Source organism: Choristoneura fumiferana, chromosome 18 (genome assembly GCF_025370935.1).
Source record: "Choristoneura fumiferana chromosome 18, NRCan_CFum_1, whole genome shotgun sequence".
In the NCBI taxonomy this organism is placed as follows: Eukaryota; Metazoa; Arthropoda; class Insecta; order Lepidoptera; family Tortricidae; genus Choristoneura; species Choristoneura fumiferana.
In genome coordinates, this window is record NC_133489.1 from 8,029,530 (window position 1) to 8,317,887 (window position 288,358).

The 288,358-nt window shown below is 36.7% G+C and overlaps 4 protein-coding genes and 13 non-coding genes across 26 annotated transcripts in view; 10 read left to right on the top strand and 7 right to left on the bottom strand.

The window, feature by feature from the left end:
- Positions 1-4,150: 4,150 nt before the first annotated feature.
- On the bottom strand, positions 4,151-4,222 carry TRNAP-UGG (transfer RNA proline (anticodon UGG)). Its single transcript has one exon. It is a non-coding gene; the product is annotated as a tRNA-Pro (tRNA).
- A 1,745-nt stretch (positions 4,223-5,967) lies between these two features.
- On the bottom strand, positions 5,968-6,039 carry TRNAP-UGG (transfer RNA proline (anticodon UGG)). Its single transcript has one exon. It is a non-coding gene; the product is annotated as a tRNA-Pro (tRNA).
- Positions 6,040-6,162: 123 nt separating this feature from the next.
- TRNAP-UGG (transfer RNA proline (anticodon UGG)) lies at positions 6,163-6,234 on the top strand. The gene has a single exon. It is a non-coding gene; the product is annotated as a tRNA-Pro (tRNA).
- An 8,767-nt stretch (positions 6,235-15,001) lies between these two features.
- Positions 15,002-15,073, bottom strand: TRNAP-UGG (transfer RNA proline (anticodon UGG)). Its single transcript has one exon. It is a non-coding gene; the product is annotated as a tRNA-Pro (tRNA).
- A 124-nt stretch (positions 15,074-15,197) lies between these two features.
- Positions 15,198-15,269, top strand: TRNAP-UGG (transfer RNA proline (anticodon UGG)). The gene has a single exon. It is a non-coding gene; the product is annotated as a tRNA-Pro (tRNA).
- A 7,457-nt stretch (positions 15,270-22,726) lies between these two features.
- TRNAP-UGG (transfer RNA proline (anticodon UGG)) lies at positions 22,727-22,798 on the top strand. Its single transcript has one exon. It is a non-coding gene; the product is annotated as a tRNA-Pro (tRNA).
- Positions 22,799-23,189: 391 nt separating this feature from the next.
- On the bottom strand, positions 23,190-23,261 carry TRNAP-UGG (transfer RNA proline (anticodon UGG)). The gene has a single exon. It is a non-coding gene; the product is annotated as a tRNA-Pro (tRNA).
- Positions 23,262-23,391: 130 nt separating this feature from the next.
- TRNAP-UGG (transfer RNA proline (anticodon UGG)) lies at positions 23,392-23,463 on the top strand. Its single transcript has one exon. It is a non-coding gene; the product is annotated as a tRNA-Pro (tRNA).
- Positions 23,464-24,664: 1,201 nt separating this feature from the next.
- On the bottom strand, positions 24,665-24,736 carry TRNAP-UGG (transfer RNA proline (anticodon UGG)). The gene has a single exon. It is a non-coding gene; the product is annotated as a tRNA-Pro (tRNA).
- Positions 24,737-24,859: 123 nt separating this feature from the next.
- On the top strand, positions 24,860-24,931 carry TRNAP-UGG (transfer RNA proline (anticodon UGG)). The gene has a single exon. It is a non-coding gene; the product is annotated as a tRNA-Pro (tRNA).
- Positions 24,932-27,149: 2,218 nt separating this feature from the next.
- Positions 27,150-27,221, top strand: TRNAP-UGG (transfer RNA proline (anticodon UGG)). The gene has a single exon. It is a non-coding gene; the product is annotated as a tRNA-Pro (tRNA).
- A 297-nt stretch (positions 27,222-27,518) lies between these two features.
- TRNAP-UGG (transfer RNA proline (anticodon UGG)) lies at positions 27,519-27,590 on the bottom strand. The gene has a single exon. It is a non-coding gene; the product is annotated as a tRNA-Pro (tRNA).
- A 105-nt stretch (positions 27,591-27,695) lies between these two features.
- TRNAP-UGG (transfer RNA proline (anticodon UGG)) lies at positions 27,696-27,767 on the top strand. Its single transcript has one exon. It is a non-coding gene; the product is annotated as a tRNA-Pro (tRNA).
- Positions 27,768-47,346: 19,579 nt separating this feature from the next.
- Positions 47,347-137,524, top strand: dve (SATB1_N and homeodomain domain-containing protein dve). 5 transcript variants are annotated; one of them, XM_074101195.1, is made up of 7 exons: positions 47,434-47,520; positions 75,983-76,190; positions 90,659-90,821; positions 125,861-126,049; positions 127,079-127,308; positions 131,107-131,916; positions 132,034-137,524. In XM_074101195.1, the coding sequence occupies exons 2-7, from the start codon at positions 76,188-76,190 to the stop codon at positions 132,691-132,693; spliced, it is 2,055 nt and encodes a 684-aa protein (XP_073957296.1). In that variant the 5' UTR covers positions 47,434-47,520; positions 75,983-76,187; the 3' UTR covers positions 132,694-137,524. The 5 variants fall into 5 exon arrangements, with proteins under 5 accessions (XP_073957294.1, XP_073957296.1, XP_073957297.1 ...); XM_074101196.1 differs by lacking the exon at positions 47,434-47,520 and adding an exon at positions 73,853-73,933; XM_074101194.1 differs by lacking the exon at positions 47,434-47,520 and adding an exon at positions 73,942-74,174.
- Positions 137,525-182,670: 45,146 nt separating this feature from the next.
- LOC141438465 (uncharacterized) lies at positions 182,671-190,833 on the top strand. The gene is made up of 7 exons (XM_074102345.1): positions 182,671-183,065; positions 184,388-184,554; positions 184,893-186,198; positions 186,284-186,287; positions 187,469-187,570; positions 187,954-188,122; positions 188,340-190,833. The coding sequence occupies exons 1-7, from the start codon at positions 183,056-183,058 to the stop codon at positions 190,416-190,418; spliced, it is 3,837 nt and encodes a 1,278-aa protein (XP_073958446.1). The 5' UTR covers positions 182,671-183,055; the 3' UTR covers positions 190,419-190,833.
- Positions 190,834-192,396: 1,563 nt separating this feature from the next.
- Positions 192,397-229,194, bottom strand: wdp (Leucine rich repeat protein windpipe). 5 transcript variants are annotated; one of them, XM_074101388.1, is made up of 3 exons: positions 228,926-229,194; positions 209,911-209,963; positions 192,397-195,444 (listed from the first exon to the last, which is right to left on the bottom strand). In XM_074101388.1, exon 3 carries the CDS (start codon positions 195,422-195,424, stop codon positions 193,340-193,342), a length of 2,085 nt encoding a protein of 694 aa, XP_073957489.1. In that variant the 5' UTR covers positions 195,425-195,444; positions 209,911-209,963; positions 228,926-229,194; the 3' UTR covers positions 192,397-193,339. The 5 variants fall into 5 exon arrangements, with proteins under 5 accessions (XP_073957489.1, XP_073957491.1, XP_073957490.1 ...); XM_074101390.1 differs by lacking the exon at positions 209,911-209,963; XM_074101389.1 differs by lacking the exons at positions 209,911-209,963; positions 228,926-229,194 and adding an exon at positions 208,015-208,182.
- A 59,055-nt stretch (positions 229,195-288,249) lies between these two features.
- Gp150 (leucine-rich repeat domain-containing glycoprotein 150) overlaps positions 288,250-288,358 on the top strand; it is a 36,954-nt gene continuing 36,845 nt past the window's right edge. For both annotated transcript variants that reach the window (XM_074101382.1, XM_074101381.1), the window contains exon 1: positions 288,250-288,358. This exon is cut by the window's right edge and continues 38 nt beyond it. The gene's annotated coding sequence lies outside the window, so the exon portion shown is untranslated.

A 288,358-nucleotide genomic window follows, 5' to 3' on the forward strand; every position in this document is an offset into this window, starting at 1 on the left:
CTGTCACACGGTATAGGATGACGGTAGGTAGAAAGAGATGGTCAATACGATCGCGAGTGTCTGCGCGTTAGACAATGTTATTTTAGGGCTGACTAAATACGGACTGACTCATTAACGCTCAGCTTAAATCCTAAGACCTAGAGGGCTGAATTTACTTTACGTTCCTTGTGTGACGATAAGGCGTTTAGTCGTATTTCTTATGAAACTCCCACTGGGCACTGAATTCCCTAACGGTTAGATGGTAGATTGTACTTGTGTATACTAATTATAAAACGGAACTATTTCTTTAGTTGGTTGGTTGGTTTTTTAGAAAAATATGGCTCTGTCCATTGGAGGACAATTTTGCCAGTGTCTAGTAGGTTTTGCCGTTGTACGGTAAAAAAATTGTAGGAAACGAAATATGAGAGGTAATGGTGGATGAACGATGAACGTTCTATTTCTTTAGTTAAAAATGCTGATATTTTTGACGATACGTTTTCAAAATGATTCACAGTAATCAATATTGAGAGTTGCCAGAGTAACATTTCAATTGATTCCAGGCATAGAGTCAGAAGGTTTATTGGGAGGTTGTAAATGATCTACTGTCAAAGTTTCTAGAGATGCAAACGCGCATTTTATGCAGGAATTAGCAACCTCGGATTACTTGACAAAATATATCTTGCTAGTTGTTTGTTTGTTTGTTCGTTTATACTCTTTATTGTACAAAAAGGTTACATAAATAAAAGTTGTGTTAAGTACAAAGGCGGACTTATCCCTGCAGGGATATCTGCCAGTCAACCTTTGAGTGGTAGAGGAGCAATCCAAAAAACAAGGATCGACAAATAGAGCTAAACATCGCTAGTAATTGCTTAAGCGCAAATACTATGTGGTAATTATAGCTCTTTTTTACATGATCACAGTTTAAGTCTTAAATCGCTAGTGTAACTACAACAACCTAAAAAATAGAAGATTGAAATATAAAAATCGATATCACATAAATTGTATAGGTACCTAAATAAACATCGACATGAACATGATAAATATCGATGTCTCTTAGACATCCCTAGGAGCGTAGGGCCGCCCGCGAAAGAGTTGCGACCAGCATAAACGTTAAGACGGGATGAACAAATAAATGAGCCGCCCGATCGCTGGTACAAAATAACGCGATTCCCTACAATACCTACTCCGACGTTATTATCGGAAATTTGTTCTTTGTTTCTCCTCGGCGCTTTGTCTTAGAGATTCCTTCTATCTCTTTATTGTTTGGGAGAATAAGTTCAAATCATACTTTTCGTATCCACTTACGTAGGATTATACTTACTGAATGATTGACTTCTGTTATTGAATATAAGTACTATGGAGGTAATAAAGCATGGGGAGTGTATTCTTTTTATGTAGAATCCATGAGCCTAGTAAGTAAACTACATGTATTGATATAAAGTAGCATCAATTCATTGAAAGCGCATACGCTTCGATAACTTGTGAGCCGACACACGACACATCTTCGCAAATACGTATTTTTCTCGTCGAAAATTGATAATATACCAAATCACTGAAATGTGAAGCAACACATTTATTAGGGCATAAGTATAATTTGATTCTAAATTAAAAGAAAGTACATCAATGTGAACCGCGACACGTGCTGCGAGCGGTGAGACGAAAAAAAATACTGATTTGCTCCCAAATACTCGGAACATTGTTGACACAGCTAAGTAGCCTCCCGCCACGCTTCGCTTCATTTGCATTTCTCTTAATCTCCGTTATGAATAAAGAAAAATTCTTGGCGACGTTTTTAAGCGTTTTCACGAGCCTTAGCGCGCGCGCCTAATGAAGAGCGGTGGCAGGATTAAGGCCGCCCACGCCCGGCCGCGCACTTTCGCGACATTACACTTTTAATTTGAACGAATCTTATTATTTTCTTTTGTTGATTTAAGCTCCGAGCCGGGAGACGGGTCGAGACGTGACCTGCAGTGGAAAAATGCGATTGCCATCTAAAGCCAACCGTTTAAATGAACGAGATTGGAGCTTAAAAAGTATAATGGACGAGGGGGGTGGAGGGGCGCGGGCGGCGATCCCGGGGGCGCAAGATGGCCGATTTGCGATTGAGATGAGACGCCCCCGCCCCCGCCCCGCGGAGATCAAGCCATATAATTAAGTCGTGAGTTCCATAAGTATTCAGCTACCCATCCTACATCGGTAAGTATCCGTCATTACATTAATTTGCCTCTCGTCCAGTTAAAAAATCATGCAAATGCAGCAACAACTCCTGAGAACTTGAGCCATACTTTAGCAGCCCACGTACATATAATTGATATCGTAGAAATCAAACTGTAGGTAAGTATATATATACTAGTAACAACACGATAGATAACTTACTCGTATAATTCTCAAGTACATCATTAATTTAATGTATTTTATACTCCGTTTATTTCAACATTTGAAACGGTAAAATTTGCACACGTTTTTAAATGAAACAACGAAACTATTTAAAATTGTGTTAACTTCTTTAATAAAAACATAATAAATACCGCTAATAAATTTACATGTAGGTATTTTTAGTCCATATTTGTGTTCGAAATACCGAGGAACGTATATTACAATTTGACCGTTAATTCAAACCTTAAATTAAATGGAGTATAACGTAATTATACTTCGAAATGATATTTTATGTACATATCATCTTGGTACATTGTTGAAGTACCTATTTTTTAATTACAAAGACAAAAGATAACTTATTGGATTGACACAACATAATAGGTACTACAAGAGCAAATTAAAAGTCACTTAAAAATATATTTGCATCCAGAACCAGCTGACCCGTTGCCGCTACTGTGATGCTACGTAGCTACGTCTTTCGTAGCATGCGGCGTAGCAGGATTTAAAAGAGCTCTAACAATATATTTGTCATACAATAATGTAATAAAAGCCTATATTGAACCAGGCGTTACTTTGCCTTTGCTTGCTTTTGTGCTTTTGTTTGGGTTTGTGTGTGTTCTTACAGTGTGGAGGTGGAGGAACTGCATGAACACGCATATCTTGCATAAACTTAGCTATCATAAGGTCGCGGGTGAGCAAAGAAATTCTTTTAGTTCAGTGATATAAGCCTAGACGGGTTGGTGATCGCAGTACTACAACCGGGCTTGACTGTTTCCATCGCCGCTTGTATGTAGATCTTCAACTCAACGCCCATTCTCCTCTCCTTGAGGTCTGCTCTTTGAGAAGCTGACAGGCTGCCTCCCTCTGCCAGGGCCTAGCGCTTATTTGATGGCGACGCTAACCCGCCATTTCGTAGGGTTGTCCTAAGGCATTGTGGTTTTTCTTGGAGATGCTGATGCCACACAACACCCCGCCATACCCTGATACATCCTGAAACATCTAGGTATCTTTAAAGGAAGTATCAAATTTCTATGGCGTCTTTCAAATGATGCCATTAAAAAATGCCTATATATCCACAGTAACTTCACGTTAACAGCCTTAAGCAAGGAACTTTATACCTAGACAAGGATTTATCCTACGTCTATATTTAAGTATTCATAGCAAAATTCCAAGTCTTACACGAGCACCACTCTTCGTCTAGCTAGGAGAGCTTTACTCAAACATTACTACACATAACGTTCTAAATACTTAGAATCTATCGCTGAAAGTCCACCATAAAAATGAGGTTATAAGTTTTCTGTTTGGTTGGTTCTTAGGTGGGTGGTTACGCCGTTTTTGTGGTTGGTTTGTAAGGCTAGCACAGGCGGAGGATTGCCGCCGCTCTCAGATGACAAACCTGATCTGGTCACGTAATGAAAAATGACAAAACTCCACGCTATCTCGACGGGGCTTATACTGCGGATCCCGCCAATGAGGTCTTTACCTTCGGGAAAAAGTGTGGGTGTACTTACTTTTAAACGTTTATATACCTTTCCATTTTATATTATTGAGTTTATTCCGATTCTTGGCTGAAATGATGTTGATGATGCTGCTATACATAGTATATCTACAGATAAATACCTCTACATACATAATATTGAACTCTAAAATGTTACATTCCTTTCTGTAAGGTATAATCTTAATTTAATGCATAGTAATTACGATGTAAACTCTACACTACATTATAGAGAAACTATTTTGTAAAAAAAAAACATTTATTGTCCAGCTAATTAAGTATTTCATCGAGCACAAAACAGGGCACGACCGGGATTTGAACCCGGGACCTCTCACACCCAAAGCGAGAATCATACCGCTAGACCATCATGCCTCATAGCTGAAGCTTGAATCAAGATCTTTTGAATGAGAAGTTGTAGTCACACCTGTGTAAACAAATGAACATCATGCAAACGTTTATTGTTTAATACTATATAACTGATTGTGGACGGATACATGCAAGAGCAACGAAACGTCCAAAGGCAATATCAAGTCGGATTTATTCAGAAACTACTGGCATAATAAATTAAGTACTTATGCAAATATGAAAACCCTACCTCGTAAAGACGTCTAGAGAAGTAGGCAGCAAAAACGCGGATCGGCAGCGGCGAAACAAAACGTAATAAAGCATTTCCTTTGAAGAGTTTTAGGAATAAGGAAAAGTTGAGAAGTATTGGAGGGGGTGCGACCGCAACCCCACCTGGCGGGGCCAAAAAATACGCCATAAATGAGTCGAAGGGGCCGTCTCTTCAGCCGCGAAATTTCAGCCATACTTCCAAACCTATAATCCCTTATAATCACCTTTACAAAGCAAAGATTAAAAACGATTCTCGCGCCCCCTAGCCCGCTTTATATGCGTGACAGCGGCAAGTAAGATTAAATCATTATTTTTCTCAAGCTTCTCTCGGTTTTTCCGCTCTAGACGAAGTTTTTTTGCTAGGACTTCTGATGCGGACGATCAAAGACTTGTGTTCAAATTTACATAACATTCTTAAAAAATCGGGGGGTGGTTGGGGAGGCTCAATTTAGCACGGGACGTGATCTATGTATTTTTAATGTGAATTCGAAGAGCTTGAGTACCCTAATTATTTATTCTGCGGATTAAAATTGAGTCATTGAGCACATTTAAACGGATTGAACGCATTATTTTTATAACATTTCTTGCTTTGTTTGTTATGCATTTTAAAAACGTAGGTCATTTAGGCTAATCTTGAAATAGAAATCATGTGGCTAAGCAATGAAGTGATTAATGCAGACTATTTGCATACGTGCACAGATTCAAGAAAATCATTAGGTAAGTCATAAGCTAGGTTTTCCATTCGAGACCACATAGCAAACTATGAACCTCTTTGATTTTAAGAGGAACCCTAAATCTGCACCTAATTAACGCTAATGACGGCAATATCAAAGCTCCGAATACACTTCGACATTAAAGTAGGTACTAACTTATTTTGATTTATTAACAAAGAAGTAGTCTTCGATATATTAATTAAAATGTTTTGAACTTTCAGGTAAGAAGCATTTTGTGAAGGCACTTAGGTACAAATGCGAAAATAATTATGAAGGTCCTTAATTAAGAAATACTCTAACATATTGTATCACACAAGACGTTTTCAGTGAAAAACGCTGTTGTTAATTATTTTGAAAATATTTATTTGACATAAACTTTGTTACTGTGATTAAGTAAGTTGTTGCTATTTATTTTCTTGTTTTGGTATCTGAAAGTTCAAATACATGTTGTCTAGATAGCGCACTGTATACTTACCTATTATTCAAATATTTCTTGTAATAGGTTCTATCTGCGTAGCTAGAACATAGCTCATGTCTAGAATTAGAACAAGAACTATGTGATGGTACCACGTAAAGGAAGGATGTCACCGACTAATTGGAAAAAATTGGTACAGCTTCATGATTATGAGCTGGTAGAAAAAATGTGTTAAAAGTTGAAATATCGAGATTTCGAGTAAACCACGGTTTGTATGTTTGTATCACGTAGCGAATATGTTTACTTAATACAATTTACCATGAATCATTAAAAGCTGTCACCGGCTAATTATTTTTTGCAGTTTACCAAAAAGAGGGCACGACCGGGATTTGAACCCGGGACCTCTCACACCCAAAGCGAGAATCATACCGCTAGACCATCATGCCGCACGTGTAAGGTTGCACTAAAAGTGGATCCTTCTAAAATAATCGAATACGTACATCTGATTAAATAAATGGACGTCATTGAATTAGAGTTTGTGTAACCTTTTAATAAAGCCTCCGTCAAGTGGCATGATGGTCTAGCGGTATGATTCTCGCTTTGGGTGTGAGAGGTCCCGGGTTCAAATCCCGGTCGTGCCCTGTTTTGAAAATGGAATATTTGGGAGGAATAATACTTTTTTTTTAACTTAAGACAATGTTAGTACGTAACTATTTATTTTATAATATATAGTGGCAAAAGAGCAACTAGGTCGTCTGGTAATAAATGTGCACCACAAGCCATAATATTGACTCTCGCAACATAAGGGTGTTGCCGATGCGTTGGCTATCCCGTGAGAACTATGCAATTTTCTGGGATAAAATAAGTATTCAATGCCCTTCCTCGGGACTCAAACTATCTATATACTGAATTTTATCTAAATCGGTTTAGCGGTTTAGACGTGATGTGGTAACAAGCAAACAAACTTTCGCATTCATAATATTAGCGGGAAGTAGGATGGGCTTAGCTTATGGGATAGAATAATACTACCTACAACTTCTCGATACAAAACGTTGCTAAAACCTTATCTCCGGCCCGTTCCACGTGCCACTGCAAGGCACACGTTTCCACTCAGAATGAGAGAGCTTGGGCTGTAGGTCGAATTGGAAACGTTACTTAGAAGCCCATGATCAAATTTCAAATATAATTTCACAAATTAATCCCGATAAACTAGAGTTGTGAGCTAAGGCCACCCACGATCCTCTTTTTGAGAGGTCATAGGCCAAACAACTAGCTACAAAAAGTTTTTGCTTGAACTTGTAAAAATAACATTGTGTGTTACAACAACAACAACAAACATCACGCCTGTATTCCCAAATGGGGTAGGCAGAGCACAAGAAACGTCACCGCTTCGGAGCCACTTTTAGCAATTTTAGGTTTTAAGTTTGACAAAAACGGTACAATAGTGACAGGTTGCTAGCCTGTCGCCTACGGTATACCTTAACCTACGTATATCCTCAGTCGCCTCTTTCGACATCCACGGAAGAAATGGAGAGGTGTAATTCTAACCCGACACCACACGTGTGTGTTACACAATGTAACATTACACTTTGTAGTAAACTTCGAAGCCCACCTGTTCACCGTGCAGGAATCCTCATGTTTGTTCAGGATCTAACTTATCTAACTTAAGCCACACTTGGTATTTAGTTAAACCTAAGCATCGCTATGTTGTTTGCGTGCTCCAAGTGGTAGTTTGATTGTTTTAGGCCCAGGTAGCTGAGCCCGTGTGAAATATGTCGCTACTTAATGTTAATTAAGCCAAGTTAAACTCGGAGTTTTACTACTTGAACAGAATAGATAAGTTACTGCTGCATGCGCGTAGGTAGGTACGATGAAAGATCTCACCGTAAAATTTTGCATTAACCCATTCAGTTCCGTTGACGCCCATCGGCGTCTTGTTGGACCCTCATGTGATGCCGCTGACGCCGATGGGCGTCTGTTCTGCAGAAGCATCGGCATCGCGGCAAAGTATGTAATCTGGCGCTCGGCAATAAATGGGTTAACCTGCCTATGTTTGGGTGCTTTACTGATAGGTGTTAAGATGGCGACGAACTAAGAGAACAGTTATTGTATAAAAATCTAAAACAATAACTTAAAATAAGGGGGCGAACTTTTGGTGCTGATGACGTTAAACTGACGTCATGTAGTATACAGAATAATTATTTGCGTTTTACTGCAGTATTGGAATCCCTAGGGTCGTTGTGATTGTCAAAAATTATATTTGATCTCGAGCTCACGCGGCGTATTTATAATACGTTCGATCATCTCAGTACATTTTTTTGTCTACAGAACTAACGATAGCTACGTCCTACACAACTACACACAGTCGAGTTCATAAACTTGTGAGAAAAAATTTGATCAAAAATATCTGAACACGCTTCTACACCGTTAACAATAAAGTTGAGAGATCAAATTTTTGCTCAAAAGTTTATGAACTTGACTGTATTAAAGAAACTTGATATTACTTATACTAGCAGGAAAACAATGTCTATTTTTGATATACATTGACCATGGTTACAACCCTATACATATGATTGGGAAACAACTCAAAAAATCGCCTGTTTGGCCCTTAAAACCTTATACAGGAAGCCATGTTTTTTAGCAGTAGTTTTTGCCATGGACTAAGCCGGAGTACCTATTCAAGTACAGTAGCAGTGTTATAGTATAGTACTTATTTGCGTTTGGAAATGTTTGTTACAGAATATTTGTTTGCATTACTTTTCATAAGTGATTCATATCAAGGCTTCGATATTGGCTGTCGGCATCAGCGTAATAAAACGGAAGCTCCGCATAAAACTTTAAAGCAACATTGGTCCCAGCCGAGTTTTAATTTACGAAGTTACGGCAACCACGTCTATTGCCAATAAGTAAACACGGCAAGCGAAGTCGGTGTATTTAACTTAATTTTTGAGCTCCAGTGGGGTTAATTGAGAGCGGCGTAGAGGAATGCCGGCACAAAAGAAGCACTTAAATGAATGATGAACGGAACACTCGGGCTCAAAATAAACTTATCTGCGTTGGGCAAGGGGTAAAATCATTTAGCAGTAAGGTAATTGTCAGGTGGGTGCGCGGGCGCGGCTAACTCGATCAGGCCTCACTGTTCCAATAATGTTATTTGTTCAGTTTTTGAGCAGAAAGCCTGCGTCTAGCGATGTGCTCGGTACACTCGTTTAATCCGTTTAAATATGTTGCGACAGTGGAAAACAGAGCGATGGAAATTAAGTTCGCAATAATATGCAGAATTATATAATAGCAGCGCATGATGACATTGAAAATGAATTTGAAATCGCGTTTTAATATTGAAACATATATTTTCGATAGTAAAATTGATGAAGATACTGCTTTCAAGTTAGAATCGGTATTTTTTGTAGGTTCTTAGAGTGTTTTGGTTTGATTAAGAGGTTGCCCTTTTTAGACATAGGTTAGGTACCTACCAACTATATACGGTATTTGGCTATTTTTTTGTCAATTTTATAAATCAAATCTTGACAATACGTGTTATCAAACAGAAAAAACAATTTTCTAGCTACATTTACGTATTATAACCAAATTGTAAAGGTTTAAATTCAAGATTAGATAGAGTCATAGCTACTGTACTGAAGTAACTGTTGCCTTTTAGAAAAAATCATATATTTACTTGTGAAATTTTGAAAAATCACTATTTTTTTTTTTCTTCACTTAACATTGGCTGCATATCTGTATTTATTTTCGTAATAATTTACATTACAGCAAATAGATATGACAAATTCAGAAATTGTTAAATATAGTTCTATATTAGAACTTACTTAAGTTTCATAGTTTTTTTAAATATAGGTAGACGGACGAATACTGACTGCCGAAATATTTTGCAAATTTAACATACTTAGTTAGTACCTACCTACCCACCCATTGGTTCAAAATTCTAAATGTTTAAAATTTCAGGTAACAAGTTACATGCTGGTTAGATTTCCTTAAGGTTTATTGTAAATGCGGCCTTCGACCCATTTATCACTGAGTGTCACCGTTTGCAATCACCAGGTTTATCTCGCAAATGTAGCTCACGTCAGTTTCCAGCTAACAAAGGCCGTCCGAAGTTTATCGACAGCTAGGTGTCTATATCGACAGCTATGTGTCGATATAGACTCTATTGTGGTAGCTGGCCGCTGCCGGCCCGCATTGTGAACGTATCTGGATTGGCAGTGGCGAGTCGATCGACCTTTCTTAAGTCTAAAGTGTCTGTCGAGAAGTGTCGAGAAGTGCCGCGTGGCGTCCGCTTGGTGCGAAGACGTGGTCCAAATAAATTAATAAATAAGTCACATTTTGCAGGTGGTAGGACCTTGTGAAAGGTCCGCCCGGATTGCTACCACCATCTTGCTCGCTAATCCTGCCGTGAAGCAGCAGTGCTTGCACTGTTGTGTTTCGGCGTGGAGAGTAAAACAGCCGGTAAAATTACTGGCACTTGAGGTACCTATCCCATCATAGGGCTCTAGGTTGGCAACTGTTGTTGCAGATGTTTATGGGCGGTGGTGATCTTTTACCATCAGGAGACCATCGTTCATCTCATCATCATCGTTTGCCAGCCAGTCAAATAAAAAAAAAATGTTCATGTTTGTCGACTCCACGTAGAGCACAACTACGTTATGTAAAAGAATTTGAAAGTGAATAAAATATGACGCAACAATAAGGGTAAGACATAGCGACCAAAATGTAAAATACCACCATCCACTATTCTACCTACCTATGTTCTAGCAAATAAAGTTACTGATTACTGACTAATTACTGATTACAAGTAAGTATTTTTCTTTTGTCAGCTAAACAATAAAATGCTGAAGATGTATCTAGTTAAAGTCCTGCGTGAATTCACGCCGTGCGACACATTTTAGCGCGGCGTAGCGTCTCGGGTCTCTACTCCCGAACTTTGACGTGCTTCATTTTTAGGGTTCCGGAGCCAAAATGGCAAAAACGGGACCCTTATAGTTTCACCATGTCTGTCTGTCTGTCCGTCCGTGGCTTTGCTCAGGGACTATCAATGCTAGAAAGCTGTAATTTTGCACGAATAAACTATGCCGACAAAAGGGTACAATAAAATTTTATTAGTGTACCTCGTGTGTGTGTAGACGTAAAGTGGGGGTGATTTTTTTTTCTCATCCAATCTTGTAGTGTGGGGTATCGTTGGATAGGTCTAATAAAATCATTCGGGGCCTGCTAAAACGATTTTTCGATTCAGTCAAAATAACTTTAAATTGTAAAGTTTCATTAAAATCGAGCGTCCCCCCCTCTAAAATCTAAACAGGTGGGTGGAAAATTTTGAAAACAATCAGAATGGTAGTAAGTTTATCAAACTTTCAAGGAAAACTATAACGGCTAAGTTTGCTTGAGAATTATTAGTAGTTTAAGAGTAAATAGCAGCCTAAGGTATAAAATATACCTAAATTTGGAAGATTCCGATAAAATACGAAATCCTTAGAAAAATATTACTTAATTTTTTCGTAATGGCTACGGAACCCTATTTTGGGCATGTCCGACACGCTCTTGGCTGGTTTTTTTGTAATTTGTTGCTTGATTGACAAAAGAAAAACTACGTTTCCAACATTTTCCGATATTTGACGGACTGAGTAGAATAACATTTTATTTTACGCAGTAAACTACCCAATTATGACAAAACGTTAAAGGCCTACTGTATGACAGCAGCATACTACCTTTATGACCACTTCATCATACACTCAAATAAGCTACAAATATCTCCGACTTATTTATTTCCCTTAGTGACAACAACAACAACCGTCGTCTACTACATTACATATATGGGTTAATTGGTTGTATGTTGTATGGCTGTAAAGTTTCCGAATCTTAACTAGCAAACCACCAAATCTCCACACATGAATTTGGCTCGGGTTTTATTCATACAGCATTAATGACCTCACGATCTGATTTTCGGGAATTCTCATAGGATTTCAGTGCAATCCCGGGAAATTTAAATATTTGCAAGTGAAACCGCGGGAAAAGGCTAGTATGAGTTGAACAATACCTGAATACCTACTGTTAACGAATTAGTAATTCATTGTGTTTTCTTTGTTCAGATGCTCATTTATTTCAGTTAAGTGACAATGCCTTAGACACATATTTTAAGGTTAGTCAGTTACGTAACAAAATTAACAAAGTGTGCTGAGAATAGTAACAGGTACGAGTATACTTAATCAAAGAATAAGGATGATATTTCATCAAATTCATTTATTCCTAAAATTCTTTAAGAAGGTAGTGTAATATAAAAATGAAATCTTAATGTCTAAGCTAGGTTACAAGTGTAACCTGTGTTTTAGACAATAAGGTATCTAAGAAATTATTATATAACTCGAGCATTTTAACATCGCAATCAATAAAGAAACCTCAACACTCGTAGCCTTAATTCAATTAACTACATATTTACAACTGGCATTTTTTTCACCCATGAGACTGACATGATCACCTGGACTATTCAAAACCTAAACAAAAATAAGAAAAAAAATATTTTTTTTTCGAACTTCCGTTCAGTGCTTAAAACGCAAATACGCGTTAATTTAAAATAAATTAATAAATACCTCGGGACACTTGACCCCAAATGACCTAGTCCCAAAAAGTAAGCAAAGCTTTTGTTATGGGTACCTACTGGGCAACGGATAAACAACTTAAATAGATAGATATGCATACAGCCAAATCGGTAAATACCAAGGATTATCATCATCATATCAGCCATAGGACATCCACTGTTGGTCATAGGCCTCCTCAATTCCCCCAAAGCCAAAGATAGTGTGTGAAAATACTCCTTTGTGTGGAGTGATGGAGGTTGGCTATAGGTATCAACTCACCGGGAAAGGTCGGTGAATTAGCATACTAAATCTGTAGGGCCCATCAATCAGGACAGATGACTTCTTTCAAAGGGCTTCGTAAGCCCTCACTTTCATCTGGACTTTCCCTTGCGCGATGATAATTATCTGTGACGTGCCGCTTCATTATTGTTTTGCGAATAAAAATCGAGGCAATTATGAGGGTGTTTCGTTTTAAATATTCTTTTCACGGCTGTTGTTTACTTACAAAATCATACAAATCGATAAAACCTTAAATTTAAACGTTTATTGTCTGTAAGTAGGGCGCAAAGGACTCTCTTACGTGTCACTTTTTTATTAACCCCGACGCAAAAAGAGGGGTGTTATAAGTTTGACCGCTATGTGTGTCTGTCTGTCTGTGTGTTTGTCTGTGGCACCGTAGTTTACCGTAGTAACGTACGAGTGTTGAAACGTACTAACTGAGTCTCCACTATCCGTACTTCCGACCGTCTTCCCGATTCATTTTGATAGACGCAGTGCAAATAAAGAGTACGTTTAGTGAAAATTATTTTAAAACAATAAACAGTCATTCGCTGCAATTTCTCACGATGGAGTGGACATTGAAAGAAAACCGAATAGCTGTTTTAGCATTGCACCGCTGTTGGCACACGCCAAGTACCGTTTTCATGTTGCTTAAAAATTTAAATATAACGCTTAGGTTTGTGTACCGTACGTACTATTGATATGTACAATGAAGTCTCCAGTGTTGAGGACAAGAAATGAATTGGCCGGCCTCGCTCCGTACGAACACCAGCGTCCAGCAGTGATCAAAGCGATCAAGGCTCGCATAGCAAAAAATCCTGTCCGAAAACAGAAGTTGATGGCTTTTCAGATGGTTGTCAGTAGAAAAACCTTCAAAAAGGTTTTAAACGAAGACGAGTACGAGTATACAAAAAATAGAGTGGGCACTTACTTAATGCCCGTCTAAAAACAATAAGGCTTAAAAGATCCCGGAAGTTGTTAAAGCGGTACGCGAAAAATCGACACCGTGATATCCTCTTTACAGACGAAAAGTTTTTCGATATTGAAGAGAAGTACAATAAACAGAATGATAGAGTGTACGCTAGGAGCTCTGAAGAGTATTCTCTGATCTTATTACGAGCCAACTGAGGTTCATTTTTGCGAAAAAGGGGTCAAAATCAGTGCGAAAGTGTACCAAGAGACGGTTTTGGATAAGCATGTCAAAGATCTGCCCAACACGCTTTTTTCAGGACATAATTTTGAATTCGTTTTGATTTTGAATTAATCTATATTAATAATTTCGTCAAGGGGTACGGTAGACTCGAACGAAATGCACATCAAATTGAAGAGCTTAAAAAATTAGTCAATCCGGGTTGACAACTTATAGGCGGAAAATTCGGATTATCGAGTATTTTCAATACAAACTTGAATAAATTACTAAGTATATAATGGCGTTGCGAAGTAAACATGTCAAAGTCATCACATCAAAGTGGCGTTAGTGTCACAGGTTTGTATTTCGTTCTCCATTGTGACCTCTTAAGGGCCCCACACACGGTACGATTCGTCGATTTTCATCAGATCGATCGTACAGACGAATCGTACCGTATATGGGGCCCTTTAGGTCTAATTTCTTTGATTATGAGACAGAGACATGATAGTTATTTGGGAAAATAAGATTTAGAAGAACTATCTACTGGTGATATACCAATACGTAGGTTAGCTGTGAAAGTACGTTTGTGATAATATTAAGACAGGGAATATCATATTTTTCGATAAGTACGACAGTCATTACAGTGCGAAATTTTTTTTTCAAACATTATTATTATGAGTCTACATTTTACCCGAGTGAAGCCGGGTTTTCATCTAGTATATTAATAATTTCGTACCGGTCTACGGTAGACTCGAACGAAATGCACATCAAATTGAAGAGCGTAAAAAATTAGTCAATCCGAGTCGACAACTTGTAGGCGGAAAATTCGGATTATCGAGTATTTTCAATATAAACTTGAATAAATTACTAAGTATATAATGGCGTTGCGAAGTAAACATGTCAAAGTCATCACATCAAAGTGGCGTTAGTGTCACGTCATCACGTGTCACAGGTTTGCATTTCGTTCTCCGTTGTGACCTCTTAAGGGCCCCACACACGGTACGATTCGTCGATTTTCATCAGATCGATCGTACAGACGAATCGTACCGTATATGGGGCCCTTTAGATCTAATTTCTTTGATTATGAGAGAGATTAGTTATTTGGGCAAATAAGATTTAGGAGAAATATCTACTGGTGAAATACCGATACGTAGGTTAGCCGTTAAAGTGTTTGTGATAATAATTAAGGCTGGGAATATACGTCAGATTTTTCGATAAGTACGACAGTCTTTACTGGCAAAATTTTTTTTCAAACATTTTATTATGAGTCTACATTTTACCCGAGCGAAGCCGGGTTTTCATCTAGTTTTCTATATTCACTCTATTTCATAAAAGAAAAGATATATAATACTTTGCCTTTTGTTTAAAAAATATGTTATTGCTATTGCTTTTGCCAAGTTTTTGATTATCAAAACAGGGCACGACCGGGATTTGAACCCGGGACCTCTCACACCCAAAGCGAGAATCATACCGCTAGACCATCATGCCGCCTTACTGAGGCTTTATTAAAAGGCAACACAAAGTCCAAATCAATGAGGTTCTTTTGTTTAATCAGATGAACTAACTTCAATTGTTTTAGATTAACCTAACTTTAGTGAAACCTTACACAGGCGGCATGATGGTCTAGCGGTATGATTCTCGCTTTGGGTGTGAGAGGTCCCGGTTTCAAATCCCGGTCGTGCCCTGTTTTCATAAATGAAGATACTCTTCTTTACTGGTACATAAAACTATGAACAGATCAAGACGTGTTTTCCATTAACTGTGCTGTTTCGACGTTCTTGGAGCCAAAACAATAAGGGTTGGTCTTTAGGGCGTGCTGAGCGGGCAGGGCGGTAGGTACGAGTAATCATCTGTAAGACCGACTTGCACGGACCTGGGTTAACTAGTACAACTCCCAGATAGAAGCTAACCGGATAGCCCAGTGGTTAGAGAACCTGACTACGAAGCTTGAGGTCCCGGGTTCGATCTCCAGCAGGGCAGAACTTGTATGAATAATACGAATGTTTGTTTTCGGGTCTTGGACGCTTTATATGTATTTAAGTAGGTATGTATTTATCTATTTATCTGTTTATCCGTTGCCTGGTATCCATAATACAAGATTTGCTTATTATGGGACTAGGTCAATCGGTGTCAATTTTGTCGCATGATATTTATTTATTTATCTACCCAATGCAGTGTAGGTCTCTTCTAACGCACGCCATTCCATTTGGTCTTGTGCCCTTCTCATCCAGTTCTTCCCAGCCGCTCTAACAAGATCTAAAGTCATGGAGTAACAAACAAACAGACTTACAAACTTTAGCATTTATAATATTAGTGGGATAATCAAAGCCTTTATACATTGACACCCTCGTGAAAAGTGTGACAATGGAGGAGGGGGTGTGGGGTGTCACACTTTTAACTGAGTCACAAATCGTTAGAGCAATAAAGTGTGACCTCGTTTGCGTATGACACCATCCCCGCTCTTCTAGCATCCATGTCCTCGCCCTTCCAGCTTGCGAGCTAAATGGCACCAACTCGCGGCTGGCTAATGAAATAAGATCCCGGCTTCCTACTAAGGAATAGCGGAATTAAAACTACATAAATGAGCGACCGCCGTTCCGAATGGAGAAATTTAAACGACCTAAATGATTTCAACTCGGGCGGCGTTGGTAACAATTCTGAATTTCAATGGCTGTTACGTAAAATCTTAGTAGGTACTATTTCTTCAATCCATACTAATATTATAAATGCGAAAGTATGTGTGTTTGTATGTTTGTCCGTCTTTCACGTTGAAACGGAGCGACGGATCGACGTGATTTTTGGCATAGAGATAGTTTATGGGCAAGAAAATGACATAGGCTTCATCCCGGAAAAATGCACAATACCCGAGGAAACAGCGCGCGATAACTGAATTCCACGTGGGCGAAGCCCCGGAAAAAGGTAGTATATTTAAGTGTACGTGTCTATTTGTAAGCCAATGTACACGTGTGCAACGGTCCAGTTAGGTAGGTCCAACTTTGAGAAAGAGATCACTCGTCGAATCCGACTCGGCTGGGCAGCGTTCGGGAAGCTTCGTAGTGTCTTTTCGTCCAAATTACCGCAGTGTTTGAAGTCAAAAGTCTTTGACCAGTGTGTGTTGCCAGTGATGACATACGGATCTGAGACGTGGGCGCTAACGATGGGCCTCATGAGAAAACTCAAAGTCACTCAGAGGGCTATGGAGAGGGCTATGCTCGGGGTTTCTCTGCGGGATAGAATTAGAAATGATGATATCCGCAGTAGAACTAAGGTTACCGACATAGCCCGAAGAATTGCGAAACTAAAGTGGCAGTGGGCGGGGCACATTGCTCGCAGGACGGATGGCCGATGGGGCCAGAAGGTTCTCGAATGGCGTCCGCGGACCGGGAGACGAGCTGTCGGTAGGCCTCCAACAAGATGGAGCGACGACTTGGTTAAGATCGCGGGATCGCGGTGGATGCGGAAAGCACAAGACCGGTCTGAGTGGAGAGCCTTGGGGGAGGCCTATGTCCAGCAGTGGACGTCTTTCGGCTGACATGATGATGATGATGGTACACGTGTGTAAATTAAGCTCAGCTGTCGCTATAAGCACCGAAGCCTTTTATGGGTACTTATATATAAATATCACGACCATATTCTCAGTAGCGTAACTTTGTGTTATATTTTTGAGAATTTAGACAGCTTCTATGTTTATGATAACGATGTTTAAATATGAAATAAAATTGACTGATTAGATTTTTTTGGACAGCCTATTGCCAAAGTTTAAATTTACCAGTAAGTTTCCAAATTGTGATTTAAAACACAAAAGCATAGACATTGAAATACAATAAAAAAAAACATTTCCAAATTAATATTTTCCTCATCAAGGCACAAAAAGGAGGCTTAGGAAGCCATTGTGCCGGCCCCTTGTCACCCTGATTGATAACACTTTAATTATATTTTTAATGTCAACAATCCATTAATCTTAGTGCTTAGAAAATTTAACGAGCGTCTCTCAAGTCCATTATTGTGCTATACATCACTTAATTCTCGGACAATTGAAATTGCGATCTGTGAATAAAAAAACCATTTTCTGCCGTGATTAAAAATGTTTTTTGGGTTTTGAGAGTGATCGCAAGATATATTTTTAATTTGTTGATCTAAACTTAACTTTGAATATTTGCCACATATTAGGTACTACCGAATCCATAAGGGATCGTTCGGGGTAGTTTGTGGCCACTTGGTCAGTTTTTCTAGAGTTCAAATAGTGTAGGTATTACAATATGGTGGTTGATTACTTGATAGGAGTTGTAATGAAGGTACAGACGGGCAGTAAAGTGTTTATTACTCTCATTTGGGATTTTTTCCGCAGTTTCTGTTATATGTATTAAAGCGGACAAAGTTATAGAGATAGGTAGATAGGTATATTTTGCATCGCTTCAATGCTCGACTTTTAACAAGAGCTTTCCGACTAAAAAACGAAATTTGATTGTAATTTTAAATTCGGCTCAACTGCGTACTTAAAAAATGCTACAGTGTAAAAGTGTGATTATTTCAGTGTGGAGCCTTAAGAATTGCAAAGAAGGCTTTGTGCTGGGCAGGAGCACAATACGGAAGAATGGAAACTCGGGCCGAGCTCGCGCCCGCGCCGCTAGCATGATCGCAATTTAACACAATATGAATATCCTTCGCAGCGCGTTTAAGTATAGTGGTGAGCACCTAATGCATTAGAGTAAAAATAAGTAAAGAAGAAGAGGAAAATACATTAATTCACAAAACAAGACACCACAATATTGTTAAGTACAAATAGACAACACGAAAGAAGAAAATGGCGAAGTGATGGGCAGGGTGCACGTGGCAAGCGTAAGCGCTGATTGGAGTGCGCGATTATCATTCGTGCAGAAATTTATAGTTAGACTAACATCTAACACCTGGTAGCATGGTGAACGTTTGTGTTGCTCCGAGGATGGACACTGGTTGAGTTCGAAACGCGTCAATGTAGTGTGGTAGTGGTGATAATTGGGTTTGTGTGTGTTCTTACAGTGTGGAGGTGGAGGACCTGCATGAACACACATTTTTGCACAGACGTTGCTGTCGTAAGGTTGCTGGCGAGCAAAGTAATTTTTACCCGACTGCCCGAAGGAGGGTTATGTTTTTCGAGCGTATGTATGTATGTAAGTATGTATGTATGTAAGTATGTATGTGTAAGTATGTATGTATGTAAGTATGTATGTATGTATGTATGTGGGTATGTATGTCCATTTATTTGGTCCTCGCTGCAGCCTAAACGGCTAGAACTCTGTCAAGAAGCTCATTTAAGGTTCAACAGTCGGGACCCATTCAATTGGTAACCAGCTCAAAAAATCTTGGTAATGGGTCCCGACTGTTGAACCTTAAATGAGCTTCTTGACAGAGTTCTAGACCACTAGACTTATTTTCTTCCTTTTAGTTTTTAAGGCAGTCGGGTTTTTTTTATAGTTCATTTCATTTGGTCCCCAAAAGTGTGATGATCATTCCAAGAAGCACTACTATATGACAAAGTTTTTAAAAATAGTCCCACTAACTATTCCAACTAATAAAGTAAATGCGAAAGTTTGTGTGTGTGTGTGTGTGTGTGTGTGTTTGTGTTTGTGTGTGTGTGTGTGCGTTTATTTTGATAGAAGTCGCGGTTAAATAGTAACTAACACTAAAACAGATAGAAATATCATGCGCTAAAATCGCGAAAATTTTACGCGAACAACAGAAAGAGAAAAGAGCTTACTTTTCCCTAAAACTGCCGGCAACGCACTTGTGACTCTTCTGATGTTGCAGGTGTCCATGGGCGGCGGTAATCGCTTACCATCAGGCGATCCGTTTGCTCGTTTTTGCCCCCTATTCCATAAAAAAAAACAATATTTCGTTGACGAGTAGGAACATTAATATACCTACTGAAACCTATGGGAACAAAAAGAAATGCGTGCTCGTGCGAGGCGAAATCATTTGGGGACCAAAATACATACCTCAATATTTTAATTCCTCTTATTATTAGTTCTGTGTAGCAATACTAACCATGCTAGGACAACCCCCGCTCCGTCCGCCGCTGACTTCGCCCCCTAGAAATTTACGATTGTAAATAGGGCATTCCGTTTATTTACTTATGACCAAGTAATTCGGCGAATCCGTATAATTACCGGCATTAAGATGATTCCCGTTCCCCTGAACAGAACGAAGAACTCAACTAAAGCCCGACATTTAAATGTCCGCGAGCGTAGGAAGCCACTTTTAAAGTTGCGGTTATAAATTTCCTTTCTCCTGTTTAGGAGATTAGAATTTTGGGAAGCAAATAAATTAGTTTCTGTAGCGTTGGGCATCGGCGGGACGTACTGTAAACTCTTGACCTGGACTTATGCGCTCTGTGGCTCTGTGACAAAAGACGACTGACATCTTAGAGAACGTACCTACATGCCTCATTATGCGACCGGGAGCGGACGACCGGATAGCTAAGTTGTTAGTGACCCTGACTACGAAGCTAGCGGTTGCGGATTCGATCCCGCGGCGGGCAAATATTTGTATGATGAAACGAACGTGCGTACTCGAGTCATAGATGGTTGTATGTATTTAAGTATATATTTATCTATATGTATATTTAACCGTTGTCTAGCACCTATAGTACGTCATAAATAAGTGATCACTTGGTGTAATTTTTTCCAAGATAATATTATTATTTTACAAATTCTCACCTCCCCACCTCCTACTCCTCGGTGACTTCTTGTTTTCACGTAGTTACTACGTATAGTCCTCCTCATCGGTTTCGATGACAGCGACCCTAAAAACTATTCTATAAATTATGACGTCTACTACCACAGAACAACTAATAGTACTACCGTACTACTATGTGCGTAGTTAAGTGAAGATATAAGTTGAAAATAGCGCGCGTAAGACCATAAAGCCCAAGACGCCTGAATAAACCGACGTAGAGTCATCAGCACTGCAAGGAGGACTATTTTATTCAATAAGGCGCTTAAAAAAAAGATTTCTTTGTGCTATTGTAAGGCGAGTTAGAGCGCATGGAAATAATAGGTACTACGTCCGATATAATAGGTACCACACAATGATTTTGACATATTTTGTAAACTGGTTGAGCAGGTTGAAATATTTTATCATCAAGATTCTGAAACTCACGTTACTGTAGCAAAATATTCCATGAATATATATATATATGCGAACTATGCCGACTAAATGGTACAATAAAAAATGCGAAAAAAATTTTTTTAGGGTAGGTAGGTACCTCCCGTAGACGTAAAGTGGAGGTGATTTTTTTTCTCATCCAACCCTATAGTATGGGGTATCGTTGAATTGGTCTTTTAAAACCATTAGGTATTTTTGGCTTTAGTGATGTGTTTGCGAAATATTCAACTTTAAAGTGCAAATTTTCATTAAAGTCGAGCGTCCCCCCTCTCTAAAATCTACACCGGGGGGGGGGGATATTTGAAAAAATTCAGGATGGTAGTAAGTATATCAAACTTTCAAGGAAAACTATAACGGCTAAGTGTGCTTGAGAATTATTAGTAGTTTATGCATGAGTAAATAGCAGCCTAAGGTCTATAATTTAAACTTGGAAGATTCCGTATAAAATACGAAATCCTTAGAAAAATATTACTTAATTTTATCGTAATGGCTACGGAACCCCATTTTGGGCGTGTCCGACACGCTCTTGGCCGGGTTTTATATAAATAAATGTGCTCGGAATGAAATGTTGTGTTGTGAATGTATTTTTCATGCGCATCCCATTAATACAGCGTACCAAACAAATATTATGCGGCAGGATCTGTCGAAGCCTCTTCAGATGTCATTACCCGCCTCTATTAGCCCGCCTTTATGAAAAAACCGCAACTGATATCAAAGCGTTTAATCAGGTAAAGTGCGTTCGGAAACGAGTGGGGGCCAATAATAAACCGAATCGACATTGGGGTCCATTGAGCGGAGAGGTTTGGTTATTAAATTATCTATGGGGCCGACGCTACTGTATATTAATCGCGGTATATCTATCGCAGATATGTCAAAATGAATGGCGAAATGCGCGGCGCTGTCGATGTACAGTCAAAAAAACGGCACGTATCTTTTCTCAATGAATTTCATGATTATTTTTTCGCCAGATGTACAGTCAAGTGCAAAAATAAGTATCTATTCGAAGCAATCAAAAATATGTTAACGGCCTTAGTTATTGCGTCAGAATAAGAGTCTGTGGTACTTATTTTTGAAACCTTGAATAAGGTCATATTTCTACACTTGACTATATGGAATGTTATGTCACATTTGCAGGGAAAAGGTTACAGCCTTATACGCATTACAGTTTCTTCGACTGTACCAAACTCAAAACGATATATGGACTAGCTTCTATTTGGATTGAGCAACTAATACATCTACTTATACTTGGTTTGGATAGATATTTAACCAAATGTAAACAAACTTCAACTGCTAGATTTGGTACATTCAAGGATTTTAAACATTTTACTTATCTATCATTGTAATACAAACTAGACTAGTGTATTTCAATACAGAAATGTAAATATTTAGATAGTATACTGGGGGGGAATTTTAATATTTAAGACACCAATTGACGTTGTTTTGTTTACATTTAGTTAAATACCTATCCAAACGAGGTATAGCGAGATTATCAGTTTCTAACTATAAAAGTCTACGTGTATGTAGGTGAGTTGGTCACTCTATCACACTAAAACACATTTGGACGACATTTGGCGCGCAGATAAATTGTATTATACCATGATCAGCAGAACAATGGACAAATAATTTACAGGCGAAGTGGGTGCAATAGCTATGAATAAATAAACAAAGCTAAAAATTCATTTGTTTTATTGTTTCAGGAAACAAATCAATCCGAAAAAAAACCAGCCATTTCATGGGTGAAGACCGGATAATTGCTCTTTACAAATGATATTGTGACTTTGGGACTCATTGTTTCACTTGAGCAAAAACAGGACACGACCGGGATTTGAACCCGGGACCTCTCACACCCAAGGCGAGAATCATGCTGCTAGACCATCATGCCATCTGAAAAACAATTAAATGACGCGCTCCTCAACTGTTTAAACATAATGTATGGAACAGGTGTTTTTTTAAAATTAATTTTCAGCAAATGAGTGTATTTCATAAAACTTTCCAAGAGGCATGATGGTCTAGCGGTATGATTCTCGCTTTGGGTGTGAGAGGTCCCGGGTTCAAATCCCGGTCGTGCCCTCTTTTTTAAACACAGCCTACAAGAAATTAAAACGGCAACAAATTAAAATTGACATAGTAAGTAAAAATTGTACTATGAGAAATCCGTTTAGCTTCTTTTTCTTCCGAACCTTTTGTCTACATTCTCTTGTAAGGTCAATTTGGCTTAGTGTACATTACTAATTCAAGAGAAAAACTTTTTTTTGGAAAATGTTGCAGAAGAGTAGTTTATTTTTATTTTATTTTTTCCATCGACACTATTATTTTTTCTAAATGTTAAGTCTATCTTGTAAAATGCCTTAGACAACCCAATAATCTTCTTCTCTAAGATTGGCTTGTTAACAAATTGAAAATGTATTTTTTAAAGCAAGATAGACATCAGCTAATTAACACTTTATGATTGTATAAAACAGGGCACGACCGGGATTTGAACCCGGGACCTCTCACACCCAAAGCGAGAATCATACCGCTAGACCATCATGCCGCTTGGTGAGGTGACACCAAAAACCAAAGAGAACACCAAATCAATTAACTAAAGTATTCATACATGATTAAACAGGTGTTTTTATTCATATTTTTCTAACAAAGTAGGCTTTTGATAGTGTCTTTCAAGCGGCATGATGGTCTAGCGGTATGATTCTCGCTTTGGGTGTGAGAGGTCCCGGGTTCAAATCCCGGTCGTGCCCTGTTTTGCTAATCGTTTACCTTATTTTCGTAAAGATTGAAAAAAATAAAACCAAAAACAGTGACTGCTCATAGTTTTAACATTTTTTTGTAAGTATTTAATATTTATACTTAAATTAAATTTTGTTATGACGATAATTTGATACCCGGGAAGGACATAGGATAATTTTTATCCCGAAATAAAATTGTATTTCCCGCGGCATAGCAGTGAACGAATTTTTCTTAGACGAAGTCGCGGGCAAATAAAATTATTCAAGAGGATAGCTTGAGTCGCAATTAATTTGTTACTCATTGCCGTTATATCGAAAAAATCTAATCATCCTTTAGTGCGAGGATCGTTATTTCATAAATACACATTGAAATGTGAGAGCAACGACTCGTAAGAATCCCGTTAGAGAGATCTGCAAACGGTCCCTCAAAGGAAATAATCTGTGCCCGGGATGCATTAAAATATAAATATCGTCGTTAGCAAATCATTAGCCTCTACATTTTTCCTCTGAGACTCCACCGTCGATCAATCGAGGACAAACAGGCGAGAGGGAGTGAGGGTGTTCTACTAATCGACGAAACTTACAGTAATTTATAGATTCAGGCGTTGATTTACCAGAATTGTATCGATGAACAAGTTCACTTGCCAACTGTCGTATTTCTGGTTTTCCTATCATCGTATTTCAGCTCTATCCAATTGACAGAAGGTGAACTTATGCCAGTAACGTGGAAAAAGTAACTGGTTTTTATTTGGTATCAAATGAAGAAGGCAAAAGGGAATGGGGTAGGCCTATGTAGTAACAACAATAGGACGTTACTACGCTGATATCATGATGATGAAAAAGACAATGTCTAGAAATATTATGAATGCAAATATCAAAAGATAACCGATGCTTTTTGTTTAGAAAGATATTGCCAATGTTGTCAAAAATAAATGACAACAAATGCACAAAAAATTTATTACGCTGTGTGTTGTCACAGAAACTTAGATAATGTTATTCCTACTATTACTTACTATTAATATGTTCCTATATTATATTATAGTTTTACACTTTCATGTTGGAAAACTATAAGGGCCTAGTCTTTATACTATCCAACAGGACGGTGTATGAATAATTAATTCGCATGTGTTACTATCTCAGAGACTACTATAACATAGTTTGAAGGTATTAAGATTTCATTAATGGGAAACAAAAAGCACCCCCATTAAAAACAGGGCACGACCGGGATTTGAACCCGGGACCTCTCACACCCAAAGCGAGAATCATACCGCTAGACCATCATGCCGCATGATGGAGGCTTTATTAAAAGGTTACAAGAAGTCGAAATAATGACGTTCTTGTATTTGAACAGATGAACTTACTTCAATTGTTTTAGATGAATCTACATTTAGTGCAACCTTACACAAGCGGCATGATGGTCTAGCGGTATGATTCTCGCTTTGGGTGTGAGAGGTCCCGGGTTCAAATCCCGGTCGTGCCCTGTTTTTGTTCAAATGAATCGCAATGAGTTTTACTATCTTTTACGTAGAGAAATTACACAGGCCTACCATTTTTAAAACATTTTTTAATGCCAGAAAACTTTTTTTCTAACCTTTGTTAGCTGTCACATTGACTTGTTAACTTTGATTGTTTCTAGCCTTTATCTAGCAGTACAACCAGTGCAATGTCACTCCATACCACGGCTCTTTTTGGCGCGTAGTGATTCTATTTCTTTGGCAGTTCTTTGTCACTTGAAATGTCACGGCACGGTGAACCGGCTAGTAAATTAATATAATATAGCACGTGTTAAACGCGAATGTCCAATTGTACAATTTGTTCGTAGTACATAAATTACACGACTATTACGTTATCTAGGATACAACTGACATTTAAACCTCATGACAGTAAAGAAAATAAGGTAGACAATACATTATTGAAATGCTGAAACCAAACGAGATTATTCATAGAGCTGTAGTTACAATTTCTCAATTTCCCAATAAACGTGAGCCCAAATATATTTTAAAAGTTCAGTCGCGTATTCGCCAGCAGTAAAACACGATAGATTCTGAAGTACATCGGTTCATAGCGTCGTATCTGAAAATTATACGCGCCCCCATCTGCGCCCAAGTGAGACGCCCGCTTTGGAAAATAATAAAGTTCCCTTTAAACGCAATTCGTATGTGAAGTACAACGAATGAGGCGTAATAAAGCGTATTAGGCAAAATGTATTGCAAATAGAAAAAGGCTTAAGTGGGTATATTACAGAAATTACATCTACGGGTTTCGTTTTGGGGCTTTTCCTTGTTTCCTGTTGGAGACTCTGCGGCAGGTAAGGCTGAAAAAATGCTGTTGCTAAGCATGGGTTATTTGGTTAAACAAAGCACATACTTTTATTTTACTAATAGCTAGCAATCTTTGTGTTACAGCCTTCACCGTGATTCCTCACGGGACAATTACGTTATGTGGGCCACTCATCAACAAAACAGCCTTTCTTTAGACGTCTTGAGCTTGAGTTTTTGCAGAAAGTTGTGTCTGTCGTCAATTAAAATTTTCATTGGTTGCTCCAAATGGAATCTTATTAGAATCTTAATTACTAGCTTTTAGGTACGAACGGTTTCACATTTTTTTTACGGGAACGTCTGCGGTACGTTTCATTGCTAAATGTATACTCTTCAGGTTTAATCACTATAAAAATAATTTTGAAATGCCGATTTATTTGCAGTTTTAAATGAACAAACCCCCCTAACATCTTGTAAACCACTTTTCAAACAGTTAAATCTATTAACAGTTCCATGTTTATATATTTTTGAAATATGTAACTGTCAAATCGCATCAGAACTACTTCAAAAGGAAAGACCAGGTATGCCAGTTTAATGTCATCTACCCAAAAAAATTATCTACTCTTAAACTAAAACGCACTTATATCGCAGAAACTGTTTTCCAATGGCAATACGTATATTTAATAAGATACCTAAGGACATAGCAGAGTTACCTCTCGGAGGAAATTAAGGTCTTAATTATATAAATGGCTAAAGGATAAAGCATTTTATTTTATCAAAGAATTCTTAAAATTAATAATAACATGAAAATTATTAACATTGTTATGCAGAAATTAATATTTGTCTCTAACGGTTAATTTCAATTTTACAATTTATTAATACGAGTAATTTGTATTTAATCTTGGTGAATAACATTATGAAATTTATTGACGACCAGATGGCCTAGTGGTTAGAGAACCTGACTACGAAGCTGGAGGTCCCGGATTCGATTCCCGTGTCGGGGCAGATATGTGTATGAAAAATACGAATGTTTGGTCTCGGGTCTTGGGTGTTTAATATGTATTTAAGTATTTATCTATCTATATAATTATATTTATCCGTTGCTTCAATTGGTGTAAATTGTCCCGTGATATTTATTTATTTTAGATCATAAAGAAACAATTCTAGAAAATAAGATTTGTTTGCATGCCAATTTATCTCGTTAAACATGTCACAGTTCATTAGCACTATTTTTTAAGACGGATTTTACCATGTCTAAAGCAAAATAAACTATTTCATTTAATTTCATTTCAAACCTAAAAGACAAAATGTAGACAATTTATATAATCTCGAATAAAGTATCAAACAATCTTTCAGTATGTACCTATTGTTTAAACAGATGTTTAAAATTTATAACTGTTGAAAAACTCCTTACTAAGATTTTGTTCAATAAAAGCATGAGGCATGATGGTCTAGCGGTATGATTCTCGCTTTGGGTGTGAGAGGTCCCGGGTTCAAATCCCGGTCGTGCCCTCTTTTTGAAAATGTTAACTTTGGTGTTCGCAAGTAATCGATGTAGTATATATTATTTTAAATACACATAACGCAAACTCATAACTTATTTATGTCGTTACATAGAGTGGAAAACAATCTAGTGGGTCACCCGTTAGTAAGGGAGCTTCACCTGCAATAGACATCGGCGACACCTGATTACGCTTCAGATGCGTTGCCGTCTTCGAGCTAAGAAGACCGAGAAAAAATACTAAAATAGATATGTTTCAGTTTTTATCAAAAGTATTTAATAAGTAGGTCTTTGCTGGTTCAAAAACAGGGCACGACCGGGATTTGAACCCGGGACCTCTCACACCCAAAGCGAGAATCATACCGCTAGACCATCATGCCACTTGACGTAGGCTTTATTAAAAGCCTACACGAAGTTGGAATCGATCGTTTTTGTTTAATCAGATGAACCGGCTACAATAATTGTTTTAGTGCAATCAGACAAGCGGCATGATGGTCTAGCGGTATGATTCTCGCTTTGGGTGTGAGAGGTCCCGGGTTCAAATCCCGGTCGTGCCCTGTTTTGATCTATTTATTCCGGTAAATAGCTAATTAAAAAAAACAGTGCCCTGTTTTACGCCCTTAAGCTTTGAGTATATGTATATTAACGAAACCTAATCCTCACTAATATTATTAATGCGAGAGTAAGTATCTGTCTGTGATTTCTTCATGCTTAAACTTGTATACTGATTTGGATAAAATTTGGTGTGTAAATAGTTTGACTCTGGGAAGGGCATATTTATTCTTTGTAGACGAAATCACGGATATATAGGTACAATGACATGAATCCTAGTCAGCTCTTCTTATAGGAACTAAACAAGAGCGTGTCGGACACGCCCGAAATAGGGTTCCGTAGCTATTACGAAAAAAATAAGTAATATTTTTCTAAGGATTTCTTATTTTGTACGGAATATTCCAAGTTTAAGTATATTTTATACCTTAAGCTGCTATTTACTTTTGAACTACTAATAATTCTCAAGAAAACTTAACCGTTATAGTTTTTCTTGTAAGTTTGATATAGTTACTACCATCCTGAATTTTTCAAATTTTTCCACCCACCGGTTTAGATTTTAGAGAAAGGAGGGGGAGGGACGCTCGATTTTAATGAAAATTTGCACTTTAAAGTTGAATATTTTGCAAACTAATCACTGAATCGAAAAATCGTTGTAGCAACCCCCCAATGGTTTTAAGAGACCTATTAATACTATTGTTGTCTTGTGTTGTGAATAAATGTATTTTATTTCTGTTTCTTTCTTTCTATCCTACTCTAAAAAAAATGTTCGACCTCCCACTAAAATTTTTTTTTTTAATTTTTTTATTGTACCATTCTGTTGGCATAGTTTACATATTATATTCGTGCAAAACTACAGCTTTCTAGCACTGATAGTCCCTGAGCAAAGCCGCGAACGGACAGACAGACAGACAGACAGACATGGCGAAACTATAAGGGTTCCGTTTTTTGCCATTATGGGTACGGAACCCTAAAAAGAAAAAACAATTTTAATGTGGACGGGAAACTGTCACTGAACGCAGATACACACAAACACACACACACACACACACACATTCACACCTGTGCGTATTAATTCTGCATGTATTTTTTTTCTATTTTTTAAATTGTTATCGATGTATAAAACCAACCTATGTATTTTTATAAATCGCACTCGCGGACATCCAAGATTCAGGCTCAGCCTAGTTTGGAGTCTGATAGATATTCACATTTACTAAAAAAATGTTTTATGGCAATATGACAAATAAATATTATTTTTCTTTCATTCTTAGGTTTAGGTTTTTATAATAACTCTAAAAAGTAAAATACAGAAAAGTATATACAAAATAAAAATATTATAAAAACCTAACCTAGTTTGCCGCCGGTAACGGGGTAGGGCCCAAGCTCCCGGTGGTCAGGGCCGCAGAGTGAGGAACCTCCGGACGATGCGTGCCGTGTCCAGAAGTACCGCCTTCTGTATCTGGCCCTTGATCCTGCCATCTAGCGAGAGTCTCTTGAGATGTTGGTCGAGACTCTTCGCTATTAGACCGTTTGCCGAAACGACTATCGGGACAATGATCGTCGAGTCAACATCCCACATAGCAGTCACCTCGTGAGCCAAGTCAAGGTACTTGCTGAGTTTGTCCTTCTCGGCCTTCACGAGGTTCTCGTCATGTGGGATGGTGACGTCGACGAGCACTGCCTGGCCCGGTTGTTATTATTATTATTATGCGTACGAGATTTTCTTTTATTACGTTAAAGTTGCGGATAATTTTAAACTGTTCAGTTGTGAAATGAGATGACAAGGTTATAGTGTCACTACTTTGAAAAAAATCTCTCAAATTAGTTATTGAACTTTTTATGTAAACTGTTATTTATTCTATTTCGATTAAATGAGTGTACCTATTAAAAATTAAAAAAAGAAAAAAATATTGAATTAGGCTTTACTTTGCGGAGGTCCATTCCATATCAATGAACTAAAAGAATTTCTTTGCTCACCCGCGAACATCTTGTGGTGCTCTGAAGATGAGCTCTGGTTGAGTTCGAAACGCGTCAGTGTAGTGTGGTGGTGGTGATACATGGGTTTGTGTGATTTGTGTGTGTTCTTACAGTGTGGAGGTGGAGGAACTGCATGAACACGCATATCTTGCATAAACTTCGCTATCATAATAGGGTCGCGGGTGAGCATATAAATTATTTTAGTTTAATCTATCTCAAAACGACAGAAAAATTCACCCTTGAAATAATGTTTATAACGTTCCCTCAAATTATCGATTTTGAAGTACGGGCTTTTTAATAAGTATAAGCTTTTATTTAGCTTATGCTATTTGCTTATAAATTTGTTTATTTATTTGTTTGAGTCAAGTCTCTGAAACAAAATTTGACCCACTTCCAGTAGTCTGATTAACTTAAAATTTGACATGCTTATTTAAATCTAGTGACAATACAATAATCTGGTAGTGACATCCTAGTGGTCTAAGCCTGGCTCGTCTTCGCAAGGGGAACTCCTCAATGGTTAATGGCATCGACTTGAAATTTGGTACGGAAATGTAGTTTAGATGACAATACCCCTTCTTAACCGTGGTCCGGTTGTGTAGTCCGGCCAGCCGGACTGTGGAAAACAAGTACAGTTAACAAATAGTGCAGTGAGCAAAGAAATGCATTAAAAATATTTCTTTAACAGAAACTTATTAAACTAATGACGATAGGTTCCAAACTGACTACCGTACCTAAAGATGAAATTAGATTCATAAAAAATAATATGGTAATAAGTAAATGTCACAAAATAAAATGTGCCATAATTTAGACTTTACTCCATTTTATATTTTGCTACATATAAAATCCTAACTGTTTTCTATGAATTTGTTCATTGTCGTCCCGTGGGAGTTACACAATTTTTCTGGGAAAAAGAGTATTCTATTTATGTGTTCATTCAGGCTTACTGTGTGTCAAATTTCATCAAAATCCGTTGAATACTTAGTTATTGCGTGAAAGTGTAACAAAAATTTGACCATCTTCACAAACACGCACATTTATTTATAACATTAGTTGGATAAGCTGTTGCCCTCAGTTTCGCATATAGAATGAGTAAAAGTGGCACTCTTATTGTTAAATCTTAGTAAATTCACAAACAAATGTGTAGAATCGATAATTCTTAGAATTTCACCAGGCGTTTAAATACACACGCATTAATTTAACGTTTCGAATATTCGCATGGTTGTTTGTTCTGCGGCAATTAAATAAATAACAAAAGGCCCTATAGCTTATATTTACAAAGTAACAAAATTTAAACCTACTTTTTAAAAGTTTAGGGTTAAATTTTGGTTGGGAAATGATAGATCAGAAACGTCTGGGTCAACATAACAGGGATGCGCAAACAGCAAGTCATAACTATTGTAGGTGTGGCGTAGAGTTAGGAATGTGGTAATAATTGACTTAAATTGTTTATTTGCATTGGGCTACTTATTTTATTTTATAGTGGTATTTTATTTAATGCTAACATATTATTTAATTTTACATTTGCTTATTTATTTATTTCAAATCTTGCAAGTTAATTTTGATCTACTTCCATCCACTTTCCATCTAGAGGCGTGTTTTTTGCTCCTGACTGAACTTACACATGTTTACCAAATGTCAAGTCGATTCGACCTCTAGATGGAAGTGGATCAAAATTAACTTGCAAGATTTGAAATAAATAAATAAGCAAATGTAAAATTAAATAATATGTATAAACATGTGTAAGTTCAGCCAGGAGCTAAAAACACAATAAATGCAATGAGGGCTATTGCTTATGAATTCGCCGCTAGAGGCACTAATGTAGCGTGAGGTCTCCGAAATGTCAAAGCTCATAGCTTTTGGGTGAGCTATATACGCGGGTTTATTTATAAATTAGAATAATGTTGTGAATATTTTGCATTACCTGAAATTAATTATGGCAATTATGCGTAACGGGGCAATGAATGTCTGTGTTTTGAGACAGTTTTGTCTTTCGGAAACTTTTGTCTTCCTTTTTTTCCGAACAAAACGGGACTACGTAACACTGTGGTTGCTCGATATTTTTATGGTACGGTATTAAGGTGTATTAAATATGATTTAAATCTTAACTTTGTTTTCACGCCCGTAATAACAGACTTTGAAAGCCACACTCACAAACCTCACGCAGTGGCGCCATCTAGAAAAACAAAAAACGATAGCCCTCATTATTGGGAGTTAAAAATAAAAAAATGACAAACATTTATTAATTACTCAATAAAAGCACCAGAAATAACTCTAACTACTAATTTTACTTAGCACTTTGATAATACGAGTCCAGCATACGGTCGTTCGATTCACAAACTGCAAATGTAACAGTAAAATAAAATGACATAAATAACATTTAATTACAGTAAATCAGGTGTTACTTTGCAGAGAGAGAGAAGAAGGACTAGCCTCGTTCTCTACTCCCACACAGCTGACGAGCTGATTGTAATCCAGTTCATATAAATATAATGCCATGTCTACAACGAACTACTCCCACCTATATCCTACCTGTAAAGCAGGTATTCATGCGGGGCGAATTTCCCGGAATCCAGCGATGATCCTGCGCATCTAACTACTGCAGCATCTTTACAACCCAAACACAATACAAACCAAACCAAAGTGCACTGCATTAAGGTGCAAATTGTCTCAGCAGGTTGACGGCAAGTTATGATGTTTTAAGTGTTAAGATTTAAGGGTAAGCGTCATAGTTGCCTCGATAAGATTGATCGAGTGGGGTAAAGAAGATTATCTGCGGGAAAAAAACGGTGACTTGTCAAATTCGTCGCATTCTAAACTAGGATTGACCGTCGATTTCGGATCGGTCTCGGTTCTTACAAATGGATTTTATGGGATTGGAATTGGTTGGAATTGGGAGTTTAGTTGTGCGAGTGACTTATAAAGTAAACAAGAGAAGATGATATAATTAATAAAGAGGTATAAAAAAAAACTGAAGAAATTGAAATAATTTTATTTTCTGTGTTGGATAAAACATTGAAAGAACTTAAATGAAATTAATGAGGTGGAAGGACGATATCTGCCGACAGGTGGGTGGAGGATAAAAGCATATGGCTGTCGATCGCCAGGCGTGGAGAAATGGAGAGGAGGCCTTTGTCCGAAGACGAACGAACTAAGGGCTGCTATGGATGGATGGAAATGAAATTAATTAAAAAAAAATATATTAAAATTAACATAAAATTGTACCTAACAATCAAAAATTTAAATAACAAAATGATATCAAATGATCCCTTAAAGTGTTAAGTTTATCTTTGTACAGACGAGTTCATAAACTTGTAAGCAAAAATTTGATAAAAAATATCTGAACACGCTTCTATGCTGTTAACAATTATAGTCGTGTTCAGATATTTTGATCAAATTTTTGCTCACAAGTTTATGAACTCGACTGTACATATATCTCAGTGTTTGTTAATTGTTTATATTTCTTTATTTTTTTACAATAAAGAGTTTTCACACATACGTACAGCCGAACAAATTGAATGGTGACCCAGGGTGGAACCTTTGTGCTACTAATGTTATGTTGACGTCTCGTACTTTTGTCAAGGAAATCATGGTGAAATTGGTTATTCAAAGGTTCCACCCTGGGTCATGATTCTATTTGTTCGACCGCACATACATACGTACTTACATACTCAAAAGCAAAATGGGGAAGAGGACTAATGATCTGATTACGCCATGATTTGATAATAAATTATTCAAAATTGCTTGAGCCCTAGCAGCGCCCACGTGGAAGAATAAAGATAAGGCCTGTTCACCATCCCATGAGAATTTAGACATATATATATATATATATATATATATATATGCATATATATATATATATATATATATATATATATATACCTTCTTAGTGCATGCATATACATATATTATTATCTATGATGAGTACGCAAGTTATCACCAAAACCTAATATTAAGGGGCTGTTTCACCATCTATTGATGTGTTAACTGACGGTTTAATGTGATGCCGTCTCCGTCTATTCGAACAAATCAAATAGAGACGGCATCACATTTAACCGTCAGTTAACACTAATCAATGGATGGTGAAACAGCCCGTAAGTCTCTAGCTCCAGTGATTTAGGCTATGGATTGTCTGCTAGTCAGTCAGTCAATTACGGAACAATATTATTTTATAGGTTTTTGCTGCGACTTCGTAGGCTTTGAACCTCTAGGATTACACATGTATTTGTCAAATTTCAATTTCAGCAGTTTAGACTGTGAATTGTCTGTCAGTCAGTCATTCAGTCATGTCACTTTTTTAAAGGTGTCTAAAATAGACGTAGATAGCAGCACAATATCATGTAGGTACAAGCAATAAAAAATAGACCCTCTTGTTCTGAGAGGAGGCCTGTGCCCAGCAGTGGGACGTATATAGGCTGGGATGATGACAAGCAATAATAAATAGAGAGCTAGCTAAACACCGGCAATGTACTATTTTTGTTCTTATAACTTTAAAAGTAACCTAACATATCCTTAAAACTTACCGAACCTAACCTTAAAACTAAAATGACCTCATGGTCCAGTTCGTACTCTACCTAAACTTGTCTACGGGTCCTGGCCAAAGCACGCTGTTAAATTCCAAAACAAACAACAACAAGCGACAATACAGGTAAAAATTAACAGATTCTTTGACGGCTCGGTAATTCTATTGTATGATTTATTGGATTTAGTGAAAACAATCGTAATTCTTTGTTACAAATAGTTTAAAACGCCGGGGGCTAAGCTCACTGTCACCTTTATTTATTAAGTGACCGTACAGGAGATGCTGGGCAAAGATGTTTTGTGTTAGGATGTTTTTTGTTAGATCGCTATTGAGCTCAAGCTCTGTAATGGCCAGATCCCTTCGGCTTAGTCATTCGTTCCAGTACAACATTGGGAATCTCCAGTTAATTATGTAGGTATTTGGGACGAGTTACCTTGCTATTCCGTGAAACATTGAAAAAGTAGGAAAGAGTAGTAGATATTGAATTTTATTTATGAATGCTCTTTTCGCAAAAAAATACTTTGGCTAGCTGTTTCCCACGACTCCGTCTGCGTAGAAGTATGAAAAATAGTTTACGTCCTATTCTCAGACCTACCGAATATGCATAAAAAATTTCATTAAAATCGGTCAAGCGAGGAGAATGTTATATACATATTAGAAGATTGTTTATATCAACTAGAGATCTATGGCGGAGGCTCATGGTTTTCGCTCCCAGCGCAAACCGTTTTTGCTCTTTTTTCATGTTTTTTTTAAAACCATCATCTAGCTATTAAATCAAAGTGTAGTACAGTCACCAGCACCAACATTTGACACAACAAACGTGCATAAAAATGTCTGATACGACTCTATTTTGGGCCTGTGGCAGGACGTGTGACTGTATACACCGGAAAATGCTTCGCTGATGGCAGATATTAATGCTGGTGACTGTACCTACACCGGAAAATGAAAATAAAACTCGATCGAGAAAAAAAGAACTTAAATTTCAAAATAGATCAAAGCTAGTTGTACTTACAGTCGACTTCATAATGTGAGCAACTCAATTTGAACAAGAACACGACTCTATTGTGACAGTAGTTAAAGCCAAGAAACTCCTGATCAAATCCTATTCTAAAGTTTATGAACTCATACAAATCTTACTGCTGAAAAAAAACATTCTTAACTGCAAGAAGACCTCCACAACTCCCGTGAACGTATGTTAGGCATAGCTAAAGCAATAACACTTTAATCGTTTGATTGGTACCACCTCATCCTCCGTCAGTCGCGGCTTTAACAATTCATTAAATAATTTGTTGGAAGATGTCCTACGCTCCTTGTTCGAACCGCGGTCTCCCTCGAGTTTTTCGAAAATGGCCATTTGTTATCCTGTGCTATATGGCCTGCCTAGCTTAAGCCTGTCAAAAGGCCCCTGTTATCCCTGGTGCAAAGACACCCACCCATCAAACTTTAATTACATTAAGTTAACTAATTAGTAAACGTATAATCGACAACATTCGATTTGACGTCGTCGATTCTGTTAATACCGCTGCTTGAATATTCAGTTGTTTGATGTGAATCTGCAATTAACGGCAATATTATTATAAATATTATACGGCTTGAACTTGAAGCTTTACGTCTTCTTTAATATAGCTGGACTTCAGTGATAACTCCTCTGCTCCATCTCACCACACTTAATCTTATATTATTTTAAACATTTTATGTAACTATACCTGCACTTTGGGAATCGCCGTTTTCTGTAACCTATGCCTTTGGCTATTTCCAGTTATGTCGAAATTGACAAAATGAATCGAACATAAATAGTCGAATGTTTGTAAGGCCTATAAAGTTCTTCTTATCTTTCTTTCGCGACAATAGATATCCATTCCGCACAGCAATAAGGATTACTAGGAAATCCACAAAAAAAAAAAATGAGAACTACTGCATGAAATTTTTTGTTCCAAAATCGCTGGTTATTGGAAAGATGGTAGGCCAAACAATAAATTATTGGTTTTTAAATGTAAACTGCTAAATATTCTTTCCGAATACCTAAGTGGTATTTCACGTCCGCATGTTGGCTGTGGTTGACGCGTACCTACTGTCAGAAATAAGCACACAAATTTATTTTGTGCTCTTATTTCTCAGGCTGTTTTCAGAACTGTGAAATTGAATCTAGTACGTAGAGGCCTGACGTAAAATTTCTGTTTTCACCATTTGAACCTAACATCAAACAAGTGAAGTTCAATTTTTTTGTTGGCTTCTCTAATTACACCCCACTGAACACGATTCGCGGCCACAGTTCTTGCTTGCAATTTTGCGAAGATCATCGCTCCACCTAGCCTGAAGGCGTCCCACGCCACGCTTTTGTGTCACTAACTACTTAAACTGACCTCACAATGTGCACTATTTGCTCAGGAGAGGTGCTCTGCTAACACGAGATACCCCACAAATATGTACGGTACCCCCGGTGCGCGAGTCCGACTTGCACTTGACCGGTTTTTATGTCTATTCACGTCATAGCTACTAATATAAAATTTACATAGCTATAAGTTTCCTATGAAACAGACAAATTCGCATATTAAAGGAATTAATCTCCCATCGCACAGCGGAGATAACAAATTTATATCAAGGGGGGCGCCCCCACTCCCACCACCCACTCACATTGTCTTAGTATCTTTAGCTGTAGTAATATCACGCTTGCTTCACCTGCTACCTAATATTATAGCTTCATACTTAGTAAATGTAATAAGTTTTATTTATTGTTATGCAAGTTGAAGTGACAATGCAATGGGCGGGCCACATCGCTCGAAGAACAGATAACCGTTGAGTGAGAATAGTTCTTGAGTGGCGACCACGAACCGGAAGACGAAGCCGTGGCAGGCCTCCCACTAGGTGGAGACATCGTGAGAGCTGCCGGCAACCGGTGGATGCAAGTGGCGAGTTGTTGTTCAATGTGGCGTTCTAAGGGGGAGGCCTTAATTTGTTCATCAGTTAACGGTCTTCCGGCTTCAGCAGTTTAAGCATGAGTAGGTTAGTAGGTAGAGGAATAAATCAACATGATATTTATTATAAAAAGGCTCCATCGTTTTGCACGATTCAGTTTCCATGATTGTACCCATACAGTATACAGGGTGGAAAAGTATTACGACACCTGGATGAAAAGTACTCTCAATACTGAAAATATAAAATTTGTTCAAAGGAAAGCTCTTTTATTGTTTTTAATACAAAATTGAATAAATATAAATATTTTTGAAAAAGTTTTTTTATTGCGTTTAGATGTCAATATTAAATAAGTCAGTTTATTACAGAGATTTGATAGGTAGGTTCCATAAAAGTATCGACTACATTGCTTTTTGTATTTTCGTCGGTTCGATCCCCGATGTGGCAAGTGTATTTTCCAAAATCTTCAAATGCAAATGTAACTTTAGGCAGCTAACTTCACACCAGTCAATTTTACATACAATGATTTTGGTTCTATTGTGTTATTTGTATACAAATGCACTTTTGTTTCTTTTTAAAAATATTACAATATAACACTATACAAGGTACTCTTTATTATACATTACAATATATTAAGCAGTAAAGAAAACAGGTACATAAATAAAATCAAGGTAAGAAATAGGCGGTCTTATCGCTTCAGAGCCATCTCTTCCAAGCAACCTTTACAATACAAAGAAATAAGTAGGTAATTATCATATTTCTGTTCAGTAATTTTTAGTATCTTTATCATTTAAATTACTTTCCTTCCGGTGTCGTTAAAACCGTCCACCCTGTATGTATAGTCATTTCGTTGGTCTATAGTACAACCATTTGTACTATAACACAGCGTGTCCAAGCCTCCACGTCACCCGAGTACAGGTAGTGATAAAAGTGACGTCTTATCTACAGGCCGGATCCCGCTCGGATAGATAAGCGCACAATGCTAGTCTGGCGCTCCATCGACCGGTGGGCGTGGCGAGACCCCGCCCCCTTAGACAGAGAGCGTCTAATCTGCCGGATAACGGATAAACCTAACCCGGACACACCCGTATTGGAGGATGGTTTAGCGAATGTTAACGCCTAGCCGTCCTATTGGAGCCGGATTAGGATAGGATGAGCCTTATGTGCCAGTGTCACTAAATAAATGCTAAGTAGGTAAGAGCTGGGAGGTCGCAGCCGCAGCTGTCTCACTTTTTCATAAAAATGTCCATCGTATGCTTGCAAAGCACATTAAATATTTTTACCGTGACTTAAATAACAGATTAAATATATAAGAATGTAACAAATACTACTTAGTTTCACAGCTGTATTAGGTAGGTACTATAAAAAATATCCACTATTATGGGGTTGCAAAATATTTAAATATTTGTTGACTATTTTGTTTTGTTTTTTATAAAGTTTTTTATTAGGTGTTATATCTTGTAATCCTGTTAAGATAATAGTCTCATACATCGCTTTCACCTATGTTTGCATAACTAATTCATACAGACGCGAATATAGCTATTGTGAAGCGTGCATATGATTAAAGATCGTTTGTGAAACGTGATAAGGTTCGTTTTTGGTTGGTAGACGTGGTTAGCACAAAACCTTAACAAGATTGGCGGAAATAACGTCTCCTTGAAATAAATTAAGGATGAATTGGAGACAAAAGAGTGACGCGTGAGTCGCGTATCGTTTGCTAGTTTGAATTTGGAATGGTTTTAGGGTGACTTAGAAGTGTAGGTACCTACCCTAAAACTAAAGCTTAAGAGCGTTTATACCTGCTGAGCTGGTAACGTTGCATTTTTGTTAGTTTTTCGCGATTATTCCATAAAAATTAAATGAAAATTAAAAATGTGGTCTGATAGAACTCTTCTTAATATATAAGAGTTAATGTGTCTACTCCAATAATTAGTCGTGATAGACTTTTATATTCTTTAAAAACGAATTAATGTTTATTAACGGCCTTTAAAGAAAATAAAAGTCTATAACGAATAATTAGCGGAGTAGAAACATTAACTTATATATTAAGAAGAGTTCTATCAGACCATACTTTTAATTTTCACTCAATTTTTATGGAATAATCGAGAAAAACTAACAAAAATGCAACGTTGCCAGCTCAGCAGGTATAAACGCTCTTAAGTTGCGGTCATACTGTGGCAAAGTAGAGTGATTTCAAAAATTACTTACAAACTAATAGTTATAGTTTATTTAGACGCGTATGCAAGGGATTGGCCTGACGATGCGCTGGACCGGGAGACGTGGAGATCAAGAGGAAAGGCCTTTGCCCAGCAATGGGACACTATTGCAGACTAGAAAAAAAATAGTTAGTATAGTCCTCAAGAGGGATTTATAAAAAAATATAGTCAAATATACCTCTCGTATTGGTGCCAATTGTCCCATGAGACCACCTACTAAAAAAAAAGTTAATGCGTCAATCAGCTTTTTAGTGTAGCTTGTTGCGATGGTAGATAACGTCTCCACAGTTACTTCTTAAAATGTTTTATGGGATACAAATCCAAACGTTAGGAGTTGTGACAGTTTTAAGGCAATTCCTTAATGGCTCATCTCCTAAGCATGCTAATATTATAAATTGCAAACCTTTTTCTAAGAAAGTTTATCACTGACATCTCCTGAGCTACGGAAAGAATAAGAACGCTAAAAAGTTAATTTACCCTAATATACCTACTAGGCTTTTAAAACGTAAAAATTATTCGAATGCAGATTTCGTTGAGCATTGCCCCTACTGCTGATAAAAACGGATGCCTTATTAGGACCGATATGACATCAAGGTGGTTGTCCGGGGCTATTACGAAATTCGAAAATCGAAGTTCGTGTCGTTCCGTCTCTCTCACTAAAAAAATAAATAAAAAATAAAATAAGCGTCAGCCGGACGGCAAAATACGAAGTTCGAATTTTGCACTTCGTAGTAGGGCCTCTGCACCAACCTCCGCAAATTTTTGTTGTCAGGCCTGTGGACGAACACGCCCTCACATCGGTCTAGTCAGTCACAAAAGACGTTGTACTCAGGCAACACGCCAAGACTCGTCTGAAACAGACGCATAGGGCTAAATAAAGCCTAACCTATGCCCGCGGCTTTAACCAGGGGCATTATTCTCTAACACACTTGGAATCACAATCGTTCTCGCCACTACTTTCTGTCACACGACATAAGACGAGGGTAGAAAGCGGCGGTGAATGCAATCGCGTACTTCAACGCGTGAACGGCCTCAGTCATCCGTCCATCTCGTTGGTGTTACAGCCTGGATTATTGCTACGAGTATTTCAACTGCAGTTAACTAGGCCGGTGCAAATGATGTCCATTCTCACGTTAGTAGCTAACACTTTGTAACATTACAGCCAATCAGCAGATTACTTAGTGGAGGCTCTAATCGTGATAATTGGGGACCATTCAAGGATATTCCGGCATACGTCGTTCTCGTTCTACACAGAGATGATTATTTTTAGTGTAAAGTGCCTTGTTAAATTTGAGTGCATATGCAACCCACAGAAACCAGCGTTGCTGCACATAACGTGTGGCCACATGCTGAGTAGATGCCCTTTTTGGTGTCATGTCGTGTCTCTACCTAAGTTAGTTTGATTGTTAGTTTTAGTGTTTTAGTCTCAGTACTGTAAGGTGGTGGTACCTACTGATGGAACCAAAATAAATCTCTCTATTTTTTTTCTCTCTCTCTCTCTTTCTGTTTCAGTCTGATTTATTAGGTGATAATTTTGCAGAAGTAACCCGTAAATAACCCGTAGTATAAGTAAATTTGACAAGTAAAATATTAAATTGATTTATTTAATGACTTTACGCGACTTTACAGCCGGCAGACAGCCGGTGAAATTACTGGAACTTGAGGTATCCCATCTTAGGCCTCTAGGCTGGCAACGCATCTGGAATACCCCTGGTGTAGCAGATGTTTATGGGCGGTGGTGATCTCTTACCATCAGGAGACTCACTTGCTCCTTTGCCATCCAGAAGAATAAAATAAAAAACTACATTTTGGTAACACATATCCGCTATGGTTGCCTACGACAGGATACGCCTAGTGAGACCAAAGGGTAACAACATAGGTTACACATCTGGAAAAACGCTGCCAAACTCCAACTAATCTGTAACTTAAATACTTAAGGTTTTACTTTTTCAATAATAAACTTTACTTTAAGCAAGGTTTAGCAATAACAGATGATCGACTTTTATATTGATTTTTAAAATATAACAACGTGCACCACGTTTTTTGAGTCGAGTTTGATGTGTAGTAGAGATAGGGCCGTGTGTTTCTTCATATTATTGTACTTATTGCAATTAAAATGTAATTATCAACAGTTAAATTAGCTAAGAAATTGAATTAGCAGATATTCTATACATTTTTCTAATGAATGACGACAAGTGACAGACACGTTATTATAAGAAAAATAAATATAGAACGCTCAAATAGTAACCTCGTTATGACAAAAACTACTTTTACCTCATATTGACTGAGCCACATCCCCATAGCAGAATAGAACAAAGTAGCCCAATCATCGTAACTTTTGGTCGTGTTTAAATCTGGTTCCGACGTAATTAGGAGGCTGTGGCGCTAAAAAGATAAAAGATTTCGTTGCGGCGCTAAGTGGTGACAGTTACGGCACTGTTTACGTATTCTGTGCACACATCGCACCTTTAAAAAGGCACCAGTTAGAAGGCCACTCGAACTGATACTAAGTTTTGTAGTCAACGCTTTAAACGCCGTTTTGGAATGAGCGCTGTTGTGACATGAGTCGTTTTATTCCTAATGGTGTGCCGTACCTACTATTAACAAGTCACTGTTCTAGAGTGTCTTTACATTATCCAATTCGATATTTGAAGTGATGAATACAGTTCATACGTTTTACTTGCGCTGATCAAGATCAGCATATTATGCATGCTAGATATCGATATCTTTCTGAAAAGTGTGAAACGCTCTTAGAATGAATCAGAGTTTCTATCTGTGCTATGGTTATCCAATTTCCGTATCGTTTTAAGTATTTTGTATAATAGTAACAGTTACTTAGATAATGGTGTTTACTCGTATCGAAAGAGATCGCAAGTAAATGAATGAAATTATTTGAAGTAATTTATTGGATCAGGCGTTACTTTGTGGAGGTTCATATCAACGAACTAGAACAATTACTTTGCTCACCTTATGACAGCTAGAAAGCCTACCTTAGAAAGCTTACCTACTACAAAGTCAAAGTCAAAATATCTTTTTTCAATTTAGGCTATGACAAGCACTTATGAATGTCAAAAAAATCTACCACCCCAATACGTCTGCCACACTATAGAACACACACAGCCATCTTGGATCCACAAAGTAATGTCTGTTTCGAGCTCATTTTTTTTAAAATAAGTAGTACACATGTAGGTACTATGAGTAATCTGAATAATTTAATTGCCAAATTTGTTAGATTATTTTGAATGAGCTCCCGATATTCCCAATTGAATCAGGAATTAATAACTGAGTTGAGTTACACAGCCCAAAATTTATCTCGACGGAATGCTATTACTCATTTACGGTAAGTACTTACCTACTTATTTAAGTAAGTACTTGTAACTTGCAAGTTTTGTGTAAGTCTAGGTACATGGCTTGATTGATATACATGTACTACTCCGCAAACAAGTAATTTTTAATTACAATGAATTTTTTATTAAATCATTAGCCGGTTGCCCGCGACTCCGTCCGCATAGAATTAGTTTATCGCTATTCCGCGGGAACTTTGCAATTTTCCGGATTAAAAACTATCCTATGTCCTTCCCCGGGACACAAACTATTTGTATACCCAATTTCATCTAAATCAGTTCAGCCGTTTAGACGTTATGAGATAACAAACAAACAAACAGACATAAACTTTCGCATTTATAATAACTACGAGTATTAATGGAATGACTGAGTAAGGAGGATGAAAAATATTACACTTTCAGACAAAATTCCTTTTAGCTAAAAATCATCATCATCCTCCCAGCCTACTTACGTCCCACTGGTGGACACAGGCCTCCTCTCAGAATGAGAGGGCTTAGGCCATAGTCCCCACGCGGGCCCAGTGCGGATTGGGAACATCACACCATTGAATTACTTCACAGGTGTGTGCAGGTTTCCTCACGATGTTTTCCTTCACCGTAGCTAAAAATAATCTAGGCAAATTAAATTTTCATACGCGAGTAGGTATTTGTAATTAAGGTTAGAGAAGTGAATTTATGTCGCATTTTACTGACAGAGTTATACTTGTGATCATTATTTGAATTAGTATTGTACGAGAAGGTATTGTCTTTCCTCGTGGTACCACTGAATAATAATTGTTGCTCTACAAACAGTAAAATAAAAACTTAGGAGAAATTTTATTTCCAATGCCTAATGGTATTAAAAACTACAAAATCATAACACATACGTCACATCTTTAAGACTTGATTTGACATATAGACGTTACGCTATGTTCTATCACTTAAGTATTCTATGGCTTTGAGAGTAGCTTTTTTATAATAACCAGAGCCCGGAATTTTCACGGCATTTTTGATCTGTCATAGTGACCTCACTTATCAACTCTATCAAAATAATATCGATAATGATATTATCGTAAATCGTAATATCTTTTATAAAGACACTGATGGAAAAATAATTAGCACTACAGCAGACTTTGAATATGAAATTGAATTGTTAAATTAGAAATTCTTCATCTATTCATTGTTTTCATTGCATAACCCATATTTGTCTATTTTACATTTTCGACTGCGCACAAGTTAATTTGAAGAAATTGCTCTTTAATAATAAAACCGTCTATTGTTCACCTCTACTTTTAATCTTTTTTAACATGTGTATCGATATATCGATAGGTATTGAATATCGGAAGTTGATAAGTGAGAAGTCACTATACAGATCAAAAATGCCGCGATAATTCCGGGCTCTGATAATAAAGTACAGTCACCAGTATTAATATCTGCCACAGCGGAGCGGGCAAAAATATCTGACACGTCCTTCCGGCCCTAGAAATAGAGTCGTATCAGATATTTATGCACGCTTGTTGTGTCAGATATTTGTGCTGGTGACTGTACCTATGTATTTTATTACTTAAATGCAATTTTTCAATATGATTCATTTTTGAAGTAAAGTTTGTGCTAAATTTTATAGCTGAACAAAAAGCCCCAGTTTTAGCAGGGTAAACTAAAGGGTGACCGATGGGGACATTGAATTTAGTACTTAACTACCATTATTTTTTGCGATAAGTGGTGCTGTTATTGAATGAGAGGCAGAGGATCTTGCGGGCAACAACTAGTCCGATTATGCGCTACGGAGGACCAGTTTTTGGAATCACATCGTTCTAAAGTACGGTCGAGGTGAAATATATATTATTATTTAAACCTTACTACCTTGTCCCTGACACTAACTAGTGACAAGTTATTTGAAGTTCGAGTAGATTAGAATAAAATTACAGTTCTTATTAATTGATCTTTTCAACAAATCGATACTTCTATTTAATATACACTTTTAAATACACAGATTTTTTTCCATTAACGAATGATATTTTCGATCAATGCAATTAAAAAAAAATACAACCGAATTGATAACTTCCTCCTTTTTTGAAGTCGGTTCAAAATAGATGCCCATGTATGTCACATAATGTGTCTTAGTATTGCGTAGATTGTGTAGGAAATAAATAAATAAGTAGGTAGGTTGATTGAATACCGTTTGTCCCGGATTTTTGTGTCGTTATTTGCAGAGCGTATTTGTTAACTACAGCAATTTAATTGGTAATACGAAGATGAGTAAATAAAAATATTGTATACCAAAATAAATGGTTTATTAGCCTGTATATACCTATCGCACTTCTGGGCACGACACGGTTAAGGATAACTGAAAGCCACATAAATAAATGGCATCAAAGTTTTTCCGTTAATCGTTTATTAAGAAAGTTAATATGACTCGGTCGGCACTGTCGAGAAGCTGAGACAGACAAAACAAGTGCAGTACTGCGCGTGCCACGAGTGAAATGAAACTATGTATGTCTAGCCGGCGCGTGCGTACTTGTTAATAGAAAAATTGCGAATAAATTCGTTTCATTACATACAATGGGTGTCGTTATCGACTAATTTAGCGGCGTTGAGCACAAATCTGACATTATATTTGGATCCAATATGGCCGATGATATTTAGCGTGCTGAGTTAGTTGAAAATGACACCCGTGACAATATCTGGCGTTAAAAGCAATCTTGACAATTAAAAGCAATCTTGCCTTCTACCGCTACAATGTCAGTGGGATAGCAGTAAAAATTTATAATAAACTCCCAACTAATTTACTAGAGTTGCCGTTCATTTCATTTCAAAGTGTCAAAATGTCATCCGACATCTTGGATTTCAATGCAAGATTTTTTAGATAAGATGCGGTATAATAACATCCCCGGTACAGTCACTGGCATTAATATCTGCCACAGTGGAGCAAGCAAAAATATCGGACTCGTCCTTCCGGCCCTAGGAATAGAGTCGTATCAGATATTTATGTACGCTTGTTTTGTCAGATGTTGGTGCTGGTGACTGTACATCATACCGTCTAGTCCATACACCAAGCTTGCATAGTACCTACCCCTTTTTAATTGTTAGTTATTATTCCAATTCATTACACAACTAAGAAATCATCGTAACTGTAGCAAATTACGATTGTCAATTAATTACTTATTGTAACTAGGTATATGTAATCTCCATCACTACTAATAACCATTAGTCGATTGAACAATAAAAAATGTCCAACACTTTTTTGCAAACAATGATTGAGTGACTTGTTCTATTTGTTTTTTTTTTGTATTTTAGAATTTATCTGAATTAACGGTAGGTACGGTCGCGGTGGATGCGGAAAGCACAAAACCGGTCTGAATGGAGAGCCTTGGGGGAGGCCTATGTCCAGCAGTGGACGTCTTTCGGCTGACATGATGATGATGATGAACGGTAGGTACAATCCGCGCGCGAACTAATAAAATAATTTCATAATATATAACTATAATAATTTACTGTTTTTAATTGTGCTTGATAGACCGACAGACGAACGGACGGACAGCAAAGTGATCCTATAATTGTTCCGTTTTTTCCTTTTGAGGTACGGAACTCTAATAAAACAAACCTAGCCCCAATATCTGTATCCTATATTATCAGCAGTATTTTTTTATACTAACGCTATTACATTTTTTTGACAATGTTGTCATTTGAGTGTATGTTTTATTCACGAAAAAGCAAAATTGGCACTTTAGTTCATAATAGGTATATCTTTACTGTAGGTACCTGGATAGGTACTTAATGACTCTCATATATCTACCAGAAAAACTCATCTAATTAATATAATGTTACAACCAGACAAACCCCTAATGCTCACATTAACCGTTATAACAGTCTCCAATTTTAAACCGCCATTCTTTTTGAAAATTATGAAAAATTAGCTGTTGGCAATAACAGTTACGGCGATAACGACCACGTACAATATTAAGGTGAGCTGCGACAATTTTTCCTACATCCCGCCCGCCATTGTGATTTATCTAATGAATAAAAATGCTTCCTAGTTCCTAAGGATATTGCAATTAGCCAGTGAACGCTTTCGAAGTAAATTAACACATTTATTTTAAGTGGGCAATGACACTAAATGGTATTAGCGGAAATAATGTGCCGATCATATTTTAAGTTTAATAGGCCTCTTGAACCCCCACTGGGTATACAAACGTACATACTTTTTTACACGCTTTATATTCTAACAATGATATAGCATATAAGGCCTTTTATAAGTAGAGTTTGTCTTCAAAGCAGTGAGAATCCTACGTGCTACAGCTAAACAAAAACTATAAGTAATGTCGGTTAAAAAAATAACAATTATGGCACGTTCAAGCAATGAAAAGAAAGGTAGAGCTCATTGCGCGATAATCTGATCGAGATAACGAACGTGCAACGTAACAAATTAAGCGGCGCGTAGCAATCTGCGAATTACAAGTGTAAATAATGCTGCCGCCCAACCGCCGTGGGCCGGGCTTTGCCGTGAAAAAAAAAGAAACTCGTTAAAAATAGCGGCTTAAAAAAAGAAAATGCTGTGAAACGGGGGAAGCTCGCTCGTATCGGTTTTTCTCGCGGGCGGTTCGCTGGGCGGGGCCGAGCGCTCAGTAGCGCGCCGCCGGCCGGCCCGAGTGCACGCGCGTGTTCTGTATACTGTCCCCGTTCAGTGGATTTTCGGCATGTCGATGTCGTCGTGAGTCGTAACAAAATGGACTTTCAAAGTGCTATGGAGACATTTGCTGAGGCGTGGGCCGCGGCCAACACTGTTAAGACGGAAAACAACGAAATGGCGCAGGTCAGTTGCAAATAGTAAAAAAAAGATTATGGCAAAAAAATAACCGCCAAACAATAAAATTATGTGGATGTATTACCATCACACAGGTTTATCACCTTTTGAGCTATTTTTCAAGTGCTTAAATTGGAGCTTAATTTTTGTAAATGTCAAAATGTCACCCTAATATTCATGCCTCTGTTATGAAAACAAACGAATGCATCTTTGTATGCAGATAGAGTCGTTTATACGATGTTTTAGAGAACAATTAAACGAAAAACAATAACCACTCAAGTTCATCAAGATAACAAACTATTTGCATTTAATAATGCGACACACAATAATTGTAACAATATTACTTACATGTTTGGCTGGAGGAAGGTCATGTAGGATCATAATTATGAGAAACTAATTTTGATAAGATGGGCCGATAAAAATGAGTTAAACTAAACAAACAGCTAAATTTGAAGATAAAACGTTAAAGTACGTAATTCGGTTGCTGTAAACTCTTTTGATTCTTTATTTACTTCATTTTAAATAAAAATAAAAATGTAAATCAATGTAGGTACCGAATTATTTACCATGAATGATTTTTGGACACTTAACTCAGCACTTAATTGTTTTTCAGTAGTGTAGAGTTTATGACTTCATAAATATTGAAGTTGACGCAATTATTATTGAAAATTTGATTTTCATTCTGACAACTGTTTTACTATGGTGTTCGCGTACTTTTATTTTTTGAACTCAAGTAAGCAATGGATACTGTGCTTATTTGAGAACCAGGCAATTATGTAAAGGTTAAGTATTGTCATTATGATTTTCTGCGATCACTTTGAAGACACTGAGGTATTTTGACTAAGTATTATTAATTCAGGATCATAGCAAGTCATAGTCAGTCAGTCAGTTGTCACTTAATATGTTCATACCAAGGTTCATAATTAAAAAAAACATAGCTCACGTGTTAAAAATATTGTTGAATTTTTGTTTAGATTAATATCATGGTGACACAAATGTCAACAATAATCGTGTGGATTATTCATATTTTATAGTTGAAATATATACTTTTATAAGAACGGATCGGAATTGCAAAATTAAATTCAGTGGAAAGCATGTAATAAAGATTGGTGAGAATTTTCTCGCTGTAGACCACCACATACCTACAGATTATAGGTAGAGTCATTTACGATGATGACGCGTGCCGTAGTTCTTATTACACTGTAATTAATATCTAATTTTGACAAAATCACGCGTCTTCGTGGATGGCACTTCGTGGTTTTAAATTTTACTGATCTTCTGTTCCATACTTTCCGTGCAGTGCGGTGTCCGTTCGATCATTAACTAAGGTAGGAATTGGTAAGGCTTGTTAATTAGGATAATTATAATTATATTTAAGTCTTTGACACCACTAAACAATCGGCATGCTTTTTATGAGCTGTCAAAACGCGATTTCCCCATAGATTAGCTGATTTAATTATCTAATTCAGTAAATATAATTTTACAGTTAATGGAAAATTAATCTGATTTTCAGATGATATTTTTTTATTTATCTATTAGATCAGTGTCTTAGAACTATTAGTAAATGGTTAATAAAAATTGCCGGATTTTTTAGTCGTCAAGTACCTACTCGTATCTTATTTAAAAGGGTGAAATGCATTGGCTAGGAATATTTACTTAATTGTAAATGATTATAATCTTTACATAGTTGGTTACCCCGTTTTGATTATACACTTAATTAATTAAGTTATTACATTTTCGCCTCTTTTTCACTGTGGGTTGAAATATATAACAATTCATGAAGAACGACCTCTTTGTTATTTTATATTGTTGCACAGTACACAGTCGTTTAAGCCTTTGTATGTAGCAAAATTTTGTAACGCAACTTTTTATAGCGAACCTCATCCCATTTGCAATAAACTGTATATTTACGGCGAATCTACGAACTATTTTACATCAATTACTTGGTTAGTTAAGTAGTTTACTTTACAGATAACTTGCTAGTAACTTTTTGTAATGAATTCTGTTAAGTTACGGCCCTATAAAACTAGTAGCAGCTTGTTATGCTACTTAATTGTATTTAAGTGTATGAGATACTGCCTATTGGCTTTTCTGTGGTTTTATTTGCTAAGTAAATCGAACTAATGTATAAAAGGTTGATGAGAGTAGGTATTGAAACCTGGTTCACCTTCTCTGATGGGTCAATCAACTTTTTTACCGACACTAATCTGTCCGCGACATTTTTCAAACAATTGCAGATTTTTGTAAGTAAACATGTTTTTTCTGTAATTTAATAGATGGTGTACATGAATACATGCCATCCTACGTAAGTTCCACCTATTAAACCGTGAAATATCTTGTTGGAAGTACGATTTTTTGGTAACGCCAGAGACAATTTTGGTATCGCAGGAGACGCCCAAAGTGTCGGTAAAATAGTTGATTGGCCCTGATAAGTCTTTGATAGTTTATGTGACAGATGTATGTGATGCTGTCTCTTTGTGTGTGTTATGGTATGTATCACATGCAATATCAAGAACTTACCAGAGAGTAGCACAGTGGTTCTCAAACATTTTTGGTGACAAAACCCTGTTGGAAAACTAAATGTTTGCCGGAACCACAAAATAACACGGTTGATCGTTATGCCCAGTTTTATTTTGGGGTCTCCTTCGTAATCCATAATATCGTTTGTCCTAAACTCAAATACCATAATACTTTTTTTTCTATAAATACTTTTGACATAGGTATCATACTTTTGCCATAATGATCTTATGTCCTAATAATCATAAGCCATAATATCATATGTCCTAATACTCTAAATCCCTAATATGTTTTGTACTAATATAGTAAGACATAAAACTTACGAGTAATAATATTAAAATCCATAATAATAAATGCCATAACAGAGCACTTGTTGGCAAACAGCGACTTGCGAGCCAGAAAAGTAGATAAGGTTAGATAGAACTGAGACCCCAACAGTCACGAACCGGTACCAGAAAAATAAGTTAGGTTAGGTTAGAACTGCGACCCCTACAGAAACGAACCGCAGTCAAAAAGCATTTTATTTAGTACTAGCTGTTGCCCGCGGCTTCGCCCCCGTTGTTTTTTTCTGTATTTGCTTCCATAGAAACCTTCTTTTGACAGTAGTGACCACAACAAAAAAATAATTAGCGAAATCGGACCAGTCGTTCCCGAGTTTTGCGCTTAGCAACACATTTTATGATTCATTTTTATATATAGATAATTCATAAAAAGTGACCCATTTTTTTAGTGTATTATAATGGTAGGGCAAAAATGAATGGCAACAACTATAATTGAAGTAGGTATTGTTTATTTTTATTTAGTTTAGTACAAAAGTGATTAACTGGATGGTAAACGAGCAAGTGGGTCTCCTGATGGTAAGAGATCACCACCGCCCATAGACATCTGCAACACCATGGGGATTGCAGATGCGTTGCCAACCTAGAGGCCTAAGATGGGATACCTCAAGTGCCAGTAATTTCACCGGCTTATTCTCCACACCGAAACACTACAATGCAAGCACTGCTGCTTCACGGCAGGATTAGCGAACAAGATGGTGGTAGCAATCCGGGCGGACCTTGCACAAGGTCCTACCACCTGCAAATGTCAACCAATATTAGGACATATGATAATTAGTACCTACTTACGAAATTGGTGCAAATAAGCATTAGGATATTCAATATTAGGACAAAAAAATTATGTCTTACATTATGGCAAACGTTATTATGGCAAAAGATCATTATGACAAAAGTTGTTATGGATTTTGAAATTAGGACACCAGATACTATGGATTCCAATGTAGACCCGTTATTTTGGTAAACAAGATCATGTTGGGACTTTTGCTCCTAGGCGTTACATCCGACATGCCGTTATATCTTATATCGCTATGACTATTTCGACTGTATTTTAATGGGAAGTTTTACTTTGCTTTGGTAGTTCGAAACACTCGCGCGGCTAAACGAACGTGATGCCACTTCAGTCTACTCGTGACCACGACCGCAGCAATGTGGTAGACACGGTGAGGAAATTTTAGCGATAATTTGTCGCATTTAAGAGATTAAGGGCCTGTTTCATCATCCATTGATTAGTGTTAACTGACGGTTAATTGTGATGCTGTCTCTATTTGTTTTGTTGGAATAGACGGAGACGGCATCATATTTAACCGTCGGTTAACACTAATCAATGGATGGTGAAATAGCCCCTTAGACTTAAATGTTTCGCTCCTTGCAAAAATAGGTACTAGTCCAATAGATTATTTTTCTACTTTGTATACCTATATGGATGGTTTAAAGAAGCGGAAACGAAAAACGGAAAACTGGTCGATTGTGACAGATACGGGTGTAATAAGGTCATGCTATTAACACACGCCGCGAAATTTAACCTGTAAAATACCCATAGGCAATCTACTGATAAAGTCTGAGAAGGTACAAACTTTAAAATAATGGTTACCACTGCATAATGATCGTGCTAATAGTAAGCGACTCAAATCGCATAATTCAAATGTTTTCAAAATGGCTACCTATTTTTGTAGTGTTAAAGAAAGTAGGCAATGAAGAAAATACAATTTGTCTTATTATGCCACCAATAAGTAAAGTGATGGAATTGTACTGTTATCACTGGCCATGCCTTACAATAATAGTCCGAACGGAGCTCGAATTCGATTATTCCGATTGAATCTATGCCCCTGTTTGTAAATATCTGCCGGTGAGTTAATCCATTATCGCGGATTATTGTTCGAAGCGATAACTCTATTACCTATTGCTGATAGCGCATGTAAGAAACTACGTAGCCAATGCAAGCGTTGGAATAAAAATACCTCCGTTCAAAGAGAACAATATGTCGAGGCAAACCTGTTCTATATGAGAGAAAGAATATAATCTGGATTGTGAGAAGAAAAACTTTGATAATTATGCCATATCAGTGTTAAAAAAAACGTCACCTACAAGAATAGGCACTAAATGAAATATTAATCACGAATTCCAAGGGGCTGAAAACAAATTAGAAAAAGTGCGTGGCATATAGAATCTTGCGTAATGCAAGATGCTAAAAACTGGCTATACATTTCTCCGATTCCGAGAAAGCTGGCACTTACTCTTCACGGTACCACAACGAGAATAACAGCGTTAATAACCACAAATATTCCAAAGACGCAAGCACTGACGTATAACGTTACACATAGATTAATTTCAGATGATGACTTCGACATTTTACGCTGGTCAAAAAAACTGTATCCGCACAATTGCCAGATGCGTAGAAAGTGGCGCGTGCCGGGGCCGGGCAAAAAATGATAGGTTAGTAGTCAAATAATCCGTGCAATTGCACACGTACGTGGTACAGGTGAAATACGGAGTTCAATTTACGGGCGCGGACACAATGCGCGGGTTGGAACCTCATTACTGCGCCACGCGCGACCCGCTTTTTGTGGCCGACTGCGACGGCCGGACCTCGAGGTCGGGTGTCCGATGAGACGGTGCTGAGACAAAATGCACTGTAGCGATAAATTTAATCCAAATCGTTGGCAGTTGGAAAATTGTGGTCAGTTGCATAGTAAGTTAATGTGTGAGTAGACTTCCGGCTCGACGGTTGGATGATGCTAATATGACGGCAGGCTAATCCTGAACCTGTAAACAACCTGCTAGCAAGATTGTAAAGCTTACTAAGAACCATGTCAACAGTACGGCAAAACACATTCCACATTACGATTACATTCATCTGTTAATTTCGAACCTAATAATTTAAATTACAAAAAAATTAAGGTATGCTTTCCGTTCATTTTTACCCGACTGCAAGGAGAGGTATTGTTTTTCGATTTAGTATTTATATTATTGAATAAATAGTTTTATAATCGAATACGTAGTTTGGTGGTGTGGTGTCGGTTGGGCAGCAGGGCACGCGCTGCGCCTGCGCCGGTAATGGGCATCATCTCGCGGATAAAGCGGCGACACCGTTACCTTTCTCAAATCACGTCCACTATTGTGATATCCAATCGTCCAGAAATGAGATTGCGGCTAACAAGTTATTTACATTGACGTTTTAATATAGACGATCGTAAAAAACTATTTTAAAAGGTAATTATACATTATAATGCGGTGTCTGCAACAGCCACCGTGCGCCGGCGCGCTGCCTTTGTGACGCAGCTTAACCTCCAAGATTAATTTCGCGGCACAATGGACGAGTTTATAGTCAATAACACGTGCGATAGATATCGGTTGCGATATTGTTTGTTAATTTTAAAGTTTCGAAAGCGAACAGTCGATTAGCAGCTTCTGGGGCTGGCGCGATTGGATCTCACCGTTCGTTTTTTTGCTGAAAAAATGATTAATATAAGGGATCGGCGCGGGCGGATAAGTAGAGTTTGACGAGACGCGGGGTCTGTGACCGGCGACGCGGGAGCCGCGGGGCTGCATTGCGCGGCCGCAGCCAAAAACTAACCATAAATTACTGGCTTGCTGAGCGGCGCGGGCGCTGCGCCGCTGACGACACGCGCGCCTCTTTTTGTGCCCCTGATCCTGTTACAGCGCCAATTTCTCACAAATGTCGTATCATATGGGCACACCATTAAGAAATTGTTTGCAGTTTTTAATGATCAGCACATAAAACGTAAACACTGATACTGGTCTCAAATTTATCCTGAATTTCCGAGTGTAATACAGTGCAGGGAGTCTTGAGCTGTCGTTATGATTATCACATAAAATTATATTCGGTATGGTTACCTCAAATTTTCATATAATTTAAGATAAGAAGGCGGATAAAGAGCAGTCAGGCGCGTGGAATTTTGGTAGCCCACGGCTCAGCAGGGTCGGACTGGTTCCTAAATATATTAACGTAGAGATACAACCAGAAAAAAAAATTTTAGGATATAATTTAAAACCCTACTTTTATTTAGCACATAAACTTAATTATTTCCCATAATCGGCGACAATGCATTTGAATTACATTAGAAACGTCGAAAGAGTCACCAAAATGTTTCTTGTCGTCATGTCCTTATTTCTACAGATATTATTCAAACTGCCCTTTTTAAGAAGGTAATTTGGGACATAAATTAAGAGTTAACGTTTAAATAGCATTGAGACAGTTTTACATTCTCAGATTTTTCTTCGAAGAATGAGAAAAAGGAATGATTTTTGAAACAATGCTGTCTGCTGGGTTCATTATAGAATTCGTTAAAGGGATCATGATTGATACAATGTCCTGATATATTTATGAGCAGCTAATTGAAATGGTCGACGGGTTTGAGGCTTGTAGGTAAGATAAGTGAAGTCCGTTAAGTAATTAAATAGGGAAACGATGAAATTTATACAAAAAAGTTTCCGCATTTTGACAAGAAACGCAGTATAATAGCTCCTTATCTGTCGATTCTACAATAATGATACTGAAATGAATTACCAGTTAAATATTCATCATGTGCGAGCATACATCGGACAAAGACGAGCCTTTCTCCAAAGGAAGGCGACGCAGACGCATCTACTCTAGCGATTACCTGCTTTTTTGCCCCCTCATTATGCAGATTCTGGCGAAAAAGGAATAAATTTAATAACAAGCGTTCGTGCTGCGTTATCGAACGCACTTGCCGCTGATAATCTGCAGCGCAATTATAGCCGGCGCTCGCGCACGGCACCCAGCGTTTCAAATTCATTTTTTTTTTAATTTTCGCAATTTCGACCAGTTGCAAAATTCGCTACTTAAAATATTTCGTTACTTAATCTATTGGAAATGAAAGGCTTACTGTAATTGTATTGCGTTCTTGTATTGTCGACAATGTGTACTGTGTCTAAATTGAAATTAAATTCCGGTACTTAGTCAACCACGACTGTACAGAATGGTTGGTAGTTTGGTACACGGTGACGTAGCACATTCTTGTAATATTGAGTCCCACTTAATCTAGCTATCTGCTTAGCGGATGTAAAACAAAGTACCTTCTTGAACTCAAAATTGCATCTGTATTGCACTTGCTAATAACTTTATTTTTGTATTTAGAACAACTGGCAGGACAACAGAAATAGGAGTCACAGTATATATATATATAGACACATACCATTTATACATTTATATAAGACTTATATTTGATGAAAATTTAGGTTACCTAATGAAAGGTTTATGGTTTAATAAAAGTTGTAATGAGAACCTAAATTAGGTTAGATTATATTTCTCCCCACTTTTATCCTCCATTTGCACGTTATTATATAGATACTCAGCGATAATATGATCAGCTAAAGCAACAGCCACTTCATTATATAAACAACCACTTTATAATATGATCACTACCTGATGCTTGGCCATATCATCAAACGCTGAATACTCAATGATCTGGTAAGACCATATCAGGAAATGGGCAGCCAGAGGGATTTTTTTATTTTATGAAATGGTCAGTCACGTCATGAAATGATCACAACCCTTTAAACTTACTGTGTCCTCACTTTGTACGTCTCTTTCTCTACATCCTCATCAGCCTACACCAGTCCACTGCTGGACATAGGACTCTTCCATGGCGCACCACAGTACTCTGTCTTCAGCCCCTCGCATCCACCGCTCGCTAGCGGCCCTCTTAAGGCCGTCTCGTGAGGTCTCTTTCTCTTGTTAACTGTTAATTTCATGTGTTTTATGTATCCATCCCACCATCCCAGCCTATATAAGACCACTGCTGGACACAGGCCTCCTCTCAGAACAAGAGGGCTTGGGCCATAGTTCCTACGCGGGCCCAGTGCGGATTGGGACTCGAGGATTCGGGGTGCGGTTTTATGTATAATAAAGAGTTATACGACACAATACTTTGCTCTCCACATATAAACTTGAAGGATCACAAAGCACTTTTCTCGAACATGACATGAAATATTGACGTTGTATTACAAGGAATAGACTGGGAAGTATCACGTTGTAGGCGCTGCGGCTGGCCTGCCTGCGCGCGGTCACTCTAGCGGCCTGCAATGAAATTTCATACAAATTTCCCGCCCTCGACGGGAATACGACCGTCTATTGTTTCAACGCGAGCTGCGGCACGGCGCGCGCTCGCCGCTAGCACCACCGCCTGCAGCCGCCGCGCCAGCAGCTAGCGCGACGCGCGCACACAACACGGCGAAGAGACTAGCGTCCTGCCAGGACGCTTTTTTTTAATTTTATTTCATGTCATGTTTAAGAAAAGCACTATACAAGCCTCGGCCGGAACGTGCGGTTGCCGGCCTCGCATCCCAATATCTGCATGGCCGGCAACCCCCTACTTCCCGGCCTCTACAGTAATGTACTATTAAACAAATACCTCGTAGTAGTTTCCCTCATAGTTTAAATTTCTGGTTTATACGCTCGTATAAGTACAAAATCACAGTACGCTCACTACAGATGTTCCGCTAGTAATCGTGCTCGCAACAGTTAAACCCTCTTATATGATTAAGACGAACAGGGAATGCATGTCTCCAGACTGCGGTCCCTAATAAGGATAATCCTCACACCTGAGGAGCGCAATTAATAATGGAAGCATTGAGCCTGATACCGGCGGGATTCTAATGTTTCTGAGTAGGTAATCTTAAGTAATCTAGATGCGAAGCTATTTGATAGTCTAATTATATAAGTAGGTGATGATGCTGAGAGGGTACTTTAGAATTTATAATGTTAATGCAGCGTGAAAATGTACGCTACAATCTGAAGTAAAAAAGACATCTCATCATCATCATCATCAGCCGGAAGACGTCCACTGCTGAACAAAGGCCTCGTCTTACATATACATCTGACAGTGATGAATTAGATAAGTCGGTAAAGTAAAGTCTATGAGTAGGCCCTGATTTGGTGATAATGCTGAGAATGTTTTAGTACTTAATGAATTGATACTGTAGTTATTGCAGCGTGAATTTTTTTGCTAGACACACAAGTAAAAATACACCTTCCTTAGCACTCCGCCTTGATGGCAAAAAGTTTCTTCAGGATGGCACAAAGAATAAACAAACAAACTTCCCGCAGAAATACAATACAATACAATTACTCTTTATTGTACACCAGAAATAGTAAGCGATGCAGAAAACAGGTACACAGAGAAAATTACAAGGTAAGCAATAGGCGGCCTTATCGCTTAAGAGCGATCTCTTCCAGGCAACCTTTTTACAGAAAGAAGACCAACCTAACCAACAAAAAAAAATCAAAACCCTGGCGTTGTCATTTCAAAGTTCAAAGTCTCATAAAAGGCTGACACGATTCTAATGAAACATAGCTAGGAATCACCACAAAAAACTCACTTTCACGTAAAAACCGCATTGAAATCGGTCCATCCGTTTGAGAGCTTATCCTTATCCCTGTTTTTGCGTCGAGGGTCAAAATACACAAGTAGGCAAGCCAAAAATCACTTCTGCGTTACAAGAAAATAATCACTACAAACATAAATACAAATAAGCCATGAGAAACAAAAAGCAAACGGTAAAATACCAATCAAACCGTCAAACAGAAAGGCGCATAAAATAAAAATGTTCGCGACACCAGCACTGCGACACGTAGCAAACAAAACAGGCAGGAAAGCGGGGGCAGGGGTGCTCCGCTCAAGTGGTGGATCAAGTCAAAAATCAGCCAAAAACTGGCCCCCGTGTCTTAGCCTTGAATGGCTTAGCCCTCTGGACACGAGCAAATAGCTGACGTGGCCCGCGGGCAGCCGCGCCCTGCATACACAATGTGAGAGCAATGGGCCATAGGTGGCGTGGAGACGCAAGTTTTGTTATAGTGTCAAAATAAAAATAAATATGTCGGTATACATACTTAGTGTTAAAATAAAAAGTTAAGTTTTATGTTTAGTATTTTAAACTTACGCAATTTTCACTCATAACTATACCACACCCGGGACTTATTATGTGCTAATATTACTTCGGTGTTTCGACCAAATTGCAGTGGCTTTGGCAGACTTAGTACATAAATTTATAAGCATATTGTCATGATTAGGTCCCAGATGCAACATAATGCAGTTACTTTTTGTGTATTATGGAATCTTAATCGCAGGGCTTAGTGTTATTGGTAACCACGTGACATGAACTGTCAAGAACTTGAGGCCTTATATTGTCTAACGTGGAATCGCAATCGCATTCATTATCGTTTTTATCACCATCTTATACCATTTTACAGATATAAGTAGTGCTTTGCGTTGCGACCGTGCGCGCGTTACAAAATAAGGCACACTTTCTACTCAGATATTTTGTATTAGGTATCTCGTGTTTCGCGAAATATATAAACACAATAATAGTATTAAAAATAATAGATCGTTGTAAGTATTACGTATAATGATCTTAATAAAATATCCGTAAAAATAAAACTACAATTACGCTGTCATGGCATAGGTAGCGTGCTAGTACGTACAAAAGTGAGAATTAAAATTATCTAAAAATATTTCTATTCCTATTGAAATGATAATATATGTTAAAAGGCGTAATGTCTTCTGTTTTTACAGCATAGTCACAATAAAAAGAGCACGGCAACACTGATGGCGCTTACAATAAATTTGTACTGACTTATTTTTTTACGTAAAAACACTATAATGGTTTAAAAAAAAATTAGTCATTACCATCGATTATCATTTGGAATATGTGGGTAAGTTTCAGTAGATGTCCTCTTACCAAGACTTTCTGCTTTTTATTTTAATTTATACATAGAAGTAAGTCATTTTAATAGTTACCAGATAATACCCAAAAAAATAATTCTAATTATGATTCTGGGTCACGAAAATGTGTCGTCCCAAATATATCGTATTACTATTAGCAATAACGGTTTCACTTAATTTAAACAATTCACTTAAAAATGTGACATAATTTAAACCGAGCTACTCCATAGCCGCCATAGTCAACTCAGTAATGGAGTATTTCGTATTTGCTTCACTTTTTATTTTTTGCCGGTTCGATTACTTGAACGCGATGGCCTCATCATTCCGAGCGAAATTCGGGAGCGTCTCGCCCGTCCAGCCTCCAGATATTAATTATCGATTGACGATAAAGTATGCGTAAATATTGTATGATTATAAACCTTTTTCATTATGCTGTTACATGATATCGTTACTCGGTGGTTAGGATCTGAAGTAATTTTAGAAATTTGCTGCAATTTGAAGTGGAACGAATTGAATTTTAGAGGTCCTTGCGTGTTCGTTGTTCGTTTTTCGATTAGGAACGCAAAGTCTTCCTTCCTTCGTGTTTAGTGCGGAACAGTTAATAGTAAAACTATGATTCTCAAAGATGTCTTAGGTACTCATTTATTTTGGGAATAAAACTAAATTAAGTATACCTAGGATAATGGGTACAAATAGTGCACCAAAATTCTTATCAATTAAGTACAATCACCAAAACCAAATATCTGAGTAAACAACGCGTGCATAAATATCTGAAATTCAAATTCAAATCATTTATTCAGTAAATAGGCCGCAATAGGCACTTTTACTCGTAATTTTTTAAACTAACAGCGCTTTCGGAAGACCATGATTGCCAAGAAGAATGCGCCGCAAGAAACTTGGCAGTCATTTTTTCAAAATAAAATAATTAAAAATAAAATATTTAAAAACTACAGTATACAATTAAAGAAAAAAAATACAAAATAATAATAATAATAATACAGGGATGTATGGGGTCCAAAAGTTACAAAACTAAACACTACTACTCATACGACTCTATTTCTACAGCCGGTAGGAAGGTTAGACATTTTTGCACGCTCCGCTGTGGCAGATATTAATGCAGGTGACCGTACCCTATAAAGTTATTTCAAAGCCTGTCTAAAAATAATCATCGCGTGGGCATCACATGGGATATTAAAAATATCACTTTTAAAACATACGGTATAATAAAAATGCCTATTTAAAAATTAGTGTACATAATGAATAAAGGTACGCAATTACAACATTATTACTGAAATTCGAAGATAACAATCGCTACCGCAACCCATTGGGACAATGGGGTAAAAGTCGCGCTCTCAGCCGTCAGCTGTCGCCTGCGCTGCGCCGGCGCTGCCTGCGGCACGGCTCAACACCCCACTTTTTAATCCACGCTTTGACTACTGGCTGTTTGAACATAGCAATAAAATAATTAAAACTAAACCTAAAAATACTAGTGGGCCCAGTTTCTCGAAGCATATTAGTCTAAAAAGAATAGTGTTATGTCTCATTTCCTCATACAAAACAACAATATTATTAGACTTGATAGCTATGAGAAACAGCGCGCTGACGGCACTAAGACTACGCATCGGGCTCGAGGTATTTTTTTCATACGAACAATTTAAGGAAGTGACTTCTGACGGCACGGGCTTAAATTCTTCTTAGTAGGATCTTATCTTAATTAAAACCTTTAAAATTTCTTCTTTTAAGTTTAGGAATACAAATACTACCACTACACTGTCATCAAAAAATAAGTGCGAGAAACATTGTTTGTGGTATCATTTTCAAAGTCCACCAGTAGATGACTATGTAAACTATCTCTTGGTGAGTAAAATGTATCATTTCAATGTTAGTTTTATGCGCGTAAAATAACAATGATATAACAATGTCGCTAATGATTGCATAGTTAGTATTGTATGACACAGAAACTATAATGTCAATGTAATAAACTATAAGGGATATCACGATTAATATGTATTGCGCTTATTCATCAGCTATAACGGTAATCACAGATATCATATTGGTAAAGTCTAGGAAATTAGTTAAGTGTAATTAAATGCGCATTGTCCGTAGGAAAGATTCTTTCCATCTTATCTACTTAAAGTTCAAACTTACTTTGAGGAAAATCGTTGAATCATTTTTGAATGGAGACGTCTAAAAAACCCGGCTAATCCAAGCTAGCGAGTCGGATGGACTGCGCACCGCAAAAAGCGCTTTTCTTGTATTGGGACCACTTTTAATTTTTAGCTTTATCTTATTTGTGTTGTTTAATGTAACAGTGGATATTTTGTGAATATTTCAAGTGTCTACTTCGTCATCATCATCATCATCGTCGTCAAATCAGTCGTAGGACGTGCACTGTTGGACAATGGCCTCGATCACCAATAGACTCCAGATGCAATAGTTGAAAGCGCCCTGTATCCTTCTCCTTAGTATACTCTGTTCCAACGGCAGACGAAAAAACGAACATTGCAATGAAGAAGTATATATTTCATACGATGCACTTGTTTATTATTTGCTCATAGTACAAACTCTCAAATTATGGGCTGTTAGTGGTCTCTCAATACAATAAAACTTGTTGTATAATATTATAGAATGATGTTGAGAGATACCTGCGAAAGTTTGTCCATATTTTGGCCTGCGTGCGTACAGTGTCTACGTATTACGGATCAAAAGCTAGAGCCCTGTGAGTGATAGAAAACGCAGGCTCAGAAATAGTGTCCCGTGTGTCGTTATGATCAAGAAGCTTGAAAATGTGCTATACTATACGTACCTGAATTAAAAACTAAATAATAAAATGCGGCCACATGCACAGCCGGTTTTTTGCGTTCCCATGTTCCTAGTTTTAGCGGCGCCGGAGTACGTATTGTGCCTAAAACAAAGGGCCCTGTAGCACCACTCGAGCTTAATTTTCGAGTGCGAGTTAGTGTTTGAATTGGTTTTAATCGTGGGATAAACAATGGGGAGAGTGCATTGGTGCGAGTCGACACGCCCCATGCATGTGTGCGTTTCTTTCCACAGTACCCTGTCGAGTTCTTGGCTTTAAATCGTTATCGAATTCGATGGTCAAGTTCGAAGTTTTCGTTTCGATTTCAATTGGGATTGGAGATTTGGAGCTGCTCAAAAAGTGAGGTCACGATTCGTTTGGGGAAACGTGACGGTGTCATTTAACTTGTTAACTTTTAACTACCGTAAAGTGAGATGAAATTGTGTTTGACTTATTATTGTGAAATTTTCGTTGTTAATAGTTGACATCAGCAAATGGGAGACTTTTAGAAAAACTGAGATGGAATAAATTGTTGAAAACATGTTTGACTCTAGCGATTATTGGTGGAACTCAAAATGTACTAAGCTTGTAAGCTTATTCAGGAGCTTGTGGGTCTATTAATAGCCATGAAACTTTTTATTGCAAATCGTACCTAATTAATTAGTACCTACATGCAAAACACTTTGCAAAGTTAATATAATAGTTTATATAATCAGCAGTTTGCACTCTTTCCTATTCTGAGGTTAAGCTTTGTTTAAGTTCAAGTTTTGCATAAGTGTACAGTTTGAAAAAATAACAATGCCATAGTAGTTTCACTAATACATGTGTTCAACAGAACCACTGAGCTTTACTAGCTACTTCTTTGCATATCCTGAAACCAACAATTACAGTTACCGCGTTAATGTTTTGCATAATTAGATAACCATTTGAATACGTAAAAAATACATTAATACATACTTGCATGTGAATGTATGAGAACAAGTTGTCCCGGGGGTGGGGGCGAGTGATGCGAAACGCGTCAGCAATCATTGCGATCGGCCTGCGCGGGCGCAGAGACGGAAGCACGCACACATGCCCACGAGTGTCGTGTTGATACAGCAACACACACACGCCAACTAGTAGTAATCCCTAGTAAGCATACGCCCGTGATAAATATTAATACATCACTAAAGATTCATTTACTATGCAACTGCGTTTTCAATTTTTTCCAACGCATTCCTGTAATGGAACAGTAATAATGCATACTAAGTTGCCACGGTGCAACCGCACTTGTCTTTTTATCGCGAATAACTCTGTTTTATGAATTCAACGCTTCCGATATCCATCTATACTAAAAATATTCATACAGTTGAAACAAAGAGTACGAAATTAAATGTAACGACTGTGTGAGCCGGTAAGCTTGTCACGCACACACAAAGCAGATAATGTTTTCGTTTAATATCTTTCGTGGAGGAAGTTGCTGGCTTTAAATACTTAATGATGTTTGGACGCACGCCATGTACGCAACGAAAGTAATTCGCAAAAAATTCAAAAATTATGTTTTACGAAAAAAGTAAGGCCCTATCAGCTGAGAACGCGTTTTTCATGCGAAGGTGTTCAAAGCGTCACGATGTGTGAGCACCAACAGCGATAAGCTCACAAAAATATTATCTGCGTGTAAACAAAAAGTAAAAGTAATTAGTGTGCGTTACAAATCGTATACGAACGCATCGGAATTAAGTAATGAATGCAGTGCCCGCCCCCATATCGGCCGACGATCGCCATGAAACTCTCATCGAATATAACAATCAAAGCTCCATGCGAAAACAGTAGCCGCGATTATTATAATTTGCGGGTAGTTGGAAAACTCGTCACAGTCGCGCGACTTGTTTATCGATTTATCGGCGGATGCGTCTGCGATTACCATCGCCCGAGGCAACCGTTACACGGTGCAAGTTTTCGCGAGAAAAAACACAATTATAATAATGACCGCCCTAGTATGGGATACCAGCGCTTGTTTATGCAAATCATTTTACTAATTAAGACGGAAAAATATTTCCAATGTTGTATTCTTTTATGGTCGGATCGCGGAAAAAACTATGGGTGGTACCTAATGGGGGCTGCGACCGCCGAGCGTATGCATCGCGCGCGGACTGATCCGTCGATTGATAGAAATAATGTAGTTTTGTGATGATCCATAGAAAGTATGGCATTACTTTCACCGATTCATATCATCTGTAAAAACTACTTTCCGCGTGAGACGTCGATCAAAGATCAATAACAACGTATATCGTCTTCTGAATCTATAACAGTGCAGTTTTCGAATAGACTTTATTCCGTTACGCACTTTAAGTTCCTTGTTTGCCAGTGGGGCATTTTAAAGCGGCTTAAATAAGAATGGAGGGCCGGGAAGTGAAGTAAAGGGTTCTTTTCTTACGCAGGGTTATCGTCGGCTTAATCTTAGAGAGCAAATTAGGATTAATTGAACTTTTTCCTTTTAATTCAGAGGGCCTTTGTACGCGTACGTAATTCGTTCAACATGTCATTCTGGGAACTATATAGAGCTGCGTCTCTGAGAAATTAGAAGCAAACGATATGTAAATAAGTGATTTATTAACAATCGTAATCTAAATACTTAATCACCACTTTACTGTTTTATCCTTGTATTTGATTAAATAACAATAGATTTACGTATACATATACTTAATGTGCAACATTAGATAAGATAAAAGCTAGCCACTAAGACGTACTTAGCAGGCTACTGGTTTAAGTGATTAACATTTAAATATGGCTTTAGAAATTTTATGTAAAGTAAGAAGTAAAAGTGTCCGCGTAGTAATAGTTATAATTCAGATTTAACTTGATGTACTCGTATATAACATTTTTTCCAATCAGGATATAGCCCTATAAAGATGAACTCGAAACAAAACGGGACATACTATAATCCTCTTAGAGTCTGTTTTTTAAGGTTTAAATTATATCTCTCTTTCTTATATCCCATATTACTGAACACAGGTCTCTCTTCTCAGAATGAGCAGACTTGGGCTGTAGTTCCCACGCGGGTTTAGCGAAATGGAACCTTCACACACACCATCGAATTGCTTTGCAGGAACGTGTAGGTTTCCTCACAATGTTTTCCTTCACCGTTAAGCTCTTGGTAAATTTGAAACGTGATTTTGCACACAATTCTGAAAAACTCAACGGTCTGAGTCTGGTCTATTTGAACCCTTTGCTTGAGAGGCCATTTTTTTACTGTAGGTACTAGAATCCCTTCATAGTTGTTATATGATTAATAAGCTGTTGCTACTAACTAATGCAATGCAATGACAAGTTCCAGCGTACAAATTCCAACTGGAAAACATTATTTTCACTAGTCTCAAAATTAGCAGTAGGTAAAATCTCGTCATTTTGTTTTCAGTCGTTTGTTCTGATTACAAATTAGTGATCATCAAAACGAAACTTGAAATTAAATGAAATTCGTAATGAGAACTTATGAGTGAAAACATAATGACAAGGTTATATTATGCATGAAATGGGATTTCCATGGTTGTCGTGGCATATGATATGACGTCATAGTCAATGTCGGATCTCTCTAATTGACAATTTAGAATTCTATATCTTCATGTTTTTCTTACCGAATAATAAATATATTGCTTATTAGTTCCCATCAGGTGACCCGCACGTTTTGTTTGTCCCCTTTTGCATAAAAAATCTGTATTTGATTGAAAAAATAAAAAACTTACATATTCCCTATTGTCGCTTTATCAGCTCTATACTCGTATCATCCTCGTTTCGCAGTTAGAGTGCGTTCGAATTAAGGGGTAAGGGGTGGTTTAGGTATCTATGGCCCGATGGCGGTTACAGGCTCTCAGGTGTGACGCGACGGAAGCCCGCTATCATTAACCTACCCACATGCATGCGTGTTTGGAACGCACCCTCACACAACCAACCGTATACGTACGTGCGAGCTCGAGTGTGTGCACTTTATGCGTTAGGGGACGGATTACGCGAATGATCGTCTTTTTTATTGTTTCTTTAAACGGTTACGTAATAAATAATTGACTAGTTTCCTTGCGTAGCAAGAAGTCGTAATAATTTATAATCGAACGAAGCTAATTGTGTATGTACATTTCTTTTTTTAAAAGTGTTTAATCAAGGAATTGATCATTTTTGCCGTGAATATCGGTTTCGAAAAAAATAATGCTACGGTCAGACTTATACCTACTCATTTTATTAACAATAATTAAATATTATTAAGTGAAATTTTTAAGAAATCATTTTATTTTGTCCATTGCTAACACAATAAAAAATACTTTTTGTGTTTTGACTTAATGTAACATTAAGTAAAGTTAATATAAGTTTTTAGTTTCAACAAGTAGCAGATTTTAGGCAATATAATAGTTCTGTTGATGCAATGAAAAGGAGATTCGATTTAATTGATTCATGCTTAGGCAGAGTAAGCTAAGTGAAAAAAATGAGAAAGTGTGCGAGGGACGCCATCGTGTCGTGAACCATTTGAAAAAGATCTTCCGATCATGAGTTGAACCATCTACAATACAATACAATACAATGTCTCTTTATTGAACACCAACACATAGTAAGTTCACTGAGTGATCTCTTCCAGGCAACCTTTACAATAGACAGAAGTAAGGAATAGATTTTAGCAGTTGGTTTAATTAGTGTAAATAAAAAATAAAATTTGTAAAAAAATTTTTACGTCATGCCTATTGTTTGTTTTGTAATCCCACCCTGTACCGACATAGGAGGACACACGCTACGGCGGGTGGACAATAAAACGCTAAATATTAAAATTACCGGCCGTTCCATTCCGATACATGATCGCTTGATACTGCCCGTTTTTGCATTGTTACTTTTCAATTTGAGTGTACCAATTGTAAAATAATATACTAGTATCATATCTAAATTATTATAACATTGCATTTGTTTTTTAATTTATTTGCCGCCTTATTGAAGAGGCTGTTATGCAAACCATAAAGGGAGTGGGCAGAAATAAAACGCTATAGGAGGTCGTTGTTATAAAATGTTAAGCAAACAAATAAACCGGCCAAGTGTATGTCGGGCCACGCGTATACATAGGGTTCCGTACTAATATCGTCAACGTCAAATACCGACCAAGAAAGTTGCGGCAAATATTAAATTTAGATCGACTGGTAGTACTCGTTAACTTAAAAAACCTATACTTAGCCCGTTTAGATAGTTTTTTCTCCAGATGTTTCCAGCCACTTTTTTTAAAGGGGGGGTTTTTTAAAGTCCCCCCGGACTTGGCTGTAACAAAAATTAGCACACGAATTCCTCATCACCTTTTTTGAAGTCGGTTAAAGATTCAAAATACAGGACCAACTAACTATCATTATCATCACTAACTATCATTAATTATGCGGCTGGCAACTCTAAAATTGACAAGTAGCGAGTGAAAGAGTCAGAAAAGCCAATCGTAATGTGCTTTAAAACGTACAGTATTTCACTACACGGAACCTCTAAAATCTAAATCAGTAGCGATTTTATATAGCCAGCGACCAATATACAAAAACGCTTATAAAACTAACGAAGCACTCTCATTAAAAATCTTTACACCCTGTATACATGTCCATTACATCAACAAGGTGTTTGTAATTAACCATTGATATCGGCCTGCAATATCTATGTAATTACACTTTTTAAACATCTAATTTTCACTTACGCACAAAGTCAGGTACGTGGTTACGTCACGTGTTTTTTGTTGACTATTATTGGGTAACGCAATTGTGGGTAACGCTTTACTACTGGTGTTAGTTTGCTCAATTTATCTGTATTAAGCTATTTGTGAGTGATGTAAGATAAATTATCTTGAAAGGAAAATAATATTCTATGTTAATTGTTAAATAATGCAAGCTATGAATAATCCCTTGCTGTTATGAAATACAATTTTCTTACTTTTATATTTAAGTAGTATACTTTAAATTAAAATCATTTTCATTTTATTACTCCAAGGGGCTGTTTCACCACCCATTGATATTTTATTACGGATAAATGTGATGTCGTCTCCGTCTATTTGAACAAAACAAATAGAGACTGCAGCACATTTATCCGTCATCAATGGATGGTGAAACTGGGGGAAAAGTATACTAACAAGAACCAAACAAAACACATTACGTGTATTTTCAAACATTAATTTTGTCTCTGTTTTAATATTTTTGATATGATTCAACCCTGTTAAGGATAGGAATGGCTGTGAAAATTTTGAAGCAATACATTTGCTAATTATAGGTACTTTATTTACCTACGCATACATCTATGTATTATTTATATATTTATTAATTCACCATTTCAGACCACCGTTGGTTGCTGCCTACCGATAAGGTTTTCACCTTCATCTGCTCATGTACTGCTTAGAGCTATCATATATCGGCATGTAAGAAAGAAAAAAAAACTTTTATTCTTACCCCCTGTTTCACCATCCATTGATTACATTAATCTGACGGACAAATGTGATGCCGTCTCTGTTTGTTTTGTTCGAGTTGACGGAGACGGCATCAGATTTATCCGTCAAATAAAATAAATCAATGGGCAGTGAAATAGCCCCTTAATATGACAGGAATAACAATGAAGTCCTAAAAAAAGAACATACAAATTGTCACAAAATGTTACATCTCATCATCACCACCCCCACAGATTCAATCTATAATTCATTCTCAATCTCAATCACTTATGATTTTTTTTAACTTAAAATACTATAGTAGACACATTGTCGGACCTACTGCCACTCAGTCAGAGATTCAAGACTTCAGATCTTTGTACGGTCGTCACCATAAATATCAGAGCCGTCTAAGTGCTCAAAAATATCAAACACGACCGTATTGTCAATCGCATAAGTGCGTGTAGGTACAGATATTTTTGAGCCTCATATAACTACAGTTGGGTAAAAACCTCTTCTTTACTACTTACCCGACCTGTGCTAGTTTCATTCACAGCTTTCCAGCCAACTGCCAGATGTCTTCTGACTAACGAGTCGGTGATATGCCCACTGACCTTCGACCAAATGCTAAACTTTTACGCTGCTACTACTACAGCTATGCCTGGACTACCTAGTAGCCGGCTGTTTCTGCAACTTGACGACTTAGTGCGTCAAATTTGCGAGGTGAGCTGTAGGCACTATTCATGCCAGCCTAACTCCTGTTGGAAGCCTAGCAGACTCTTCACGTTGCCGACGACTTCCTGAAGTGACCCCGGTGCTGCTACAAACTTCGGCAAAAGAAAAAAAAGACAGTGGAGATAAAAGACGGTAATGTCTACACTTCGTTGTCCTGACCCTGAGACCGTTAACCGCAGTGGGGCTGGGTTTCCACCAGAGATGTGCGAGGATATCATTCTGTTGCGAGGAATGTATTTGTCATGAAATGTTTCATTTAACTTTCCTCGATAGCACATCGCTGGTGGAAACAGCTCGACGAAGCGAGGATAGGTACCTACATAAATGAAGCGTTTCTATTGGTTCATAACAAACACATTCCTCACAACGCATCCTCGTACATCTATGGTAGCCTAAGACTGGCGTCTATAACTTAGCTGACATCATTACTATGTCTTGCCGATAGCATAAGTCCTATATTTAGAATCTCAGCCATTCATTAATCTACGGTTTAGTACCGAATAGCCCACATTCGTGCTGACAATTGACTCCTAACCCCGGTCTTTAGCGAATCGTCATCGTGACATGTTTTACTTATGGTCTTTAACTGGACCAAATTCCGTTGAGATTTAAAATTGCAATCAACATTAACTGGAATGGTTCACTTTTTATGAACCACTTGTTTGTTTAAACCTCGCCTTTAAAAATGTCATCATCATCATCATAGCCGGAAGACGACACTGTTGTACAAAGGTGCAGCTTGCATCCGCCGGTTGCTCGCAACTCTTACGATGTCGTAAGAAATCCGATCCATATTCCGGAAGAATCCTGAACTTAGATAATTGACACGATTTTAAAAACTACCAAAATGACACCTTGATTTGCCTAATTTTGATTTTGTAATAAAATTAGAACTGCTGTTTAAAAAACTGTACGTATTTTTCTCTACGAGAATTAGCCTTCTATAGAAAAATAAACGGGTTTTTGGTATAGTCAAATTCCACAGCGGTGCATACAAAAATATCAGACACGGCCTACCGGCCCTAGATATACTTATAGAATCGTAGTATCCATAACATATTTACGCATTGTTTTGGCTCGCGACTGTAACTGCAAAATAATAATGCTTTGTTACTTCCATCGAACTGTACGAGTATTTTTCTTTTTTTATGGACGCGTAATTTCATATTCCTTTTTAACATATCACGCACCATTAGGCTTCGCAGTAGTCGTTTCATCAATAAAAACATGCGGCTAATAAGCAGCTGCGGGGATCTAGCGCCCTATGCCTATGACACTATAGCTAAAGCTATATATATGGTGTTAAAAAAATCCTGTACTATAAAAGCCACTTTGAAGCTACTGATAAATTACTAATACGATACAAGTGGGTAAATATTTTTAGAGATAAAGTATTGTAGAGGCTTCCATATAAAACTATTTTTTTTTGAATAAAATTTTTTTGTTCACTTTTAATCTGTATTTTAATGTGGGTTAAATTTAAGTAAGTACATGATTTTTTTATTACACCATGTAGGTATGTGTTGTAATGAACGTTTGGTACTGTAGCTTTTTACTTAAATTGTAGTTCTTAAATTGTATAAGTAATTGCAAATAAGTTTAGTAAATGATCAGATTGTTTTTAACTGCTTCATTCTATATTTTACTTAGGCTATTCAAAACATAGGATTTTACCACTTTGTTCTCGCGAAGCTCCATCTTTCAGCACTTCACTTCCTAAAGGCCCAGTTTGAGCTTGCAAAAAAATAGCCCGCAAGGGTTGTATTACATCATCCCAGCCTACATACGTCCCACTGGGCAAGGGCTTCCTCTCAGAATATATTACATGCGTGTAGTTTACCTATTACATTGCGCGGTTGTAAAGGGAACGACTTTTAAGTAGTCAATCGATCGCAGCAGTGTATAGGTATTTGCACGATTTTTCTTGCTGGCCTAAACTGGGATTTTAGTAAGTGATAGACAGAAGATTGACTCAGCCGTATTCTTCAAATGTATACCTACGGCTGGGCGGAGTGCTAGGGTTGGCGTCTACGAAAAGTAAAACAGACTTGTGCAGATTTTTATTGTATGTGTTTAGTTTTAGATGTAGGACTAAAAAATATGTTAATTTTATGATTATTAGTTTATGTGCGGCGTGGCACTGCGTTGCTTTGTCTTGCGAAGATTGGTTAGCGGCCGTGTAAATGACGCTTGGCTGTGTGCGTGCATCGATTCGGGTGCTATTATGAAGTCGAAATACTGCCTATTATTTGTATTGTGCTCAAGTGCTAGCTGCGCTGGCGGCGGGGGAAGCGTGTTTCCTATTCATTGCGCGACTAATCCGCACGCTGCGTAGTAGTTACCTGACACCACACGCAATGTACAAAGAAAACGTTCGCCGCGCAGGTTGCACGCACCGACTGAGCTTGGCGGCGCGGGAAACGTTTTTTCTATTCATTTCTCGACCAATCCGGTCGCCGTCCAGTCGACCTGGCAACAAACGCAATGTACAGAGAAAAAGCCCCGTGGGTCGCTCGTTGTCTTTGCCAGGTCGTAAAGTATAAAGACAAGATGTATTATTTTTGATAGGTTCCACTTGTTTACTCCTGCTATCTGTTTGCGGCACAATAGATTGCAGGGCCGTGGTCCAGCTATCGGCAGCGGATGTGATAGTGGTAACAGTGGCGAGCGTAGATAGTTTGTATTGCTATCGAACTATGGGAAACCATGGCCAGCGGTGTAGTTTTCCGCCACGTGCATTGAGACTTAACAGTTTCAAAGCTAGTTTTGGAAAAACCTTATGTTTCCTAAAGATACAACCTAAAATAAAACACAATAAATTTATATAAAAAAACGGCCAAGAGCGTGCCGGACACGCCCAGGATAGGGTTCCGTAGCCATTACGAAATAATCAAGTAATATTTTTCTAAGAATTTCGTATTTTGTAGGTACGGAATCTTTCAAGTTTAGGGATGTTTTATATTTTAGGCCGCTATTTACTCTTAAACTACTAATAAGTTCTCAAGCAATCTAAGCCGCTATAATTTTCCTTGTAAAATTGATATATTTACCTACTACCATTCTGAATTTTTTCAAATTTTTCCACCCTACAGTTTAGATTTTAGAGAGGGGGGGGGGACGCTATTTCGCAAACAGATCACTGAATAGAATGATTGAAGAACCCCCCAATGATTTTGAAAGACCTATCCAACGATACCCCACAATGTGGGTTAGTCAAGAAAAAAAATTACTCCACTTTAGGTACGTATGTACGGGAGGTACACTACACTTTTTTTTTTTAATTTTTTTTTTATTTTATCACTGTCGGCGTGAATGAAATGTATGTTCATGCCAAATTACAGCTTTCTAGTACTAACGGTCTCTGAGCTTCCGTCCGCGGACGGACAGACAGACAGACAGACAGACGGACAGACATAGCGAAACTAAAGGGTTCCTAGTAGACTACGGAACCCTAAAAAGAACTATATAGGTACACCGAGATACTAATATTAAGTATGGGAATGGCTGAATATTGTTTTGGAGATAACGATTTTATTGGACCATAAATGCTTTTTGTGACAGTATTGTCAACGTAAATTTTTAGGGTTTAGGGCGAGCCGTACAATGAACCCTCATATTTTCATGACGTCCGTCTTTCTGGTCTGTCGGCCCGTGCGTCCGACAGCGCCTTAGAAACAGTTAGTTAAATATGCGGCAAAAGTTAGAAAAAAATTAGGATTATTTTTTTCGTCTTAACCCAGTCACATATCACATAACTCGAATTCATTCGGGCGCAGCACATGTAGCGATAGGGTTGTCACGCCAAGAGGACATCAATGAGGGCAAGAAATGTTCAAGCTCACTAGATGTCGCTTGAGTTTAGTTGCTGAATTTACAATGAAGTTACATGAACTATATTTTTTTTAGTTGACACTTGACAATATTTATAGCTACTAAGTATAAGCGCCTTCTGTGCCAGTAAAACGGATCCCCGTTTGAAACGAAATAACCTAAACTCAAACTAAAAATTGACTATACCATGAAGGTTTAGCAAATATGGAGAAAAATCGATGAAACCTATACTTCGTTTTTTTTAGCATGAGAAAAAGGGTAAACAATCTTGACGAGTCTTTTTATTGAAAAACGTTTTAAAAATAATAATAACTATTACTTATGATACCAAAATAATGTAAGATCATAATGTCCTTGCTAATTGTTACCTATTTGCTGTGGCTTATTTATCAAGTGTTTTTCAATAAAAAGACACGTCAAGATCGCTTACCTTCTTTCTAATGCTAAAAAAATGAAGTATAATATGCATTATGGTAATCGTGGCTATCCAAGCCCGCCGCGTCCCTTTAACCTTGTACCACTCATTCTCCTATAGTAGATAGTTTAGAAAATATTTGAGATGTTACAACCGTACCCAGTCTACCCTCTAGCTGATATAATCATTAGTACCTAATAATGATGTTACATCATTTGACATTAAAATAAGAAATTAATACTTTAATATATGGAATGCTAAGTTGAATTAAATATATATATATCTGGTGTGGCCTGTAATATGAGCAAATAATTAAAACATAGATCATACTCGTCAAAATGAATAACATTAGTCCAGCGACTTTTAAAAATAATTAGTTTTTTTGATATCACAAGATTAACAAGCAACAATTAAAAAAGCATAACTTAAGAATTTTAAATACTTCAACTTCAACTTTTTTGTTTTTGGCAACCGGTCGCTTTAAATACTTTAAGAATATAAAAATAACAAAAAAATAAATTGAAAAAATGTTGCCTGTCAACAAATTAAACATCTGTTTGACGCTATGGTTTAAATACCCTCTATTATTGGCAATGTTATCAGTAACGCCAAACGGGGTTGTCAAACGAAGGTTTGACTTGCGATTTATTTACACATTGCGAAATTTGGACAGAAAATTACCATTAGGTAAAGCGATTAGCTGATTATTATTTATTTTCTAAGTATAGTAATTAAGATTAATTTGTTAAAGTTTAGTCCGTACCTACCCACAACGTGTTCACGAGTGAACGAAGTCAGACGCACGTTGTGTTTTTTTATAGTTATTGAAAGTTTAGTAAACATTTAGTGAAACATTGTGAGTGAGTGTTAGTTAAGTGTTCGTTATACTTGCACGCTCAAACTGCTGGGTGGATTTGTATCAAGAATGGTATGTAGACATCTGAATTTGAGGAATAACACATTATACACTTTATTCCGATATTCCCATGAGATGGGATGTGTATGAGTATGAATGTCGGATCCAAAAATTTCAACCGCTAAGTCTAGGGACAGTAAATGCACGTGTCTTCATACAACGTAAATAAAGGCCATATCGTTTTCGGGCATTCTCGTGAAAATTTAATAAAACCCAGAACATACTTAGTTATCAAAAAACATATACTGGTACCTGTTTTCTACGTGAGTTATAATTAGGTAGGTACGTATGTTTTTGCTTCACGGTAGCTTTAATTCAGAAATCCCGATATTTCAATTCCACTATTAAACCTTGGGTCAAAGTACCTAATCCATATTTATAAATATAAAGTAACTATTTCCGTGTGAGTGTTCTTTACCTAAAGTGCACAAAATCCATTTAGATGAGATTTTTTGTTGAGATACCTTGTTTGTCACCCTGAGAAGGATATAATATAGTTTATATCTCGGAAAAATCTATAGTTAAAAAAGAAAGAAACACAACACTAGACGCAACAATATTTACAACGTACAAATAGACAACACGAAGGTTTGTGTCGTTGCGGTTGTGAATCGGATTGTGTAGTTCCCGCGGGATAGCCATAAACGAATGCAGATGAAGTCGCGGACAAAAGTTATTACATCAATAAACCAATTCATGATGTGACAAATCAAAACAAAAGGAGAGATAAACCGTGATATTTTCTGTACTAACACCTAATGGAAATGATACCTAATTAGCGACAAACAAGTGTTATCTTTATGCCCATCAGCCAAATAAGTGGTCTATCAATTTTTAAACAAGTTCCTATCAAATGTATATGTCACTAAAGTTGAACTTCCAAGTTGACAGACACGTCTATTGGCATTATTGTTTTATGACATGCAAACGATTATAAACTTCAGGGTGGTAGACCACATATTTGGCTGATGGTACAACAATTAACCACCCTATCTATGAAGTTTCAATTTAGCCCAAAAACACCACGTTTCTGACTGCATTAGCATGATAACAATCTCAGACTACTGAATTAAGTAAATATTTACTGGTACATTACCATTTCATTATAAACTTGTCTTATTTTAAAACACTTACCGCTTGTACTCACGATCAATGGTCCCTCAGAACTTTCAACATCGACTATCAGTAGGTACTCAGATATTGAAGCTAGTATATCAAAGCTCGTAATAAAGTTCAACGAATCAACGCTCAAAGTGCATAATCGTAATAATCGTGCGGCGGAGCCAAATGTCATCGACCCAGTTATCTCATCCGCTATCCCTTTTACAATTACAACAACAAATGAGTAAGAGCTGCACCGATATGCGTGTACGCATCGATACTGGTGCAGGGAATAAAATCCTGTGTGAACGAACTCTAATCTCTGTTTTGTGTCCAGAGATGCAGCCGGGCGCGTTTCAGCTCGATTTGTCATTCGGATGATAGTCTACACGAGCTCAATATTTAGTGTAAAGCCATAAAGCGTCATTAAAAGTTAGGGTCTCAGAACAATAAAGCTTAGAATTATTTCTCAATCACAATCAACAAACGCCTTTCCTTAAATTATGTCTAAACTTGACGTGATTTAACAAATAGGTTCCTAGTAAATAGCAATGCAGACGTAAGGCATTTCTGTCGCGAACCTAATTCCCGCGCATTAGTATGTTATGTTACCCGATTATGTCGGAACATAAAATCAGCCGTGGAACTTCGGTTGCGTATTTTCGACTTACTCTGCTTATAAGAAGTCGTCATTAAAAGTGTTGTTTTTTTATTTTTAGGTGTAAATAATAGGAAGTCTGGCTTAAAAAGTGACGTTGCATAGGGCAACATTGAGAAGAACTGACGGCCAAATACCCGAGTTTGCAGCGCCTGCCTGGAACAAGGAAAACAGGTCGGCGCAAAAGGTCCTGTTGACAGGGACACCCAATCCCGTGCGGGCGTGAGCTGGTTAGAGCTGGAGGTTGCGACACAGGATCTTCCTAAATGGTAAAATTAAAATATTCTTAAAACCCTGTGCCTTATTAGAGACAGCATGATGCAATGGTGATGGAATGATGATGTAGATAGACTTGCATTAGACCACAATTGCGTTTGATGCGGTTTGATGGAGCCCTAAACGTCTAGTGAATGCCCAAGCATTCTAGATTTGCAGACTGTTAGCATTCAGAGAACACAGAAGCATGCTGGGAAAGGGTATAAGGTGAAAATTGCGTCAGCCTCTCGTAGACCTGTGAAAAAGAGTCGGTGAAAAACGGTACATATTCTTCCAATATATATCGTCATCATCAGCCGGAAGACGTCCAATGTTGAACAAAGGAAGAGAATTAGAATTAGAAAGAATTAGAATGCCACAATGAACGTCGAATCGCCACTTGCAACTCTCGCGATGTCGTTAGTCTACCGAGCGAGCGGGAGGCCTGCCAACGCTTCATCTTCCGGTTTATAGTCGCCACTCGAAGACCTTTTCTCTTCCAACGGTTATCTGTTCTTCAAGCGATGTAGCCCGCCCATTGACATTTCAACTTGCATAGGTATTCTTCGAGCTCTGTCGACGACCTGATGGTGTTAACTCTTCGGTGAATTTCCGTATTCCGGATAAATTAACCAAAAGAGGAGTAATCCAATTCTGTGACACATTAGTGATTTATCTTTAATACGATTAAGTGAAAATTCACATCACGGTTTTGTTTTCACGGTATGGGTTATATAATTCTAGGACCAGTTTCTCTTGATTAGTTTCCCTCGTAGCAATTTCATTTTTTATTTTTAGTAGAATTATTTTCTATTCCCGTCCCAAACTGTATGAAAGAAAGAAGTACTGAAAACGTTTGTGATTCCTAAATAAAGCCTGATTTATATGAGCTAAGAACCTGTCATTAGTGATGAGTTTAAATTAGGTTAGGTTACGAACCTGTCATTTAGTAAAATAATGGATACTAATACGCACTCACACGTCCACAGAGTTTCACTAATTGATTCTAAGTATTCTAATTAAGAAACTAATTAATTATAATTGTAAGAAAACATAACATATATTTTAGTGTAAATGCAATGTTAATGTGACTTAAAGGCCTAGCCACATTGGCACGGTGCGGCGTCGTGAATTGAAACGGCACGACGCGCCGTAACGTGAAACGGTGCGGCGCCGGTTTGCGGCACGCTGCCGTTGCTGTGCGCTACAAGATGCAGATTACAGGAGGTGTCAAGTGATCTGCACTATACTGCACAATGCAGCAACATGCGGCATTTCGACGCCGCGTCGTTCATGTTGCAACGCCGTACCGTTTCAACTTACGACGCCGCGCCGTACTTATGTGGCCAAACCCTAAAGGACCATCTATAAGTACCATAAAGGTACTTCAGGTACCGATCTCGTTCATTTCATAATCCTAATTATTTTTTTCGTGTGTCACAAATTGCCACATCCCCTCCTTCTTAAATGTGTCACATTATTTATAGATGGCTCTTAAGCTAACGTAAACCAAGCATTATTAACTTAGAAGAACACAAAAAAAAAGCTGACTATTCGAAAATATTTTGAAAAGAGACAGGTACAAAACTATTTAAACGAATGTCTTGGTCTATTCCCGTTAAGGTGATGATCCCATTCGTAACAATAATGTTTACAACGGTTTTAGTGACGTAATGGGATAAACAATGTAAACCCTTGGCGGCCGAACAGATTTATTGTCTGAAGTCATAAATGGCAGGTAAGCGCTACCTCAGTTACAAGAAAGATCCTCTTAATTACTTCACAGATACCCCTGTGTTTTTCGTTCCGACAATTTTTAGGTTCATGATTCTTTGGGTTCAGTATCTTTTTCTTGGTTATTGTTGCTCTCATCCACTTAAAGGTTGACTTGTAGATATCCCTTAAAGGGAGGAGTTAGCCTTTCATCAACAACTTCATCTCAACGTTTTGCCAATTGTGTTTTTTTTTCTTTTTTTTGTACAATAATGGTTTCACATACATTAACACATGCTCAGTTACAAGTTATCGGGATATCCGGTCGTTTAAGATGTAATAGGAGCATCTATATATTTACATTTATATTTATTTACTAATAACGTGGTCATTTAATTTCATAGCCCATAAGCTGGAGGTCCACACTTTCTGCCTCTAAATTATGCACGCAACGATTATTCTGCCTGTCTTGTATACTTGTTAATTAATTCAACATATTGCCTATATTAAAGCACATGCTCATTGCAAAGGCAGACGTATACTCACATCGACTTCGACACCGAATACAATCTGTATGCACTTTACTTAGAAACAGAACTGGCGAATAATAAGTGCATTGTGAGACCATATACGTACCGGGAGATTAGTGAGGGGAATACTTAACATCGATGTCGCAACATTGTGCATTTTATAATATCGATGATCGATCGATCAATATTTTATCACACTGACTTATTGATACAGATGCAATTAACAACTCTAAACAAACACGTGCGCAACCTACCTTGAAATTCTATGATTATTAGAATCAGATTCCGTTCAGCATCTCGAACAATCAAAGCAATAGCTGGGCATAGATGGTCCTTATCGAAGGTCCTGATCGAGGTCAACGACTCGTCGGCATATCGACATCGGGCGCGCGCCACGCACTTCCGACGCGACGGATTTGCCGGAATCGACGCGGGCGCATCAAACACGACTGCGAAATTCGGCCGGAGCCGCGCGCGCGTGAATTAATTTGAATATTTTTTCGGTGCCGACATGAGAACGGCTCCTGCCAATGATGGGCATCAACGTGCACAATGTCGCTGCAATGTGTCGTACGAGTAAACAAGCAGACTTACAAAACGCAAGGATTTTTATGACACATAATCTCATCGTGTAATGACACAGCGACCTTTTTTTACATGATACCACACTGCACACTCAAATTCAGATGCTGGCTGTCGAAATTAAAGCGCAAATTAATAATTATATTCGTTTCGCGAGAGGACCACAAACAGCTACAATTTCATTACGGAAAAATGTCGCCGGTTAATTATGTATTTTTTTGGTCGGATTCAGTGTATCCGAGTTTCGGCGAGACGGGAGCCCACACGGGCTTTCTTGCTACTTACATCTCACGTTTTTGAGTAGCCGTAATATTTAAATTGCCGACATAGCTCCCGCGGGCATACCTTGCATGGGAATGCGCGCCGGCGGTCGTCGAAACCAGCTTTTACCGAATGCGTTACGAGTTGTCCAAATGCATCGAAGCTAAGCTCTTCTCCTTGTCTAACGCATCGCGGGTGCGCTGCGCAGACAGAGAAATCTAGATGGCAAGTAAAGTTGCTTTTACTGAGCGACTGGACGTCCATTACGTCAGTGAATGCATCCCGCCTAAAATTTTGCATGGATGTGCCGCGCATGTGAAAACGTACCTAACCTGTGGGCCCTGGCGGCGGCTCGCGCGCACGTCCTCCACATTACCTGCGATGTATATCAATTAAGGAGGAAGTTTTGTTAACAATATCTAATGTGCTCCACGATTGTCTGCGGCCCCATTAATAGCTTTTTTCATGCGGCTTTTCCAAAGTACGTTTAAGGTACCAGGCGGTTGTTTGTTACATATTCATAATTTCACCATATCGTCTACGTAAAATTCAATCATGTATTGTAGGAAAAGTACTTTTAGATACGTCCGATGGGGTGCTTGAAGATATGTATTGGCAAGTGGTTTAACTAGGTTATTATTCCATTAAAACCGTGTGCTACTTGAGCATTAATTTGCGATTATGATGACGCCTAAAGTAATCGTTGCATTGATTAATGAAAGGTTTATTGTTCAAGTGGAATATCTTGAGTAGTTTATATCATTTTAATGATTTAAATCAATTGATTCTTCGAATCTTAGCCTAGTTATTTAAATTAATAACATTTTAATATCTATAATGCATGTAGTACTAATTGCCTTGTTGTTTGGCAAACAGGTATGATGAGTTCGAAGAGTCGAAGATAATAATAATTTATGTAATTAACTTAGTGCAAATCCAAGCATGTACGTTGAAGATTTTGTTACGCGGCTCGCTATCAGCGGACAATATTGAAATAAAAATGTTCCAACGCGCACGACATGACATGTGTCAGCGCAGATAGCGCACGTTCAGATTATCCGCTAATCAGATACGCCACGATAACTCGCTAATTCTCCCGCTATCACACGGATTATACCGATCACAGATTTATTGTTCCACCTTATCGAAGTCGGAGTCTTTGAGGAACTGATTTAAAAGATTGCTGGGATTTTTCAGTGTCATTATCGACTAATCGGTATTATGATAATCTAATTTGGCCTATTAATACAAACGTAGGTATGTCACTATCTGCACGATTTGCTTCGAAGTCGCGGTAACGAACAATACGCGTTTCCGCTACCACATCCTCTAATGTAGTTTTAGGCCGTGATTATAACTAGAATTAGAAAATACATAAAACAGTAGAACTAAATTAAAAGAGGGTTTCATTTTCACGTAGCTTTCATATTTTTGAGGTAAAATGCAAAAATGGCAATAATTTCCTAATTGAATTTATTTTTCATCCGTTTCGCATAAGAAATATTGACTTAAACTTTCGTGATTTTCACTCATAGTCAAAATACCACGCACAGGACGTTTCGGCAACATTACGGTGGCCGTCGTGGTCACGAGTAGACTGAAGTGTGGGGACCCCAGAGGTAAATATTACTCGTGTGTGTTAGCGTGATAAGTCCTGTGCGTGGTATTTTGAATAGAAATGTTGAGTTTTTAAAATTATTTTTTCAAGTTTCTGACCCATTTATATTTTATCATTTATCATGTCACATCTTCGATTAACGCTACTACTTACTAGATATCGTTTTAGTTGGATACTAGATTAAGGTCAAAATATGATGCCTTACATCAGGTCATACGCGTATGGTATTGTTATGATGGTCCTTGCAACGCAGACTTATCTGACCCAATGGTTAAAATTGGAAGTAATATCTTACACGTAAAGTAGGATTCTTACCTAAGTCAAAATAATGTCTCAGTCTGAAAATGGGGCATTTTTTTGCCTTCATTTTTATCTGTTCCCTCTAGTCTATGCTTTTGTAGTAGGTAGTAATTGTTGGTCTAAATGTCAAATGTTGAAATCACGTCGCGTAGACGCAGTAATCAATTTGAAAATCCAGAGGAACATAACAGAGCAATATTTGCTTAGCTGCTGTTAATTTACGCAGTAACGGTTCCCAGAGTGAACCGATTTCGAGACGCATGACTTTCATGGTTACACTGAACCCTATGTCTATAGCCATAAGACTTCTTAATTGCCACAGAAAAAAAGTTATGCGAGCGATCTCCGACTCATTGCTCACACGTTAGCGAAAGCCGAGTAAATTAAGTTAGCACTTGAAAGCCTCAAAACCATTTGTTTCAAATTTGTTGCCCGTTCGACAATGTGCCCGTCTGTGTTTATCCCGTCCAAAAATAGTGCAAATGTACACTAATTACGCCTTTGTGGCGAGCCCGTGTTAATGGGTTGCTCATACCGCTGTAAATTCGACTAAACCGAATTCACTTGTCATAGATTGGTTACGCGTGGGTTTTCTCCGTATCGATATGTATGAAGAGATGTTCTGCTGTTGCATTGGTATAGGCACTTTGTTAAGGTTTCAGTTCAGATTGTTCTAGTATTATTTAGATTTAGTCTGTAGTACCTAGTAGTTGTAGTAAAAATGTGCAAAAAAAAAAAATCATAGCGCACATTTGCATTGAATTTTAGATAATTATGTCAGTACATTGCAATTTATTATGCAAAAAGTCTCGACCACTTATTGGTTTTTCTACCCTATATGATTCTTATTTGATAAAATAATTATCCTTACGCAAAGTAGCCCAGAGAATTCGTTAACACGTTAACTTTTTGAATGACATTATGACTGAATATGTCATAGGTACTCGGTCGATAAAGCACATGTATAATGATAACACCGAGCAAGCAAAAAAGACTTTAATTTAACAACTGTACAATACATGGTGTTAAAAAAACCTGTACGATAATTTAAACCACATTTAGACTAGGTACTGATTACGAATACCTACGATAAAAGCAAAAAATATATTTTAAAAATCGAAAAAAAAGTTTATATGGAAGTTGAGTCACAAGAAGTCTTTATCTCCAATCAAAACTTTTTTCGAATTATGATGTTTGTTCCACTGGTATCGTATTAGTACCTAGTGGCTTTAAGGTGGGTTGAATTATCGTACAAGATTTTCTTAACACCATGTATATACCTATAGGTTAGTACAGTTGGTTGAGTCAATTTATTGTATCAATCAGCCCATTCATTTTAGACTTGTTTCTGTTTGTTGAAACAATAATGGGAATATATAATGAATACCTAATCAATATTATTAATGATATCGGACATGAGTACACCACCAGACCACTTCCGTAGCAAACATTTGCTGTAAACTGTGGGAATTGGGTGAATGATTCGATATTACACGATTGTGCGACCACTATCAGTATCTTTTGTTTTTATACTATATTCCATAATACCTATGTGATAACCTTTATTATAAAATGTATCAATCAGTCAACGTTTCGAGTGAATAACTTTTATTAAACTCATTATGTGATTATCTTGCGTAATTCATGCCAATCCGTTGGGATTGGGAATTGTGTTTTAAATCCATATTCTTTATTTTGTTCACTTTAAAACCTAATGCAAATACATATGTTTTACTCGTAATCAATGCAAACTCAGTCTTAGTTTGAAGACTGTTAAACTTAAAACATTATTACATAAGTGTTAGCAAACAGGCACCTACGAAGCATTACACTAAATTAAACTCCATACATCTTCCTAAGCTGGCGGCATTTTGAATCGTTCTAACCAAACTTTGGATAAGGATAAGGACACATCGTTCCCGCATGGATAATACTTTTTAATCCTAGCTCCCGGAGCGGTAGTCAGTGTAAACACAGCCTAAAGGCGCTTACTGAGCACGCGTCCACGGCGGGTTAGGAAAACATACCTAGAGAAAAATACTTACTTTGAAGTATGTACTTGGGTACCGCTGGACTGATTTAAGAGGCGCCATGATAAACTGTAAGAATAAAACTTAATTTGTCATTATATTGCGTCATCTCTTCCTCTGTAGGTTTTTTCTAATAATCATGTTTTTAAATTGTGATACTATTTGAGCAATGTTTTTCTACTTATAGAAATCGATTTTAGGCAAACTAAAGGGTTATCTTTACATGTAAAAGAAAAGCCCGGACTGACTGACTGACTTATCAACGCCTAGGCGGCAGCGGGTGTAAATTAGTTTTGTCCAGACACTACCTTCAGTTTAAAGAACCAAGATTTAGGCCTATATTTTTGATGAGACTTAGAAAAAAGCATACTGTTTCTTCTTACAAAACCTAGATGTGAAATAGTCAGCTAGCTTGCTCGTGTTGCTAAGAATCTCCCAATGAACATAATTTACATCCTGCTAAGTATACTTTCTAAATAGCCTAACAGCATGCATCGGAATAAAAAACAAAACTAATTAGAGCAAGAGCCGAGCTCCGCTCGCACAAAATTCAAATTGGATACAATAATATCCGCTAATCAAGTAGATAAAGAGTTTTGATTTACGTCGCTTATTCACAAATAGTGGGGTCGGAGGATCACGTCCGTGGACCGCTGACGTTGCCCCAATAGTCGCGATAAACACGATATAAAAACTGCGACGGACCAAATAAATCCCGATTTGTGAAAACACACGGATGCGTGGGATGACGAGCATGATCGGGGTGACTTTGCGAAAATAGGGTCTAGCTAGCATGGCAACATTATATATATTATATATGTGTGTGTGTATATTTTTGTTAAAATTATAGTTATTGTAGTGGAAGCATTATTTCAAAAAGTCAGAAGAGCAACACACACACTGTTTTCGTTACGCTAAACAGGTCCCCACTCAGCATAAAGCATAAGCATTTTTTAAATTAAAGTTTTCTTTTACCTATATTAGAGCTGGAAGACACCAAGAATTTCTGTACCTACAGTAAGACAGTTTTATAATAGCTTAATATGAACAGAATCGTTGTAACTTTTAACATTATCATAGTTACATACTCGAAATAGTTGAACCTATTAAAAAAAAGCGAAAGGAAAATTTAGGGATTTTCGAAGTCTAAATTTATATAATATATATTCGTGTGTGTGTGTGTGTGTGTGTATGAATGTATTTTCTGATTTTGATGAACAAATTTATTACCTATCACCAACTTGTTAGCAAATGTTCAGGGTCGGTTTGCAGGATCGTTCTTCGAAAACTATTTAAATATCGTACAAGTTTTTGTTCTAAATCAAGAGGAGGAATCTGAAATGATGAGGAGGAGGATGGAATGGGGAGTAGGAGGAATAAGGAGGAGGAATGATGTGGTTCCGAAAGTCATAACTCGTACCTTATTTAATTTTATCCTTTCCTTAATGATTCTTACATATAATCCGCTCAAAAGATATTAATAATTTGTTACCTTGGATAATTTCATCGTTAAACTCAATTGATTATTAAAATTTCAAACATCGATAACTATTCGTATTCACTCATAAAACGCATAGGCACACAGATAGATAGATTGTTTGATTTGCAATATATTGCGTACCTAAGTACGCGGATGTATTAAACCGCTTAAGTGTTTGTTCATTGCCATGCAACTGATTAGATTCTCACGATTGCTTATCGTGAAATTTATTAATATATATTTAAACAAGATAGGGTTCAGATGGCAATCCCACATAATTTAAATGTAGCTACTACTCAACATTTTATATACTTTTGAATTATATGAAATTGGATGGAATACAAGCAAGTAAGTCGTCAAAGGGATTACAGATGCTTTGCCTGGATAGAAGGTTAAGATTGAATACCTTCAACATTCATGTACTAGTAATTTCCTATTATAAACAGTAATCATACGATGATTCTCTAATTTGGGTTTAACATTCGATGCTTTAACCGTCCGTGTGTCACTGCGATAATTCTGGTTACTGATGCTCTTATCTCCGTTCTTACGCATGTATATTTATCTATTTTTTCACGTTCATGTCATACGCTAGTTATTAAACCTATCATATATCACCAAAGTTTTATGGCTATCGTAAAGTTCAATTGCGATTAAAAGACGTTGGCATACGTAATTAGCGGTATTTCACGATCCGTTAAATCATTGCGTCAGTCTTTTGTAATTTAAAAAATCATATTTTCCGTATCTTAAATTAGTGATGTAGTTTTGACACAAAAAGATCAGCACGAATTACACAACAGCACTACCACAAACATTACAACACAACAACACACAACATTACTTCCACAAAAACTGACTTAGATGAAGGTGTACGTACGTGTGCGTAAGCGGATGCGTACTCAAAAATCCGCAATGCGAACCAAAACTTTACATAAACTCCTTGTCTTGTCTTGATTTAGTATGAATCTTGTACTTCTTCACGTCATCCTTATCGCTTGATAGCAGTCAAATTGAGCAAAGTAAACACATACAAATTTGTGCAGGTAAAGAGTTTTTAATCCCTTGAGAGCATTCAATTTACCAAGTTCCACGTAAAATAAAGCATGATGTATGAAAAGATTACCATTTTATTATAAGAAAATCCTCTACGTAACTTAAGCGAGCACACCCATAATTTTGATCGGCTTATAGCATCGTTTTCACGTCTCATTTCTTTGAGATCTTCGGAAAAACCTGTGCGCGTTTCGTCGCTCGTTGACAGCGCAAGAATTAAAAGATAAGCCCGCATGACGTGCAAATAGAAGACGTTTCTAAACGCTATCTCGAACAAATAAGCGGGGTATAAATTAATCAGGGCTCAGTGCGATAGACAACAAACCTAATTCCATGGTAAATGTTACTATCGTATGGTTCCTGAGCGTTGTTTATATGTCACCATTGCGGCTGCTGCTGTATTCAAAATAGATTATGATTATGAGTGAACGGGAAATGTTATTTTGGAATTTAACCTTCATATTATATTGAGAACAATAATCGAAGAACATTGGCTTTATTAAAAGTATACTCACGCTTATTTCTCTATCACTAGACAGTACTCACTATATTAACTAGATCGGTGCAGAGTTCGTAGTTAAAGGATAAGGTATAGCTAATAAATGACCCAATTCACACGAGCATTAAATAAACAAAAGATAAAGCTGCAAGCCTATTGGCATAGACTGGTCATTCTAGTTTAAAAATAAACAATACTTAATTAGTTGTCAAACATGTTGCGCTTGAAACACTGATGTAAATGTAAATGAGTATTATATTAAATTTTACTTACATAATCTGTCGTGGCCATTTTCTGAGAAAGCCTAAAAATGAAATTACTACTCGTAAAACGTTTGGAACTCCATTTGCAGATACAACAGACGCTTAAAACAAACAAGCACAAACCGTTTCATTCAAACAAATTACAAGTTCGGCGAACAGATCCATTGTAATTGTACGTGCTAGCCGTGATTGCAGCAAGAGTTAACACATAATACATTACAGTTTGTGTCACAACACAATCAGGCTGCGAGGACGAATCAGGCGCCGAGGAGCGTAATCTGGGTTAACAGGGGTTAAACGGCATCACAAATTCCAATACGATATTAGACGTATCTGTGGCGCAAATCGACGGCGTGCGTGTGCACTACTTTATTGATATTCTTGAACACTTGGTAATAACAGAAAAAGTGCCAAGCTTTCATCAATATTCCGTCTTTGGGAGGGAAGATAGTTTCAACAAAAGCAGACGCTCAGATTACGCTAATTAAACATTCCGAGAAATGGTTTCGGAATCATCAACGAGGGTTTGTTTAAATAGACGAATTCTGATTGATTAAAATTTGTTTCAATGTGAGCTTTTTCGGAAGAAATAATTTCATGCACGGTACTTGAACGAGGTCTTGAGTGGAGACCGCGTCTTGGCAAACGTAGTGCAGGACGCCCTACGGCCAGGTGGAGTGACGATCTGCGAAAGGCTGTGCTCGTAGAAGCTGGATGCGTCTAGCCGGGCACAGGGTGCAATGGCGCTCTTTGGGGGAGGCCTATGTCCAGCAGTGGACTGCTATAGGCTGATGATGATGATGACGACTTTCAATAATGCAGAGAAACGTATATATCAAATTAGTTGTTTGCCCTTGCAAATCTAAACTTGACTTCATAATCGGCAGCCTCCGACCATCACTGAAGTTTCTTTTTTCAGAAGCAATTTTGCAATTTGCATACAAAAGTTTCATCCATAAACATGTCAGCATTGCATTAACCTTATTAAAGTAGCTTTCGCAGATTCGCCATTACGCGTTGTTCAGTGTTCAATGAACATACGTTCATGAACCGCACTGATTATGTCCATTGAACACAAGTTCGCTGTGGTCCGTATATCGACTGACGCAATCCTGCAAGTGTCCAATTTGAATCTGTGCTCGCCGTAAGTGGCTCGAGTTTTCTTTAATTATTAGAACAAAATGTTTATAAAAATGTAGTGTTCGAAATTTAGATGAGTTAAGGCTAAGTATAGTACCTAAGTACACATGATGGCCGAAAAGAAAATCGGATCTTTACGTGATTTTTCAGTATTTGTATCTTTCAGTACCTAAAACCACAATTGTTAGAGTTTGTATATTTAAGTACCTACGTGAAAACATGGCCATCCAAAAGGAAGTTTAATCTTTTCGCAATGTTTAGCGTTTCTTCTACAGGAATATCAGTAAGACCAAAACGTGGGCAGTTAAAGAACGTGAGAGGCAAAGAATCGACGCACTCGAGGTGTGGTGTTGGAGAGCTCCGAGTGCCATGTACTCGGTACCGTACTAACCTGTCCATACTTGATGAAGTCCAGGTGAAAGAGAGGCTGTCCATAGTGAGATCTCGTATCCTGCGATACTTCGAACATGTGACTCGACTCGACGTGTGGAGCGCTCTATACAGCAACTTGTAATGCAGCGAAGGGTCAATGGCGAAAGATAGAGAGGACGTTCTCCCATGCGCCGGACTGAACAGATAAAAATATTCCTTTCAACACCTTGTATCAGAGAAGCGACATCCATACACTATTAGCGTAGAATTGTTCTATATGCTACGGAACTATGATTGCTCTGTCAACTCAAGAATATCCTTCAAAGAAGAGTTTCTGTTACCAAACTAAACGGATCACCTTATTTCCGAATGATCATAGTAACTGTAATCTCAATTCATTATAAAGCAATGACGAAGCTACTCTATAATTGTCACGCTGGTGACGTTTCTGTACTTATAAGTCCTTGGGCTAAGTAAAGTGTCAAATCAGGTATATTTTCAGCATGTTTTATCAATTGAGTGCTAATCAGAGTGGAATGACCAAATAAGTTTCCGATATTTCCCGAGGCCTAAACGTAACCGTAGGTAAGTTGAACGTTATCACATGATAACACTTTGTTCATAAGTCAAAAAGTCAATGGTGATTAACAGAGTGAAGAAGAGGACAGGGCTAAGATATTAACCCTGAGGTACAAATGCAGAACTCATAAACATTGTAGCAGAACCATTAGTCTTGACTCTATATCAAGTTTTTAAGTGAAACGATATTTTATCAAAGCAGCAAGTTAATTATCATTACAAATCTATGCCCTGAAAAGTTTTAATCGGATAATCGATTTTTTTATCGGTATGCCGGCTTATTCCCATTAAAATTAATCGGGATTTGTTAAACCACTAATTCTGCTACGAAAATAAACGGCTTACGGACGAATTACTAAGGGGATGTTAGAAATACACATACTGAAGAACAAAACGTAATCCGAGGTTTTTGCGATGGTACTCTCTAGCGTCATCGATGTTCTTGATTTATTAACTTGTAGTAGTAAATGTTATGGAACGTGTTATTTTTTATGACAGACGATTTGCTAAAGGTGGCTGCTAGAAATTGGCCGCGACAGTTTAAAAACAGGGTAAAGGGGCCTGTTTTAGGGTAGGCATGTCCAGCAGACTGCTTTAGACCGATGGTCACGTTGATGATTGTTTTTTAGGGTTCCGGAGCCAAAATGGCAAAAACGGAACCCTTATAGTTTCGCCATGTCTGTCTGTCTGTCTGTCCGTCCGCGACTTTGCTCAGGGACTATCAATGCTAGAAAGCTGTAATTTTGCACGGATATATATAAACTAAGCCGACAAAAGAGTACAATAAAAAATTAAAAAAAAAAAAAAATACGAAAGCCTTACAAAAATATTACTTAATTTTTTCGTAATGGCTACGGAACCCTATTTTGGGCGTGTCCGACACGCTCTTGGCCGGTTTTTTTTAATACGTCACATCGAACAATGTCGTTCTATCATACAGATAGTTGCAGAGCACTTTTAAATTAGGACAGGTTCAGTTATCACGGAATAAAATTGTTGTTCGATAAATTCAATAACGAAATAAATTAAAAAAATATAACTAAACTGAACGCCTTATTCAGTGCTCGATCTTATTTTTTAATGGAAAATTTTAAGCATCTTTTGTTTTGCTCAGTTAATTGATGTCTCAGTACGGTACAGTCAGCTACAGAGATAAGGCATCCATCAGAACGGCGCTAACCACACCGGGGGTTTTATTTGTAGCTGAGCGTACCTACCTAGAGACTCATAAAATAAAGCCCAAATAATATTTACACTGATGAAATACCAAGCTGCAAATAAGACTACCGTTACGTCAAATATAAGACCATGTAAATACATGGTTACACATTTTCTGCACGTCGTCTTACGCATCTACTGGCCGTGCATACAAAAACGTTGCACAAATGCATGCAAGTGTACCGACAAATAGTAAAATTATTCCTGAACTTGAAAGTTCTTTCTAGCCTAGACTTTGTTCCAAGGAAATACGTGGATTAACTAATAACATGGGTTTGCCGTTAATTAATATATTTGTATTCTAGTACCAGATTAGAGCAACGTTTCGTTTGAATGCAATTGTGTTGAAATTCTTACTGTGCAAATACAGATACCTATTTGCGGGTGTTGCCAGACAGCCACGTGAAAAACATTAAAAGATCTATCATTTCATGTGTAGGGTATCCACTTTATTAGATATAATTTCTACGGGAATGTGCGTAGACCACAATTATCTTTAATTAGCTCACGATATTATAGAGTAACATGACTTTACCATTATCGCATAAGCTACTGTTGTTAGATTCAATCGTGCAAGTTATACAGTCTTAGTTACAGTGATGCACCTGTTTTTATAAATTATCGTCGTTCTACGAATTCATAGATATACTCATTATGCAAACTATTGGTTTTTTACATTGTTTTGCCATTCACAGTTGATGGTACTTTTACATATTCTTCAGCGTCCCTTCTATTAGGATTTCGGGTTTACAATCGATATTGTTGAGCGTGACCTTCTTCAATGCCTCTGCAGTTATGTTTATGTTGATATTTGTCTAAAAAATAGTGTTTTTTGTTTCAGAATTTATCATCATCAGAGCTGCGTCGCAGTAAGACGCCGCCGCGGCGCTCGCCCGAGGCGCGCGCGCGGCCACCGTCGGCGCCCGCGCATCACGAACGGCACGCGCCGACGCTGTCACCCAAGAAGGAGGCTTTCAACAACATGCTGAATAAGGGCGTTACTGGTGAGTAGCTCATTTTACTTAACGGGCTTTTATACCTATCATTTAACCACGGCTTCGCTCGAGTGCAGTGGATTCGGTCTGGCAATTGTATTGAAATTCCAGGATTTTGCCTTAGTCCCGCGGAAATTTCCAAGAATATCATCATGGTCTTCATTTACGTCATACTTATATAAAACATCTGTGCAAAATTACATGTTTCTAGACTTTTCAGTTCACTTTTGTATTTTACATGCGTACATTCTGATGCCGATCAGAATAACAAGTCGATACCTACACACACATTATGTGTTATGCCAAATTTGGCCCAAACCCACACACACACACACACACACAAGTAGATACACTCATGTGCACACACGCACACGTACACACACTTACACGCTCATACGAGTACACTTCTGAAATTATGCGTTACATCCCTTAACAAATATAACGATCTAATGTAACGATCGTGCGAAAGAAATACTAAAATTATACATGCGAAAGTGTGTGTTTGTATGTTGGTCCGTTTTTCACGTCGAAACGGAGCGACGGATCGACGTGTTTTTGGACTTAATAGTTTATGGGTCAGAGAGTGACATAGGCTACTTTTATCCCGGAAAAATGCACAGTTCCCGAGGGAGCAGCGCGCGACAACCGAATTCCACGCGGGCGAAACCGCGGGCAAAAGCTAGTATTCTATAAATAGAGATACATATTATTATAGAGTCAAAACGCTCGTTTAGTACTCTATACCTAATTATTCTTATATGCTCAATCACCGTTGTTGTATGTTTTGTTTTGAAATATAAGCGTTTATTCAGCGTCACGCGCCGGCCACTCTCCTTTAATCTGATGCCATAATTTGATTCATCGATATCCTTTAAAGCAAGTTACCGCTCGTCTGTCAGAGACTAAGAAATTATTATAGGGGGTTAAAACTTTTATCTATGACTATTAAATACTAACCTGACTGACGGACACCGTACTATTTAATAATAGAATTACAAACTTGAAATTTGGTAGATATATTTTTGAAGGTCATAGAGGTGCTTAATGCAAGGGATTTTTGGAACTTCGTACCAAATAAAAGCTAGCCGAACTTTTATTTTTTAAGAACAGATTTTGCAAAACTACACCTCTTGTTTCGGAACATATTGTTTTTATCGTGTTTTCTAAACGATTGTTCTTTTTAATTTATGAACAAAAAACAATCCAGCGTAATGTTTTTGTACTGGATGGTCGTATTTAATTAAAAATATTTTTAACACATTATCTGATAATCTAATCCTGACTATTTATGTTAAGCATTTAATGTTATCTATAGTGACTGGCGGCAAAAACGCTTACCTATATTAAACTTAACCATCCAGAAAATGAAGCATTAAATTCGCTACTAATACTAATGCCGCACTCAAGCAGCCATCCCATTGCGTCTTAAATCATAATTCCAAATTATAGGCTCCCCATAAACACTGGTCTCTAATTCTTTATTCCCTGCGTAATAATTTTCTATTCATTCTCCTCGCTTTATGAATCATAATCTCTAAATCTCCACCGATCATCCATCCTTGTCTGACCTGTTTAAATCCTGTGCTGTCTGTCTCCTTCTTGTTCTTTTACCCCTTAAATCTAATCCGGGACATCCCGTCTGCCCGTAAGGCGCGCTCAATGCATAAGCCGGCGTACACACGCAACGCACTCACACTACGAAAGCTCTATTCACATTGATATCACACGGAGCAACTAATCTGAAAATGCATTTCTACGGATCACTTAATCGCGTTGCGAGCTCAGTCTGCTGAATAGATTTTGGTATATGTTAATAAAAACGAATTGATCGTGAAAGTCCTGCTATTAATCAAATAAAGTGATAATCAAAGTGAAAGTACTAAATATCAAGAATATCTTCGTACAAAAAGGAAGCGCATAATCCATACTCATTTAAAATCAAAGGTATGATAACTCAATGTAAATAAAAGTTGAAAAAAAAAAACAAATCTGACGTCTCGAACCGCCGCGTTGCGTCAAAGGCGGTGGCGAGTTAATGCCTAATGCCTCTAATCGGGCGTTATTAATCATTATTAATTTCAAGCCGAGCCGAGCCGAGCATTGCCGATCCGCGTCGATTAGCGATTGCACAATGCCCGACGGATTACGCCCGACGTCCACGATATAAATCTTTTTGTCAATTCGTACCTGTGTAGCGTCAGAAGCGCAGCGCCGGAATGTGACGCGGCGACGATCACTTAAAAATATTTTACATCAAAACATTCACCTGTAACGTAATTAAGATACTCGTAAGACTAGACACATGTTGATGTTCAAAAATTTTTAGCAATAAATTTTATTGAAAGTTGAATAGTAAATTGATATTTGAATAAATAAAAGTACCTAAGACCTTATTTTTTATAATATTACATTTCAATAATCCAGAGATTATGTCGGCGGCAAAAGTTTTAATGGCAATTTTGCGATTAAAATTTATTTGGTTGACGCTACTGGATACGAATAAGCCGGTTTTATATAGATAAGCCGATTTATGTTTTTTATTGTGTCGAATTATAGTTATTATTTATTTTGTCTGTAAGACGAGCCAGCACACCTTTATTGCTAAAATCAACGGTAGTTTTTAACATTAGAATATAAATTGCCACATAATCTTTAGAATCTTCATGCTATACTACACGATGTCCAATTAAATAACGATATCCTGCTTGGATTATGGTTTGTTTAAATTTTACTGGAAAACAAATCTTGAATAAATTTTTTGTAGTATTGGTTTAACAAGTTACGCAATAATGTTACTCAAATTATAATATGGTTTTCAAACCATATTAACAGAAGTAGTTTTCTCAACACATAGTAAAAAAGGGCTATCTGGTGAGTGTGAGATACATTTTAGGTTACAAGTTTTGTTGCGACATAGCATCATGTTTGCGTGTAGGTACCTGGATTAAAATCACCCTGCAAATTTCGTCACATCGTGATTCAACACCGCGTGTACGTAGCAGCGGCTGTAGCTTTATCTCCGGGCGACACGAGGTTGATCCGGCCCGGATGATCCGGATGAGCGAGCCCCCAGGTCGTGTGTGCGCAGCTTTATATTTCACTAGTGTTGGACTTTTCGATGTTTTGTTAGCTGCCAGATTGATTGTTTTTTGCATTTTTATAGTTTTTTTTTAAATGAAACTACAATGAGCTTATTGTTTTACTATTATGGTTTTTAAAAACGTTTTTGACACATTGAATTTTAAGCTCGTACACGCACCTATATTAGCTTCGTTAGTTCTCCCCAAATAATTACAAATCGTTAAATATGTAGGTAGATCGCAATTTGATTTATTTGTGGGCCGGCCAGCAAGTCCATTTTCTTTTATATCGTTTAATACGCCTTTATTTCAATATCAATTATAATACACATCAGTAAAAAACTTTGCAATGGCTAGTCATAGGATATTTTTCTGGAAACATTTCCAGATATTTAATTTTGTATTATAGATGTATAACGAGTGTGTTTTCCGTTTAATTTGAGAGAAGACCTATGTGCAGCGGTGCGATAATACCTATACATTAAAAGACTTGACATATTTTATGACGAGATGAGACTTATGATTGGTTTTTTGGAGTATTTTTTATTTCAACTCCAAATTTGTTACTTTTACGTGTACCCCGTGAAACCATATCGAAAATACAAACTGAGACATGGATGCACAGAAAAACCAGAAAAAGAGACCAGCGCTGGGAATCAAACCCAGGTCCTCAGCAATCCGTGCTGCGTGCTATAACCCCTACACCACCGCTGGACAGGAATCTAGACACGAATTTTTCCTATGCATACATATCTCAGTTTGCTTATTTCTACTACGCTACTTATGCAGCAGCACTAGCTCCATCTATGTTCCGCTCTCATCGAGAGACGTCGCATTCTTTCGGAACTAACCGCTTACCCAGACAAGAGATGTGCGTGTGATGTGTGTGTGTGTGTGTGTGTGTGTGTGTGTGTGTGCGGTTAGTTCCGAAAGAATCTGACGTCTCTCGATGAGAGCGGAACATAGATGGCGCTAGTGCTGCTGCATAAGTAGCGTAGTAGAAATAAGCAAACTGAGATATGTATGCATAGGAAAAATTCGTGTCTAGATTCCTGTCCAGCGGTGGTGTAGGGGTTATAGCACGCAGCACTGATTGCTGAGGACCTGGGTTCGATTCCCAGCGCTGGTCTCTTTTTCTGGTTTTTCTGTGCATCCAGTCTCAGTTTGTATTTTCGAGATGAGGCTTGTAAAAATAAGAATCAGCGTTACTGCGGATGTATCAATGAAGTAAAATAATTCTGTGCGATTACGATAGCTAAGCTTATGCAAATATGCGTGTTCATGCAGATCCTACACTGTACACAAATACACATCTATACTACACTGACGCGTTTCAAACAGAGCTCATTTCAGAGTGTACACCATGCAGTTGTATTGAGCATTACTTGTAAAAATACACACGATTCTACAATCTTGTAGTTTATTATTACACTATTTTCTTACTTCAAAATTGACTATCAAAATTTGAAAGCCTTATATTTCAATGTAGAGTAAACCGCAGCGATATGATCCGTGTGTACGTTGGGCGCCCGGTCTCTGCAGGGCAAGGGCCTAATCCGTCGGTTTCATAATCCGGCTCACGAATCATCCGGATATATTATCCGTATCGTGTGTACAATATTTATGTTGCTTGTGAAATGTCATACGTGATTAATAATAATAAAAAACAAGTTATGTTATGTATTTAGTCCAATACATAATTAAGAGAATTGAGGATTCTTTTAATCAGCACTACGAAAGATGAATATGACTGACTGACAGCAACTGGAGCTAGTGACTTGGAATCTGGCACACGTTATTCCTTGAGGGTCATATAGGTGCATTGCCCTGGGAAGGAATTTCTATAAATTCCCACAGGATAGAGAGCTAGCCTATTTTTTTATTCTTTCACGGCAGCCAAGACTGCGTTGGTTGGTGATACTGTAATACCGCGAAACTAGCATTTTCCATAAGGTATAATTTTCACTGTACTAATAGTACTAACATTGTACTGTTCTGATAGTGAAAATTATACCTTATGGAAAATGCTAGTTACGCGGTATTGCGGTATTACCGACGCACTGGTAAATCTAGTTGGAAAAAGCTATAGGTTGATTTAATGTTTCATCACTCTTATCATTCAGTTATTTATTTACAGTTTTAAATGTTTATTTTAATTAGCTATATTACTTATGTAAATTTCCGTACATTAATAATTAATAACTGAACTTCGACGTCCCGGTGACCTTTAGCTTGACCCGGAAAAATATTTTTAGCTTATTTTCCACCACTTTTTCACACATAAAACAAACAGTTCTCAAAGCGTTTTCTTCACATGAAACGTAAAGTAGGAGAACAAAGAACGTTCTAGCGCCCACATCACACACGGGCAAGTGGAGCGCCTGATCCGGATGAGACCAGATTAGGCTGCCCACCGGCCCGGGTATCTCCAAAGAGATTACCAGAATACGGATTTACTCGAATAACTCGCCGAGGATTTGCGATGTAATAATAGACTGTATAGACTGTAGTAGCATAGTAAAAGTGTCACTTTTATTATGGTAGTACCTACTACCATAGAAAAGTGACACGTTTACGTGTTGAGGTTTGAATAAGAACATTATGCGATCTAATTAGACAAGTACCTATTGGGGTTTTGAAAGAACTTTAAAAGAGGTTTTTCGCTAAAAAAGGACTATTCGCTGTAATTAGTTGATTTTTCTAAGCGATCGCCATTTATTTTTCTATTCGAACGCATACATATGTAGGCATACATAAGCTTCACGAGGCTCATCATCGAATAATAATTGTAGAGTGCATAAAATGCGCCATTTTATCCCAGAGGTTTATTATATCCATCCAAGCCGCAGGCGAGTGTTGATAGTTAAGTCGATGGTAAAAAGGATTTTATGAGCATGGTAACACTCTACTTTCCACTTGAATTGCGAGGAAATAAATAGCGACATTGCCTATAAATGTTTGTTTACTAGATACCTTTTATTTTTCATACATTGCTATATTCCCATGGTACCGAACTTGTTAGAAACGCCTTGGTAATAATAATTTGTGAATATAAAACAAAAGCAAAAGAAAACTGTTTTATTGAAAAAATATCGATATACATTGGTAAGTGCATTTTTAACAACCAATGACCTTTTTCTCCTTTCTTACTGTTATTGTACTGAATAAATTAAACTATATGTAGACAGTTTGCTTCGACCTAATCCAGCAAACGGACATCCCGGGTCTAAGCCGACTCATTCCCGGAATCCAGACTTGGGAGAGCCTTGGCGTTATATACATCATACTAAGTTGTATGATGGGAATAAATCTAGGCACTTTCGCCATTTGAACGCACACTCATGCTTTCAAGAAAAATGCCCGTATTTTTTATCTGCGGCCGTACAGTGGGTGAAGAAAGTGTTCTATTAATATATTACCACTATTAATGTTAAATATTATAAGTAAATTTAGTTAATTAACTAGGTTTTATAAACTATGAAAAGCACCAAAAATTTATAAATTGGATATACTGAAAGACAAATTTAAGTGTGCGGTTAAAATTTTAATCCCACAAACTGAAACGAGAATAAACTTTTTATAACGTTTGTTTGATATTGTGACATAGCTACTTACTAATTAAGGATATTCGGATATTTTTACTTCTTCTATGAGACCGTATTCTTGCCGAACTCTTCTTTTTCTTTTTCAATTCTAGGTTAATGAGATAAGTACTCTATGAATAGAGTTGCTACTGTCAAAATTTGACAATTGCACAGACGGACTAATAACAAAGCAATCCTAAAAGGGTTCTAATTTATTCTTTTGAGGTACGAAACCAAATAAATGAGGGATAGAGTCAGACTAAATAATAGTTGAAATAACACTGATTTAGGTTATTGTTCTGCTGATACTAATGAAGGGCCTGGGGGTGACGTGGAAGGGGAAGGGTCTCATCAATCACTGTGAGATTATCTCCTCAAGTTCAGCCCAATTTGAGGCATGCACTCGGCTTAACGCACACTAGCAAACGTTAAGGAGCTAAGGCGAGATTTAAAAAACCCAAGCTTTTCACTTACGAGATAAAGTTGATATTGCCTCGGGCTTTTAGTTCAGTGTGGATATCTTTTGAGACACGCCGATAAAAATATGCATTGTCAGAGAACCTATTTGATTAGGTATGTATAGATATTGTGAAAATATTGAGAATCGTGATTTTGGAATCGGCTACCTACTTGTGAACTAGATCATGTTTTTAAACGATCCATAAAAACAAGAAGGTTCTCAGTTCGGCCCATAACTATGTATGTAGATGCTATTCTTAAAAATGCATTATAATAAATAATAAATACATAGGTATGTTACTCTACGCAGTCTTCTAAATATGTGTGCCAAATGCATAACTATAATGTATGTATGTTGTCTACGTGCCTATTTATCAGAAGCTAGATTTAGGGTTGGATTGGAATAATTACTTTTTTTAATTAGAGTTGAAAATCTGGCCACTTTTGTTCGTTCGTATTTTATGTTTACATACATACAAAAATTCATATATATTTTGTCTTTATCCATCACCTTTGTCTTTGCGATAAAGGCAAAACATAGCTTTTGCAACAGGTTTGTATTTTTCTTATAAGCTGTTAATTTAGAGCTTTAACCTGTAATAATCATTCAAAACTTTATATCAACGTTATTAGCATTTATTAAAAGCTACTTTGGCTCCATATACAAACATTTAGTCAAGCGCACACAAACACACCCAGCTTAACGCGTATGTGTGCGTATCATAATGCAAATCCTTATGATCATTCTTTTGTGCGTGACATTAATTTTGTTACGTATCAAACCGACCACTACATGCGCGGCGTGTTTGTATACGGTTGAGCGTGTGTGTGTTAATCCGGCGGCAGCAACAGAGAGATGCAATCAGCTGATCCTTTGATCAATCGATAAAAAGTTGACAAGCACGAGTCAGGGTATGTGATTAGTGTTCTGCAAGATTTTTTTTTTCAAAATTAGTTAGTAAGTAAAAGCTTCTTTGGTTTGGTGGTGAATGAATTAATTGCTTAAATTATTTTAAGGTGTACATTTTTATTTATTGAAAAGTATATGTACTTGCTCGCTAATTTCCAGTAGAGAACAGCCCTCATGTAAAAGGTTTCATACAGCGCATCTCCGAATTCTTTCGGAATATCACAGAAGGTCGCCCCTGTAAGACTGTGTCTTTGACATGATACACTCTGAACATATGTATGTAGATCAATGTATGTCGGGAAACATTTTGTTGACCACAGTTAAAAGGCCTATAGAACATTTCTACAGGATGATCAGTCGAACGAACTCAACAACCTGTTGGAAACTTGCACAAAAAAATCTAGTCACCTTTGTATACTTTACTTACATCTGATAGATCTCTATATCAAGAATAATATCGTAGCTATCTCGTAAAAAATAGAAAAAAGAAAAAAAAATCGTAACATTGAAGGTCCAAACTTATTACTTACTTAGATATGTTCCACACTTGCTAACATAATTATTGTCTAAGTGCCTAAGATTTCACTCTACATCCTTTTCAAATTTTATTTACTTAAGCAGATTACTCGTAAGCTTTACTAAGTATTTTTCCTTCCTAAGTCCACGCTACTACGCCAGTGGGACCCTAAAAATCAATCCGTCTGGGTCACGGCACCGGTGCTGGTGGATGATCTGGACCATTTGTCAAGATTAACCATACGGAGAACACCGTCGTTATACCTTAACCAGTGCTCTGGGGAGATACGATTTTGAGGTTAAATAAACAAAAAAAGTACGTGTATTGCATTACATGTATGCCGTGTACAATCTGCTTCATAAAACGGTATATATATTTTTTTTATTCGACTGGATGGTAAACGAACAAGTAGGTCTCCTGATGATAAGAGATCACCACCGCCCATAGACACCTGCACTGCAACACCAGGGGGATATTGTATAGGAATAAAGATCAGCTTTGTCCATGACAAGTTTTTCATTTTGATAAATTACTCAATACATATAAGTTTAAAACTTCTTAGCTAAGTAGGTAGCCTTCTCATTCTAAGGCCTTTGCACTGCAGTGAGATTTATATAGGTCAAGATGATGATGAGCTAAGTAATATAGTTTATGGAACTGAATCTAACTTGTTGCATCAACGGGTTGCCTACTTTTATGTTGAATAGCTTTTGCTTGCGACTTAGTCTGCCAAGAATTCGTTTGTTGCTATCCCGTGGGAGGGAATCAGGCAATTTTTAGGGATAAAAAGTATCCCATCTCCTTCCTATCATCCTATAAGATGTAAAGAAATTATGAGCTACTCTAAAACAATTATATTTAATGACAAAAGCCATTATGATTAGTTAAACATGATTATTGACGTTATTTTGCTTAACCTGAACAATACAATTGACTTGACACTACAAAGTTAGCAATACCAAATCATATGTATAAATAGTAAAATTTACAAGGTAAGCATCAGAGCGCTTCAGCTAACTTTCGTTTATATAATTTTTACTTAAGCACTATAACGTCTTCAAATATTCCCTTGTAAGACGACTAAATCAAATGCAAAGCAGAAAGTAGCTTATAAAATGTTCAATAAAACCTTTGTTTCAAACGGCATAAAAACCATAGAAGTGAAGCAGAACCCTCTAATCGTTTGGGTCCCGTCTGGCTAGGCTTAGGGGCCCCTTAACAAAATCTTAATCCCCACAAAGGGTTAGGAATATAATCTTACTACACTATACGCAAGAAACCCCCCCTAATTCAAGCTTCCGGTATAAAATATTGCCGGTGTCTTGATATTAATAAAATAAACGTGATTTGCTTTTGAGTAGGACGTTCGAAATATGGGCAGACAATGGTATGCTCGAGGAATAATGAGACTAGTTTTTTTTAAGGTTCCTTACGTGAAGGGTATCAAACGGAGCCCTATTACTGTTACTACGCTGTCCGATTGTCCGTCTGTCTGTATGTCAAAGGGCTGTGTATCCAGAACCGTAATGCTGTTACGTAATAAAAATTAAAAATTAATGAAGGTACTTAGGTCCAAGAAACGTATTACCTTTATTTTCATTTTATTTCTGTAACGTTCAAATAAACAAATTGCAAATAAACATAGAGATAAATAAACTAGGTACAGTCAAGGGCATAAATATCTATACAGCCATAACATCAAATAATTTAAACATCGACCTTATAGTTAGTGGCATAAAGGTGTATAGATATTTTTGTCGTCTTGGTAACGTAAATGCCGTCGACCGCACACAAATCAACAAATAATAAAAACTGGTCAAGCATGAGTCAGTGTTAGGAAACCTAAGAACGTCTTGACATTAACGAATCTAATTTAATTATTTACAATTCGATTTCGACAAAACTTCCTTTATTTGAAGTTGCACGATTATTAAACAATTTCATACTCGTATTAAATCAGTATCAACATAATAATTTTCTATTTCGGAAAATCCTAGTGCATCATAGATGTCACACAGCTGTTCGTGTCCTTATTCTCGTGTCATCTTAATCTGTCGTCGTGTTGCAGAAACATAAATTTAGCTTCGATCGCATTCGAAGCCATTAATCGCGGCTCGAGTGTGGACGCGCCTTAATGTATGCGCGCCCTCTAGGGTTTTCGATCCCCTTAGGGGCAGTTCTAGTAACTTATTAGTAAAACAAGCCTCGAGGCTGCTTATCGTCTTAAGTCGCAGGTAACTGAAAGTAATTGTCTGAGGCTGACAGGGAAGGATCTATATAATTATAAGGAAGGAGGAAGGTTCTAAATATTATTATAATTTATACATGTGAGTGTAGTAACACAAGTGAAGGATATACCTTCATGCTAAAATGACTGGACGGATTCGGATTAAATTTGGTATGAAGATAGCTGGAATAATAGATACATAGGCTACTTTTTATCCCGATATTCCCACCCGATTGAGATAACATCACGAAATCTCATCCGCTGGGTATAGAGTCAATTTTTTATTGAATGCCACGCGATGTGATGTCACTATGACTTTTCTGTGAGGAGGTACCACAATAGTTTACGATTCCATTTGTTCTACATCAACCATACTACAGAATATTTGCATGTACAAAATACTAAAATATGTATATATTTACACTATTTTTGCGAGATTATTTGGATAAAACTTTTTTTTTTCTATAGTCAGAGGAAGCACGACAACCTTTTTCATCGCACCCATCAAAAATATTAACTGTCAGACAACAACGTTGCATTCAAAATATAGAAATAATAACCACCCGTCGCGACGTTACCCAAACGCGTATTATAATTAGTTCCAAATCAAACTCCAGACCAAATGCAGTGCTAACAAATACGAAAACAAATACAGTTATTCCGTTACTTGCCAACCCTAGCACACAGCCACACATCGGACCACTACCGTTGTATCTCCTGAGATCTGATAAGATTCAAATAAGGGATTAGAGTGGGATGGGGCGAGGATTTGCACGTAACACCTGCGAGTGCGAAAGAGACATACGAGGGATTATCTCGACGGACCGCATCAAGTGGCCGTGTGTGTACATATATGTGGATATGTAGTTGGTTTTGTCCAAAAAGCTGGGATTAGTTTAAAGTAGATACGTTTATTAGTTGATCTTAATTTATTCAGTGAGTCGTTGAGTGACTGATCAGTCTGCTGATTTGGTTTTGGCGGGAATACCTTCAAATTATACTAATTAAAAAGCCGTAGTAGCCTAATGGTTTCATCTACGGCCTCTAAAGCAGAGGATCGTGGGTTCAAATCCGGACTCACACCTTTCAGTTTTTAGATAGCCTTGTCTGAAATTACATTCGAAATTTACCACGAGCTTTACGGTGGAGGAAAACATCATGAGGATTCCTTTATAAACCTGCGACGTAGCAATTCAATGGTTTGTGTCAAGTTCCCAATCCGTATAGGGCCTGCGTGGAAACTAATGCCCAAGCCACTCTGAGCGGCATTCTGAGTGTGTGTGTGTGTGTGTGTGTGTGTGTGTGTGTGTGTGTGTGATACTAATTAGTCTTTTTGAGTAATTTCCATTTTTTATACTATAAAAATGCTATGCCATTAAGTATTTTTAATTTTATGTTTCAAAAAACCAAAACTAGGAAGTATTTTGAATTTGTCTTATAATCTTATCAAAAGTGTATGTAGTTTTGGACCTTATTCTTATTGCAGTAAAGTTTTCAATAGCAAAAGAAAAAAAACACCTCTGTATTTTTACGCACTTCGTTTACAAAAAGGTTACATGCGGAGTTAAGTAGGATATATGTATTTTTAGGGCCCGGGATTACGGTAAGGCGGGATAGACTAAATCCCTGTATCCGGGATTGCCACATGGCGGCCTTTTTCGGGATTTTCTCGCATTCATCCCTGTTCGTTTTACGATAATTCGTCTATTTGCGTCCGTAACGAAGAAGAGTTTTCTATAGGTTCAATATAATTTTAGCAAAAAAACTGTGCTCATTTACACGATTTTAAACTTTTTTTTTAACTGCTTCTCAAGTAAATGTGAAAAAGTAAATATAGTTAAACCATTAAAAAAGGCCTCTCTTCCATGTACTTGTATACCTATATTATTATTTTTAAATGCGTCCGCATACACATGTTGACATTTTAAATTAGAAAAAATATCAATTAATTCTGTGCTGTAGAGAAATTAAATTCTGTGCAATCCATTTGGTACAAAAATGCTCAAAATGATCTCATTACAAGACTTTTAATAGACGAACAAAAATGACAATATAAAAAAAAACGCTAGTAATAGTACTGAGTTATTTTCACTTTAGAACTCTTTTCAACCAGCGATATGCTGAGCCGTACCCTTTTTATTACAGCAACTACTTATGTATTTTTCTAACCTATACCTATATGTGTCATGCTGTTACAATTTTCTTGCTATCAAACTCAATCAAAATTCAACTTTTCACAATTTTTGTTATTTTCCCCCGAACTAATCCACCGGCTTATCTTCTGCTAGCAGTAAGCTACCAGAAGCTGGTACTACGAAATAGACTCTAGCGTGTCATATTAAGGTGTATTATGAGAGTTTCGGTTCGGATTTACTAGGGTTCAGTCAGTGCAGTCAATGAACCTTGGGAAACCGCGACCTACCGTAGGGTTTGGGATGTTGACAGCGTACGATGAATGTGTTGTTTCTCTTCGCAAAAGTTGTTCATTTTTCTAACCGTTCAAATCTTGGTTTAATAGACTTAGCTTTTTCTTTTTACAAAGTTATTATATAAACATCGAACATTGCTGTCGCCCTAAACAACTACTGCCTGGTCTTGTAGCATCTGTGATTATTAATGTCCAGTAAAACATTAGAAACATTGCGTGGATAGTACCTCCTTTTTTTTTACTCGCAACTTTTTTACCATGTTGAAACCGTTACCGAGTTTGGTCAAAACCAATGTCGTTCCAATGTGACTGATATATCTGGATTATTATAGTTCAGATGATATAGGTTGAAATAGAATGATAATGAAGGTGATGAGACTGAGCCCTGTGACATTTTGCTATAATTTTGCCGAATAATAAGAAAAAATTGTGTTTCCTTTTTACCCACGACAGAACTGAGAAAGAATATGCATTTAGGGTGAGAGGTTGTTAGTTGGCGCGCAAACAAATTTTAATGTTCCCGTTTATTGTACTGAGGTAAAATAGCATTGTTATAGGTAAGGTTAAAAACGAAAACTAGTTTTCTTTTTACTCCAGCGTATCTACTCACGCCCAGTGCAGTGATTCCTTACTTCTACATTATTCAAATTTCCATTAATCCACGAACATGTTTGCTCGTTCACGGGTTTGTGCGTCGCGGGCGATTATTTTAATCTTTTTAAGCGCATTTCTTTGTTGAAACCCTACCCGTGATACCCTAATCCGGAGCGACAAAAGGCGTTATATTTTAGTGACGCTTACGATTTCTTTATTCAAGCTCATAAAATAATGTATGAACATATCAATACCCCAAAAACGAGTACCTACTGTGAACTTAATCATTTATTATTGTAAATTAACTGATCGTTAAATTTGAATCATATGATTCAAATTTATTTTTAAATTATTTAAAAAACATTATTTTGGATCTTTAAAGTTATTTTTAGACCTTGTGTAGAGTAGTGTAGGTTTGGATAATTACATTATTAGTTACTAGCTGTTGCCTGCGATAACTGCTCTTTTCCGATATAAAAAGTAACTTATGATGTTATGATATACAATTTAGGTAATGGGGACAAGACTTGGGGGAACTGTATATAATAGTTAATTTATTTTTGGGATAGTTTAGTGTAACCTCAATTGTTCCTTTTTAATTAATGTTTTTGTCCAATTAAACTTTAACCGTTAATGGGGTCCCTTATTAGATTTATTATAGTTTTAGCTTATTTAATTTTATTGTACCTAATATACCTTTTTTTTAGTTGGACCTGTATTGTTCTGGAAATAAATATTAAATTAATTATTTAGGTAATTCAAAAGATTATGACCTACATAATATTTAATCGTGCAAACAAACGAACAAATTTTACCTCCTAGTGATATTATTATACTCGAGATAGTATAGATATAGATTAGCATTTAAGTTGCTATCGCCACTTGTATCCAAGCTCCTGGGCACAGATATGCGATAAATTATCTAATCGATTATCATTATCAAAGATAGACTAATTTTAATCATTTTTCTTTGGGTTGGTCATAACTATATTTAAAACTTTTAGACAGTTAACAACAAACCTCTTAATAACTTCTTTTTTTTTACTTAGGTGTTCATCAGAGTAAGTACGTTACATAAAAAATACTTAAAGATCATAAATCTACGATTTCAGTCTCTATATGTCTACTGCAATAGAAAAACGCTGTACTTATGTTTGTAAAATCACCAGGACCATAATATTTGATGCAACATAGTGTGCATAAATAGATATTTATGCACTGTCTTATCATCTGATAAGAATATTTCCAGGGCCGGTAGGACATATCAGATATTTTTTCACGCTTCGCTGTGGCAGCTTTTATGCTGGTGACTGTCTGTACACAGTCACACTAGAATTGTCGGGTATCGAATATTAGCAGTTCTTGCGTATCTAAATCTTAAGCTCAGCTTAGGTGTTTTTATTCTCTGAGTCCATTATAAATATTCTTTATGTTTTTTATTCTATGATATTGTTTTAACCGGACATCGGACCTTCGTACGGCAGCTCGTTACGTCGGATATAAATATTTTATACCGGGATAAAGCCGGCTCCGGATAATCCCGCGTGGATGACTACAAAAAGAGATAAGCCCGGCACGATAAAGCGCCATGTTTTTTTCACCGGCCATTCATTTATTATTTTTGCTTACTATATAATTATTTAGTATTGGTTAGGCAAATGAGGTGTTGTTTGAAGCCGTATTTTTCGCAGTCAAAATAGTAGAATAAAAACCTTATAGTGTCTGTTGGATTGACTGTAATTTGGCATTTATTTTATATTTAAGTTCAGTTAAGTAGACGTGAACGTGAAGTGTGCAGTAATAATTGATCAAAACTTATTATTATTGAACACTTGCCGCGTATGATTTGCTATGACGCTTGACTATTAACATGCGTGTTTTACCAGTTTTTTTTTTACATTTTTGATACATTCTTCAGAAACAACGATGTACCAGAACTGTATAAAATAAATATTTATTTCGCATTATCTAAATGTTAAAAATATCCTTTTTGTTATTTTTTTTTTCAATTTTTTAAATTAAACATATGCCATATTTTTATACCGTTTTGTCTCTGCTTTTAAAACAACGTGCAAATGGAAACCCCGTCCATTAATCTAATAAATGCACTGCTAAAGATTACAATAGCTTTGATACAAAACATCATCGACAAACACACCTTTCCGCCAAATATTTTGTTTTGTACGAACCGTTTGATGTATGCCACCATTCACGATACGACTTATCCAATAAGGTTAATGCTCCCAGTTACCCTAAACGCGTGAGTGTGATACTTACATTAGATAAATTATCTGTATCACGGATATTAATAAACAAGATCACTGGGAGCATTAGTTGTTTGAGTAGCGAGAGTTCGTGACCTGGGAATAGAAAAGTTCCATCAAAAAAAAAGGTGAAAAGTTTTTTTTTTACTTTTATTTATTTCCCGTACGAACTTATTTTCAATATCTACTGAGATGATTAAATAAAGAAAACAACAGAAAATGTAACTGGCGGTCATAATCATAAATCTAACAGTTTTTGGTGCCTAGGTAGGATCTGAATCTCAATATCAATCAAACCAAAAAGAGGAATGTCGACGAATTTGCTTAATGGTTAATTAATTATAAACTTAATCGATACTAGGTATAGTCGACCAAGAAATTCTATTAATTCAATGTCACTTGTAGGGCTTAAAACTTTAAACAATCCTGTCTCTTGAAGTCAATACGATAAGTTTTTATTCTGATGTAGAAACTATCATAAAAAAATGGTAAAGCACTTACCTAGTCTAAAATATAGCAACTAGTCTGGGCACTAATTCATAAAAAAATATCTTTCATTTTGTGGATCCTTATTGATTTATATTTGCAACAATTTGTGAGAAAAATTATGAATGATGTATGTTGTTCCGAATGCGACAATTGGACGAAATGACAAGAGAACATTATTGTGGTATGATTGCGTGTACGAAGCTCGGTCCACTAAAGCCGTTCCGCTCGTGCGCTCGCTTAAGCCAGATTTCAATAGAGTATAATCTCGTCCTAATGAATCTCCAATCCGGATTACCGAGGGCCCCTATAATGGTTGAATGACGTCCACTGCAAACGAGCGGGGTTTAGTTTAGAAAAACTTTGATTAGTCGAGTGTATGCCGGCTCAATCCGCTAACGGATTTTGTTAGAAGCTTTACGTTCGTATTTATTCAGGTAATTAATTAAATTAAAGTTTGTGAAGAAGTAAGTTTGAAACACGTAATTTTACAATGTTTTCTATAAGATGATTTTATAGACATGTTTTGCCAATTTACAATGTCGTCCAGCCTTTCATTGTTACATCTATTGGGAACGCAATTAAGTCTTAATTCAAACGTCTGATTCCATCCAATAAATTGTTAGGAGCGAGCCACACTAGGCTAATCCCATTGGCGGGCATTAGAACGGCTTTGTGTGGACAGATCGCACTCCGAAATTACCTAGCAATTGGTAGCCGAGCCGAATTGCCTGCGGGCTCAGCCTAAATCGGCTGCAGACACTTTTATTGCCCCGTCGAAATCCCGCTGACCCGAGCTCGAGCCGATCCCGGCCTCCTCTTTATCCCGGGACGCTTAATCCCGGATTTGACGTCGCTTAATCCGAACCCGTGTTGGATATCGCGTCGACACAGGCGAGCCCGCACCGCACTCTCGTGTCGACTCTCTTATATTGATTTCGGATTTTATCGTGCAACGCATCTTCAATGAGCTCTCAAAAACTGACGCAGGTAAGCGACCCGTTCCGCAGGATTATCGGTGCACTTCACGGATTCGCTCGCATCGTAAAATAATACGCTTTATTATGATTGAATAATTCAATCGTGACAAAAGTAATCCATAACTATCACTGTGACACAGGCTTACGGAACGCGAAATGCGTCGCGTTCGGATATTTGAGCTCAATGATATAAAATTGTACGGAAAAAATGAGTAGATTAATTTGTGTTTTCATTGGATGCGTTATGCGAAAAATTGAGCGGTCGGGAAGCAAATGAAAATGATCGCCTCGTATTAATATTTTCGTGGATTGTCATTTATAAAATGCACCGCAGAAATGATTCAATTGATAACTATGGCGAGGCAAGCTCTCGCCACCACACGAAACTGGTATTGAAATGTTTATTGCCAGCAATTTTTATGTAGCGTAGACAATGATTGGCTTAAAGTACATTAACTATTAAGTACCTGTATCTACGTAGGTAGATGCTGATCATTCATTAAAATTTTATTTATCCATATAAACATTTAAGGGATTGATACATACCAACGTTGAATTAGTAAACGAATGCCACTGGCTCCCATAGGATTTGGCAAAATACGTAATTATGTTCAGAGTTTAGGAGCTGAAATTATATTTGATAGCGAGGCGAACAGTCGCTATTTCCTATTTTAATGAGGATCACAGTTCTGTTGCATTTAAAGCACTTCACGCGGTAAAATTAATTACTAAATCGGGTCTGTCTGCGATTCATTTGAAAGCCTAACGTTCATAGAGAATTAGAAGCGCGAGCGCGATCTAGGCAAAGGCCGGGGTTTCATTTATTGCTAATGCGGTACGCGGGCTGCGTCACGACACGGCGTTAATAGTATTAACTATTCTCTTTTACTATGAATCATCATGATCCATGCAGCATATAACTCGGCCAATCTCGGTGTCATCGTGATTGGTGTCTCGAGAATATCGTAATCGAAATGGATCGTGATGACCGAGAAGAGCGTTTGGTCACTGACTCACGGTGATAAAGTTTATAAATTAAATCCAGTGTTAGCCCTGCCGCTGAATAAATAGACCTTAATTTTTGATTTAAATTATGTATTATTATTTGTTGTAGTGATACTAAAAATGCACCATTAGCTATTAGGTACATATTCAGCTGTGTCCATAGTAAGATTCTTAAAATACAGCCCCGTGACAGTCAGACAAACAGACAGACAGTGTAGCGACATTAATAGGGTTCCTCTGGGTACGGAACCTTAAAAATTAAACCAGAGTTAAGCAACAACTTAATGAACATAAATTTACTAATATTCGACCTCTTCTTATATATCACAGCGTGATATCGTTAATTCAAATCAGTATACAAAATCACTAATGACCGCGCGCACCACAACTAAACATTAGGACAATTTAGGCGATAATGCCACAAAGCCCGCGTTCACACTGGCCGGAATTACTGCTGCGTTAATTAGCGGTGTGGCCGCGGCCTAACGCAGGCTTTTATCTTTTCAAACGCATTCATTAACTGCATTATCAACTGATTGAGATTTTCATTCACCGTTAATATAGTTGCAGATTAACTTAGCTAACTTTGTAACTTTAATTCGTTTTGGTAATGTTATTGCAAACTGATTGCGATTGCATCAGTTTAATGTATTTTGAATAGTACTAAATCGCAATGCGTTTGTGTTACATTTTCACTTACAGTATTTTAGTCAAAGTAAATGAAATGAAAGTAAAAATAATGTCGTAACCTAGTGGTTTCACCTATGGCCTGGCCTGAAGCCTAGTTTAAGACTTGCAAGAAAAGTCGTGCAAGTCCCATTATGTTTTATGACGTTAATAAATACATGTATTTTCTTTGAAAATGTTCGATAGTTTTTAGATAAGGTCCTCACTGAAAATCAGTGCCACGGCTTGCCGTGGCATTATGCTGAGTGGGGACCGATTTAGCGTCATTTATTTATTAAAGGAGAACCAACAACATATACAACAGTAAGAATCTGAAAATAGTGACACATAAACAATCACAGGAAGGATCGCACTGATAGTCTCAAAATACAAGCATAAGCTTAACTTAAACGAGGTGACGCGTACTATATTACACACAAGGGCATTTCTATCTATCGTTGTACACTGAGTTTATCTCTCCGATTTCAACAAAATTTCATGTGATGTTTTTATGACGTTCAATAAATGTATTTTCTTTCTTTCTTTCACTAGATTGCGGCATTGACTACTACAAACTCGTTGGCTTTACGGCCTCGCAATGTACAATACAATACAATACAATAACTCTTTATTGCACACCAACACATAGCAAGCAGTACAGAAAACAGGTATATACACAGAGACTACAACAATCCAACTACAACTTGCTCGATTTTTGTTGCAAGTCTAAACCGGGTTTTATATCTATCTATCTATCTAATACCTTGAGCAATTATTGTACATATATACATATTAGCTTTTGCCCGTGGCTTCGCCCGCGTGGAATTTCGCTGTTCCTCCGGGAACTGTGCAGTTTCCGGGATAAAAAGTAGCCTATATGTCACTCTCGGGCCCATAAACTGTCTCTATCCCTAAAATCACGTTGATCTGTCGCTCCGTTTTGACGTGAAAGATGGACTTACATACACACACTTTCACATTTATAATATTATATTAGTATGGATATCATTTCGGGGATCTCGGAAACGGCTCCAACGATTCGGGGATGAAAAATCGATCTAGCTTGGTTCTATTTCTGGGAAAACTTAGGTACCGAGTTTATAAGCCCGACTGGAGCTCGGTCGACCAGGTACTAACAAATTAAAACTAGCAATTTTAGTATGTTGAATTATGTATTTGGAGGACCTCGGAAACAGCTCTAAGGATATCAGTGTAATTTGCTATGTTGGAGTTTAAGGGGGCAAGCAATCGATCCAGCTTGGGTTTACCTTTTAAAAAACGCGTAGCTTCGAGTTTTGGCGCAAGCAAAGCTAATATCATATAATAATTCTAGGACTGTATATACTGTCCTGCGGGCTAAAGCCACCCTAATCCGGGATGAAGCGGGCAAGACGCTGCTTGTTGCTCGTGAGGCTTCGGCGTAAGCATTGTCAATATCTACATTTATTATTGAAAATTGCAATGAATATCGTAGCAACTATTATCTCGCAATATCTTTCATTAACAAGATACCTAGCTTTCATTAAAAAACATACATTTATTTAGTTACAGTGAAAACTGTTGACACCAGTTAGGTATAACGACATATCGGATGTAACGACCAAGAAAAAGGTCCCAACACAACCGATACGTTTCTAACGTGATTGCTGTCTCTTAGATGTTGTTATAAAAGGTTTTGATTGTTATTCAATTAAATTAAAACGGGTCACCAGATATTAAAGATTAAAAGCTGTCAGATACGTAAAGTACCTAACAGTTGTTTTTGCATTACGTCATATTTTCCGTTACATTTTTCAATTTTTTTTGTTGTTTTTTTGGATTTTGAAGAAAGGCTTTCCTTAAATTATGTAAGTTCAGAATAGTGTTGCCAATTTAGAGTCTAAGGCCGGAATGCGTAGGCCAGGGTTAACCATCAAACTTGGAGTTAACTGCTATCCAGAGTGAAGAACTGTTAAGTTAAGACGTATGGTTGTTATCCCTAATCCAGGGTCTAAGATGTATTAGGTACATTATACAGGTATATTGCACTTCAGAAGAGCCCTTTCTTCCACCTAGTGTACTTTCTATTGACTTTTTGACTTTAATCTTAGTGACACCAGAAATTAAAATTAAAAATATTGGTATACTTTTAGCACCTATTAAACCGTTAGCATGCTTCTGCTATGCACTCGTAGCACGTCTACGGCGGCGTAGCGGCTGCATATGTTTGTACTGTTTTATCATTGCTACGGCACTAAGTCATAACATACAAATATTTGTAAAGAATCAGCTATATTCTTATGTGAAAATGTTTTCAACATGGTTTGTTATTATTTTTAGGTAGTTAAAAATACTAGGACACATCGATAAAAAAAAACTAATAGAAAAGAATCGAACCTGCATCTTCGCTTATCTGGGGCACATGCTGGAAGGACACCGCCGCCAAGCTTTCATTTCATTTATAGAGTTCAGGGTCAATTACTGTAGAATGAAGTCTCAGAGTGTGGCAATAAAATGTTAACCAAACTTTTGGTACAAATCGTAAGATCAGTGCCGTAAATCGGAACCCAGTATTCTTAAGGCAGTCCAGCCGTAAACCACCGCCGGATTTACTTAACCATCCTACCCATAGACGCAGATTAATTATTTATGGAAGACCCTACGGACAACTCAGCCCAGACGCTCTCTCATGCAAACTACTCGTCTTAGCGCGAAATTGGCGCAACTTAAATATTTACAAATAGCGTCTAAATGCCCGGTATTAAGGTCGCCTTTGGTGCGTTTGAATAATTTAAAGGTCCTTTGTCTTCGTTGTCCGGTAAATATCTGGGGGTTCGTGATGACCACCTTGTCATGGGCGAGCTTTGGTTTAAATCTACGTTGCATCTTTGCCGCTTAATCGCTTAAGCTCGGCTGGCTGGCCTAGCCACCCGACCCAATAATGAATACCTATAAATTGCCAGTCGCTTGTTATTTGGATGTGTATCGGAGCTTATCTTGGATTTTGTGTAGTTAATATCACTAGGTTGGATGTAGATTTGAAGGTAAATGAGCGAACAATGTTACTTAATCTGATTTTGAACTGAGAATTTACGCGATTGAGTCAAAAATTAATATGCCTATGAAAAATATTTTTCAATTATCTTGTCCCCTTTACTTGTAGGTGATTTAATTGTAATGTATAGTGCAGCGTAAGAGACCGAAGACATGGACGGATAAAGCCGCAGGTTTATTCGGGATGCAGGCCGCTTCCAACCGATGCAACTGGAGGTTTATGGAGGAGGCCAATGTCCAACTGTGGATCCTACTGCTGATATGATAAAGATCAACTTTTAAAGCAATATACACCTGATTATATCGACCGACAATTTCAATAACTACGACCGCCTCAAGTTACATAGTTCCAAACGCAATCAGAGTACGAGACGAGCGCAAACAAGACGAGCGTTTTTTCTATTCATTGCGTCTTCGAGGCGCTCGTCGCGTAATGATTACCTGACAGCACGATGCAATGAACAGAGGAAATGTTCATCATTCCGCTGATCGCGCTTCGCTGTAGCCGGGCGGCAAAACAGGGTTTTTTTTCTGTTACCTTTTGTTTATTTATGTCCATAACATAATGCTACAAACAAAGCGTTCAATGCAAATTACTTCCAATAAAAAGCTATGATTTTTTTTAAAGCCAAACAAAACTCAAGCAAAATATCATATTTAAGTCAATCGTAAAGTACGCGTGTGAGTCGTTAGTCTTCCCCGTACGTATCGAGTTATGCGTGTACGTTTTAATCCTTAAGGCGTAGCAAAGCACGTAATATGTAGGAACCTTCTTAACCTAACAGGATTATCGGCGAGGCATTTCAGGGCCGGATCACACTACCAGCTCGGCTAAGGCGCAGATTTTATTACGCAAATGAGATTAATGTTTAAGGGGGCTCTTTTGACGTTCCAAACGCCTGTGTTCGTTGTGATGAGTTCACAAGGTATTATAATTACATACGACATGTGAACAGTGATCGTTGTACTTTTGAAATCTTTTAGAATTCCATTTGCTCCGAGATAGTCTTTGTCTAAAGCGGTTCGCAAATCTTATTCGAATTTGTTTTGATGTTTTTCTGTGATTCTCGAAACATAACACTAACCTTTTGGGTTGAACCGTTTATAAGTTTTAGTTTAGCATATAAATTGATTAAGATTGTAAGTTTTCAATTGTGGTAAGATTACCAATAGAAGTACCTACTTAATTAATTTATCAATCAATAACCAAGATGTCAAAGGTTGAATTTCAATTTCCTATGCGATAATTTCCTGAATCAGACCAATTAAACTTTTGTTGAATAGAAATTTTCTGCGTTGCAAGCGATGAAAATGTGCCCTTAAACAAAGGCTTTGTGTACTTATACCACAGAATAGATAATAGTACAAGTACCTATACTCATTTATTGTAATAACATTAGTAATATATTTATTAGAAACGCGAATGAAATTTCTGTGAAAAATTACAATTCTTTTTTTCATACAAAGGAAAAAAAAGGTCTTAATATCTTTTTAGACAATTAACAAAATAAATTAAGATTAACACTAATGTAACTACTTCAATGGACAACATTATATCTGTATATATTTATATGCTATGCATATATGTACTTACATAAGTTTCAAGCCCCTTTGCAGGCCTTAAGTTCACGAGGCGCCGTTCTGATTCTTGTCTTAATAAGGTTACCATTATTTACAATAACACGGTAACAAACACGAAAGCACGTCAAACGTATCCTTAGACGTCAAGTAAATTCCCGGGGCGTGTCAATTAAAATGAAAACAAACGCTCACTTCAAAAAGACCATTCATAAAGAAACAATCACTGCCGCAGGCAAAAGTACTGCTAAAACTCAAGTTAATATTTAAGTTAATCAAAATTAGACTCTTACGCGTATTACTAAGGAATATTTTGAAGCGTCTTTAGACTGTTATATAGGATGTTCGAGTGAGCCAGTGAGCTGACAAATGTCATAGGGTGAGTATAAGCGCTTTTGAATTTCTTCGCAAGTCGATAAGCGGTGGGGCGTTCACAAAAGCGCTGTTTTGCAAGTTTTGAGCAACTCAAAAGTGGGTAAATATGTTAGCCGCTGATGGGATGTGACAAAGGTGAATGTTACGGCGGAGATAATGGTGACGTTGCCTTGTGTTGATTTCAATTATGAGGATTGGTGTTTCTGGTTTTAATTAGCTGTAGATTGTAACGAGAGTGATTATATTATATTTGGTTACGCTACTACCTATCGTATACTTGTACATATCGGAGTTTTTTAAGGTTCCGTATCCAAAAGGTGAGTGACAAACGGATCCCTATTAGTGCCACACTACACTGTTGGTCTGTGTGTGTGTCTATCACAGAGTTTTATCTAAAGAACCGTAATAGACCGACAGATCTGTTGAAATTTATATGTGTCAGACTAAATATGTAACGGAAGTTACATAGTCTGACACAGATCAAGACACCGAATGACAAAAAAAATAACATCCTGTGAAGCAAAAATAAAAGCTAGTAAAAAACTTCCACAATCGTACAAAAATTATGACAATAGACATGAATATATAGGCCAAGACTAAACAACTCCCCCACATTCTACACATGTAACAGGGGACGGAGTTTATTAATTAAAACCGCCCTTTGACAGCTGTAACGTCTTAACAATTATTGCTGCGTTATCTTGTCTCTTTGTTGACGCGATAAACGGGATGAGATGTACTACGCAACTTGTTAGAATAGATATGTGACGGTTTGGATTGTCACTCAAGGTTTAACGGTGGCACCGTACTCGTATGTTCACAGATAATAAATGTAAGGGAAATAAACCTTATTATATTAAAACTTTCACAATACAATATCACAGTTAAAAATTGTCTGCGGATTTTTTTTGAAAAACGAGTGTGCTATTTTGTACACTGAATACAAAAGTATAACATAAATCGTAAAAAGTAAACTGAGCGAATGAATAAAATTATCCCAATGTGCTAGGTAAATAAAAATAGAAATACTACCATTCTTGAAAAACTTGAAGTGTATGAATTCTTTAATCTCAAAATAAGGTATTTTATTTGCATAATATAATATTTTTGCACGCAATTTTGGAGCACAAATCAATCGTGAAATTGTTCACTAAGACATCGTGTTTTCCAACTCCCATCCACTAGACTGTACGATGAAAAAGCGAAACGATTATAGTTGTACGTTTTTACTTTATTTTGTTTTCTTTTACTAATAAATAGGTGTAGATATATACTTTTTAAGCACATTTTTACATCAGGTAACCATGAACACTAAAAAGACGAATTTCTCTCTGCTTTGCGTTGTAGTTGGGAAAATGCTAATCAAATAATAAAAAAAAAAACGGTGAATTTTTTTAATTAATTTGAAATACGAGTAGCAAGCAAAATAATTTTGTCAAATAGTTGCAAATTGAAAGTGATGGTTAATTTTGTATTTTAAAAACCCTGTCGCATGAAATTTGCCCAAATAATGTAGGTATTAGCTCGCCCTATATATACGGAGCGGCAAAAAATTTAGCCCTCAAATGTATGCAGTAATAGAAGGTAATTTAGTATGTAGTGGGCCTAATGTTGTACCGCTGAGTATATTAAGCCAGTCAAATCCCTTTCATTTTTAAATACTTCTTAAAAACTGTGTGTTTCCTGATTAAGTCTAGATTTAAACTAAAGAATAAGGAAATATGTGAGGTTTACTAAGCCCTTGCTAAGACCTAGCGTCTGGTTACCTTCCGAGGCGGTCAGTTGATACCTACGTGGCTTAACCTGTACGTACAGAGCTCTGTTGTTAGGTTACGCAGCGAGGAGATTACTTGCACGTTTATGCTTAGTTGTATTTTCTTTTTAAAAAAATGAATGTTGAAGCTATATTTTAAAGTTTTAAGCACATTTTAAAATCGGGTAGCCATTGTCGTTAAAAAGTTCTTTCTTAACGTTATGCATTGCAATTTCGTAAATTATATTAAACGAATATTAGGATTACTAAACAGTATGAAAAAGAAATCCGGAGGTGTTTTTGCTCGTGTTAAATCCTTTATGCTACTAAAGATCAATACATCGTAATTCGATACCAGTATCTAATATTATAGGCTTAAAACTCTCTTTGTCTTGAATTTTATTCGGGTGTGTAATGAATGATCGGTATAAAAATAGTTTATTATATTTTCATTTGATATAACACCATTTGACATATTTTCAAAGGGTATAATCGCTCATTGTATATGCATAATAAAAGTTTGGTATAATATCAAAATATTTTTTTTACTTCGTGTATTTAATTATCATTTGGTACCTATAACTATTATTTCTAACAACCATCATATTGTATACAGTTCATACCTAACCCAACCTACTTTTCTGGCAGCAATGCGTTTTGTATAGGGGTCGTAGTTCTAATCCTACCTCCTACTTTTTTGGTAGAACTTCGTAGAAATATGCATTATATTTTAAGTATGTATATTAAATGTTATGCGATGTAATGATTATTATATAAAACGATAATTATATCTTTTGTCAATATATTATTTATTATTTTGAACATGAAACTACCGTGAGACTCACTCATATTAAATATATGGACCCGGTTAACGGAAACATGTCGAGCTAAACTCGATTTAAGACGTGAGTTATCCGGGTCAATATATTTAATATATTATTTGTTGTTATACGATTTAAAAATTATATTAAAACAATATAGCCATCGTTACGCACCCGTTTTATTGATGGACGATTTTATCAATTATTTATACTAATTTAGGTGTTAACTGGGCAGACCGGAAGAAATTATTTAAGGAAAAAAATCAATTTTTACTTGATATGCAATAAATAGCCCTCCATATATATCTACATTATTAAAACGCTAAGTTAATATATCTCAATTAAGATGAGGTAAGGCTGTCTTGTCGGAAACGCATTTCCATTGTTTAGACGAGACTTAGCCCGTCTGCCGGACAGGTGAAAGTTCGGGTAAGGGGATTACGGGGGGCAGGTTAGCCGCGGCCGGACTAACTTCGTTTCTATTCTGAATTAGGTTTTACTTAACGTTACGAATGTATGTAGGCAGGTTCATGGCATGCTAGTAATAATTTAGTTACAACGACAACACATGTTCTAAGGCACTGGAAACATAAAATACGGTAGAAATATTGCTTGGGAGTCATAGGGGTAAACTAAGAAGGGATGGTTAGAAATTTCCATTGGATAGGAGGTAGCCATTTTTTTTCTTCCATGAGGGTTAGGAGGTTAGAATTTTAGTGTCGAATCTGTACTTAATCTAAGAATCTCGATGTTACTAGCAAATCTACATATAAATAAAATAATTAAATATAAATATCACGGGACAATTCACACCAATTGACCTAGTCCCAAAGTAAGCTTAGCAAAGCTTGTGTTATGGGTACTAAGCAACGGATAAATATAATGATATAGATAGATACATACTTAAATACATATTAAACACCCAAGACCCGAGAACAAACATTCGTATTTTTCATACAAATATCTGCCCCGACCCCGACCCTTTAAAAAATACAACATATGTATTTTAGTTTCCTGTTAACCTTAGCGGTCCCCCGACTCCGACGACGCTTAGATAAAAAAATATTACTAGATACTTATACTAAATTAACTTAGGCTAATTTTGCGGGAAATCAGCATAGTCACCGCGGGATAGGGATAAATGAATTCTTCGCAGATGAAGTCGCGGGCAACAGCTAGGTAGTGCATAATTATTTTTTACTTTTTAATTGTCTTTTTTAGCGGCGTTTTTTTGCTGGCGGGGGTTTTTATTTACGAAAGGGTTCCGCAGTGGGTCACAATGCAGTTGGTTCGATAGTACCATAATGAAATGATCTCTGAAATAAATTATGCGCGTATGTACATACATTTCGACGATTCATTTTATTTATTTTGTACTACCTTTTGCCCGCGGCTTCGCCCGCGTGGAATTCGGTTATGCCGCGCTGTTCCCCCGGGAACTGTGCATTTTTCCGTGATAAAAAGTATGTCACTCTCTGGCCCATAAACTATCTCTATGCCAAAATTCACGACGATCCGTCGCTCCGTCGTTTGTATGCTCGACAAATATACAAACAAACACACTTTCACATTTATAATATTAGTATGGATGTAAGGCATCAGGGTCCTTGATGATAATGAAGTAATAGAGTAATGTTGTGTGCCTATGTGCCTTGTAATCGGCTTGACATTAGCGGGATTGGCGTGTTCGCTAAATACCTATTCGTGAGCGATGATCTGGTTAGATCGTGGCGTGATGGATGCTGAAACCTAGCAAATACCAGCCGTGACATTTAATCTCTTTGATTAATTCTGCCGTATTATTTAGAACTAATAAGGATTTTAAAAAAACTTGACTTTTTGGTATGGGTCGAATTTTGGAAGTCCATTTTAACTTAAGGCAGTGGTCGGACCAATTACAGTCAAAATAAATAACTTAGTATTAACGTCGTTACGTTTGTTTCATATATTATTTCAAAGTAAGTGGTTGAATAACTTGAAATTTAGTAGATAGAGTCGCCTGAAAATATCGATACGGCCAAAGTTACAAAACTATGTATATGTACATGACCTTAATCACAAGGCAATAAAGTCTTGTATCGATTTCTGTGTAGTTAGGTGGCTGTAGGTAGGTACATGTATGAAAAATGACAATGCAATCATAAAGTAATTTCAGAAGAAATGCATAGTTGTTTTATTTTACGTAGGTAGGTTTTTTAATTACCTACATAAAAAAATATTCCTAAATGTCACACAGGTCCAAATATAACAAACGTGGCTTATAGTGCATGGTTGGTAGCGGAAAAACAAGATAAAAATGTCAAAGCACGGTAATGTACAAATTCATAGGTACCTAGGTAATAATTATTTATTTAGTTTCAAGCACGGAATTAGATGTTTAATTGACAATAGGAAATATATGTCGCCACTATATTCTGATAATTTAACTGACGGACTAATTACAGTTTTACATTATATAGGACATGGCAAATTCAGTTGTCAATGAAAAAATTACTAAGCAAAAACAGATTCTCATTTTAAAATTTAGTTAATTTAAATATATATTTAACAACTTCACACAATATAGCATAAAACACCTGAAATTAACAGTTAAAAAGAAGACAAAAACAACTAAACTAAACCTTTAACCTAAATACCTACTTATAAAATATTTAATTAGTTTTTTACTTAGTTTTTTTAAATTGATTGGCTATTAATATTCACAAACAGTCACTACAATCAAGTGTTTACATATACAGGTACTAGTAAATCTCTTCGTTAAAGAAATTTCCATCAAAGCTTCTCCAATTAAGCTCATTCTATCCTTGGAAAGTTAGCTTCGGATGAGACTTTTAGCGAAATACTTATGCTAACTCCGCGTTAAGTACACACGTCTCACCGTTCATTGTTAATGCTCTCAGATTGGTTATAACTAACTGGAAGTGACTTCGTAGTTTTTTGTGGCTTTTTAGAATCATCGTCATCTCTCAGAGTGAGAGGGCTTGGGCTGTAGTTCCCACGCGGGCCCAGTGCTGCTTGGGAACTTCGCTTATACCGTTGAATTACTATGTTTTCCATCAGCGTTAAGCTTGTGGTCATTTTAGTAGATACGTTTGCTCACCAAAAGCTAAGTTTTTAAGCGATTAATATTTTAAGGCGAAATACCTAGTCGGGAACCCCCCTGCTGGTCCAATCTCGCCACAATCTTGCCGGGTGCAACCGAAAAAATTTCGTGTCTAAAAATTCTTAAATGTCACTGACATTATATAGTTGACTAATTTGATGAGTTAATCAATTTTCTCTGAGAGCCGGAGCTGAGAGCAGTAAACCAGTCAGTAACCCTTCCAGAGGCACCGTCTCTTGGGCGGCGTCTTAGGGCGGAAGCTCCCAAGCCCCAGCGAAAGGCGGTGATTTGATTCCGTACATATCTGTTTAAGCCCCGATCCAGCCCGACGGGCTCCAACTTCTTACGTTGCTTTAATGTTGATGGATTCAGACGTACACGTTTCACTTAGTACGCAGAGCTTGTAGGTAGAGACGGTGAAATGGTTTCAACCAATTTAACTGACCCGATGGCGACGTCGCTGCTACTGAGAATATCGATCTATCTATCTATCTAATACCTTTAAATCACATAACAAGCATTAACCCAGAGATAAGACCAAGCTAGATCGATTTTTCATCCCTGAAACCCCTTACATACCAAATTTCATCGAAATCGTTAGAGCCGTTTCCGAGTTCCCCGAAATATATAAATACCAAACCCCTACACACCAACCCCCCCCCCCTCATATATATATATATATTGTGCCGCTTCGCGCCATCCTTGCCATTAAATGTTGTGCACTAATTATCGCTTGTTTGGGCTTGTACTCAGGTTCCAGGGTGAGACTATAAGAGTCCAGCTTAATCCACGATTGGCACTAATTCTCTACTAATCACTATTAAACAATGAATTAAGAAATGTATTGATTTTACAAAACTGGACTTTTGAACGGAAAAAAACGTCTGGATAATGATAGTTAAAGCTTAAGACATAGGTATGTACGTAAGTCGAAAAATGAAATTCAGAATTTATTGTTTTTTTTTTGGCTAGAACCACACTTGCTGAATAATAATCTAATACGAACCATCCTTACTAAATCCCTAGATTCGACCTAAGTAATGACAGATTTTTAGATTCAGAACAGGGGTCGGTAACGCGCGGCCCGAGACCTATGTCCTTGCGGCCCGCGACTGTTTTATAATATCACTTACATACAATACCTAACCTAAATACAATACGTAACTAGGTAGATATCTATTAGGTAGGTACAAAATTATCTTTTATGTTACAAGTGCCCGCCTTTATCTATTTTTTTTTACTTTGTAGCCCATGTCTGCCAAAAGGTTGCCGACCCCTGATTTAGACAAAAAAAGATGCAGGTTGAGTTAATGACGACATTAACCGCGGTGATATAAATTTCTCGCTGTACGAAGCATTATCTTGCTACGTATGACGTATCCTTCTAAACTTCACTACGTATTCGCCATGTATTCACTCAAACGCTTAGAAAGCTTAATTTTCCACCGGATTGTCGATAAGATTCTCGCGGTTGTAGAGATTTCCGCACTGCATGCTATAATTTACCAGAAATATGGTACAAGTGTCAAGTGAATAACGTGACAAAGCGTATGGAAATTACAGGCTTGTGCAATGTCCTTCTTGATGGCTACCAGCATCTTACCCACTAATTCTACCGCAAGCAAAAGTGCTTGCGCTGTTGTGTTCCTGCGTAAAATTTATCTTGTTCCTCTAGCCTCCTGAGTCCTCGCGTACTTTATAAAGGACCAATTAAAACAACGGCCGAATGTACTTTATAAAGTACAAATTATTCCTAGAATAATGAATTCTAGGAATTTTAAAATAACCTCCAACATAACTAAGCAGGTCAAGGTCAACCACTAAGTTTGTTAAAAAAAGTCAGGGCTCAGGAGGCTAGGTTTGCAACGAACCTGCAATTTCCAGTTTTCTTACCGAGGTGACTCTTTTCTCGTTTGCTAACGGACTTAATTTAAATCTTTACACTGTGATAAAAACTGTCATTGTAGAAATATCATTGTTGTATGTTACACGTAAGAATACAACAATTGTATAGGATTTTTTTATTAAATCATGAATTATTGAATTAGATTTATCCCTAAAAGTGTAATTTTTCCACATAAAAAGTTAAATCCTATTTTTTTTATTAATTGGACCAGTTATTTCATCGTGTACATCACCCCGCTAAAATAATATGAGGAAAAACCGGCCAAGTGCGAGTCGGACTCGCGCACGAAGGGTTCCGTACCATTATCTATACAACATTAGACAATATAAAAAAACACGTTTGTTGTATGGGATAATAATTATTTTATTTTAATATAATTATTTATTTTTTAATTGAGTCTACCTTTTTTATAATATTTGAATATACCTAAATATTATATGAATATTTCAAGCGTCTACCTGTTGCCGTTATTAATATCGAGCAAAAAACGGCAAAAAAATCACGTTTGTTGTATGGGAGACCCCCTTAAATATTTATTTTATTCTGTTTTTAGTATTTGTTGTTTTAGCGGCAACAGAAATACATAATCTGTGAAAATTTCAACTGTCTAGCTATCACGGTTCATATGGTTCATACGGATATGGTGACAGATGGACGGACGGACAGCGGAGTCTTAGCTGGGTCCCGTTTTTACTCTTTGGGTACGGAACCCTAAACAAGAAGTTGTTAAATTTTCACATCCTTTCAAACAAGGATTTAAAATATCTTAATATTTTTCAACGCTTCTGCTTATACTTTAGACACTGAAAGCGTGACGAAGGGTAATTTTCATACACACCGCTCCCCACGTACTATCTGGTGCACTGCCGCTAAGTAGCTAAGCGGGAAAGTATTGTAAACTCCTGCAAGTAACTCCTAGTCCGGTCTTAAATTGGAAACATCAGCAAAAATACCTCAACGTTTCGACCACTTGTAGCGACCGTACTCACGATTGTAGGGTACTAAGTTCGTTTAGCCTCGTGACTTTTTCGAACTACCCGCATTTGAACTTCTTTTTATTTTGACTTCTTATCACACCGACATAACGCTGATAACATGTGACGATTTTGCCGAAGTGCATCGAAGCCCATATTTGTCTATCAACAGATTTTATGAAGACGTAAGAGAGGTCTTCGGAGTTGTAATGATCGATGCAATGGTTTAGTTAATATAAAAGTCGTGTTAAAAACCCAGGTGTGTAAGGGAATACTAATAGAAAATTACGAAAGTTTAATTTATTTATGCAAGATTCAACTTTTAACCAGCGTGTACAACTTTAAGATGGCGTAGATATAAGTCAACGGCATTAAACAAATACAATCTGGGCCCGATTGCATAACAAAGTACAAGCTAATATTATTAGCGATTTTGTATTGAAATTCACTATTAGCTTGTACTTTATTATGCAATTGGGCCCAGATCGCATCAATGATAAAGCGCTAGCACTAGCTTTATTGATACGGACGCACAATAATTGATTCGCAAGGTTCTGGCGACACAAACACTCTGTAGACGAGATTCAAATATACGAGTCTCTATGGGAAAAATAATGATTTCAACTTGGAAAGTATTTTTTTTCTTCCACGCTTAGTCATGTTAATGTTCCAGTTAGTTGTTATATTATTATAAACTAGCTTAATACCAACAAGCTTAGACCACCAATTTCATATCCAAAGGATTTAACTGACCAAAGGACAGTCCCGAGCTGCGGGCGGTCCGCGACTAAACCTCAACTAATCCAAGCTCCATATTAAACCATAGGTGCTAACCTGAGCCTCCCTCGCTACTCCCCTAGCTAGTTGCGCCCACCCTCACCCACTAAAGAACTTGATAGCGAAAACTATTGAAAGTTACTTTGCGCGATTACCGCCCGGAAATTTTGCTTATTTTAAAGGTAAGCCACAACTTTAGGCCATCGCACTGTAGGTGTTATTAAGAGATTATTGTGTTATGAAATTTATAATTTCCCTTCAGGCGACGCGTTTTGTTGAGCCCGATTTCGGGATGGTATTATGTAAATTCAATAACTGTGCGAGCTTCGGAGACGGCTTTTGTTTTCAATTGATATTGTTTACATGTGGTGTGTAGCAACTATTATTTATCTATATTTGGTGTATACGGTGTATGTACATTATTTTACAAGTTATTTTTGTTAATCATACCTACATCTGAAACATTTTGACCTGCCAAAATAATAATATTGAAGGCGTAGGCAAGGAATAGAATGCTGAAAGCCTTCAATAGGGCTTCTAGCAGCACTTAAATGGCGCAGTAAAAAAGCGCATCGAAGCGGAAAAAACTATTTAATATCGCGCTAAAGAGGAATCCTCGGTACAAAGAAAGACGGTAAAAGCATCGGCACAAAGTGATCACCGAGCGCACCCGCGCCCGTCCGCGCCCGTCCCGCGAGACATGCAAAGGATTAATTATTATTTTAACGTTTCCTCTGCTTTTTTGCTACGTCCGCAAGCAAGTTAAAGGCATCACTTGAAAGATGCTAAATAATTAAGTCGCCTTCTTAACGACAGTGTTTTGACGGCTACCCAAGTAGCCGATTTTTCTGAAAGAGGGAAGTATTTTCTTAATATTTTGTGTTCAGCAGACTGTTTTATGCCGAACGACATTAAGACGCCTACTACGATCTTATTCTACTTAACGCAGGAAGACTCTCGATAGATATTTATAAAGTCAATATGAGTCAATAGTTTACCTATCTTTTTAAAATGCCTACTAATGTTTAATCTGTATACATATCTCGTCCAATTCGCAGATGTTTAGTTAATTATACGTCAGTTAGATCAGAAAATATTGTACCTACCTACGAGTATAGGCAACGACGTAAATTATGGGTCATTTTTTATTCGAGTGTGGGGTAACACGACGATTTTTCGATGCAGTGATCTGTTTGCGAAATATTCAACTTTATAGTGCAAATTTTCATAAAAATCGAGCGTCCCCCTCCCCTTCTAAAATCTAAACTGTTGGGTAGAAAAAAATGAATAAATTCAGAATGCTACCAAGTATATCAAATTTACAAGGAAAATTATAACGTCTATGAGTGCTTGAGAATTATTAGTAGTAAATAGCAGCCTAGGTGTATAATAAAATTCGTATCGAATATTTTCTAATAAATAGGTACTCTTAAATGACGGACTAAGTTGAATAATATAATATTTTATTATTCTGGAAACTACCCTATTCTCATGGAAACATGTATAAACTGAATTCTTATTTTCTCAGGTAAAACCCTACCGGTCCATTGCGTGGTGGAGGCAGTGTCGTCGCTTGAGGAGGGCGCTTGGAGACGAAGGTCTGTGGTGGAGACTGACAGTTACGTCATCATCCCAGCAGCCACGGCCTTCCACGAGCTGGTGCCAGCAGCCATGATGCGTCTGGGCTACCCTCACGAGCTGGCTGCTTCGGCTAAGGGTAAGTTGAAGTCATCATCCAAATTCACGAAATGATGTTTGTTAGTTGACCAAGCTCCAATCAATACAATTTATATTTATTAAAGGCATGTCAAAGTTCAATATATATATCTCGAAATAACCACTACTTCATTCATACCATCTCGCTCGCTAATCCTGCCGTGAAGCAGCAGTGCTTGCACTGTTGTGTTTCGGCGTGGAGAGTAAGACAGCCGGTGAAATTACTGGTATCCCATCTTAGGCCTCTAGGTTGGCAACGCATTTGCAATACCCCTGGTGTTGCATATGTTTATGGGCGGTGGTGATCTCTTACCATCAGGAGACCCACTTGCTCGTTTGCCATCCAGTTGAATAAAAAAAACTTACCTAACAACTCTTATAGTTCTTCGTCACGTCCTATATACGTCCCACTGCAGGGTACAAGCCTCCTCTCAGAATTACAGGGCATTGGCTATACTAAGCTCCCACGCGAGCCCAGTGCGGGTTGGGAACTTCACACACACCATTGAAATTCTTCGCAGGTGTGTAGACAGGTTCCTTTACAATGTTTTCCTTTACTGTAAAGATCGTGTTATGAGGCTGACATAGTCACATTTGGTGTACTAAAGCCTCGTTAAAATACTAGATAAAAAAAAAAATCGTGTTATTAGATGTAGGTGTATACTATTACAGCCTTAGCGTCAAATAGAATGTATAAATCGACCTTATGGTTAGTGACTTAAATGTCGATTTATAAAGGTACACATATTTTTGACATCTTTGTTGACACGTTATTAGTACATAAATATTTGTGACCTTGACTGTACTATATCATCATGACCTCAAACCTTCTACAATTCTAAATATCGACGGGTCTCTGACTCAAACTCGTACCCATATGAAATTTTATGAAATTGGAATATAATACTTTAGCATGTGTATTTAATATGGTTGTTTGAATGTCTTAAACTTTCATATACTAGGTTAAGTCAGAGAACCCGTCGATATATCCTCATGACGCAATTCTTAATTTGACCTTTAATTTCCACAGGTTCAGTGGTAATAAACAATTGGAAGCCCCTGCCTTTCGAGCGTATCTCAGACGGCCCCCTGGCCACAGTTGGCGAGGTACTGGGAGAACTGACCACGGTGGCGACCCTCCGCATACAACTCTTGCGCGCCAGACAGACGCCCCTTCAAGACATCAAGGACAAGCTGCTAAGACTTCTGCTGGTTCAAAGTCGGCCGCTCCTGATGTCCACTGGATGCCCATTGGATGAGGTAAGCACCGTCATACTTATTCGACATTTTAATGAGGGTGTTTTCAAAAAAATGTGTACTTTTTCTTACAAAATGTATTTAAATTATTCATGCAAATGTTATGAGTCAGTTTTGTGACGCCATTTCAAAGTTCAATATCTTAAAAACAGCAGCAGTAATTCTAATAAAACATATCTAAAAAACACGGCAAGGAAACGCGTTTTAACGTGAAAAAATTGTACTGAAATCGGTCCATCCGTTTGAGAGCTACGATGCCGTAGATAGAATAGACAGACTGGCACTGGCGTCAAACTTATAACTCCCCGCTTTTGGCGTCGGGGGTTAAAAATTGTCTCATGTAAGAAATTATTTATTTGTTACAGTCGTGTCTTTATCTAAAAAGGTATACATATGTAACCTTAATTCGCCGCCTACGCCTTAATTGAAACCTCAAATTTTCATACAGATCAAGCGTGCTTTGTGCTTGCCAAAAACACCTGTCAAACCAAATTACGTCAACCGATCCGTATTAAAATCATCCCGATCTTCGTTGACAAAGCGCACACGCCAGACTGGGCTAAACCAACACTCACAATGCTCCGGCCTGTAATGTTCTTTAATGCCTGATTGTTGCCCGACCCCGGCAGACGGTCTGTACCCTTACCCCCTTATTAGCGACAGATTCATTGTTTTCCATATTTAAAGCCGCGCGTATATACTCGTACGTATTGGTGTGCTTGTTAACGGAACGCGTTGTTAAGTTAAAGCGTTCATGTTTGATTTCATTAAATAGGCACTATAAAATTTACTTGGTCTACTCCGTTAGCGCTGATATATCAATTTCTTTATTTCGGCACGTATCTTACAGTTTTAACACTAAAGAGCATACACGGCAGACAGTCGCTAAATATAACAAAATAATAATCATTACGTATAGTCCTCCACGTCCTAACTGTGTCGATTTTTTTTTAGTTAATTTAAATATTATTTTGTAGCAGTTTTTGAAGACGGACATTTACCCTATTTGAATTAAGCAGCAGTTTCATTCGCCATTCTCTGATCATATTCTACAAGCAGAAGCAGAAATAATTAAAAAACATACCTTGCACAGTGGAAATACTTACAAAGACAATGAGTCTCATTTTCCAGATATTTTTTTTCATACAGCAAAACGATTACCGGCGTCTTAATTTTCAAGTTGGCGCTGTCAAATATAAAAGAGCTCACGAGGGATGCGATGAGACAGATTATCAAACTCTCTGTTAAGTAGACGTCGTTATAATTTGCGAGGTTACGCCTAAGTCCCAGCTAATAAGGATGATCACTGGGGGAAGAATTAAGGAAGCATTTGTTTTGATGTTCGCGGGTATTCGCGGGTGTACACAAAAGGAGAACACGGTTTATACGCATTTTGATGCCATGTTAATGAGGTGTGCTGCTTATTGCTTGAAACGTTGTCTTATTTAAAGTAGGTACTTACTCGTTACGTTTCTAGTAAATATTTATTATTGTTATACTTCTAATGCTGAAATGTAAAAATAATGTAAGTACTTATGCATAGAACTATTTAAGTTTTTATCAAATAAATTCGTAGGCATTAGTTTAAACACGACGGGTACCTATTACTGAAAATGTATTACCAACTTGTCTGCGTAAGTAAATTTACAGCCTAAATCTTCTCAAAAGATAAATACACCTCCAGCAATTTGTCGTCGCGATGAGCACCTGCCTCACACGCGGGATCTCCATACATAATAAATTTAATTGAATCTCAGACTCATCCGCGCCTCGCACAGCTTTATTATATTTTCTGAATATCCATGTTGCGAACGGGTTATGCGGGGGAGGCAGGCCCTCGTCTTACCAACTTGAGCCAGCGAAAGAGGGTTAAAAGGAGTTTTAGATGTACGAACGCTTTTGATCTTATTAATACCATAAAATAATGCTTTATAATCTTATTAAACGCGAGGTTAGCGTTCGATGCCGCCCTCCCGGGCTTAAACACTCGCAATTTCAATATAGCGCTTTCAGTGACACAGTCAAGTGGCCCGACTGATTGTCTGACTTACGCGAAAATATTGTTTCAGTCGGTATTACAAATTGTTTTTAATGTCAAAAAAATACAACCGGAATTCGGAAACTTCAATGTAGTAAAGTTGGCGCAAATGAGTCAAAGGCAACCCCAACCGGGATAGATAATCAAACACTCGGAGCGGCGAAGTTAGGCAGTAGCTAAACGCCAGATGAACTCGGCTCTACGATATTATGGTAATTTATAGCATACCAATTTGTGCCACTTCGATTCTAACTTCGAACAACTTTTGGACGCTTAAGGAATATTTTACCGAAGGGGTTTTTAAACAGACGGGTCTGCAAGGATCAATATTAACCCATAAATCTTCTACAGGGATTCTTTTGAACTAATTTGCGAGCCTTTTTCTTAACGCCTCACTTACCTATTGTTAGATAAATTGCTCGGCTCATAACTCCATAAAGCACTGGGTCAAATAATTGTGTACACATCTGCAAGTAGTGTTCCTATGTAATATGTATACACAGTTTGAAAATAATACGCGATAAGACTAAGCCTATTGCGTTCTAGTTGTCCTTTCATACTAGCGCATCAAGAAATGTTCGCAATCATACACCGAATTACGTACTTAGTTGGATTACACGTGACAGAGTTATCGCGCGCAGGCGCCAGCTCTTGTAAATCTTCCGCGAAGCTGAAGCAGACGATATCTGAAAGCAAATATGGCCTCACTATTTAAAAATATAAAACAAAGAGCCGGATTAACGTATCACTCGAGCTCCGCGCTAATGCCTCTCGTCTGACATGATTTACAATCTGGACGTGATACGACCTACGAGTTAATTTAACATTTGATTTGGCAACGCGCTGCGGCCGCGGCTGACAACTCGCTTGACGACGTAATCACCAGCATTGTTCTATGTAATCTAGCGATACGGGCAGATCTTACTTGCATAACTGTCAAGCTGAGTAAACTCTGCGACGCAGCTATAATCTGACAAGTTCTTTATGATTGACTACTTGTTGTGCGATTAAAACCTGTCTAAATACCCGCTCGCGTTATCTTTAGAGTAAATAGTTGGGAAATACAAATGTAGATTGGAATGGAATTATTTTCAGGGTGTACTGAAAGTCGTATCAACTCGACTTGCTAAATTTATTACATGTGAACATTGAAAGTGGATATCTAAATCTTATTAGCTTATAAATAAATAGAATATTTTTAGAAAATTAAAAATGTTACACTTTTTGGGTTGATCTAAACTGTCATGTTTAATTCTGTGCTAACGGTGTACTCCCAGGCTATTCCTTGGCTAAATAGTAGCATTTAGCGGCATTCTCGCCGTGTTGTCTAATCGAGTTACAGTCGAAATGTTTTAGTAGAACCACTTAGTCCGTTACATGTCGGCACCTCGTTGAAGGAGCAGTGGGTGGGTACTAATTGCTAAGACGCCCTTCTCTGCTCATTGTTTTAGAGCAGGCCATGATTGAAGTTTCGGCGGCGGCCGCGTAGTGAAGCCGCTAACCGCGGGGCAAACACCGCGCGAGCGCCGCGGCCACTTGCGCATGACACACACATTAACAACAGACCTAATATTTTCATAATCTAATGGCGATGTTCTGTGAAACAATACTCACTGTTTAATCAAACAATTATCTGTGTCTGCTACTATTTAGACTGACCTCTTTAGGATCCTCTAAAACTGTGTGCCGCGCACTACCCTCATTTACCATTCTCGAAACGAACTGATTGAATGAGAATTTAATTTCTGTTTCTTTTGTTACAGGTGACATTAGCTCAAATTTGTCGGGGTCAAGATAAAACACCGGGTCCACACAATTTCCATGAACCGTCGGAAGAAATGCGGAGAAAGTTTGAGTCATGGTGGAACGCGCAAGTGTCTCCGCGTCCACCACCTTTTAGCCCTCGGCGATACCCGTCCCCAGGACCTAAGAACCGTTCACCTACACTCACAATGCCTGATCATTTACACCCAGCACTCCAAACAGTTCAGAGCCAATATCCAACCCAGAAAACTAGAATGCGAACAAGTTTTGATCCTGAGTTAGAGCTACCTAAGCTGCAACGCTGGTTTTCAGAAAACCAGCATCCTACAAGGCAGCAAATTCAACAGTATGTTCGAGAGCTAAATAACTTGGAATCCCGACGAGGCAGAAAGCCTCTCGATGTTAATAACGTTGTCTATTGGTTCAAAAATGCAAGGGCAGCTCAAAAACGCGCAGAATTACGTAATATTGGTGGTATAACTTGTCACCTCAATGGCTTCAGTAGTAGAAGCCATAGTCCTACAAACGGTTCCTTAATGGCTGGAAGCGATGCCTATGGTTCTCATGATCATAATTCCTTGAAGAGCCCAATGCAACTATCAGGAAGCCCTGGCAGGTATCCAATGTCAGTAATGTCGGAAGACAACTTGTCAAATGCCGGTTCCGACTTAGATGATGAAAGTGGTGACGTAAATCCAGATGATCGACCTGATAGTCCCGAAGCACCGCTGTCCTTAATCACTACAAAGAAGAACAATGGAACAGAAGAACAAGACAAAGATTCCCCGAAACCTCCGGATATAATAAAGGTGAAAAAGTAATATATATTACTATATTATACTCGTATTATATTAGTTATTCATGTTTCAAATTTTTGCTCATGCAACTTTTAAGTTAGGTAATAATTTCGTGTTTTATTGTTATAGGTTCATGACATCAAACAGGAGCCCCGAGACTTAAGTAAGCCCGATCAAGAGAGCTCACCCCATCGTTCCCCGGCAAAGAACAGCGACAGTTCGCACAATAACAATAATAACGATGACGAGAATGGTGTCGCAGATGAACACGATAACGCTTCCGACGATGATGTGGTGTCTGAACGTCACTACCAGCCGTCTTCTCCTCATCTTGATCGCTTACCCTTTCCTATGGTGCCCAATCATCCTATGTTTGGCCACGGCATTATGTACATGAGTCAGTATATGACTGGATTTCCAGGCGTGGGCGGTGTGCCCGGAGAAGGTGCTAGCGGCCTTAACCTCGCCCTCGCAGGAGCTTCAGATGAAAGGCGAAAACGCAACCGTACTTTTATAGACCCCGTTTCTGAGGTTCCAGTCCTTGAGCAATGGTTTTCCATGAACACTCATCCTTCGCACAATCTCATTTTAAAATACACGGAAGAATTGAATAGAATGCCTTACAGGCAGAAGTTCCCGAGGTTGGAGTCGAAGAATGTGCAGTTTTGGTTCAAGAATCGAAGAGCAAAGTGCAAGAGACTGAAGATGTCACTGTATGAGCCGTCGTCGCCGTCGCATTACTCGCATCCAGGGCATCCGCATGCACTGACCGAGCGTAAGATGGTCTGAACCAATAGCTCATACCAATGGTTATGCTTTACTTGATGTAGCATATTCAAAGGCAGTGCAACATTTTCATCGGAGTTGAATATGAACTGGAAAGACTGAATTCAATTGAATTGTCTACGGTGACGAGTGCCATTTTAGTATTAAATATTGGCGATTTCACTTAAACTCGAGCAGATGGTTATTGGACTTTATTATAACGCTAAAATAGCATAGATTTAGGCGTGAATAAAATTAAAAAATTGGTTTAAAGGTCATTATTATAATAATAAGAACAATTTTCTCGTAGTGCGTGTACAAACAAATATGGCGATTATGGCGAATATGGCGATAGTGAAGGAATCTCAAACCTAACATGGTAGATACTCAATTAAGGGTACCTACTTATTGTACATCAACTGTCAACCTAAAGGTGTGTACAGACTTTATATTATTCTTAATATCTCAGTTTTATTTATTTTGTTATAGGATTAAGTAAAATATCGAATGTAGTTAATGAATACTCTTATCGTAACTCCGCTTAAACCAAACTTTAGGTGTACTTTAGGCAAAATTGTAAGAATGGTATTCAATGTTATTCTTATCCTGTACATTGATTGTATAATAAATTAATGTGTCATTTAGATGATAATTTGTAGGTTTACTATAAAGAATTAATGCACATAGTAGTTTTAATGAAACTAAAGTTTCTCTTATATATGAACCTCGGTGGTCTCGGCTAATTCAATGTTCCTAGATTTAATAATTCGGCCAGAGAAATTTCGTTTTCTGCAAAAATGTCTCCCACATGTAAGTTCAACATCTCTAACGCCCACACTTACAGTCAGTTACTGTTACATTTAACTTTTTCCTAGATTTGTCTTAGAAATTTACTAATTGACTCTAAGTATGGTTACTAGACTGATATTTTAAAATAACACACGACATTTTTATCGTTCCCGATTTTCTTTGATTTATCGATAATTTGGTGGAATAGTCGAAGAATCTAAATATATATTTTCATCGAGTGCAAAGATTAAAAATAAAACTAATTATAATAGAATACATTCCAAAAGATCGTTCAAACTAGAACAGGACCAGTTGTATACACTAATTCTCTTCCTCCACACTGCAAAAAACCCCTCACAATAAAGACTTATATATATGAAATAATTCATCAAAATAAGTACATAGCACCAGCAAGCAGTTATAGTCGCACTTGGCTTATTAAGTCCCGCGTGATATTAATTATGAGTGTAAATTACGGAAGTTTAAAACATAAGGTTTTTTTAGCGGTAGTGGTAGCTGCATCTATGTTATGTCGTTATGTGTTTTATTTTATGTGGAAGGGAGAGATGCAGCTACCTACTTTGAATGAGTGCTGTCCTATTCTATGACTCGTTTCTGTAAGTAATATTATGTCAATAGTTGAATCTGATTCTATATTTTTTACTATTTTAGTACGGTAGTTGACAATTTTTTCTTTTTGCCTCTTGAATTTGCGATATATCTTTTGTCTTCTTCTTATTAGTATTATTTTTTTTATCATTGTATTATTATTATGAAAATAAAGATATTATTATACCTGACGATAAAAAATAATTTTGTTGTAAATAATGTTATTTTTTTATGTTTATATCTCTCTCTTTCCAATACGCTTATCTCTATACAGTCGGTATGGCCCTAGTGTGAGTGTGATGTCACATGCTAGTATATCTTCTCTCTGTCTAATCTTGAAATAAAAACCATTATTACTCTGTAATTAGAAAATATTTTTCCGTTTACAAAAACACATTGAAAAGCTTTGATTTATAAAATATGTAAAAAATTGTCAAATACCGTATTGTTCTCGAAGTTTTCATTTTTCAAAAAAAATTAAAAATCATAATCGCCAACCTGAGCTCACCTATCCATTTTAGGATATAGTAATTTCTTCAAAACACCACAACCAATGGGCTTCACCACTGTGTCGCTATATCTTACAAGAGGAGCCCAACTTCAGGGTAGGCAGTGAGCGTCGCGATAGTCATTTAATGGACCGGACCTATAACGAAAACACTGTGGCAATGAGGGCACTGGTGTGGTTGATAGTGTATGGCACCATCTCAGGGTGACCAGTGAGAGTCGCAGTTGTCTCTTGATGTACCTATCTGTAACGCCCACATTGAAAATAAGCAAATTTGTGTGGCTGTTCGAAGATGTGCCCCATTCCGGGCTACAGCTTCAATCAGTGTGTGTCGTGGTAGTTACACCCGTCATGCCCACATTTTCGTAATGAGGATACTCATGTGGTTATGTCCGATCCCAGGGCGGCCAGTGTGCGTCGCACAAGTCACTTAATTCACCTGTAATGCCCACATTCTGATAAAAAGGGAACTTGTGTCGTTGTTAGAGGGTATGCCCCATCCCGGGGCAATCAGTGTGCGTCGCGACAGTTACTTAATGCACCTGTAATGCTCTACCTTGTAATACCCACCGTGTGACCCAGAGGTCAAGTTAGTAAGTATGATTAAACACAAAGAGTATGTACATGCTAGCACTAAATGATTCCACACATTTTATTTCCTAAGGAAATAAATACGGTCTGAGGGTTCTGGGATGAAACCAAGAATCAAGTCATTATTCTACCTTAGGCTACTAACTTTACGCCAGCGGGGAGCGAGGAGCTACGCCGCTGCGAGCGTTTTCTCTCCATCGCGTGTGCTGGTAGGTGAACACTCTGTGGTGAGCGTCTCAGCCGCGCAATGAACAAAAAAGAAATTTAGACGAGCGGATAGCCAAGTGGTTAGAGACCCTGACTACGAAGCTTGAGGTCCTAAGTTCGATTCCCGCCCGGGATAGATATTTGTATGAATACCTAATGCAAATGTTTGTTCTCGGGTCCTGGATGTTTAATATGTATTTAAGTATGTAATCTATAAGTATGTAATTTACATAATAAATTATTTAAACAATAAAAAATAAAAAAAAACTAATGTAATATATTAAGTTTTTATTGTTTAAATCATTTAAAGAAAGAAAGAAATCATTTATTGCCACAAAAAAATAATAAAAAATAATAATAAAAAAGGAACAGTTGGAAAAAGAAAAACATACTTACACTAAACCTAACCAGAAGACAGTTTTTTGTGGCAAAAGGAATTATTTATTATGTAAAGATATAGATATAGATATTATGTAAGGATTTATTATGAAAATTACATACTAATTAGTAAATTTTAGTTATGGTAATAAATAATATATACATTTTGTAATATATTATAAGTGTGTTTATCCGTTGCCTAGTATCCATAATACAAGCTTTGCACATTATGGGACTAGGTCAATTGGTGTCAGTTGTCCCATGATATTTATTATTATTTATTAAAATACTCGCAGCGCCACGGTCCGCTCCGCTGCTCGCTGGCGTCAAGTTCGTGGCCTAAGGTTTATGGTTAATGACTTGAATTTAGACGTGATCCTTGGATCCCAAGACCTTACGTACCTATTCAGAAATAAAAAGTATAGGTTAATTTAGTATTAGTATGTTGACGTAACTTGTATTTAAGTATACTCACTAACTTAATTGGATGATTTAAAAAAAAAAAAAAAAAAACCAGACGCATCTCTATATATTTTTGTTCAGTTAGCCGTTAGACCATTTCAAATATTTTTGAATGTTTTGTCCTTATACTATACAGTCACCGACAATAATATCGGTAAGAACACTAAATAAATAGAGTTGCCCTAATTTTTTTAGCAGTTTGTCCTATCTGTGACTGCAATTCGGTACTGTATTACTTAATTTTAGAGGCATCCAGCACTCCATTTTGTACGGTGACAACTCGTCATTGCAAAACCTTCCTTTTACTCATACAGAACTTGCACCATCCTCAATGTAACTATGTCCATTTCAATGTCCTTTGGGCTACACCTGTCACTTTTGTGACTCTTCAAATTTTGCACCGCTCTAAGGCAGTGCATAGGTACAGTGTATTGATTCACTGCACGTTTTTGAGGCCTAGTAGTGTACTAACTCACATTTATCATTATTACAGACATAATATGACCGATATGACTTACAAGCCTTCAAGAAAAGAGCTTACTCCTACCTAAAAGGCCTGCAACGCACTTGTCTCTCTTCTGGTGTTGCAGGTGTCCATGGGCGACGGTAATCGCTTACCACCAGGCGATGAATTTGCTCATTGGCCCCCTGTTCCATATTCTTAAAAAAACATGCATTCTCATTAGTCACGCTTACCAGTTAGAAATAGAACTGATATTATATGTCCGTTACAAGAACTACCGTGCGAGTCCAATCACAACAACAGTATTTTGAAATCAGCTACAAGACTCGTTCCAAATACTTAGAACAACAGGTATTTTGAAACGCCAAATAGACCACAACATACAATATCACAGTATTTAAGCATTTATTGACGGAGGCTGTATTAAGAAATGATTTTTGACATACGATTATTGTTTTATAGTTTTTAAATCGACTTTTTTCATTGTAACGTTTTACACTAAGCATTTTTTTTTGTAAATTATTAAAATGCTATTAGATGTACCTACGCGTTTTTGTAATATGTTGCAATGAATGAAGTTTGTATGTATGTAATAAATAATCTACAATATTATCGACGAACTGTTTTGTTATTTCCATGTTATTATGCTTGTTTAGTGAAGCTGTGATCAACTCCCAAATATTGTAAATATTTTATTAATGTTTATAGGTTGATATTGTAAGCTACGTCACTAGGCTCTCGCGAACAACTTAGCATTTATTGTTTAGATAATGAAGATATTGGCTAAATGTTTATTCCACTCAATTTAAATATACGAAAAATCAATTGATTATAATTATTACAATATACCACTTTTCTTTTATTTCAAAAACCCTGTTTTTGCAAGATCTTATTGTAAGTTTCACTTATAAGTATGTATATATGTCATAGAATTCTTGGACTTGATTTTTATCCACTTCTTATGTGACATGAAACTTGACAATTATAGGCAGGTACTTCTAATGTCATTACCATAATCCATACTAATATTATAAATGCGAATAAGTGTTTATGTGTTTGTCCGTCTTTCACGCCGTAACGGAGCGACGGATCGATGTGATTTTTGGCATAGAGATAGTTTATGGGCCCGAAAGTGACATAGGTTACTTTTTATCCCGGAAAAATGCACAGTTCCTGAGGGAACAGCGCGCGATAACCGAATACCACGCGGGCGGAGCCGCGGGCAAAAGCTAGTATTATTGTACTTACCATCAAGCCCTAAGCAAACAAGCAAGCATCAAGTGGCTCCGAAGCGGTAACGTTTCGTGTGCTCTGCCTACCCCATTTGGGAACACAGGCGTGATGTGTGTGTGTGTGTGTGTGTATTATCAAGCTGATCTGATGATGGAATCAAGAGCTAGAAACTGAAACTAAAAGATTGAAGAACAATTTAACCTAGCTGTGATAGGGTTTGTTAGAATATATGAAGCAGCAGTCAAGCAGGTTTACCTTTTAATTAAACTATAATATCTAAGTATGTTAGATTAAGTAGATACCTTTGTCAAGAATCTACAAGCGTGCTTTATTCTCAGAATAAATATAAAGTGAAGACAGAGTTTTGCGAACGGAAAAGTAAGACGGCTAAAATTACACGAAGCACAATCTATCAAGTATAATAATTGAGCTAGCACACGAGGGGCGGCATAGTTTTTCCCGGCCTCACTTTGTTGTTCGCAGAATTTTGTCTTAACTTTTTATTTGGTCGTGGGCATTTATCTAGATTCTAGAACGAGAAGATCAGACTTTCTACTCGTAAGAACATATACTTGGTAAAGTGAAGCTGATCATAAATAATTTAGGACTGGGCGTAGTATCTAACGCTTTCCTGTCAAAAAATATGACAGGCAATGACCTCATGCACAGTGGCGTAGCTGGGTGGACAAGGACCCCGGTGCATGGAGAAAGAATCGGGCCATCAACCTTCTTTCAACGTAGCTTGAACTTTTATTGGCCTTCACAAACATATAAGTACCAAAAAAAAATGGCTAGAGCCAACATTTTTTTTCTCTTTTCTTTTTATGCTTTTCTCTTTTCAAAGCTTAGGTTAGAGGGCCCCCTGAGGTCCGGGGCCCTGGTGCACTGCACCACCTGGCCATACGATAGCTACGCTATTGCTCATGCATATTACGTGGCCCGAATGATGGCTGCACTATTTTTATAAAAATTGAGTGAGTTTTATCCACGATGCTACGTAATGACTTAGTAAATTAATCATAATTATCAGCTCGCTAAACTTCCTGCTTAACTTTGAACTAGCCAATTAGGAGCAGCAATCACCGCAGTAGCTCGGCGATTTTTTTCAAACAAATTGTATGAGGATGATATCTTCACTCTATTATATGGCACCCATTCATATACAGACCCTAACACAGGTAAATATCTGAACATCCACATACGCGATTGACAATACGATCGAGTTCAGATGTGTAGACAGCTCCTATGTTTACGGTGGCGACTGTACCCGGATTCATACAATATATTAACTAACTCCGCTAAAGCATTTTGATTTCGACCATCTCGTGTCAATATTTAGTCAATAGTATCTTAACGTGGACCGCGGAAACGGACGTTGCGGACCCAAATCACCTGTCAAGTTTAAGTCTTCGAGTAATCGTGAAATCTGCAGACGTCCTTGTCGAGTGTTCGATCTTTAGTTTAGTTCGGTGAACGACAGGCTAGGGCCTGCTTCAGAGGTTTGTGTGGCTATACATATAGGTATATAGCAAACCAAAGTTGCAACTAAATATTGTCACTGGCAATAATATCGGATAGATATTTTATTGAATCAGGCGTTATTTTGCGGGTAGCATGGTGTACGGTTGTGTTGCTATGATGATGAGCTCTGGTTGGGTTCGAAACGGGTCAGTGTAGTGTGGTAGGGTGATAGATGGATTTGTGTGATTTATGTGTATTCTTATAGTGTGGAGCTGGAGGAACTGCATGAACACGCATATATTGCATAAACGTAGCTAGGTATAATAAGGTCGCGGGTGAGCAAAGTAATTGTTTTAGTTTATTAATATCCGGATATGCCAAAGCGTTCAAAGACTGAGTTTTTCGGAACTTTTAAATTCTGTCATGAGCTTTTCGGTGAAAGATAATATGTAACTTCGTGAGGAAACCTGGAATTCAGTTTTTCTATATTTATTTACTATCAAGACTTTACATACATACATACAATATATTTGAGGCACACAATACGACATTTTATTGCATCGCATAGTAATGTATAATGTATAACAGATGTTTACTATCCTGAAGTATCATACATTACATTTAAGAGAAGTATCTTCGTTTCATTCTCCATACAAACGTAGTCCCGGTCTCATTTGAAAACTAGGCAACAGAAATAGATGAAATTTTGTAAGTATGGACTAAACGTAATTAAACACAGGCATAGAAAATATAATGAATATCTTGACTGTAAAATATCATTGATTTCTGTGCTATACTTTTCGTAAAATATGAGGACAACGAAACCCAAAATTCAACTGCCCGAATCTTGAAAAGCCTACAGGTATCTCGATATAAATTACGGACGTCGTTGCGGAGGAAGGCATGGGGGGGGGATGGCTGCGAGCGCTTATGTCACGAGCGATAAAGATAGCAATATCCCAAACGAATACCTAACGCGGCCGCGCGGCCGGCAGGGAAAACAACAGCAAGTTGTTGCATAGACAATTGACAAAGGCATTTTATATTTGTAACTACACCCTAAATATTTTAAAAGTTCTTGCAAAGAGAGTTTAACATTAATCTGTAAACTAAGAAACACTGCACCGATTTCTTGTTCAAAAGTCAACAAAAACAGGCGAAGTGCAACTAAATACAACGTACCATGCCTTCGGAACGGATTAAACCAATTAGTAGGATTGAAGTTCCTTCTACTCGATGTAACAATTCTTTGATCGCTTATATCGTGGAGACTCTTATACTTACTCGTGCTCTCGACTCTTGAGTGCTTTCTTTAGCTAGGTATAGATGTTACTGTAATGCGTAACTGGGGTACCTATTACTTTAAATATTTCAGTACATACTAACAATATTTTGAAACTTCTGCGTACAAGCAATTTCAGATGTTTCCGGAATAAAATGTGTAATATTTGGATGTATACTAAAAAAACCTTCGTTTGGACGAGTCATTTCAATACACTGTAAAAGTGATATTTTTTATATGCGTACCTAACAATTTTTTTTTCAAAGTTTGACAAGTAACTCAAAACGGCTGAACTTATAACATGTAGGTAAACGTATAACAGCCTCTATTTTCGCCCGACCGCCCGAAACAGGGTTATTGTGTTAGGGGTTAAAAATAATCACTGAACAATGAAAATATTCACCAGTGTAAAAAAACGATGTGAAATTAAGCCCACTTTTATCAACGTCAAAATATGTACGGAACTAGATTTGATTTTTCAGCAAGTCTTAATCTAAACCAGGCGCAACGTGCGATTGACATAAAAGTTCTAATCACCACTTTATGCCATTGCTATTAATAAACTTCTAGGAGTTTCGTAGGCAATACTCAGATTACAAGTGCAGGATAGTTAATTCAATGTCTCCATTTCATGCGGCATGTTATACTTGTAAATTTATGTAGAGGGGCAATTAAAAATAGACTTGACTAGACGTCATTTAATTTTGTTTTCCCACCAGTTCCTTCTAAGAATTTTTGTATGCTTTCATTTGGGTATTTTTTTACAAAAACTATAATAACTAACTAATTAACAAATCGCTTAACAAGTAGAATAATGACATATTTACTAGAAAACAAGTTTTAGATTTTAAATTTACGGTTTGATATTTAAATCACTTTTTTATGTAATCGCCACAAAGCAATTGTGTCGATGTTCTGTTGGATGAGCGAAATTGTCAAATCTCGACAGTTGGTTTTAATCCATGTTTAATTTAATTGCTTCTAAATTAACACAGCCATAAGACTCTACCTACATGCATTTTAAATAATCAATAATTTTAAACAAAATAAGATTCAGGTCAGACTGTTAAAATAAAGTTTCAAGTTATTTTAGAATATTTGAGATTTTTAACTCTAATCACACTGCAAAGGTTTTTCCTTGGACTTTTTGATTAAATGTGTAGTCACGCCTTTGACGCGGTACACTTTGAACATCGATCAATGAGTGGAAACATGAAAGAATAGAGACCTGTTACGTCAAATTAACCCAACGATAATATTGAAATATTCCTGAATTATTTTAATATGAATTCATTCTTCGGTAATCCTAAATTGTGTATTTTTGTCAAGAAACTGAAATTTGAAATTTGGCAAGTGGTAACAATGATAATTAGCAAGTAAAAAGGAATAAAATCACCCAGGCACTAATTAGCTTTTTCATGGAAGTACGTAGGTACTACTTATTATGCAGCTATTCATTCACCCAGTCTTCCTCAATTTGTTTTCACCAAAGCAGCAGTGTAAAAATAATGTTAACATGTTAATATCAGTTAGGGCATTAAGTTTTAATCTAAACAAAGTGCCGGCAGGGAAAACCGCGCATTTATGTTAGTTAACCGTGGATTATGGCGTCTGTAATAAAGCAATTTATTATGGACTGAGACGGTGGTCGCCATCGTCTTGATAAAGAGGTTATTACAGTCTAACGTTTAACCGGATTCGCTATCTTGTCTTAATAGCCTTGTTATTTAAGTGTTTCTTATAATTATTTTATTTGTAGTAGAAAGATAGGACTAGGGTGGCTAAGTCGAAGGTTTGAGCTTCTTCGTTCGATTTTATAGCTCAATTTAGGCAAGCAAGAAAAGTCGTGTATTGCGAGACAATAACGCAAATGAGTTTGAAGTTGTCGATCGAACGCCGCAGTGTAAATCAACTTCACGACTGAGCTTAAGGTCAAGATGACGTCTGTAAATTTTAATAGAAACAAGAGGTACAGCGGATCTCCGCATGCATCTGCATGCTATCCGTTAATGAGTAGTTAAGATAACTACAATGCAATTTTCTTGCAGTAAAGCGAGAACTATCTCAACACTATTAGAAATTTATTACTCATTTGTCAACGAAACGCAATAAAATCCGTGAGTCCTAAGAAAATTATTAAAATTAGTATTTCTTTAGCTTTTAAGCATCATAAGTCTAGCTTCCACAGCAACATACTCTCTTAAAATCAATGAGTTCTTATCCATTTCTGCTGCATATTTAAAATAACAATTTTACTTTACGGTGCAACTACACTGACGAGCGAAAACAAAGGGTCACTTTATAAGGAACTCTTCATACTAAGTGACTCTTTATTTTTGCACGCTAGTTTATTTAGTCGATTCGTCGACTAGAACCGTGGGAAACTGATTGTGTTTTAATGAACTTTGTACGATTGATTGTTATTTCGTATGGTATGGTGTGCAATTAAATTTGTGCATTACATCTTCCGTTTGCGGAAGGTAGTTTATTTTGATAGGAGTTTGAGGTTAGGTGTAATATAAGTCCAGCCGTAAAGGCAGCAGTGGAGCCAGCGTTGTACGACAGTAAAACTCTTAAGCCCCATTGCCTAGCGAGAAAGATTTACTCTTGGGACTTAATACACCGTAATATCGTTGTCCAAGAGGCAAGCTCGCCACGCGGCGAATGTTCGCTACAATGTTGTCAGCAATTACCCTTTTGCTTGATCAAATACCTTTACGAATGCACCATACTTTGACATAAACATTAATTAAAAAGAAACAATTGAGGTTACACTAAACTATCCTAAAAAAAAATAACTATATATACAGTTCGCCCAAGTCTTGTCCCTGAGGAAGAGTGCCCATAAGGCTGGCTGCATTTCCGCGCTGGATCGTGATTCCAATACGTTGGGCGAGAAATGCACCAGCCCTATGGTCATTGGTAATTTCGAATTTTTTTTTATTTGTCCAAAAAGTTTGTGAGCGTCCGAACTCCATGGACCCAAAGTTTCAACAGCAAAAGCTTGACATCAGTTTTTTTTAAGTAATAAATACTCCGTAGTTTTATCCGACTGTCCAAAGAAGGGTTATGATTTATTTATTTTTCTTGTATGATATAAAACTACTTTAGAATAATTAAATGGAAGAAGTAAAATTTATGGGAGAAATTAAATAAAAAATATAACGAAGTGATTTGACGAAGTGAAACGGTAGCAAAATATTTCAAAAATAGATAATAAAGAGTTTATATCAAGATCCTTTTAAACTTAAATCTACCACTAGTAAAAAATCGTTTCCAGTGTTCAGTAAATCTCTGTAAGACTCCCCCCCCCCGTACGGGAGCCTATCTGCCGCCCGGTCTTAGTTATGATATAACAAGGAGCCAGCTAAGCCAAGGCTTATGGCAGATTTTATTAATTGACATGACATTTTTACCCCCCTTATAAACAAAAAAGCAGTTTTCTTAGTACAGTCAGCTGCAGCGAAAGGGTACCCCCTGTAACGGCGGTATGGATACCAGGAACTTGTCAAAGAGTAGTAAAATAGGGCCTTAATAGATCTGAGTAAATTTTCCACAGAGGTTTCCTTTAGAATCATCATCATCATCATCACAGCCTATACACGGCCCACTGCTGGGCACAGGCCTCCTCTCATGGCTTCGGCCACCTGGACCCAGTGCGAATTGGGAACTTTACACACGCCATTGAATTACCTCGCTGGTTTTGTGCAGGTTTCCTTACGATGTTATTTATTTTTCCTATAGACAAATTTTACGACATTTCAAGGCTTCGGTAAGTTTACAAAATAGGTAAATATACAAGATAATTATACCTACAAATAAACGTAGGAGCGTTTCTCAGAAATTGAAGAAATGTTCTTGATAATTCAGCGACTTTTGCGTACGATCATTGGTTCTCTATCGATTGTTTTATTTATTTGAGCGACAGTAGCTACCTTAAAAATACGAATTTTTGCAAAGTATTGGAATAGTGTTTAACTCGTGTAGGTACTGCCGTACAATTTTTATTCCCAAATGTTTCATTTCATTTGGCAAATATCCCAAGTACCAAATTTCTCCGAAACCAAAAATTTTTCTCAGAATATTTTCTTGTGGTTTTATAGAGCAGGTTAGGTTAGGTTTGTTTTATGAAATTTCTGAAAATAATATTGCTTCGGAAAAAAATGTGATGCTTGGGAAATGAAACATTTGTGAAAAATAACGACCCACGAGATCGTTTACTAAATTACAAAAATATATAATACTAATATAAAAATAACAGCTTGTAATATAAATATCGGAATTCAAACTGAAAACGTGAATCTCGACCGCTTTCTTAATAACCACCTCATCCCAGCCAGCCATAACTCAAAGTTGATCCTTCATTGACTTAAGAAGATGAACCTCCCGGATATGTTCGTACCATTCCCGCTACAGCTCTATGTAATAACTGTGTGTGCACACTCTGTGTGTGTAGTACCCACAAAACAGATAATAGAGATGGCTCTAGCATGAAGTCCTAAATACAAAGTAAAAAAAAGTACTTAAAGTATGCAAAGTAAACTTCAAAAGTTCTAAAATTTTCACTTGTTTCCATTTCTTATTTGAAAGATGTATATATTTAAGACCCGACGGAAAAAAGGGGGATAAGTTTGACGCCAATGTCTGTCTGTCTCTTTGTCTGTGGCATCGCAGCTCTCTCAAACGGATAGACCGATTTCAATGCGACTGTTTTACGTGAAAGAGGGTTCCCTTACAGTGGTTCTCACAGTGCTTTACTAGAATTGAATAGGCCGTTTTTGAGGTTATTATTCAACTTTTCTAAGTTGGATAGTTTAAGAATAACAGCAACAACAACAATATTTTTGATTAATTTAGCCTATTGAGAAATTATACAAAATAATTGCAATACACAATACAAACGAAATTGAATTAAATTAAATTGATTAGGTCCTTAAGAAAAAAATAAAGGAATATTAAATATGGTGCAATAATCGTCACAGATAAGCAGATATTATGTACAATGATACTGCCAGATTAATTATGTCTCATCTTATCTTAGGTACTTATTGAATGGAAGATCCCAATGGTATTTGTACAATCGTGTGTACTATCTATCTAGTGTGTAATACTGTCTGATCTTCGATGTCTTGTCTGCTGATTTCAAGACATCGTTTACATAATCAACATTAGTCCCGTAAGAGTAAGATTGAAATTATTTGTGAGTCAAAATCAGCAGAGTCATGCGTGTCACCGCTACACAATAACTCAACATGCCTTTAATAAGATTCTAAATCTTTTCAATAAAGTCGGCAATGCAGCAAAGTGGGTGAAAGGTTTTGTTTTTCTTATTGATTTCGTTTAAAATAAAATAAAAGTATCACCTGCTAAAATCTATTCCTTAGGGCTCCCCTGTGGGACCCCTACACAAAACTGCGAATTCGCATCGCATTGCAAAAATCTGCGAGCTCGCAAAAACTTCCGATTTGTGTCGCATCGCGCATTTATGCCATTTATGCAACTTTAAAATGTATTGTAAACTGCATGATCTTTGGGTGTAAATTAATAAAAGCAATAAAGCATTTTTTTTAATAATAATGTAAGGCTATGACAGGACACGCGTTATTGTTTTGTTCTTTTTCCGCGTTGTTTGTTTTTTAATTTTGTTAATGGCCAGTTTCTATACAGTGTTGATATGCAATCTTATAAATAAACTTTGTGCATGCATGGCCTACATGTATTATGTAAGTAACAAACTTACGCTGAAAAGTACATCAAAATCTCTTACCAATTCCAGATATAGCTTCTATAAGCAGCAACCATTCCGGGGTACTCGTAGACTGTACGTTGTTTGTCGTTTTTTCGGCGCTTCGCGGTCGGTGTAATCTCAATCTCCCGCCGCCAATTTATTTTCATTAGCGATCATCCTCGGTTAATTTTATTCCCTACTTACCCGGGAAAGATCGGGAGACTTTGGGACGCTTCGGTGGAGTGAGCTTCTCTGAGCATCACTGTAAAAATAGCGTCTACGTATGACTATGACAGACCACAAGAACTTCAGGAGAAGTCTTTTATCAATGAGAATGATTTACAGAAAGAACGAAAATGAGTGTTTGGTACCTGGAACTCTGGGTTGATGTAGCAATATGGCATCGGTCAAGCCATATTGCTGCACACACGCGCACACACACGTGGAATACCTACATAAAACAGAATCGAACCAAACGTTACACACAGAACGATTCAAATTCTACTCATTGGAAATATCGCAATGATAATGTCAATAACCGCAAGGAATATTGAATTAATGAAATTATTTATTTCAAGAAACTTGTCCAATCATTTTACTTACAATGGAATGTAGATCCTGACATCTGAGACTTCATGAAATTACGTTCAATCTCTTTTTGATCAATAAAATATTATTATTATTAATCTGAAAAGCTATGTTATTTTATTATATCTAAACTTCTGGCGAGCATAAAAATAAGTCTGTCTCCATACTCCCGCGCGGCGGCTTGGTCCTATCCTGAGCCACAGTACCATCTTAATTCATTTCCTCGGGATAATATTATTTTTTTACCCTCCTCCAGAACCGCGGCTTATTTTTTATTCATTGAATCAACCGCCAATTGTAGGGTCCAAAAGCCCTGATTCACTTTTGAGTTTTATTCAGGTGTAATCGAGTTCACGGCGCAGCGGTTTGATTCATCGAAATGAAGAGATGTAAAGATTCATTGATTGTTTAAATGTGAGACCATAGTACTGGTACACCACATATTTTAGCTGCTGGTATAGCATAGTTTGTTAGAATCGTGCCATTGTAGGTTGAAACCACTCAATGATTGGACAGGCAGTCCGTTTTCCCATGTTTCGAATTAAGTACTAATCTATTCAATCTACCTTTGCGTTCATGTCTTTCCGAGAATGATTTTCACATATTATTATGTAAGAAATCGTAAAGGTTTACCTTTTACATAAGGTTAAGTTTAGTGTGTTCAATAGTAAGTAAGGTAGACGTTCGACTGCTGGCCATTGTTCCAGTTATTGCCACCTAAACTTTATGGCATTAGAAATAGGGCAATAAAATGATCTATTGGGCAATAAAATGTCAAATGCAAAAATAATTATTTACCTATTCGAACCACTCAAAAATACGTTACTACGGCCTTATTGCGTCGGAATAAGAATCTGTGGTACTTATTTTTGAAACTTTGAATAAGTTCATATATTTTTACACTTGACTGTACAAATCACGTAATTTTTAGTTTAAAATAAAAGTTACATGTCAAATTGTAATGAAGTTTTCCTTATTCCCATAAGTAATAAAGTAATACACGAACAATATTGGAATATACTTACACAAGTTTTAAGATCTTTAAAACTTCTCTAACGATTTCAAGCTTCATCCAGGTCTATGGGTAAAAATTCTATAGTTATGAAGCCTCATATCAGGAAACATCTTTTTGACGATTTTGATAAATGAACAAAATAACTAACGGAATCAACCAGTCTCACCTCTGTAAATTATCTAAATATGATTCACACAGTAAAATATGCAAAGCCGTATTTGAACTAATGCCACTTTTAACTCGTTTAAAATGTCACTTTAGAAAACTGCTCGCCATACTTGGTGTATAATCGCCACTAGAATTAATTTGTCGCTAGCAAAATTAACGCATGGCTAGCCCCGCCCGCCCTGACATCTCGCTAAACCGCCCGTGCATCAGACGGCCGCCTAGCCTGCATAGAGCTGGCAATACCGCAAATTATAAGTAGTCAATTTTAGATAGTAAAGATACTTGCTCTTTGTAAAACGAAGACAATTGTCTTAGATATCGTCAAAAAATTTGTATACTTGCTTAAGTATATCGGTGTTTTTGTTAGTTAACGCAATTCTAATTTTGATAATAAATACCGGCAATTTTTGCTCCAATACCAGTCTAACTTTTATTTTATTGTGTAGTAGACACAAGAGCACGAGGGACAATAACCAATCTCCGACCTAGACATTCGTAACTCCATGAGGATAACTGGTCCGTTGCCGTGTTTTTAGAAAAAAGCTAAACTTAAACTTGAACTCTTTTTTTTAGGGATAAGTTCGCCTTTGTACTCTTTTGTTTTGTTGTTTTCTTTTTGTATTATTTTTATGTTTTATGTACAATGAAGTATACTTTTTTTCGAAGCAATGCAAAAACAACAGCGAGGGAATATCATTCCACAACCTAATACTATAGGGCAAAAAGTTACCTAATATTCTTTTGGTGGTAATATCAGCTCACACGATATACGCGAATTTTCACCGCTTGTACCTCTCACGAGCCTCAGGTGAAAAGATCCCACGCCCTCTGTCTGACTCGCTACTACTTCTAACTGTTTTAAATATCACATAAAAGGTACTATTTACTCCGGTCTGTATACGTCTCACTGTTGGGCTCACACATCCTCTCCAAATGAGAGGGCCTGTAGTAGTTCCCTCGTGTGCCCAGCGCGGATCGGGGATTTTACACATACACCGTTGAATGGTTTTGTAGATTGTGCAGGTTTGTAGGTGTTTTTAACGCGACGTTTTTCTTCATCGAAACGATTTTGGTAAAATTCAAATTTAAAATCTGAATAACTTCGTAGTGCTTACTCGAAGAGATTATAAACATTAGGCAATTCTGACATTGTTATTTCTACTATATTTTTATATATATCTAACTGAAGCTGGCACAGGCAGATGGCACAGGAACATAAAACATTGTAGCTACTCGTAAAGCAGAAAATTCAGTAAGTGGAGCTATGAAAGATCATATGACGACATTCTAAGGCGGCATTAATAACAGTCACAGGAAATCAAATAAATCTAGAAAGCAAATACTTAGTCCCTATAGTTGTATGTTTAAATGATATCATATGATATTCAACTGTGATTAAAAAGTTTTGGTTCTAATATCGTATCAGCGTATCCTACAATATTATAAATGCGAAAGTTACCTCATTACGTCTAAACCGCTGAACCGATTTAGATAAAATTTGGTATACAGATAGTTTGAGTTCCGAGGAAGGACAAAGCATAGCGATAAACGAATTCTACGCGGACTGAGTATCGCGGGCAACAGCTAGTATTGCATAAATTGATAATTAAACAAAGCAGCGAAATAAAAGACGGAGGTATATTTTAAGAGCGATTACGGACAAAACAAATTAATGAATAACGATCCATAAAAAATAATTGCGTACTACTCACAGGGGGACTAATCAGCGTTTAACAGAATCGGTCGTAACTCTCAGGCCGTTGGAGTCAACAAACAAGAGCTAGCAATAAGCTTGGAGTTTTTCCTTCTCTTTCTGGAGTACTCCTCTTTTGTGGATATTATGTCTAATTCGACACTGTTAGCAACATAGGGTCATTCGAGCGTTTATTCCGTTTGATTCTCGTGGGCACATTTTTGTTGACGTGGTAGAAGATTCTGTTACAGTTTCCAGGTTATTTAGTAGAAGTACATGACGTCTAAAAATTAATAGAAAATATCATCAAATTCTATTTATAAAAAATGTGACCACGAAAATTAGGCGGTTAAAACGCTCGAAAGTCTATTTAATTAGGAGAACTTACATATTTGTAGGTGCTCGCCCGAGTTCGAACTCACCCTCTGCCTATGTCAAACCACTGCGCTATGACGACTCAAGTTAAAACATTACATAAGGATTCAATAAGACCATTTCTCAAACCAACTAAGTTTCTAAAATTTCAATACTTATTTTAGCTTTTTCGAACAACAAAATCAAAGAATAAACAATAGTACTTTATCATAAGATGGAAGATAATAATTATTGTGGTTCTGGGATCCTTTGAGCGCGGAGCTATAGATGGCGTCACCCCAAGCGACACCGGAGTGACAACCGTGACACGATTATCGCAATTCATTCGAAAATCTGTTGTCCCCCTCATCTCCGTTTAATTTGTAACTCTAAATCAGTGTTGTTCAAACTTTTTTGTAACTCTCGATTTTGTAAATCACTAGGTACAACTTGTCATTGTGTTTCTTTAGGTTTGCACAGTAAAGAGTTTACACACTACTATCGTGTTTGTTGACTTTGCTAGCTTTAAGAATTTAAAACTTAAACTTCATGTTCGTAGATACCTAGTCTGAGTAAGCACAATAAATAAAATATTGGATATAATTTGACCGTGTTGTAAATTTATAACAACATTATTTTAAAGTATTGTAAATATTACTCGCTGATCTATGTAGGGAAACCTTTCATGGTGTAGATTGATGACACGATCGATATTTTTGGCAGTGGATAATCTTAGAAGAATATTTTTTAATTATGGGAATCCTTAGTGGAAGACCAGCATCGGTAAGTAAATGTTTTTGGCTGATTATAGTGATGACGTTTGAACAAAGTTTAACTCCATTCACAGATTATACAATTTCTTAGAAGTCCCAATCTAAACTTTGAAAACCACTGCTCTAAAATTATTGTTTTTAATTTTTATTCGTTTTTTTACTGCTTTCTTGATTCAACTTCTTTTGTCTAAAGCGGGACCGACGTTTCCGTAGCACTCGCGACTTGCTTTTGTTTCCGAGCGACTACTTAGTCCGTTATGCAAGGAGGAAGCCGATTTAATCTTTTTAAAATTGAATTTAGAATTGTTGTTTTGTTTTTTTTACGCTTAAATTTTGTGAACACTAATTATATAATTTTTAGGCAATGATATTTACAGATGTTTTTTTACCAGACACTGACATACTTATTATAAATATGATTATTAGTAACGTGGGTGCTCTCTACTCTACGAAGCACTACCATATCACTTAAGTAGGTGTTTATTTACTATCTGTTTATATTGACAACGTTATACATTCGAAACGCTTTCCTGCGTACAACATAACGCGACATTACAGAAATAAAACGGAGATGAAAGAAAATAAAACATATTCAGCCATTAGCGGAAATGTGCAGCTAACGCCCGGTTTACGACAGATAACGCAAATGTATTCCGATTCAATCTGTACACAGAATAACCACTTAAAATATCCAGAAATCCAGCAAATGTTGACTCTATTATTGTCGTTATAAGGACTTGGAAGTTGACACATTTTTGCTGTTTTGATGTACGGTGAAACGTAAACCGAATCGGATCGTAAACAATGACTTGATAAGGTTGTGGCTTCTTGTGATTTTGAGAATAATTAAATCCCTGTTCAGTACCGTCGTTTAAACTCGTAGCAAAGTAGCAAGAACTATTGTATCGATAGTCAATAATAGTCAATTCAATTGCTTTAGGATGGCAAGATAAAGTGGCAGTAGCTAAGTAACTTTATCTAATACTATGTCCTATGAGCTAATGAACCACTGTCAAGTAGAAGGGGGGGCGGGGGTTGTTAATTCAACGTTGCTGTGATTGATCATTTTTTAATAAATAAAATTTGATAAGTGATTCCCATAATTAATTATTACTATTTTTGTATAATTTTCCATTTGCTTTCGTCATTTCAAAGTACGAGTCCTTGTTTGATATCAGTCTGCTCGAAAACCAATTTTAAATATATACCTACATGTCAGATTTAATCTTCGGTTTTGTTTTGACAACTTTTTTTTTCTTTTGAAAGTAGAATTAGTTTTTAAAATACTACCTACTGAAACAAGAAAGAGCTATCTTAGCATAAGGATAAAAAAGCTTTATATTGCCCACAACGACCGTCAGTAAAATACAAATGTTTCTGTGGTTTCTCGTTAAAACGTTGAGTTGGCCTTCCATTGTCAAGTAGGTACGGCCACGCTGTAAAATACTATATCTAAGAGAAAATTCAATAAAAAGCTAAAAGCCAATCTTATCTCGGCGAGAGGAAATTAAGAAACAGCGGCGGGCATCTGACACGGTCGCTCTGCAGATCTGCCTTTAGTGACGACCATCGTTCTGTCGATTTAGATAAATGTCCACGTATTTTGAAGACATTGTATACCTACTTGAATAAGCTACCCTAAAAAATAAAATTAGTCAGCCACACGTATTTTCTGTTTTGTCAATTAAACAAGAAATTATAAAGAAATAGCCAGTTAAGGATCCGCGTGATGGTATCATACCGTGCGACACTTTGTAACACGGCGCAGCGTCACGGACTCCCGAACTTGTAGGCGCTTCATCTTTGTAATTTTTTGTTTGAATGACAAAATACGAGGACAGAATATGTGTTGTGTGCCCAATATTTTCCGATAATCTCACTGATATGTCAATTTTTTTTTCTATCCCAGTAAAGTACCCAATTCTGATGGTTAGAGACAATTGAAAGAAAACTGGTTGCATCAGTTTGACTCAGCGCCTGTTTGGCGTTCTTCGGATTTTTCGTTTAAATATGAACTCACTCTTTTTGCGGCGCTATACATACTTTATAAATCGACTAACAAATAAAAACATATTTGTCAGCTGCACTAAAATAATCTTATTAAAAATTTACAGGGATATTTAATAAAACAGTTAATTTCTGCTATTTGAACATCGACTAGCCCACGAGACATCACTAAGCATTTTTTAAAAGATAGAGTGTTGAATGAGACAGCGACACGCCGTCGGTTTCGACGTGGAACCGCTGAAATAATTCCACGGTGACGCGGAGGGAGACGGCGGAAACGCAGCCTTATCGCGCGCGGAATACCCACTTGTTCCATTTTTAAACAACTCACTTCTTTATTTGTGTTTACCCCCCCAGAGTTGCCAGTTACCACATGAATAGACTCGCTCGCCTAATGGGACTCTCAGTTCCTAAGTCATCATTTTTTTACAATACCCGAAGATAAGTAAGGAGGTCGGCGGCGTGGATAATAAACGGGGAAAATATGCGTATTTACATCGGTGAAATTTGAAAGGATCTTGATGACGAGTGTGACTTTGCGATGTGTATGTTATTTACTGAAACGTAAATAATTTAAAATGTGTCGTTTGTTGCGGCAGTGTTATTATTTATTAATCAACGACATGAACATAAAAAAATGTAGCTGCTAAATTCCATAGAAAATTACAGAGGTATGTTATGTGTTTTAACTAACAACGTAAGTAATTAAGACTGTATCTATAGATTGAAAGGGTTAAATAATCACAAATTATATTTCAAGAAAAAGTTTAAAACTTATCTGGCTATAAAGCTATCCGCTATGATCATAAGGTTAGCCAATTTCAATAGATAAAGCGGGCCATTACTCACCTGTATTCTTCTGGGTACAGTTTATCCGTTATCTGGGCCACAATGCGTTACGGCAACAATATCATTACGGGAGCTATTCAACATTTTTATTATTGCGCTACTATTGTCTTATGGCGCGACGGTATGAGATAACGCGGGTGACACACTGATATTGCCTCTAGAAAACCACAAGGAACGCATCGAACTACTTCAGGATTGTTTACTAACAACTCGGGTAATTTTGATAAAAATAGAAATATTATTATCGAAACAAACAAAGATCTGCTCAATTATGAAAGCAAATTATCGATCTGAAATAGGTTGGACGAGTAAAGTTCGTGCTTAGAAAATGTATTCGGACGGTATGGACAGCGACTAAGGACGTATTTATGTTAGGCACAATATCGACGTGTATTACTATCTACTCAGGTACTTACATATATTATATTCGATTTTTAGATATTTTTTTTAGCTCTAGAGCCTGAAATCATTTTTTTTTTCTTTCTTTCTTTGAAATAAACGTTCAATTATTATTATTATTTTGTAATAATCAAATAAAATCATAAAGTAATTTAATAAATTGATTTATTCATTCATTTTTGAACATGAATTACATATAAATAATGAACATATTAAAATATGATTCATGCATTATTTTGCGGATTTAAAATTAACTACAATCTTTTTACATTACTCACACCCGTTACTTTGTGTGGAGTAGAGTGAATATATTCATTAAAAAATAAAAATAAAAAGAGAGCTTCTTCGCTTGATAAGAAATTTCAAATGCTGATATAATGTAACCTGACCTTACTTTAGTCAATTGATCGCTATCCTTTCCACCCCTGAGTCCGTCTCGTAACTCGCAACCAAGATACGTTGCAGATTTATGTCGGTAATGTTTGTTGTTTCACCTCGCGAATAATGCGGTCCCGAGATTTATGAATAAGCCCCGCTGTTTAGGCGCGTGATTGGTGGTGATAAAGGAAGTGACAAATTTACGCGGTTGTGTACGGGCGCGTTAATCTTACCCTCGGTTTTAATTGTGACTAGTATTATAAGATATGAAGGTAAACGTACGAGTGCTCGTCACTGTCCCAATAGTTGGCATCTTTAATTTTGTCATTAGCCATAGTTAGAGATGACAGCAAGTTGTCGTCTACTGGGCATTAGCGTGTCGAGCACTCGGACGTTTACCTTAATTGGGACTAATTTCTTTAATCTTTTGGCATGAATCGGTGTAGGTTTTCAGGGGTCAATATTTCAAAGCGAGACGTGCCCGGCTTAAAGCATTGTTTTCTGACGTCCAAAACCTGTAGGAATATCCAGTTTGATAAAAATTTAACATTTTGATGATTAAATATAACCAGCTAGTGCCAGACAGTCTGCCAACAGAGGGATATGGGGAGGAGATCGTACGGAGAGCTGTGTCCGCCTCAACCACCGATGCGTATGCCTCAATGTGACCACGACATCTCTACCAAGAGCGAAACGACAAAGAAGAAGAAGATGAAAAATAAAACAATATATTTTGTTTGTTGTTGAAACAACGTTTTACACGTATTTAAAATAAATAATAAAATCTTAATGAAAAGCGTGTTTAAATGACGACAAATACACACATAGCACAGACAAGGTTGCTGTCTAAGGACTAAACTGTATACAAGGTGAAAAACGTAAATAAAACCTGTTGTATGTAGTAGTAACTTATCCGTATAGATAAGTCGACCATACAACTGGTCTCAAGTCTTTGACCTATACCAGATCTAGTGTTTTTTTTCATCGTATTTTATATAAGTTTCAGTAAAATAATTGAGTAAGCATGATAAATACGAACTTTTCCGACAAAAGGACGGCAAAATATCACTACGTATGTACCTGTTTTAAAAATAGCAAACTGCCACAGCACCTACTGAATCTGCCGCCGCGCCGCAATCCAACACAACCGTATTCCACGCTAACTATTCCACCTTGAATTATGCAAAGACGGCGCCCGGGGTGCGCGCCGGAGATACCATTAATCATTATCTAAATTAATTTCGAACGTTTTACAAAATCTCCTCTTAGTTTCTTAAAGTCACAATAAAGAGGATCGCGGTGGCGGTGGCCATAACTCATCTGAACGCAAGATTACTGATCTTTAATCCCCCTCCCGGCTTCTTCAGTTAGATTTACGAGCGGTATTACGCACCCCTAGGACAAGTCAATGAAAAAAGTTTGCATGTGGGGCGCTATAGTTTGGATTAGACAGGTTTTTGGTGATTTATCTATGATCTGTAGACGTTGGATTAATATCTTAGGTTGAATTAAAAAGTTTGAAGTCTTTGGCATCTTTATTTCAAGGTGAATTCTACTTCTTCGTTATTATTTGATTGACACACAAAGCTCAGCCACACTGAAGCAATTGAAATTCGTAGAAGAACTCAAGCTTAGTCTTGAAGACGATTGGGGATTTGTTGAAATTCTTACGGGACAGGTAAGTGTCAAATTTTTTGTTATTCCGGCAGAAAATAATTGGTATCTCACAGCTAAACAGATTTTCTCATAATTCCTAGCACATTCGAGACTTAGGGGCTGTTTCACCATCCATTGATTAGCGTTAACCGACGGTTAAATGTGATGCCGTCTACGTCTATTTGAACAAAACAAATAGAGACGCCATCACACCTAACCGCCAGTTAACACTAATCAATGGATGGTGAAACAGCCCCTTAGTTACGCTTTCATGCGTATGCGTCATGCCTCCTGATTGGTGGAAGCGTCTAGCAGGTGGACGCGCATAACCATGCAGTTCCAGCTGCTTCAGCGTGCAGAAGTAGCAGAACATGTGAACATGGAGTCGTCCCTTCCAACTCGACTGCTTTCTTATGCCCATTGGGCGATCGGAGTACAAGCTTGTTCAGTTGTAAGAGAAAGTTCCGTTGATACAATGCTCGAATCATCAGAGATATACCTTTAATGTTTGCCAATTTAAACAGATTTTGCTGAAACTTAAGCAAAGAATAATGTACGATCAAGTCGCCTTCAAAATAAAACCTAAATCAAAATCAGTTACAGATAGTTCAACTCAGTTGTGCGCGCGGCCCTATGTGTGCGTGCGCTTGTAAATATACAACTTTCAGTGACGCGGCAGTCGTCGTCCGAGCAAGACGTGTTCTTATCGCTTTACCCACACATAGGGCCGCGCGCACAACTGAGTTGAACTATCTGTAACTCGTTTGGGAGTTACGGGAATTTTTCGTGCAGCATGACTTCTGTAAGTCCAACACACAAGAGTCGTAACGATCATGTAGTTGTATCTTTTTCAGACCCTCTCGCTCGTACCTACTCGTATAATGCGTTATTCTGATAGTAACTAATAGTTGCAATAGTGCACTCAGCTAATTAACGCATCGCATGTGCACATATCTGGAGAATGATCGAAATAAGTAAAGGTGTCTAGGAAGGAAGCTATAGTTGCTCTGACCATCATGTGATGAATGCAAAGCTAAACGTCTCAAAAAATAAGAGTGCAAAACCTCATTTAAACATAAATCACAATCCTCCCAAGAGATAACCCCATAAATTTATTAATCTTTAATATGCAAGTTGGAAAAATGCGCAAATACACGTTACGTTGTTTCAGAGTTAGCTGAAGGAATATTTATAGCTGCAACTTTATTTAATATCAGGTGGAGCCTTATTCGGCCGCGGAACTTTTAAGCTGAATGGTGTTATTTCATCTAACAAAACAAGAACAAAACAAGTTATATTGCTAAGTTTTTCTTGAATCGAAAAACCTAGCACAAACTATTACGTATTTTCCATTTGTATCCCAAATAGCTTTTGTAATTTGCTTAACATAAATACCTATCTAAGTTATTTTGGCATTGGCTTACCTACTAGTTAAAATATAAAATTAAAATGCTTTTGTATAAATAAGGGTTGAACAAGTTGAACTAATACTTGCTAAGGTTAAAGCTGTAAAATCTTATTGAAAGGTTCTTCCAAAACGCTTTATCTGCTCCGTAAGTTTCAAAATATCTCGCTCAACTTCCCAACAATGGTGTAATTGAAAGATCGGAAATTCCCAAGCAAGCACATATTTCAAAAGCGCTCCTCTTGCCCGGATAATATAAGAAGATAGAGGACAGAGTCGGATATAAAATATGGCGTCCTTTCATGAATCTTATTAAGATATCCTCCGAAAATAGAAGAAGATGCCTCCATTTTGAATCTCTATACGTCGGAGCAGGACAAACGCTTATTGCTCGGTTTACATATTAAAATAATACAGACCCGGTTAAAGAGGTGCGAGTCGCGGGGATATTTATCGTTCGCTATGAATATGATTTTCTTTAAGAGCTGGATATAGTTCCCTTAAGAGGTATTAGTGTCAAATGGTTATTACGGGATGCGAGTGTGCGCAGGTGTGTTGGAATATAATGTTTCAGGTAAGTTTTTCGACAATTTATGTTAGAGTAAAAAAGTAAAAAGGTCATTAAATAATAAGGTCAATAAAATATTTAAGTAATTTTATTGAAGGGGGTTGTGTCAACTCACATATTTGTAGATTTATTTGTAATACAAAATGAAAATTAGGTCAGTCCTTAGTGCTGCAGTGTAGGTAATCTCGAGTTCCGAGCAAATGAACATCTCCATAACTAACATTCAGAGGATGATGATTAAACCGACCTTAACACAGCAAAAAGGTGTGTTATATTGTAAACAACGACCAAAATCTACTCACTGTCAGCTCCCGTATTTACGCATTTGCGGAAGGACCCATAACTTACGAATCTCACGATACCCTTACCTGTTCTATTGGAAACAAAGTCACCTACGCTACCCGCCGCTCGTAATTCACGCAAGTTACTTTTAGAAGTGCAACACCCGCTATCGGCTCACATGCAAAATAACTTCGGATACATCGGTTACCGAAAACCGATAATAAACTTTGGCGGTGCCTCAGGCGTTTTACTTATAAAACTGTGCACTTATCGGTTGTTATAATCTAGCAAAAACAAATTATGGTATGGTAACCGGTCAGCGACAATTTTAAGGTTGTAATCAAAGGTATTGGATATATTGTAATTGTCATGTAATTTAGGCGTTTTCGGGGTAGATTAATGGAACTTGAAAGATAACGCAAAGACAGAGATTAATGAATTATACTTTGTCATCTGCTTCTGTTCCCGTCAAAAATACGGTACCTTTGTATTGACATTTTAAAGTCTTTCATTTTCAGATGAACATAAATAATAAATAGATAAAATATAATCACTGGACTATTTACACCTATTGATCTAGTCTCAAACTAAGCTAAGCTTGTACTAGAGTCATGTGGGGTAAACGTACGCAGTTGAGCAAGTGTAAGCAATCCGACACATTTCAGTACGAAATGTCTTGAATTATAATTTTATCTACGTGACCACATTAAATATTTATAAACAAAATTTTTACGCTTCGGTTTGCTCTTGAAAATAGCGCAGAGTCGACGTGAGACATCAATAATTTTGCACTTTGCGTTTTCCTTTTTATGATAAATATATCAAATGAGTACCTATATATTAGCCGTTTTAAAAATATATTTCGATTTACTTCTAGAATCTAACTATATCAATCATATTCCCAAATAATTAGTAGGAAGTGAAACATAAATTGTTGAACCTGTGGGACATTCAAATTTTCCCATGTACACTGTTTTTCAAAAACACCCGCGTACTAACCCATTGCCTACGTTTACCCCACATGACTCTATGATTACTAGACAATGGAAAATATAGGTACTACGTACCTACTTAAGTATCCATAAATTAGATAGGGACCTTGAGTTCATCATACAAGCGGTTGCTCCTACCGGGATTCGAACCCGAAACCTCTAGCTTCACAGTCGGGATCATGACCTACGACTACGCTAACCGGTCGTCTACGTTACGTAACCCACAACTATTATGAAGTGTTGTATTTCTTCAATTGCCCATTTGACGTAACCGACTAAAATCTTATCACTCACATTAATCTTACATCACACATTTTACCACTTTGGAAGTGTCTCTCGCACAAACTATTCAGTTTAGAAAAAAACCGGCCAAGAGCGTAGGTACCCAAAATAGGGTTCCGTAGCCATTACGAAAAAATTAAGTAATATTTTTCTAAGGATTTCGTATTTTATACCTTAGGCTGCTATGTACTCATAAACTACTAATAATTCTCAAGCAAACTTAGCCGTTATAGTTTTCCTTGAAAGTTTGATTATACTTACTACCATCCTGAATTTTTCCAAATTTTTCCACCTACTGGTTTAGATATTTTAGAGGGGGAGGGGGACGCTCGTTTTTCATAAAAATTTGCACTTTAACGTTGAATATTTCGCAAAACATCACTGATTCGAAAAATCGTCTTAGCAAACCCCTAATAGTTTTAAAAGACCTATCCTACGATACCCCACAGTATAGGGTTGGATGAGAAAAAAAAAACACCCCCACTTTACGTCTATGGGAAGTACCCTTTTTTTTTTATTGTACCATTTTGTCGGCATAGTTTACATATATATATATATATCCGTGCAAAATTACAGCTTTCTAGCATTGATAGTCCCTGAGCAAAGCCGCGGACGGACAGACAGACAGACATACAGACATGACGAATCCATAAGGGTTCCGTTTTTTGCCATTTGGCTACGGAACCCTAAAAACGGTTATTTTAGTTTAGTCACCTTTGTGTTATTTCTGATATAATGGCCTATAAAGTATCACTAATCGTAACTTTTAACACCAATACAACGACCCCACGACATCACAACACACGCAGAAATAAAAACGCTCACCGAAGCTCATTCTTATCATTCAATTCCTCGATTCTGAGGGGTGATATGCAAAAATTACCCGTCTCGTTTATCCCCACATAAATAACATTAGCCGAGGGAGATAGCGTGAGAGTGTTTGTAATTACCGTATAAATAATAATTCAGCGAGGCCGTAGATTACGGTTACTGGTGGTGATGCATGGTTACGGGCGTGATTGAGGGGGAGTCTTGATTTTTTTTCTTAGCTCGGATAATGGCGGCAAATGTGTATGTACCTAATGTTCGAAGCTTATCAAAATTATGACAATTTCTTTAAGTAACTCCCCTATTATATTCATAGCTGAAATTTCATGGGTTAACCAAATTAGGAAGCCAGAAGACGAAGCGTTGACGTGCCTTCCACTAGATGGACTGACGACATGGTTATAGAGTTGCGGACAACCGGTAAATGCAAGTGACAAGTTCTCGTTTATTGTGGCCTTCTAAGGGGGAGGCCTTTGTTCAGCAGTGGACGTTTTCCGGGTGATGATGATCATGATGAACCAAACCAGGAACTAGATAAAGGTTCAATTCAATATTTAGACGACTTTGTAATAAAATATAATTTTTACTAGGACTTTCTCAAAAATTTGCCGTAATTGATACCTTAGGTGTTAAGCCAAAAATATTTAACGAGATTTTCCTTTGATTGCCTCTTACCGAACTCAATCTCAAAGTTTTCACGCATGATGGTGTATGCTCCAATCCATAGCAAAGTAAATGTGCAAACAATATAAATATTCATTAAAATTATAGCGAGCTTGCATAAACCGGTCCTCTGAGAGCATCTTAAACGTAACTCAGACCATTTTCTTTAGACTACATCCTTCTTTGATATGTTTTAGGTTTACATTCATGTGTATACCGTATTGGTGGTTACGTCGTTTGTTATTATTAAGCCATTTAGCGTAACGTAAGCTCAAAGGTGGCATATGAAGCCAAATTTCTATTTCTTATCCCCGCAATGAGCATAATCAAAAGAGTGGAGATACGGGGATATATTGCTGTCATTATTCAAGAACGTCTTTGACAATGTTATACTGCGAGGTTATTCTTTATCACAGATTAAAGGAGCGAGAGTTTTTTTTCATTATTGGGTCTAATTAGATGATAATTGACTTGACATTTACCCCAAAATCAATAGGTAGTAATGTTTACTGTTCCTTTTAAATTTAATAAATACCTAATAAATGTCAGAAAAAATAATTTATTGAATTAGGCTACTTATTAGGTTACTTGCGGGTATAAAGTGATTTGGGTGTATTCTTACAGTGTGGAGGTGAAGGAGCTGCATGAACACACGTTTGTGGCACAGATGTACCTGTCATAAGGTCACGGATGAGCAAAGTAATTGTTTATAGTTTATAGAATAGAATAAACTTTATTGTTTAACCGTGTCTGAAATACATCTAAATTGTAATAAGTATTCAACTAGATGACGGGGGTGCGTCTCAAGTTATATAAAACGTTAGATATAATTTCATATACATTATGTATAACATGAAACACTATAATTTCATTAAGTATAACGATCGATCAGTATACATAACAGTTGTTTTATACCTATACTTCCATAAGAAATAACATGTTTATAGACTAAATTCATATTATACATATAATATATATAAGGTATACCGTTTATAATACGTCATAATTTCTCATATAACATTAATCTGATATAATACCAAGTGATATACCTACTTTGTTTCTTAAATGTGTTTATCACCCTTTAATTTTATTTTATTTTGTAGCTCCCGCCTTAGCCTTCGATGTTAGTTTTTCCATAGCTCAATATACATTATGAAATTATATATTTTATCATTGTACGTTATAAGCATTATAGCAAACTTGTTATATTTAAAAAAATATATAGAAAGTGAAGTTATACGTAATGAATATTATATGTTTTTTTTACATATACTATTACTTACCCAGATGCCTGCGGTTTGTCTTTATTCGTTCACGGTTTTTACGCATACAATATAACGTAACTACACTTAACTTCATCAGGTTATAAACGTTCCTTATTTTGCTTGTTACGCGAACTCGAATATCCAAACAGCACAAGGGTTCAAATCCGTACCGAATAGGGGCATAAATCAGATCTTAATACAGGCAATAATTAAAAATCTCGTAGGTGCCGCTCGCTTCTGCAACACTTAATCGTTACCCCACTTGATACATGGCCTTATAGCCCACCTCAGCCAACGTTACAACCTTAGCTCAGCAAACATTTCGAAATTTCCCTCGCGTTTTCATACGAACAGATGTATAATTTACTGCGCTAAGGTTCCAAGACGTTGGGGTAGATAGGAGTATTAGGAAGCGTTTACACGGGCGGCACGTAGAGTAATAAATAATATAGTAATCAGTGCGATTCCTTACATCCCGTGCCTTATTAGGCGAGAACCTACATTCACCATTCGCTAATGCCGCGGCTTACTAGCACATGTGGGACGGAAAGATTCACCAGAATTTATTGTACTTCGGCTTATGAATCATAAATAAGGGCTAATTAGAATTGTCTTGAGAATAGGTGTCGGAACGTGAACGCTGTGCAAATTGACGCGGCGGTTTATCGCTGATTTTGTGGATAGAAAATAGTGCACCGTATCTTTTCCTGTGCACTATTCTGTACATTTTTGAAAATCTGAAGTCCAAACAAAAGGGCCGTTCTTCAAAGATCAGTTTGTGCTATCATGTGCTTCATTTTTCATTCAATTGTCATATCAATTGGTTAGGTTAGAAGTGGCCAGAAAAAAAACCCTGTTTTTCGTTTTTTTTATTAAATCTATATAGGTAAGGTATAGGAAATACGAATTGACCATCTGTAGCTTCACTAAGTACATAACAAGTTCTCGATTCATATTTCCTGAGCTACAAACTATAATTAATATATTTTCATTTACATCGTTTAACAATATAGCCAATGTAACGATTCAAGTCTAAAAAGTTTAGGCTCCCGTTATCTTAACTTTGCGGCATTATTGTTCCATTGTTTCTATATTACTTTTAACCCCTCAATATCACACGCCACGAGCAACACCGATAATTCGGCAAATTATAAAGTTATAACAAGTTGGAGAAATAAATCTCTAACGCTTCGCACACACGCGGTTGCCACCGTTGCTGTGTTGCCAGGCTTTCAATGAAAAAAACGAAATAATAATCACGCCAATAAAAAAATCGTTCATTTCTTTACTCTATATTTTTTATAATTACCAGTAGAGCAATGAATGCAAGAAAGTGTCATTATTCAGAACTGCTGTAGCTTGTGAAAGTTGAAATCAGTATCTAAATTTATATATTAAATAATTAATATTACTTGCATCTTGCTCGTAATGCGGCCATTATAACTAAAATATGTTCTATAATATACATACCTACCTGCTCATTTTTTTACGAAGTTGCAGTTTTTTTAGTTTGTCTCTTCCCGTTAGTGTCCAAAATGGCACCAATGAGACCTGCAGTGAATTGACAGCAGTACTCTTAGAAGAGAAAGAGATTTTTTTTTGTCGTTATTTTATTAAAATATTGATTCACGTTTTTATCGTTTCTTTTGAATCCCTTTGCCTTCAACCATGGCAATGCATCTCAGCCCCAATACCCAGAGATTGCGGGTAACCGATTAAAAATACCCCTTTACTGGCAACACCGCGTAAGTGCTAAGGTAAAGAATGGAAAGTAAAGTTGCCGCAATAAATTAATAGGCGACTAAGTTGCGAGTAAGGCGCGGGCGCGCGTGCGGTATCCAGCCAAGTTTCGACTATTAATTTGGGTCTTAACATACACAGAAGTGCTTGCGTGTGTGCGTTATTGGTACACAAGTCATTTGCCGTAAGAAATATTAGCGAGCTTAGCTGGTGATGGTGAATTTTGGTGAGTGAGTGGCTTTTTCACTAAACTGTGCGCATTTGTGAGCTACTTTCTAGAAATTAATGCAAAGCCCCGTTTAGGCCTGCAAAAATAATGATGCAAGAAGTTTTACATTGCTCCGCTTGATTGACCACTTCAAAGTCATACCCTTTGAAGTGGTCAATCCAGCGAACCTTTACGACCTCGTGATGTAATACAATTTGCACCACTTTTCTTGCAAGTCTTAACTGGGGTTTAGATATTGAAATGCCTGAACTGTGAAACGTAGCTCCAATTAACTACGCATGTATTTATGCTCTATCCTTTGATAAGCTATTGTATTGTAGGCAATGCAGCATTTTAATCATTGATAAATTTGTTAATTAGTGAACTTCTTAACAAACGACGTAGGTATTCTTTCAACAACACTCCTAACGACCGGCCGCACCACCTGAATTTCACAATCACATTATTGTATTGTTACGGAACTGAGACACATTTAGTATTGAGTAGAGCCAAATTAAATTTCAGATCAATCAGATACCAGATAGTAATCGAAAAATGGTTTGCAATTTTTTAAACTACTTACAACTTACATACACGTATCTACGAACGTTACAATTGAGATAAAAACTTGTAAATGTACAATTGTATTATAATTTTGACGCACAATAGAACTAAATATTTACAGTTAATTTTTTAGCCTCTATATTCTTCTTATCGTCAGTTATTTGAACTCCACCTTAATGAGTCCGTGTCCTTTCAAACTGTTACAAAAATAACCCTTTAGGACCCAGAATACCCTTGGAGTGATTACCATAAATAAAGTACGCGTCATGTCTAAATATCGAGCAGGCCCCGCGGGCCCAAACTACGCAATTTAGATCTGATTGATTCGACAATAATGACACCTAACCAAAGTTTTCGCGGCAAAACGACTACTTTACGAAATTTTACGCGTTAAATTACAGTATTGAGAACCAATAAATTCAGCGTGATTATTTCGGCTCATACAGTTGCAAGTTTGTTTACGGCTATATTAATCCTCTGAATTATTTGTTTGTTACAAGCCATAATGGGATCTAAAATCTACGACAAACATTATAAATGGTTCCTACGAACATGTTTCCGTTAGCGTTGAATTTTTAACAAGTATTTAATATTAAATATAATGACCCGGATAACTCACGACTTAAATCGAGTTTAGCTCGACATGTTTCGGGCTAATCCGTAGCCCTTCGTCTTCGGAGCAACGCGACTCAGCGGCTGCTGCAACACGCGCGTAGTATTTAATATTAACTATGGTGAAGATTCGAGACATTTGAATATTAGTACCTAACCTCCCATACGGTAGTGCATCGTAAAGTTGTTGCAGTTACAGTAGCTAATTAAAGTACAGGCATTGTGATTTCTTTGTAAACTATGTTGAAACATTCCATGATTAGGTCTAAAGGGCGGATGATGGATGCAATATGGTGACGAAAGCATAAGATGGATAAAACTTTTATTAAACTTCGAATAATATTTTTGTATAAAAATGTAGGTATAGTTTGAGTGGTGATGATAATTTTTCTAATAATGGTGAAGTATCACTTTACGAATACCCACCTCTTGGCTCTTGCATCAGTAGATGTAAAGAGGTAATTTTCCCTACATAAGTGGATAGTGAACTATAAAAAGAATGCAATGAAAATATGTAATATAGAAAAAATATACGATTATTTACTACGACATTTAACTATTTTTCAATTATGTTCTCTTTTTTTAAACCAATTGTAGTCATGTCCATACCACGTAGTCCACGTATATCGTTCAACATGATTTTGACGTAAATTGAATTTGTCATCCGCCCACTGATTACAATAGTTTTCCTGTAAATAGTCTAAGGCATTCTACAAAATGAAACCAACAATCATTGACTATTCATAACATACCAACTTCCTTCTAATGCATTCCAATTTCAAATCAGAAAGAAACGACGATCGTGAACAGTACCTAGGTACCTAATGAGGGCTATCGCATATGAATTCGCCACTAGAGGCGCTAGTGTAGCGTGAGGTCTCCGAAATGTCAAATCTCATAGTTTTTGGGTGAGCTACGCGGGTTTAATTTATAATTAGAATAATTTGTGTGCAATATCTGTTTAATTATGTCTGCCGTCTTTCGGAAACCTTTGTCCTTTTTTGAAAAACGTGGACTATGGAACACATGCACGATATTTTTATGGTACGGGGTGTATTAAATATTTTAATCTAAACGGCTCCGTAATAACAGACCCCCACTTAAAAACCTCACGCAACATATAGTGAGACAAAAAACGATAGCCCTCATAGACTTCACAATTGCAATAGGAAAATACTGGCTGTTTCTTAAACTCAAAAATGAATTCAGCCGTTGCTCTAAAAACAAATGCCGACGGTGTGAAGATTACAGAAAGTTTGAAAAGTGGGGAACGCACGTGCGCGGTGGGCGGATCTGTGCGCGGCTCATCCCCCACCTGTTGCTGATCCGGATATAGCTAGGAGTAGGGATAGACACGGATTCGGTATATCCACCGCCCGCCACGCCTAGCTGACGCCCACGCTTAGTCTTGAGAGTTTGAGCTTTATGCTGTGAACGAGCAGCTTGTAGAAGTAATCCTGAAGCAGTCAGAGAGTTTAGATTAAGGCTCACACATAAACAAATATGTTTCGGCTTTATACTATACATCCTTTGCGCTATGCAGAATAATGAGACAAAATTTTCAAAATAAATTGATCTCCCTTGACGGTGAAAGTACACAGTACCTACAAGAATTAGGCTTAACCTACTTTTTAACCCGACATTCCCATGGGACCGAGATAAAATCTCAAAATCTCGACCACTGGGTTTAGAGGCACAAAATTTGGCGTGATTTCTTTTACCTTTTACTGTAACGTCAATGAAAACCATAAGAATTTAGAAAAAATCGAAATTAAATATCAATTCCTCTGCCGGATCTAATGGATTAGGTACAGTCAGCTACAGATAAAAGAAACCCCCCTGTAACAGCGATATCCATACTTTTACCGCCGACTTTTACAGGGGGGTACCCTTTCTCTGCAGCTGACTATAACTACGCTTGCGAAGATACTGGCAAAGTATAGTATTTTAACAATTGCACATTTTAGAAATTGCCGGTTGCACGTCTGCTTCTACAGAACTTCATAGAGAGAAATTTCTCATTTTGTCAATGAATGACGCCAAAATGCAATTCCAATATCGCCATGGTGTGTGCACGTCATTCTAGAACTAATTTCCGAAGCGCAAAGAAGTAGACATTTTGGGGAAACTCGCCGAACTGACTGACTTCCCAATGTCTGTTCGAAAAGTAATTTTAGACTTAATTTGACCTACCTACACACGTGAAATTTCATTTTTGAAAGTATTTTTTTTTAATAAGGTGTACAGGTACATTTATTACGACGCTGTCTCAAAAAAAATAGCTCTATATATAACCTAACCAGCCTTTACCCGCGAATGCAAACTAGCAATTGATTTCAGAAAATTTCCATGGAAATTCCTATTTACGATTATATGGTAGTTAAAATCTGGAGGTTTGGCCAGGATCTTCTTTGAAAGAAACTTGGTGCGGACATGTAGTTTTGATGACAATGCCAGAACAGTCAACAAAAAGTGCAGCCAGTAAAAAAAACTTGTATTGACAATACCTCTCCTTCGGGTAAAAATGATTTTTTTGACAATAACTTTATTAATAAAGCACAAATTAACGAAGTTTTGTTATATATTTAGTCACCCTAAGTTTAGTAACAATACTTTTTTTCACAGAAAAGTAATCAGCAAGTGACACCTAATGAAAAGTGCAGATTAGGTCAAGAGTTCAATTCAGTAAAAAAAAAACACAATATTCCAGTACGTCTTTAAAAACATAATATTATGAACAAGCTGATGTCCTCGTACACTAAAAGGAGAATCTAAATCCTAGGAGCACTCTCAGGCCACGTAACTGCCACTTCCCCATGTAAGATCAACGTTGAGTGTAGCTAAAGCAATTTACAACGTGTACAGCCTCTCACCTCTTAAATTACTTAACCCTTACAAGCCTTATCGCATCAAAGGAGTTACAAGGGCCGTGGACACATACCCATATTTAGTTTAAGTTCATCTATAAGACGGTGGAGTTCGACCGACGACAACTTAACTCCTAATTGGTACTGAATCGAATTACAAAACGGGGAATCGACCCCCGATTCTGCACTTAGCGTCCTTTTAACGGTTTAGTGGAGACGGATCCCTCCTAGACGATATTTGGCAATTAAGAGATATTGATGCTACGGTTCGAGAATAGATACCCGGCGATTTAATTCATGTATATCAGATTCTGAGTGAAAGTGAGTTTGGGTCGTTCTAAGGTAGTTAAATACGGTAGACTTCAGTAGTTGGTAAGTGCATTAAAGTAATCTTTAAATAGTATTGTCACTTTTTTTGCACAAAAAATCCATATTTTTCTGACTTTTTTGACTATTTGATGACTTTTTGTTCATTATATCCAGTGAACGTTATACTAAACGAGTTTATATAAAGTGAGCGTATATATTATGAATATTATATCTCGTATTACTTACCCGCTATTACTTTCTTTTAAACACAAATAAGCTATTCTTATACGTTCTTAACGGCTTTTGTGTTATTTGGGTTGCACCCTGTATTTTACCTAACGCTTAGCAATTCACTCTGATCAAATTTAATACGCTAGCGCAGACCGTCTCCGATATATCGTCAACATATATATCACACACACACACTGTCACATTCAGTCCTATGATCGTGTATGTATAGAAATTAAGTTCCGGTCGGAGTGGTGACCCGAAGTTGGTCTAAGATCGTCGATTGCATGCAGCCTATAGTCCGGACACAAGATGCTTCGTGAGGGCACTTTGCTGGCCGATACTTCGAAATTAGCCCGGAGAGGCCGGTGGCACGCATGTGAGGGTGAGGTTTAAACCTTGGTTAGTCGGTGTTTACTTTGGACACAAAGTTAGCATATCGCTAAGAAGCCCTTTTAGATTTTAATTATTTAAGATATTTACTAAGTTATATTTTCCACTATTAAGAAACTAAATATTTCAATTATTATTTAATTGTAAATAATATGAAACTTTAAAGCTACTCGTACTTACATTAAAAAGTCCGGCTACTAATATTATAACTGCGAAAGTTAATGATATGCTACAATATAATGATAAATATACACATGCGTAATCACGAATATCAACCGCTAAGCTTGGAGTCATGCAATTTTATAAGAGAGTTCTTCATACACACACTAAGTAAACGTTGTGTCGCATAACGTGTTTTGTCCTAATAACGTATGGCATACACTTTGTTCCGTATTTTTTTTGTCAATTATTTTTGTTTCTTTATTTATTTCACGCAAGCGAAAACTGTTTTTTTTACTCTTTAACTAACCAACGTTACGTAGGTTACCTCTATCTAACTCGATGGTTAATGGAGAATTAACTAATTTAAAACCCGTTTTATTTTGATAATTAATTAAAGTAACGTTTCCGGCTAAGTGCTACTCGGCTGGCTCTTGGTCATCGTGTGGCAACCATCTTTAGAAGCATTACCGGGAAATGCACTAATGCCTCTATCGTGGAAAACTGTTAAGGGGCTGGTTAGGGCTGTCTCAGATACTGATATAATTAGGACATTGTACCCACCGCTTTAGTCGTCTATTGGTCAATACTCACCCTTAACGGTATTTTAAGGAAGTGTAGGTAGACTGTGTTGGTCGTTTGAAGACATGACGATCTAGAAATCGGAGGCTTTTGAATTTAGTTGTTGATAACTGAACCTTGCTTTTATTAAGGGCTTTCATCTGGTGTGTAAAGAAATCCCAATGTTTTGGCTTTTGTCAGAAATCTCTTTAATAAATTACTATTAAATTTTGGTAGACAATAAACACTTCTAAGTATATGTACCGTAAAACGGGGTTACTTTAAAATGCAGGGGCTACTTTGGTAAACAGTTTTTATGCCATGTCTTTATTTTTTTAGACCATCTGTGGCAGTGAAATATCTACCTGCATAAATGACCTAACTTTTTACTTTACATATTTGTTTAATCGAGCTATGTATATTTGTATCGAGCTATGTTTATTTTTAAATCTATTGAGTATTAGCCCCAAAATTTCCTAAAGTAACCCGGGTTAAAGGTACACCTAGATCTCAAGTAAGAATATCGATTATTGTTTCAGTACTCTGATATTACAAGAGAGCCAAAAAATCCAACGAAAACTAACAGCCTGAGTTCTTCCTGAAAACAAAATAACTTGCCATTTAAATTTTCCACCAAAACTCAGTAAAATTAAATTCCCCCAAACTACCTAGTCGTAATCAGCAGCGTTGCAAGCCATTTGACACTGGTACAGTTCGCCGAATAAATATGGATCTTTTAAAGCGCGCCGCTCTCCTAATTGCCTGGCAGATGGAGCGGCGCCAATTACAGACGTTATTTAGCTAACTGTACTGATAAAGTAGCAAGTGTTGGGCAAATTCGCAGCGAGATAAGGACTTCATTAAGGAATGGTCAAAGAATTTGACGAAATAAGTTTACGTTACAAGCTTCTTAATGTTTCAGTGTCTTCTTATGAAGGTAAGAGACGCTTGAGTTACCCATCATCATCATCATTGCAGGGCTTGGGTCGTAGTTCCCACACGGGCACAGGGTAAGGATATATTGGGAATTTCATACCTACACAACCATTGAATCTCATCAAAAGTAATTTAATAATTTTTGTAATTGCTTTAAATATGTTTTGTTTTTAGTATTTTTTTCTCTGTGTATCTGTTTCTGTATCGCTTACTATTTCTGGTGTATAATAAAGTCTTTGTATTGTTTTGTATTTTCCTTCACTGTAAAGTTCGTACAGAAAGCGCGCGAGTTGAATGCAGTCGGAGCCTGAGGTGAAGAGCGGGAACCTCTCCCCCCGCTACGCACACGCCTCGCCTCAGTCGCCTTTAGTATAGTGCTGTCCTTTTGATAGCTGTCGTACACATATCGATCGCGTTAAAACTCATATTGCACCCCGTACTATTTTATGTTTTTAATGATGACTGATCAAGTTCGTTTCCGTTTTTTTTGACGGTTTAATCGAGTTACATCCATCGTGTTGAGTCACGTTGTAACTATGATGGATGCAACAAATAAAAGGTTAGGTGGTAAGTCCTGTTTATATACATAATTATGTGTTTAAAGCGCGAAAATTAAAAAAATGTGAAAATTAAAATAACATTTCTTTTACAAATTCATCGACATACTTGCTGTATGTCGATAAATTCTTCATCGTTAATTCTAATAAGATCGCAACATTATCGCATTCTTGAGCTCTGCATTCGACTCGCGCGCTACCTATCTGTAGTAAATTTGAAAAATATTTTCGCAAGTAAATTCCGAAAAACTCAGAGACGCGAGCCCGTATTCGAAACCACGATCCTCTGCTTGAGAGGCCATATACCTTTAGGCCACCACGACTTCTTGTATGTAGGTGACGACTTGAGTAGTAATTTTTTCGCATAAGTAAATGTTATCAATTAATTGTAAAATTGTCTGATGCCCTTGAATTTAATAGCTATTTTTAGTCCTATCGTACTTCATAATATTATGAACGGGAAAGTAACTCCGTCTGTTTATCTGTCTGTCTGTATGTCAGTTGTCTCTTTACGCTTAAACCTAGAATAAAAATAGTTTTAAACCCTAGGAAAGACATAGGATAGTTTTTATAACGGAAAATTGCATAGTTCTCACAGGATAGCGATAAAAAAAGAAAAAGTTGCGAGCAAAAGCAAGTTAATTATAAAATTGTCTAATGCATTTGAATTTAGCGACCGTCTTTAGACCTTGTCAGATGAAGAATATGACGTAGGTTTATGTTTACAACGAGCAGGCAAAAAATATTTCATCCTATAATGGATGAGGAATATAGGTTCTTCAAGACTCTACTTTCATGAAAAAAAAAACAGTTTTTAGTGAAGATTTAATAATCATAAGTCAGCAAGACCGCCTATGGTCACTGCATTTTGGCTTTGTAACTATGTGACTTGTATTCGCTCTGTTGTCAGTGTCCAATTTTGATCCAAAACATTCACAAGGAATTTAGTAGCAGCAATGAATTCCGTAAGCTACGATCAGAGCCCATTAGCCTCGCGATAGTGTGGTCTTGATAGTGTTTGTTCATGTCACTACACACGGACACTAGATTGAGGCAGTGAGGTTTGCTAACAATCACAAATAGGTGGGCACTGTGGGCAGACATAAATCGGCACAACGGACCGTTAAATCGAATATTCAGTATGTAGATGCCACTTACGGAACTATACGAGGTATGTCTTTTGAATGTTTTAACCGTTGATAGTAAATTTATCAAGTAAATATCATTTAATACCTTCACATTTTTAATGTAGCGTGAACGATTTTTTTAAACTGAAATAAACCTCAATCTGTTACACTTTTAAGGGCATGAGCTGGTAGGTACACTTGGGAGAAGAGGGGAGAGTTGATTATTTTTAACTTCGCTCTACGACTCTCCGTAGATAAATAGATTCCTTACAATTTTACCACATTTTGAACTAATTCAATTCAACTTTTTAAGCAGCAGACGCAATCGAATGTAGTAGGTACTCGTAGGCCGCCCTCGCCACTGTATTATACCTATCGCTTTATAATGTGGGGGTTAATATTTAGGTCAAGTTCGTGAGGGGATAAGGGGTGGCTATGTTGACTGACGGGCCTATTTAGTAAGACACAGTAGGGCTGGTGAAAAGGAATGATATGGAAAACTGTTTGTATAAGTGGAGTTGTTTTGTAAATGAAGAGTGAGGTGCTAATGTCGACGTTGGGACAACAAGAACGTATGTGTATACATATAAACTTTTTTACGAATATTGAGGGAAAGAGTTGTTAAGTAAAGATTGGAACATTGAGCATCTAAAAAATACAAAAAAATTAAGTACGACATACGAGCACATGTACTTTTTCATGGAAACCATATAATGAAACAACATGATGAGTCAATGAATAGAATCCATGCATTTAAAGTTTACAAACGCTATTTAGGAATTTTAGGAGGTCTTAAACCATTGTGTGTGATGTAAGGTATTTGCTGCATTCTTCCAAACAAAACAACGTAATTTCTCGTATGTTCTAACTAGGTATATTGGTTTCCAACTTACGCCCGTTTAAAGTGATTTGTGTTAGTTAATATTAACTCCAACGAACAATCTGACCTTGCACCTCTCGAACGAAACTAACTATTCGAAAAATCTTCATGTTTTTACAAGCTTTTATTTAGTTTCACCTGTCCTGTTGTCAGTCCCAACTTCAAGTAGTTGGATTGACTTGAAATTTGGTATACTTATGTAAATTGCGTGACATACAATAATCTGGTAGAGACATCCTGGTAGTCCAGACAGGATCGGCTCCACAGGACGGAACTCTTCAACGGTTAATGGCATCAACTTGAAATTTAGTATGCATAAAGTCAGCAAAAAAAAAGCTTGTATTAAAAATAAAATTTATACCAAAAGCTTTTTACTAAATCAGTTTTATTTTTATTTTTCGTCAGTGTCAACTACTAGCTGAGATATCCTGCTCGACCTATCCCCTCTAAGCCAGTTGCTTGTTTCAAGTAAAAGTGTTTTCTAGGCTGTCAGTCCGTGTGTGCAAGCGCAGCGAGCAGGCGGCGGTAATGTGCGCGGTAGTTTATGTCGCGCGCGATAGCAACCGCGACAGAGGTTATTCGTTGTGCTAATGTACCCGCAGCTGCATCTCGTTTGCATTCTGTAATACAGCCTTCTGGTGCATGCTGCTGTGCAGTTATGGCAGTGAAGATCACGTTATGACGAATAAATAAGCCGTTAAAAGAATCTAGTAAGAAAAGACGTATACCCGAGATATCGCAGCATTTAGTAACTACATATAATCACTTTCGATCATAGTTGATTAGGGTACGAACACAAATACAACAAGTCAACAGATAGTGCCATTGTTTTAAAAAATAACTTTTTTATTAATGATAATAATCATATAAGTTATAACGACAGCTTATAAAATGTCTGCTTAAAGTACCTAAGCCACCATTCTGCGCTATGAATAACATCTAGTAGATTTTTTTACTACAGTTGCTTTGCACAGGCGTTTATTATTGTAAACGACTTCTTTTTAACGATATGTACAGGTCGATTCACAAGAGCTGGCACGAATGGATTGAATGAGTGAATGAAAGTATCTGTGTGTTACCTATTTGAATACACTGCACACAAATATGAAAATGTCATTGCATCTTATATTTTCCAACAAAAATGTCTAGTGACATTACTTTCGTTCAATCCATTCGTGCCAGCACGGCTACTACGAAACTTGAAACTCGAAGTTCGTGTCGTGCGCTCCCTCTTGCTTTCGTACCTACCTATTAAATAGTATAAGTATCAGAGGGACCACACGACACGAACTTCGAGTTTCCAGTTTCGTAGTAGCCCTACAGCTCTTGTGCATCGATCTGTAAGCCGTGGTTTCACGGTGGATTCAGACCGCTTCCAACCGAAGCAACAGGAGCGAGGTCTATGGTGTATGACTATCCAACAGTGGATGTCCTACGGCTGATATGATGATAATGATGATGAATGATAACTGCTTATATGGCATTTAAAGCACCCTAAATTTCAACAAGAAATAATAAGACTTAGTAGCTAGGTTAGAAATCTAGAAAGTTAAATTTCTAATAAAGATACTAAGCAAGTGAGTTGTTAAAGAAAACATTGCTGTGAGATGTTGAAATCTACTGGGTATACGGAACCTATGTAACTCACAAGGTATCCGCATTTCACAAAGAGGCGGGGCGACGCTGACACGCGCACACTATTTTCATTCCGCGTACTGCCACATTTAATTTCGCTGAAATTCTAACACAGCTTTGCAAAAATGTCAACTTTATTCCCCCTCAGCCACCGTGTTCGTTTCACTCGGATGCCTTGCTTCTTCATTTTCTGGAATGTTCCACAGTTCTGAGACGGGCTTTTGAGAAACTATAACTTTATGAAAACTTACCGAAGCTCCGAAGTAAGACGTGGCTTCTTGCGAACATTTACCAAAGTGTATTTAATTTTAGTTATGACTTCTTTCTTAGCTTTTCGAGGGACCTGGTGCATTGCCGGCGGAATAATTATACTTACTTAGTCCACTTTGTTTACGTTCGTCGCGTGGTTTTTAATTTTCTTGTCGTTATATTACTTCTTATGTGTTTATTTTATGGTGTTGTTTTTATTTATTTTGTCGTGATAAAGTTTGCAGGGCATCAATCCTGTCCTTTCAGCTCTAAGTTAAAAAAAATCCCTACCTAGCGTTTAATTTTCTGCGCCTACGACATTCAAACCTGAAATTAAGTTTTGATGTTCTGAGTAATTTTATTTAATCCGTGTAAGCTGAGTTAAATGTAAATGTCCGAGAGCTGATCACTTTCCCTGTAGTCATCATCTGCAATATTATGTAATTCGTTAGCAAGAGCCAAATTGACATCTATTGGGCATAACATAAGCATGTCATAGACGGACTGGACTGGGTCACTGGGACGTTCATCCTAAAATGTATTTATTTATTATTGTCTTTTATATCCAAACGACCCAGAATGCGTCAGTTTTCAGCACCACCAAGTAAGCCAATAACATAATGTCAACAATGGCTTAACACCAACTGGATCATTTTTGTCAAATACGTCCCCAGACCAAGATTTTCATCGAGTCAATCACGTAAAGCAGGGTGCACACTTCAAACACGAGTCTTATAACCCATCTTCGTATTGAAAGTCGATGGGGTAAGGCCGGGTGCACACTGTAAAAGGCTGAGCTCCCGGGAGAGACTGAAAGGCCAAACGCCGATAGCACTCATTGGAGGAATAAGCCTGTTTCCCGACGACGGGGTTTAGATGCGCGACTCAATGCTGTTTTATTCTGCTACCATCAATACTTAAAATACTTGTGAACGGTTTAGTGGTGGGGGTAGTGTGATTGAAGTGGTAATGTCGATAAAAAAAGAACCAACTAACATAAGATTAATAGCTCTTATAAAAAATGCTCCTCTGAGAAAATCTTTGATATGCATGTGTTTTCTGTACCTACTGCTTACTATGTGTTGGTGTGCAAAAAAGAGTTATTGTATTGTGTTGTATTGTTCCTCAACTTCTGAAGAAAAGTGACCTGGTATGAGTTTGGTTAATTCTATGTCCGTGTCTTAATACCAATGTTCTTGATATACCAAAGTTTGAATCAATTAGGTTTTAAGCTCTAAGTATATGTACCACGACACGACATCGATGTCACATGGTATACTCGTATATGTATATTTGATATAGCACGCTCTCCAAAAATTCTCCAGAAGGTACTACATAGTTGAAAAAAAAAATTGGTTGTTCTAATTTTATTTCGTTTACGCACGTACATATAATCTCTGCCGCAATCACGACTTAACAAAGCATGGAATTAATAGTCAATCAAATATATCGTGAGAATTCCATCGATACTATCCCATGCCTTATATAAAAGGATTTGACATTTGAGGCCGAGAGGGCGAAGTAGCGGATTCAGACCGAGACAAAGTCGCTACCGAATACTTCTTTGATAATGGCAAATATTGAACAGATTCAAATATAAAGAAGTCTATTTTCTCTTAGTGGTACGTTTGTTGAGCATTGTTGTAAGTGATCTGTCTACTATTTTGCATTAAGCCTTTGTTCAAAATGGAGCGAAGTATTTAAAAAAACATGGTAAATTAAATGGTAGCAGTAAATTCTGTACAATAATAATATACTCAGCTGAAAGAAATATTATAGTTATTATATAGTTATTTTTTATAGTTGTTTCTAATGGATAGAATGGAAGTTGTTAAGAAATTACAAATAAGAAGGAAAGTAAAAGTACAAACCGATTCAACTTAACTTCATTTTACTATATTATGATGATAAATCATGATATCAGCGAATTTAAGTAAATTGTATACTTACACACACATGTACCTACTCTGTAAGAGCAGAGTAACTGAAAACAATATAGATACCTAATATATTATAAACAACACAAACAGTTCATCAAAGTATTGTCATAACAATCTATCGGTCAATTGCTAGCAATTGCCAGAAGCGATCAAGAAACGAAAAGTCACAACAAATTGGTATTTCCGAAGGGTCAAACGGCTTAACTTATCAACAATTACGTACGAGGGCAAATCCTAAGTGAGCACAAATAATACGGTTCTCCTTACGTATCATATTTTCTTGATCCTCGGGTATTAAGTGAAGGGTCAGCGGCCGGACCGTAATTCTTATGTTTCCGTGACGTATTGATATGTGTAAGAGGTTTTATTTTATTGTCAACATCAATTTTTGATACGGATAGTGGTAACCCGGGACGGGAAAGGGTATCGGTAAAATGGGAATGTTTATACTTAATACAAAATACACAAGCTTGGTCTTAAACAAAAATACTAAAGTAATGGAAAAAACCGGCCAAGAGCGTATCGAACACGCCCAGGATAGGGTTCCGTAGCCATTACGAAAAAATCAAATAATATTTTTCAAAGGATTTCGTATTGTGTAGTGAATCTTCCAAGTTTAGATAGGTATATTTTATACCTTAGGCTGCTATTTACTCTTAAACTACTAATAATTCTCAAGCAATCTTGCCGCTATAATTTTCCTTGTAAATTTGATATATTAACTAGGTACCATTCTGATTTTTTTCAAATTTTTCCACCCATTTTTCCATTTTTTTTAGATTTTAGAGGGGGAGAGGGCGGGGCTCGATTTTGATGAAAGTTTGCACTTTAAAGTTGTTTTTTTTGCAAACAGATCACTGAATTAAAAAAATGTCTTAGCAACCCCCAATGGCTTTAAAAGACCTATCCAACGATACCCCACAATATAGGGTGTCGAGAAAAAAAATCACCCCCACTTTACGTCTATGGGAGGTACCCTAAAAACATTTTTTTTATTTTGTTTCTTATACCACTTTGTCGGCGTGACTGATATGTATATTCATGTCAAATTACAGCTTTCTAGTACTAACGGCCTCTGAGCTTACCCGCGGACAGACAGACGGACAGACATGGCGAAACTATGGGTTCCTAGTTGACTACGGAACCCTAGAACGATAGCACTAGAGTAATTTCAGGGACAAATGTTACCATATCGGTGTAATTTTGCATTATGATGCTTATTTAAAAAAATGATGATAAATTACTTACATTTAATTGAGAAACCACTAATAAACATTATGCCGTTTGTATTACAGCTGCTGAATAAGTTTCTTCTTAACTATGCTTAAACATCTACAGAGTGTGAAGTCTCTTGACAAAGTCAACCAGTTACTGTCGCCAGCTCCCTTAACTGACCATAGGTAATCTTTGTGTCAATTCGCAACTACCTACAACATATGGAATTAGTGATTGTACTGCTTGGTAATTCTTTAGTATTTTCTAGTTGGTCTCGTTATACCTGGTATCATGATGAAATTTGACACACTGTCGATTGTAAATAGGTACTTGACTATCGAATCATGTCTATTTAAGTGCTGGCTTCCGATGGTAATTCTTCATCTTTCCACTAACCGAACCAACGTGCGTATCTCAATCGCAAGCTATTTCAAAAATTATAGGATATTGTATGAAATATTTATCAAAATGGACGTTAGAATCCCAAATCTTTAACAAAGTAGCTCGGGCACACTCTAAGTCTAAGTAAGTGGCGTTCGGCGGCGAAGATTTGCCGGACCGTCTCTAATGGGCCTTATCCTTATTTATTGACCACGCCGAAATACGTGCGATACAAATTTTCAAGTTTTACAACTTGTAAAATTATTTTCAAATCGATGGACGGTCGAATTTAATTCATGAACGCTGACAAACCAAGTGTCATAAATTAGGTAATTTTTGGTTCAATGTTGATCAAGCCTATGACGACTCTAAGCTGTTTTATTAGATAGATAGATAGATAGATAGAAACTTTAATCGCCATAACAAAATAACATGGCTCTATACACTCTATATTCAGAATAGTTCTCGCAGAAAATCTTAGCCATTCAGTTAAGGGATGTGCAAATTAGCTCAGTGAAATTTGTAAAATCTACGATTTTTAAATGCATAGTCGTTACGGGATGTAGACAGTGATTACCTATGATGAACTAATTTTAAGTAACTATACTCTACATTCGGTAACAAATAAATTGTATGTAAAAACCGTGAATCATCATGAAAGTATCTACGGTACGGTCTATATTATTAGTTCTTAATACTTGGTAATTTCAGGCGTCCAAATGAGACCATAATAGGAACGGAATAAATACGACTTCATCTGTGAAACAACAATTGCTAGTTTAATTCTTTCTCTATACTTAAAACTGGAATTCAAGATCAAAAAATCTACGACAATGTTGCCACTGAAATAAAATGTGTGTACAATAGTACATTCCTTTTTTATAAAACACACGATAGAATATTCTTTTTATTAGTAATTTCGATTCTATAATTTAAAGAAGTAATTTTGTTTACTTACTTTTACATAAATACTAGACGCCTGAATAAAAACTTAATTATTTCGTAATTTTTGGTTGAAAAACTGGTATTGTGCTTGTATTTCTTCAGGTATTCATAACATTTGGTGCAATTATTTACAATTAAGATAAAATCAAACTAATATTTGATTTAATTTTTTACATACATTTAGCTAATCAACAAAACTGCAGAGTAATAGTGTGTAGCGCACTTTATGGGGCAAGATATGGTGGTTAAAACTGTAAAAAATATATTTCATTTAACCTTTTCAAATTCCTTTCCTATTACTAAGACTCAGTTGTCCGTCTGTCATTAGGCTGTACTGTATCTCATAACGTAAATCATGCCAGTTGAAATTTTCACAGATAATGTATTCTGTTGCGGCCATAACAACAAATACGAAAAAACGGAATAAAATAAATATTCAGGACTACACTGTAATAGAACAGCGCAACCTTATCCTGTTTATGTTCCTTAGAATAAAATTGTATCAATGTTAGTTGAGAGTTGAAAATAAGTTAGTAAATATATTTTTTTCACAAAATCCTTATTTAATAACAATACAAGGAATCATATTAAAAAAGGTTATTATTATTCCCCTCAATGGCGGCTTAGGCCAATGTCAGTTAAATTAAAGATAAATATATTCTTCTTCTTCACGTTGTACGGTGATTGTAGTTGTAGTTGCAACTTGATAGCAAAATTCCAGAAGCCACGCGGAGACAAATTGCGCATTAAAAAATGTCAGACACGAGAGCAATATAGAATTTTGTGATCACTGTTAAAAAAGGTTGGCGAAACCTGAAAAGTTTATTTGACAGTGACAGAAGTTACATTGAGAGATTTAACAGTGACATATCTGTCGTAGATTTTTTGGTCTTGAATTCCAGCTTTTAGTATAGTCTATACCTATTAAAATCTTGAACTTCCACTGGATCAGTTTAGAAGCATCTGTAGTTTAGTTACGTAACACTGTTCAAGTTTAATCGTCGAGGCTTATCAAGTAAAATCCGACTCCCTCAGAACTTTGATTTCAAGGGGTGTAGAGGCGTCCTTGCCGCAAATGAGTTCAGACAGCCGTGAACGTCAAACGCGACGTTTTTGCGAGAGCGACACCTGGTGGCTTAATCCTGAGGCACTTAGGATTTGAAAAATGTGACGTGGATAGGTTTTAGTTCGCAAGACATAAAATCAAATGACACTGCTATTGGATTGTTGACGTGAATTTGAGTTGAGTTGAGAGTGTGGAGGCGATAGGTGATGAGTTTAAATGGAAAAAGCGAAAACAAGAAGTAGAACGCGGGGATTGCGATATTTTGAGACGTATGAGCGCGTTGGATATAACGCCCGTACACATACTCGTATACCTATATGTTTATGGAAAGAATACCTTATGCATGCATGTGAAAAGGGATGACATTTAAATTTACCCTGCTTAATATCACAAAAAAAAATCAGTCGATGAAAATTATCCAAACCCTATACTCGTATACATAGTATAACAGAAAGTAACAAGAATAAATTAAAAAATATATTTCAATAAATTTTGGTGTCGTTAGATGTAGTATGTATGTGTATATAGGTACTTTAATTTTATACACCTATCGACTTATACTTATGTCTCTTAAAATTAAGCTATTTATCTCTTAAGATTCCTTTGAATCACGCTTATCCCACTAATATTATAAATGCGAAAGTTTGTAAGTCTGTTTGTTCGTTTTTATGTTTGTTTATTTGTTTGTTACTTCATCACGTCTAAACCGCTAACCGATTTAAATGGGATTCGGTTTAAGTACAGATAGTTTGAGTCCCGGGGAAGGACATAGGACAGTTTTTATCCTGGATATTCCCGCGGGATAGCCACAACCGAATTCTACTCGGGCGGAGTCGCGGGTAACGGCTAGTATTTAATATTTAAGAACGAACGTTTTAACAATCGATTAAATATAGTTTTATCAGCTAAACCCACACGTAGCAACGCAACTTGAAATGATTTTGATAAAATTAGGACATCTTCATTTCACTACAGTTCGAATCGAATACTTTTAGGTGAAAAAGGTTCAAAATGGTCGAACATTTTCTTTAGAATGGATGATAACTTGATACCTAATCAGTGATAAGGATATGCCGATAACAATACGTAGTTGGTGTACAAAGGCTGTTGCTTATATCTCTAACAATATTCAGTACCTATTTTAAAATACATTTTAATTATAAAATTGAACTCCATTTTCTATAGCAGATGTTTTCACTACCTTTTTGGTATACTTAAATCATTTCATTTTTTACCATCATTATTTTCCATTAAAATGTGATGATTGTCAGCAGTACCTACAGTCTTTGTCAGTTACGAAAAACCTACATTCAAACCTACCCTTCCCAATACTCATAAAATTCAGTTATTATTATTTGTTATTCTTATATATTATACTTCGCTTCTTATGTACTAAATACTCAAAAACTTATCAAAACCTTGTCAAAACCATACAATTCGTACATGTATGTTGGTAAAATATTAACTGATCCAAATGTCGCCATTTACAAACTCATTTATCATAAAACCGATAAGTATAATCTGATAAGAATAATATAATTGCCAGTGGGCAGTTCACCAGCTCAAGAGGCAGTCGAATTCAACTCTAACCAAAATTTCAAACCAGTCTAGTGCTTGATCAAGATTTAAGTTAGAAGTGGTAATAAAATAGTAGAAAAAGTCATAAAAATTACATCCTGTATGTGGATGTTCTAGAGATTAGTTAAGAACGCACCTAGAAACTTAAGCGGTGACCGTACCAACGACAAGCAAATTATAGTTCCTTTTTCGTCCAATACCAGTGCACGGGTACCTTTTTTCAGTACTTCATTAATAATCACGATTTGTATTAATAAATTCACTATCATTGGGATTATTAGGAACATTGTTAGATAACGTTTCGTGTGAGCATGGATTGAAGTGTTACATTTCGACAATGTGATTGACTAAACGTTCCTGATGACATCGGGTAAGCAAAAACTTTGCATGCATCTGCTTTGCTGCACAATAGGTAAACTGAAGTTAGTATGCGTGAGTTTCTAACAGTAGATAAATGTCATAGTGCTGTGTTGGTATAATCGTGTGATTTGTGAATACCCCGTTTCTAATTGATTTATATGACTGCATTCGCTTTATAGGTATGACTGTAATTAAAAAATTTCACCAATTAACGCTTTACTACTATTCTCCTTATGATTGGTTACTAACCTATTCGGAGTCTTTAATTTGATTGCTTAGTAGCGGTTAGTTCCGAAAGAATGTAACGTCGCTCGATGAGAGCGAAACATATATGTCGCTAGTGTTGCTGCTTAAGTAGCGTAGTAGAAATAAGCAACCTGAGATATGTGTGCATAGGAGAAATTCGTGTCTGTACTCCTGTCCAGTGGTGGTGTAGGGGTATGGCACGCAGCACGGAATGCTGAGGACCTGAGTTCGATTCCCAGCGCTGGTCTCTTTTACTGGTTTTTATGTGTATCTATATTTCAGTTTCTATTTTCGATATGGACTTTACGGGATGTCCGTAAAAGTAACAGAATTTGGAGTTGAAATAAAAAAATACAAAAGTCTCTACTCACGCTTTACTACTATTATCATTGCCCGTTATTACCTTGACTTAATTATTCATTAAAGAGACGACCTTTTACTTTAATGTTCGATCTTAGAGCAACGCGGGCTTCTTACGGTTCCGGTAGGAAGCCCGCGTTGCTCTAAGCGTTCGATATACTTAGCTGCTCTACCTATCCTTCCTTTATTCTTAAATATCGTGTTTGTGTTTTATATTTTTAATAATAACTTGTAGCTCTGTGAAATATATGCACTGAAAATAGTTTTTAATTTAGCAATTTCGACAAAAAAAAAACTCCGAGTTCAGAATCTTAATCAGAGGCAATAATCATCGACTTGAAGTTTGTTATGAATGAAACAAGCCAGTTCAACAACGGAACTAATGCTACTGAAAATAAAATGTGCAGAAGAGTATTTTCCAGAAGAAGTGAATAATAATACACTCATGAATACCTATGTTATCATTTTTTACGACACAAGGAAGATAACCGTAGAATCTGTTCACTTCATAGTGTGTGACAACCTTAAGGCCCACAATATCAGTAGGATTGAAAATCTATTGACAGCTTAGAGGGCTAAGTGATGTCGCTTGTATTAGTAATTACCTCAGAAACAACAAAGCTATATTAAGCGTCGGACTAGACTAGAGAGTAAGGCTAGATCCTACAACCTTATAATCTTTATAATTTGGTCATATTAATGGACTATGTCATATTCTAATCGCAGATGTGTTACTGGCGGCGCTGATGTGGCTGCTGCCAGCGACGACGACGGGCGGCGTTGTGCGAGATACGTTGTTTAACCCGTGCAGGACGTACTCGCTCAACGACCAACTGCATCTCGACTGCTCTGACCAAGGGTTGAGCGAGCTGCCCGACGGCTTAAACTACGATGTAAGTAGAGGACACCGTCAAAAAAAGAAAATAAAGTTCTTTATACAGTTTTGGATTTAAAAGAAAATCAATAAAATTATCTGCCAGTTTTAACTATGTAGTAACAGAGAAACTGATCGTAAACAGTGATATATTTACAAAAATATACAATCAACAAAAATATCCTATCGCACTTATCAGATATTCATTAGCGGCGTTACCTTATTAGTAACCTTGTCAGTGTAGGTAGGTAGTACCTACCTAAAACAACATGAAAGAATTTTGTCCACTGCTGCTTTTAATATTGCTATTAAATAACCACTAGAAAATTTTGCTCATAAATTCATTTTTTTTTACAGGCCCAAGTATTGGATTTCTCAAACAACAATTTTGAAACGTTCCCAAATCAACTCGAACATTTTACGCAAGCTGTGAAGTTGGACATATCCGGAAACCACCTAAATCTACCTCTACCCGGTTACATAGCAAATTGGCCAAATTTGCACACCCTGAACTTGTCAGACAATAATTATGATGTATGGGTAAGCGACGGACGATACAACAGCTTGGAGAAATTGGACTTATCAAAAAACAAGATAAACAAAATCCACGACGATGCTTTTAATGGAATGCCAAAATTATTTTTTCTTGAATTATCTGAAAATAGAATAGATGATTTGCAGTCAACATTGTTCTCTAAAGCAGATAATTTACATAACCTTATTTTATCTAGGAATTCTTTAACGAGTGTACCTCCTTTCCAATCTTCTTCGCTGCGAAGCCTTCTCTTAAGTAACTGTCAAATACAAAATCTAAAAGTGGATTCCCTTATCAGAATGACGTCACTATTAGAAGTCGACTTGTCTATCAACCAGATAGAAAGTGTGCCGGACAATTTTCAGTCTCACACTTTGCAGGAATTCGATTTAAGCTATAATGAAATCAGCTCGCTTACTGACCGGACCTTCTCGTCACTACCCAACTTAGCGGTATTGAACCTGAGAGGGAACGAGTTTAAAGACGTATGGGCGTCCTCGTATTTCGCTTCAAACCCATATCTTCGAGAAGTCCATGTAAAGGGAAACCGATGGAGCTGCGAGGGTTTCAGCGTAAATTTGCTTCTCACTTACGAGTTCTTGACGCGAGAACCGTCAAAAGTATCAGATCCGGGGTCGTTAATATGTTACTCGCCAGCTAATGTGACGCAGTTGACATGGCAGAGGGCTTACATCGAAACATGGCACCCCGACGAAACGTCCGCTCAAACTTATACGTTTATGGCAGTTATGATAGGAGTAATAATTGGTGTTATAATGACGTCATTAATATGCCGAATGTTAGTGGCTGCTAACAAGCCTGAACCACCGAGGCCGGCGGCGCCCGCAGAGACTACTGCCCTGAATCTCAACGGCACAGCCCCTCAGCCCCGAGTTGAATCATTGATAATGAGAGTGCCCTTGCGTGAAGAAGATCTACCTCCAACGTACGATGAAGCTCTCCTAATGCCACGTTTGAATGCTTCCTTCCATTCTCTGCCAGATTTTGTAGATGAGGTCGAAGAAACCACTACAAGAAGTTACCGTAGGTCCAGGTCAATCGGAGACCTAACGGAATCCAGACCGAGAGTTAGCGATAGACGTTCAGTAAGACGTACAGTGGAAATTCGTATTAATTAATGCCTAGTAGTTTAATAACTTAATTTATTGTTCTTTTTATAATTTTAAGTATTTTGATTTATTAATGACAACAGAACTGTACATAATTATAACAAAATAATATAATATGTTGTTTTCACTTTTAGAACCTACAGCGACATCTAGTCAGGTATATAGGAACACCTATGCGGCGTCTAACTTTACCAAGATACGAGTAACAGAATCACTTGCGCTTTAATTCTGAACTAGACAACTAGATGGCGTTACCGCTGATCTAAATATGTTAACAAAGTTTTAAATTCGAAATGCCATTTAGTTTATTAATCAAAGCTTTGTCAAATCTAATTTAATTTTGAATATCAATAGAATCCATTAAAATACTTTAACGCCTTAATTTTTTTTGACCTTCAATTAACCAGGAAGAAGAATTAAATCAAGGGTTTGTATTAAATACATGTTTAAAAAAGTATTGATATCGTTTCTTGGAAACTAATTCACTCTTACAATTACGCCCAGATTAGGCCCACTTGCGATTCGTTATCTTTAACAATGATAACGCGTCATGAAAATAGCTCATATAATCCACAGATCTGCTTTAAGACACACGTGTGATGAGAGAAATGTAATAAAACCAAAATAAATGATGGTTTCCTCCGACAAAACCATAAAGTTTTAGTAACATTTGCACATATTACTCACAAATGACAAGATAATTTTTTATCAGCACAGTTTAGTTTTCAAGTGTTCGGTGACTAATGGTCATAAAACGCTGTGTAACAGTGCAAAAATATAAGCTTCTGAACTATATCATTGATTTTGTGAGTGAAGATGGATTGTTTCGCTAACTGTAGCGCATCATAAGCTGGAAAGTACTTAAAGCCAATACCAGGACACGGTAAGTGATTTCATTAAAAAATGTTTCCTTACAATAAAATCCTTCTAAAATTATAAGCTTGCAAATTAACTATCAAAATTAGAGCACAAAGGGTTACTTTACTAAGCATCCTTAGAAAAGCAAACTCAAACGGCTTAGTTTCAAGAACTAAAAGAATTTCCTTGCTCACCCGCGACCTTACGATAGCTACACACATATACACGCATATTTTGCATAAGCTTAGCTATCGTAAGGTCGCGGATGAGCAAGGAAATTCTTTTAGTTCATTGATATGGACCTCCGCAAAGTAACGCCTGATTCAATAAATTATTTAGTTTCAAGAATTTTAGCTAATAGATTTACTTGGGAATTAGTCACTATCTTACTACGAATTCATATTTTACAGAAAACAAGGAATATCTGATATCACCTTCATTAAGCGAAAAAAGGGCCCTATGCCAACTATGCAATCATATGCCCCAGAGTTGGTTCACGGTTCTGATAACAGGTATGTAGGTATAACACGACCCAAATTTACCAAGTATCCTACAAACTAGCTTATATCAATAGCTGATAACGAAGATAAAATTGTTGTGTGTACTTGCATTGCTATTTATTTAGTTTTTTTTTTTAGTTAATGTTATAGATATTCAACAATTATTAAGCAGGACTTGAACTCATAATCACTAGGCGTTATGGTTTTGGACAACCATTACTACGTGATTAGAAAAGTTAATAAGAGCAGGTGTCCAGTTGATAAATGGGTTTTGGCTGACGTAAAACGAATACCTACAGATCATTATAAATAGTTCTTGATTGGTACAATAATTAAGACTATTTATCGATGTATTCCAGGTAGTAATGTAATAACGCGATGATCCATCTACACAGGACAGTACTTCTCCTGACATTAGTGTCACTTTCTTCTTCCGATGTCTTGGACTTTGATGGCAGAAGCTCAGATGAACTATGTTACATGTGCTCCTGCAGTGGCGACCGAACTAGTGTTGATTGTTCCAGAAGAGGACTCACGGATATACCAGATGGAAATGCTGATAAGGTGGGTAAATTCCAATTATTCGTCTAGGAAATTTAACTAGCAAATAAATAGTTCGAACTAAAAACAGTAGTAATCAACACTAAAACCAAAGCTAAAAGCGCGACAGAAATCGTGGTTGCGGTGTAGCAAAATAGCTGATTTTAGTTCATGAAAATGGACTTCTGTAATGTAACCCAATGAATAATAAACAAAAAAGTAAAATAAACAATTGTTTCAGGTCAAGAAACTGAATATATCGAACAATGAAATATCTATCTTCCCTGAAAACTTAAAAAAGTTCTACAACTTGGTTAGTCTTGATGTCAGCTCCAATCAACTGAAGAATTTGCCCGAAAATGCATTACATAACCTTACCAACTTAGAACTGCTAAATTTATCTAGAAACGAATTCGAAGAATGGTTCAATTTGAACCCTAATGATATATTCCAACAAACGACTAATTTAAAAATTTTAGATTTATCACACAATAAATTCAAAACTCTTGGTAATTTGGCAAATCAGGAGTTATTGATAAGCCCTTCGCTAGAAACTTTACTTTTAAATGATTGTGAAATCGAATCTGTGCACGGAAGGTCTCCATTAAGTGGACTCATTAACATAAGAGTGTTGAAATTGAAAAATAATCCCTTATTGAGAATTCAAAATCTGGTATCCCCAACTTTGAAGAGTCTTTACGTTAGCAACTGTTTACTTACTACAATAGATCATAACGATTTTTTGTTTCTACCATCTTTAGTCTATTTAAGTTTATCACACAACTATAGACTAGATTTATCATCCGCAAGTAACAATTTATTTTCCGATTCACTAAGGTACTTGGACATTTCTTATTGTAACATATTACAACCCCACCTACAAGGATTCCCTAATTTAAGAAAAGCAGTAGTCAATCACAATATGATAAGATACTTAAGAAGCAATGAATTCAAGAATAACAGTAAGCTGGAGCATTTGGACTTATCATATAACAACATCGGATCACTGAGGAGTGACACCTTTAAAGGGCTCAACATACTTAAATATTTAGATTTGTCTTGGAATGAAATTGCTAATGTACCTGAAGACACTTTATTAGAAATGCCATTGCTAACGTATATAAATCTGTCGCGAAATTATTTGACAAAAGTTGGCCACCTGAGATCTCTATCAGTGAATACTGTGGATATGAGCCAATGTGAAATCAATACTATTGGAAAAGATTCTTTCGAAGGGCTCCAGTCACTAGTCGATATTAATCTTTCTCGCAACCTTTTGTCGCATATTCCAGATAGCATATCATCAAATACGCTCCAATATTTAAACTTAAATTATAATAGAATCAGTACTATTAGCAACTTCACATTTTTCATGTTGCCACGATTAACAGGTCTTGGGGTCATAGGAAACCGATTTACGGTTATCTGGAGTCGGGCATATTTCCAGTCAAATCCATACTTGGAACGTTTAGATATAAGTGACAATATGTGGCGTTGTGATTGCCTGGATGACAACATGTTTGATTTCTATGAATTTGTTACATTAGAACCAAATAAAAAAGAAGAGTCTTATAATTTGATCTGCAATAGCCCAATCGATGTTATTGGGCACACTTGGTTAGAAGCATGCTACTTCACATGGAATCCTGCCCAGAAAGCCACTAATCCAGATAGTGTGATCTGGTTTATTGTTGTCATGATTATAGGTTTAGCATTGTGCCTTGTGCTAGTAAACGCTATTAAACGATCGATGAATCGTCGGTTGGCAGCGATACAATCAGAACGAGAGAGACAGGTAGAAGAAGCGAGAGATAGGCTGCGACAGCTGAGAATGCGTGCAGAGCAAGAAGCACTTTGCAATGCACCAGATCCTCGTGACTTGGTAGCGCCACCATCTTACGACGAAGCTCTCTCAATGCCAAAACTGAATGCATCTTGTCATTCTTTGTGCGAAGCCGGAACAGGAAAGACAAGACGAAAGAAAGGACGAAGAAAAACTAAATCCAGCGGAGATCTGCTGGAAGAAACAGAAAGGAACGGTGACGTACATATGTTAACTGAATTAGATCGCAGTGAAGCTCCTGCTAGTAGTCGTAGGCAAAGACGACGAAGACGTCCAACAAGATATGGTAGTCATGAAATAACTGAACTTGAACACTCTCCTGGAGCAAGACGTCGCCGTATGTCGGAATATGGCGGAGACGGAGATACTGAAGATAGTGTAACAGTTGAAGTAGAAGCGGAAATGGAAAGGCCTCTACGTCCTAAGAATCGTCGCCACTCAATAGATGACAATGAGCCACGAGAGAGTGATTTTTAGATGTATCTAGACTTAATATATTTTTATAATTGTAAAATAGGTTAAAATATGAATAACTCTTAATGAGTTTTGTAGAAATGAAGCGAATTCCTACCGAAAATATTTAAAAACATATTTAAAAGTGTGTTGTAGTAAATTATTTTATTTAAAGTTTATTAATTACACTTAAAAAAGACAAATTTTTGCATACGCATCTACCGAAAAAAGGGAAAAAAAAAAGAAGAAAAGTTGAAAATTGTTCAAGAGCATGTTAACATTATATACCTAGTGCCATCCACGAATACGCGTGATTTTGTCAAAATTAGACATTAATGACATTGTAATAAGAACCAGGGCACGCGTCATCGTGAATGACTCTACCTATACACAATTATTACTATTAAAATACTTAGTTAATAAAAAAAGTTTTGACGAATTTAAAGTTCATGAATTTAAGAAAGGCATGACGGGTTGTATGTCACAAAGCGACATAATATGCCCCGAAGCCGTATTGCTTAACATTTCTGATGCTCACGATCGCAATCAAATGACAGATTTCGCATACAAAACTGTCATTTGATTGCGATCGCAAGCGTCAGAAACGTTAGGCAAATTAGGCAATACGACCTCCGGTCTACTACCACATTGGCAGTAGATTTATTAGCTTATTTTGACATCCAGAACCGAGCTCATCCAGTTCTACAGCTGATTCGTCGGTTTTCTTCGTTTTCCGGAAGACATGAGAGATGAAACAAAAAAGTTAATCTATCTTCTGTTTCTAATTCCAAACGGCATTAGCTAACTAGTTTAGTTGTAGTTGGCGAGAGGATTGTACTTACCTTTAATTCATTCAGGCTTTAATTATGCTCTACCCTGCTGCCATCTACAAAGAATGAAGGTTAACTCGTTGTCACGTCACTTCAGCTGACAGCTACTACTTATACTACAGCGCTACTAGGCCACTACTGTTAGCTCCATCTATTGCGTTTCTGCATTAACCTAAACCCTACTTAATAGATGTCGCTACTTGTCTATTTATAACTTCATAAATAGTAGATTGATAGCCAAGGGTGGAAAGTGACCCATTGCACCTGAGGTATTTCGTAATAGTTCGAGGGGAAATGGGTAATTTCACCCGAGTAAGACACTACTTTTCATTTCGACTGTGAGGAAAGTAAAATAGTACAAAAAAATAAGAATATCATTAAATTGAATTTCAGTATTCAGTACATTGAATTTACTTATATCCAACCTCCAACGGTTGTATATACTCGTAAGCTCCTTGGTCACAACGTGCATCTAGATGGTCATGCTGAAACGTGAAAAAAAAGGTCATTGACGTAACTCAATTAACTTCCACTCCGTAGCTAATCGAAAAAAAATACTTTCCAACCAAGAGATGAAAACGCGATTTTCCAACCGGCTAGGTATCTACCCATGAAAATTAAACTTTCCGAACAGGAGCGATGAAAACGTAGATTTCAAATCTTCTAGTAGGTATTTCTATTTTTATTAGCATCGAAACCGTCATCTTTAGTCTATTAGATACGTCCCACTGTTGGCCAGTCTTCTTCGCTGAACGAGACAGTCAATTATATAACACTACTTTTAAAAAGCTCGTACCTCAAATCAATATTTTATCTGAGTGAACTTCATTGTTGACGTATTGAAGTGAGATAAGAGATTTTTTTTCAAAATAGTGACGATTTCTTTCTTTACTAGTTTCGTACAACACCGTCTTAGATACCCAGTACAATTTTTTTGTACACAAAATAAAATTCACCCTTCATGCAGTGAAGTAATATTATTAGGTACCTAATTATAAGGAGCGTCAAGCACTTTGCTGTTTAAAAATAGCTGGGGCTTGTTCCAGGATAAGACCTTATATGTAGAATATTAAAGAGATATCATATCAGAAAGCAGCTTGCACTGGTCTTCGTATTTGGATGGTTGTGCGAAATACTCGCAGCAGGAATAGGATATAAGTAAAACTTCAAAATCTTGAACCAACGGTTTATAGAGTTTGTATTAATTAAAGTACACTAACTTTAAAACTGCTTAACATAGGTACTATTCATTGTTCAGTATTGTTCATTCATTAAAGTTCAAATTTTATAAGAGCATCAATCAGACCGATTGGAAAATAATATAAATAAACATTCAAAGATAAATATTTAAGTTATTATAATTGAAGAATGATAAGTAAATTGAAGTTATTTCAATAAAAATTAACAAATATACAGAAATTTATTTAGGTGCATACATAAAAAATAGTATGAATTACTTAAATTAATTGGTATCACATTCTTAAACACTAAACTCAATAGCATAATTTAAAGGAACTTATGTTTAGCCAGACCGTTGAAGAATGAATCTCTAATAAAGAAGACAACAAGATGGATGATATAGCCCACTCGGCTACAGTAGCTGTGCTCGCCATACTAGCCCGGTATGTTCAGGGTAAAATAAGTACACAACCATTGAAATTACAATTCAAAAATTGTACTCAAACTAAACAGAAATACCTGAAATGCCTACAATATTTATATCAGTATGCTTGTACATACAGCTTAGTTTCGCAACGTAGATTTCTACGAGCTCGTTTTTATAAAGATACTACTAAAACATTAAATTTATAGCTATCATGAACATGGCAACATTTTTACACGTACAAAAATATTTTTACTTATTGCGCAATATACTCTCATAAATATATTTTATACCACTAACAGTTTAAAAATAAAGGCACTGTCGACTACAAACACACTTTGGCAGCAAAGTTTCTAGACTTAACTCACTCACGCACCGACCAATTTCAAATGCTCGATCACATAAATCCTATCGAATGTCCATACAATATAATCACAGAATTTTGCCATTAGTGCAGTGTTTGTTGATTGACACTGAGTTACACCGAGAGTTTTAGTAACTGAAACCAAATTTCAAGTGGTCGACTTGCGCGAATTGTCGTCCAAAGAGGGCGTTATGATGATGTCGCCGGCATTGGACCGACTCCTTGTAACAAGAACTGGTGTTTTCGGCTTTGGCGTTTCTGTCATCTTGATGCGCACACGGCCCATGTCGGGAGAATACACTGGAACGTATTCGCGAGACGGCGACAGAAGGTCCGAGTCTGTATTCTGGTCACCGTTTAGCAACAACTGCGACATGTCTCTGTCAGCTGTGCCATTTAAACGAGGTGCCTCGACTTCGTTTATAGGTACAAAAATTTCTTCACTTGATAAAGAATGTGTATCTTTCCTTGAGTCAGGAGAAGCTGCAGCAGAGTCGAATGCCGTATTCTGATGCGGTTCTTCTGCTAAATTATTGTCTTTAGAGCTGCTTTTGTTTTGATTTGTATCTCTGGGACTATCCGTTCTTTTTCCATTGCTGTCTACGTGCTTAACACCGTTACCGAGGTCTCCATTTTCACTTTTTTTCTGATGACTTTCATGTGTAGGTACAAGTTCATATTTACCATTGACTTTTCTTTCAACTGGGGGCTCTAGTGGTGCAGGTTTACCCAGTAATGATTTGTTCATGTCTACCATTTCTTTAGACGCCTTCTCGACATCTCGTTTTTGCTGCCTCAAAAGCCTTCTATCCCTACGTTTTCTCATTTGACCTTTTATTATAGCAAAACCTATTAGACCGACTAAAAGGACGACTATTATAGCAATGCATACGTAAGTTCCTGTTTTATGCGGTGCTGGGTTTCCTTCTCCAGTTGGCGGCTGAGCCAGCACTTCCGATGCCTGCGTTATTCTGATTTGCTCGGAAATAGTCGTATCTCTAGTTATTGGAGTTATTGCTGCCTTTTCAGTAACTGGCGAATCAGTCATTAAGTGCCATTTAGATCCACCTTCATACACAGTTGGAGAGGGGGGTATTGGAAATTCAGTCGTGGTATTTTCATCAATATCGTCGATTATAAGTGGTTTGACTGGACCTGGGTTAAACTCTTTTATGTATGCTGGTGTAGTTGAAGGTAGAGTTGTTGATTCGTGATCACCATAGTCATCAATAGGAAAAAATCCAGATCCTTCCCCGGATCCTTCAGTTGGATCATCCGTAGATTGAATTTCTTCACTTTCTCGTACATTAGTAGATAAAGTATCGGCGTGTCTCGATTCCATAACATCAGAAATAGTCGTACTTTCACCAGAACCTTCAATATCGTCTGAAGGCGATGGCGTTGAAATTCGTCCTACTTTCATGAATTGGACACTATCATCGTCTTCAGTTGGAGTAGCTTCATGAATCACAGTGCCATCATCTAAATCATTTGAAGCGACTAAAGGCATAGATTTTAAAGCAGTGGTTTCTTCGCCAATTTTGATAGCATCATTTACCGGTTGATCACCCATCATCATGTCCAAGTAGTTGTTTTCGGTTTTCGGTGTTTTGCAAATCTCTTTAATTTTGAGTTCTAGCCAAGATTTGCCTTTAACTTTTTCTGGAGAAAAACATTTTACTACATCAATATAAACATTTGCGGAAATCAGGCGATCGCGTGCCATAATATTATCACACGAACAATCGAGCGGGTTGCCCTCCAATTCCAAGTGTTCCAAGGCGGCTAAGTGACCGATATTTTCTGGCACATCTTGTAATAGATTGTTAGTTAAATCTAATGAACTAACACTAGTAGGAAGATGCGTTAGTGAAAGCCTCTGAATTCTATTATTAGCTAGATTAAGGTGGACTAATTTCTTCGTGTTGTACAAAAACTTATTAAGTTCTGTAATGCCATTGGTCGAAAGATCTAACGTGACGACTTCCGTGAGTTTATCAAGTTCGTGAAATAGTTTGGTAATGTTGTTGTGCGACAAATCTAAAATGTTGATGTTGTGATGTTTCTGGCGGAGGGTGAACTTGTGTAGTTCGGCGAGGTTGCTGCAGGCGGCGCGGTGAAGGCCATCGCGCGTGGTATTGCAGACGCAGCTTTCAGGACACACAGCAGCAAGTACTGGAGCCAACAGCACCGATACTGCCAGCAGGTAGGCAGATACACGGGAGACAGTCATCTTATTCTCGAATTCTGCACCTGGAATGAAACAACAAAAACTATTAGTAAAAGTCAACTAATAACAGACAGAATCACGTCAACGATGCATCATGTTTCATGTTGAATGAGGTTGGGCGATACATGTCCACACGCGTTAAATGCTAATCTGTCCGCGGTCATGTAATGTAAAATATAATGTTACAGCCACAGATGCATTTCATAAACCTCCCACTGTAAGAGTATATTATGAATATTATGACGAAAACAATAACAGTTATTCACAACAGTTTAGAGTAGTAAGACAAATCAATCTCATGATCAGACCTGACTGTACGAGTATGTCATTTGAATAGAGCATATCATATATACGACAGCCGGTCGCTGCCAATCAGCTCCACCTCTTCAATTGCAACTGCAGTTCAACAAGCAATTTGAATCTAGGAGTTTCCTTTCATTCATCACGGTACTATAAATAAAAAAATAGAATCTAAAATACACTGCATTGAACACCAAAACAACTTTGTTGTATATACAAAATTATTAACAATATTGTTTTGTTGATCGGTAATCTTTTTAAATGCGAAGTTCTTTTTTAACAAATTAAACATGACTACTTTGTTCATTCATAAAAGTAGCCATGCATGGCTGTTGTGTAAATAATCATAGAATAACTGGCACACCTTCACAATGTTACTCGGTTTGCTATAAACAACTAGTTGCAGACGTTTTCATTCAAAGCGTTCTATTTTTGTTAGCAATAAATATATCCAGTGCACTTGGCCGCTGCCAGAAGTGGTTCAATGTTAGGCTCGGGCAGGAAGACTGTGGTTAAACGTTTGTGCGAATGCGATGCTGCCTACGCCTCACAACGGAACTGCGCCTCGCCCAGGCCGTAGGGGGCATAGCGAATGATTTAAATATATTAGAAACATGACATTTGCAAACAGGAATTGGTCAGGATGTGGCACAATGGGTTTAGTTTAAACGAACGTAGATTTGGAACAACAGGTAACCAAGTTTGTAGGTACTTTTTAAGTTCGTAATTGCTTCAAAATAAGTTACTATTTGGGGGTCATTCAAAAATAAAAAAATATCTGCCGCAGTCTTGTCTTAGATATAACTGGTTTGCATTTACGCTTTTCTTGTCTGTAGTATTAAATTAAAAAGGTTACTTCACTTTAACGCCTTCAAAATCAGATTACGACAAGATACTAACACTGACATCATGCTCCTGCGTCGCAAGTTATGAGTCAATCGCGATGTCACACAATAACACTGCAATGGCCACTTTCAACGCCCACTATTACGTAGGTCTTATTACCAGAAAAATATTTTTTCTGGCTAAATTAGTCACCTACTTTGCTTCATAGTCATAAAGTAGTTTGCAGTCATTTCCAAATATGTGAACGTGATCTGTCACGCGCCATGCTTAGATTTCATCTATCAGACCACAGACTTTATAACCCAGACTAATGGACTTAGATGTAATAGTGCCAAGAGCCTAGAATTAAAGAACCGAGTCTCGAAGGATGATTTGCTTAGACAAATAAAGAGCATGCCTAAAAGTATATTAGTTACTACTACGTTAATAACATAACATTAGGATGAAATGCTTTAGGTTGTTCCCCAATCAATTAACTCAGATATTATACTTGTAAAGAAGAAGTGGTAAAAGATCCATATGACCTACACTCAGGCTCCTAGTAAATGTGAGAATACCGTACAATATAGAGAACGCTGACACCATACATCATACAGTGGCGTGCAGTAGGTCAATTCCAGGGTATGCAGCTGCTAGTTTGCGCTTGCAGAAGCGTGCCAGCAACCGCAGCAGAGTAGGCAGCGTTAATGTACACCTCAGAGCATACCATACCATCAATACAGCGAAGCGACTTCGGTTTAATTACGTGGAAATAGATATACTGAATACATGTAGGTACTCAAAACTTATGTTAGATCTATATATAACTGTAACTCGAATCAATAACAAGCCTCCATTTAAACATAACCATAAATAATGACAGTCTGCGCTAGTGAAGTGATAGCTAGTAGGATAATGAATTTGAGACTAGAATGCAATATGGAAATACAATGAATTGATATCTTCGTGGAAAGATGAATCTTGCTGGTGGGTAATACCAGTAAGAATCATCCAACGCCAACGTTGTGCCAACGGAACGTGCCGCGGTCTGACACGGGCCGAACCGGTATCTAGTTAAGGTTAAATGATTCAATGAAAACGTATCATTACATAATAAGGTAAAGGTAGGTCCCGAGTGTTTCGAATCGGTGCTGCCAAATTAGGTCGTTTCCGAATATTATTTAAGGAACTGAGTGAATTTCCCACAGTTTACAATTTAGAACGAAACAGAAGCTTGACCTTCGCACGATTTAACGAGATAACCACGTTATTTGGCTTATCCTGTCCCGAGTATCCCCCCAGCACGCACGTACAAATTGCAATACAAACGCAAACAAGAAGATTGGTCGCTATTTTTAACATCAGTTATTCGGACCTTGAATGAACTTGACTCCGCGAACAGGAATTTGTTTAAACGTAACTTACCTGTGGCTATTTTAGTGGTAAATAACAGCCGCAGTACTCGTAGAATGACAGATAGAGAACTAGTAAAATCGGAATTTATCGACGATCTTATTAAATATCATCTCGAACTATATCCGTCCTAATTCCTCTCAACAATCAATGAGAAGACTTGGGTTGTATTTTCACGCGGGCGCGCGGGCCCAGTCCGGATTGAGAGCTTTACATACAATATTGAATTACTTCGCAGGTTTTTTTTTCACGGGATGTTTTCCTTTACCGTACAGGTCGCGGTTAATTTAAAATGTAATTTCGCACATGCATTTCGAATAACTTAGAGGTAGGTGGTGACAAGAATCAGGTCACTGGTTACTAAAACCAGTGATTTTAGTAGCCAGTTTCTTTCACTGCCTGCAGTGACGCGTTCTGTGACAGCCACTGTAACTAAATTAGAAAAAAAACTAGTATTTAACGTAATTTGTTACAAGCTATTGAGCTATGACGTTATTTATCACAAGCATCGTTTTTCGGTGTAATGTCAATAATTTCATAATCTAAGAATCGTTTCTTTGACGTTGTATAAAGTTAAGGTTATAATTTTCACTCTGTGCTACTCGTGACGTCTGTATCTGTAACGTTGAGGCAAAAATCGTATCACCACAAAAATTTCCTTACAAAAATCACCACTTGTCGCTTGAAGTGAAACCAGTGATTTGGTTATTCAGCACGTCACCTGTTACTGTATAGGTACGGTGACGTGAAATAACGTCCACCTCTACATAGAGCTGCAAGTCCAGATTTAAACGCACGATCCTCTGCTTTGTTCTTGGGCCTCTAGGTTGGCAACGCGTCTGCGATACCCCTGGTGTTTCAGATGTTTATGGGCGGTGGTGATCTCTTACCATCAGGAGACCCACTTGCTCGTTTGCCATCCAGTCGAATAAAAAAAAAAAAAAGCTACCGCGGCTTATTAAATGTAGGTTAGCATTATTAGTTTCACCAAGAAAAATATTTATATTAATACTTGAAATTGTTAAAGAAAAATATACCACTTACACTTATACCCTTTGGCTGACCTAGGTCATGTTCTACACCCATAAATTTGTTACAGCCCGGTATTAATATTATCCACAATTTAGGAAGTACCTGATATGTCACTCACTACGGTAAATATAGATACGCCGTGTCCATCGTGTTTACTGGTACATGTGGTATGAAAACGAAAGGAAACTTTACATAATGATGAAACACAAATGAGTCACCAAGGCCGATTGGACGTAGGACATGCAACTGGCTGGCCATGAACGGCGCACTTTAAGGGAAGTAATATTTTTGGAAACCTTTAATGCTATTAACCAGGGATATATTATTTATTTATCAGACAATAAGAATTTCCTTGATTTTGATGCAGGAGTTGAAATTAATGTGGTACTTGCAGGCAGTTAAGCAACACTTATCGTCCCTTAGTGGCAGTGTATTAAAATGAACAGTAAAGTGAAGAATAAAGTACTGTGTTACTTATGTAAATGCACATAATATGTTTAAATCTGAGTTTTGATTTGGGTTTTGATTTGATTTGAGATGGAGCGACGACCTGGTTAAGATCGCGGGACCGCGGTGGATCCGAAAATCACAAGACCGGTCTGAGTGGAGAGCCTTGGGGGAGGCCTATGTCCAGCAGTGGACGTCTTTCGGCTGACATGATGATGATGATGTTTAAAATTTTGAGACAACCAACACTAAGATGTCGTTTTCAAACTATTCGAGGCAATTCCGAGTAGAGATGTGTAAATCACTAAATGGGTATGGTTGTATATATAGATATTTAATATTTTTAGGCTAAAATTTACACACATGTCCGAATGGCTGTCGTGAATGAATGGAAAACAATAAACATTTGGTCATGATTTTGCTATCTACACCATTTTGTCTTAGATAAAAATAGCTGAATATTATAATTACATTAATTTGTGAGAAAAATATCTATAAACATGATTTTCACGGAAAAACACTTCATCGTCAATTCAATCCACAATTGTCGTTAGATACGACGACTAACCAGGAAATCATAAAACCACGTCACGTCTCGGAAAATATCAAGTAGATTGAATCTAATAAAAGAAATAAACATCGAGAGATTATATAAGTTCACCTACTTCAGCGGAATCACGGCCGAAGTTTTCGCATTAATATTTATGTGCACTTGAACCTGAAGTATTTTTGTTACTGGTACGATTTTCTCGCGTGGGCCGACCAATAAATCCTAAGATAAACGGGATAGTGCAGCCAACGATGCCATCTAATGGCTGTATTAGTGCAGAAATCTTTAAAGCCTGAGGTGATAATATCAATCGCGACTGAAGATATTTAGAAGGACATTCACACCGGGTATAAATAAAGGGCCAGAGTTAAAGTACCCTAATAAGAAAGAACATTATAATTAAGTTATCGCGGTAAATCGTAGTGGCATGTAGTAAACGATTTGATTGTTTAAGTTATTTATACCTTTTAGTAGCAAAATTACGTTCATATCGACAATAAAAAAAAATATCTCACCCTAATTTTCACATTGAACACGCGCCGGTTTCTAGATTGTACAATAATATTAATATTTCTTTTGGTGGCAACAAAGTACTATGGTACAGACTTAAACAGCCATTTTGTCAACCTGAAGTATATTAAGCACGCAATCTTTAAAAAGCAGGTCATCGGTTGTTTTCGCAGCGAACAATGAGGCTAACGGAACTTTTCTTTCAGCCACATATTGACTTTTCCTTGATCTGACAGTTTGTAAATAGTCATTGAAACAACACGACTGTAACCATTCTTCGAAGAAGTGGAAAATTGCTTTCGTTGGATTTAAGTTCCGACGTTTCTAGAAAGCGATGCAATTCTTTTATTATCAAGGGTGAAATAAGCAGTTGGTTTTCATGAAGCACTACTTACTTCTCAACACACACACATCAGGGGGGTTCTTACATTACTGGGGGCACATTCTCAAATTTTTTGTTGAACTGTTGATATTCATCAAATTCTTAACTATTTTATCGACTTACGTATAGAAATTAACTACACTTACACTAAAAATAAATAGATATCACGGGGAACTTGATATCAATTGATCTAGTCCCAAAGTAAGCAAAGATTGTGTTAGGTACTAGGCGACGGATAATCATATTTTAGTAAAAATGTAGGTACATACATAAACACATAGTAAAGTAGATTTACTTAAAATTCGGTCATGAAAATTCATTGAAAATTTAAATAAAATATTGGAAGTAATACTAATGCACGCGTGCGGGCTGAACGTTGACAAGTGTTGCACTTATAAATAGTTAAATTTATCTGCACATAAGTGTTCAAAACTACACTTGAAATGGTCGCACAAAACATCGAAAATGACCAATTTCGCGGCGGATTAACCTCTAGAGGGCATGTCGCGATAGTTTATTCCGAGGGTTAATAATTTGAGTATTTCTTCGAAGCGATAAAAACCGGCGATCACCCCACTTGAAGCGTTAATGTTCCTGCTTTATGCGCCAGCGCACTGCATCGTAAACCCGTCCACGAGCACACCATATAGTTTCCTAGACTGGGTTCCGTGAGTTCAAACGGCCTAAGAAACTGGTTGCTTAACTGCTTATGAACTGTATATTAATATGAAGTCATTTCCACCACTGTTTAACTAACAATCTTTAAATTTACTCGTAGGTTTCGTATTTAGGAAGGAATACTGGTTTAAGATAATCATACTGCCTACTTTGTATCTACACGTAGTTTTTTTTAATGATAAAACTGTACACGCATAAATCAACGCGAGACTAAGGGAAAATTGGGGTTACTTTAAAAAGAACCTTTGCTCTAAAATTCTTCTCCCTTTTATATTTCGACCCCATAGATATCTCAAATTAAAATTTACGAAACCCTCATGGGTTTGGTAAATAACTACATCAGTGACAGGCAGCACATTGAAATACGATAAATTTGATATTTAAATATGTCATTTTACATTCGTTTATGCTGTCTGCTTCTGTACTGTTTTGCCTATGAAATATTCGAATTGTGAATAACAATGACTGACAGTTATAAACGGGGGTTAGGTCTGCGTCAGAAGGAAAAATATAATCATTTCAGTGTTATGTAACGGTTGCTTCTGTTTTTACCATCCATGTAGCATGATAATGGATATAAAATATCTAACGAGACTATATAATATTTCAATCTGGCACTTTCATACTTTAAAGTTTTTGATAAATCCACCTTTCAGAAATCTTACTATGAAATTATTTAGTGTCTTCTCTCCTCTTAATTTTCCTACTGGTACAGTAAAATGCAATGTGGGGAACTTAATTCTGCTCAAAACTACCAGGAGATCGCACGGAAGAACTTGGAATAGATACAATGAAAATGGACCGAGGGCCAAAGTTACCCCTTCAAGGTCAGGCTGAATTATAAGCTAAGGTTAAAAATTTGACACAAAAATAAATCCACCATCATTCATTAAAACGTCACCGCTTCCATATACTGCCCGTTTGAATCGATTTGACAAGTCATCACGCTAAGTTTGACCTTTTCGTCGGTGTCAAATTAACAACAACCCGCAAAATGCGGAAGGTATCAAATACCAAGCTGCAAACTTCATTAGCAATTAATGTATAAGTAAAGTGGAGCAAGTGGCGTAATGCGAGTTGGTTCGAGGCTGGGTCATTAACGCTTCGGTGAATTTTATTGATTTAATTATGTACGTATTGATTGACCACGGTAATCTATGTGGAGCCGCGTACTTGGTGGTCAAAATTTGAAGTAGGTAATAACGAAATATCCAATTCCAAATCTAGTCAGAAACAATCAAACTACTTATGATTACATGTGTGAGGTTTTCGCTTAGAATGTTTCAGATTGTCACTGTTTCAGCTGTATAAATACGATCGAATGAAGATCTTCATAAATAATTTATATTACTTACAATCGTTTCAAGTATTTCGAAGAAAGTCGATGACAAGTCATTTATGTTGGTGGACATTTCTGTCCTCTTAATGCAAAATGCGGTAATAAAAATTTGAGGTAATAGCATTTGAGTTATTTATACCATGTGATACGATGCAGAATGTCTTTAGCTACACAATCAATGGTCGGCAAGAGGCAAGGCTTAAGAGGGCAAAATGAGTGGTACAAAACGCTGTTTAGAGCTTATTGCACTTCTCTGTACACTTGCAGCCGTTTTTTTTATTCGTCTTGATGGAAAACGGGCAAGTGGGTCTCCTGATGGTAAGAAATCACCACCGCCCATAAACATCTGCAACACCAGGGGTATTGCAGATGCGTTGCCAACCTACAGGCCTAAGATGGGATACTTCTAGTGCCAGTAATTTCACCGGCTGCCTATGGGTAAATTACACAAAAAAAACATCGCTCGCGGATGCGCCGCTCTAGTACGCAGGGTGGTGATTCTATGATGTGTATTTTTTTTGTATTTTTTATGAATCATGTTACTTGAAATAAATGAATATTATTATTATTAATAATAATACTTAGATAAGCAATCCTTAAAATTAGTTACTCTCCTTGTTTTATAAAAAAAGTTTTTTTTAGTGACACAGATTTTCAAGTGATTTTGGACATGATCCAACCAATAACGAGCGTCAATTAATTCAATAAGAGATATCGCTTAGGTACCATTGTAACAAACAGGTTTTATTTTGTTTGTACTATATTTGTTGCCGTGTGAAGCCGTGGTGGCCTAGTGGTTCAAACCCCGGCTCGCACCTCCGAGTTTTTCGAAATTCATGTGCGGAATTACATTTGAAATTCACCACGAGTTTTGCGGTGAAGGAAAACATCGTGAGGAAACCTGCACAAACCTGCGAAGCAATTCAATGGTCCGTGTGAAGTTCCCAATCCGCACTGGGCCCGCGTGGGAACTATGGCGCAAGCCCTCTTGTTCTGAGAGGAGGCCTGTGCCCAGCAGTGGGACGTATATAGGCTGGGAAGATGATATTTGTTACCATCTAGTGTTATTTATTTAATTTAACTGTCCAATGACTGTAACATTTAGATCTGTATTTAACTGCAGCAAATAATTGAAATAAAACAAATCAAATGACTGATTCCGATATAATTTCTTGAAATTTTATTACTTAGATATTTTACTTCTAAACTTCTGAACTTTTATAAATATAGAAGAAATATAACTTCGAAAGTAAAGAAAACAACAGCAATGGCTGAAAAATGTCTCATAGTTGGAGATCGTAGAATATAAACAAATTAATAACTAACATCTCCGTCCCACGCCCCAATGCGCAATCGACTCGTCATTCACGTAACTCACCCCGCACTGCACGTATCATAAAACAAAGACAATATGCACATAACACTTTACAAACACGCCGGTCAAACAAAACGCAGTGATATCAAACAATCGCTCAGATTTCACTCATGCGTGCTCGAAAAGCGAGATTTCACTGTACACTGCATTCAATGTGAATTGCCACATTTTATTTGTGACACTCAAGGTGAGCTGTATTGTCTGTGGTGCCTGGACGATGTCCAAGTAAAATAATTTGGGGAATCAGGAGATATCTTAACGCACTAATTACGGATGCTGGTCACGTGCTTTGACGATGAGCGATGCAATTGTATCAACAATGTCTTTAGTAACTTAATACGCATGCAAATACGGGAATTTATTATTCTCTAACAGATCATCATGTCACTATAGAATATAGGAATGCCTCTGGAATATATATTTTTTTATTTACATAACCAATTCTAATCCATTAAGCCTACGAAAACACGAACTCAAATTACCCGGTTAACCGTAACCAATTATAGTAAAGAACCCTTAATTTAAAACATCTGGCGAAAGACAACACGTAAATAGAGCTTACTCCACTTTTAGGTGCTGTCAGTTTTGTATTCAAAAATAAATATTTCTCTTGAATATCACTAGTAAATTTAAAACTACATAGCACCCACCTACATTAGCAATTTATTATTCATTCACAAAACTGGCTCTGTCGTCACGACATGCGTCAAACAATTTTTTTACAATCCAGAGTTTGCTTTGAATTCGTGAAGCTTGATTGAGTGTGTCGATGCAAGCGTGTTGAATGTCGGATTTTATTAGCCTACAGACGAGTCTGAAAACTGGTTGACTAGCACCTGCTCTTGCTTTGTGGTCATGCACGCTGCTTTTGTATGTACGAACGGTTATTTATTATTCTCAGTCATGTCATGAAATAAAATTAAAAATTAACATGATACTACCACATGTACCTTGAAGCTTTATAAATAGACCTCCTACTCCTCAACCAATCATTTGTAATCATGACTATTTAAATGAGAAGAAGCTTATGATATTGATAATTATTTATACTGAATCTATCCAATTAATATATTTCGATACCGGCTCTTCTCTAAAGAAACAATTTAAGAGCAAACGAACATTATAAATGACGGTTACACCTCCATACAAATTACAGCCTATCATTTTGTAAACTATCAAATTATTTTTGTCAGCTATTACGCTGGCTGCACGCTCGGCCCATTACAGGTCAGGATGACTTTGATATTTTGGTAACGTATCAAAACACAGATACTTAAAGGGTAATTGTCGGTGCAATTGGATACCAAATTATTGTATGTGGCAATGACAAATAAATTGTGGGACATATTTCTATCACAAATTCCAGCACTTTTTTGGTTAGTACAATATTCATTTGCAATGCAACCAAGCAATTACATTCACAAAGTAATTTTTAACATCGTAAATAATGTGTAGCCGAACGATTTGATACGAGTACAACTGTTCCTACGAATATTATAAGTAATACATGAACCATCTGTTTGTGGCTTGGGAAACGTAAATCTAGTTGAAGATTGGATTACAATACAATTTTCCGCAACTCATTGGGAATCGTGCCAAACATTGTAGGAGACAGTACGACGCCTAGAACAGCATCTGGTTCCTCCTCGTATCTAATGTTCTGTGGAACGAATTTAATTTTCATCTCAAACTTGCGTTCCCTATTTTCAAAAACATGATGCCGCTGTTATTAGACACATTATTTCCAAGTACTACAAGTATCTTAGAACATTAATTTTTAATACGTTTCCTCATGGTACGTCGTACGCTCATGGTTTAAGACAAGTAGTCTTACTTGACATTCTGATGACGCTTTTTGCCACGTATACAACTAAATTACTACGTATTACGTTAAAACCTTGACCTTCGTGAACGATTGTCATCATACTTGATTACAAGCGAAACAGTCGTCAGTTTTTTTGTCCTCATGTTCAACGTGATGTTAAGGAAGAAATGATCCACAAGAGCACTGTTTGATTATTATTGAAATATGTTTTTACAAATCCCACATCATTTAATACCACACACCTAATCCAGGAAGGTCACATTAGCTTTATTATAATCAATCACGTTATCTGAACCATTCATAGCTGTATGAGCATCAGTTCGATAGGAAACACTTTTATAATTTACTATTACCAGTGCAAAAAAAGGTAAAAAGGTATTTTGTTCAATCTTTTGAGTTAAAAACAAGCAAGACGCACAAGAAACTCGTGCTAGTTAGGATGGAACTACACCACCTGTTCACGAAAACACATTTAGAAGTCAACTTACCTTTTACTTACAAGATCACTATGTAAGCTGTCACAGAACCAACAGTTACTGTTAATTGCTTTACCACCATAAAGCAACCACAATACGGCATTATTTGAAGTCGAATAACGGAAGCTAAGGTCAAGAGGTTTAGTGTGTGTCGATAAGTTTAGTTACAGGGATTCAGACATATAATCCGTATTATCTTTTTCAAAACATTTAACAACAATCAAACGGAAACAAAAAACATTAAATGTTTCAGTTGGCTCCAGTGCATTGTGTAACATCAATGCAATGTTTGAATAGGAACAACATAGACTTTAAATTATGTCAAAATAAATCGTATGGTAGGTACGGCGTTATATTTTTATCTGGTTTTTAAAATGTATTCACGTTGGATTTACAACGAGTAGACACCTGTATTAATGGACAGATAAGACAAAATTAGGGATTTCGAGTGTCGATGAATCGATTGTTTGCAACATGTGCTGATAATTTAATAAAACTGTTTATCGTCAAGCATTCTGTTAAAACTGTTGAGATATCCAGACACAGCAATAATAAAATATTTTATTTATTTCTATCTATTTCCAGCAATGAACTGATACATGTTGATGATAATGATTATTTTGAAATTTTTATATATTATGAAAAGACACGCTAAGTATCGCGCATCATTCTGCTTAGTAAAATAATTTCCTTTTGTTTAAATAATTAAAATTATGCTCCTACTGAATTAATAATCCCTATCTTATTTTCATAACCCCCTTGAACTCGACGTGATAAATATAAAAATAGCTTATATCTTCTGCTCATTATCAATGTGACCAAGCAATTGGAATTCTATCTATCGTGTGATTCAGGTTTTTTATATCATTAAAATTTTATTGAAACTGTCACCTCGAAAACTTGTGAGGTAGAGTATAAAATTTGGATACAGAACCTAGTCCATAGAAGGGTTCACCGTTGACTGATTCTCGTCGTGGAGGACATCAGATAGGCCAAGTAATTTTATTGAACTAGACCGCATGTTATTTTGCATTCTTCCACATGCTTAGATCGCATTACTATCGTAATTTAAAAAGAAACTTATTTATATGCGACAGCGGCTTTATGTTTCTGAATTTCACAAAAAAAAACAATGCTTTATATCTCTCATCGCATCATGCAGACCATTAATGTTATGTCCTATTTCTGGACTATTTAGGTAATTTTTGCGTCAAATAGGATCCACGTGTCATAAATTCAATTCACTATTATTATCTATCTGATAAATTCTACTACATTTTTAATGGGTAAGCTGGGAAACAATTATTTGATAACCTTTTCGATCTTTTGTCAACGTTAAATACTTAAATAGATATATGTGTTTCATTGAGATAGATCTGCATACTTACATGTATCTACAAACAAACGATGTGCAATATTACAAAAATAAATCACCTTTTACCTTAAGTGTGTCACTATTACAAAAAACAGTCACAGTACTCCTTACACGAGACTTATCATTTCATCTACTTTTTGCACTTAACACATGTCTTAAAACAATCGACGAACAACTCAGAACAGTCTTATGTAACACTAGACGTGCACTCGGCTCCACTTCATCGACTTATTGAAATACTTCTCGCATATTGGAATCCGCTAGAGTCCCTGTTATCTCTACTAGATAAGATTTGTTAATCTGTATGACGCCATGGCAATGCTAACTTTATTTGCGAACCGTTTGTTATTCATAGACAAGGTTTCGGTTCTATTTATCTGTGGAATACTTTACTTTTTTTGTACAGATATGCTTTACTTTGCTTACACCCTTTTCAAAGTCTTGGTGTATTCAAATCAATGATGTCACAGTATTATCTAGTGGACTTTTCTGTTTAATCTAGCCATAAATATTCAGACTGATAGGTGCTTAAGACTTGATGAGAATTAATGAAGTACAACAGATAGGTATTAATGTGATAGGTGTGATGTGTGTGTGTGTGTGTGTGTGTGTTTCTGCCAAATTTCTTGCGGCGTATTCTTCTTGGCAATGATGATCTTTCCAAAAGTGCTGGTAGTATAAAAAAGTGACATGTAAAAGCCCTTTGTGGCTTACTTACAGAATAGACGTTTTGCTTTTTTTTTTTTGAGCTTCGAAATGAATATCTTATTTGGTTCACAAAGTGTTATTGGATCAAATTATGTTAAAAAACGCTTTTAAAACCACACACCGATAAATGGAGACTTAAAACTAAACGAAACCGCCTCCTCCACTTTATTAGTAACAATTGACAATCGATAATTGCAGTACGACTCAATTAAAATCAATTGCCTTGTCCTTTGGTCCTGTTACGAAGATGCAAACTTGCGAACTTTGAACAATGGGTATCGATTTATTGTTCAAAGTTCTGGATTTTATGGGACTTAACGAGATTTTACAAAAATTCTGAATTTTACGAAATTTACGCGAAGGGTGTAAAAATAACCAACCCATACACATGCACATACATACACACTCACTAATTTTCACATTTATGGTATGTAGTCTTGAGATAAGAGCTTTAATCGAATCAGTGTCAATGTTATTTACTAGTTGAACATGAGTGTTTTGAAACTGCATTTGTTGGCGGATGTGTAATAAATGATAGCTAGACCTTAACCCTGATTTACCTTTGGACTGAAAACTGAGTAATAGAAAACAATAAAATTTGTCACGTGATTTCGTTGTTTATTACTAGGTAGTTGATTAAAACTCTAAAGGTCAGCTAGTTGTTTATTTTTGAAGGTTAATTTAATAAGCATGTGTTTATTATTCATAGTAGGGTTCATAATATTCGTATTCTATATCATCTTAGCAGTTACTGAGTTGGATAAAACGGCCGTAGTTTTGAAATGTAGTATTAATTTTGCTTCTTTATATAAATACTTTATAGACCGTGTAAAACGCAACTGAAGGAACATGTTCCATTTATTTCTATCTTCTAGTCTCTATAAAGTTTATTTAATAATAACAGCTGTATTTTTATTGCAGGAAAACGAGACCATAACAGTCGACGTAGTTAATTAAAATCTTTAAAAACTTTCTTTGTTTTAATTTGGCTAGGCTACAATCGTAATTTGCGAGTCAACTCATTTTTAAACGGTCAATGCTCTGTCATCGACACACATTCGGTCAATTAATCTTAAATGTTTGTAATTTATTACGGTTATGTACTTAATGTACGTCAGAGTATTTAAAAAGTCTGACAAAAACACAAATATAGATCGTGTTCAATTTTGAAATTAGTACATTGTACATACTAAGCAATTATTCCAAAGTTTGAGCTAGTGACGATAATTCACTGATTTTTGTAAAACAGCGTACCTTTCTTAATGGACGAGCATCAGCAGTGTAGAATCATCCCACTTTATGCACTTCTGTAACAATACAAAACCAAATTGTATATCATTTTCGCTTTTTATCCCCAGACTAAATATTCCATACAACTTCACTCAAACAAAACATATATGTAACAGGTTAACTCATTCAGTCGCTTTTTGCAATGCAGTGAAACAATTTTCACTTTTATTCTGATGGCCAATTATAACGTAACAGCTGCAAAAATTTAACAAGTTGATAAAGCATAAAATATTTGCTCCAATGGTCTTATGCTTTCAATAAAAAGACAACAATGGTCTGGTTTCGAGCAGCTGTTGGTAGCCCACGGCCAACACTATTATTACACAACATGGGTGAAATATCGTACGATCTCAAAGCGTCTTTCCGATTGGAGGGTTAACAGGGCAAGGAACCTGTATCAGACGCTACAAGGACGCACCTTTCGAGACGATATTTATTGCACAGATTAGTTTTACAATAGTAGACTCGTTGTATTACTGCAGCCACATAAGGAATCGTTTGTTGTTAAATTATGAATCCCAGTAACACAGTCAAGCCAGTTCAAGTCTATCGTAATACTAATAAATTAACAATCGCAGTTGGACATTCAGGCCTCAATATTGGAGCAAAGGTTATCGGCAAGATTGCACCAACTTTATAGCGCGGCCCGCGGTATCCGCTGCGGTGTGCCACAAGGAGCATGCCTGGGGCTACAACTATTATGGTCGTGTTCCATGTGGAACTAGAATAATGATGCTCATTGTGTAGCTAATGAACAAGTGTCCCCGCTTCCTCTGTGATAATATTGCGTTGTTCTTGACTGTATAAGAAAGGTGACGATTATGTGCCATATTTAAATTAAGGATAACGCTCACGAAGCAGATAGTTATGTAGATATTCAGTATCACAAAAACTTGTCTGAAATATCTTGAGTTAAGTACATCAACTTAAATATTGATAAAGCAATTTAAATGTCGCCGCATTCGACTTTTTAATAAATGGTCATCAGCATATTGCTTCAGCCTTCGCTGTCTTCGCATCTTATAACCATTTATGAACATATCAAAAGCTTTCAATGATTCATAGCAGCGGAACAATAAATATGTCAAGGAGGTTAAGATTAAAACGAACTTCACATAAAACTTAGTATTGTTTCCTGCGCCAAACATGGCAGTTGCATTTACTTACAATACGTCCGGCTTAAAATTCAAAGTACCTATTCAAATGTACGTCATAAATGCCATAATCATAAATTTGAGTGACGACAAAGTTGAGGTAACTGATAAGCACAGATTGACATTGATTTGACTTTATATTATATAAACGTGAAGAGACATATTTGCTTAAGCAGATAAGATAATTTCTTAAACACATTTCGGAAGTGCAATATGTAAACCAGTCATCGTTTTGACACATTATCACTTTCCAAGTTATTAACGAATAAAAAATGCCGGTAAAGTCGAAGTCAAAATATATTTTTTCAATTTAGGCTATGAATGTTAAAATAGCTACCACGGGGCAATACGGGAAATACGGGGAAACTGTTGAGGAGAATCTGGCAAGAAACTCAACAGGGAATAGTTTTTTGAACAGGACTTTTTTTTTAAAGACTTACATCACAAAAAAAATACGGTAGTGGTGTACTGTCTCTGACCAAAGACCCTAACCTAGTAAGTAGTTAAAACAAAGCACTTCAGGAGGACATTTATTACAACTATTCAAAAACTAACAATGACACTGTCTTACAATATACTCAAAGAGGCTAAGTAAATTTCTAAGCATAAATAGTTTGTTATACTTAAGTTACTATTAAACGCGCTGAGTTCACCTGCGTCAGACTTGTTTATGAGCTGCGCGAACGACGCCCGGCATCACACCATCGCAATGACGATACATTCAACTATTATACAACACCATAATAGAACTTAATCCAACGACGTTAACGTCATCTTTGATAGACATATCATAACTCATCTATAACGTCAATAAAGACTCCGAGAAAAAACCCTCGAAAAAAGATATTGAATAGAATATTGCCTCGGGCAAATAATAACTAAACAAATTTACCAATAACCTGGTAGACTACCTTAGAAATTGCTCTTTATACTGTATAAATTATACAGTATCATCTTAGTCTTACCGGTAGTTACAATAACGGTATACAAAAACCGCTGCGAATACCGTACGGGATTCAAGCCAAAAATTGCATTATCAGCTACAATTATTTAATGACGAATTTAAGCAAAGCATATAAATAGTTCTATTTAACTGCATTAAAACACAAATGTTTGTTCGAAGCTAACAAAACTATTGAGACATTAAACATCTGTGTCCTCATAGCCTAATTGAAAAATAGTAGAAAAGTATCGAGCCATTTACTACTACACAGATAACTAGACATGCTTTTGACTGCCTAAGGTCACGATAAAGGCAAAAAAGGCAAATAAGTTAGATAAATGACATCGTCCGTTTCTTGACTTTAGTCATTTCCCGTTTTACGTTACCGTTGCAAGGCTACACAAAAATTGGCTGAATAGAGGACAAGATTACCTCCAAATGTATAAAGAAGACCGATATTAAATGTGCGTATATGTAGGTACATTTATAAAGGCACTCCACATGAGAAATTAAAAGTGCTGTTTGAGGTCGGCTTGTTTATTGAGTCAACAGACAAGTCAACCATGTGATTTAATAAGATGGCCTTACGAGTAAACTTTTAAAGTGAGGTTATTTATTTAAAGTAACTCATGTTTAAAACCCTGTAATTATTTCAAAAGATAGCAAGTAATTTATAATGATGTTGACTCTTCATTTTAAAATTAATCATTCTTTCACTTCAACGCATAATTCAGTAGGTACCTATCAAAGCTAGCAGACATCTCGCACGTAAGCAGACTGTCTGGCACAGTTAAGCCACACAGGCAATTGAAGACGGCGGTGGTCATTGACACACCTGGAAGCAAAGTGAAAGTAACTTTGCAAATAATAACAGTGTGGGTGGTATAATTGCAAATCTATCTGTCATACAGATCATGCTAATGTTAATAGAATTCGATACTGCATTGTTCAAATTTCGCAATCATCACCACGAGATAAAGGATATAGAAACATTTAAGTATATAAAGCACAATGGAATACAGTAAGCAATGACGACAATAAGTATGCAACGTTCGCTTTTTTCGGCGCATGGACAATCAGTACTGCAAATATTTATGTAAATGAATGCAAAAAGCAACCTGATGATATTCATAGCGTATGACTTCAGAACCAATTTTGGTGTATGGCATTGCTAACAAGGCAACCATATTATCAAGATGTTCCTGATAAAAATAAGTGGTGATAATATTTAGCACAGTAACTTTGCAAGGCCTACCTATTTTATTATCCTAAGATCATAAATTAGACTCATGCCGTGGACTTTTGCTTTTAACGCCTCATTGGAAGAAGAAAATGTTGATTAAGATTTATAGAGACCTCCTACGGAGTAAGTACCTATACAAAAAATATACGAGCCCATATCTCCATTACTGCGGAAAGCATTCCAGTGGGATAAGTTTTTATATTTACAAGAAAGTAGCTAAGTGGAATCCACATGGCTGCTAATATGAACAGAAAAGATAGCAAAAACTTGTGTTTGTTGTCGCGAAAGAAACATGTAGGTACCTAACGGTCTCACGTTGCATATTTATTGCTTATTTATCTCGGGGATGTTAGTCGTGTAAAATTGGAAGTATTTGCGCTTCTCTGTACTTACGTATTAGTGCGTAAATTGCGCGAGAGTAAGTGTAATCTATCCCACTAACGCTCATTAGCTCGCACGCAACTCGCCCGTCCGTCGTGGGAACTTGAAATGCACTATTTCCAGCATCATCTGCCTATACACATTCGAAATGGTTCAGTACTTAGAAAAAAGAAAAACATTAGTTTTTTTTACACCTTAAAGGATCAAGTTTGATGTCATCTCGTGGTGGTCTTTATTTAAATCAGGTTTTAGTGGTTGTCACCCGTAAAATTCAAACGACGTTGATGAATTTCACTCAGATTTATGTAATGTACACCTAAGTAGTAATCGGTGCTCCATTAGAATGCGGATGTTTATGATCCCAACCCCTATCGGTGACCAAACACGAATGGCTGGCAATTAACGAGCGTACACAAACAACGAACAGATAAAATGACAATATTGTTGCTATTTTTCCAGCAGAGCAAAACAGCATCAAACATCATTGGAAGGAAAATAACATACAATAAAATAAATGTTTGCAATATTTAAATTAAACAAGGCTTAAAATATAATAACAACACCAATATAATGCAGGCTAATGCTCCCATTTGCGTTTGCGTATGAAATAAGTAGAAACTTCTGAGATTAAGTATTCTAATATGCTTATTTTTTATTTTCAAATCTCAGCTAAAGGCTCGTAAATGGATCAAATAATTCTTAAATCAGCTGCAATCGGAAAGATTATGGTAACGGCTTTAGTAGTGAACAAAACACGACCGATCGAAGATTTTGTTGGAAGGGCGGGGCACAAAAGGGACCTTAGTTGCCGTAGTGTCGGAGGTCCTGTAAACAGAATGTAAAGGAAACGATTTTTTGTTCGAGATTTAGGAGCCGGGCGTCGGCGTGACGGGCTCAGGTAGGAATTTCTACTCTGCTTCGATATTATCTTGGTTACTTACGACAAACTCCACTCCACTATCTTTAAGCCGACTGTTTGCATAAACAAAACTGACCTTACGGGTTGCATACGTGACTGCGATACAACTACACAAATTGTTAATTTTCAAGTACGTTCACATGGTAACGCAAAATTTTACTATGTACAAAGCATGTTCAAAATGAATTACAGTTGTTTCATGTTGGATTGTTTGCATCGTTATTTAAAATTTCCTTCGCTGTAGGTCAACGTTGACAAGAGCATAATGTTTGGTGTTATTTCGACCCTAACAGCCCCTCGATCCCCGGTCGTACAATATTAATGCTTTGCCACGTTGTTTTAGACCTTGAATAGCATTAGGAGTCGGGTCAACACAATTCACGTGGGCTTAAATATTTATCGCGCCACATAAACTTGCTGCACACAACAGCACATACCTATATTTAGTATAATAGGTAGTACGCGTAGGTATTACGTTATAGGAGGAACATAATGTTTAAGTGTAATTTTTGTTTTTCATAAAGAATAAACCTACCTATCATAGTATGTATATCTTTTACGTTAATTTGTTTGGTATTCTGTAATAAATAGATAATAGTGAATATGTTTATTAAGATAGAAAGAAATCAAAACGCAGAAATGATACTAAATATTACATCTAAATTAAAAACTAAACTACTCGTAACTATAAAAGGCCCCTGCGGCATTGTGCCGAAGATGCTGACAGCATTTCCTCGTTGAATCGCTAGGCTAATTCTTTGAGCGAGGTAGCTGCCAGCACTTCGATCACCAGATAATTAGCTTTATGTGCTTGGACTTTGACTTGAAGATAATTTCAAAAGTAGGTATCGAAATTGCCATCTCTATCTTTTTCTAACATTTTATATTGTGTAAGACCTACCTACTTGTCTTGTAAGTCACAGAATGATAAGGTATTTGCAAATGACAATGAGATGAAGCCACGCCTATTTTAGTCGAGGCGTCTTTTACGCATAATTCACAGCACGTATCAAATCTTAATTGCAATGCTAACACAATTATTCATCCTGCATGGATAGGTACATGGGACGTGTATGCCTAGATTATTTTATTATGTCGAACATGACATTTTCGTAGGTGATGGTTGTTGATTCGCTAGTGCGGGTGTAAAGTTTAAAAAAAGAAAATAATTAATTAAACATTGGCTTTCGCCAATAAAACTTGATGTCGATTAGGATCGTTAAGTTAAACCACACAAATTATTCTACACTAGCAATCAAAATTTCCCTGCCGTCCAATAAATGAATTCTCGCGTTGCCGTTACAAATAGTCCAGGTACAGTTAATGGGCATTTTATGGACTAGGAAGCCACTGCACGGGCCATAATGAGCTCCGCGTTATGGCGGCACGAGTTATGGACCACATCAGTCGCCGACCCTCGCCCGCTCGGCTGGCTAATTAGCTAAAAGGCGAATGTCTCGAACACCATTTTCGGTGACACTTCACCAAATACGCGCCAAAGAATGCCCGCCAAACAGCCAAGAGTAATGATTCCATCTGATGCTGAACGCGCGCATTATAACTGTCGCACCTCCAGGTTGAAAAACTGTTGCATTACACAATGCATTTTTCAATTCGCGTAATTTGTTTTTTTTTCAACTGCGGTTAAGTAATAACAACTCACGCGCATCGTTGCACTAGTGACTCAAATAAAACAAGAAAGTATTTCGTTTTCCTGCTTAAATATAATATAGCTTACCTCATAACCGCTACGAAGAATAAACTCAATCAATGTTGATTATCATACTCAACTAAAAGCAATCAATCCTCTGACCGAGCAATTATAAATAAGACCAATTATTATTTTTATCAAATGCGTCTTTATATTACTAGCAACCTGTCCTGTTATCTACTAAAGTTAATTTCCTCCGTTTACTATCGGGATTGGGAATAAATAGCGAGCTATAAACGTCCAAGCCAAATAGTTTAGTGTCGCGATGTAATCAAATGGCTATTTGCGGGTTGGAGATTTGATTCCTTGCATTGGAAAGCGAGAATATGAAGCGGAGATCCGAGCGATGCGTGGGCGACGGTGCATTGTCAGGGTAACGAAGATCTAAGCACCAGCCCGCTAGCTGGAGGCTGCATTTGCGAAACGACTAGACGGGAAATCAATAACAGGCTGCTAATGCTGCGATAGACATTGAACCTGTGGTTAGTAGAGCGATTGAATATTAATTTCATTCAATGATAGCGCCATGAATTAGTTTATAACAAGATGTGTCATGTTCTTATGCTTGTGTGTTTGATATATGAACATCTTAATTTTTTTATGATTAGGTATGCTTGAAATACATTATATGTATATATGACACAATTCAAAATATGACTGATTGAATGCCACTTTTATTTTAGGAAACGTGTCTCTATGTGCAGTGTCAATAGAGACTGGCTTGCAAAATTATTTTTATGTATACAGCCGCTAAAGTCAACAACTAGCAAACACGGTAATGAAATACAATGAAATGTATTACATAAGGAAATCCATACTAATATTATAAATGCGAAAGTGTGTGTGTTTGTATGTTTGTCCGTATCAACGTAATATTTGGCATAGAGATAGTGTATGGGTCAGAGAGTGACGTAGGCTACTTTTTATCCTGGAAAATGCACAGTTCCCGATGGAACAGCGCGCAATAAGCGAATTCCACGCGGGCGAAGCCGCGGGCAAAAGCTAAATAAATAGAACAAATCAAATTGAAATAAATTTAAGAAATTAAGTCAATTTAGATTACATTCGCAGTAATAAACTTAATAAAAGTTGCTAAAATTAAAAATAAAATTAATTCTGTAAAATAGCCATTGAACTTTTGTAAATAACTGTCACTGACAAGCCGACATAATGATATAGTACTGGTTTATTTATCGAAAACGCTATTAGTATCACTCATTGTGTAAGCTGACAAGATCCCGCAAAACCCATTCAAACCGATCTAGGAACCCCAGAGTGGCCGTAAGTGTTAGGACTGGTTGTAGGAACCAGTCGTGTCCTAGGTCTTACCACTCGCCCACAGCGAGTAGGCGTGATTGCCTCCAAGCATTGCTAGTTACCAGTGTGATATCCCTCATTCTAACGGAGAGTATTTCTTACTATTTACGCGACATCAAAGGCGAAGATTGTATATCTTTGTACCAGTGCGAAATTAGACTGTGAGTGCACTTCGTAGATACGAGAAAATGTTTTAGGATACTTAATTTATAACTGTCATTCCGAATTATGCCGAATGTATAAAATATTTTTTCGGTTGTTTGTTTATAACGGCCTATAGATAATTCAAAAATTTTGATCGAACCATCGGACATCCATTACTACTTAATATTATAAATGCGAGAGTGTGCGTGTTTGTAGTTAGTTCGTCTTTCACGTCGAAACGGAGCGACGGATCGACTTGATTTTTGGCATAGAGATAGTTTATGGGTCAGAGAGTGGCATAGGTTACTTTTATCCCGGAAAATGCACAATTCCCGAGGGGATAGCGCGCGATAACCGAATTCTACGCGGGCGAAGCCGAAGGCAAAAGCTAGTATCTTAAATATGTGGGTATCTTACCTTAGTTTAAACCAGACGTTAATCTGCACATATGTACATTAAAAAAATTACATTACTCGAACCTTGTGCCTTATGACACACCATCTTGCAGTTTAATATTTACAGTAATAGATGATTCAATGCAAAATAATTGCACACTTTGAACAATGATAGCTTATGGGAAAAATTCACGATTGAAAAAAGGATTTCCTATTTCCCAGAATAATCGAATTGTTATTGAACAGAACATCATGTTTGGTAAATGGTCGGCCTACTGGGAAGCGGTATTTCTATAAACTACAAATGTTTACTTATACAAAGGCGCACGCGTAGCTCGCATATAAACAATCCTTGAGATAAACGGGAGTAAGTTGGAAACAAACATAATTATAACATCAGACGAGAAATTACTTTGTTCTAAAGAGTAGGTACGAGCTATGAAACTTATGCATGCATGCAAACTTACGCAATACCTATAGTTAATAATCTTAACACACTTACGCGACAAAAGTAACTTTCAGTAATGATGTAGGTAAGGGAACTCTAGATTCACTTCTGCTTCGTTGAACCCTTAAATTGTATTAAAAATTTAAACAAAATACATACCACCTTAAAAAAGGGAATTACTTTTTCGTTGAATATTGCTTTTATTATTCAAACCTGAGTAGCTCTAAGTAAATATATATAGCCAGTGTCAAATCTTCGATGAAATACATATTTACAACCGTGAAATTTGCTTAAAATCTTTAATTTAGTAAAACATACGGACGTAGTAAATTTTGGCTTGCAGAAATTTTACTTACTTAACTTGATATCTGACATCAAAGTTATTTGGTGCAACTCACACTTACTGTCGTTCTCCCAGTCATCTACCTGCTTAATACCTGGGTTTGCGCGAACCTGACTTAACTAAAGAACTTCGAGTTAACAGCGAAGTACTCGCGGATTAAGTACAAAATTTACGGAATCATCCTACCTAATCCTGTTTTAACGATTGATTGGGGTAAACCCTAAGACCGTGGAATTAATTACTGTAATGACTGACTATATTGGGTAACAAATTATTATTAAAGTTCTTGGAAAGTTGTAACTTAAGTTTTCTGAGCAGTTCGCTTGTGATGTCATCGTCATCTTTGTGGCATTAGTCAAGGTGAGACACTGATTATTATTTCTGTAAACAGTCTGTATATTAACGGCTATACGGTATATGCTTGAACTTCTCATTTTTAGAAATCACGTAAATATTCTTTAAAAAAATGACACCGAAAAATTGTGTGAGAAAATAATAAGGACTACAATTATTGTTGATAGTTAATAAAAAAAATTAATAGCTTCAGTGTTAATTTTTAAATAAAAGTTGTGTATCTATATTGATGGACATCCTGTCAAACAATGAAATAATAACCAATTTGAACAATTATACGTATAGGTATAATATAATATAACCGATTGCCACCAAACAAAAAGTTGAAGTATAATATAATATACTTATTGGACACTATACAAAACTTTTACATAAAATAAAAACATATTTTTCAACAAAACTTAAAACAATGATGTTTTTTTATACTAACATTCAAATGTAGCTTCAAGGTCAAGCTATAACTATCAGACACAAAATTTCAGTGTAAACCGAATGCACCCTAAAGTAGTATGAATAATGAAGTATAATACTCCTAGCTGCCGAAGATTTGCTAACTAATAGTAAACTTTCTTTACCTTCCCTAACAATCAAAGCCGCGTATAATCTATAGTTGATGAACAAGTTCAAGAGTGCTTCCACACTATCAGTTAAGTACTGCATATTTCAAGTTCTACAAACTCTACAGCTTTTTGCCTGATCGCGAACGCTCGCGCCGCTGCGTTGTTGAATCTTGATCTATACGGAAGACGCCATTTGAACCTTATATAGGCAAGACGGGGTTCATTACCACTACCATGAGTTTACAGTGACCGTACTCGATAGCGACGGCGTAAATTATTTGTATGGAGAATTGTACAGCTCTACAAATAATTTACGCCGTCGCTATCGGGTACGGTCACTGTAAACTCATGGTAGTGGTACAGGCCAGCATGCCAGTATCTTAAGATAAAAGTGGGAGCTGACAAGTAAAATAATTGTTCTATGCAGACTGGCACACGTAAGTTTTCCTGGACGGTTGATTAAAATGTCCAAATGTTGTCAATTCTGTTGTGACCTTAAAACAATATAGGTACGAGTAAAAATATACCGATAAGGGGTTGATCCAGCTGACCTTTATTTTTCTGATAGTCAATCACTTAAAGAGTCAATTTATCACATTTATATTACACTACACTACGCTTTACTTTAACGAAAACAATTAAGCATGTGATATGAAACTAACTTAACTCGTGTTTACATAGTAGCGTTGATTAGAAAGTGTAAGCATGTCAAGGTGTCTTTGTCGTGAGGGCAATGAACCGTCAAAAGTCATCGGCACTCAATTGTCAAAGATTTCATTGTCCACCATGGGATGGCACGAGGTTTATTGATTTCTCAATTTGCCTGCTGTGCATCGTGGCTATAGCTATCATAACATCAATTAAAATAATTTTATACTTTAAACCATCGACATCTATGTACCTTAGGGCACTAGACTGGCTGTTTGGAACAAAATGCGCGGCGCATCAATCATCAATATTACTTTGACACAACCGCTGTCACGGACGTCAACGTCGACTATAGTGAACTGTTCACAAAACCACGCTGTGAACTGTTTTTGTGCGCCGTTTTGATGTAAGAAACATGCAGTCTAGTACATAGATGTCAATGCGTTAAACGCTAAAGTGTCTACGTAATAGTACATTATGTCTTAAGGGCGGTAAATAAGGAATTACGAACGAGAGTCTATTAGAAGCCCGAAGTCAAAGACTGAGGGATTTAATGAGTCGATGTTCTTAATTCTAGTACCGCCCGTGCGACATACAATGTTTTTCATCACATTTGCGAGTAAATTTTTATATTTCTAAAAGAAAAAATATATAATTGTTCCAAATATTGGCGATACCTTAGGCTTTGCTATTGGTAGCGCCGCCCTCCCCCTCCCGCAGCATGCGCCGCAACGTGCATGTGCATGTGGTCCTGCAGCAGCGCGCGCAGCAGCTTCAGTACGCACATTGACTCATTTACCGACCACGGGTTTCATGACAAGCACACTATAAGGTCGAGGGTTTTATTTGGGGGGTTGCAGCCAAGGTAGCATGCATGTTAAGTCACTGTTTACGACCAAGTGTGATGAAAAATATCGAAAATACTTTATACGATTATCACTACCTACCTCACAGCCGAATAGCACTGGTAAGAGAATCTAACTATGAAACTTGAGGTCGCGGGTATGGATATGTATTTAATTATTTATTTATCTATATATGTATGTTTATCTGTTGCCTAGTTACCCAAAGTACAAGCTTTATATATATCAATATTGTCCCATAATAATTATTTACCTACAACCAATAATGTTATGTGCACAGCTTGAAATAAATATTATACTAATGAAGGAAGATCCAAAAACAATAAGGAAGTGAAGGTAATGAGATTGTTAATGTGCCTGATCTAAGTATACTCACTATGTCATTATTATTATTATTGTTAGCCTATTCTGTCCCACTGCTGAGCAAAGGCCTCCCCCAAATACTTACTGCTCTCTGTCCCCTGCATACAAGAATAAGTCCAGTTCATCCCGCCATCGCCGTCTAGGTCATATCATTTGAAAAATAAAATACTTTTTAATAATAATAGTTGTTACTACCTGATCCACGAATCATTGCGAAAAATGAGTGAAATAATGTGTTGAGTAAAAATTAGTGAATTCATATGATGTCCTAAGTATAGAGATGATACAGTTCTGTTTACGATCTAAGAAAAAACCCTTATATGTATTCTGGTGGAAAACGGCTGATTTTAACCGACTTTTGCTTTGCTATAACTATCACATTTTCTCGTATTATTTTGCGGCATGACAACTAAGTAAGTCTACTAATATACTGAACGAACTGAAACAAGTAGTGTAGCTCTCTGGGTTGGCAATACGTCTGTTAGGTGTCCTCTCGGTGTTGTGACTGTCTAAACCTAAACTCGTACGTACTATATTATCAAATAATCCATCTTCCATTGACATGTTGGCCTCCCTCCTTAAAAAAACCATAGAGCATCACGACGTAAACATTCGTCACGATGAGAAGCGACCTTTTTTAGGCTCACCAAGACTCGCCCATTTCCTCGACACGCGTCAACCGCTATTAGTATGCAGCAACGAAACTACCAAATCATAGTTCTATACGAATTTCTATGCATTATTAACAAACAATGGCCGGTCTTTGTTTTTCTAAGTAAGTTGGCGAGATGCGCCCGCGCCGGTGCATCGGTGAACTCATTAAATATGGTAATATCGTATATTGTCATCTGACACAATGGGCTAGCTACCGTCACAATAGCTTCTGTGGCGCTCCATCGCCACATGGCCCATTTAATACAACGCGTGGACGCACCTTTACTAGCGAGTAGATGTGCCCTACTTACGCATGTGAACAACTTTATTTCGGATCGGTCACGCACTACAACCACAATATGAACCACAAATGACCCACGAAACGCCAAGTTTGGAATAGTTCTTCGGAAATCATAAAAATAACTTGCTTTAGGTGAAGTAGTAAAACTCATGCAAATAGGTAAATAGAACAAAGCAAGGTCAAGTATTTGTTTATTAATCTAAAACATATTGCTAGGCTATGATAGACTAATGTTAAAGTAGGTGACAAGCTGATGACTGCATTTTCGTTCGTCAACGTCGCGAAATCCTATCGACTAGAACTATAAGTAATAGTCTACTTAACCCGCCATATTACGCAAACTGGATTAACAAGATGAATGTCTACGACGTATAATATTTCGAAACCGCTAGATTGCAAAGAACAAATTGCAGATTAAATAGCCTAGCATTATTCACCGAGGGAAGACCTAATGACACCAATTTTTTGCACGACGCATGCTCAAGTTTTGATACAGATTCGCAAAGGGGAAAGTAGGTGTACTTTCACTGTAGTGAATAAATGGCAAAAAAGTGCAATGCTGAATTTATCTCGGTTAATCTGGCTGTTTATTTCTGCATCGCAGAAAAAAATGCTGCTTATTTTGGTGAAATACTTTAAACAAAAAGTATTAAGATTAAGGATATGGTAAACGTGTCACAAGCCAGCTTGACGCTCTTCTTTGTATGCAATTTGTTTAATTATTGTATACGTTTATCTCCTTTATAAACAAGAAGAGTTTATATAAACAGCTTACGTTAATATTAATATTGCAATATTTTTTACTTTGATTGATTACCTTTGACACAGACAAAACATAAGTACCTTAGCTAGAGGTACGTTATAATGTTGCTGCAACAAGTTTGTCACTTTACAAAAAAAGAAGTTAGAAATGAAAAGGTTACGTACAACATCGTAACCCAAACCTCACACCAATTTATAAGGATATTAAGAAGGATGTGACGTCTCCAATCCCATACAATTATGATAAGACCCGAAAGATATTTTTTTCAACCGTTTCCTAAGAAGGATGTGACTTTTTGGAAAGTAAATAATTCGTCACGCCGCCGACATCTGCGTTTATCATCGATCATGCTCAAATAATCGTATGGCTATTTGCTCGAGTCCGCTATCGAATGCAAATACGTAGATAACTTTTGAGTACTGAGAAAAACACCATCTTTAATGGCCCGGTTCGTGTGAATCGTGGTTCAACGGCATTTTGACATTAGAAATAATATTTTTCTTCCAACTAAGTATGCTTTAATTTCATACCGAACGAAATACCTAGCACAAAGCGGGACTTTTCTGCTCTAGAGCAGAAAAAATGTATGAGAATCCTTTATTGCATTGTTTTAGATTTTTTTTTATTGCACGACCAAAGAGGTAAAACAAGTATTTTTGCTATAAAATTAGCCTCCAAAAAAATCTAGTGTTAGGTTGGTCAACCTGACGGTCTTATGAAATTTGGCAGATTGCGTTGTACAAAAAATTGTTGCTACCAATACTACCAAAAATAGTAAGTAGCCGTATATTTAAAAAAAACTTTGTGTGTGGTTGCCCAAACATTATTATTTACTTTTCTGCAGTAAAAAAAAATATGAGTTGTCTAAATTAAAAAAGAAAAACAAAAATACAATAAATAAAAAATAAAAGCTTTAACACACTAAAACCTAAACAATTAAGCTAGCTTTTCTTTGGATATATGTAAAATTAAGTTTTAGCTCAAAAACAACTTGATAGGTATGCTTGGTTTTTTTTATTGAGCAACTGCAAATGAACCTGAAGTTGTGCTTATCCATAAACAAACAAAGCAAGTTAATTCTTTTGCCAGTGTTATTAAAGATGAAGCGAAGCACTTTGTGCGAAAAATCGGAATTTTAACAACATAGGTGTGAATCCCCAAGGCTAGTCGCACGGAAGAAAAAGAGATGGTGAAATACGTTCGTGAAATCTAAATATCACTTAAGCCATTTTAAATCACACAAAAAAATCTGTCATCTCTCACTCAAGCGCTCTCTCGTAATTCTTCTTTTAAACGCTTCACGGACTATTTGACAGCCTAAATCTATTAAGTGATGCTATCTCTGTTAGTACACGGTAATTAAGAACTGGTATTTAAACTGTCTTCGGCTGCATACTAATTGGGACATTAATTTGCTAATGACATATTAGTTTACTACAAAAAAAAATCCTTTTTACGCATGTTTACAGCAATTTTTTGCATGGCATAAAAATTATTGGATTTTATAGTGGCTTCAAAATGTGTTGTTTCTCTTGAAGGATTTCGTTAAAAAAAATATTAACAAATAGTTTTTTTTTATAAAAAATAATAAAATTATTAATTTAAGCTTCTCTTGTATAAAAATGAGATCATTCCGAAGAAAACGGATAGCTATTTGATAAAGTTATATTAGTATTGATAATTCACCTGAAGACATACAATTCGCAATAACTTGTAGTTAAAGTAATGCTTAACTCAAAAATCTAAATTCAAAATGTGTATTCTGTAAGTAGGTAAACCACAATGGGCTCTTTCAAAGTTTTCGGGAAGACCATCATTGCCAAGAATAATGCGCCGTAGGAAACTAGGCAGAGAACTCATTTTTTCAACACGCAAATTTTATTACCTACAATTTGTTAAAACTTTATTAAACTGGTAATTTTAAGATGATTATTAATTTATTAAAGAGGAGACTTAATACCTACTAAATTAAATCTAAAAACCAGCCAAGAGCGTGTCGGACACGCCCGAAAAAGGGTTAATTATGAAAAAATTAAGTAATATTTTTCTAAGGATTTCGTATTTTGTATGGAATATTCCAAGTTTAGGTATATTTTATACCCTAGGCTGCTATATATTCTAACTACTAATAATTCTCAAGGAAACTTAACCGTTATAGTTTTCCTTGTAAGTTTGATATACCTACATACTTACTACCATCCTGAATTTTTTCAAATTTTTCCACCCACCGGTTTAGATTTTAGAGGGGGGAGGGGGACGCTCGATTTTAATGAAAATTTGCACTTTAAAGTTGAATATTTTGCAAACAAATCACTGAATTGAAAAATCGTTTTAGCAACCCCCTAATGATGACCTATCCAACGATACCCCACACTACAAGGTTGGCTGAGAAAAAAAAACCTCCACTTTACGTCTATGGGAGGTACTCTAAAAAAAAGTATTTGAATTTTTTATTGTACCATTTTGTCGGCATAGTTTACATATATATTCGTGAAAAATTACAGCTTTCTATCATTGATAGTCCCTGAGCAAAGCCGCGGACGGACAGACAGACATACAGACATGGCGAAACTATAAGGGTTCCGTTTTTGCCATTTTGGCTCCGGAACCCTAAAAAGGCCTCTGTACTTGTACTATTACTTATTCTGTGCCGTGGCATGGTGTCCAAGAGGATAACTGCATTCCTTCGTTGAATGGCGATGTAGATTCGTTATTAATACACTCGTGTACTTCTGAACGACACCAGAACTTGTGTTTTATGGTCATAGAACGAGTAATTAGTGGCGGCTCCGACTGGGCTTGAACTCCTAACACCAACAACTTTGTTAGAATATTAATTAGCAATGGGGTTCATAAAGTTGAAATAAAACATTATCACTTTTAAAATAATGTGCCAGTCCTTGACACTTAGTAAGTAGTTGATATTTGTCCTTTTTAGGGTTCCGTACCCAAAGGGTCGAAACGGAGTCCTATTGCTGTCACTCATATGTCCATCCGTCACATAGGTTTTACAACCAAACCCGAAGCATTTTGCTGACGGAAAATAGTCAAAAAACATTTTTAATGTTTTAACGAGGGCTCCCACACAACTAACTCAATGTACATTATTATCTTAAGAAGTAATACCTACCTTCTTTAATTAAAATAAGATACCTAACTGTAATGTAATGTGTAATTTCAACAGCTGCGAGTTCAATCTAAATAAACTCGTAATAACTGGAGCTAGGAAATTGCCAAAGCCGAGGTGGTCGCGGGCTTAATGGAAATCGTCCGCTAATCGCGTCTATTACCCTAATGCGGACGCCACTGGGCGACCGCTGTTAGCTATTGCAATAACCACTTACACAGTGGCTCCGCAGGGTAAAGGTAGGGGTCCACTAGGAAACAAAAGTCCCGTAACACGTGTCAGTGGTAATGTAATTACATAACTTCGCTTAATATGTTTGAGCACATTATTTTACAACGACGTATATTATTTATTATGTCTAGTAAAGTCCGCCAAAATTATACCACTTCACCGGACTGAGAACAACTCCATAAGCTAAACCTCGTTTTCCCTGAGGCAAACGGCGCGCACAGTCAATACTGTATAGTATAAGTACATATAAAATAAACATTTTATTAAGGTTAGAATGGAAGTAACCAAAAGCAGATAAGTATAGTAACGAAATCTCCGCGCTGATTTTCAGCTGCAGCCCAAGGTTCAAATGACATTGTCAGGCTATGTTTCCATTGATAAATTTTAAATAAGAAATCGCCTTGGTACTTAGATAGACGTAATAGTTCATAGGTAGTAATAGGTACTAAGTATTATTGCGAGTAGAGCGAAATAACATATTATCGACTAAATTTAAATAATAGTGATTTGTATTAGTTAGTTTAATCAGAAACGACGCCAGAACATAGGTATGTTAATATTAAATTGTCTTATTTAAGTAATATTTACTTAATAAATTGTAGGTACAAAGGTAATAGACATTTTATCGTTATAGATACCTTATTTTATAAATTTAGTTTTACTCAATTCTGAAAATGACATGTTTATGTAACCGGCAAGTACCTAATCATTTTTTATTTACAAATTATTTAATTATTTTTAATAGCACATCGTAATGTAATGTTTTATGTGTGTTGGCCGACAAAAAATTTAATTCTTCAGAACAAATCGTGGCCCTTCATTTTGTATGCTTTCTGCAATTAGTTTTTGTTAAAAATACTTATTTTATTTATAGTTTTTTGCTGATTACCTATACTTTTTGTTGACAATAATTGCATTCATCTAAATTACATCTAAATAATATTAAATTAAATTTTTATACACTACATTGAACATCCAAGCCAAGTTTGAAGGTTATCGGAGCACTAAAAGTGGCTGAAAAAATAGACTTGCGTTTTTGAAGATTCTCCAAATCCAAAAAATTCTCCAAAAACCGATCTTAAACTTTCGCATATATTACGTAGAACAAATAATACCAACGAGTAATTAAGTATTACAAGTTTTCGAGAAATCCTTAAAATAATGCTGCCCGCCGCCGCTAGCTGAGATGCTGACAATAGTGAGGTGAAATTTAGAAAATTTAATTAATAATGATAGTTCAGTTAGCTAATAGTGTAGGCGGTGTAAGGCGTAATATTTTCATTAGGCAACCCGGAGAATGAGGGAAGCGTAAGTTAGGTAGATGTCTTCAGATGCAACTCCTCGGAGTTAGTGTACGTACACTAACTTTGGAATAGGTAAGTACCTACTCTTCTCATCACTCATCACAAAATTAACTACCCAGTGAGAATCGAATTGTTACACCCCGCTACTGGTAGGTACCGATTGACAAAAAGAGAGAACCGATGCATTTTGATAAATCACGCTTTCCGAAGATCTAATGTCAAAAGTTAACTTGATGAATATATCATAATTAGTTAATATTTTAATTAGTCTGCTATCGTTAGTTGTTATTGACCCCGATAATTATTTATTGATATCTTATCAGCTACATGATTGACCATGTCAATTGACCAGCGAAATCTCAAGTAAAACCACATGTTATAAAGACACTAAGTAGCCATGTTGTGAAGACACTAAGTAGCCATGTACACTTACTCGTCTAGCATGACTATAAATTTTGTACTCATATACCCACATCAAGTTATTGGGTGAACACGAAAACGAAGTAAACCTTGAAAACTTGTTTGTCGTACACACACGACACAGACATAAAGCAAATTATAAAAATCCGCGATATTCACATACAATAGTATTTCTTTTCGACAGTATAAAACAGCGAAGTCACCGCGGCAAAAACTTTTCGCACTAAGTACCATTTCAAAAATGCCGGTAGACGCTGAAACGAACTACTGCTTTCAATTAAAAAAAAAGTTAGAACCTCGGTAACGTATTTGTAATAACTTTAATAGCCCTACTTTATTTTAAACATTACAAAATTTAACATATTCTAGTAATAAATAATCGAAGTGACTTACCGAGTGTGTTGTGCAACTGATTAGAAATAATCAGTCGTGTGGTAGCCTCAGAAAAAAAGTTGTGGGTAAAATTCGAATCGTCCTGCCGAAATATCGGTACACTTTCTGCTCACTGTGGCACTGTCACTAGATCGAGCACGGCCGGCTTTTTTCACGCAGGCCGTACCCTGATGGGACGACTGCGTGTCGTTGGGTCGACGGGTCGGTACGGACTGCGGACTGGCGCGGCCGCCGGAGCAATGCACGCGTCGCAAACTGCAACCAAACTCGCTTCTAACCGACTACCTAGAGACAGCCTTGTCGTAGCAATCCGCTACTCAATTAGGCAAAAACTATTATAACTTATTTTCTGTTCTTCGACGTAGGTTCATGGCATTATGAGCTGATGACTCAGGCATTGTCCGTTGAGAGTCATTTGTTTCGCATAACAGGTAAAAACGAAGTGATAAAACTCACAGAAATTATCGAAGACGCGCTTAAATAATACAACTATACTTTTTATTTAACGTTAAACGCTGAAGAAAGAAATGAAACGACAATATCCTAAATCATGCAACACGTGTAAGCAACTGCTGCGAAAAGCGGAGTTATATATTTTCCGCGCAACTTTTCGCGAATTTGGCAGCAAAAGTGCTGTTTACTATAATGTTTCTCTAACTAAAACAGTTCACAGTGCTGGTAAATGGAAAACAGAAGGTGCACAGAGATCGTACGACTATCGGACCACTTCAGCAATTCGTAATAAATTAGTGTACGGTTTGCTTTTTTTAAGTCATTCGTCGAGAAGTTGTGTGATTACGTGTTGCGTGATTTTTATCTTCGGGTTTATAAACACGACGTCGTCGAGACCGTTATGATTATGTGCAAACCATTTTGCATAAAGAGTTTGGGGTGTTAATATTTTTCTGTCTTATTATTAATTATTAATCTTAAGTACTTGTCTATTATTTTTAAACCCAACTGAAGATTCAAGTGTGTTTGCATTAGGTATTCTTTTGATATCCCAACAATGATGTAAATATTTTCTCAATGGTTTTAAAATATTAATGGAGATTAATAATTATTATTATTCGCCTTAAACAAGTACCTTTGTATGTATGTATGTAAACTCTTTATTTTACAAAAAAAGAGAAACAAAACACAATTGATAAACTTTGAGATATTTACTTGTACACAGGCGGGTGTACAAGTATACATGCGTATTTAAAAGTGTATTTTTGTTAGGCATAACCTAACCATTACCGGTAATATTTGCCGTCCTTATACAGGGTGCGTGCAAAGTGCCCACCCTTCATCAACCTTGACACACCCTATGTCCGCTATGAATGGCAGGTAGTAGTAATAGCCATCAACGTGATCTAATTATAGAACGGTGCTTTTAGTACGTTCATGTACTTATGCAAGTACGGTCAGCATCAAAAGTAGCTGGTTACTTTTTTAGGGTTCCGGAGCCAAAATGGCAAAAACGGAACCCTTACACATGTCGCCATGTCTGTCGTCTACGGTGTCACGGCGCGGCGCCGTCAAACGCTGGTACGTACACGCTTGGTAGTTTTGACGGCGCCGCGCCGTGACACCGTAGACGGCACCGTACCGGCGACATGTGTCCAGGCCCTAACCCTTATAGTTTCGCCATGTCTGTCTGTCTGTCTGTCCGTCCGCGGCTTTGCTCAGGGACTATCAATACTAGAAAGCTGTTATTTTGCACGAATTATTAGTAGTTTATGAGTAAATAGCAGCCTAAGGTATAAAATATACCTAAACTTGGAAGATTCCGTGTGAAATACGAAAAATATTACTTAAGTAACCAGCTACTTTTTATGTTGACTGTAGGTACCTACTTACTGAATTGAAAAAATATTGCGTAGGTATTTGATATTACGGTACATGCTGAGCTCAAAATGACTTTTACATTGTATACCAAATTTTAAATCGATCTGAATACTGGAATTGCATTATTTATTTATTTATCGTATGGCGATTACACACTGGTTAACACATTTTTCAAAAATTACCTAATGCAATTGATGTAATTTAATGTAATTTAAATTAAAAAACTTTCAACCAAACTACAGACAAGATAAGATACATTGCAAGTTAAATAAAAGCGTGTAAAAATAATGGTCGTAGGTATTGTGTCTTGACTCGTCTATTGTTCATTTTTATTTTGAGTGTATAAATTTATCTTATGGCATCGCCCGCATGGAATAAGATCCCACAGAAAAAAATGTACATTAGGTACTACAGATGCCGGGAAGTAAGGGGTTGCCAGCTGAATACATATATACCTACGGATAGGTATGAGGCTGGCAAGACAAAAAACACTACTTCTCGCCGCGGTATGTTTAGTGCTTTTCTCAAACGTGCAATAAAATAAAACACTCCAAAAAAACAAAGTTTTATGTCTAGATAAATTATAAGTAAACAAAAAATATAACGAACACGTATATTATAACTTTATTTTATTTCGTTATATTTCAACCCGGATTAAATAGAAAACATATAATTCATAAATGTAATTAATTCATAATTCATAAATATTTTTTGTTATTTTCATGTCGATTTTACATAAATAAAACTATAAAATAAACCAAGTCGTTTATTGTTTTGTTTTTAAGAAGCGTAGTAGCAGAACGTCATAGTGAACCAAAAAGCAAATGGTGCCTGGTTATTTAAAAGCTGAACGCCATGATCTGTGCCACAAATTTAATAAAACAGTTAAAACAGAGCATCTTGCAGGTCTACTATAACATCAATATTTATTCCATTGCATGTTTGAGAAAAACCTTATGTTCAAAATCTTTCTTACGTATAACGTTACGTTACGTTTGTATATCCCTTACTTGATCATTGTTGTGGACATTGGTTGTGGAATGATTGGATTGCTGTCATATTGTGAAGATATGTGTGTAAGAAGTTAGTAAATAATTAGAATCTTGTCACACTATGACAATATTCGAATATTTCTAGGCAACCGACCATACATCCATGTCTATTGTTTGTCTATTAGGTACAATAATATAATTTAATACGGTAACCAGCTGATTATGTTCTGTCACTATCAAATTTCACATTAAAATATTGTGATGATTGTGCTACAATTTTTGTAAAGGGTAAAATATATTTGACTTAGATTTAAGTTTATTTTTATTTCAAGAAACATAATATAGTATAAAAAGAAACGATAACAATTACATAGACTAAAAAATATCTAAACCCTGTATCTTTCCTACCCGGGGCATCGTGCCTAGTATGCTTGCGGCATTCCCTCGCTGCACGGCTAAGCTCAGCCTCTGGGCAAAAAAAGACCCGACCCTGGGGTCGCCAGAGACGCCAACTAATTTATCCGGCACCTCGCGAACAAATTTTTTGGTGCCACGGTCCTAGTTTCTAACGCAAGTGCCGCAAATATGTAACCATTCGTTAAAAACGCGTATTTGCGGCACTTGGTTGTCTGGGCGTGGTCGGCAGCAGCCCCTGGCTTATTGGCAGAACCTCTGACGTAGGACGGAGCCAGCGTGTCTGAGCACGTAAAGTCCCACACCAAAGGCTTGCCTAGCTCCAAGGCACCAATGTACACCCGTCGGGCCTGTTTTTGTCCGAAGCAGACATGTCTGAGGGCTCGAGGGTCGCCGGTATGGCAATAGTGCTGAGTGCCCGGCGGATAAGGTCGTTAAGCGACGCTTGTCTATATACACGACCAGCACTCAGTTGACAATGTAAGCCGTGTCGGCCTAAACCATCAACTGTATTACCACACCGGCAGCAGGTGTGAGGTTCACAAGCTTTTAATCCAAGCCGCAAACATATGGCAATTCTCAGTGACCCAGGGTCCAGAAGTGTGCCAAGGTTTCGGGAAGGAACTGCATGCAGCCAATGACCAGATTCAGGTTCAGATACGGCTAGCAGTCTAGCTCGCTCGATAGTGTCCTGGCAGTTTTTTAAGAGCCTGTTGGATGAAGCTTTGACATAAACACTGCGTGAACCGCAGCTTCGCATCCACCTTTGACTCCTAGACCGATTTGCTTAGCTTTAAAATGTTCAGTAAGGCGGGTTCGAAATTCACGACAGCATAATTTTGAAACCAAACGCCGTAGTGTTCTTCCGACTGCTATAGGACGGATACCATCATCATTTTTCTTCAAGGCAATCAAATTTGCACCATATAATATGGGAGCTATATCAGTGCAAATATTTCCCGATAGCATTAAATTTATCAAAGCGCTCAGCTCCTTAAGTAGGGACTCCCCAAGGTCACCGAGTAAAGGGTGGGTCAGATCTTGAAAATAAATATACATAATAAAATTCCATAACCATTCACTTCTTATTTACTAGCATCATAGATATATCCACTTAATTACATTTTGTATATTCATAATTCTCTGACGACGTAAAAATGCAGCATAAAAAGTAAAATTAAGGTTTCTCAACTTAAGACCTAGTTTATTCAATGTAACACGAGTAAAGACTGATGACGACAATTCATAAAGCTGAGTCGCCAATGAAATAAGAACCTAGGCTCCATGTTGTCTTGTATGCAAAAAAATATTTCGCAACACGGTTCCGATTTCATTGACATAATTAAAACATGTTTTTATCGGTCAAGTTGAATTTTTAATTATGAACAGTTTTTTTTTATTACAACTCTTGATGCATATGAAGTGTAGTGAAATGGAAATAATGGCAAATTTTCTGTTAATAAGTAGATATGTGAAGATGATTTTTTATTCAACATAACATTTATACTTACTTACAAAAAATATTTTATTTGATCAGTGATATGGTGACTTATGGATTTGAAAGGCTTATATAGTAACCGAAAAACCAATGGAAAGATTCTATCTTTAAATGAATATATTAATAGTCATAGTATTCCCGACATGTTTCGAGCTAATCCGTAGTTTTTAGGGTTCCGTATCTCAAAAGGAAAAAACGGAACCCTTATAGGATCACTTTTTGTCCGTCGTCTGTCTGTCAAGACCCTTTTTCTCCGGAACGCGTGGAGGTATCAAGCTGAAATTTATATCAAATACTGAAGTCTACTGTCCCTTGGAGCTGTGAAAAAATCAAACTTCTAAGCCAACGCAATCAAAAGATGCAGCCGTTTATGCTGCAAATTTCCGCAAATTTTTGAAACTCGCAAGGGAATCAAAACCTACTAATTCTCGTGAACTCAGAATCTTTAAATTTGATATGAAGGTAGCTATTATAACACAACCAACTAGAAAAGTCTGAAAATCTTGATTTTTATGACCAATATAATCTGACCTGACCCCATAGGTACTGCGTACATTTTACTTCAGAGTAGGGCTCTGCATACATTGGATGTATTAAATCACTCGGAAAAAGCGAGAAATATCTTCAAGATACGATTCCCGTGTACTTACATACCTATAAATGTGTACGGAACCCTCGGTGCGCGAGTCCGACTCACACGCCCGGTTTTTTTATGGTGAGCTCGAACGGAAAATCAACCGTGAACTTCGCGCCAGTGCCTCTTGCTGCTCGGTTACTAGGCGCAACGTCCCAAATATAGGACAAACATAGGGTAAATATATGAGAAGAGGGCTATGCTCATGGTTACGCGTATGTCACAGAAGTCCGATGGATGTGCGCGGTACAAGACCGATCACTGCACTGTAGCGTTTTTGGGGAAGGCCAGAATAGTGGAGATTTTATTGCTGACGTCCATTATGTCACCATTCATGTTTAGTTCATGTAAGTAGGTACCTAACTAAACTAGTACGATCACAGTCATTATCTGTTGAGCCACCGTGAAACGCTGACTTATTAACATAGCCATTCCTTGGCAACGTGTCAACAAACAAGCATCACCTCGTTATTCACTTTGCGTGTACCTATGACAAACAATTAAATTCCTTGATAGTACATCGCCGCATTTGTCATCACATATCTTTGTACTAACAGATTAGAAAGAAAATGCCACAAAAATCGTGAGATAAAAGAGTATTTTATATCCACATAATATCATCCATACTAGTCCATACTTAAAATTATAAATGCGGAAAGTGTGTGTTTGTATGTTGGTATGTTTGTCCATCTTCCACGTCGAATTGGAGCGATGGATCGATAATTTTTTTAGTATAGAGATAGTTTATGGACCCTAGAGTGACATAGGCTACTTTTTATCCCGGAAAAATGCAGTTCCTGAGGGAACAGCGCGCGATAACCGAATCCCACGCGGGCGAAGCCGCGAGCAAAACCTAGTAGGTAGATTATAAAATTGTTGGTCGGTGCCGCTAGTGCTAGTATTATTATTTATTCTGTCCTTATATGTAGGTAAGGTATATTACTTCCTGCAATAAAAATTAAATAATAAAAAACTGGTGTTACCTACGTATCCGTTAAGAGAAAACTACCCAAGTTTCAAAAGCCAATGCCACGCGGTGTTCAATTCGTTATTAACCCAAATTCCCGTTACCGATCATGTACACATATCTTAATAACCTCGCTTGTAATGAGCATGCTTTTAGGAACCCATTAAGGTAGGCACTTATCAAAACAGCTGAAAAGTGGTAAAAACACTTACAACGCTGTTTCCCGCCTTGTTAGTGAGCATGGAGGGCAAAGGTATACTATTTATATCAACTTATACGCATATGTCACACTAAATGCGTTCAACGTTCCTTATTCAAAGCTAATACATACAGCCCGTAGTAAGAATTGGATAACCAACCACTAGTAGCTTTTGGGCCGGTGCATCCTGGGCAACAATTTGTTGGCTTGCATTTCTGATGAAGTGGGGAGGTTTTAAACTATCAATCCTAACCAAACTAACCACAACACAAAAATCTACTGAAGAGTTAATAAATAAATATCACGGGACAATTCACACCAATTGACCTAGTCCCAAAGTAAGCTTAGCAAAGCTTGTGTTATGGGTACTAAGCAACGGATAAATATAATTATATAGATAGATACATACTTAAATACATAGTAAACATCCAAGACCCGAGAACAAACATTCGTATTTTTCATACAAATATCTGCCCCGACACGGGAATCGAACGCGGGACCTCAAGCATCGTAGCCAGGTGCTCTAACCACTAGGCCATCTGATCGTCTAAATTGAATTGTTAAGTAACACAGTCATTCTTTCGATATAATCTATATTTGAACGTGAAGTCATAATTAAAAATAAATTATTAACTTGATTACTGCTTATTGTGTCATGCATGCCCGTGTGTCATCAGTTTCACTTCGACAATATTTTGTGAACACCGCTTGGGTTTTCCTTTTTAATTGCAATGTTTTACGTAGGTGTGATATAAAATCTAGACATACAGTATTTTTTCAGTCATTTTCGCAAAGCAAAAAGGACGACGCTTTGGGTAGTATCTATCGATCTCTAACTTGCTGCCACCACACCACTGCTTATGCTAGATTATGCCGTGAATGCGCTGAACTAGGTGCCCTTACTTACGATAAAGCCTGTGTATCATTAAGAAACACAATGATTTTCGAAACATGAACGAATAAGAACTACGCTTGGAACTTGGCACATTAAGTGATGCGATTAATTGACATAGCTTTGACCACACCGAAAGACGCAGAATGCATTCAGTGTGTCAGGTCCTTATAATATAGGAAAGTCGATTATATCCCTCAAAAATAACCAGCAGAAGGTGAAAGTTTTCAACTGATTAAAATGATTGAAGGAATATATAATATATTCCAACAAAATCAAAACTTATGTATGTAGATAGTATTGACATAGTAAATTTATAACGAAATTAATAAATACATATTTTTTTTAAGATATAGAACCATGCACATTTAACTCAATCCGTTTGATTGAAAAAGGCTAAGACTCCGAAGGAATGGAACATGTCAGAAAAACGATTCCTTTACCTTTAAACCTTTAACATTAACATAATTCTCGTATTTTTTCCTTAAAGCGTCTCAATGTCTGTTTCCATTCTTAATAAATATGTGCATTACAGTGATGTCAAATTCCGCAGAACTTAGCTTTTGTTTTTATACGCCTAAACCGCAATGACTTCATACATAATTAATAATAAAACTTTCATGAAAGCTTAAGTAAACATTCCCTATAATTTCTGTATAGAATTATTCATACTTTGTAGTGTCTGTGGTCAAACTGTAGACACATAGTCTGGCAGACTATCTATATATGTCGTCGTAAAATCGTAAAATCTGCCAGGTCATGAAATTGCTATGTAGGCATATCGTGAAACGCCGCCATTTCATAATCATGATATGAATATTATAGGTTTACTCAAAATCATTTTAGGGTTCCGTAGTAAAATCGAACTCTTTAGTAGTCCCCATCCGTTCTGAATCCGGTCTGTGTGAAAAACCTGGACGTCTGCCCTGTCTAGGTCTGTTGTCCGATATGGCGGCGTTTCATGATATGCTATTTCATGATTGCCTAAAGCCAAATCATGTACTAGAATTTCATGATCTGTAAACGTTACTAGGCAAATCGCTAAACGGTAATGAACGATATATAGCCAATTCATAAATTTCACGATAAGGAATTTCGTGAATTTTACGATACATATATATAAGTCAAAGTGGTCAAAAAATATTTTTTAGGGTTGGTACCTTCCATACACGTAAAGTGGGGGTGATTTTTTTTCTCGATTAACCCCTTTAGAACCATTGGAGGGTTGTTAAGACGATTTTCTATTCAGTGATCTGTTTGCGAAATATTCAACATTAAAGTGTAATTTTTTATTAAAATCGAGCGCGCATGAAAAAATTCAGAATGGTAGTAAATATATCAAATTTACAAGGAAAATTATAGCGGCTAAGATTGTTTGAGAATTATTAGTAGCTTAAACTACTAGTAAAGGTACTTAAGGTATAAAATACATATACCTAAACTTGGAAGATTTCGTATACAACACGAAATCCTTAGAAAAATATTATTTGATTTTTTCGTAATGGCTACGGAACCCTATCCTGGGCGTGTCCGACACGCTCGTGGCCGCTTTTTTAATTTCAAACTCACAACATTCCGCTTCGGAGCCACTATGAATCTATTATTCATCATCATCATCCCAGCCTATATACGTCCCACTGCTGGGTACAGGCCGCCTCTCAGAATGAGAGGGCTTGGGCATTAGTTCCCACGCGGGCCCAGTGTGGATTGGGAACTTCACACACAGCATTGAATTGCTTCGCGGGTATGTCCAGGTTTCTTCACGATGTCTTTACCATAAAGCTCGTGGTAAATTTTAAATGTAATTTCGCACATGAATTTCGAAAAACTCAGAGGTGCGAGCCGGGGTTTGAACCGACGATCCTCTACTCGAGAGGCCATAGGTCAAACCACTCGGCCACCACGGCTTTTTAAGCTATTATTATTAAGCTTTAAAATGATATTTTTTGTTGGAAGCAAACACAAGCTAAACCGTTGACTTGAAACAGATAACAATTGTTTTCACTTCTCATGCTCTAAAACTAGGTCAATATACTTTAGTCCCTGGGGAGTAAAAGTATTTTTTTTTAATTTACTTCGAGTGACTTAGATAAACTAAAACAGCCAGTACTTGCTTAGTTTTTGGCATAAAATAAAATTGTGTGTGGATGACGAAAATGTTACGTTCTTTGTCTACGTGGTCTTAGTTTCTACGCTTTTTCCGCATAGAAGGTGGCGCCATTCTATTTATTCCAGTTTGTGTATTGACCATGTCTTCAAGTGATAGTGAAAATTATGATGATGAGCAAAGAGCAAAAGACATAATTGATAATCTTTTGCCGCCGAAATCTAGAAAGACTTGTTTAAAAACATATGAAAGTTTTATGGACTGGAGGAATAAGAAACACATTAATTCTTTCACAGAAATGACTATTTTTTTCTCGCAATCGAAGTGAAAAATAGAGTTTTCACCTCGAGACTAAAAGTCAATATAAACCCTCGAATAAATAGACACCCTCGCCAAAGCTCGGGTGGCTAACCACCTCGGGTATATTTGCTTATTTTAGTCCCTCGATAAAAAAAATACTATATCTGCACCAACAATGTACCCTAGTAAAAAAACCTCATTAAAACGTTTATATAACGAATTTAAAGGGAAAACTATCACAACTCACTAGAATTTACAATTTAAGGAGTAAAAGTCGATCAAATTCAATAATTATTGAATTTTAGTCACATAAGGTACGGAATCCTACACTGCGCATGGCCTGACGCGCACTTGGCATTTTTTTTTAAATTGTAATCTGTAGAATGTGAGGTAATAACCATCTTTTATTTTAGGGTATAGACAATTTTTTGCACGTCTGTGTGTGGCGTCTGAACACCGATAATGGTTAAATGACTCAACATACTCGCAATTTAATGAATCATTACAACAAAAAAGGTTGGAACAATGCATGAGCAGGAAAATGATAACCAACATTTTGTGGGGTAGCATTTTGTTCGGTGCTACCCGCTCAACGATAGAGGCTGATAAGGGTTGTAACTGTTAGATAAGGTACAGTTTCTCATGCAATTAAACTTCGTTGAAGTGTCAGTTTGTACTATAACTTTGCTGTAAGACATAAAACTGGTATTATAGTTACTGCACGATGTGTCATATATCATTTTTATTAAGTATCAAACGTAATCATAAAGTTAAGTAATTTCTAGTGGCTACGTCTGTGAGATACAAGGGTTTTATGTAGAAACCCGCCCCCACTTCTTTTTACTTTATGTGGACATAAATCACACAATATACTTATGTTACGCAGACTCAACTATTACAAACACTATAACACAAGATGCTAATGCGTTTCAAACTCTACATATACGAATTCACTTTCAAAGCTGTGAGCGCAGAGCCATGATGCTGACACTATGTATGTATATGTGGTAACGAAGTAGCAAACTAAAAGGTTGTAGTTCAAATGTTGAAAGTCGAAATGGATCAAGTTATAATCGTCGCGATAGCAGAAACTTTAGAAATGGCTTGGTTACGATAAGCTAGTTTAAACATGAGGAGGCATACACTTTCTTATATCGTGCCAGTTAACAACAACATTCGCTTACTACTCATATAATTGATACTGGAGCCACAGTTTAACGAGGTGTCGTTGAACGATAAGCGACAACTGCGGCATTAGCGAGATAATGGAAAAGGAGTTGTGACGCGCCGAAGAAAATTGCTCGCCCCAGTTTACTTCTGCTTTGTTAGTTAAATGCAATTGGAGAAAACATCTATTGGTGTATTGAAAATTAGAAGTTTTTATCTGCGGTCAGATTTGTTAACATCAGGAAGGAACGATTAGGAATTAAGAGTTTAAGGACTACTAGGACCAGTTTAATTTATCTCTGCTAAGTTACGAATATTTTACGTGACAGATATACCTATACGTCTTAGTTTAGGGCCTATGCAAAGGGGCAGGCGACGCACATTTTGTGAACGCACGTTTATGGCACCGAGAGTTTCCACTAGTAGCTTATAATTTGTAAGTACAGTAAGGGTGTGGCTTATATTTATTTAACTGACTGATTATTACCTACCTATGTATTTGTCGTCACAATAAAATGAAAAACAAAAAAAAAATAAGTGGCTGAAGGTGAAGGCGCGTCCCCTACGCATAAAAAATACTGAAATGGTACAGATGTCCGCCACATAAAAACAGAATTTAACACGGAGTAATGTAGTAGACCGTTAATCTCTATTCTTACTAGCCTTTATTTATCTAGCAGCGATTTTACGTAAGTAAGTATGTTTAAGAATTGTGGTTTCAAAATTTGAAAGAAAGAAAGAAAATACATTTATTCACAACACAAGACAACAAAATTATTAGGTACAAAAAAAACAACACAAAGGTATTTGCAAAATATGTCTTTTACATTGATGATCTATTTCACAATCAATGGAAGCGCACCGGATAGTCCATGTTTGAAGAACCGCGAGAAAACGTCTAAGTACGAAGCCGAACATAAAGCAACAGAAGCCGAAAGTAGAACCGGAGATGTGTGGTTACCGCGCATACAACCAATCACAAAGCTTGAAAGGCTTTTGGAACTTGTGCCCATATAGTTTTAAAGTAAATCATGTCGATGTGTGTTTGTGGTATACTGTACCTATGCGTCTAAGGTCATTGAAAGATGTATTTTCTATTAGCAAGAAGCGCGACTAATAAACTGTACAAACGGACGGAGTATGTTCGTGCATTGCGTCATACTTCACATAATCTACTTATTGTGTGAAATAGAATAGCGGCGAACGAGCGCCACACGATGCGCGGTGCAAGGAAAATTAATAACACTCGTATATTTACTTACTTGAATACATAGTTGCAATGATATCTGAGCATCCAGTGTATGTTTTTAACACAAACTCTTCAATTACTTTGGGTAATTTGGTCGGTAACGGCGCGTTTCAGGCACGAACTATAGGTACAGTCAGCATTAAAATTAGCGGATCACTTTTTTACTCTGTCGCATTGACACATTGACAATCTTGCATGGCGTTGAGTACGGGGCTGTAAAACGACAAAGTACGAAAGTGTACTAAGTGTACACTCGTAGGTTTTACGGGATGACCGTAAAAGTAATAAAATTTGGAGTTGAAATAAAAAATACAAAAAGACTCCAAAAAACAATCTTACTAAGTGTATGTATAGTATATGTGACACTTCAGCATTCGGTAAATTTGTAGTTTAACACGCTAAGCGTAGGTAGGTATCTTTTGATTATCTAATAAGTAAGTACCTACTTTTAATGTATAAAACCGTAATAATAATAAAAAATATTTCTGTTGTGTGTACAAAATAGGATTATGAAATTATTATTGTTTCGGTAGGTACTCCTTATTTTACAAATCTAATTGGCAGCCGTTACATTCTTCCATTTTTCTTACCAATTTTTGCTACTTGACTACGCTATCCTATCCCATCCTAACTCATATTTTAAGCGTTTAATATATATATATTGTTATAGTCCATGCTTTACCAAAAAATGTACATCTGTTTATCGTTTAACGATCTCTGTGGTTAATTAAATATTATAAACACTTCCCCTACCACAATAAAATAAAAAGCTTCAGAAAAATTATAGCTACGTCTCCCACCCTTATCTAATTCAACTAATTGCATTACCATTGATAGATAAAACTATAAGTGTATATCAAAGTCGTGAGTCCCCCTCTACTGTATCAATTTAGTTTTCTCCCTAATAGGTCATTTTCAAATTAATGTGTGATGTTCCACAAGTCAGTAAATCTCAATGAGCCAATGCACTCACGCACGCCGTGTAGGCAAGTACTTACAATGTTAATCGAAAATGCACTCAACACTTACTAAAATGGAAGTTCAATCTTGACGAGTGGAATGGTAACTTTGCAAAAGTATGTAAAAAATATTACTGAAGCGCTTTTTTATCTAAAATTGATTTGACCACCAAAATAAGACGTGTTATTTATTACCGTTTGCTGCAGAAAAAAAAATCTCGATTTAGTCGTTAAACCTAGTACTTGATTAGTTTCAAGATTTAGTTTATTTTATTCACGGTAGCTATATGACAACGTTTTAGTGATCCTGAATAGAAATAATAGGAAAATAATAGTAGATTGTTCAACAAGGGACTAAAACAAGCCATAATGTCACGAGATTTTTAGCCACTCGAGCAGAGCGAGATTTTTAAACACTCTACTTTTCACTTTGAATGCGAGGAAAAAAACAATGTTCTGTTCAAAATTACACTATCACTTTTTAAAAACGTACGCTCGATTAATGGACAGGCCAACATCTTGTCAAAATTCGAATAGAAAAAAAAATTGTTGCGTGGTTTTTTCTTTTCTTTTATTGTTTATGAAGTGACGCTTTAAAAGTTTGCATATTTGGCCAACAGTTTCAAAATTGAAGACTATTTTAAAACTAATTGGACTATGTATAAGTTGAAATGAACTTTATTCAAAATACAAAATATCCATAGGACTAAAACTACTATTAAATTAAAATAACTAAAAATAAGACTTTAATTAAAAATGAGAGGTGGGCCTCTTGGCATGGTGCCCATCACGCAGGCAGCATTCCCGCTTTGAACTGCGAATGAGATTCTTTGCGCGAGTAAGCTTCCGGCGCGAGGGTTGCCGGTTGCCTCCGTTAACCTATTGCTGAGCTCCCTGTGTAGCTCCAGCGCACCCTTACCCCAAGGACCTAGAGTCTCGACGCCGAAAGCAAAGAAATTATATTGGGCGCCGAGACAGCTATATTTTGTAACCTTGAGGCGTTCCCGGGCGTCTGCCGCCGCCCCCGCACATTTGGTAGTTGCAGGTAGGTAGGACGCCGCCAGGATACCTGTACAGGTAGCGTCCCACACCAGCGCACGGCCAGTCTTCCAGGGTATCAGCGACATTCCGTCAGAGCGCTTGCCATCGCTCCGTACAAGTCCAGAGTCCAGAGCAGCGGGAACGTTGGCACTAACGAGCGCCCTTCTGGAAATGTCGTTGAGAGCGGCTTGGCGGGACAGGCGGCTGGAGCCCGAGCAGCAGGAGAGGCCATGGTGGCATATAAAATTAATTAATCCTTAATATAATTGAATAGATTCATATTCGTAATCATTAATTGTGTTTCACGAAATTAAATCGTGTTTTTTTTTGTACAATTGTCATTTTGAGGTTATTTCCACGCCCTGGAAATCCTCCATTCACAAACACTGTGTTGGCTGTTAAGGGGTTTCCAACGTAAAAAAAAATACTTTAATCCCTAGAGAATAAAAAGGAGCTTTAGTCCCGATATGTAGAGACTAAAGTAACATTTTAAGAGCATGAGAAGTGAAAAATCATTTTTCGAGCCTATTGCTTATCTTGAAAAATTTTCAGGTAGGTACTTACCTCTGTTTTCCGTACTGCTTACTATACTGTGGTACACAATATTCGAGTAGTCATTGTATTGTCTTATTTTATAAGGTACTGAGTGACAGAAACACTCGCTCCACACTTGAGAACATATCCGATATAATAATGATACCATATACTCGTATCACGGCAAATTGGAAAATATATTTCCAGTAGTATTGTGAAAGCGAAACAGTCTGGATCTGCGTTAACCACCAATTAACTTATTAAAGCTGACGTCGGAGAAAGCGCAAACGGTTAATTGAATGCTTTAACGTTAACTGTTATTGTTAGTGTTTTGTTTATTTTTATGTTCATCAACCAATTAGACGAAGAAGTGATGGTTATCTTGATTTTTACAAAACTTTAGCAATTATTAAATTTATGAGATGCTATTGTTATGACGGGAAATGACTGTGTGGGAGTGAAACAAATTACATATCAATTACAGCTCAAACTTTAAGAAACGGTGAAACCGATCCTTACCGAACATATTTTTTTAAAGAAATTTTCGCGAGACAGACCAACAAAGACGTCTTTGTTGTTACTGGCAATTTCTCTGTTACGGATCTACGAGATTTTCAATTACTGTTAGTTGAAGTTCCTGAGTGGGACAGATAATTACAGGACAAGAGTTTAATAAGGTACAAAGTTATTGAGAACTTATTTTTTTATTTCTACCGCAGCAAAATTACGCTAAGTAGGAAAGTACTGAATTAATTTTATTCATGAATAAGTTATTGCGTGAATTCCTCAAGACTTGTATATATACTATGTAGAGTATCATAATTATATTCCAGAACTCATCCGGTAGGTAACTCATCCGGAGGTCTCAAACTCTGCATTAATTCACACGACGCTATCAAGTATTCACTGGCGCACCCTCCAAAGGGAAACGGTTTAGGATACGTACAGCAGTAAATCAACGGATGTCGGCGACAACAAAATGCAGTGCGAGTCGTAAACTAGCGAGTTGCCGTGGGCGCAAGGAGTATTCGAGAACCTTCGGCGCAGTAACATAGACACAGTACCAACCAGTGATCAATCATAAACCAACGCGGAGGATTTGCACTCTCCAATGCACACGCTCTCACCCATTCCTCTGCCTTTCGATCAGGGGTAAGTATCCCTGCTTTATCTCTATTATCTCAGGTTGACTACAACCCGTATACGTTTTCTGCTAAGTGTGTTTGGACATGAGTTCATTGCAGATTGGGATCTTTACACACACCACCGAATTGTTTCGTAAGCCAACAAGCTCGTCGTCAATTTCGACTGTTATTTCGCACCAAATTTCGAAAAACTCAAAAGTCGACCTTTGGACTTCGAACCCACGAGTTTCACGACCCTTCGCTTCAGAGACCATACAGGTCAAACTACCACGCATCTTCAGAATTAAACTGATTCAATTCTCAATCAAACTCAGTTACGAGTATTTTATTGACACAAAGTTTCTTATTGAAATGAGAATATATCGAATTGAGTTAGTCTAATTCAGAAGGTGCGATTAGGCTACCATGACGATAGACTCCATACTTAACCACAATGGTATTCATCATCTACATATTTCTACCACTATCTTATACCGTTTGATGAAAATGTTTATTGTGGTGGTGCACGTGCGCGCGTTATACAATAAGTATTTGGGTGAGGTTATGTAGGTACCGACTGCATAAATTGTCTTGCTTACTGATTTTATAGTGTAACAGGCTTTATTGGAAGCACTGCTAAAAATACGGTGCTGCCATCGAGACATTGAATTACTGGTTGTATGCGGAAACGCAGGCCCATTTCGTCTAATGAACAACCCAACCACGATGCAACATTGTATGGAATACGAATTTATTTACCTACTATTATCAAGATTGATATATTTCTGTGGTAGAGACTCTTTAGCCGGCCACTATCTACTCTTATGCGTAAAGCGATAGCATGAGTCAGAATTCTGTATACGTCTTGAGCGGCGTATCAGAGTCCTATTGCAGTGGTTCTTAGCCATTCTTTAAAGAGTATCCCTGAAAACTGTAGGTAGTTATCATTTACTCCTTAATAACAAGTGCAATGGCGACTCTTCTGTCGCGTTTGCATCCAATATGTCTGATGGCATTTTGTTTGTTACCCTTAAAGAAACAACTTTAACCCATTACACTCTGTTTATCTTACCTTTGTTTTGCTCACTATCCACGACGAGTGGAGTGGACTCCGTATGGACTTCGAATAACTCACATCAATAAACTGCATATCAGTAAGTGCTGTACATGTTAAACTTCTATAAAGTTGATTGTTGCGAATTCAGTTGATTCAATCGGCTCCATTCATAGCAGAAGCTCAATTGTTTGAGACATATTTTGCAGGTAATATTGTCCCGCAACATTAAAGTAGGTAGAATAGGCCTGCCGAGGCTGCTAGCAATCCCTTAGTACTTGTCCTTTATAACTCGGCTCGTTAGCGAATAAATCCCACAACTGGCTGCTGTGGGCGAACTGGTACCGATTGGGATTCGGCATCAGTTTGTCTTGCTTATCCGAGGACTTCATCGAAATAAAACCACTTTATTACCAGATCTGTGTATTCATACCTGACGTGACCATAGGTGTCCAATGATCCAGTTTTGACATTATGTTGACAAAATCTTGGAACAGTAGAGGATTTTCCTCGTCGGTCGACCGTAGCCCAGTTGGATAAATAGATTTGATCAATAATTTTTCGCGCAGAGGATCTTGCTTTGAAGCCCTGACCCGCACCACAGAGTTTTCCGAACTTACATAGTTGTGAAATTACATTTAAAAATCACCAACAAATTTTCGACGACGTAAAAAAGTGAGAACGACTGTGTCCAGCAGGACGTATATACTGTCTACCCTGAAATTGACCTAATCCACGCTTATGCTTGGCCTTAGGGTAACCAGATGAAAAAGTTGAAAGTCCGAGCCTTCAAAAAATCCATATATTATTTGTCGCAATTTCAGTTTTTTTTTTGTCAAACGTAGCACCAAAATCTGACACAATGGCCAAAGACGAAATTGCCGCTTTCAACTTTACTTTGCTGTTTTGAGGTTGCTTTGATATTTCTACGGTAAACGCCTCCCAGAATATTCCCTTAATTGAAAACGCACCCGCCGGCCGACCGCGCACCGCGACGATAGATCTTGTCCCATTCAACACAAACTCGAACAATTTGCATGACCACGACAGCAAGCTCACCGGGCAATGTCAATGCTTTACTCTTGTTATTTTCTACTTTCTCTAAAAACTTAAACGACGTAAATATGGTTTACGTTTAATTGCATCGCATTAACCTACTATCTCTTGATAAATTCATCCTTGCTGTAGCAGCTTTATGGTTATGGAATCGGTTTTAAAGTCAAGCTATAACTAGAATAAAATTAATCGAATTAAGTTGAGTATTTTTAACCAAATTTAGCATCTTATTTTTGTAAATAATGACAAGAAAACTCTTATACATACCTAATGAAAATGTTAGTCTTGTACCAACTAAGCTTCCTGGTGGTTGTATCTATTTATAATCAGTTTTATTGTAGACGGCTGTTAGAGGGAAATTTATTTATATTCTATTATTTAGATTACTTTCCATTCTATGGCACTACATTTAAGTAGGTACTTTCAAAACAAATAAGTGCAATTTAAAAAATATATTTTTTTTAATTAAATTTTGCTAAGCAGCACTGCAGCGTTGTATGACCTCATGTTTAACCTTTTTTTCATGTAAGTCACATTTCGATCAAGCAACAATCAGGTTAAATTAACGGTGGGATCCTTAGACTATGGTAAGTATTCGTTTCAATAGCATTTTTAATATACTGAGTCAAATTAATAAAAAAATACATTTTATTGTACCTTCGCGACGTGGCTTGCATTATGATTTCCTTGCGAGTTACCGCTAGGACATTGACTTAACAATTTGAGGAATAAAAGTGACCGCTACAAATGTCTGGTTAAATTGTCAACAGAATAAGGACATCCTGGGCAACGTCAGGCTCATTTTTCCACAAGACAATTTGTTTTGTTAACAAAATAATCCGGTGGCGATCAATCTTAATACCACCTACCAAAATTAAGCGAAGTTTGTCTTTACCTGTACAAACTGCAGAATGAGAATAAACTTCTTAAATAACAAACTTAAAAAAAATGCCGTGATCTACAAAATAATTGATTCCATTTTGTAATTTGACTATGATATTCAGATTTTCTTCCAATTTTATTAAATTTTATCAACTTTCATTTGATTGATAGTTTGACTCTTTAGTCATGTTTTTTTTTCTGATGTAAAATTGTGCTTTTAAAACTTTGCCTTTTTAATCGTGTTCAAAAAGGAAGTGCTTAGCAATACAGTCGTTATTTTTTTATGTTAATAACTAAGTTATTATTACGTACATATTACTATTGGCCTCCTTACTACTGTGCTATTATTATAACCTGAAATAAAGAGGGACGCTATTACACTAATGCACATTTACTTTAAATGATCCGCCCATATAAAAACTATAGGACTACTTTAAAAATTTGAAATCTATAGATCTTTATCTTTAAAACTGTAAACTGACATGTATAATAATGTTATTTTTGCCAAAAAGTAGCTGATCAACCATACGTTCCATTGTCAAATAAAACAAAAAACCTTCCTATTTAGAAGTATTATAAGATTTATAAGGCAAACACGTCGTCAAGAGACGTCATTGGCATGGACCCCAAAAAGCAGGCTGCATTACCTCTTTGTATAGCTATCCCGATTCTTTGCGCGAGATAACGCCAGCTCTAGAGTCCCCCGAAGAAAAGAAAATGTAATTTGTCATCAAACTGGTTGCCATCGCAATATATAAGTAGAGTAACTCAGCTTGTTTCTGAAACTACTTAAGGTCCGTACCCATTACACCGTATCATGCCATGACCGTAATAGTAGCGTGTCGGGAACGGAATGTCAGGCACATACATGACGTGCTAGTGGGCATAGTCTCAATTTTCAATACAAAGAATATTTTAGTTGCTTAACCTTGTTATTACGGTCATGTCATGTGGGTATGGTACGGTTGGAGAGCCTTTATAGCCTAAATTGAATAAAGACATTTCGACTTGACTTACATTTCCAGCAATTTTTACGGAGTTCCAGACTATTCTGCCGTCGCTCCCCAATCCCGCATCCGAGCAATCTTCACATTGAGCTGACCTTGCCCTGTCCAGGACACAATTAGAACAGTTCCGCGCCGGCGCAGGAAGCCACGTGTGATCCTTGAAGTCCTGAGAAGGATGTTGGAATCTAACTCGCCGTGTCCAGCATTGTTGAATCGTGACCCTCTAAGGGACCTCTTTAAATATTATAGAATACTTCCTTATAAGCTCACATTTAAAACCAAACTTCACCCATATATTCGTATTTCCTGGATGAAACAATTTTTAACCCCCGACACAATAAGGGGGGTGTTATAAGTTTGACTGCTTATGTATGTCTGTCTGTGAGTATGTCTGTGGCACCGTAGCTCTTAAACGGGTGGACTGATTTGAAAGCAGGTTTTCTAGCGATGGTTTTTAGACATGTTTCATCAAAATCGGGTAAGCCGTTTTTGAGATATTGAAGTTTGAAGTGACGAAGTAGGAGGTTTTCCAACTTTTTCTTGGTTAGGTTATATGTTTAAAATAATATGTTTTAATTGCTAATGGGCTGCCTGAAAAATATGATTAGGGTAGTTATCACATTTTTTTATCTCATACGTTAGGCAAGCGAATCAATTAATTATTTTTTGTTTGACAATGACAACCCCTTTATAGCCCATTTGCAATAGATAATAGTAATTTGATTTCGAAAAACATTAATCCACTGTTAGCAGTTTCTTCTAAAAGACAAGTATCAATCAGAAAACATCAAAAAAAATACAAATGACTATTTATTAAAAGAAATAGCTTTAGGAAAGTGTAGTCTACTAACTAGGTATTTTGTTCATCGACCCGATTCTCAAATCGCATCCTGTTACCAATTAACTGATCTAACACAATTAAATTAGTATCTACTGTTGACCTAATGCCCGCAGAAAAAATAGCCCCATGTCAGGTCAACGTGCTCTGAACTGGCAATTCAATTTCTCTCTCGGGCCAATGAAAACGCTGGATTTGGCCCTAATTGACTAACGAGACGATTTGGTACCTTTAGGGTCCCGTAATCAAAATAGTAAAAAAGTTTCTCCTATGACTAATTTGAAAGGAAAACTACTCGTTCACAATTATATGTACTGTAAATCATATGCTTTAGAAGTTTGTTAGTAATGGTTGACTAACCTTAAATCTGATAGGGAACCCTACGCTGCGGGGTCCTACACGTATTTGGTTATAATTCAGATAAAAAATAGGTTGTTGAGTAGCCACGCTAACAGAAAAGTTATAATAGAAAAATCCCAACAGAGTATCGCCAATTCCTCGAAAGAGTATCCAAAATTGTACTAAAATTTTCAAGAAACCAGTTAGTTCTGTCGGAGAAATAAATGTTCCAACAGACAGGTTATATTTCTCAGTACTAACGGGCCTTTGTTGAGCCGTCCAATTTTGTCATGTTCACTTTAACAACTAATTCGAACCAAATAATCGGTCCCCAGTTCCGCCTAAGTATTTCTATTTTAAGGCATTTCCAATAAGGAAAGTGTTTCGTCTATTACGCAAGCGATACATCACGATGAAATACAGGACAGTATAGGGGTTGGTTAGAAAAACAACATAAGGTTTTATGTGTTTACCTATTTCATCTGCAAGGCCATCGATTCATCACCTCGAAAGTAAAACACCACTCTGCTTGCTCAAAATACCTCTATTATGTAACAAATTGACTAAATTACCATTCAAATACTGCATTTAATCTTTTAAATGTAGGTTTTGTTCTCATCTGTTATTGACATCGTCACATGATTTTTGTAGAGTTCCAAGGCCATGCGATGCCGCCATACTGCGCCACCGGAACCGCCAATGTAGGCTATACAATTAAGGGAAAACAATATAAAACAATACAAAAAGCAAAATCTCATCAAATATAATAATGAGAGATGAATCTAAAACAGGGCAAACTGTTAAAATAACCTAGAGCTAAAAGCAATTCAAAGTATTCGTTGGACAAGATTACAATCGCTTAGTTAGGTTATTGTTACGAGAAAAAAAAATACATGACGCGAATTCGTCTGGGAAAGTAGGCCTGCCGTTGACTCCGCGTCGACTAGACTGGTGCTAGACGGTGTGGCAATAACGAGACAAGCACCTCAACGACTGCTTCAAAAGAACAGCGTACATTGCTGTTTCAAATCGTACTACGACATCAGAAAAGGGTTTTGACGTGTCAATGAATACCGAAGAAAGCGACAGCTATACCAGATTACGTGATGTCAAAGTGTTGGTACGGCGAAACTTTTTGTGGGAAGTAAAAATTACCAAATTACTATCCGTTCGCTAAGACGATACGGTTATTACTACCTTGCTATACTATAATCAACGACTATGAATTAAGTTTGATTGTTGAGTGATAGGAAATTGCTGGCCGTACGAGATTAACATCTAACGGCGATAGTTTCAAAGCTAGTCTCAAACAAAACTATAGTAACTGTATTTATAAATTATTTCGACATAAATTGGTCACTCTGTGATGCTGCTTGATAGTTCATTGTTATTAGTTTTGACGAGTTTGATTTTATTATCGTATACTAGGTGAAACCCTCGATAGATAAATATTACTCAACCTCAAGATAAGTAACTGACTAAATAAATGTTTTGTTTTTTTATCGGCCTATTTTGTATGCTTCATGTGTATGTGGGTATTTGACCTCTTTTTATATACTCAAGCCTTTATAGTACCCCAGTGCTACTGCTGCGCAAAGGCCTCCACGAGTTCCACGACTCCCTTATTTGACTATAAAAACGTATTCGTATTTAAATTGCTACCACCGAGATGGAAGGATTGACCTCGTTATAAAGATACAGTCGCTTCCAACCGAAGCAACTGGGGGTATATAAGGAGGCCTACGTCCAGCCGTGGACGTCTTACGGCTGATATGATGATGGTTATATGTATTTATTTGTCATCTCATCTCATGGTTGCAACGAATAAATGAATATGAATATGATGATTTAAATAGGTAGCTGTATGTTATGAGTCAAATCTTAGGAGGCGAGTATACATAACCGACTGCTTTGAAATTCTGTATATGCACGTAGGTATATAAGCTGGATGACAAAGCTAAATCTGTCAATAACAATACTAAGAAAAATACATCGGATTAATCTTTTTTTTTAACAAAAATAAAAAATACTATATATATGCGCGAAGCCAGTAATTTAAAGCTATTGAAAGGAAGTTTAGTAATTTAATTACAATTTCAATTACATCGACTCATCAGCCGTCTTGCTCAGAAAATGAACAATTTAATGATTTCATACGGGCGGGTTGTTTCAATGAACAGTCCAAAAACATAATTGATTTCCGAGTGAAGTCAAGCCGTTCGATCATCGGCTTCCTGCTCACTCGTGCGTGACATTTATCAGCTCACGCGCAGCCATGCGAAATGGGGCACATTTAAGCACTTACCACACGACCATTATAACAAATTTAGTATGAAACTTAACTTGTTTAAGAACTATTGTTATGCGGGCTCGCGCTAGAGATGGAAGCTAACAATATTAGAAATACTTTCCCTCGGAGTGGCATAACACTTGTATACCTTATAAAGTGAAGAAATGAGGCTGTTAAGGAAACATTGAGGGTAAAAGTGAGATTTAGAATCTCACTATACCTAGTGCCATCCACGAAGACGCGTGATTTTGTCAAAATTAGCCATTAATGACATTGTAATAAGAACCACGGCACGCGTCATCGTGAATGACTCTACCTATACCTGCAAGACAGCTGTAATCCTCACACAATATGTATTGTATATATAAATATGCTATCGAATACAGCCCCTTGGAACTTGCTGATTGTTTTTTTGTCATTCTGTATCGCGTGATATCGCTTTCATAATTAGGTATTTCGGTTTTTTTTTTATTTCTATGAAAGCTTTACTTGATTTTAAGTGATCACCGCCGCCCAAGGACACATAGAATATCATTAGGACAGCTAGTGCATTGCCAGCCTTGCAAAAAAAGAAGCACTCGCCTTTTAAAGGCACCCGTGTTGTAGCTGGAAACTGCACCAGACTTAACCTTAAATCAAATTTATTAGTCAAACTTTGTCAATATGTGCCATTGAAAGTCTCCTCGCGACTGTCATCCGAATGTCTGCGCAGGGTTCTTGAAACTTAGGCCACATGGCAGGGAAAGACGGTGACAACCTGGAGAAGCTAATTGTGACCAGTAAATTGGATGGGAAGAGGCTTCGTAGTCGCAGCCCAATGCGTTAGTCTGACCAGATTTGCACCACTTCTGTCTCTACAGTTCACAACCCCGTCCACACCGCCAGAGACAGAAATAGATGGAAAAAGTTCTTGCGAGAGAAAGTGATGCAGAAGGGAGGTCACTACCCTACTTACTGAGGAATACGATACAAGGATGAGGAGGAGGAGGCCATTGACAGAGTTGACTAAAAAACTAGGCTACAGCCAACTCTTAACGTATTGTAGGTTAGGTTCATTCTACAAATTTCTCGCGTAGAAAAGTTAATCTTCAAAGGTCAAGTTCATTGAAATCCTTTCGTGTTGATGTGTAGGCTGACTTTCTATCATTTTATGTCTAACTTACTCTTTAACGAGGTAGAAATTGCACACGTTTTATGGACACAATTTACTTTTATTGAGAGTAGGGTTATCACACTATCGATAGTTTCACAATCGATATTGTTTGTCTACAACAAGCTACAATATCGATAAGGTATAGATAGTGACGATCAGCGGCGTAGCGTTGTAACAACACGATTACCACCAAACAGCCGAAATAGGTGTAACTAGCACATTAAACTGGTCATCAACTAAGCTCAGCTTGACTGACTACCCCGAGAAGTCGTTCCCGTGTACGTGGTGGCCTGGTAGTTTGACCTATCGCCTCTCAAGCAGAGAATCGTGGGTTCAAACTTCAGCTCACACCTCTGATTTTTTCGTCACGTTTATTTTACATTCAGATGGAGCAACAAGTAATTTTCTTCATATTCAAATATTTTATGTAAACTATGACTAGTTTTTCTTTATTTATAGTACTTATTTTTGTTTTCAGGTGCAGTGCTATTCATCGTCTACAAATACTATATAGGTATAGTACTGCACCTTAAGAAGAATAAGAATAAAATAATTTATTTGAAATATAACAATGTTACAATAAAGGTTCATCGGCGGACTCCGCACGAGACTCTGGGCCTGTATCGCGAAGACTAAAGATAATTTACAATTTATAGAAGTTACTTAAGTAATTGTTAATAGTATTGTGCCGATCCGAGCTGTCGGTAAAATCGATGGCAGGGACCTTCCAATATTGTCAATATTTTTGTTATCGAACAAAATATCGATATAAACTATTGACACTCGACTATTGATCGTCAACACTAATTGAAAGACTCGGCGACGTAATGGCTCTTACTGCTTAGGTGTTAAACGGAGATATATATCTAAGTAGTATAGATGTAGCCAACTACCTACATATAGGTACATATTTATATGTTTTATCACATATCTAATTGCATATTAAGTAAAAGTGACACACATAGAAAGCGAAAAAACTGGGGGCCGTTAAGTTCGATGTAAGAGAGATAAAGAAAACAATGAATCCAAGCACTAGCTTGCTGCAATAACTAAAATAAGGAAAGTTAAAAACATAACTGTCCTTCGGGTAATCGGGTAAAAACAGTCAATAGAGAATTTGGTTCTCTAACCAGAGAAGTAGACAGAGTAGAGTACAAGTGAAGGACACATACATATTTGCATACATACTAATTTAATTATTTTTAATTGCTTATCTTATATACAAGGAAACGTTAGTAAAATGACTCCAGGAATTGTGTTTTTTTTATTACAAAAATTAGAATTCCTAGTCAACGATTAAAATGAGGAAAATTAAACATAGTGATAAGTTCGGGTTTTATCTTGCAAAGAAAAACGAACGATCTTTAACACTTTTGTCGGTACGTAAAAATTGATTTTTTTAATAATTCTTTTGAAAAGAATTACTTTTTCTTGTTACGTCAATATATCTTTGCTAGTGCATAATTGACATCGGCCAAGAGCGTGTCGGACACGCCCAAAATAGGGTTCCGTAGCCATTGCGAAAAAATTAAGTAATATTTTTCTAAGGATTTCGTATTTTATACAGAATCTTCCAAGTTTAGATATATTTTATACCTTAGGCTGCTATTTACTCTTAAACTACTAATAATTCTCAAGCAAACTCAACCGTTATAGTTTTCCTTGTAAGTTTGATATACCTACTAACACCATCCTGAATTTTTTCAAATTTTTCCACCCACCTGTTTAGATTTTAGAGGGGGGCGGACGCTCGATTTTGATGAAAATTTGCACAAACTTTAAAGTTGAATATTTCGCAAACAAATCACTGAATAGAAAAATAAAATCACCCCCACTTTACGTCTATGGGAGGTACCCTAAAAAATTTTCTTTTGATTTTTTTATTGTACCATTTTGTCGGCATAGTTTACATATATATTCGTGCAAAATTACAGCTTTCTAGCATTGATAGTCCCTGAGCAAAGCCGCGGCCGACAGACAGATAGACATGGCGAAACTATAAGGGTTCCGTTTTTGCCATTTTGGCTCCGGAACCCTAAAAATGGACCTAAAACATAGCCATTAAGCTAAAAGACTAAGGAATAATGAAATCAATCAACAGCGAGACGCGTTGAATCACAGAGGTAACCAAGTGTACTCGTAGCATTACACGTCTTATAAAAGGCAGGTCTATCTATAAGTACGTTATAAGTAAGAGAGACAGGACGATATAAGTAAGAGAGAGTCATGGCCCAGTGGATATAGCTACCTTTGACTTGCAAATCGATTCCGTAAGTTCAAGACGTGCATAAAAAACGTTAATTTAAAACTTTTCATCTGGGACGAAGACATCTTTCAGTCTTTTATGATTTTTAACATTAGGTTCCGTAGAAATATAATACATAAAAATATATATTTACTGCAGAGTACTGATTCTAAAAGTATTTATATTTGCAACAAGATTTTTAACAAAAATACTTTATGACACTTTAAACTAGCGTAAACGTAGCATTGATAGATCTTATTTAAATTTGATCTCAGTGTGCATGTAAAAAGACCTTAATTTATCTAAATAATGAAAATAATAAACATCAAATTAAAAACAAGATCATCAATAATCATAATTTTACCGCCATATTATGTATCTGCCAAAATTTACTGCGTAAACCGGACTTTTGAAAGACATGCGAGCTTAATGAAGGCAGCCAATTGAAACAATAAATTAGCATGCCAATTTCCGTCTTAACTAGCCTATATATTGCTATGCTATGCTATGACATATTTTATTTATGTTATATTATAGTCTAAATCTTATCTTATAAACATATTTCTCAAAGCACTTGAACTATTTACCCTAGAAATATACTTAGGTACCTACTTATTATTCACTAATGTGTTAGTAGCAGTTTTTTAAAATTACCTATATGTTTGGTTTACCCTTTACCCTGATGTTTGATATACTATAATAATTATTACTTGTTATCTGGCCTCCGAGTCCAGCAAAACAAAGGCATGGCCGTCTCATACTTTTCTCGCAGCCATTCAGATTATTTTTAACCTCCTGTAATTTTGCGCTGGTTATTTATTTCCTTTATAGTGTTAATAAATACTCGATACAGTCGTTTTATTCTTTTATTTTTGTTTTGTTTATTTATAATTGTATAAATTAAATTAATATTACATATTCATAATTATCATCTTAATGTCCATGCAATCAAAGCTGCCCTTGCCATATCTTTCGCGGGGGCTCCCGCAATCAAAATTAAATGAAAATAAATTTCTTCGGCACATTTTATAATTATATGGATGATTCTATTGCAAAGTAAATCACGTGTAATTTGTTGAAATTAATGTATTTTTACTTGATACATAAAGAGGAATTTTATTCCCAAACCTACTACGCGGAAAACGAAATATTACTTCACAGTATTGCGACTAGAAAGATCTCGGTGCACGGAAATGCAACCGTCTAGGTACAAGTTGAATGGACTAATTAATTGCTAGTAGAGCGATGTTTGTAAGTAATCGGAACTAGTCGTAATGTGGTAAAGACACAGAAGGAAATGGAAAAATAACGTGACAAATACACAATCACTACGTTCATTTCAGTTACAAAATTCAAGGATTATAATCTGCTAAATGCCAATGACAATAAAAATTACTCATTTAATATTTTATTGGCCAATCATTTTCTTTAATGATATATTATAAAACAAAACGACGCGAGGGACTGAAATTTATTATTTGTTTGTAATAAAATGCCACCTATCAGATAAGCTTCTCCGCATTAGAAGAAAGTTTACGAATGATTAAAGCTTTAACTAATCCTATTACATACTTTATATTCATTAATGGATTAGAAATACTTGCTACCATAAAAAATAGAGAAAGTGTTTCTCCTTTCAATTCAATCACCATAGCTAAGTACCGCTGAGATAATCAATCATTCGAACTCATGTGCAATAATACTCGCAATATGTTTTGCCAGTTAGAACGAATAATTAATTTACGAACACATAAACATCGCGGATTGATTATACACAGTCACCAGTTCAATTAGAAACCTTTAACCTCCGCAAAACAATAATACTTGTCTTCATATTACCCGGTCCGAGAGTCAAGATAGGATGGTCGGGTAGTTATAAATGGTGTTAGAATAGAATTCGACAGGCAGGCGGGTCTACCATTTAAAATCGATTTAGAGATTACTTTCACGCTTAATTAGCCGTTCAGTAGACATTTCCATGACCGCTGATTCTTACGTGTTTAGTTTCCTGGTTTCAGTTTTTGTTGGCATTAGCTTTACTTAATTACGTGAACGGTCTAAGTGGCGGGGCCTGGTGTCTACAGATTTTCTTACCTCTAGTTCCTAAATTATCCGTATGCTCTCTGTTAAACTCAACCTTCGAATAGTGACTGTTACCAAGCCTATGATTATAACTATTTGTTCTTCTGTGCAGCATTATATCTAGAGAACAATTAATGAACAACATACCTCAATAAAGCCGACTTCGATATATGACGCTCGCTAAAGTCCGTAAAGCCGAAACAGTCCGCCCCACCACTTCAATACCTAGTTTTAAGGCGTACAAAGTTTGCTATTATTTACACACAATTTATTTAAAAATTGTATAATCACATTGTATTTTACAAAACTGCATGAGCACAACCGCACTAATATAATATCCGCCGAGAGGTTTTTAAGAAAACAGTGTCGCTGACTGCCGTCTCTTTTAAAAGTTAACTTGCAATGTATCTTGTATGTATCTAATTTATGTATGTGAATTTTAACCCACTTCTAGTAGTCGGATTGTCTTGAAATTTGGTATACTTATGTAAATGGCGTGACAATACAATAATTGGTCTAGTGACATCCTGGGATTCCGGCCACGATCGTGTGCGCAGGACGGAACTCTTCAACGGTTAAATGAGATCGTCGACTTGAAATTACCAATAAGGTGACAATGTAAGTGCTGTCAAGAAAAAGTACAGTCAGCAAAAGAAACTTCTATCAAAATGAAATTTTTACCAAAAACTTATTACAAGCTAAGGCGTGCGGTAAAGGACTCGCGCTAATCAGCCACCGACAGCAAAGAGGATGAAAATTAAAAAAATATTCACACACTCTCTTAATCTAAAACCAGTATTTACCTACTAACTCATTGAAGTCGACAATTGTGTTAAATGTATGGAGATTATTAAAGCTTGTGATATTCCAAAGAAACACTTAGAGCATTACGATGTCAACACGTTAGGGAATCAGATTCCTTCTATTCAATTTAAACTTCTCGGTTTCTAATCCAAGCTCAATGTCTTACGAGAATCTTGCACTGAGCAAAGTTAATCTTCATCTAACAAACTACGAGCACTCCTAAGTTTGTCTTCAATGTCGACGGATTAAAGCTGTTATTCGTTTTATAAAATGTACGTGTGGGACATATTAAATTAGTTATATCTTCAGGTGACAAATGACCCTGTCTCCTGCGTCGCGGGTGGGCTGATTGCTCACGATGTGTAACTATCTATCACAACAATTTCACTTTATAGAAGCTGTGCATGTAAACTATGTACTTCACTGCTCGTTCGTGACTATATCGATTTCTGCATTATCCGCTTAAAGCCACAGGGTCTCCGACTATTATTAACCTTTCTCCTGACTTCCAAGAATAACGTCTCCCTTAGAATGTCAGCTGGTTTAATAGTAGGCACGCGGTTATGTTTTCATGATCGGAAACCACCGTGCCTTAACAAAACCTCATTATTAAAGCGTACTTAGCCTGATTAATTATGCAGCATACATGGTATTTACTGCTTTTACTCTCCCTGTAAGACCAACCTCACAGCCTAAGTTATGTACGGTAATATCGCATGAAACTACTGTTCAAGTATTATGAAAATGAATTAACTATTCATCTTTGAAACTTACAGCATTATTCACTCAAATTACCAATGTAAATTAGTCCATAGTTTACTTTAACTCCACAGATAAATCGAGTAGCATAACAAAACCAAACCAGAACGTCCTTTCTTTGATTGCCGGCCTAGTTTTCAAAGAAAGGACACCATGGGATCTGTCGAAAAGAAGTTTCATAATAGTTTTACCGCAACGACTCTTTTTTTAGTGTAATTTATTAGCCATTATACGGATTATCAAGAGAAATAGTGCTGGCGCGATGCCAACATGATCTTACACTTGGACCATTCTTATTTGCCATGGATTCCACCATTTACCGTTCTTACGTCGATAACTAAAGGTTGGTGTTTCTTTATATTTTGTTTCACAGCTTGTAGCAGGATGTTGGTGTGAACCGTAACATGACGACCCGATCGGCAACCGTATCGAGTGTCGATATGGTCCAGCGCCTGCCTTCGTCTAGTCTTAGACCTAGGTTGGTGTGAACGGAGCTGTGTCCTGGTTACGCACTTGCATAGTAAACTGCTGCTTTTAATCTGCCTTCTTTGGGTACAGATAGAAATTGCGTTGATAGCTTCGGTTCGAAGTAGGTTTTAAGCACGGTTTGTGTTTACACGCTTCTTGTTTATTGGGAAAGCACACCCGCCAATTAAAGCGGCGGTGAAGGTAATCTGCTACCCTGCGATTTACTGGCGAAAACAGCGGAGTTAATTAACAAATTGTCATAGTTCATTTATGGGGGTAATTAGTAGGGTGAGGTTCACTGTATAGTAGAGCGTTTGCAACAAAAACCGCGGCATGTATCGACAAAGTCGACGGCAGCCGAGAAAGTCTACCGTTTTTTTGCTTGCGGCAAAAACTTTTGACAGTAAATAACTAATATATCTTGCTGGATTTTTTTTTTTGATTCGGTTCAATCCCCGCAAGTTTTGGTAGGGATGCATGTTGATTAAACCATGTTCTGATGGGAACATTTCTCCTGATTTGTGTGTTTATTAGGTATTGTCTCCGTTTTTATCGCTGGATAGTTAAAAATCCAATTATAAAATATCGTCCTTTTGAAATTTGTTCGGGTTCTCCTGGTATCTGACGATCGCATTGTAGGCAGGTGATGTTCTTTACCTATGGACTAAAACAATTACTTTGCCTGGCCGCAGCTCTGAAATACTTATAAATTAAGGTCGTAAGGTGAACAAAGTTCATTGATATGGACGTCTGCAAAGTAACGCCTGATTCATAAATTGTTCTTTACCTACACTTTCAGTACCTAACCTACACATGTTTTACGCTCAGTGTCTAATGAACACAGCTGCGAATAGAAACGTTTCTATACTATCCATATTATGACTTCGTAATTACGGCACTATACTTTGATGTCAACTGCGTGTTTATAAAGTAAGCGAACGTAGTCTCCAGAGGGCACATTAAACCACGAAAAGACCTTGTACTTAGTGCAATGTATAAAGACCCATATGTGCTCGGAGTGACCTAGATAGGTACACGGTGAATAATGGCAGTATTTAAAGTAGGTCACTTATTAAATAAAGGACAGTTCCAGTTGCCGAGCGCGAAATAGCGAAAGGAGAATCATGCCTGATCTTAGTTTTGTAGAGTTTATTAAAGTTTAATAAGTTTAAAATTTCGTCTTTTCGTCCCACTGCTGGGCACTAGTCTCTTTTCAGATCTAGAGGACATGGGCTGCGGGTATCAAATAAAAGTGCAAGGATAGATTGTTGCACCAAGCAGAAAGTTATTTATTACTGTACCGAGTGCCGATTTGGAGCCCAAGCGTCAGCGAGGGCTTTAAAAAGCACGAGGGCAATATAAATTACTTAATGCGAGGTGCATAATTTGCTTTTCTTTCAACTATTACAGGAATAGTAGCCGAAAAAAAAACTCATGCTAAACAATGAATAGGAAAGAAATGTCACTAGCACTTGATGATTCCATTTCCACGGAAAATTCTGAAGGTTCCCGCCAATTTTTTTTTATTTCTTACTTTTTTTGGCAGAGTTAGTAGGTATATATAGCAGATATTTTTACTCGCGATCTGTCAAATTTCGGATGGGCGCCAGGTTGGCCAAACAAACACACGAAGTTTTTTTTATATACGGCTACTTACGTCTTACTATTTTTGGTAGGATTGGTAGCAGCAATTTTTTGTACACAATCTGTCAAATTTCATAAGACCGTCAGGTTGACCAACCTAACACTAGATTTTTTTACACTATGTAGGCTAATTTTATAGCGAAAATACTTGTGTTACCTCTTTGGTCGTGCAATTGAAAAAAATCTAAAACAATGCAATAAAGGATTTTCATACATTTTTTCTGCTCTAGAGCACCAAAGTCCCGCTTTGTGCTGGGTATTTAGTGCGGTTATGATGAAATTAAAGCATAGTTGGAAGAAAAACACTGCTAACATGCTTAACATTGTCTTGGGCCTATGATTAACCTGATATGTGCAAGTTCCCAGAAAGGACACTATTGTGCTATATCCGGGTAAAACAATAGTTATTTTTGTTATGTCTACCTAACTACTCCAAAAAAACATTTTCTATGCCTTTTATTTTTAAAGGACCAATATATTTATTGCACGCACATGTCCTAAAATTTAAAGATACGAGTATTAAAAACCAGGCAAGTGCATGTCAGGCCACGCGCCACGTAGAGTTCCGTACTAATATGCGACAAATATTCAATATTAACTTTTGATCGACTATTAGGTACCTACTCGTTCACTCGTAAAGACTACTAAACTGTAATAGTTTTTCTTTTAAATTCAGTAGTAGTATACCCTCGTCAGGATGTTTTTTTTCAGATTTTTCAAGATAACGGTTTTACTGGTGGATGGGGGCACACACTGCAATGACTGCAGCGAGGACCAATAAATTTACAAACATATATACATACTTCGGGCAGTGGGGTAAAAAAACATGCCCACTTTAATTGTAGGAGAGGAGCACCAAAGAAAAAAATTTTTTTTTATTTATTTTACACTTGTAGAACGCGAACGGACTGATAGACAGACAGAATGACATGGCGAAACCGAAAAGGCTCTTTTTTAAGAGAAACAGAACCCTAAAAGACAATAACATCGCACTGCACACCGGGTAAGGACACAGTGCATGGCCATATGCAATTACAAACATCTGTGCAACACATTTACACGCGATTTCTGTTTGTATTGTGCGAGTGGAGAGCGTTATGAAACGACTGACCAGTTTGTATCATAAACATATGATAACCAGTTAACTTGCAAATGTTGCAAGAGTATCAAGATTAAATGTTGATGTCGCGGTATAGGTCAAAGAATCTGGCTCCTTTTAGGAAATTAAACTATGTGGAAAGGATTTAGGTATTAAATTGCCTTAGACATAATTTGAGGTCTATAAATAACTTTTTCTTCGGCAATGCTGTTACGCAGCTTTTAAATATGTACTTAAGTTACCTACCTGTTTAGCCTACCCTCAGGAGATGGTTTCTGAAACACTGATAGTCTAATGAGTATTCTTAAAACCTTTTAACTTCATAAATATTTTGAATCAAGCTCGTATTGAAAACTAGCTATTGCCCGCAACTTCTTTGATGTTCCGTAAAAACTTGTCATGTCATGTAAAAGCAAGAAACATCTGATTAAGATGTACATCTGGAGTATTGCTCTTTATGGATGTGAAACGTGGACACTGACACAGAAAGATCGAGGGGAAGAGAGGAAGAGGTCGAGAGGTGGTGCATCGAGGAGATGAAAGGAAAGTTGGCGTCGCGTCGTATCAAGAGACCAAGAGGATAGCTCTTGAGGGATGTGTGGAAGATACTCCACCGGAGTATAACTCCTGAAAACTAGAGAAACTTAGATTTCTCCGGAAATATGATCGGCATTTGATACGACAACGATTCTTCAAAACAATTTTGGAAAAGATCGAGGGAAGAGAGGAAGAGGTCGACCTAGGCGCAGCAACATCGATCAGATAAAGAGAAAGTTGGCGTCGCGTCGTATCAAGAGTTCAAGAATGGCTCAAAGGAGGATGTGTGGAAGGATACTCCACGACAAGAGTATCCAAAGTCAAAGTTGAAGAAGAAGAGAAACTTAGATTTCTCCGGAATTTAAAGTAACTTTTGTTAATCTGGCAAAGTGGGCCTTACTTTAAGTAAAAGAGTTTTTAAATCGGTTCAATAGTTTCAAAGATTATCTTATCTCACTATATTATATAATAAATTATAGAAAAAAATATCAAAAAATAATAATAATAATACGTATGGGGCTTATTACAATACAACTTAAATATTTAAACTATATCTACTTTCAGTGGAAGAGTAGAAAGCTTCCACCGTCATAAATTTTAAAATACAGATAACATACCTACTTAAATTCATTGCTTGGCTTATAGGAACGGAAGCAATACCATGCCCTCGGTACCGCTCTGCTTTCAGAGCATGGCATGAGTGCGTGTGAGCTCACTTTGGGGGCGGCAGGCGTGAGCTTCGCTTCGGAATCCAAAAGCTTTATGGTTACTTGACCTGAAATGTATATTTCAGAATCAATTTTTTATTTTTTATTTATGACGGTGGAAGCATTCTACACTTCCACTGAACGTAGACATAGTGTTTAGTTTTGTAACTATAAGGGACCCCATACATCCCTGTATTATTATTAATATTTTTTGTAATTTTTTCTTTAATTTTATACGTTAGTTTTTAAGTATTTTATTTGTTATTATTTTATTTTGAATAAATAACTTTCTGTTAAGTTTCTTGCGGTGCATTCTTCTTGGCAATGATGGTCTTTCCGAAGCCGCTGATAGTCTAAAAAATCGCCCATTGCGGCCTACTTACTAAATAAATGATTTGGATTTTGATTTTGAATTTGAACATATTAAGCACCCAAGATTGGAGAACAAACATAAAATTTTTCATAGAAACATTTGTCACGAAAGGAGATCCAAATCGGGACCTCAAGTTAGGTAGTCAGGTTCTTCAACTACTGGAGTATCCGGTCGTCTTAACGAATGTATAACAAATACCGTAAGTCACCTTCGATAGATCATACATTCAACACATTAGAATTGTCAGTACAATGTGAAGTGAAATTAAACCAGTGAATGGTCCAAATTCAATAGAAATGCAGGGTAACAGCTTCTTAATTGAACGGTTAACATTCCTCGGCTGATCTGTATCTGGCTAATGGTGTGTCAAGTCGGTCGCGGCGTTAAGTCACATTTAGATGGTGCGAGAAATGTACGAGTTGCGATACATTGACGTCGGTGGACGATCAGTTATAAATTGACTTGCTTTCGCCCGTGATTTCGTCCCGGCAGAATTTTAATCTTTGGTGAAGTTCTTCATCTCTGTCATCGATTAAAGCAAAAACCCGACAATGACTGACACAAAATTACCGACTATTCAAAAGTTTACCCCCTATTTTATCCTTTTATTGTTTTATTTTACAAAATCGTTGATACACACAATTGTTGCTTTCTAATGTATACTTACACTTAATTCATTTTTTCACGTTTCTAATTTCAAAAATGACAGCTACAAAATTCCACCCCCTTTTTACCCACTTAGGGGATGATTTCCGAACAAAAATTATAATTTATGTTCTTCCCAAAGGTCTTAAAGCACCCCCATACCATATTTTTCATCAAAATCGGTTTAGCGGTTTAAGCGTGAAGAGGTAACAGACAAACAAAGACAGACAGAAAGAGTTACTTTTGCATTTTGATATATTGTCATTTTAATTATTTTACGGTTATTTGATAAATTGTTTCTATTCCCTCAATTTAACATTGTATTCGTAATTTTAATTTTATTTCTATTGTTCATTATTATTTTAAAAAAATCTAATTGGACATTATAATTTTATTTCTGACTGACATTTAATCCTATTTCTATTTCGACGATCCTTTTGTAAAATTTTATAATTACCTACGTGACACGTGTTTATAATGATTTTTTTTTCAGATAAGGTAAAAAATATAGAAAGAAGAAGAAAGAAAGAAAGAAGACATTTATTCACTAACACAGAAGAGACACATATACAGCAAAATTAACATAAATAAATAATAATAGTAAATATCACTAATATATAATAATAATATGTATAAGTAATTATAGAGACGTTAACCAGCGATGGAACGAAATCCACCCGATATTTCATGCACCGTCTAAACGAAGCTTTACGTTACGATACGTTTGTCACGTCAGCTTTCAAAGAGTTTGTACCTATGCATATGAATTGATACGAGAGTTTACTGTCATCCGTTGTTTGATGAATTGTCAAAAGCGGTTTTAACGAGTAGAACTGTCAAGGAGGGCAATACTTTTGCTTATCAGTCTTGTCAACGATGGCGAGGCAAAATCATTTTGTGCTTGCGCAATTCGTTATTACCATAATTATGACGAAATTGAACCTAGGGTAGGTTAGTATTTAGATTTTTGTACGTGAAACAAAAGTTGCCATTTTTTATACGGTTTTTGTAATTTAAATTTCGGTCAAAATATCAATTGAACGAACTTTGATGCCTTTCATCTTTATCATTTTTTGATTAACTGACAATTGAAACCATATGTGTCCAATATTTTCTGATAAATTGAAAGTTAAATTGAAAGGACTCTTGCTGGGTCCCAAAAAAACTATCTTTACAAGCTTTTGATCAACTCAATATTCTAAATACTTACCATAAGCACCCAAAGTGCTTGAAATAATGCTTCTTTGTTTTATGCTCAGTACATAGGATTGGGATTCACACGTCGTTGTTTTCTTGACACTTTCAATATTACAGTTTTATACATCTTAGACTGAGAATGATTCTGCTATGAATCTGGGTCTTCGCTTCGTTTTAAAAAAAGTGTACCCTTTATATAACAGGTACCTAAGTGTCAAAATATATAAAGTTTAAACAACACCTAATGAAATACATAATGCTTATTTGATATACCTAATGTAATTTTCGATGAGACTGTCAGTTAGTCAAGCTTTTTTGATAGTGTAATATACAGATTGGTTTAGGTCAGGTGCATTCTAAATATCCTGTAAAGTTGAAAATTTCTGGCAAACTTGCATTATTCAAATGACTATTATGTATTTTGTCCATTATTCTTTTTTAAACTGTATGTAATTTGATAGATGCCCTAGACTACCTACTTACTTGTTTACAAACTTAGTACAACACTGGAGCTAACACTTTCCACCTTTCTCCGTGGACCAGTACAGATGGCCAACGGCATCGCATCGCATCAATCAACGATTATGAAAAAGCTGTCAGTCGGTTTAATGCCACTTTCGTTTACACAATCACGACTAATCATAGTGGCTCGCTTTCTGCCGCACCCTTTAGAATTAATGCGAGATTAAATAACACGATGCCTCCGTTAGCAGTCGTAGGTAATGAAGACTTGTTTATTTAACTCGTGACGTGGCAAAGTAACGTTCGACAGAAATTAAATACTTACCTCTATTAATATAATCCTAATGAAATTATATATTTGAAAGTTTATGTGCGTTTATTACTCACGCTAAAACACTTGCAAGTTTGGATGAAATTCGACACGTGCCTAGATAACTAGATCATGGGCATAACGCATACTCTTTTTATTCCGATATTCCCACGGGATAGGGATAAAATCCTGTTATCTCGACCGCGCTACATCTAGAAAATTTAAATGTCTTAAGTACACAAAGGTGTTTTTCATACAATGGCAATGAAGGATTTTTTTTTGAGAGTCCTTAGAGAATTTAGTAAAATCTCAGAATTATAATTTCACTGCCATATCCAAGGCGTCCGTGTCGCGTGCCCGGTTATATTACCAAGTGCAAAACTCGAACTTCGCATGTTGCCGTCCCGCTGACGCTTGTGTCATTTAATACGCGAGTGAAAGGGACGGTGCGATACGAACTTCGGTTTTCGAGTTTCATAGTAGCCCCTCTGATGTGAGGGTGGACAGCAGCGCTATCTTTCGCCAGCTACGAACTCCGGACTCCAGCATTGCAGTGTGAAGGCAGGAAGAAACCACCACACCAGTTTTCCATCCCAATAAAGTCGATATGAAGGTTCACAAGTCGAGAGTGTACCAACTAAGTCGCAGAAGAGATGAAATAACCACTAATACTAGCAAAACAAAGTAAATAAAAAAAGTGTTAAAGATAAAAATCATAATTGTTATGGAATCATAATCATTTATTGTCATAACTGTGTACATTACAAGTCATGTTAATTAATTAATGAGTGCCAACATTCTGCCCATTGCGGACGTACAATATAAGCATAAGAAATAAATTTGTATAGAAATAAAATAGGATAATATAAAAAATAATAATCAAAAAGTTAAATAGAAATATTTCTTTATCACTAGATATAGTTTTTAGATGGATGTACATATTTCAGTAAATAAATGATTTCAGATAAAACCTTTTTACTGAGCGAACTTAAGTAAACACTTTATAACAACGTAGGTACCTATTTTATAAACAAAATTTCTGCCTGAATGCGACAAATATGCTAATGAAGTTTCGATTCCTTACAATACCTACGCAGTAATTATAAACCGCTAACTTTTTATAAGGTGTGAATATAGCCATTCTTACGTATTGAGAACAATAATTAAGAACAGTCTAATTAATATTTAAAACCAGTGCGAGAACATATCTTTAATCTGGTTTTAAAAGAAAACAAACTCGACGTTAAATTACATTTATGTATATTCACACTTTTCAAAACAAAACAAGATTCAAAATTGAATGAACGTTTAATTCAAGATATCAACCTACTGCATTACTGCTTCTTAAACAGCAAAATTTTGAAAAATAATAAACTGCCTTTTGGATTTGGCAGGAAGTCACAAATTCCGTCGAAGTGCTAAAAACTTCCGTTGTGGCTTGCGGCTCTAATAAAATGAAAAATGAATCGCTTTTGCCAAGAGACAGGATCGCATACTGCGTAAAGCCTTTCATAAACTCATTATAGCTGCCCACAAAACTCTAGTAAATTACTAAGAACCTGTTTTAGAGAGCTGGCTTATTTGTTTGGATGCGAAAATGGTAATTACAATGGCTGCGTAAAAGTAATCGTGAAGTGAAAAAAACACACAAGACCATAAACGAAAGCTTACGGCAAACTTAATGACTGTTTGTCTTTTTGAACTTTTAAGCCGTTGAAAGCCTAACGGGAATAGTGAGAATAAACATGAGGCCTAAGTCTTGTTTACACGTTGGTACAAAAATTTGCCCAGGAAATCAGCATAGCCATGGGCAATATGGGCATTGCATGCATGGACGAGATTTTGGACAAGATTTTTACCATCAATTCTATTTCATTTTTACAGGGCATACATTTTTATTTTTATTCATTAACAACAGTGTCGGTTGTGGAATAATTAGTCAGGTGGAACTTAACCAATGCCTTTCCGCAAATGTGAAATTCTGTTTTGTAATTCATCTCTCTCCTAGAAACTATGTGTAATAGTTAATACTCAAGTTTGTCCTTATAATAAATAAAAAGTTTTTATAAGTTTTCTCTACGTAAGTTCGAGATAGGGTAATAAAACTTAAATTAGTTAAATTATATTTATAGTAATTGCACATTTTTAATTATAATTAAAATGCATTCACCGGCTAGTACGGGGACATAATTTCGTTGATTTCAATTTAATATAAAATCATGCTGTGTGTTCGTAGTGCTGTGTACTAATTTATGATAATAAGAAGTTTTAATTTTGTTTCCACTGCCACCTTACATACGAATCATCGCTATGGAAATGTTAGCATAATCGACATTTTTAACATGAAACTACCGTGAGACTCACTCATTTTAATTGATCTCGTGGCTTGGGACCCTGAATGTGGATTTATAGCTAGTTTGTAGTTTCTTTCTTTAGTGTAATTGTTTAATGTCTTACGCCATACGATTAAATAAAAAAATTGATAACATAACGGACAACTCACGTCTGAAATCGAGTTTAGCTCGACATGTTTTGGGGTTACGGATTACCGTAACCCCTTCTTCTGGGAGCAACTCGACTCGGCGGCTGCTAAACGTGTTGAGCTAAAGTCTATTTCAGACGTGAGTTATCCGTTATGTTATCATTCATAATCAACATGTATTCATTACCTGATGGAAATCGTTCCCATTTGATTTCTTATTTTAAAACCAAACGAGAAAATACCTATACCACTTACGTTGAACCAACACAAACATTAAATTTAATTGTTAAAGTTATCTTAACTGAAAGGACAAATAAACTCGTAATTTAAGAAATAAATCTTACAGCGCATATATTAATATATATCACTACGGGATTAGCAGTAACTGCCTTACGTTAAATGCGTTTTTTGGAGTTCCGTATCTCAAATGGATTAAATTTATCGGAACCCTTATAGGGGGTAAATTTCAAATCGCATATGGTTTGAAAAGATTAATGGACGAAACACATAATTATGATAGCGCAATAACCTCAGAAATTAAAAAAATATACACAGGATCGTTATAAAATAAAAGTAACCCTAAACTGAATCTGTAGATTACACGGTCTAATTAATAAGTTCGTCTAATTAATAGTTTCACCGAAAGTTATGTTAGATCAAAGGACCATTATGTACTTTGTATTTTTACACGCTGCTCTTATGGGATCACTTTCTTGTCCACGCGTCTTGGGTCAGTCTGTTTAGGCTACGTCGACAGAAACAAACAAATATTAAGTTAAAATTAATTTGAAATATTCAGGGCTGTGATTTCTTGAAACTACACTTAAAAATAATGATTTTAAATGAAATTTTGAAGTCCAGGCGATCAAAAGGTGTTTTTTTTATGAAAGTGTGTCTATAGGCGAAGATTATATTGTACCGCGGCGGTATGTTGTGCCGCGAGTACAACTCATACTTAGCCGCTTTTTTGTTACTAAATCACTATTCCCTATTAGTTATTGTGGCCTAATACCCTGATCCTGTAAAAAAAGACAGATAGCCGTCCTCTGGGCCCATGGAATGTTAATGGTATCTAAGTTTATCACCGCCTTAATACGTTTTACCTTGGTGGAGTAGGGTTGTCTCTTGGGAATTAACACTACGAATGTTCATAACTAGATGAAATTCTTCGTAATAAGTTCAGTTTTTTCAGAAAACAAACATGGCTCATCATCGATTTTTATACTAAAAAACAACTTCCTGACACCTGTTTACGAGCAAGACTCATAAAAGCCTTTTGGAATACGAAAGAAAAAGAGGATTTTCTTTTAGAATATTTACTTTGCATAATTTCCCCTATATTTACCTATGTTTATTTTGTGTGTGCTATGTTTGTTTTTGTTTGTGTGTAATATTAAGACGGAAATCTCAACGTATAGATAATAAGTATATAATGATCTAACGGTCTCAAATAAGTATTACAGTTGACTCTCGTTAATTCGAAACTCGAGGGGCTCTTAAAATATTACGAATTATCAAATGGTTTAAACCATATGAGGAGATGTTTTAGGGAACTCGTGACAACTTCGAATTATAGAGAGGTTCGAATTATCGCAGGTTTTAATTAACGAGAGTCGACTGTATTATTAACATTTAGTAACATGCGTCGCGTCGTTTAGTTGATTGATTCACTGGTAGCCCTATTGGTACGACGGCATCGACATTTTAATTCTAGAAATGTCTTGTAATTTATGGTTTTATTATGTATCGCTTTACTAACTATGACAAATTCGACTATCTACTTGCACTATTTTACCGCTTTCTACTTTACGTGAGTTATGATCGTGGTCCTCGAGAGATCGGCGTAATTGAAAGGTTTTATTTATGATTCATGTCAAAATGTATACTATGAAGCTACTATTGATAATTAGTTTGATAAATGGTTCAGTTGGAGGCTCATTACGTATTAAAAGTATACAATTAATGGATGAAAAGTGATAGCTTACTGATCGGTTTTTTTGTAAGTAGTGGGTGTAAGAAAAGTAAAACATATCTTCAGTTTGTTATAGTTCATCGATTAAAATATAAACGCTTGACATATTAAGTTATTGATTTTACAGATCCAAATCAGAAAACCGGCCAAGTGCGAGTTGAACTCCGAAAGTGGAGTTGGTTCCGCCGCGTTACATAGGTACCATACAATTATTAAATCGCATCAATTATGCTTCTTGTATGGGGGACCTCAGTAATATTTTATTTATTTTTTATTATTATTTATGGCTAATATATACAGACTCTGTATTAATGTGAAGTGTCTACCTGTATTATAATGAAATTAATAGGAACAACCCTGTAACAAACAGATGGACAGAGAAAGCAATCCTGGATACGGAACCTTAAAAATTAAGTAAAAGTAACTTATGTAATGCTCACAAAGCTCTTCATTCAATAATTTCAATATATTCCCTAAGAATTAAAGTTAAATATAGAGAAAGGATGTTTCTCCACTTAAACGATCCTATCAAACCACATTCAATAATTATAATGGCACTCGAATGTAATTATTAAACGGCAATTAACTGGTAACAGTGATCCTGTAATGCTAGAGCCACACAACCACATGTTATGTCTGGCGAGCCGCGCGAGTAACGATTAGAAGTCATTGAAGCTTCCACAACCGTGTATGGGGACACGTCCCAAGTTAAAAACTTACTGCGATTACTGTTTGTAACTCGAATCGAGTTGCCCTTGGAACTATCGGTAATCCTATTCTTTGTAATTGTTTTGGTTTTAATAAACATTTTTTTTTACTGTCCCTTATGATTCTATCAGGGACGTGTTACCAAAACAATTCGATATCCGGATTTTCATGTGGTGCCAGTGATAAGTTATCACTGATAACAAATACGGCAAAGGTTTTGTATGCTAACTGCGAGTTGTTGCATCCAGAGACTTGCCTGACTCCTGCTTTTCTAACTGTCTGAGTTGCCTAACAAAAAATTTCACCCTAGCCACGCTAAGGATCAATTTTCAAACGATAAGTCCGCCTATTGCTTACCTTGTAATTTTTAGAATACCATAACTCAGTTGACAAAAACGGTGCCCTGACGGATCATTTTGTTGTTTATTTGTCGGTCTCTGTATCCATCCGTCAGTCTATTTGTCAAGACCCTTTTTCTTGTAGCAGTGACAAAACCGAAACTTCTAAAAATCTAATTATGATTTTAAAAAATATGAAAAATAGACTTTAAAAATATTCTGCTTTTGAAAAAAAAACTGTTTCTGCTCTAATAAGAGCAGTTCACGTTTTTTTTAACCTACAAGTCTCCTCTCCCTTGCACCAAGCGCTCAGCATCGTGGGAGTCTCGCCCATCGCTCCAACAATTAGCGGCTCCATATAAAACAAATCGCGCCGGCCAGTAGCTCCATTACCCATCGATACACATGGTGAAAAGTGCCAAGCTTTTAACTTTGATTAAATTATTCATACTCTTTTTTAGGGTTCCGTAGCACAGTCTGCAAAAACGGAATCCTTTCAGGATCACATTGTTGCCCATCCGTCTGTCTGTCAAGACACTTTTTCTCGGGAACGCGTAGAGGTAGTAAGCTAAAATTAATATCAAACACTCAAGTCCATAAAATTAAATAAAAAAAAGTTAAATATTAAGTTCATAATACTTACCTACTCAATTTTGATCGGTTATTGTTCACTTATTTATTTACTAAACAAGTTAACATTTTATAACAAAAAAGGGGTTGTTTTTTGAAACGATTAAATAAATAATAGCACTGCGTGCCAGTTAACCTCACTACTCTGCTCTGCTCTACTACGGTCTAGTTAATGAAGAACCTCAGGGATAGTTAATCCTGCAATGCTAAATTTAATTATAAATAAACTACGAACAATGGACGACTATGTTATTAATCGCCTAGAAACTAAATTGTAACTGGAGAGTACCACTCGCTCAAAGGTATTGGAGTGATAATCATAAGACTGCGCTATAGCATCGCTATTTATGTTTATGACTTTTGCAGTAATACGGCTATCGTTTTACACAATGATGGCCATTGTCAATTAGATTGTCTAGAGTCTAGGTGTTTGTGCAAGTAAATAGTTGAATGTATGCTTTTATCCGCAAAGCTAGGTTACCACATAAGTAAATTGCCGATATTTTGGTGGATCAGGTGGCCTTCGTAATTCCCTACTTACCTTTCGTGCCTTGTTAAATAAATTTACACCCACCAAACTTGTGAACCAAACGAATACCTTGATTCAAGTTCTACCGTGCTAAAAACACCTACATTTATAACAAACTGGCAGACAAATATTCGGCGAAGGAAATATTCTGAGATCGTTACTACACTACATAAGCCTAAACTCATGGTCTATACTTATAGGTAGTGAACATCAAAAACATTGTTCAATAGGTATATCTTTGAAGAAATGACTAGCATTTGATTATTAATTTTCGCATATTTTTAAAATATAAATACAAAATGAAAATCATATGAATGGAATGTAGTAATTTATATGTAATTAATATATATCTCGGGACACTTGACACCGATTGACCTAATTATAAAGTACCTAAGCGAAGCAATACATACTTCAATTAATACGAGTATTCATTTAACTTAAGCACCCAAGAACTTGAGAGCATACATTCGTTTTATTCATAAAAAAAAAACGAATATACGCGTCGTCTTGAACTCCTTCGTTTTATTTCCTTAGTTAAAAAGTATCTTCGCCGACCAGGAATCGACCCCAGGACCTCAAGCTTCGTGATCAGGTTCTCTAACCACTGTGCTATCCAGTTATCCATAATGTCCAGGCGTCATGTGTGGGACGTGTTGAACATAAGGCATGTAATCTACTTAGAGTTAGGAGAAAGGGATACAAGAAAACTGGCCTCAAAGCACTATAAAACGATCGTCTGACCACACGTTACGAGTAAGTAAATTATCAAACTCAGAATACAATGTTCAGCATGACACTGTCCTATTATTTCATATAACAACGGCACAATGGGGGACTATACGAGTACATACTTTTATTTCAACGTAGGTGTGTATTGCAGCGTATTGCACGTTATGAGATCATTGACCTGGTTGTTGGACATTAAAACAGTAGCAAAGTAACGTCAGAAAATTACTTTGTAACTTAGTTGATTATTATGATTGAATCACTAGACAGTTGGCGTTTATTGAATGAACAAGTGGAAACAACCGTCGTAGCCTATGATTTGACCTATGAGTTTTTAGGAACCTATGTGCAAAATTAGATTCTATCATAAGTTTTCCGGTGAAGGGCTGTGCTCCTGCGAAGCCATTCTACGGTGTGCGTAAAGTTTTCAATCTGCACTGGGCCAGCGCGGGAACTACAAGTCAAGCTCATAATTATTATTACACCCCGGACAACACAACACAACAACAACAAGCGACAAGTTGTTGCTAAAATTAACTTGAAGTTTTAGCCACATTGTAGTGGCCGTGATTCTAAGAATAATTTTATATGAGTGAAAATCGCGTAAATATGAAACAGTATAACCTACAGCCTAAGCTCTCTCATTTATCTCAGAGAGCCACCGCGTTCTATCTCTAATGGCTTATAGTAACTCTTAAACAAAGATAGATTTACTTTATTAAAAAGTAACTATTTGATCGTCGTCGTATCAGCCAGAAGACAACCACTGAATGGTCCAAGGAACTCTACAAAGGTCGAAAGATGTCTTGCATATGAGACCAGCTTAGGTCATTAAGTAGAGCCCAAATGGCTAAACATAAAAACCGGCAATCCATCACAAACAATCAGTAATTTGAAGTTAGGTATGTAATATTTTACAAAATTGGGGTGTATGTGTACGAGATTAAGTAAATAGCCCAAGCACCCGCATGTAGGCTACTTTTTTTTGGTAAAGGGTCGGTGGTCATATTAGGAAAAAAATGTAAACAGTCCGGTCAGTCACGTTAAATTTGTATAAGTATGTCCGCACTGGGCCCGCCTGGGAACTACGGCCCAAGCCCTCTCATTCTGAGAGGAGGCCTGTGCCCAGCAGTGGGACGTATATAGGCTGGGATTATTATTATTATTATGTACGGCAGCGGCCGGCGAAGCGCCAGAACCGACTCTTTTGTATAATACTATAGTTTTTTAAATTATATCTTACAAAACCTTACACCACTAATACTTATCCAATATACATTATATCCATTAAACGTTATATCAAAAATGTATTATACTATTTGAACATTATATGCCATGAAATTATACTGATTGTTGTTATACCAAAAGATTATTATGTCCCTTGAGTGATTATATCCCATGAAATTATATTAAATGTTGTTATGTCCAGTGAAAATATATCAAAAGTTATTTTACCAATCATTACACACCCCACCCACTCGTACGTACCTTATACAGTGTTACTCCAACACGCAATATTTCTCTCTCCATGCTTGATTATGAGTTTAAACTTAAATTTTTATATTGATAATGCATACTTACGTAGTTTGAGCTGAAATAACTAATGGCCGCAAATATTATGTCCAAAATTATTGAAATTGCTGTAATTGACATATGTAATCGCGAAAAAACTTTGAGTTAGTTAAAAAACACCGCAACGACATTCTTGGTAAGTACATACACGGGACATCTAAATAATTTTTTAAAGTGCGTTTAATTGTCATAGCGTAAATTAATTAGTAGTCAGCGTAAAATATAATGTATATTTTGTTTAATCATAAAAATAAAGGTTGCCAGCAATTTATTCCGGCTTTATACTATTACTTTGGACGCCCCGTAGCTTTGTCTACGATCCTCTTTAACTCAAATAAGAGCAGACTCACAACTCATACTATCAATGAGTCAATATTTAAAGTTCAAACCCAGAGAACAACGAACTTCTATCCGAGCAGACGGAACGGAAATTACTCACAATAAAAGTTGATAACATTATCGTGACTTTTCCGAATTGCTTTTTTTATTCACAAAAGCTCGCTGATAACGCTTGATAAAGGACTAGTAGCTTTTTACCGCTATCGCGAAGTATTTCTCGACTAGGAATATTTTTCTGGAAAATTATATAAAAGAAGCATAATCATGTAGGGTTATCTGGTAGGTACTTAGATATAAATTACGTTAGACATTTTGGGTGAAATGCATTTACAATTGCTTTTTCTGTCAGGGTGGTGATTTTTCTTACACAAATAATGTACTTACCTAATATTTATTACTAGCTAGTATTGTATAAGTGTGAAAGTTAGGGGAGCCAAAAATATCAAAATGGATGTTAAAAATATAAGTATGGCCTCAAAGCTTGCTCCAGCAACATAATCAAGGTTACGATATCTTTCAACCTAATATATGAGTAAGGTCATTGACGTGGTGTACAATACCTGAATACCCTATAATAGTTTCGCAAAAATGGAAATGGATGACGTTTAGTTAAATATTTACTTACGCGTCCTAATATTTATCCACTTATTCATAAAGACTTGTTAACCTTATTTTAACATATTCGTTTGTTATTTCTTTTATTGTCATTTGCCTTCGCCATATTGCATAATAAAATAATATATGTACCAATACAAAAATCGATAATTATTTAGCCCCTGATTTGTATTTGGAGACTAGAAATATAAACTCAACCATTATACAAATATTCCCACCTTCCGAATTGTACAAAAAGCTCGTTCTTTGATTGTATTGTCTTAGTACAGTAATATCGCCAACTCAAGATGCATCACTGGCACTTCTGTGACTGAAAAAAACGAACTTGCTACCAACTCACATTTTGCGTAAAAAATATCTCGCCGCTTATCGGTGCGTTTCATAGAAACCATTTTGTTCTGAAAACATTCCTAAGGGCACAATAACAGATTACGCAGATTACTAAGTAATTTTTGAAATATAAAACCAAAATGTTAGTTACTTATTTTCAATTAGAAATTAGACATTTCACAATCGAATTAAACTTATATTTTGGTAGTTGTTATTATTGACATGAAATTAATAATATTTAATACGGATTTGCAAGGGTAAGCGCACTGGCAGCTCATCCACTCGACACCCCCAGCAAAATTAAGAGACATGTAGTAAATTCTTTTCTGAGTAAACAGTTTCCAACCTAATTAGTACAGATATTAAGAAACACGTCGACTTGTTATGTTTTATATCTGATTGCTATAGGTACCTCTACTAATTGGCAAGCTAGGGAAAAAACTTGGGAAAACATAGCGGGAACAACGTGAGCTGATGATCAACTGATCGAGGTCGCTAGTAACGAATGTGCGCAAAAGGCAAAATAGTGACCCATGAGGGAGTTTATATTTGGATATAATAGATATAAGTATCTCTGGATGTTTTTCAGATAATGATCAAACTATTGCTCAAAACTCTAGGTATACCTATGTTAAGAGTAGCAAGGTGCCGAATTCGTTTTTATAAATGTAAGGCACCAGATTCCTCACATACTTATTATTAGTTTATCGATATAAGGTAGGCACAAAGTACGCCTTCAATTATTTCGGGCAGATTGACTCACATTATAAGTAAGTATTGTAAATCAACCTCTACTAAATTGATGGAAGCGCTGTAGTCGCACAGTTCACACATTGTCTGCTGTAACCGGAGTGCCCAGTTTCCTGTGAAACGTGAATCGAGACCGATGCATTCCCGCCGTATGCCGTATTCTATGAACTGACGTAACGATTTCTTCAAAGCAATCCGATTCACAGCCATATTGATCCGAAAAATCATGGAATTCGATTGTGAATACGAACCTTGTGCATTAATCGGTATGTATACGATGAAACAGTACCATAATACGATTTGAAAGATAATTGGATCAGATTTAATTTATACAAAAGATTCCAGGTGCAAAAGAAAGAATAACGATATCAAATTTTCGTAAACGCGAAAACTAGTTAAAGGCCATTTTTACCACTGCAGATTAGTTGTTTAATTCTGAGTGACATGACAGGTTTATAACTATGTAGCTCAACTAGCTCAAGCAATCTAAGGACAAGGAATTTGTAGAATAACAAGTTTAGGAAAACAAAGTTCTTAGAAACATTATGACTAGTTAAATAAAATTATGAATGTTAAATTGTTAAACTATTTCGTTCCCATCTCGACACATGGGTGGTCTCCCTGTTAAGTATGACAGCGTATAACTTTTTTATACTTAATCCAAAATCGTCAGATTAAACAATAGACTTTAGGTACTTTTTGGGTTTCATGTTATAGAATCTTCGTTATATGTCTGTCTCGCTATGTATCTTTTGAGTTTTAACACAAGTACATCATGACCTAGCAAAAGGCTAATTACTTACTTTTATTTGACTTACAAAAATAAATTTGGCGGGAAACACAAATAATTGAAAAACCGAAAATCGGTAATTTTTTTAGGTAGGTATTACCTACCTGGTTACATCACACTCAAATCGAGATACTGACATTTATAGTTTAGGTACCTATCGGCCAGACGTATTAGGTGGACAGTTTCAACATTAAAGTTGAGTATATTTTCCAGGCCGACGTTTTCTTTAAGTAATACGTTTACTAATTTATAAACTCGAGTAATTAATGTTTTACTGTAAGGTACTGAAACGGAACTCTCGGCGCGCGAGTCCGATGCGATCGCACGTAATGAACTGCTTTTTACTTTCTTCAATAGCTGTTAGATTTTAATTTAACTTTCCTTGCTATAACGGTTATGTTTATTACTCGTGGGGGTACTTATGTTGTTTTAATAGTTAGCACTTTGCTGAAGTACATATTTTAGTGCCGGCTGTATCCCTAGGCATAGTTCTAGAGAGGGTAATAATTTATTAAATAAAATTTAGGAACTTAATTTCAAGTGATTTACTGAGTTGCAATGATGGCCTTAGAAGCGCTGATTGTTTAGTACAAAATGAGTAATAAATTAAATATTAATTGAGAAAAAATGATCAAGTTTCCTATAATTTATGGCAACACTAAAAATAGTTCTATGAATGGCGTCCATGACACTTGTAATTGGATTTTAAAAAGAAATTAACTGCAGATAATTGTAGTTGTTTAAGATATAACAGTGGTGACGAAGACGTTCATACCTAACCTACTAATACTAAGTACTGTAACCTAACTATTACAGCTGTAATATAGCTGGTGTTTCATTCAATGTAGTTCAATTTTCGTCATTTTTCACTCAGGTACAAGGCACATCTAACGTTATCAAAACACCAATAAAACTTAATTAGCAAAGGCGCATAAACAATTTAATTAAAAATTAACTCTGCGTCGTACTCAATAAATCATGTTGTTGATGATGGCGCCAATTGACAGAAACGAATGTGTTGGTTGCAGTTTGGGAACATAGCGGATAGCCCCATGACCTGGAAGCCGTTCAATTATAAAGATCAACCAATGATATTAAAAACGCCGAAAATGCCAAATGTGCCTTCAAAATTATGGGATCCTTTCGCCTGCCATAATTTTATAAGTCATAATTGTAATGTTTGTCATAATTATTATTAGTCATATTTTTCTTTCCCGCAGAAACCATACATTTTTCATATTTTTTTTAAATGGTTATTCTGTAGAACTCCATAGGTTAGGTTAGGTTTGTTTTATAACAATTCAGAAAAATAAATGGTTTCAGAGAAAAAAAGAATTATGTCAAACATTACATTATGACAAACATTACATTATGACAAACATTACATTATGACTGAGAATTTTCTACCAGTCGATATAAACCCCAAAATTAACTCGTATTTAGTATCGACACTCTGCCATAAGATAAGGTCTTATTCCACAGATACTCCTGTGTACGACTTATACCATATAATAATTTTGTATCTACTGTAGGTAGATGTGTAGATAACTGAATGAAACAGTTTTATCAAAGATGCGTTTATAAGCGGCAAATAACATTGAAAATAACTTCTTTTTTATATAAATATTAATTAAAATTTCTAAATAAAACATGCTTGTTGCAATAGATTTATTAAACTTAAAAGATAGTGATATTTTACAATATTTAATAATGCATTAATTCATAGAAAACACAAGTCCATTTCATATACATACACGTACCTAGTTATTCTTATTTAAACACGTTATCATTCGTGTATATTTCTCCCTGTGATTATTAAATCAAATATAATTAATAAGCTCAAGACTGATGAACAAAAAAAATCCCACGCTGCAATCACACTTGTAGACACTTCCTTCGTCTGTATCTCTGCGGTATCCAAGATCATTAGCAAGTATTCAAAAATTGATTACAACTAGTTGCAAAATTCACACCAGCAAAAAGAAACGCGCAAACAAGAGAAGAAGGTGAGCCTAGCTATTTTAAAAACGAGTTTGGAGTTGCAACTAATAGTGACTAATGGGTTGTTAAGTGAATAATGATCAAGTATGTCTCGAGATATAAATATGCTCCCACGTAAAGTTGAGTTGAGTTTCAAGCTACCATAATTGTAAAAACATAGTTATACCATAAAACTAACAAAATTAAAAAAATAGGCAGAAGAAACGTTTGAGTGGATTTTTATAGTACATTACTGCAGAGTCCAGTAAGTAAGCCATCCTGGATGAGTAGAAGTTTGATGGATTCACAGAGCAACCGCTCCGAATTTCTATACAATATAGAGTCTATAATTATTTCTTCTCTTTTTTGTAAATGGAACAAGTTAAAGCGTAACTACTACTAATATAAATTTCCACTAAATATTATTAAGTAAGATAATATACTGAGCAGCAAAAAATCTGGCCCTCAAATGTATGCAGAAATAGGTAATTTTGTATGTAGAGTGGGCAAAAATTTTTGCGACTGAGTATAGTTTTAGCCCAAGAAAATATTTTTGTCTTCATCCAATAAAATATGGCGTCCGGCTATATACGAAATATTATTGTCTTGACCAAGGGTATTTGTCTTAATCTAAGACATCCTTTTTTTCCGTGCAGGATGATTCGAGTTAGCTTCTAATTTAGGCTGTAGGTACAACTAAATTGCTATATTGTTTAACATCCGTCATAAAAACATAAACAATCTAAAAACATCAACATATTAGCAATTAATACCACATTTGCGTCACGCACGCGTTTCACCAGTCTGAGAGGTCACGGATCTCCCGTGTTTACAGTTCAATAAACAATGCAGGATACGTGTGCGCGCGCGGACGTCAGAACCAACTTGCAAAACTTCTTGGACTCCGCGTGACGTATGCGGGTTTTTTAAAGGATTGCCAGCGCCACACCTTCGTTTAACTTCGTGCCTTTTTCCGTTCCTTTCCGTTCTTGCTACTTTTTAACTGATTTCAAAAAAGAAGAAGGTTATCAATTTGTTTATTTTTTTTCCTATTAGGTACGTCATAACTTCGCCATCTATGAACCGATTTAAAAAAATATTATTTTCTTGGTAAGGAATACTCACATTGTCACCAAGGATGTAATGAGTGAATCTTAGGGTAATGGAGAATGCTCTTGAAACATTGTAGGGACACCCATATTGATTTCGGTGTATTTTAAGTAACTCGTTCATTTCTTCTTGGAATGGTCATTACCATTTGGTGAAGTAAAACTAATGAGGAAAACCAACCAGTCAAGCGTGAATCGCTCTTGGCGAAAAAATTTAAACTTTGTAATTTATCAGTCATCAACTGTACTTTATGAACTTAAACGGTAGTCAGTTAGATTTTTTTCAGGTTTTGCGGTGTACCTACGTACATTTTTTTATCCTTGACTGTACGGTCGGTGAGCGAGTGCGGCTTTGAATTGACGGTTTTTTGCACAAACAGTCATTAATATAAGCAAAGTACTATCTATGCCGCAGACATCGATTCGCAATTGAACCAAAACTTTCGCATACACGTAACGGTACATAATTAAACACTCATGTATGTAAATATAGGTAAATTGAAGGCTTCGTTCTATTGGTTACCTGTATATGATTGATAAACACACAGTACAAAGAGGCTAATCGTTTGGCGGCTAATAACCACCAGTAATAACACAAAATTGAGTCCCAAATATCGCTAGCATACTTTCTGAACCACGTATTTCGCAGAATGATGAAGTTCCTAAAACAACCTTATGTAACAGTTCGCAGTGTTTGTTATTTAACTGCATAATATTGGACAGATACGTGGTTTTGGATGCAAGTAGGTATTGTCTAGAACGTCTCGTCTCGCTTGTTAAGTAATCGGCTTTCTTTGCGGACCTGTTAGTGCCGACTTAGGATTGACATATTTAGCCCTAGGGTGATTAATATGTCGAACCGTTTTAATAACAATCTGACTTAACTGCTCACGTAAACTACTAACTAAAACATATAGGTACGACCACAGAACTGAAAATAAGAGTAGTAGAAATTTATTTATTTTATTTCTTTGGCTGAGATTCTAATTTTTTTTATTGTTTACTAGCTTTTCGTTATCTTTATCTTGTATTCTGTGTGCCTATCCTGTTCATTGTTCACTTTGTTAGGAAAAGTAGGGATTTGTATTCTGTGTGCCTATCCTGTATTGTTCATGTTGGAAAATAAATCAATCTTCTTCTTCTTCTTCACAATCGATGTAATTTTTTTGAGCACACTTCTTTTTCATAGGATTTTGTATGTACTCGTAGATAAAAGTGAAAACCAGCGAAATGTAATCGATTTTGAACAACCATCTTTGTAATACACTGTGGCAGCCAACAGTTTGACCTAAGGCCATTTTCATGTAGGGGATCGTGGGCTCAAACCTGGACTCGCGCCTTTGAGTTTTTTACCACAAGCTCTATGATGAAGGAAAACATCTTCAGGAAACCTGCACAAACGTGCGAAGCAATTCAATAGTGTGGTGTATCTACAATAAAATTTGGCGCAGATACAGTCTATTCAATATAGGAATGGACAGAAGGAAAATAGGTTCTTTACAATGCAAGGTATAGGAAGTCATTTAAAAAAATGTTTTTTTTTTTTAGTAAGTATACCTACGGTCTAAACTTAATTCTAATTAAAATATCGAAGACGTCAATATTACATTCAATTATTCATTAACTAACTGTTGCCCGCGACTTCGTTCACGTAGAATCCGTTTATTGCTAAAAACTATTCTATGTCCTTCCCCAGGACTTGTACTATCTGTATACCTACCCAATTCACCTAAATCGGTTCAGCGGTTAAGACGTGAAGCAGGTAACTAAAAAACATACAGACTTACAAACTTTCGCAATTATAATTAATATTAGTGATTATTTTTCATATCATAATTCAAAAACAATAAAAAAAAACTTTTCCTATTTCGTTAAAAACAGTAACGTCTTCTTATAAAATACCTAAAGAGGCAGAGGTAAAGAACATGAAAAATTTTGTACATTATTTATAGTTTTTAATCGCCAGTTTGGATCAAAATGTGATGACCTTTAATCATATACGAATAGTTAACTTTTCACAACTAAAGCACTGCACCAAATTTGATGAAATTTGGAATTGAAAAAAGCTTGAGCTTCATAGCAGTAACTACGAGTAGAATATTTTTAAACAGGGAAGACCGGATGAGTCCACGAAACACAGTTATTAAATTATGTATGAATATAAATCGAATTAATATTATGTAGCAAATTACATATTGTGTTATTTTGTAAGTACACTACGTATTAATTAATCTACTTACAAACTAAACAAAATTACGACTTCATCAAATTACTTATTTTATTCATCATCATCATCATCACCATTATTAGGACTTCACAAAAAATGTTTAGAACCCCTTCTTCTGTGACCTTCTAGAGTCCAATGTTATCCTGAATGGACTATAGTTTATGTGCATGCAACGGTAATCAAATCCACGAAGTATTTTTTTTTAATTCTCATGGGAATTTATTAAAATCCAGGAATTTCAATTCAACTGCTGAATGTAATGGATTACGCGTGCGAAGCCGCGCGCAAACATTAGTGAAATAGTAGATTGTACAAAAAGACTATAAAACGAGCCATTTTACCCGAGACGTTCATATAGCCACCCGAGCTGGTACGGCGAGGGTGGATAGATACGTCGAGGGGAAAATGGGTTTATGCTCGAGTTTTATAGGTACTCTGCTTTCGATTGAGAGGAAAAAATGGTTCACTTACTTTCTTACTAAGTACCCTTTTTTTCATCAATTGCTATATAATTATACATTTTTAATTTTATTAATTTATTTTGATTGATTTGATGGTTTTTTTATAGTTTTATGTAAATTAAAAATTATTAAAAATATATATAGAAACTTTTTGTTTGTGGCTGTCTACGAATATTACTCGTAGGTGGCTGTTGACAACTGATTGCCTTGGTCTTAGACGAAGATCTAACTTTATGCAGTAGAACATAAAAAGTCATTTATTATGTCGCCTAGATCCAGCATAAATGCGAAGTTTACGAGCATCCGTTTCTTTCCAACTGTTTACTATTACAAGTCTGTTTACGTTTATGCGTAAATTGTTAGGGTTATTCTATTGTAAGTAAATTTATGAAAATAGTGTGACAATGGCGCGGCTCGCGGCGCAAGCTGCGTGCGCGCAATAAACGAGCTTGGAAGTAGAAAGCTCGCCGCTTTGTGTTCATACTCTTAACGATTTGCTTGACGTAAGAAATATAGCTAGTAGGACGCTTGTAAAAGATGTTAGAAATTTTAAGAAAAATAAGCAAAATATAAACGCTAGAAATGAAATTTTGCATTGAGTGCTCTTTGTACAGTCAAGTGAAAAGATATCGACACAGCCAAAGTTACAAACCTTAATGTTAAGTGCATAAAGTCGTGTATACATATTGTTGTAACTTTGGCCGTGTCGATATCTTTGCACTTGACTGTACAACGTCTGTAAAGACTACGGTATATTTTTTGGAGATTCTCGCGTGAATCGTATACGCGAACGGAGCCGCAAGTAGAGCCGCTAGTAATGAACGTAATATTTACTTAGTACTCGTAGATTACCTTTATTTAGACAATTAAAATAAAAAATTTAAAGGGTCCCCTTCTCCCCCCCCCCCCCTCGCAATCTCCCTTTACTTCAAACTTTCCACCAAGTTGTTAGAGCTTTATTGCACGCCTAAAATCTAGCCTAGTAGAGCTAATAATTAGCTCTAACTTGTAACTGACATATTAAAACACGTAATCGATTCTTGAAAGGCAATTTTAACTTACTTTATGTTGTCAAAATGATCCAATATTTGGCGGGTGGATGTTGGCCCGATGACAAAGCAATAATATCTTCAGTACCGGCAACAAAAGAGAGCGTACAATTTTTTTTTAACCACTTATACCTAGTTAAATTAAGTAATTTCTCACAAGGGACAATAATAAATTTATTCAAGTAGGACTATAGAACATTCTATAATGTATATCTTAACAATCTTAACAAACACTTGAGTCTTTTATGATAACTGCAATTTGTCCATCGTTAAATGCTTATGCAATTCACTTCATCTGAATTTTATATGTAAGTACAAACATGTAGCGGTATTAACAAAGGAAATCAGGAAATGGTCCCTCCAAACTCCTGCAAAAAAAGAAGAAAATAAGTTTTGTTTTTTACTCACTTAGTCTAACTATGCTTTTTATTTATAAGAATCATTTGTGACAGACTTTCTTTGCCCTCTTTATTACACAAAAACAGAACTCAATTAACATTTTCTTCTCTCGCCGGCACTACGAGATGTATATAATTGGATTGAATGATGTGCTCAAGAGATCAAAAGTAGGATGCTCAATGGATATAAAATTTGTAAATAATATAAGTTACACTGATTATATGGTGCTTCTGAGCCAACCATTCGGAGCATTTGTTTGTGGTTCTAATTAAAATTTGTCCGAGGTATGTGTCCCATAGCCTCAGGTATAACAGTAATATAAGTGTCTTTATATAGGCAGGAAACAAATTTCTTCGAACTGCAAGCTTAGCCGGAAACTCATGCGTCCAACAAAGACAAACCTCGCCACAAGCCGCTCTGCAATGACTGTCTGCACTGGTGACACCTTACCACCAGCGGGCGACACTACACCTTTATATATATGTTACCAACATGTTGCCATGTTTTAAGCTCGTAGTTTACGATAAAGACACCACTATGAAAAGATAAGATGCTGGAGTAAAAAATATATTCGTGCGAGAGTGTCGGGGCCCATAAGCTCTGAAGTTATCGGGTGCTATATCAGTTATCTGTCGCAAATGAGAAATGGCTGCGGCTCGAAAGCGGCAGAGCTGTAATTATTCGAGTTGACTGTCACCCGGAATCGTAATTGTAAATTGGTATAAAACTGAATATACCGCTACATTTCTGCTTCTCATGATCATATATTTCAGAGTTGATTTCAGGTATTAATAAACTTTTTTTCGTTAACGGACAGTATCTATGTATCTACTCTTTATTTTACAAAAAAACAGAAACAAAATACAATCGACAAATTTTTGGGATACTTATACAAAGGCGAACTTATAAGGGATGTCTACCAGTCAACCTTTGAGTGGAAGAGAGGAGCAATCACTTAGGGGGGTTCTTTAATTCTACGAAAATAAGCAGTATTTTCGGTGACACTAATTCGCGCAATAATTTATGATTTTAATGGATTCTAGCTATCATAAGTTAAGCAGTAGAAAAAAAGAAGTGTGTCAAATTTTACATTTGAATCGTAAGAAGAAAAATGAAAGAATATTGAGATAAAAAATAATGTAGATGTCTTTTTTCATATACTTATTGCGATTGGGAATGAGAAGTGAATGAAATTAGATGATATGAATATAGAGTATTGCATGCTTAAAGGCATTCTTACTTCATGAAGTGATTCTTACGTTTTCGTATTTAGCTACATAGTTGAGTTACCCACGGATCGTCTGACGCATGTTGTACGTGTGCTTCCATTCGAACTTGTGCAATATTAAAGTTGAATTGGGTAAATCTTGGGTAGATAAATAACACTCTTTTTAGTCAGCATGACTCAAAGTTTTCAGATATACAATTGTTTCCTTATACGTTACTACTACTCTTAGTAGGTACTCTAGGTACTTGAGACGTTAGTTTGTAGGTCCATGTTAAGTTTAATGTTTTTAGTACCTTTATTTTTATTATATTCCACTTTATTCATTTGGAAATTAGATTGCAGAGTTAATAAATGGTAAACGTTATCCGCCATCTATGTGCGACGCGTTAAACGAATATTAAACTCTACCGCCTCGTTACATAGCCTCAAAACTCGACTCTACGTCAACTACACGCGCCGATTTAGCTTGGTGAGAGGCGGTGAAACTTTGATGTTTACAGGTAGATGGCAGTAATACAACGCCATCTATTGTGTAAATTTAAAGTAGTTGAATTTTTTAATTGTTAGTCTGTAATCTGTAGAACTTTATTATTTCGCTAACATTTTATTATGAAATTGTGTTATGATTATTCATACTAATCTTAACGGCAACTAAAATAGGAACTTACTAATATTATTTGAAACATGGTATGGTATCTTAGTTGATCATGTTTGGATATTAAGTTATATAATGTTTTTTAAGCTTTTCATACTTCCTAACTATAGGTACTAGACTAGCCTTAAAATCGTATTATTTTTGTATTTATTTCATATAAATATTTATCTTTAACCTTGTACTTTCCAATTTATAAACATTCTTTACTTATTGTTACTTAATCTAGGTATTTTCCAGTGAACTAATGAGTCATTCCGATATCATTCTTTGCTGAAAAATTGATCATAGTCATTTTACATCTAACAGACATTACACGGAAACCAAATTAGTCTAAATTATAAATAGTTTACGGAGATGACAATATTTTGCAGCATTTGGGAGACGAACAGCAAACACGAGACTTTGCTTGAGGCACCGGTGATGTAGGTTGCGGCGCTACAGTTCAGGTACCTAAGCGGCGGAGTCGCGATAAGTACACCTGTCGCACGCCACGCGTGGGTGCCGTATGCGAGGTGGACAGAGACAGCGCAGTGTCGGGGCTCGCGTCATTCACCGAGCAAACAAGGCTTTAGCCTTCCGAGTCTGCGAGTAGCATTCGACGAGTCGACCCGAACCGGCGCCATTACTCTCGACGTATCCACGAACGAACGTGACTGTGTCTACTTTTCGCTTGTTGTGCCTTC

Coding starts and splice junctions, on each gene's coding strand:
- dve (XM_074101193.1), top strand. CDS start 47,434: ATGGACTTTCAAAGTGCTATGGAGACATTTGCTGAGGCGTGGGCCGCG. Junction 47,521..90,658: donor AAAACAACGAAATGGCGCAG/GTCAGTTGCAAA, acceptor TTTTTGTTTCAG/AATTTATCATCATCAGAGCT. Junction 131,917..132,033: donor AACCTCCGGATATAATAAAG/GTGAAAAAGTAA, acceptor TTATTGTTATAG/GTTCATGACATCAAACAGGA.
- LOC141438465 (XM_074102345.1), top strand. Junction 187,571..187,953: donor GTTCACGGTTCTGATAACAG/GTATGTAGGTAT, acceptor CCATCTACACAG/GACAGTACTTCTCCTGACAT. Junction 188,123..188,339: donor CAGATGGAAATGCTGATAAG/GTGGGTAAATTC, acceptor CAATTGTTTCAG/GTCAAGAAACTGAATATATC.